Source organism: Peromyscus leucopus, chromosome 8b (assembly GCF_004664715.2).
Source record: "Peromyscus leucopus breed LL Stock chromosome 8b, UCI_PerLeu_2.1, whole genome shotgun sequence".
Lineage (NCBI taxonomy): Eukaryota > Metazoa > Chordata > Mammalia > Rodentia > Cricetidae > Peromyscus > Peromyscus leucopus.
Window position 1 is genome coordinate 59,066,660 of NC_051086.1, and position 287,179 is coordinate 59,353,838.

Genomic DNA, 287,179 nt, shown 5'->3' on the forward strand with positions numbered 1-287,179 from the left:
GTGTGTGCATATATGTATGTGTGTATGTATGTGTGGGCATATATGTATGTGTGTGCATATATGTATGTGTGTATGTATATGTGCATATAGGTATGTGTGTACATGTATGTATGTGTGTGCATATATGTATGTGTGTGTGCATGTGAAGGCAAGAGATCGACCTTAGGTACTGTTCTGCAGGAGTCATCCACCTTGTTTTCTTTGAGACAGGGTCTCTCCCTGGGACCTAGGGCTTGCCGGTTAGGCTAGGCTGGTTGGCTGGTGAGCCCCAAGGACCTGCCTGTCGCTACCTCCCTATCACCGGCATTTTAACTGCCTAACACTGCACCCAGCTTTTTATGTGGATGCTGGATCAAATTCAAATTGTTTTGTGCTGACTGAGTTATCTTCCCAGCTCTTTTTCTTTTCTTTCTTTTTTTTTTTTTTTGAGAAAGTTTTATATATCTCAGGCTGGCTCTGCTGGCTTTTTTTTTTTTGTCAACTTGACACAAACCTAGACATATTTGGGAAGAGGGAATCTCAGCTGAGAAACTGTCTTCATCAGATTGCTTTATAGGCAAGTCAGTGGGGACATTTTCATGGCTGATGATTGCATGTGGAAGGGCCCAGCCCCGGTGGGTGATGCCATTCCTAGACAGGTGGTCCTTTCTGGGTTGTATGAGCAAGCCATGAGGAGCAAGCCATGAGGAGCAAGCCATGAGGAGCAAGCCATGAGGAGCAAGCCAGTGAGCGGCACAACTCCACGGTTTCTGCCTCAGCGCCTGTGAGTTCCTGCCTTGGCTCCCCTCAGTGATGGGCAGTGATTGGGACATGTAAGCCAGAAGCAGCCTTTTCTCCTCAGGTCGCTTTTGGTCATGGTGTTTATCACAGAGCAGAAAGCAACCAGGATGCTTGCTAGAACTTGCTGATCCTCCTGCCTCAGCCTCTGAGTGCTGCCATTACAGGTACATTGCACAATTTGGAGAGTCATCTACAATAGCCATGTTTTTGTTTTTGAATGAGTGATTCAGTAAGTATATAGCAAGCCAAGGTAAAAGACTAAATAATGAATAGTATGTAGCTAGGAAAATATTTCACTGAGTATTCAAAATATTCAGCTGAGACCAACTGAGGATGGCCCATTAAGGCCATCTGGAGTTCCTCCCAAAGTCCCCCAGCAGGGCAGAGTGACTCCCCAGGTGAGGTATCCAAGTAAAATATCAGTTTCAATGGACAGAGGTGACATCATCACATCTGGTCCTTGTGGCATCCAGCAGAAACCAGCTTGGGAAACTGAGGCAGTCAGCTGAAGTTTTTGGCTGGGTTTCCAGCTGCTCTTCCCCAGGAGCACATAACCAGTAGGACATGGTTGGAAATGGCTTACCTTTGGGTATCTTCAAGGAGGACCTGTCCCTTTCTCTTCCTGTCACAGAGTTAGGGTTTCAGGAATTGAACTCAGGCCATCAAGCTTGCTTGACAAACACCTTGACCCACTGAGCCATCTTGCCAGCTCAGGCCCGTGCATCTTTAGCTTGGTGATATAGTGCCAAACTGCTCTCCAAATTGGTTACCATCACTTCCATGCCAGCAGCAATTCACTTCCTACTGCTCTCTCCAGGTCCTCCTATACACCGGGAGCATCAAACTTAGATCTTAGCTGTTTTGAGGGCTGTTGAAGGGTCTCACGTACGCTCGATTTGTCTTTCTAACTAGTGCTAGTTATTCCTGTTGCGCTGATGGTGGGTGTGTGGTATCAGTAGATGAATGTGCAAGTTAAAGTCAGCATGGGACTAACACAGTACGGTTCTCCGGTATGGATGGAACATCATGTAGCCTTTAAAAGGAGGAAGCAGGGCTGATGACCCGACTTCTGTCCCCTCATGGTGGAAGGAGAGAACTGACTGACACAAGTTAGCCTCTGAACGCCACATACATACTGCAGTTCAAGTGGGCCCCTTCAACAAGTAAGAAAAAAAAGAAACAGAAGAAGACATTTTTAAGAGTTCAGTAGGTCTGATGTGGAAGCTGCATTGATGTCTTGATGCACTAAAGTTCCTTTTGTTTCTCAGATTTTAAAATTTTAAATTTTAAATTTACTATTTTAAAAAATTTAGCTGGGCAGTGGTGGCGCACACGTTTAATCCCAGCACTCAGGAGGCAGAGGCAAGTGGAATTCTGTGAGTTCTAGGCCAGCCTGGTCTACAGAGCTAGTTCCAGGACAAAGGCTTACACAAAGAAATCCTGTCTCAAAAAAACAAAAACAAAAACAACAAAAATTAACCGCATTTTAATTTAGTGTATGCATGCATTATCTTATTAACAAAAAATAAGCAAATCCGAAGAGACCCACCAATAGTTTTCCAAGAGTTGTTTAATGAGCGCAAGGTTCTAGAAAGTTCTGGAAGTGGATATTGCTGATGATTGGACAGCACTGTGAGCACACTGATCTGCTTATGTAAAAGTGGTTATGATAAGCCATGCAGCTCTTTTGAGTTGGCCTGATTTTCAGGAAAGTCTTGTTCTTCTTCATCTCTTTCGGCTACCGGCCAAAGCCTAAGCATGTTTTCTCTGGCTCTTCAGGCTTTCTTGCTCTTCCTTAGGAGCTACCTTCAATTCTGCCTCAGATGGCTCGATCATGCCTAGCTCAAAAGGCTTGCCTGCCTGCTTTCTTTCAAATTATTATTATTATTATTATTATTTGTCGAAACAGGGCTTCTCTGTGCAGCTTTGGAACCTGTCCTAGAACTTGCTCTGTAGACCAGGCTGGCCTCCAACTCACAGAGATCCACCTGCCTCTGCCTCCCAAGTGCTGGGATTAAAGGCGTGTGCCACCACTGCCCGGCTTCTTTCAAATTCTTAGCTCAAGGTTCAGGGGTTCTGATGCTTGCTTCTGGCCCCTTAGGCTCCCGTGTGCATGTGGTACACAGGCTCATGTGGGCAAACGTAATACACATAAACCAACAGACAGACAGACAAATAAAATTGTCCTTAAGCTAAAAAGTGTATTATCCCATTTATTTACCTATGGCCGGGTCTTGCTATGAAGTTTAGGCTGGCCTCAAATCTGAAATTCCCCTGCCTCACTTAGTCTCCTGAGTGCTGGGTTTGCAGCTGTGAGCTACCACACCCAGATTATGTTATACCTGTTTTAACACACACACACACACACACATACACCCCAAAAACAAAAAACAACAAATACAAAATGATACTTGAACATGGCAGTCCCTTGATCTGCAGTCTTTGAGACAGGGTGCCCCGCTGGCAGCTAGGTTGGAGGTCGGGGACCAGGATGCTGGCCACAGGTGGGATGCCCCATACTGTGTTTCTCAGGATCCTCTCACACAGTAGTGATTCCAGCTCTCCACCTGGGTTCCTAGGGGCTCTTCATGGCAAGGCTGCGATCCCACGCTGCTCTCAGGCCTGCCCTCCCTTGAGGTCCTGCTCCTCTGTATACAGATCCGAGAGGAACTGGGCTCCACCACCTTTTCCCTGTCATCCACCCCAGCCTACACGGTCCTCTGTCCTCAGTAGTGCTACCTCCCACCTCCCTTGGAGGCTTCATTCTGATGCTGCACCCCAGCTGCCACTGATGCCCCCACTGAGAGGCCCCCATGCACCCCTGGATGCTTTGGATGGCCAGCATGCAGCTGCAGACCTAGGCCTCATGATCCTTCACTGCAGCCTCTTCTCTGACTGCCACGTTAGTGGCCACTGGGCCCCAGAGCAGTACTACTCTGGCTGTCTGGCTCAGGGGTTGAAGTCCACCCCAGTGAGGCCACAGGGGGGTCTTTTGGGGGTTGTTTCCTTGGCACCCTGGTTCTAGTAGCCACCTCTGACAGAACCAGAGAACACTTAGTTCTTAGAAAGAATCGAATTCTGTTTATTTTTTCCTAACCCCCATCTTATGCCTGGCTAAGTCCATGAACTGAAGCTCAGGGTCTTTGTACCATCAAACCCCCCCCCTGGGACATCCCCCCCCCCCCGTCAAGGTGGCCCATTCTCATTTTGTATGTCTTAGCTCAAGGCCAGCTCCTCGAGATGCCAGAGACAGCCATAGGAAGCTGCCACGTTCCCTCCTGTTTATTGCTCAGTGTCTGCAGGCTCCTCAGGGACAGGGACCTGGCGCTGGCTGTCTCCCCGTTTATGGGCACTCAGCTCACAATGGTAGGAGGCAGCTGATCCAGGCTGCAGGATTACAGACAGGACATTTGGGAGGCGAGGCCTGCGGAGGCCCACTAGCCTGGGGCTAGCCCTGCTCCTCTCTGCCTGCACCAGCTCGCTCCCACTCCAGCGGATGGCCTTGGAGAGAGCAGCATTCCGAGGAAGGAGGAGGCAGAGTGGAGGGTCATCCGTCAGGCAAGACGTGGAGAGCCTGGGAAATCAGGGAGGCTGTCTGAGGGCCTTCTGCAGCATCTGCCTGGTACCCCCCATCATCTGGGAGCCTGATGGGCGGGCTGTCCCTGGGCACTGGAGAGAGCCAGGGCAGCTCCAGGACCACAGTGGTGGAGGAAGGAGGGCCTAGCCAGGGCTCCTTGCCAATTACCTTCCCTTTTCAACGCAGACATTTCCTTCACAATAAACATTTAAAAACACATAAATCTCCCAAAGGTGTCGGATTCCATCTGGAACCTTCATCCCATCTCAGAAGGCAATTATTTTGCTTGATTTATTTTGAATTTTGATATTCGAGAGTACATAGACTAACATGATAAACTCGAAAACCTACCCACCCACACCAGTGTATTCATCTCTTTTAGAGATTTTTTTTTAAACATAAAAAATTGTAACTGCGGAGCTGAGGGTCTAACTCAATGGTAGTGCGTGCTTAGCTTATGAAGGCCCCGGATTCCATCCCTGGCAGAAGCTAACATTTTGAGGCTGTATAGCATACAGAGTCATGTAAAGTTCAGATATGTAGAAGAGCATGGCACACGGCAGTGTTGTGACCTTCCAGGCATGAGGTGAGACCCTGGGTTCCCCCCTCGACTGGTCCCTTACATTACACTCTGATCTATGTGATGCCTCTGCCTAGCATCCCTGGTCTTTTAAAAGTTAGATTTATTTTCTTTTTAACTATGTGTACGTGTGTGGATATGTGCAGAGAGTGTAGGTGCCCTTGGAGGTCGGAGAGGCATCGGATCTCCTGGAGCTGCCGTGAGTGACAGACAGTTGTGATGTGGGTGCTGGGAACCAAACTCAGGTTCCTCTCCAGTACAAACTCTTAATGGCTGAGCCACCCCTCCATCCCTTCTCCTGCCCATTTAAAAATATAAATACAGGGAGATGGAGATGAGCACCTGTTGTTCTCCCAGAGGCCCCAAGTTCAGCTCCCAGCACCCATTTGGGTGACTCCCAGTTACCTGTAACTCTAGCTTCAGGGAATCTGATGCCTTCTTCTGGCCTGTATAGGCACCCACCCAAACAATTGTATAGATACACACACATATATACACAGAGGTGGGGGCCAGAGAATTAAAAAGGTAAAGTGAATGTTTGGTTTAAAATAAATAAATATGCAGGGTGGTGGTGGCGCATGCCTTTAATTCCAGCACTTGGAGGCAGAGGTTGGCAGATCTTTGTGAGTCTGAGGCCAGCCTGGTTTACAGAATGAGTTCCAGGACAGCCAGGGCTGTTAGAGAAACCCTGTCTCAAAAAACCAAAGTCAAATAAATAAATACAATAAAATATCACAGATATAAACTTCCCTTCTTGTGTTCCAGCTTTACCCCAGGAGGCAGGCCCAGTAATGGAACTCACATAGAGCATGCCAGGCAGAGTTGCGTATTTTTAACACATGTTTGTTTTGCATAGTTTAGAACTTTGCATAAATGACAGCAATCCTGCACCTATTACCCTGCACATTGTGTTTTCTCCCGTGTCTAAGTGGACTTTTAAAAGCTGCCCTACTGAGGATAGTTTATGCACCGTAAACCAAGTATACAACTGGACGATTTTGGGCAAATGTACAGAGCTGTGCGCCCGTCAGCACAATCCAGTTTTAGAACATCCCCATCTCTCTCTCCTAAGGCAGCCAGATGCACTGCATTTTCTCCCTTTTGCTTCAAGTGCTTTTGGACAGATCTTGATCCCTTTCCCTCAGGAAGCCCCTGGTAGGTGCCAACCCATGCTCTGGGGGACATTATGCTACCTCAGTTGCTCCTACGACAACTTGGAAAAAGTGCGTTTTGGAGACAATGACAGGAGACACAGAGGAGGATGAGAAGCCGCCCAAGGTCACCCTCCCAGAGACTGACAGACATGCTGAGCCCCAGGCCAGCCCCAGGCAGCGATTTAGTCCTGGGACCACAGATTTTCACTGCTGGAGGGTGGCCTGGCAAAAGCTGTGATCCCACACAGATGAGAAACAGGCTTAAACAGCTGAGTGGCCTGCTCAGGACCCCAGGGACAGGCAGTGGCGGAGTTGGGACTTAGACCGAGTCTGTGTGACTCACAAATGTGGCTGACCCCTGCCTAGTCTCCTTTCCTTCTCTTTTTCTTTTCTATTTTTTCTCTCTCCTTTCTCCACCTCTGTTTGGCTTGGTACTTACTATGCAGCTCAGGCTGGTTTTGAACTCACAGTAGTCCTCCTGCCTCAGCCTCCCAAGTGCTAGAATTATAGGTGTGTGCCACTCTGCTTGGCCCTTTTATTTTATTCTTTGGGACATATCGTCATAACCCAAGTTGGCTTGGAATTATGTATGTGGCCTAGGCTGGCTTTGAACTTAGGATCCCTCTTGGCTCATCCTCACCACCATACTTGCCTTTTTTTCCTGACAGAGAAGGACACAAAGTGTGATCAGATCGATGGGTATCGGGATGGGGAAAGACACATCAGGACGAATTCTTATACTCACTGAAACATCTGCAAATGCACTTACCCATGTGAATATGTGTAAACACACATGCCTGTACACAGCATTATGGCACGCATGTAATATAGGTAGACATAGTCATATAGATGCACATCTACACAGGTGTGCCCACACAGGCACAGGCATGTACTCAGCTATACACACATTGTTTTATAAACACTTAACTAGTCAGAGTTGGTGTTGAGAGGTCCTTTGTTCTGCAGAGTGGTGTGTGTGCACACGTGTGCATTCACAGTGCATATATACATGCTTACACATGTGTGTTCTTCAGTGTATGGATATGTGTACGTGTGAGCTGGTGTTAAGTACGTGATGGGGTCCCCTGGTGGAGCTCTGACAGAGTCTCTCCGTGAAAGGGTGACTTCCAGCTGTAGGGCCGGGCCGTAGGGTCCCCTCTTCTGCTCAGGTGCATGCTTTGGGCCTTCAGAAACAGAGCTTAGCGTGATCTCAGGGATTGACTGGTTCCACGCTGTCAGAAATGGGACCCAGCCTGTCTTCCCACTGCCCTGCATACTTCCACCCAAAGATCTTCCTATCAGTGGCCTCTTCACCTCCACAGAGCTGCAGAAGGCTGTAGGGCCTCCCTAAAACACCACCTCAGGCATGGAGTGAGCACATGCAATCTGCCTGCTCTAGAGTCCAGGAGGTGGGTATACTGACTACTGCCACTGCCAGGATGGGGAAACTGAGGCATGGAGGCATCTGCAGAGTTCTGTTCCAGCAAGAGTATGTTCAAAGCCAGGGACAGGGACCTTGTATGGACAGGGACCTTGCCCAGACTGTACAATGAGTTATTCTCGACCTGGAACCCAGGAATTCTGGCATCTGGTTCCTAAGGTGTGGTCCTGCCCTGGGGGAGCTGGGCCAAGCTGACAGGCCTTTGATGAAGTGCCTTCTCACCAGACACAGATCCAGGAGAAGCAGAGGAAATGGAGTAGATTAGAGACTAAGACAGCTGTTTTCTCAAATTGCTCCTTTTCTCCTGAAATTAGGTTGATTTTATATATGGTTATGGTTTTATATTTTTCTTCCTTTTTTTTTTTTTTTTTTTTTTTTTTTTTTTTTGACAAGGTCTCACTCTGAAGCCCAGGCTGACTTCTCAAATGCTGAGATTACAAGTCTGAACCCCCACACCTGGTGGTGGCTGCTTTTATATTCTTGGTTGGCAGTTAATTTTTAAATTTTTATTTATTTAGTGTGTGTGTGCTCGCGCACGTGCGCGCTTGTGAGCATGTGGAAGTCAGAGTACAACTTTTAGGACTCTGCTCTCTTCTTCAGCCATGTGGGTTCTGTGTTCTGGGGCTCAAATTCAGGTTGTTAGGCATGATGGCAAGAGCCTTTACCCCTGTGCTATCTGGGCAGCTCTTAGTTGACAAGGCATCAACCCAGCACTGAGCCCCAGCATGGCTGGGACTTTACTAAACTCTGCAGTTTGCTGTCTTATGGAACCCCTCAAGTTTGAGCCTCTTTGGGGTGCCCTGGAATTCTGTTTTCTGGAATTTCTCCTTTCTGCTCCGTCCTTCATTTTCACACCTGCGTTTTGCCCACACAATCCAGTCGAGGAAGCCTCCCTCGGACGTTTGAGGTCTTTCTGCTCTGGCTCAGACCCTGGATGGAGTTAACAACAAAAGTGAGCAAAGCTCTTTTTCTTATCCAGCAGTCAACTTCAAGGCCACTGCAGCCCTGGGAAGCCAGCCAGTTGCTGGGAAGGGAAGGAATCAAAGGCTTCTCAGCAGTAAGAACCAGCTTCAGAGCAGAGCTTGGTGCAGATCCTGAATGTGGTCTTGCTGCAGAGCGGTGACCTGGCCAGGCCTGTTTATCTCAGATCCACCAGCAGAGGCCTGGCCTCCCCAAGGGTGCTGGCTTCTGCAGAGGAGGGGGCCCTCTGGGCCTGGCCTCTTGGTCCATCCATTTAGGAGCCCCCTGGGACTCCAGCTCCTTGGGACTATTTAGTGTGTGTGTGTGGTAGGAGGATACAAAGGGGTCCCCTTCCTTCTGAAGCACCTGAAAATAACTTAAAATTTACAAGAAACATGTTAACTGGGAAAATGATGTTCCTTGCTCATTTTGGAAAGCTTCCTATGAAGGCTCTCTGGGTGTAAGACCTTGGGCTCAATCCTAGCACAAAAGAAAGAAGAGTTCCATGAAACTCGCTAAAAAGCAATCATGGGGGCCAGCGAGACGGCTCAGCAGGTAAAAGGTATTGCTGCTAAGCCAGATCTCAGTTTGATCCCCAGATCCCATGTGGTAGAAGGAGAGAACTGGCTCTTAGAAGTTGTCTTCTGCTCTCCACATGCAGGCCACGGCACATGAACATACATCACACACACAGCAAGCGTGCACACGCACAACGGCACACACACACACACACACACACACACACACACACACAAAATAATTGTTTTTGTTATTTCATCTTTTTTCCCCCTTGGAGCTGAGGACCAAACCCAGGGCCTTGCGCTTGCTAGGCAAGCGCTCTACCACTGAGCTAAATCCCCAACCCCATGTAATTGTTTTTGAAAGGAATCCTAAAACCAAACAAAATCCAAGCAGGTAAGGGAAATAATAAATTTCAGTCTTTTTTTTTTGTTATATATATTTTTTATTTTACAATACCATTCAGTTCTACATAACAGCCATGGGTTCCCCTATTCTCCCCCCTCCCACCCCCTCCCCTTACCCCAGCCCTCCCTCCATTCCCACCTCCTCCAGGACAAGTCCTCCCCCGAGGACTGTGATCAACTTGGTAGACTCAGTCCAGGGAGGTCCAGTCCCTTCCTCCCAGACTGAGCCAAGTGTCCCTGCATAAGTTCCAGGTTTCAAACAGCCAACTCATGCAATGAGCACAGGACTTGGTCCCACTGCCTAGTTGCCTCCCAAACTGATCAAGCCAATCAACTGTCTCACCTATTCAGAGGGCCTGATCCAGCTGGGGGCCCCTCAGCCTTTGGTTCATAGTTCATGTGTTTCCATTCATTTGGCTATTTTTTTTTCAATAATTGAGTAAAACTGAAATTTATTATATGCCACAGTCGTCCTAGGGACCTCCATGCTATATATATAGCCTCTATGGTTCTATGGGTTGTGGTCTGATTGTTCTTTATTTTATATCTAGAATCCACCAATGAGTGAGTACATACCATAACTGTCTTTCTGGGTTTGGGTTACCTCACTCAGGATGATTTTTTCTAGTTCCATCCATTTGCCTGCAAATTTCATGCTTTCATTGTTTTTCTCTGCTGAGTAGTACTCCATTGTGTATATGTACCACATTTTTTTCATCCATTCTTCCGTTGATGGGCAAATTTCAGTCTTTTGAAAGCCTTAGAGAATAGAGAACATTCAGGCACATAGTGGCTGGGGGGAGGTGGGGGTTCAGACTGAGTCCCCCAGAATGAACGGTGTTTTACATGAGTGGGAGCCGTTCCTTTGAGAGAGGCCTGGGGTCCTACGTTGATCCAGGGTCCTGCATCCAAATCCTCTTCCTGCTGTATTGCCCATCACCCCCTGCTGTGGCCCCTCTAGTCCCCGAAATTCTTCTGTGCCCTTCTGCTCATGGGAGCAGGGCAGAGAAAGAGGGTGTGACGTGGCCGGGCAACAGCTGCCATTTCCGTGTGCCACCCTGAGTGTGTGTCATAGGTTACTTCATGTCGCCCTCACTATTGTTATTTCTGGAAACTTGAGCTCTGAGAGGTTAAGTTACTTGTCTAAGGTTGAGTCAGTGCCAGAGCTGGGAAGAGTTGACATGTGCAAGCAGGACTGACTGGGACCTCAGCTTCCTGTCCTTGAACCCTAGCCTCATCACTTAGCTGGGAGCCTGGGACCTCTCAGGGGAATGTGTCTACTGGGGACCAGCTGTGTGCCCAGCCTGGCCTCACCTCATGCTATCATTCATATCTGCAGACCAGTGGTAGGTCGAAAGCTGGTATTTCTCTTTTTCTAGGTTTGGGCTCTGACTCCTCCGATTTCTAGTATGGTCAGTGCTTTCTGAGTCAAGCAGGGTATAAGGAAAAATCACTCTCCCCCTGGACTAATTTATCATCCTGTTGTTTCCATTAGCTGATGCTGTTGGAACCCATTCCATCCCAAGCTGTTTGAATTCTCAGCTTGGAAATGCCCAGGCCTGGCAGTTACCATTTTCTGCCGTAAAAGGGACCTGGGAAAAGGAGAGATGCTGCCTGCAGGTGTGTGGAGAGGGAGGGGACGTCGGAGACCTAGGAGGAGGGGCTGAGGACAGAGACCAGTGGGCACTTTTTGTTTGTTTGTTTGTTTGTTTGTTTTTAATCCAGAGTCAGGTGCCCTGTGGAGGTCCACAGGGCTCTCTCTCCTGGAGGCAGGGGTGGCAGTGGGCTGCTGGGATCTACAGCTGGGTGTGGGGGAGGTTGTGTCCAAGGAAGGCAAAGCCTTTGGCAAGAATGGGAAGAAGGTTCCCGAAGGCTAGGTGGCTCCTGAGTGGACCCTGGGCCAGCGGACCCTGGGCCAGCGAACTGATCAAGGCTGCACAGGCTGATTTCAGTTTTTGATAAGTTCAGAATCTTTAGGAGATGGTACGGATGAGTATTATGGTTTGGCTCTTAAGTGTTCCCCCAAAAGCTCATGGGTACCCAAGTACTGGCACTACTGAGAGCAAGCTAGGCTGTTGGAGTTGTGTCCTTGAAGGGCTGCTGGAATCCTGGCACCTCCTCTCTCTCTTTTCAATTCTCAGTCACCATGACCTGAGCAGCTTTGCACACACACGCACACACACCCCCCCCACACCATGTGATGACTGTTCTTGATTGTCAACTTGTCTAGATCTGGAATTAATTAAAACCCAATGGGTACACTTGTGAGGTACCTTTTCCTTCTTTTTCTTCCTTCCTTCCTTCCTTCCTTCCTTCCTTCCTTCCTTCCTTCCTTCCTTCCTTCCTTCCTTCCTTCCTTCCTTCCTTTTTGAGACAAGGTTTCTCTGTCTTGGCTTCTCAGGGGTTCTTAGCCTTGGCTGCCCTGGAACTCGCTCTGTAGACCAGGCTGCCCTCGAACTCACAGAAATCTGCCTGCCTTTGCCTCCTGATTAAAGGTGTGTGCCACCACCACCCAGTGAGGGACTTTTTCTTAATTAAATCATTTGAAGTGGAAAGACCCACTTCTTATTCGGATCTTTGAGGTGGGAAGATCCACCTTAATCTGGGCCACACCTTCTGTTGGCAGCCTGTATAAAGGACATGGGAGAAGGAAGTTTGCTCTCTTTGCCTGCTTGCTCTCGCTCTGGCTAGCAAGTCCATTCCTTCAACTGGCATTAGAGCTTATTTCTTTGGGATTCTGGCGTGTACTGAAGACCAGCTGAAACATCTAGCCTTGGGAACTGAACAACCACTGGATTCTTGGACCTTCCATTAGTAGACAGCCAATGTTGGCTTAGATGGACCAGAGTCTGTAAGCCATTCTAATAAAGCCCCTTTCACACACACACACACACACACACACACACACACACACACACACACTCACTCTCTCTCTCTCTCACACACACACACACATACACACACTCACACTCACACACACATTCATTCTATAAGTTCTGTTCCTCTAGAGAATCCTGACTAATACACTTCACCGTGGTGTTCAGCCTGACCATGGGTCAGAATGACAGAGCCACGCCACCATGGCCTGAAACCTCTGCAACTGTGAGCCAAAATAACCCCTTCCTCTGTGTGTGTGTGTGCATGCATATGTATGCAAGCACACATGTGTGTTCATGTGTGTGTGTGCTCGTGCATGTGTGTGTGTGCCTGTGCATGCAAGTGCACAAGTGTGTGCATCTGCCCATGAAAGGCAGAGGACAACTGGGGTGTCAATCCTCAACACTGGTCAAGCACTGTCTACTAAACACATGTTTTCCAGTTACGTGGGTTCTGGGAGTGGAACTCAGGTCCTCATGCCTGCAAGCCAACTCCGCCATCTCCCCAGCCCTACCTTTTTTCCCTTTAAGTTGCTTATCTCAGGTTTCATCACAGGGGCAGAGGGCATGAAGCTTTAGATTTTAAGCTCTGGGCTCAGATCCTCACTCTGCCTTCTGCTGGCTGTTCTGTTCTGTGCAAGTTGCCTAACCCCGCCCCCCAGCCTCAGTTTCTGTCTGTGAAGCAGGGTAGGAGGAGTAAGGTCCACTTCCTGGCGCCATGGGAATGAGCTGACTGGAAAGGCTGGCCTCCCAGATCTGTGTTCTCAGGTGTCAGTTCTTTAGGGCCATCAGCTCTCTCAGTTCGCCTTGGAGCTTTCCTGACTTTCACGTGGAAAATCCGGCATCTTTGCAAACTCCCAACACTAGGAGCAGGAGGATGGCAGGTGCTGGCTGTGGTCTCCAGTCTCATTTCATGCAAATGTGCACCGCAGTTCTCGTTGATAATCCTCCCAGATTTTGTTAAGATTTTTTCACACTGCTGACGGAGGGGGGGCGGGTAAGGGGCTCTCTGCTGCACCTCTGGCTCTGAGGTCAGCTTTGGCTGAGTGAACTCTGTTAGGGTGGACACGGGTCCAGTGGACTCTGTGTCAGGGTGGACACGGGTCCAGTGGACTCTGTGTCAGGGTGGACACAGGTTCAGTGAACTCTGTATCAGGGTGGACACAGGTCCAGTGAACTCTGTTAGGGTGGACACAGGTCCAGTGGACTCTTTGTTAGAGTGGACACAGGCCAGTGAGTGCTCTGTTAGGGTGGACATGGGTGCAGTGGACTGTGTGTCAGGATGGACACAGGTCCAGTGCCCTATATGTCAGGGTGGACATATGTCTAGTAAACTCTTTGTTAGGGTGGACACGGGTCCAGTGGACTATGTGTCAGGGTGGACACAGGTCCAGATACAAGTTTTTTTAGATTATTATTTTATGTATCAGAAAGGGAGCAGATCTCATTACAGATAGTTGTGAGCACATGTGGTTGTGGTTTGATCAATTGAACAGTCAGTGCTCTTACCTCTCATCTCTAGATACAGTTTTGAGTCACAGAAACTCAGTCTCCTCCCTCTCACATCCATTTCTGCAAGGCATTGGTCGTGTGGAAGCACTGGGGACAGTTAGTGAGGTAAGGGGGGCTATTGTGTGTCCACAACACATTTACCCATCAGCCTCTGGGTGGGGCTTCCCTTGGGGAATCCCCTCTCTACCTCATATCTCTGCTTTTTCCATAAGGCTGTTCATTCTAATGTCTCTTTGGTGGCCATGTGTGAAGGTGCTTCCAGGCTCATCTACATTTAGCTTTTCGAAGTGTTTTCCTAGGGCTGGAGGGAGGGCTCAGAGGTCAAGAGCACTTACTGCTCTCTTAGAGGACCACAATTCTCTTCCCAGCACCCATATCTCAGGTGAGGTGGCTCACAACAGCCTTTTACTTCAGGTCCAGGGGATCCCACACCTTCTTCCAACCTCCTTGGATGCCCACACACTCATGGCATAAACTCAGAGACATAAACACACACACATAAATAAAAATGAAATCTTGAAAAAGCAAAAACAAAGTATTTTCCCAAAGATAGGCATGCACATGAGTGCCTGCAGCCCCTGGTGCTTGGTCAGAGGTAGGGGAAGCTGGACACTGTAGTGTTGTGGAGTTGTGAGGCTGGCGTTAAATCTCAACACCCACATAACATGCCAGGCATTCCTCACACTCCTGTAACTCCAGCTCTGAGCAGGGTGGAGACTGGAGGATCACTGGGAGCTCATTGTTTCCAGCCTATACAAGAAAATGAGAGGCCCAGGCTTACAGAGAGACTCTGCCTCAAAAGACTAGGTGGACGGTGATAGAGGATGTGTAGTTCTGGCGAGCGCGCGCGCACACACACACACACACACACACACACACATCACACACTTATGAGTCAATGAATCACAAGTTTTAAAAAATAAATCTGGCCAGTAGGGCTAGCGAGGAGAGGAGACTCATTTGGTAATGTACCTGCTGTGTGAGGATGCAGACCCGGAACACATCTAAAAGTTGGGTGTGGTGGCACCTGTGTGTAATCCCAGTGCTAAGAAGGCAGAGACAGGAGGATTGCTGGGGCTAGCCAGCCAGCCTAGCCAATTAATGGGTGAATCCCAGGTTTAGTGAGAGACTCTGTCTCAAAAAATAAGGTGGAGAGCAGTGGAGGAAAACACCAGGCATCAACCTCTGGCCTTCACATATACGTGCTCATGTACTCTGGCGTGTGGCACATTAGTGCGCACAAACACATATACATATACACACAGAATGTCTCCATGGTGAGGCCCAGCTTAGCACACAGATCTGTGGCAGCAGGGCTTGCCTACAGGGATATTCCTCTGTTCTCACCCCTGAGGGGATCAGACGCTTTCAGTCCATATCCTGGGGGTGTGATGCTCCAGAGCCCCTGACACACAGGGCTAGGAGACCCTGTGGTACCTCTCCCTTTCATTTAACAGGGACCCTGTGCTGATATATTGTGTACCCTAATAAAATTTACCTGAAGATCAGAGGACAGAACAAGCCACTAGATTAAACATAGGGGCCAGGCAGTCATGGCACACACTCAGGAGACAGATCCGTCTGGATCTCTGTGTGTTCAAGGCCACCTAGACTACATGAGATTGATTCAGTCTAGGAGAGAAACAGCCAGGCAGTGGTGGCACACACCTTTAATCCCAGTACTTGGGAGTCACACGCCTTTAATCCCAGCACTAGGAAGGAAGTGATATGACTGGGCGGAGAATGGTATATAAGGCACGAGGAGACGGGAACTGAGCCCTTTTTGGCTGGAGACCATTCAGCTGAGGAATCAGAGACATTCAGTCAGAGGATTTGTGGAGTTGGTGAGGTGAGAAGTAGCTGTGGCTTGTTCCTTTGTCTCTCTGATCTCTCAGCATTTACCCCAGTATCTGGCTCTGGGTTTTTTATTTATTAGATTACAGAACTCTTTCGAGATATTGTGAGCTGAACCACGATCGTGGTGTCGCAACTACTGTTTGTTGAGCACAAATTCACAAAAAAGCCACTTGCCTGTGGCTTTGCAGCCACCGGCACAGGACGGAGCTGCACGAGGCCGGAGTCTCCACCCCACCTATTGGGATTTTGTTGTGGACACCAGGTGGGAGTTGGTGGTGCCAGCTGTGGTGGCACAGACGAAAGGCAGGAGAGGGCCGCCCTGAGGAGCGGGAGGAGCGGCCATCCAGATACCCAACCCAGAACGAGCCAGCTTCGCATCAGGTTTATAGATAACCTGAGAGGTCCCTTGTCAGCTCAGGTTCGACTGGCCTGCCGCAGCCGTGGTGGCCGCCCCAGGAGGAGCGCTGGCGTCCTTCTCCTTCGGTTCTCAGGATTTGAAGACGGCTGCACAGTCAGTGCCGAGGTGCTGAAACGCACCACCGATGCCGCAGCAGCAGCAGCAGCAGCAGCAGCTAGCTCAAGTGCAGCAGAAACAGAGGTAAGAGACTGCTGCCCCAGGCACCAGCAATGGTAGTAATGAGATCTCGCCTCTTCTGGTCCAGGCACGAGCAATTTCTTAACAACTTAAGCAGAGCTTAATGCAGCGCCTGGGTAAGAGTAACATCCAGGCACGTTTAGGCCAACCCATAGGTGCGTGCCCTGGCCAGGGGAGCAATTGGAGGAAGAGGCCTACCTATAATCCAGGGAGACTATGTGGGGAAGACTATGTGGGGAACATGCCACCAGAACCCTGCTCCAAGGTCGGGGTGTGATAGGTCTGGGAAGAGGGGATTTTGGAGGTCGTGGCCCGGGGAGAGGTTCCCTCACTCACCCTGTATTGACCAGGGAGCAGCTGGACAACCAATCGGATGCATACATGTGGAAAACTAAGGGGCACTTGGATGCTGAGTTGGATGCCCACATGGCACAGACAGATCCTGAGACCAATGATTGAAGCCTGCCTGCCCCCGCCTGTTAGACTCTTGTTATAGTCACCACATCTATAAAAAATAATGTTAAGAAAACGTGAGAAGAAACCTGACTGATGCCAGAAGGACCTATCACAGTAGGCTGTGGACTTACCTGTCACCAGTTGGCACATTTAGTCTGTCCTGTCTACTTTTTCATGCTGTGTTACAGGAAACCCTATTTTCCTTTGATTTGGCTGAGTTTGTTGTGTTGTTTATCCAGTCACCCAGCGTCTGTTTGAACAGGAATGCATTGGCCTTGTGAGGAGACCATTTTTCAGCCTCTGCCTCACCTGTCATATACTCTGACATTTAATATTTCCTCTGTTTATCTCTGTGATCCCAGAGAAGGTTCCCAGGAGGAGCCACTGTTCTCACTAATGTGTGGTCTCTGGGATAGACTTCTACGTCCTCCCTAAAAGCTTCCTGTCAATGGCTAAAACTAAAGGTGTGTCTGCTCTGTCGGTGGTGAGGGGAGTAAATTGGAAATGTTGGGATTGCTTGATACCAAATTCAGAACCAGACAAATAATAACTGAATCTCTGGATTTGAAAATGCTGATGCACAATGCAAAAGGATAATTAGGCCGTTAAAGGCAAAAGCAGCACCCTTGGAGGAATGGATCTGAGCTACAATCAATATTGAATCTCATGACCATGTTAATGCTTGGATAGGAGAGGTGATTTCCAGAGTTTTGAAGAAAAATCAAAATGTCAAATGTTTCAATTTTGGTAAACAAGGTCACCTAAAAAGAGACTGTGAACAGGGTGTTCCTAGAAACAATGATTTTGCTAAGAATAATCCCAACAGACCGCCCCTCCCTTCTGGAGTGTGCAGAAGGTGTGGCAAAGGCAGACATAGGAGTAGTGAATGCAGATGAACAAGGGACCGTCAAGGTAACCCTTTGCCATCGGGAAACACATTGAGGGGCCCCCATGTCAAGTTCAGCTCAGTCGTTTCCTGTCATCGTAGAGGAAACTCCTTCCCAGAGCAAATAAAGAATCTAATGCCTATTGTAAAACACACACACACACACACACACACACACACACACACACACACACACACACTACAGCTCTGGATGATAGAACAGCTATAGAGTAGAGAACAAAAAAATTCAGGAGAAAACATAAATCAAAAGCGATAAAGATTAACTTTGGAACCTCCTCAAAGTTAGGATTGGGGTAGGGTTTTGTTTTTGTCTTTGCAGCAAAATAAAAATAACCATCTTGAAGAATTTAAAGACCTTTGGACAAATAAACATTCAAAGAAGAAAGGAAAACTACCCTGAAAAAATTACCAAGGAAAGGAATAATCTGACCTAATTCGATTTCTGAATTCTCCAAAAAGATGGTGGGATCCCACAATGACGATTCCACACAGACTATGGTAACACCATCAAGCTGACAAACATCACCCAAAGATTGGCTTTGGACTACAAACTGCTGAGGACAATTTCAAGATGGCTAGCTGAGATGATCCAGCCTTACAGACTACTCTAACCAGGACTTGAGACAAGCCCGGCACTTTCCCATTACAAAGAGACTGTTTATGCAGAGACTGGACAACAAATGATACAGCTACCTCTCCCAGGACTTGACAATTAACCCCCAATTTTTTTTCAGGATCCCTTAAAGATACCTTCACACACACCCCCCCGACAGCAGGAAGTAATTTTAAGAATACTATGTTCACATTCCCAAGAGGTGCGGTGGGTGGTTTTTGGTTGTTCAATGGGTTATGGATAATTGTCATTGTTTAGGGTGGTTGATTACAAGTTGTTATTAGTAATGGTCAGGGGAAAAAAGCTAAACAAAGATATTATATTTAGGGTTCTTGTTTGAAAAAAAGAAAAAGAAAAAAGTATATAGATATGATAAGATAAAAGATAGATTATTGAATCTACTCTGAAAAAAGGAGATATAGAAATGATAGGATAAAGGGTAGATTATTGAATCTACTCTGAAAAGAATAAAAGGAGAATATAAATATGATAAGATAAAAAGGCAGATTATTGAATCCACTTTTAAAAAGCAACTACTAATTTTAAATATTTTACATTGGATTGATTTTTGTATATTCTATACAAATTTTATATATTGTTACAAATTTGAGATTTTGTTTGAACATACTGTATATATACTTCTAATCTTGTTCAAGGTATTGTACCTATACAGTTCATTTAACAATGTAATGCAAATTGCTAGTCATTGAAAGTTCTTATTGAAAGACCCTAACCCTTCAGGCTTACATCCCCGAAGCCCCAGGAAAATGAGGAACTAAAAAGCTAGTTCCAAGGGCAAACTGACTCAGCCATTACTCAACCACCCCTGCCACAATGTAACAATGTAAAAAGAGTTCTGTTAAGAGATGTGCTCAACTGTGACTGGGATAACTGTAAGAGTTCCAGGAAAGACCACTGTAACCTTTGTGTAACTCTCACTCCCACCCTGATATCCCCCCTGAGGTTTCGGGAAGAATGTACATGAGGACGTGATTGAACCCACCCTGTGATCAGGCCATGATCTTGTGAAATTAGTCTCTAGACATAAATCAATTGAAATGAAATTGTATGGGAATTGTAATCTTATGGCTTTTGTGTTTTTTTTTCCTTTAAAAGTACCCACGTGGCTGCAGTAGGCGTGACTCTTGCTCTCAGAACAAGAGGAGCCCGACTGTACAGCCGCATCAATAAACCTCCTGCTGTTTGCATCAACTGGACCGGAGTCTGGGTTCTTGGGGTGCCCACCTGAGAAGGTACCCTGGTTCTGGGGTCTATCACTTATTACCCACTAATTAGGATATAAAGAAATGAAAGTTAGTTGTTATTGCAATTAAACTTGTAGTCATATTAAGTATGTTTTCAAGGTCAAACAGATATATTTTAGATAGACAGGTCATCTTCAAACACTTTAGAGATCTACAGAATATGGCATTTAAGATGTTCTAATAACATAGATTCTTTTTTTTTTTTTTTGACTGTGAGACATGTCACATGTCTGCTCCTGGCAGTACCAATCTACTTCAGAGAAGATGATGGGCATGGAAGAAACTCCATATGGAGTTTACTTTCTTTGTGGCAAAATTAACCACTGGGCAAGAAAGTGCCCTTGCCCCAACTGCTGACAGTCTGCTGTCCAAATGGACAAGCAAGACACAAAAGAAAGGACTGCCAAACCTTGCCAAGACAAGGTAGGAAGGCCCTTTAGAAAGTCCTGCTTCACAGATGAGTCTGTCACACATGCTAGGCCTGTAGGCCAAAGATGGATGCCCCAACATTGCAGAGGAACCTTGGGTGACTGTCCAGGCAGCCAGCTGTTTCTGTCATTTCTCACATTTTTGGAAGTTGCTTGTTTGCACTTCCTGCTTACTTAGGTAATATTATTTCCTTCTTGGGTCTCTGAGAGAGTTGAAGATTAGATAGTTATAGTTTTCCTTGTTAACAAATTCAGAAAAGAAACTCACTAAAGATGTGTAAAGTGTATAAGTTTGAAAGACATCAAAAGATAGTTTTGGGTTGGTAATACAAGTTAGGATAGAAAGTAAATTAGGTACAACATTTTGGACTCACCAAAATAGGATATATAATGGAGTATTTTCTCTGAATTTGTCAAATGTTTATGAACTGGACATTGTTAATGTAATTCTTGACTGTATATATTGTATATACTTATTGTATATAGTTTTTCTTATATTAGTTATAACCTTCTTTTATTATTTTAGACAAAAAGGGGAAATGTGGTGATATATTGTATACCCTAATAAAATCTACCTGAAGATCAGAGAACAGAACAAGCCACTAGATTAAACATAGGGGCCAGGCAGTGATAGGACACATTTTTAATCCTAGAACTTGGGAGGCAGAGATCTGTCTGGATCTCTGTGAGTTCAAGGCCACCCTGGATTACATGAGATTGAGTCAATCTAGGAGAAAAACAGAGCCAGGCAGTGGTGGCACACATCTTTAATCCCAGTACTTGAGAGTCATCGACCTTTAATCCCAGCACTAGGAAGGAAGTAATATGACTGAGCGGAGAAAGGTATATAAGGCATGAGGAGACAGGAGAGGTCTCCTTTTTGGCTGGAGACCTTTCAGCTGAGGAATCAGAGACATTCAGTCAGGATTTGTGGAGTTGGTGAGGTGAGACATGGCTTGTTCCTTTGTCTCTCTGATCTCTCAGCATTTACCCCAGTATCTGACTCTGGGTTTTTTTTTTTTATTAAAAGACCATTTTGGCAATTCAAGCAACAGGACCCCAAGGCCCCAGGACACTTACTTGCTGGTAGAGCACTCTGAGAGAAGGGAACGGAGCTACAGCATGTTTGGGTGATTGATTTGAATATGTGTCCAGATCTGCAATTGTATTTAAGGTTGGCTAGCTCCTGTGTGAAGTAAACAAATAATTCTCACCTGTAAAAATCAGCGCTACTCATTATCAAGAGGAATGATGGGAGGAATAGGTGAGGCTTAAGGCTGGGGCATGCAGCCCTGGCCCCTTTCACATCCCTGTGGGGAACTCCTCAGCTTTGTCCCAGGCTGGGGAGGAGCCAGGCTGGGTTGGCTCTTGTAGAGGAGTGGGTGGGCAGTTTCAGGAAAAGCAGGGCCAAATCTGTTACTCTCACTCTGGTTAGGGGCTGCTTTGGAGACTTTGGCATAGTTCCCTGAAGAGCTACTCACTGAGGCCCAAGAGACTGAGTTCTTAATGCCCTCTGGGGCTTAATTCAAAATCAGCTCTTCCTTGGTGGGACTTTTGGCTGTTTTGGATTGAATGAGCCAAGGACTGGGGACCCAGAGTTTGTGGGAAGTTCAGGTTAGGGCTCATGATCCTTTGGCTTTTCCCTAGGGATGGTAAGCAGCTGGGCCTGGTTATAGACATATTCCTATTGGTCTATCCATCTATTTATGCATCCACCCATCCTTCTGACGGGCCAGCAGTTTTCCTGTCCATTCTGTCAGATGCCTATCAGTGCATTGGTTTACACAAAATATCTACCATGGCTCTCTCCATCATCTGCTCAATGCTTTATCAGTGCATTTCTCCATCTGTCCGCTCACTTGCTCACTTGCATTCCATCATCTGTCCATTTATCTGTCCACCCATCCATCCATCCATCCATCCATCCATCCATCCATATCCATAGTCATCCATTGCCATCCATCTACCCACCCACCAAAATTTCTTTCTCTAAAAAAAAAAAAAGATTTATTTATTTTTATTTTATGTCTATGGGTGTTTTGCCTGTGTGTATGGGCTCACAGAGGCCAGAAGATGGCGTCAGATCCCCTTGGAATTAGAGTTACTTATGGTTGTGAGCCACCATGTGGGTGCTGGGACTTGAGCCTGGGTCTTCTGGAAGAGAAGTCAGTGCTCTTAACCCTTGAGCCATCTCTTCACCCCCAATCCCTACTTCTCGACCTCTAACCAGGGGCTTAAGACATGACTTACGCCTTTAAGGAGGAAGTGAACGGCATGGTCCCTAAGGAACACAAGACTGTTCCAACACGTTCTAGAAGTATAGTCCAGGTAGGAGATATAAGGGGCAGATTTGCCAGGCTTTTGCCCTGGGACAGGCCAACACCTTGCACTTTCAGCCCCCGCCCCCAGCCTTGAAAAGCAAAGGCAGAGAGGAAGGAGCTGGCAGCTGGAGAGGAGGGAGGGAGCGAGGGAGGGAGGGAGGGAGGGAGGGAGGGAGGGAGAGGCTTCATTTGTCGGCTGCTCAGCAGGTACAGTCAGACTTAAAATGTCCCTGAAGAGTGTCTGCTGAGATGCAGGGGGTGAGCACGCTGAATTATTTCCCCAGTAATTGGCAGCAAAGAAACTGCGGACATCCTGGGGTCTGCATCAAAGCTCAGAGCCTCCCCTGCTCCGCCCGCCGCTTGCTCCCTGAAGATGCGATGTGGCAGCTTGGCTGTGGGTGTGCGGCCCAGTGTGTGAGGTCCACTTCTCTACCTGGCACTCTCCTCCCCTCTGCTTAAGGCACTGTGCAAGTGTGTGTGCGTGTGTGCGTGCGTGTATGTGTGTGTGTGTGTGTGTGTGCGTGTGCCTGTGCGCGTGTGTGAGAGAAGAGAGACAATGCTTTGCTATCTGCAGAAGACAGCCTGGGGGTGGGGCCGGTGTGTGCAGCTTGGGGCTCTGACCATTGGCAGACACAGCCTCCTGCTGCCTGTAGAAACGGAAACTGGAGCCTCCCGGTCTTTCCCTGTAGCAGTTCAGGATCCAGTATTGCTGGAGTCTCTGCCCGCGGACCTGATGGGTCCATCTCTCCATATGGTCTGGGCAAAGCCAGTGGCTCTTGGTCTCCATCCCTCTGTATGGTGCTCTGGCTAGCACTCAGAGGGGGCAGTTTGACCTATTGGTCATATTATTTTGCAAACAGTTGAATTTTCCTGTGTCAGTATGTCCTAACGTGCACATGTATGTGTACACATGAGTGTATGCCTGTATGTGTGTGTGTGTGTTTACATATATGTATGCAATTTTTATATGTGGTGTCCCCCACCCCAGTGAAGGCCCTTTCCACTGGATTTCTAGCTGGTAGCTGGGGCACCTCTCCAATAGGTGGGCCTTCCATCTGGTCACCTGATGTGGGGGTGGGAGGGAGTACTGGGGTGGCATACGGTGGAGGAGCCAGCCAGGTCACTTTCCAGCCTGGGCTCAGCTTCCTGTCTGCTTGGAGCCTGGTCTTAGGGGTAGAACGTTTCCTTTTTCCTCCTACCCATCTTAGGTTCATTGGCTGGGACCCCTGAGCCAAAAGCCAGATTAACAAGAGAAAAGCATGACACATACATGGAATGTAAGGTTCATGTGACTCAGGAAACAAGGACATCCCCCCAGTGGTGTGTGGGGAAGCAGTGGAGAATGGACAGACATGAATGAAGGTGTCAGGGTAGAGGGGCTGAGGGCACACCGTGGGGGCTCAGAGGATGTCTCAGCTTTCCTGCAGGATCTGGAGGGTCCCTCATGCAGATCTTCAGACTAGCTTCAAGCGGGAGGTCAGAGGTCAGGATAGGGTCAGAAAGGGCTTCCTGTGTGGGTCTCAGATTCCTTCCGTTTTAAGCATCCACTATACTAAGGTGCCGCATTTTGGGGTGGCACAGGCTGAAGTCTATTTTAAAACAGAGGATGAATTGGGGGGGGGCAGTGTGGACAACAGGAACACATCCCAACCCACCCTCTGGAACTTCCCATCATCCCTCTTCACCTCAGGAGCTCTGGAGAGCACAACCCCAAACGGTTGGTTGCGTTTCTCTCTCTCATTTCACAGAGGAGAGATGGAGCAGGACAATGGCAGGGCCAGGATTAAGGACACCCTGATGCACACAGTCAGGGGCTCACCAGCCCAGGCTGCCCTTCAGCAGAGAGTTCAAGGACTCACCTGGAGGGCTGTGGCTATCACAGGGGCCTTATTTACAGAGTGCAAAGTCACTGTACCTGGGCAAAGTTACTGTATCATTTGCAGAGCCCAGGGTCTTGTCTTCAAAATTATTAAGCATTCCCTGATGGTAGCAGAAAAATAGGAAGCATAGCATGGTCCCTGAGGTAGCGCCTGTGCAGCCAGCACCAGGGCCAGCAGGACGCCAGCCATCTGTAGAGTAGCCCAGGTTTCCGGGTGGCTACCTGTCCCCCAGTGCTGTGGGTCACTGGGGGCTGGTGCTGGGGCCTAATGGGGAGGCTCGAGAGGCTAGCGCCTGAGTCAGAGGAAAGGCAGACCCCGGGGCTCTGCTGGAGGCGTGCAAGGTGGCTCCTGGGGGGCCTCAGACGGTATACCCAGGAAAGCCAGCCTGAAATCCCAGCACTGAGGAAGCAGAGGCAGGAGGATTGCAAGCTCCAGGCCCCTTGGGCTGCATAGTGAGACTGTACATCTAAATAAAATACATAGAATGATAGAATATATCAATTTTACTCCCGGATTCAGATCCAAAAGTGACGAGTTAGAGGGGCATGGGCTAAAAGAGGGAAAATGCGGTGGTGGCGCACGCCTTTAATCCCAGCGCTCGGGAGGCAGAGGCAGGCCGATCTCTGTGAGTTCGAGGCCAGCCTGGTCTACAGAGCGAGATCCAGGACAGGCACCAAAACTACACAGAGAAACCCTGTCTCGGGGAAAAAAAAAAGAGGGAAAATGCCCCCTGACTTAGCAGCTTTTTGTTCTTAGAAGGAATTTAGAGAACGCACTGAGGAGGGGATTCCCTTGACAGGACCAATAGGGGCATGGGGAAGCCCAGGGCTTCTCTAAAATATCCAAGCACGTGTGTTTTTGGCAGACTCTCAGCCTTGGGCCCCTCCCATCCCCGATACTTGAAGCTGTTAGCTTTCCCTTTCTCCTCAGCTTGGTCATCTGTCTTTCCTAGCTGTTCGGTTCTTTGTTTATGTCAGGGAACAAACCCACAGCCCTCCAGATGACCACCAGCAGCACCCTGGAATAGTTCTGGGGGTCCCTCCATGATCTGAGAAGTCCTCTACTCAAGGTTGTATACCTAACTGCAAACTGCATAGGACTCAAATGTGACCATGACCCATCTGACACTGAGGGCCCCTTCCTAGCCAGGGGACCCCTTCCACCATGACTAGCACAGTGGGAGCCCCCAGTTAGCCCCACCTCTTCCGGAAGTAAGGAGAGTAGAGGCTTGGACTCCCATCTTTCACAGGAGGAAGGAGAATTCTCCCCTGAGAATCACGGAGGAACCTAATGCTGCCACCCCTGCCTGCGCCAAGAGGCAGGGCAAACCGAATCCCAAGGAACCCATCATCTCCCAGGGTGGAAGGCTGGGGGATGCAGACTCCCGATGCAGTACCCCCTGGGAACAGTACACCCGGGAAGGGTCCATGGGCAAGGGCACTCCTCTGCTCGATTGCTTCTGCACCCCACACTCAGATATTTGGCCCCTGAGGTGTGAAGAACTAAGTGCAGGCTCTGGGTCTACGCTGTTTGTAGGGAATGGAAGACCGGGAAGTCCCGCTCTCGAAGCTTTCTCTTTCCTGAGCCGTTGTAAAGAAAGTGATAGCCGGCTTGCCCTGGGTTCAGGCAGGGAGTGGCTGAACTCCAAATGGAGGCAGTTGCCTGAGCTAGGAGGGAAGCCCTGTCCCCGTGGAAGACAGCTTCCCCCAGGGGCTTTGGTTGTTCGTCTGGAGCCAGCGTGACCCCTCACCCCTTGAAATTCTCAGGAGAGGTAGGAATGTCCTGCCTCAAAGAGTCGTCACCATGTGGGAACTCTCAGGAGCTATGATAGCAGGAACAGGGTCTCCCTCGGCTGGACTGTGAGGCCGATGACATCTCTGACCTTGCAAATGCTCCCTCCACACACACCCCTTCCCCAGCCCAGCTTCCCTCATGCCCCCATTGCATGTGCAGAGCTCATTGCTGGTCTTTGAGGAGACACCGGGCACCGGAGGACCCCGGACTGATGGAGGAGCGGGGAAGGAAAGAAGTGTGAGTGCTGGGGTGGGGGGCTGTGGATGGGGCTCAGCAGTAGAAGGACTGCCTACACACTTGAGGCCGTGGGTTCGATTCCAGGCACTGCCGTGGTTAGTTGGCAGAGAAGACAGGAAAGGCCCTTTGCCTTGGTATCAGTTTTCCAGGAGCCAGTAAGAGCTGGAGGCAAGGACAGATCAGCTTGCTTGGGTGGAGGCTGGAGATGAGGCCTGCGCTGGGTCTTAATGCCTGCTCTTTCTGCATGGCCTCTCAAATTCTGCCTTCTCTTTATCTTTCCCTGCTCAAAGCCTGCTTTTTGTTTTGCCCTCTCGTGCCCTGAATGCCTGCTTTTTTTTTTTTTCTTCCTTTCCAGTTGCTGTGACATCAACAGGCTAAGGAAAAAGCATTCCACATTCTCTAGATTTTGGGTAAATTATCCACCGAGTGTTTAAAAATAAAAAAACAAACAAGAAAAATGGGTCAAAGGGAATGTTTACATCAGAGTTTTTTTTGAATGGTGACTTTTCCATGGATAAGATTAATCATTAAGGTCATGGGTGGTCAAGAGTCTACCCGTGATTAGAGCAGATATGTTCCCCTTTCTTTCATGGTCACGAATGAGGAAAGAGAGGATACAGGTACCCATGCCCGTCAGGGGGACACCAGGAATGGCTTTAGACCTTTTCCCATTGAGGAGCCACATTTTCTTCTGCTTTCTCTTACAGGGGCTGCTTGTTGTGACCTTGGACCCTCGGCCTCCTGTTTGTGCAGTGAGATGTCATGAGGAAGTGGGATCTGCATCAGCCAGTTCCTGTTGAAAGCTGGGCAGAGTAACAGCGGCCTTTGATGCATGAGTCTGAAACCTTCCTGGCTGAATCTGAAAGGACCCATGAGCTGAATGTAACCTGTGTCAGTTGGGTGACACTAATCCCCAGGCCAGCTCATGGGTCCCCTAAAAGCCTTCAGCCTGCTCCGCTTTGGACCAGATAAGGATGTGATGGGCACCAGAAGCAAACCTGTGAGGCAGGGCCCACCTGCCAGTCAGCTGCGGTTGATAATGGGCTGCGAGGCCTGCCTGGTGGAGTTTCAGAGAGAAGCAGAGACTCTCCTAAGGGCTGTTTATGTGACCAGCTATTTCTGATTGTGATTGTGCCCTAGTTCTTCCCACTTGGAATGAGAAGGTATGTAACAAAATTCTAATTGTTTCCTGGGATTTCTGTGCCAGGGAATGAGCTCGACAATGGCCCAGACAGCCGTTACAAAATCATTAAAAGGAGGGGAGCTTGGACACATACGCAGAGCCCTGTGATCCCAGCAGCCAAATGCCCATAGAGAGATGAGCGGGTCAGCATCTCGTATTAGATCCGTGCAGTGGAATGTCAGTCAGCTGGTGTCCGAGATCTGCGGTGACACATGCCACAACATGGAAAGACCTCGAAGACGCTATCCTAAGTGAAATCTGCAAACAGAATGGGCATGTATTACATGTTCCACTTAAACTTGGCAGCTAGTGTAGTCAAAAATAAGAGACAGTGGATGGTTGGCAGGGCCGGAAGTGGGGAAGTGCGGGAGCTATGGCTTAATGGGGGCACAGTTTGGGCGGCCACAAAGGTTTACCAGTGAGTGGTGGGGATGGACACGCAGTGTTGCGAGTGCCTGTCACTGAACCGAGTTCCTGACATGGTTAAAGTGGCGAATTATATGTAATTTTCACACACACACACACACACACACACACACACACACACACACTTGTCCATGGGAGAATGAAGTGCCTGTGAGGACTTGTGAGGTAAGCTAGGCTCTGGGGAGCTATGCCCTCTTGGAGTTCAAGGGTCATCCGTATGTCCTGGCTACACCTTCAGGCTGTGGATGCTCAGGTTTGAGGGTTCGGAAGCCTGGAGAGGATGCTTGATTGACAGAAGCTCCTGGAAGTTCTCTTAATCAAATCCCCCCTTGCACTGAGCCCAGGCATTAGTAAGCTCAAGCTTCACTAGGTCCAGCTCAATGAACAAAGACAGATGTTAGCATCGGACGCTCTCACCATCCTGGGCCATAGGCACCAGGCAGTTTCCAGCAAGTGGGTGAATCTGTGTGTGGGGACTGGGCTTTATTCTCATGTCACATCAGCACTGGGAAATTCTCCAGCAGGATGACGGGCTGACTGTCTCCCCTTCCACCTAATCCCATGTGTGTTGCTCACACAGCCAGGCTGCTCTGCAGCTGCTTCCTTCACGCTCAGAATCCTGATTTGTTCCCACCAATCCCGGGCTCCACGGCAGCCTCAGGCTCACAGCACAGTCTTGGGCATCCGTTCACCCCGGGTGCCTCACCAGGCTCTCTTGATGTCTCTGCTGTCCTTCTCCGTACAATGGGGACAGTGAAAGGGCCTGACTCCTGGGTGGGTATGACCCCCTAAAGCTGGTAGCAGGTGTCTGACTCAACAAACGGTGGCCACCATGGTTATTATCTTCCCCTTGCAGCAAAATGCCTCATCTCTCTCTGGCCTTGGCGGGGTGGAATTGAGAGCTGTTTGTTGTCAGCAAACAAAGCTCAGCCCGGGAGGAGGCAGGGGGAGCGGAGGGGGAGCGAGGGAGGGTGCTGCCTGGAGCCCTTGATGCTGGCCTCCCTTGCTCCTAGCCCCACAGCTTCAGCTAGGTGCACCTTGCGCTCAGCCAGAATGCAGCAACAATTCACTGAGGCAGACACAGTGAGGGGCTCCCGGGAACCTGCAGATATGATGCCAGACACAGTGTTTTTGCATTAGCGAAGGACACCAGCCCCCAATTTTTTGGGGGGTGGTGGTGGAAATAGCTCAAATGTGCTGAGTGTGTCTGAGGGGACTCTGCTGTAGATGTTCTGTGTGCCAGAGCTGCTCCAGCTGGGGTGGCATGCTGAGGAGCTAGCTGAAGGCAGGTACCCGCCTGGGGCTGCGAGGAAGGTGTGCTTTCTTCTCTGGTCTCATTTCCTCTGCCAAGGTCTGTGCCAGGTGCCATCAGGCAGTATGGGACTAGGGCTGTCAGCCCTGGGAAGAGCACTTGGGAGACCCAACGGGCTTCAAAGTGAGGTTTCAACAGGGAGACCTCCTGCCCCTGGAGTGTGAAAAAGACCCCCTCAGCCTCTCTCCGTCCCGTCCCGTGGTTCCCCGCCCCCCGCCTCTGTGGTAGAGTGCAGCTCTCTGAGTATACCAGCTGCCATCTTCATCAGGGCAGCTGTGACTACTTGCCAGGGACCCTACAGATGGGGCCTATTGACTCCTGATGCTGCCTCATAGGAGGGAGGAGGGAGGGTCGTCGGAGCCTCAGCTGAGGTTCTAGCCACGCCCTCTTGCACCTCCCAGCCAGCCGTGTGTGATTCTGCCCTAAGTGCATGTGGGGCACATGCAAGATCTCAGAAGGCATCCAGCGGGTACGGAGAGCAGGAGGGTAACTCTCTGCAGCTATGGGCAAGTACGTTGGGGTCGCTTATGCCTGGTGAGTAAGTCCAATACACGCATGGGTTCCCCACTTTGGACTCTGTCTGGCTGATACCCTATGAGGAGAGGTAGCCGTTTGTTGGTGCCTACCCAGGGATGCCGCGGAGAGCTCCCAGTGTTCACACAGTCTTCTGGGCGACTCGGAAGTGGCAGAGGGTAGAGGCCTTGTCTGTTTTGTCTCTGCTGAGCCCCAACTTCTAACTACACTTGGTCCCCGCAGCTGATGGCCAGATTAGCACCGTGAGCTTCACTGTTCAAAGCTGCAGAGGGCAAAGCAGGGGCATCAGTTAGATGGTCACCGTGCCCCATGCCCTAATGGCATCTGAATGACTGGGATTGGCCACATGCTTGCATCCTGCAGGAGCAGCAGCTCACAGCTGGGGACTGACATGCTGGTAGGAACCCACAGGCCTTTTATGCTTTAAATGGCCACAGATGTCCTGTGAAGGAAGTCTCTCCATTTTATAAATGAGCAAACCAAGGCACAGAGATCAACTGTGAACTCAGGTGCTACGTAGTGAAGCTGCGGTTGGAAACCAGGTATCCCAAGGTCATAAACATTGTACCTGCGTCCTCTTTCAGAGACTACCAGGTCACCTGCTGTCTGAGACACTTCTGTGCTTCTGGATTTTGACAGACATTGTCAATCCACTCTCCACTCATCACTCAGTTCCAAGTGGTAAGTTGGCTGGTTGGGACCCTGAATGCATTCTGTAAAGAAATGATTTGTCGGTTCTATGGCAGCTGAGAGGATTCTGGACTCTGGAGCAGCCCCTGACTTTGTGGAAGGCTCTGGAGTCCATCTCAACCGTAAAGCCGAACTGTACAGGGTTACTTTGAGATGAGCTGTCTTCAGGAACACATCTGTAGTTTGCCTTAGGAGCTGCAGGGTGTGGGGGCTGAGGGGTCCAGCTAGGCCTGGGGTCTGGTGGAATGTGTGTGCTGCAGTGGACTGGGAGGCCTTTGGCCATTCTTAGAGGCATGGGGAGAGCCCTAGAGCTTAGAGTAGAGGTATGGGGAGAGCCACCTACAGGCTGGGGTGTAGATGCAGGGGCCCCCAGATCTAGGCTGGCTTCTGTCCCTCCAGGTCTGTCCTAAGTTGAAATGCATGGGGTCCTTCTGAATACCGGAAGCCTGCAGCAGAGCAGCCTGGGGGCGGGGCTGTTCCCCTCATGGTCTCAGCGCTGGCCACTGCCGCTGCTTACATTGCAGGAGGATTGGACTGTATAGAGTTAATCAGTGTGGAAGATTAAAAACAAAACACCCAAACAGAAAACAAACAGGAAAACAAAACTCAAAGTTTCGGGGCTGGAGAGATGGCTCAGCGGTTAAGTGCACTGACTGCTCTTCCCGAGGACTCTGGCTTGATTCCCAGCACCCACGTGACTCACAGCCTCCAGCCCCAGGGGATCTGATGCACTCTTCTAGCTGCCTCGGGCACTACATGCACATGTTGAGCAGACATGTATGTAGGCAAGACGTTCATACATCGTGTAAATGAAAACACATACAAAGTAAATGAAAACTCACCCCCTACTAAGTTTCTACTGAGTGTAGGAGTGCTTTAAAATAATTTTTATAAGTATATACTATTTTTGTTTTTAATTTGCGTGTGTAGGTGTGTGCTGTGAATACAGGTGCTGTAGGAGGCCAGACCCTCCTGGAGCTGCCTGACAGGTGCTGGCAGGAATTGAACTCGGGTCCTCTGCAATGCTGTCTTAGGGCCAACCCTCTCTCAGCCCACACATGCATATTGTATGTTGAACATCTCCACCCTCCCTTCCCCAGGTCCCCATCTTGCCTCTCCTTTCCCATCAGTCTCTCTTCTCTTAGAACAGTAGTTCTCAACAGTGGGTCGCGACCCCCCTTTAGCAAACCTCTCTCTCCAAAAATACTTACAATTCATGACAGCAGCAAAATTACAGTTATGAAGTAGCAACGAAAATAATTTTATGGTTGGGGGGAGTCACCACAACATGAGGAACTGTATTAAAGGGCCGCAGCGTTCAGAAGATTGAGAACCACCAGCTTAGACCATCCGCTTCTCCTTGTATTACCATAAACACAGGAGCTTTTATGTGTCTGTATAAAATCTAGGAACCACAATGCGAGAATATATAGAGCATCTGTCTTTGTGAGCCTGGCATAATTTGCATAATGCTCTCCGTGAATGTGGGCTGCTTTTGCACCCTTGCTAAGCAGTCCTGAGTTGATGGCACTGTCTCGGAGGTCTGCATCGGAGGCTGCAGTGCAGCTCATGGGTTATCCTCTCTGCTTGGCAGCTTCTCGCTGCCTCACCCCTGCTATAGGCAGAGCGCTCCTTACTGCCGCTGGCTGCCCTCCCTGGGTTTATAATTTTGATAGGTACGCTTTCCACTAAAAGACTCTAGGGGTCAGCCGGATGGGTAGTGGGTAAAGCCCTTGCCATGCAAGGGTGATGACTTGAGTTTGAAGTAAAAACAGAACAGACTCCACGAAGTTGTCCTCTGACCTCCACATGTGTGCTGTGGCACATGCACAAGCCCCATTATGTGTACTTACCTAATAAAGATTCCAGAGTTTCAAGTGTCCTAGCTTGCCGAATAAATGGCAATCCCAGGCCACCCCAGGTGCCTCCCTTGGCAGCCCTGGGGACTTTCAGCTTCCTTGTGTCTCGGTCTTTGTGTCTACTGGTTTTAGTTTTGGATGTTCTGGTTTTCTTGTGTATGCCATACCTTAGCTCTCATGGATAACCCCTCCACCCTCTTATCCGGCTCATCTCCTCCTGTCTGGTTGGAGCACATCCTGCATGAAAGGTGAAAAAACTCAAGAGCACACATGCCTGTGAGCACCTTCCTCTTCCCGGCACACTTGGCAGACGTTTGGCTGAGTGTGTCTGGACCAGGAATCGCTTCCCCTCGGCATTCACAATATATGGTTTCTTTGTGTTCTGGCTTTCAATTAAAAAAAATTATTCCTTCACAATTTCATATATATATATAGAATGTACTTGGATCCCATTTCCCCCATTATCCTCTTTGTCTCCTCCCCGTTTCTGCTTCCTCCACCTTCCATGTGTCTGTCTGTCTGTCTGTGTCCCTGAACACTACAACAGGGCTCCTTATTCCAAGTGGCCAGATCAGCTCTGCCGTTCCTTCCTGCTATCGGGGATTGAAACCTCTGGAAACCATGAACTAAGAGTACCTTTTCCTCCCTTAAGTTAGCTTTTGTTATTATTTGTGGTCACGGTAGTAAGAGAAATAATGATTACCTTAGTAAATTAGTTAATTGTGTAATGCTGAGGATTGAACCTGGAACCTCATGTATGATAGGCACATGCTCTATCCCTGAGCTGTAGCCTCAGCTACTCATTTGGTTTTTTTTTTTTTTTTTTTTTTTGTTTTTCGAGACAGGGTTTCTCTGAGTAGCTTTGCGCCTTTCCTGGAGCTCACTTGGTAACCCAGGCTGGCCTCGAACTCACAGAGATCCGCCTGGCTCTGCCTCCCGAGTGCTGGGATTAAAGGCGTGCGCCACCACCGCCCGGCCTCATTTGGTTTTTAAAATTTATTTTTAACAGATACATCAAAAATTTGAGAATTGTATGAATTTGTGGCATACCATGTGATATTTCAATACCTGTGTACACTCTGCAATGTTTAAATTAGGTTAAATTTTTTTTTTTTTACCACTTTTTCTTTATATATATATATATTTTTAACTCAGGCTGGACATGGTGGTACACACTTTTAATCCCAGCACTTGGGAGGCAGAGGCAGGCAGAGCTCTGTGAGTTTGAGGTTAGGGTGGTCTGTATAGTGAATTCCAGGACAGCCAGAGTTATATAATGAGACCCTGTCCCTAACAAACAAAAAAAAATTAATAACTTATGCATATGGGTATTTTGCTTGCATGCGTGTCCACCATGTGTATGCAGTGCCCACAGAGGCCAGGAGAGGACACTGGATCTGCTGGAACTGGCGTCACAGATGGTTTTGAGTTTCCGTGTGGGTGCTGGGAATGAACCCAAGCCCTCAACAAGTCCAGCAAGTGCTCTTAGTGCAGCCATCTCTCCAGCCCCCATTTTCCTCAGGCTAGGGGAGTTCATGTATATGCGTGTGCGCATGTGAGTCCACGTGCTCTGGGGCTGGATGCCCTGGAGCTGGAGTTACGGGCGGTTGTGAGCCGCCTGACGTGGGTGCTGGGGATGGAATCAGGTCCTCTGGAAGAGCAATGCGTGCCGAGCCATCTCTCCGGCTCCCTTTACCATTTCCCGATGCCGAAAACGTTGCTTCTAGCCATTTGAACGGTGGGGCTTCTCTGCAGCGCCCCCTGCTGGGCAGCCACCCACCAGGGCTCCCCACCACCAACTTAGAATCCAGCTGGGAAACACTCACGAGACCTCCTCATCACTTTTCTCTCCTTTGTTATTTTTCTTTTCCGATTTATTTTTATTTATCTGTGTGTGCCACGTTCCATGGGGGTGTCCACAGAGGCCAGAAAAGGACTTCGGATCCCCTGGTGCTGGAGGTTGTGAGCTGCTGGACGTGGGTGCTGGGAACTGAACCCAGGTCCCCTGCAAAAGCCGCAAGTGCTCTGACCACTGAGCCATCCCTCCAGCCCCTGATGCTCACGAGTCCTCGTCATTTCCTCTCTTCTGTTATTTTTCAGTTTGAAGGTCCCTTTAGCTGGAAGTTGGACCTTCTATATTGTTGGAGTTTTTTCTGTTAGCCTCTTTCATCCCTCCCTCGCCCCGTCCCCACAGACAGTCTCTCATGTAGCTCAGGGTAGTCCTCATACTCGCTATGCAGTTGAGGATGGGCTTGAAAAACTTCTCACGTTGCTGCCTCTCGAGTGCTGGATTCTAGGTGTGCACAGTCATGCCCATGACGCTGTGCTAGGGAAAGACCTCGGTTTCTACCAGCCATCCCCAGCACTTTCATAGTTCTGGTTTTTGTCTTGTTTCCCTGGAGGTTATCTCCCTCTCAGCTTCCATTTTAAAATTTATCCTTTTTTTTTTTTTTTTTTTTTGGTTTTTTGAGACAGGGTTTCTCTGTGTAGGTTTGGTGCCTGTCGTGGTTCTCGCTCTGTGGACCAGGCTGACCTCGAACTCACAGAGATCCACCTGGCTCTGCCTCCCGAGTGCTGGGATTAAAGGCGTGCGCCACCACCGCCCGGCTTAGAGTTTTAATTTTGAAGAACATTAACTTCTTTTCTAAAAAGTAGCATTGTTATTGTCATTAATTTTTCATTTTTGGTATCACTAGGGATGAAACCTGGGTCCTCACTCCTGCATTTTCTTGTTTCATGTGGTAGTATCTTCAGAGGACCTAAGTTCTTCCTCCTGCACGCTAGATGCTCTAGGTTTTTATTTATTTATTTATTTATTTATTTATTTATTTATTTATTTATTTATTATCTATCTATCTATCTATCTATCTATTAGCTCTACCATGCTCTGGGTTCCTTTGCCTGTTCCCACCATGTGAAGAACAAAGCAGGCAGGTTGCTCTCTACACATGGATGGGGCTTACAGACTGTGGTCTTCCCCAGCAGAGAATGAGTGGAGACTTGAAGTTTGGGGACTCCCTAAAGCCAGGGTCCATCATCAGTTCCCCAGAGAAATGCAAGCATCTTGCTTTGGGGGAGGGGAGGGGAGGAAGCAGGCCTGGCTGTCATCAGGCAAATGGCTGATTTTTTTACTGATCATTCTAGATTTCAGCAAGGGACCTTAGCCAGCCTTTGGCTGCATTTCTAGTTCCGCTCTGGCCAGCAGTAAACCAGAGGGTTTAGGGAAGGGCAGTCACCAGGCCGTGTGGGCCAAGAGTCCATGGGGTAGGTATGGGGAAGAGGATGAAGGGAATGAGGTCAGAGGTCGAGGTCAGGGCTCACTGTTCCTTCTTTTTTGCAGTGTTGGGGATTGAGCGCTGGCTGGGGCTCCCACATTCTAGGGAAGCTCGCTACCACTGAGTTACAACCTCAGTCCCTGTGGCCAGTCCCTTAAAAACCCAGTGCTTTTGAGACCCTTGCGGAACTTCCAGGTCTCTCCAGGTTCTGAGTCTTCTAGAGAAGATGCAGAGCAAGTGGGTGGGTTTGCGACTGGTTCCTCCAACCCGAATCTTGGGAGTTAGGGAGGCTGAGGATGACTGCATCTTACTGTCTCACCTTTTCAGCTTTTCAGACGTCTCCCACCCCCTCTGATCCTTTTGTCTTTGTGGTTTAATCCATTTTCACTCCTTTAGGTTGTGTTGAGTGGGACAGACAGGATGATGCATGTGCCCAGTCTGTCACATGTAGCCTGAAGTCAGTGTCTATTTAGAAAAATTTCTGTACAGGTCTCTTGAACCCATTTTAATTCGTTTTTGCTCAGATGGGCTTGCTTTAGTGTTAGGAGTTGCACTGAGACCTGATCTAACCGGTTCCTCTGACTCAGGCTTTAGGAAGGGTTTCAGTGAATCAGCAGTACATTTTAAAAGTTTATTTTAATCCATCCACTGCCATCCCCAGTACAGGTTGGAATGTGGCGACTGTGGTCTTTGGATCAAGAGTGACTCCATGAAAAGTCTCATGTTGATTATTTTAATGCTGAAGCATGACATGTCACAGGGAAACTGAGTTTCTCTGTCTTCTGCCAGCAGCAAGGGCAAAAGGCTCACAGTGAAGGCCTTGGAGAGAGAATCCTCCAAGGATGAAGGGCTGGTGGTGGGGAGGGGTGGAGCTGGACTGAGAGGGAAGGACATAGACACATACCCCACCCCCACCCAACCCAGGGAAGGGTTTTCTAGAAGCATTTGTATTTTGAATACTTTTCATGCCTTCTTTGGTTTGAGAATGCTAAACTCCCAGGCTGGGCCAGTGAGCACGAGGCAGGCTGGGCGCCTTGTTTTCCAATGAAAAGCAAAAAGTGTTTTAATGTCTTAGGGGAGCTGTGTGCCCGGGCTGAGCAAAAACCTGGAGGCCAATAAGGGCTTCAGGGAAACCTCAAAGCTGGGTTAAACCCAGCTCCTGGGCTAGCCTGGGGCAGATAGGACACACGCAGCTCCAGGCTCACACTGAGGGGGTCACTCAGCTTTGCAGGGTCACACTCGGGGTTAGATTTCTTCTCAGCATTCGTGCAAAGAAAGCCCTGTGTGGTCCCGATGAAATTTCAGTGCATACAGGAAGGCCCTTCCAGCCCAACCCAAGACCCAAGCAAATCAAAACATGGGGATGACTGGGGTGGGTGGGTAGGGCAATAAATAAAGGTGTGGGGGGGGCTGAGTGAGGTGGTAGATAAGGGGGCAGCAAGGCACTAGGTGGGGGGGCAAGCACTCTCGTCCCCAAACACTGGTCTGTTGAGTTGTCGGTCCAGGCCATCAGGGTGCTGGTGAGGAGGCCTCAAGGACCTTCAGAAAGGAGCCAGGAGGCCTGGCTCTGTATTCTCCGAATCTTCCGCTGGAGGGCTGCCTCAGTCTAGGGGTGCCGGGTGGTCCCATCAGCAGCGAGGAGTTGTCCATGTCTGTCTTTTGCCTTTGGCAGAGAGAGAAAAAGACCACTGAATAGTGAGTGGTGGTGGTTGGCTTCCTCCCCAGCGACAGCCCAGCTTTGGGAGGAAACAGAAGTGTGAGGACACAGGGCCTTCCTGGTCCAGGGCCAGGCTGCACTGTCTGTGTGCTCACAAGCTTGTTATCTGCACACCCGCGCTTCGGTTTGTCTGTCCAAACCTTGTCTGTCATCTTCAAGGCAGTGACCTCTTGGCCTGCGTCTGACTGTTTTGACCTCTAGCACCGCCTAGGTTCACTGCTGGTGTGCCCAAACTCACAGTGTTAGGGCTGGGACTAGAATGCATCCTATAGAGAGGGCTGTAGGAGGCTGTAGAGAGGGGACAGGGGGGATGGGATGGTTAGTGGGGTGTATACAGGCTACTTGAGGGAGACCCCAAGGGACACATCAGATACTGTTTCATGTCTGTGCCTGTGGGCTGTTGGCCGGGGTTGCCCAGCCTAGCTGGGGCTGGTCTTTAAAGGAGTCTGTGTTTTCTCCGGTTTGAGGATGAGAAGTACCCCACATCGTGATGCTCCCATGCTGGACCAGTGAGCACAAGGCAGGGGGAGAGCATTGTTTTCTACACCTATGACATGTGTACATCACATGTGTACATCAAGGCTCCCAGAAAGCCATCGTTGGAGGTGGTGGGCTCTGGAGGATAAGGACAGACACCACTCCACTGTTCCCAGGCCAGGCTCAGTGAGGACTGCCTGCGGCTGTTAGGGACAGGAGCAGAAGATGGTGGTACCATTCTGAGTCCCTCTGGTCAGGGCTGGGGCTGGCTGACCTTTGTTCCCCACTGCCTGGCACAGAGCTCAGTAAACATGAGGAATTGAAAATGTCATCGGCCACTAGGGAGGGAGGGAGGGGCGGAGAGGCTGCTGGACGAGCAGAGACAAGGCAGTACTCACCGGGCACCCTGGCTCAGGCCGGGGTGGGGTGCCTCCCTGTGGGTCTGTGGCACCTGCTCCAGTCTCACTGGCCAGGCTGCTCTGGCTGCCCGAGAGATGGCTGGGTGGGCAGGCAGGCCCCATCCTGGGGGACTCCATGCTGCCACCTGCAAGAGACATATGTGGATGGAATGGAGATGTCACTGAGCTTGCTAGCAAAGAGCCAGCTCAATCTTACCTGGAGTTAGGGGTGGTAACTATGGCCTGTCTGCCCAGCAGTCCCCACCCACATGCCTGCCTGTTCTAGCCAGATCTCTACCCTCTGCTGATTGACCTAAGATACACTGGATCAGCAGAAGGGGCTCTTTCCCTGAGTAACGCGTCACCGATGTGAGAATGGGCAATTAGGAGCCTTTCCTACCTGCACAGAGTGAGGGGTGGGGAAGGGACTGTGTGTCTGGGAAGGCAGCGAGCGGGAGAAGGTGGTATTAAGACAGCACTTGCCACCTTCACCACTAAAGACTCTCAGGGCGTATAGGCGTGCATTTGTGGTTTTGTGTGTGAGCCTGGAAACTGGGGTGGGGAGGGAGTGGCCTGGAGGGGGATGGGAAATGGGGTGGCGCACTGCAGCGTCTATGACAGGGGCTGGAGAAATGGCTCTGTGGGTGAAAGGCGCTTGGCCCACAAGCCTGGCACGCTGGGTCTGATCCCCAGACCCACATGGGGGAAGGGGAGAACTGACTCCCACAAGTTGTCCTATGGCTTTTAGTGCTGTGGCCTCTAAGCCAATAAATAAATAAGAACAATAAAAACACTAACAGCAGGGGATGAGAACAGTCGGGGAGGGTGAGATATGTATGAATATTGACACAATTATTCAAGATGGTCCCACCCAGCTGACAGCTGGTGTGGAGGGAGGAGCCAGGAGCCAGCAGGTAGGAGGAGGGAGACGCCTGTCCTGAAACCAAGGCTGGCAGGCAATTTGTACAACAGTCTCCTAGTGGAGCCTCTTGGGGCTGCTGGTGCCAAGTCCAGGACTAGTTTTCACCTCTTGCCTCATCCCCCAATACTGAGCACTTGGGAAAAAGACTCTGAAGGCACATCAGGGCTCTGAGGGAAAGAGCACGGTGATCAACTAGTAATGTCTGTCATGGCTCTGGACAGAGAGGTGGTAGTGTGTGTGCAGACATTTGCCACTTCTGACTTAGCCCAAATTTTCATTCCCAACAAGGATTCCTGCCATGTCATCTTTGGCCTGAGGTCATAGTCTCAGTTACAGGACAGCTTATTATATCATTGATATATTGTTATATCAAGACATCTTATTCTAGTTTTGGGCAGATATTGTTCCTATTTTTTTTTTTTTGAGACAGTTTCTCTGTGTAGCCCTGGTTGGTCCTGGAACTCACTCTGTAGACCAGGCTGACCTCAAACTCACAGATCCACCTGCCTCTGCCTCCTGAGTGCTGGGATTAAAGGTGTGCCTGGCTTGGGGCAGATACGGTAAGGCCCACTCTTTACACACCAAAATCAAGCCTTCCTGAAACTTCCTTCGAAGGTCCTAGCTCAGACCCAAGAGGACATAGAGGAAGCTGGTGCTTTTCTCTGAAGGCCTTTCTTGTGCCTAAAGAGATGAAAGCCTTCCATCTTCCCTTCCCTCTCTGCGCCGACCTCATTGCCCAGGTTAACCCATGTCAGGAGTCACAAAAGGGCCTCAACGTGAGAGGGGTCTTTGGAGCTGGCCTGCTCCACCTCATTTGTGTTGAAGAGAAGGCAGTGCCAGTCCGGAGGTGATGGCACATGCTGGGGACATCACTGCAGTCATACGGCCAGTCATAAGGATGGTCCAGGGAGCTGTACCTAACTTCTGTGGCCCTTTGCTGCTCGAGAGGTAGAGAAAGATGCTGACCAGGGAGTGGTCCTGCCTCTTGTCAGCCCTGCACGTCTTCCCCATCCCTCACACACACGCCTCCAGGCTCCCTCCTTCCCAGGGACCCAGGGACCCGACCCTTTTCAGACGCCAGTAGAGAAGCTGCCACCAAAGAAACCAAAGAGCCACCCAGCACCTCTGGCAGCAAACAGCTGACGTTCCACACTTACCCGAGTCTCCTCTAGGCTTGTCACCTTTTGTGCCCTTGACCACAGTGGGCATGGGTCTGTCCTCCAGGCTGGAGGAGCTGAGGTCCGAGTCACTGTCACTGGAAACCACTGGAACAGACGAGAGCAGAGGAGGTCGCGATGACTTTCTCCTGCTTGGACAGTGGGCCAGGGAAGGCCTCCCTCTGGCCACCTGCCACCACAGAGTGGCCTAGAATTTCAGGTAACCCTTTTGTTTGGGACATGAGATAAAATGGTATGGGGAACAGGAGCTCCTTTCCACCAGCTGCGGGGGTGAGACCTGGTGTGAAGAGGCAGACATGGAACCCACATGCTTTGCATCATTAGGGAAGGCTCATCCCTTGGCCAGCCATCGCTAATGCATCATGGCCTACCTGTGGACTGGAGCCGTTTTGCTTGGTAGGAGTGGGTGCCCACCTTTGGTGTAGACACAGGGACTCTGAGGCCTCTGCCTGGCCACACTAAACACCAAGGCCATGGCTTCAAGGACAACAAACTTATCACAGGCTTTCACGTACACGAACTCACGAAAGTTTCAGAAGGGCTGGGAATAGCCCCACCCCATCACACAGGCAGGAGACTGGGGCATGTGCCCATGGCCGTCAGAAGATGGGCTCCTGACTCTGGAAGGCTGGCTGTGGTTCCCAACCACTTAACTTTCATCAGGCACACAGTGGGGTGTCGTGAACCACCAAGAGCAAGGGCTCGGAGGGAGCCGAACCCCCTCTTTTCTGCACCCGACACCATCTCTGGCTGGTTCGCCGACCGTGGGTGTCATAATACAGGATATATTCATCCTTCAAACGTTCTATTTTAATTTTTAGCAGGGACGTACATCCGTGTGCCAGCCTTCTGAGGCAGGCCTGGGTGCTTCTGAGAAGCGGCCCATGTGGCCCAACCCGTCCCATGGCCTGTGGCTCTGGGTCCCACTTCTGGTCACCGGAGCTTAAAGACCATGGCAAATAAGATCTGACAGCAGGATCTTCCTAGATTTTTCCATATCTTCCTTCTGCTTTTTACAGTTGTCTTGCCCACGCCTAATTCAATAGATTTAAAAAAAAAAAAAAAAAAAAAAGGCAAGTTGCTTCTTCAAGTTTCACAAAATCTTGCTTTTAACGAAACAGTTCTGGCTCCTTTTCTGACTCTCTTCACTAATTTCCATAGCATGTAACTAAGTGATAATGAAGGTAATAAGTAGGTGTAGGCTCAAAGGTAAACCGTCCTCTTTTACAGGTGACTGACTCAGGGATGGGTCACCAGGCAGGAGGTGCAGAGCTGTGTGCTTTCCTCTGAAATGCCAAGTGCTGGGGTGGGGTTGGGGGTGGGGGTCGAGGGCTTCCCAAAGCACTTCACTAGGCTATTCGCAGGGGAGCTTGGTCCTCCAGGCTCAGGAGCCAAAGGTTCCCTCTGCCAGAAGAGGGCCACAACCGCTCCCTGTCCAGGCTGGCTACCAGGCTCCCGCTGACCCGTCAAGCCGTTTCTGGGGGCTGCGTTCTCTTTTCTGAGATGGCAATGAGGCATCCACAGAAGTGCTGGTCAGTTAGGGAACGTCTCTGTGGGAATAAGTGGAGGGAATGGGCCTTCCACCTGCATCCAGAGCCTTCTAGAAAGTCTCTGTCTTAGCATATGCCATTTTCTGGGTGAGGGTCTCAGGTCACAGAAACAAGTAGCCAAAGTTGGAGCTGGCTAAACATTTTAGCCTTCAGAGGTTAGCAGTAGCCAGCACACAGTAGGTGCTTGAGGAAGGTCTGATGTCACAGTGCTCATCTTGCTTTACCTGTCCTGTCAGGGTTACCACCAAAATGATTTTTTTTTTTTTTTAGGCAGGATGGCCTTGAATTGCTATGTAGCCAAGGATGATTTTGAATTTCTGATCCACCTGCCTCTACCACTTACATGCTGGGAATTTGGGTACATACCATCATGGTTCTGTTTCTGTTTGCTTAAAGTTTAAGTGTGTGCATGCGCATGCATGCATGTCATTGCAGGTATATGCACATGAGTGCGGGTGCCCATGAAGGCCAGAGGCATTGGATCCCCCTGAAGCTGGAATTATAGGAGGTTGTGAGCCATCTGATATGGGTATGGAACTGAACTTGGGTCCTCTACAAGAGCAGTATGCAGGCTTAACATTAAGTCATCTCTTCAGCCCTCACCATGCCTAGTTTTATGGTGCTGGGGCCCATACCCAGGTCTTTGTGCGTGCCAGGCAAGCACCCACCAACTGGGCACTCGCCAGCCCTCTTCAGTAGATGCTGAATCTGTCGCCTCCTCACCATCATCACTAGACTTAACTTCCTCCATCCACGACCCTTCCTCATCCCACAGGATGACCCTAAGTGTCTCCTCCTGTGGATGCGTCTGTACACTCTTTGCTCAGTCAGGGTGTCCCAGCCACACAGATCTGTTGAAAGACTCCATCATCTCGTCCACACCCCTGTCCACCAAGAGGAGGCTTGTGTGCATTCCTGGGTGATGAATGTGACTGTCCCTGGCCTGCCTTCCTCTGCTCCAGCCTCTTACCCTTTCCTGCTCTGGTTCTCTCTCTCATATGCCACTGACAAGACTTCCGGTTTGGCCGTTTCAGACAGAACCAAGAGGTGGGGATGAAGAGGGATGGGGGTGGGTTCATGAGAATTATACGTAAGAACCGACTGACTTGGCAGTTCCTTTTCGGGTCTGAACCGAACGTGAATCCACTGAGACCAGACCCCACTGGCGTCCATGCTATGAACACGTGGTTTTGACTCATTGCTGGGCTGACTAAACACTAACCCCACAGGGCCCCAGACACAGGAGGTGGGAGGCGGTGGGCAGGAAGTGGCTGTTAAGACGCCGGAAACAAGTAGCTCGTGCACGCCCCCCTCCGGGGCAATAAAGGAACACAGGATGGGAGCTAGCTCAATGCTAATGGAGGTAGGGCAGTACCTATGAGGGCTGGTGACTAACCTCCACGCTGGTCTCTCCACCTCTCTGGCAGAGACATTGATGCATGATCTATCAACACTTCCTGATCTGGAAATATTCCATCTTCCTGTGGCTGGGCTGGGGACAGGGCTCTGAGATGCCAAGGGGCCCAGCAGGGACGATGGGGTTGGATGTGCCAGGAGCTGGTTGTGGAGGCATCCCTTGCATTCTGTGGTCTATTGTACGTGTTCCAGGAGTGGGCTTGGGAGCAGGCTCAAGTTGCTAGATAGGATTTATGGAGAGTTGTATGTCCTGTCCAAAACAGCACAGCCCTGGAGGTGGGGGGAGGTACCTGTCACCTGGTCCCCAAGGGCACCTGTGCTGTACGAGGGTTAAAAGAAGTCACGGAAACAAGACAAATTCTGGGAGCACCCCCCGCCCATTGCTCTCATTTGACTCATTCTTCGTCTCCCGTGAAACCCAAAGGATGCAACCATGGAAAAGGGGGAACAGCCTCGAGGGACAGTTGATCTCACCATGGGATCATAGGGCAGGGACCATCCAGCTGTCCCAGAGACTCATTTCTTTCTGTCCCCTTGCCTGGCCTCTTTGTACCCGGGGTTTTAAGCTGGGCCAGGCTTTGGTATCAAGTGTGTGCGTGCATACACAGAAGTCCGAGGTTGGCACTGGATGTCTTCCTCTATCACCCTCTACCTCTTTTTTTGAGACTCACTAGCCGGTGAGCCCCGGGATCTGCCTGTCTCTGCCTGCCCAGTGCTAGGCTTTCAGGTGTGAGCTGCTGTGTTAGATTTTTACATGGGTGCTGGGCAGCAGAACCCAGGTTCCTCAGGCTCGAGCAACAAACACTTCGCTGACTGAGTCATGTGCCTAGCTCCATGCCTGGGGGTTTTAAGCTGGGGCTAAGCTGTAGCCATCAGGTCTTTGTTCTGAAGACGCAAACCTCATCTCCAATCTGCTCTCAGAAAGCTAAAGAAGGCAGGGTTGCCCAGTGGCTGGCCACTAGGGAAAGAAGAGGCTGCATACTCCTGAGTCTCACGAATATGTTGGCCCAAGTAGCCGTGGCTTCTTCCAGTGGTCAAGGAAGCAGGCTTTTCTCTTCCTGTTCCCATAAAACCCAAACCTTGGGTAATTTGCCACCCGGGTACCAAGGCTGCCTTTCCTCTGAATGGTGGCTGGGACTGTAAATCCTCCAGCATCTAAACGAAGCTTTCAGGCTCGTAAATCTTTCGCCTCTGCTCTTCATCCTCTACAAGATGCTAGGAGTGGCTAAGGGCCAGACCTGGGATAGGTCCGGGGACAGGCGCTTGTATTCCGCCATGCTTTGCCTTTCTAACAGAGGTAGGAAAAGCCTGGTAGACACTCACTGGTCTGAGAGCCTGTGGGAGGTATCCTCACCCGCACTCAGAGGGCTCCACCACGAGGTAGGAGGGGAGCCTCCCATCTTGGTTTCCTTCACGGCCACCTGACTTCCTGGTCCACTTGCTGGAGGCTCTGGCATCCCTGAGATTTTCCCCATCACGCTGGGCCCTCACCGTCAGCAGCGGATGGGCAGCTTAGAGCCAGCCAGGCCTGTTTCTCTGGGGATGGGCAGTTTTATTTTTTTTTCCCCTTCTAGCTCATTCTTGGATGGATTTGCAATTTGACTGTCACCATGGAAACTCTTGAGTTTTGGTACATGAGGCGGGGTGGGGGGTGGAACTCTTCCTTTTTGGAAACTCTCCCTTGAATGTCTCACAGGACACATGTGGCAGCTGTCGAGACACCTAGCTGGGATGGCTCAGGGGACAGGGATGGGGGCCTGGCGACCTGTCTCCAGGCTCTGCTTAGCCATTACCTCTGCCCATGATCCCAGGCACCTCTTCAAGATTCATGGCAAAAACCAAGAGACTGACCCAGCAGCTACCTGGGTGTGAGGTCAGCCCAGCAGCGGACACGCTGCTGAGGTGGCTCTCTGAAAAGCTGGGAAACCATGCCCCATCCTGGGCCATGCCACATCTACCTGCAAAGATGGTGGCAGGCTGTGAGCCTGGAAGACCTTCGGGAGCGGTGGCTGTTCTGCTCCAAGGAGCCCCAAGTCTCCAGAAGCTATGGGAGTTAGGGAAGTAGGGAGATATTTCCAACATCCTGCCAAGAAGCAGCAGATGGTGGAAAATTTTGCATACTAAAAACAACAAAAAATATTTTTAACGTAAAGGAATGATAATCGGGCCTTGGGGAGGGCACAGGCACCCCCAGTGAGTCCTCCCTGGCCACCAGGCTGGCACAGCAAAGATGCAGTTGGCCCTGCCAGGATGGCCGTGGCACCCATAATTCAAGAATAGGTGTGTGTGTGTGGGGGGGGGGCTGTTTTGGTGGCAGCAGCCAGGGATCATGGGATGCTGAAGGGGGGGCCAGCTGAGCCGTAGACTTGGGTTGTGTCATCACCCGTCACTTCCCAGATGTGCACCTTCAGGCTGTTTTCTTATCTGTGCTTGGTGGAGCCATGGATGAATGATGGGTCCCTCTCTAGTGGCTATGAGCGTTCAAAGAGATCAGGGACATCGGTCATGGGCTCATGTCCCCTAGTATGGGACTAGTTTCCATGCTCTGGGCCAAGTCCCACTTCCCAGGGGTGAGGCCGACTCCTGAGGGCACGTGGACCCTCAATCATATTTCACAGGCGGAGGAGAGTGCTGCATGCCCTCAGAGGATGTTTAGAAGCTGAGCTGGGATCTTTGGCTGGGATCCTTGCTCTCCCATCTTGCCCAGCATGTACATGGTGTCCATGCCTCTGTCTCACCTAATGAGCACACTCAGGAACCCTCCCCTCAGATGTCTGGTTCATCCCTCTCTCCATGAGGGCCCTTCTGTGTCCTCTGGGTCTTTTGCTGCCGGCCCTGGCATGGGGGAGGCTGTCTCACGCATGCCCACTGCCTTGGCTTGAACTCTGGTTCTGCACTGGATGTCTCTGGGCAATATACCTCACTCTGAGCCTCAATCATCTCATCTGTGAAATGGACAGGAGGAAGGAGAAGAGAGAGGCAGAGTAACTCAATAAGACTCGATCCAGCAGGGAAAAAAAAGCCCAAATACTACACAAGCTGATAAGATTTTTTTAAAAATCAGGGCTGGAGAGATGGCTCAGTGGTTAAGAGCACTGGCTGTTCTTCCAGAGGACCTGGGTTCAATTCCCAGCAACCACATGGCAGCTCACAACTGTCTGTAACTCCAGTTCCAGAGGATCTGACACCCTCACACAGACACACATGCAGGCAAAACACCAATGCACATAAAATAAAAATTTTTAAAAATCAGACTTCAATGCAACACCCAGGGATCCCTTCCGCCCTGTTTCTTCTGCCCATAGCCCTCTGCCCCAGGAACAGATGTAGCCCACCCACCTGGCTGCCTCCTGCCAGCCTGTATCTCCTTCCCTGAGCCGGCCCCAGCCCTAGATAAAGCCATCTGCTGACTGTTCTCTGAGAATCTTTCCCAGGGGACAGCTGTGCATGGCAGCGAGGTCAGCCAGGAAGTAGTTCACCAGGCCAGCAGGACAGTTGACCTTAGAGCCCCAGAGTCACCTCAGTGTTGCCAGCCGGGCACCACTCATGTCTCCCGGGAAGGACACTCAGCCTGGACAGGGACTGGAGGGGAGGGTGGGAAGCCACTTGCCATGGACACCGGATGAGTGGGCCCTGAGGGTTGGGAGGGGAACAGGGCTCTTCCTCTGCTTTGTCCCCCGGGGCTCCAGCCAGGAAGGAGGATTGCCCAAGGCTTGGGGGGGGGAGACCTGTCCTTCCAGGAATGGCCATTGGCAGCCAGAAGAGACTCAGTGCCTACCTGTCCTTCCCTCCTGGGACCAGGCGACAGGAGTCAGGGTATGTACCCACTGGACCTACTGTGTAGCCAGGGACAGTCACAGGACCCCATGGCATACTAGTTGAGGTACTGGGGTGCTTTCCTTCCCTGGTACCCCTTTCAGGCTGCCCCTAGAGGCTCCGAGGATGACCCCAGGCAGGAAGGGGCAAGTGGACAGTGAAGAGCTGACAAGTCCGAGCTGGGGCTAGGAGGGGTCCCATGCTGGCTTATTCGTTCACATCGATTTTAATTTTCTCTCTCCTCCAGGCTCACAGACAGAAAGGAGGCACCAGCTAATGAAGACAAATCCACAGATCAATAGAAATGTGGTTGCCGGTGTGGAAACCCTGTGGCCCCTGACCTCGAATGAGGCGCTCTGGATAGGAGGAGGGATGGATGGTAAGAGCTGCTGCCTCCAGAGAGAATGGGCTATACAGAATGGGGCAGAGCCTGACAGTGTGGGAAAGACAGTATTCGGGGAGAGAAGTCAGAGAGAGCTTCCCGGAGGAGGAGGGATTTACAAATGGATGCCATTTAAGCAGATGCAAAAGTAGGCCCAGGGTATGCCAGGCCTTCCAGACAGAGTCTAGGGAAAGCCCGGATGAGGAAGCTCTCTGGCTGAGGCCCTCAGGGGAAGGAGAGGAGCTGGTTTGGGTCTGCTCTGTCCTGCTGGGGACAGATGACTGCTCTGGTTTCTAGCGGGCCCCAACCAGGAGCATGTCTCTCCTGCCTGTCTGGGCTGGCAGGTGCCATGAGCCTTTGTGTCCTCCTGACTTCAGCTTGTGCCTCTTTCTCAGATGTATTGTTTTGAAAACAGTCTCCTTGGGGCTGGTAAGAGGGCTCAGTGGGTTAAAGATCTGGGGTCACAGGTAGGTATCACCATGTGTGTTTTCACACATTTTTAAGTCTCTCTGTCTCTTTGCTGTGGTGCCTTCTCTCTCTCTCTCCCCTTTCTGGTCTCCATGTGTCGGGAGTCCCCTTGGGTCTCTGTTCCTATAATCTGTCAGTTCTCCATCTAGAAGAGCCTCAGCCCCAGGGTGTCTGTGTCCAGACTCCGGCAGGAGGATGGGCTACCGGTCTTGCCTGACTCTGATGACCACTCTGGGGGCAATCAACGCAGGACAAGCTGCCTCTTTCTTGTGGGTCCTCTTCTCTGCCAGGCCCCCGAGAGAAGTGAGGGATCAGCTGGGGGCCTCGGCAATGCCAACCTTGCTCTGGCATGGACAGGAAGTCTAGGAGAGGACCTGGTATACAGCAGAGGCTGCTCTGTTACCCCCAGGGCTTTATTGGAACCAGGCAGGGAGGGAGGGCCTGGCTCACTCCCTTTACCCGCGTTCCCAAAGGCCATTCGGTCCAGAATGCGTTAGAATTAAGTTGTAGGTTTAGCCGGCAAGGCAGATGGGCGGCTGCAGAAAGTCATCCTGTACTGTGTACAGAGAGCTCAGCCCAGCTGGCCCCAGGGGCATCTCTGTGCTGCACTTGAGTCAGACACAGCTTCCATGAGGGCATGGCACCTCAAGACCTCACCTTGCATCTGGAATGGGCTAATCCGCTGAGGCTGTCATCGGGTTTGGGCAAATTAGAGGAGACAGCCATGCCCCTAACCCTTGTGGTGTGGCTAATGAGGGCCTTCTGCTCTGGGAAATCAATTTCTAAGCCAGCACAGACATTGGGACAGGCAGGGGGCTGCTGGGAGAAGGGAGAGGCGCAGAGTGGAGACTCTTCCTTGTTTAGAGGCCCCGTTTTTGAGACTGCTATTCAGCATAACCAAGGGCTCAAAAGGCAGGATGAGGCCATATGCATGGGCCTTCCTTTTAAAGCAGGACCATGGCCGTGGCCACACAAGAGTGGTGGCCTCTATCCCTGAGAGCTAGCAGAGGCGCAGTTCCAGAATGCTGCAGGCATTTCCTTCTCTCTGTGCGGAGACTACCACACACGCTATTCGGACTCTGTATCTTGCGTCCCCTTCTGTAAGTGAGCAAGGGCAGTGTCCCATTCCAGGCTGTCCTCCTGAAGTTCCAGATGCACAGAGCCCCACACAAGCTACCATGAGCAAACCCGGAATCCGTGGCAGCGATGACTGGAGCTGCTGGATACCTCAGCTGACTTCTGTCCTTTCTGCCTGCACAGGACAAAAGCTAATGGTCCTAAGTCCTCTGCGGGGCCTGGTAGAAAGACAGCCACAGAGACGATGGGCAGCCGGCTCAGAGCCAGGGGTGGCCTCTGGTGAGGCCACAGTGGGCCCGGGAACCATAGCACCCCCCCAGCAATTTCTCTTCCTATGACATTCAAGTCCCCCACCCCGCCCCCAGCTGAGACAAACTACGACTTTCTTTCACCTATTGTCTTGACCCCAATGGCAGCCCTGCGCTATGAAGACCAGGTTCAATGACTTGTGGGACCAATGGTGCCTTCTCAGATGGTTCACACTGGCTCTTCCTCCTCCTCTCTCTAATTGGTCCTTCTTGGTCTGTGTGTCCTTGTGTATTGTTTGGGAGCTTCAGATATCATTATATTAAAAAAATAATAATCCCAGTTACTTCCCACAGCATCCCAGGGCCAGAAGGTCCCTGCAAGGAGCAAAGTTAGCAGAGATGGAACATGGCGGTGATGCTGGGACGGAGGGGGAGAGAAAGTTAAGGGTGACAGTGTTGGCTGATACACAGAAGGCTGGTCTTTACTGTACGGGAGGCCTCTCTGATCGACTGCCTGTTTGAAATGCCTCTGTTAAGGCCCTTACCCTTGGAGAGGGGTCCTTGAACCCCAAGATAAGAAAACTAGAAGAGAACAGACCCTGTTCTGGCCCCTCCCCCATCATCCTGATGGGAAACACCATTTCATAACTGAGGTTTTCTCTCCCAGGAGCCCCACAGGCCCCAAGAGCTACAGACTGGCCCAGGAAGCCCCGTCTTGAAGGCTGGGGAGATGGCTATGCGGTGGTCTCCGCTGTACTCACAGCAGACAGAGCTGCTCCGGGGCAAGGGCCATGTGTCAGGATTAGGTGTCGGGGCTCTCACATGGGACGTGGCCAGGCCCCTGCCTTCCACGACAGCGAGCTAGGGGGCTGACATGAGAAGCCCTGGGAAGCCTGCATTTTTTTCTTCCGACAAGCGCCTCTTAGAGCCCTGCTTTGATTGTCTTTCTTTTCACAGAGACATGGACCCCAGAAGAATGTCTACTCTTCTTTTTCCTTTGTGGTTTGGCGATGGAAGCCAGGGCCCGGTGCGTGCGAGGCAAGCGCTCCACCATGGAGCTGCACCCCAGGTCTCCCTCCTGAGTAATCGGGTACAGCAATACCGAAAGACTGCCAGAAACGAGGGCTGGGGACTGTGGCAAACCGAGAACACGCCACCATTAAAAGGGGGTGCTGTTGTTGCCTCCGAGAGGGCGGCATTGGCAGACCTTCTGATTTTTAAAAGGAAGCCAGAACTCCATTCTTTTTTTTTTTTTTTTTAAAGTGAGAATTCTCTGCAGTTAAAAAAAAAAAAATTGACAGTGCATTTTAAGTAGCTAGCCAGATCAGGTCACTGCTAGATTGTAACCTGTCACATAGGTGGTGTCTCAGCCCCCACGGACAGGTGACATTCTACCTCCTAACATGGATGCCCTCCTGCTCTGCCTTGTCTTTCATCTGCTACAGCCAGCCGGGGCCCCAGCGCCTACATATCCTCCCAGGTACTCTGAAGGCTGTGGGGACTCGGGTACCAGGGTGCCAGCCAATGTGACAAAAGCGGACAGGTCAGAGTCCACAGGGGAAGTGTGCTGCTGTGTGTGTGTGTGCTCCAAGGAGCTTCCAAACTGCTAATTTCTCAGGAACAGAGAAGGGAAGGAAGGAGGCAGAGCAACAGCTGGCTCTGGGCAGTGAGCAATCCTGTCTGAAAATAAAACATTTTACAATCCACAACCGAGGCTCATTAAGAATGAATGGATCGCCTGGTATAAATAGCCTGCCGCGTTAGTCAGGAAGCAGCATATGCACTCGATGGGAAATCAGTGGCTCTGGAACCTGCTTATTAGCTCAGTCGGCTGCTGCTCTGTGCTAACGAGACAGGTTGCAGGTTCAAAGCTGCAGGGGCTGTGTGGCTTTCCCAGCCTCAGACCACAGTTACCCTCCCCGTCCTAAGACTGGAGCTAACGTGAGGGCATAAACAGGAAACACACTAATAGCCCACAGTTAGCTTCTACCAGTGTCTGACGCAGAAGATCCCTCACTGTAATGCCCAACCTCCTCTCGAATGCCCTCGCTGACACGCAGCTCACTACCCTGTCAGACAAAATACTCAGTTCTGTGGTTGGATGGTAATTAATTGGAAGACACTGGCTGTGCCATCCATTATGTCTGATGGTGGCTGGATGCTAAAAGGGTGCTCTGGGAAGAAATGAGGGACCGGTTGCTTCCCTCCAAGCTGGTACAGAAACTCACCTCGGACTTTGCCCGGTGCAAGCTACCCAGCAGGCAGAGGGAGTGGCCAAGAGCACAGACAGGCAGGGTAGCTCGGGCTGCCCCTCGGCTGTCACAAGACCCCCCTTCAGTAGCCCAGCAGTCACTCCCTCCCTTGAAAAATCCTCTGAACCATCAGACAGGGCAAAGCCAGCCACGTGGTGATGGAGAGGAGAGCTTCTCCATGTGCTGCACTCAGGGGGAAGAGCCTGGGTCCTTGGCCCTCCGTGCAGCAGACAGCCTACGTGACCTTGTGCAGCCTCCCTCCTCATCCATCACGAAGAGTCAATTTCACCGTCTGCAGCTGCCTTGAGCTTCAAATGAGATAATGACCATGAATCACAGGGTGCCCTGGTCAAGGCCAGTGCAACCCCAGTGATTCGGCTTCTCTAGGAGCTGCTGGCCCCATGTGGGGAGGCTAGGTCAGCTCTGGGGGGGGGGGGGGGGGGGGGGAGGATTACTCGGGTAAGGGCCACCCTGGTAAACCTCTGCAGATCAGCGGAGTCAGACCGCTCACCCCAAGTGGAACCCGGATGCTTGCTTCCACAGGACCGCAGACTCCTTCAGACTGCTTCAGTTCAGGATCTTAAAAACATTTGCTTAAAACCTAGTAGCTGGGAAAGTGGTATCAAAACCCCAATTTTTCCTGAAATTACCCAAATGGAACAAATCCTGGACCCTGAAGTCCTTTCTAGGGCAGATCTTGAAGGCAGCCAGTGTATCATCCAGAAGGAAATGCCTGATTCGAGTGGACCCGAGCAGGCGGGAGGCGGGAGCAGAGGACTCTGGGGACAGGCTGTGACCCAGGCTTCCTAGAGAGCGAACAGACTAGCCTCTGAGCTTCAGGGAGCTTGAGGCAGATGCAGCTGTGTGAAGCTCTGGTCTTTCTGATGTCTGCCATCTCTAAGGGGAAGGAGAGGTGGAGAGTATGTGTACCTTGTGGGTGGGGGGAAGGGGTAGCCCTGCTAAAGGGACAATGAGCCCCAGCCCCGGTTCTACAACTTGAAACCAGGCAGTAGACACAAAGGCTGGCTTTACTGGCCCGGGGCCGCCCTAGGCCATGCCATTCCTTGCAGCCTCCTGGGGTAGGAGCCAATGTCTCATCATAGATGAGCCTCCCTGGGAGTCACTAACTGGCATCCTTGTCTCAAATCGGTACCCAAGGCCCAGGAGGTCAGCCCACCTGTCCCACAGCTCTTACTGATCTCCTTAGTAACCCAGAGGGCAGGGCTACATCTACTCCATCTCTAATACTCCCGGTGATTGACTGATTTTGAGACAGGGTCTCACTGTGGTGCCTAGGCTGGTCTTAAACTCTATGCTCAAATGATTCTCCTGCCTCAGCTTCCTGAGTAGCAGGGAGTAAAGGCACAGGCCACCCCCCTGGCCCATTGTTTTCTTCTTAGCATTTAGGTCTATAATGTGTTCCTGGACGCACACGGAAATTGAATCACGCCGGCTCTGGTTATTAAATCAATATGCCTTTTCCCACTGAGTTGAAAAATCCCCATGTTCAGCTTTCCATGCATTCTTGGGCCTTCTCTACTTCAATTCCTGTCCATTCATCTATGTGTATATCCTATAATAGCTACTCTAAGTTCCTCACAAGCTTTTAAATTGAGACATAATTCATATCCTATAAAATTCACTCTTCAGGGGGAGTACAATGCAGTGGTTTTTCATACCATCATAACACTGGGCAACTGCCATCACTACTCAATTTCAGAATATTTTCATCCTCTGTCCTCACTGGCAGTCTCTCCCCTTTCCCTATCTCCCCCCGCCCCCCCCCCCCCCCCGGGCTCATGCGTCTTTCTATGGGTTTGCCTGGCCTAACTGTTCCCTATGAAAGGGATCATACAGTGTGTAGCCTTTGACTCTGGCTTCCTTAACTTCAGCACAAAGTTTTTCAGGTACATCCATGTTATAGCACACATACACATTCATATTCTGTCTCTACATACACACAGGGAACCAGACAGACCTTATATAGCTATAAAAATGGAAGAATTAAGATTTTTTTTTTCTCCTTTTGAGACAGCGTCTTGCTGGCTGGCCTGGAACTTGCTATGTAGACCAGGCTGGCCTAGAACTTACAGAGGCTTCCTCTGCCTCCCAAACACTGGGATTAAACACCTCGCAGGACTGAGGTTTTTACATGATTTTCTGCTCAGGGTTTATTTTTTTATCCTTTTTGTGGGTTGAATGTTTGTGTCGCCAACCTTAATTCATGTTGAAGCTCTAAACTCCAGATGTTTGGAAGAGTTAAATGAAGCCCTGGGGTGGGGGCCTGATTCAACAGGGTGGGTATTCTCCTGAGCAGAGACCCGAGTTCTAACCCCACTGTCCTCACATGCACACACTGAACAAGGTGGCCACCCACTGTACCACAAGGGCCACCAGACAAGTTCTGTCAGCACCTGATCTTGCTCTACTGACCAGACCTGGGAGAAAATCAATTTCTGTAGCTTAAGCCACCCACCCAGTCTGCAGTATTTTGTTACAGCACCCTAAGCATACTAATACAATAATACTTTAGTCTTCCACATGCTGGTCCCTATAATTTCCATTTCAAGTCTCCTTCCAGGCATCAAATAATTTTTTGTTGCAATTACAAATAGGTCTTCTCACTTCCACTTTTAATTACTTAGTACAGATTAAAAGCTATTGATTTTTAAAATTGATTTATCTTTTTTTTTTTTTCCAAGACAGGGTTTCTCTGTGCAGCCCTGGCTGTCGTGGAACTTGCTCTGTAGACCAGGCTGACCTCGAACTCAGAGATATACCTGCCTCTCCCTCCCAAGTGCTAGGATTAAAGGGGTGTGCCACCACCGCCAGGCTAAATTGATTTACCTTAAGTCTTGTCAATTTCTAAATTTCTTTATTGACCCTGGGGCATTAGTTGGAGTGGGCTGAGTTCTTGGTATACACACCCACTGCAGAGAAGATGGATTTAGTTCCTTTTGTTCGTTTCCACTATTGGGAGAAAGCTGCTTATTTCTTGCTCTACTGACTAATTAATAACTAATAAGGGGCAGGAGAGATGGTTCAGTGGTTAAGAGCGCTGGCTGCTCTTGCAAGAGGCCCCGGGTTCAATTCCCAGCACCCACAGGGTGGCTCACAACTGTCTGTGACTCCAGTTACTTGGGATCTGACATCCTGCTCTTAGCTCTGCGGGCACCAGGCACACTTGTGGCACACAGATACACACACAGGCAGAACACTCATGCACATGAAATAAATCTAAAACAAAACACTAATAAAGGCTGGAGCCTGGGAAGGTGGCGGAGCACTTGCCTAGTTCACTCAAGGGCTGGGGTTTATCCCAAGCACCCGAAAAAAAATGCAAAACACAATGAAACAAAGTCAAACTATGATCAAATATGATCAAATGATGGGGATTCTTCAGGGCTTTATCAGTTAATAAGATTTTCTTTTTGTTTTGAGACTGGGGCTTACTCTGTAGCCCAGGCTAGTCCTGAACTCACTAGAACTTCATCTGAAACCGAGACCAGTCTTGAATCAGAAGCCTCTGCCTCCCAAGTGCTGGGTCCCTCTAGCAGCTCCTGGCCCAGAGGCATCTGTGATGTAATGAAAGCGTGCGCTACAGTGCCAGGCTTCAAGCAACAATTTGAAAAACAGGACATCTGAGTTAAAATCAATAAGTAATAGACATAGGAAGACCTACTCGGATGTGGACATAAAAACGATGAAATGGTTTTCTTCCCTGTGTACTGGCCACGGTTAGAACCTCCATCAGTATCCCAGGCAGCAAAGATGTACAGCCTCACTGCCGCAGGGTAGATGACTCGGATATTACATAGCCCGAGCTTCAGTTTGCAGCTTCCAGGCCTAAAGATATTTCAAGGTAAAATCTAGAAACAACATTAAGGCCCACCAGTAGAGAACAATGAAAACATAACCCAATGTTCATGGGATTTGATTCAGCCACAAAAGGGGGGTAAAACCTAGATCCAGCGGCCCGGAAGGAGCCCATGGCATTCTAGTGGCAGGCATGGTGTGATGGCACATGCCTTTGATCCTGTCATTTGAGACAGAGGCAATCAAATCTCTATGATTTCAAGGCTAGCCTGGTCTTCACAAAGAGTTCCAGGCCAGCCAGGGCTACATAGTGAGACAGTCTCAAAACAAACAAACAAACAAATAAATGCAACTGCGAAAAGCAACAGCGTCACAGGCAAGACAGAGCCTGTTTATTTTTGTTGCAAAGCAAATTTAAATGCCTAAATTCAGTGGGTGTGTGGTCAAGGGCTATGGTTTAAGGACAAACAGAAGAGGTTACTGGTTTTCATTCCTTGCTGAATTATTTAACTCGAATTCTTATATTATTAAAAATTAATCAAGAAAACTGTGGAAGAGGATGGAAGGGCACCTATCTCGCAAACATCATTAACTCCTAGATCCCTGTGTATACTGGAAAGTTCATCGCTTGGGGCCAGGGAGATGTCTCCGTGCACTTGCTGCACAAGCCTGGTGACGTGAGTTCAACCTCTGGCACCCACGTAAAGGTGGAAGGGGAGGACACACCCCACAAAGCAGCCCTCTAGCCTCCACATGTGCATTGTGGCAGGTGTGCGCCTGCACACACAAATACATACATACATACATACATATACATACATACATACACCATGCACACAAAATTAAAACCAAAACCATTTGTGACCTATCTCTGTAGCTTACCTCCATTTCCAACAGGGCGTAAGACAGGAAACAAGGGAGGGCTGGCTAGGATGGGAGCGGGGGGGGGGGGGGGGGGGGGGGGATGGGAGGCATAGGTGCTGGAGCCCAGGACTTGGGATGGGGGTGGGGAGGAAGAGGGTCACAGACAGAGGCTGAAGAGAGCTGGTGAGCTGGTGTTAGCCTCAGCTCCGTGCCTGTGGGAGGGACTGTGGCAGGAGGAAGACCGTGCAGTCCCTGAAGACCTGGGGCTGGGAAGAGAGCTTCCCTGTGACAGCAGGTGGCTTTACCAGCCTTCAAGCATCTCTTGGGTCCACCCAGCAGCTCACGGACCAGAGGCACCTGTGCTGTAGTGAAAGCTCCCTCTACAGCCTCCTTTGCAGGCTCCGAAGCAGGCATGTGGCTCACTTGCTCGCATGTCTATGGAGCATCTCTTCTACGCTGCTCCTGTGCTACGTGCTACGGTACTGGCCTGCTGAGGACAGATATGGCCCCGCCACAGGACTTTTCAGAGCGGTAGCAATGGCACCCACAGTGATGGCTGCTCTGACCCCTCCTGAGCTCAGTCAGCCCACATGTGGTGCTGTGAGAGCTATGTGTGCTAGGCCAGAGCCAGAGCTGTGAGCCCAGCCAGAGGCCAAGCCCTTGGGCACCTGGTGGTGAGCTAGGGGGAAGGTGGGAAAGGCACTTTCAGAGCTGGAAAGCACCATGGGGATGTGGTCATTACAGGACTGGACAGATGAGGACAGCCCCACACTACACTCTCACAGCTGCCTGCTGAGGGCCGACGGCTCCCTGGAGTGCAGCAGCTACCCAGAGGCCAGAACAGCCGCCTCTGCCAGCTCCCAGGATTCCTGAGGCAGGAGTGACAGAGCCCTGCCCAGAGGCTGCCATGGACCTCGCCTCGAGGTTACATGAGCTACTATGAAGAAATGGAGGGATTGGAAGGTTCCTCCGTCCATAGCTGGAGAGTGTCCTTAGGTAAGGATGGTTCCCACACACCAGCTGGTCTACTCTCACCCAGGTAGAGTAGCTAGGGCTAGGCCCTGTGAGGACATGGCCAGACCCGGGGCAGTCAGGGGACTGCCCTCAGCCAGAAACCAGAGACTGACTAGGGAGCGCCGAAGCTGCCCGGCAACGGGCCATAGCAGTCGAAGTGCACATGCTATTGGGTTCTTTTGCAGCTCTCTGGCCAACCCTGCATTGTGGTTTCTGCACTGACGTGACTCCACTGTCCTTCTTTCCTGGTCTCTCCTCTGCCTCAGCCACTAGCTCTTCTTCCGAGTTCAGCCCTGTCCTCCCCAATACCACATACCCTAGTGGCCTCTCTCAGTGTGGGCGCAGATGCCATCACCAGCAGCCCTCCCTCCCGGCCCTGTTTGCGGCCTGTGGGCCCTCATGCATCAAGTCATGCATCCCTGTGAGGCAGTGTCCCAACCAGGCTGTCCCCTCAGTCCCCCTACACACAAGGACAGGACATACACACACGCCGGGTCTTCCCCTGCATCCAGCCCTGCACCCCACACACCTGTCTGTGACGTCAGGGAAGCTAGACATGGGCCTGAGTCCTGCCAGGGGAAGCTGTGGCACCAGGACAGCTCTGAGGAGAAGCACCAGGTGACACAGGATGAAAACCACCCGAGAAGGGACAGCGAGTGCCCAACATGCTTCTGTTTGTGAGGGTGACTCACAGGGGTTTCACCCTCTGAGGCCTGCTGCTGGGTGACCTTTCTTTTCTGTCACAAACATGTGTTACCCTTTTGATAAGGAAAGAACAGCTCACATGACGTGAAGACGGCCGGCCATCTCCCAAAGCCTCTCAAAGCTGCCGCCGGGCCTGTGATCTCGAGGCTACCTACCTCTTCTGAGACAAGCCCCTCACCCCTCTGGCTGAATGAAGTGTGACCAGCGCAGGGCAGAAGAAACCAGACCCCAAGGGGAAGGGCCTGCCCTGGAGCCCAGCTCTGCTCCCATAGCCTCGGCCTCAGGCTATGTGGCTATAAGATGACCTATTGAATCTCTACTTTGAGAACGTCCTGCAGCTTCTGTGAGATGAGGGACTTTGAAAACCAGAGACACAAAGGCACCCCCAAGACAGCGCACAGCCCTCTACAGCTTCATCTGCCATTGGAGCAGGACACACTCACCTCTGGACAGTCCCCTCAGACACCAAGTCACCCTGCATATTAGGACCTAGAGAGCCAAGGCTCTCCCACTCCGGAGAAACAAAGCATGCAAGAGAAGAGGTGCCGCAGGCCTGCTTGAGAAAGACGACCAGAATACCCCTAAGGGCTGGGGATGGCTCCCTGCGGAGATACTTGCCTACTCTATACAAGGCCCTGGGTTCCATCCTCAGCACCAAAAGCAAGAAAAAGACAAAAGCTTGGGCCACAGAGATGGCTCAGCGTTTAAGAGCACTGGATGTTCTTCCTGGGTTCAATTCCCAGCACCCACATGGCAGCTCACAACTGTCTGTAAATCCAAGATCTGACACCCTCACACAGATATACATGCAGGCAAAACACCAATGCGCATAAACTAAAAATAAATTCTAAAAAAGACAAAAGCGTTTGGAGTGACATCTCATTCCTGCAAAGAGCCACAGTGCTGTTCATGGCATTCTTGCACCTGAGCTACTGTCCTGCTGGGAAAGCGTTCCCAAAGGACCCTCTGGCTGTGTCTGTGTAAAGCTAGAAGTCACTGTGCTTGCGGTCAGAGATGCCCAGAGCCCCACAGAGGACACAGGGTTCGTACCTCTCCCTCGGGCCCATGTGTAGACACGGCAGGCTTCAGCACTTTGCGGCTGGGGTTCTGTGGGTTCCACAGGCAGAGGTCGGAAATGGGGATCATCAGCCCGGCCAGGTGTCTTCAGAGGCAAGATGTACTTGGGGAGTCCCTTGTAGAACCAGGCCCCTGACCTCTTCCAGACCTGTGAAGGAGAGATGTGTGTTAGAGTATGGGAGTGGAGGTGCCTTCCCACCCTCCCTGCACGCTACTCTCCATGCAGCCCTACTGTTCCTCGTTTCCTGCTCGTCAGTGATGTGATGGGGACGAGAAAGTGAGATCCAGAACAGAGTATAGATGAGAATTCTCCTCAGGCCTCTTGAGCCAGTGGACTAGGGTGGACCCAGGATGGACACATTGCAGTAAGTCTTATGAACTCTCCATCTATGCACCCATTCATCTACCCACCCACCCACCCATCCATCCATGCATCCATGTGCCCATCCATGCATCCATGTGCCCGCCCACCCACCCACCCATCCATCCATCCATCCATCCATCCATCCATCCATCCACCCATCCATCCATGTATCCATCCACCCATCCATCCATCCATCCATCCATCCATCCATCCATCCATCCATCAATCCATATCCATCCATTCATCCATATTCATCCATCCACCTATCTATCCATCCATATCCATCCATCCATCCATGAATCCATCCATGAATCCATCCATGCAGCCATGCACCCATCCGTCCATCCACCCATCTGCCCATCCATCTGTCCACCCACCCATCCATCCATCTATTCATGGTCCTGCTATGTAGACGAGGCAGGTCTGGAGCATCCCATCCTCTTGCTTCCACTTCACAAGTTCCAGAAGATTTGTGTGTACTGCTGTGCCCAGCTCACCTCCACACCTATTTTAAAACTGACCCCACATTCTCTTGCTTCTCTCTGTACACTAGGATTGCAGCAGGGTACCACACCTTAGAGCATGTCAGGAATGCTATGAAAACCACCCATTGCTACTGTATCTGTCCCATCACCCACCAGAATCCAAGAGCTTGCCTAGCTGCCTCCTGCCCAGCCCAACCCTTCCCCACTTCTAGCACACAAAAGCTCACAAGCAGGAAGTGCTTAGGCTCCATTCACCTGGGCTGGGCCAGCTGCCTCACCTGTCTCACCTTCTCTATCTATGGGGTCTGAGGCTGGCGCTGAACAGGACAGGCCTATCCAGTCTCAAGCAGCTGTAAACAGATCACCCAGTGCCAACCAGTCGTGGAGCCTCCTGTGATCCCATGCTCTGGCCCCAGCTTCTCAAGGAGAATGTCCCTGGTCCCTCTCTATTCTAACCTAGCTCCTCTACAGCATCCCTCAGGCTCATGTCATTGTCCCTCAGCAGAGAAGCCAGGAGTGCCACAGTGTCTCAGGCTTGGTGTGGCTGCCCCAGAGTACAAACATAGTGTCTCTTCCTCCTTTTCTACCTCCGTTTTGTGCTTCTGAGCCCCCAGGCCCCCCATGAGCCCCTTCATGGCTTCTCAGAGCTGCTGGGAGGAGATGGGTAGATGATGCTGGCTGGGTCCCATCTCTTCCCCTTGGAGAAGAGCTGAAGCGGGAAGAAATGAAGCAATCACCCCAGGGCTGGTTGAGAAGGGTACCCAGAAAGCTGGATGGATCCCTACGAGTTGAAGGTGTCCACCCTTGTCTAGAACAGGAATGACAGGGAAACCTCCGGGAACCCCTCTGAGCCCTGTCATCTCCAGGATGGCTCCTCTGGCTCCCCTTTCTTGCCTGCCATTGGAAGAGTCAATGGCGGAAGAATCAAACGACTCAAGTAGCTTTTGATCAAGGTGGGACCAACCACAGCTTCCACAGGCACTGGCTGTGCCGTGTGGGGCGAGATTAAACCTCTCGGAGCTGTGCAATGTTGGGTGAGTCTAAACCTCTCGGAGCTGTGCCGTGTGGGGCGAGTCTAAACCTCTCGGAGCTGTGCAGTGTGGGGCGAGTCTAAACCTCTCGGAGCTGTGCTCATTCACTGGTGAAGCAAAGCCATGCTTGCTAGGCTGGCAGTGCCCAGCACTGTGCCCAGCCTCCCACAGGTGCCTTCCTCCTAGAGCTCTGGGAAGGGTACCGGGGACTTCAGGAACAGCCAGGCTAGGCCGTATCACAGTGTCTGGAAGCTCTCCCTGGAGAGTGTCTGTACAGACACGAAAGACTGGAATCTCCAAGAGTCTCAGATTAGAATTCAGAGCAGTAACTGAGATAAGGTCCCCCAAACCCTTAATGCCTACTTCAGCAACAGCCAAGAGCTGCTTAATCTCTTTTCCTACGAAGGGAATGTGCTCAGAGTACTGAGTAAGGAGGGACAGAGTGAGGGAAGGCTGGGGTCACCTTTCCGGAGGAAAGCCAGGCTTGGCAGGTTCCACACAGACATTCAGAGTCAATCCTGGGGCCATCACCCCGCTGCTGCGTGATGTGGACACACTCAGTTTCCCCACCAGCAGGCAGATCTGGGACGGCACTGTCTCACAGAGTGGCCATGAGGATCAGACCCACGCGTGGACTTAAAACCCCAAAACCTTGCACTAGGTGCAGGGCAGCCGCCCCATAGAGACCAGGGTTACAACCACTGTGGTCACCCGATGTGACAAGCACAAACAGCATTGTCATCTGTGGGCCAACTACCCTATTTAAATGAAGAGTTAGCATCAGAATGCCAGTGTAGGCTGACTATGAAGTGGCTTCTTACTCCCTAAATGTCCGTGGGGCATATTGAAACCGTGGCATATCATAATAAAAGCTGAGAAGGGGGCAGGGAGGAGGGGGAGGGAGAGTGGCAGAGGGCGAGCACACTACCCCAGGTCATGTGCATCTGGGAAATACTAGGATAAACTAAGATGCCATTGAAGGGCTTCTCTGAGCCTTTAAAGTGCCAATGTGCATAGCATTCTCCAATAGGACAAAAGAGCACACCGTGCTCCCTATCAGAATCTGCCTGGATGGCTTTCTAGCCACCCACACTCCACGCATCCTCCACCTTACACACACACACACACACACACACACACACACACACACACACACGCGCGCGCACACACACACACACACCCCTTGTACCCCACACCCCATCCTTACCTGCACCCCCTGGACCCCACCATCCTTACCCTGCACCCCCACCCTCTCCTTACCCAGCACACAACCTCACTCCCCACGCCATGTCTGCTGCAGAAATTGAACAACAATAAGCTGGCCACACCTGCCCTTGCTGAGGGAGGAACGCTAGTTCTCCCGGGTAGACAAGTCTCCTTAGGCTCCGGACCGTGAGCCATGGGACTTCCGAGCCCAGAGCATAAACCTGGTGTGCATCCCTCAGCGACTGCTGCCTGTACAGAGGGCCTGGCTTTGGATGGTTCTGTGTGTGTGTTCTGGGGAATGGAACCCAGGGCCTTGAGTGTGCTAGGCAGCAGCCTAGCACCGAGTCCCACCCGGGCTCAGTCTCCCACACAGCACAGACAATGGAGGAATGCTCTCTGGAGTCCCCATGAGAAAACCTCCCACATTTGGATTTCTTGGGACTGGAAGCTGCTATGGTTTGAATTCTTCTCTCTTCTCGGGAGAAAGCTTGATCTCCATGTATGTTGATGGCGTTTAGTGGTAGGCCTTTGGGAAACAGATTAGATGAGGTCCTAGAGGTGGGTTCTCCATGGTGGTCTTAGTGGCTTTATAAGAAGAGGAGGAAGCCGAGTCTGCTGGCAAGGGCCTGTGATCCTAGTAACACGGGAGGCCGAGGCAGGCAGATCTAGTTCAAGGCCTGTCTAAGCTAGAGTGAGTTCAAGGCTAGCCTGGGAAACTTAGTGAGACTTTGTCTCAAAATAAAAAGAGGGCTGAGAATATTGCTCCGCGGTAGAGTGCTTCCCTAAGCACTCTGGGTCCCATCTCTAGAATCAAAAGTAGCGTGCTGATCTAGCAAGATGGCTCAGGGTAAAGAGACTTGTCGTGACCTGACTCCATAGAGTTGTCCTCTGACCCCGACATGTCCCGTGACACCTGAGCCCCCACTACACATGCGCGTACACACACACACACACACACACACACACACACACACACACACACACCCATTCTAAAAACCAGGGGCTGGGGAGAGAGCTCGGCAGTTAAGAGTACTGGCTGCTTTGGCAGAGGACTCAGGTTCGGTTCCCAGCACCCACATGCAGGCTCACGACCACCTAGAATTCGACTGTCAGGGTGTGTGATGTCTCTTCTGGGCTCTGTGGGGTCCTGCATGCACACGGCACGCACATACATACTAGCAAGCAATCATACACACAAAATTAAAATAAATAAATCTTTGTACATGGGGCAGGTGGGGAGAGCTGGCGAGATGGCCAAGTCTGAGGACCTGTCCTACAGTGGAAGGAGAGAACCAATTCATACAGGTCATCCTCTGACCTCTGTATGCATCGTGTGCACAAAATAAAAATGTGAAAACAAGTCTCGCCACATGACACAGCACAGAGACCCTCATCAGACGCGGGTTCCACGTTCTAGGAATTCCCAACGCTGAGAAACGAGCCACAGAAACCTTCTACTTTATAAATTACTCTGTCTCGGGGTGTTTTGTTATCACAACAGGAAACAGACAGAAGCAATAGCGCATACTCTGCTCTGAAATTCACAAAATGGGAAGTCTCCTTCCCTCTTCCCAGGGCATATGGTGCCAAAAGTTCCTTGAGGAGGCTTTGTTATTAACCCCGTTTTCCACATGGGAAAACTGGGCTTCCACAAGTTCAGCTACTTGCCTAAAGTCAAACACAGCATTATACTATTTTTTTTTAGACAGGGTCTCGTGCACCCAGGCTGGCCTCTTCCCCACCATGTATCCCAGCTATTGTTCTATGTTAAATAATGGTCTCCATCAACACTACGGTGTCTGTCCCTCACTTCCCAAATCAGGTCGGCTGTGTTCAGGTTCAGCCAAATGAATCCAGACCCTGTGAGGACATTGGAACTGTTCCTACTGTTTGACTTCTGGGAGCCATGCTAGGTCTCTTCACAGTATACTCATGAGTTCATTGTTGGCTATAGCCTCAGATTATGTTCAAAGACCTAAGGCACATCTACATGCTTAGATGCGATGCGATGCCCCAGGAAAGAGAACATCCACCACGCGCACAGAAACACACGGGGCAAGGACCTTGGGTCAGGTCCCTTGAGTGTGGACACTTTGCTTAGAAGCAGTTTCCCATGGGAGAGGCATGGCTGGGTCTTGAGGTCACCAAATGTAGGTGCTACAGGACAGACTCACCCTGCTGTCCCTCTCTCTGTCTTTCAGCCCCTGGCAGCCACCCTTTACTTTCTCCCCCGAGTTTGTCTGTTTCGGCTACCTTTCGTAAGTGGAATCATCTAGAAGCTAGCCTGTGGGGCCTGGCTTGTTTCCCTTGGCAAGGTTGTCAAAGCTCATGCATGCTGCAGCATTCCATCGGAGGCTGGAGACGGTCCCACTGCCTGCATTTCCATGGCGTTCTGTATAGCAAATGTTCATCCATCTGTAGACACTTGGGTCACCTGCACCTCTGGGCTGGTCCTTAATGTGCAGCTGTCTCCTCCACTGGGCTCTGTCATCCAGGAGGGAGAGCCATGGCTGTCTGCCCACCACTGTACCTTCAGGCTCCCAACACACATCAACGCTGAGTGGGTGCTCAGTAAACACTGGTTACACAACAGAACTGATGGCTGTGAGGACTCTTTTGGAACACATCCTCACCCGCAGGGCCAGTCACCTTCCCGACGAAGTGGTCTAGTATGCCAGGAAAGTGCTCTGCCACTATGCCATGTCCCCAGCCGGGGAAGTGGCCTCGTAGTTCCACCCAAGTTGTTTTTTTTTCTTTTTTAACAGTTTTTTTTATATGTAATTTATTTTATTTTATGTCAATTGGCATTTTGCCACATATATGTCTGTGTGAGGCTGTGGGAAGTCCCAGAACTGGCGTTAGGCAGTTGTGAGCTGCCATGTGGGTGCTGGGAATTGAATCCGGGTCTCTGAAGAGCAGCCAGTGCTCTTAACTGCTGAGCCATCTCTCCAGCCCCTTGCCCAAGCTCTGACTGTTGACCGAATGGACTTATTGTTTCAGATCCAAAGAGGGATGAGAGGAAGCATCTAGCAAATATGCTGGTGGAGAGCCAGCCCCGGGCATCTCCCTGATAGTGCCCACTCCAGCCCTTCCTGCTGCTCACTGGCAGTGGCACTCCAGAACCCATGCTTCAGCTCTACAGCCACCGCAACAAGCCATCTCCATCCCACCTCCCTTCAAAATCCTCTCGCCAATGCAGTGCTTTATGAAGATGGGTAAAGAACACAGGATCCGAAGCACAAGGCTGAATAGCGCGCCACTGCCAGGACTCTACATTCTGGGGGGCGGTTCAACCCCCCAAACTCTGTACAAACCGTATCAACTTCATCCCAGGATGTGTGCTCCATGTGCACAACCCTCCAGGCCACCAGGCTTGTGTCTCCCCCGGGGCCCAGGGCAGGTCTGGGGCTAGCCAATGGAACGGTCATTTCTGAAAGACTCTGGTCTGATACTAATCTTGCTGCCACTCCGGGTGGACGGTCTGCTGGCTTACCCTGTCACTCAGGATGGTTGGGATCCTGGACTAGTGTGGGGATCAGCAATTCCTGAGTCCTCCTTCCCCCATCAGAGGGTCCAGAGCATTCAACACAGGAGGCGTACCTGTGCACACGTCCACAAAACACACTGTCAGCATTTTGGAAATCACCTTCCACATGGCTGAGCAAGTCTGGTGAAGTGAGTGGTAGGAATGCCGGCTGGGCCAAGTTCTGAGCAGCAATCCTACCCATGCCTGCCCATGCCCATCCTGACCTTCTCTTCCCTCACTGTCCCTCCAACTCTACACAACCCTGCACAACAATAGCGTCCAGTCACATGACCTCTGCCCAGGGCACCCAGGCCCATCACTCAATGCCTGGCACCAACACTTGGCCCCTCCTCCAAGAACAGGGCCAAGAACAAGCCTTCTGTGGGGTCTAACCCCCACCCTGGGGGGCTAGGCCCACAGGCTGGAGAACACTTCCTTCTGGAGAGGCTGAGTGTTGCTGCTCCCCATGTGTGGTTTGCTGTGATAAGGCCAGCAAAGCAGCCAGCCTTGAAAATACCATTTAATGAGAAAAGACCCACACGGCTGCCATGGTGCTTTGTAGGGGGCGTCTGGCAGCCTTTAACATTGCCGGTACTACCGCTTTGTGCTGGGTTTCGAGGTTTCAATTACCATTTCAGCTCACGGCCAACCTGACTGCAGATCCTGATGGATATTAGCCAAGCTGTTCCCAGGGAATTTTAATTACCACAATAACAATCGCTAATCACCAGTGGTTCCTAAATGGCTGTGGTGGCTGTGGTCGGGGCAGGTGGTAATTGCCCGGGCTCTGGTGGAAGGGAGGGAAGTGGCTGCTGGCAAGGACGGAGAAAGGGAGGCTGAAGCCCCAAGTCTGCCCACTGTTCAGCCCTTTGCTGGTCAGACCTGGTTACATGTCTCCCATGTTCCCGGTGGATCTCACTGTCTGACTTCACTGATTTCCCTGGCTTGCCCATTCTCTCTGCCCCACCCCGCCCACCCCTGCCCCAGTCCACAAATAAAGGGGTAGGGGCAGTTTGGCCTTTGCACATGCGCTTCCTAACACTGGCAGTACCTGTCACCAGGTCTCCACATGACAGCCACATTCCCCTGGGAGTCTTCCATGACAGATCTTGCTATGTTTCCAAGGCCATGGGGTACCACGGGGACAGTAGGCCACTCCTGGGCTGGAGTTCATGTGTATCTATTATCTGCCTGCCTGCTGCCCCCAATGTATATCTCTGTCTCTCTCTGAGATAGGGTCTCACTCTGTGACTCTGGCTGTCCTGGAACTCACTCTGTAGACCAGGCTGGCCTCAAACTCAGAGATCTGCCTGCCTCTGCCTCCCAAGTCCTAGGATTAAAGATGTGCACCATCACATCCAGCTTCGTCCATTCTTTTCACTGGGACATTGAGCTCTTCAAGGGCAGGGTTGTGCCCGAGCCATCCGGAGCCTAGTAGGGAGTCTACCACGCTGTGGCCAGCAGAACGAACAGATAAGGTACAGCAGGCAGAGCGTGGACTCTCGTCTTCAAGGAGAATGTGTCCCGCCTGCCGCACAAGCGCCAAGCTGACCCGGTCCAGAAAGCGACAGGAACTGGCCTGTGACAATGTGGTCCTTTTTAACACCGTGGTCATCTTAAAGGTCATCTTAGAGGAGAGACAGCCAGCCCTGAACTATCACTTGAGCCTGCACATGCATGCACACACACATGTACATATACATGCACATACACGTACACACAGTAAGAGAGTGAGAGAGAGAAAGAGAGAGAGAGAGACAGACAGACAGACAGACAGACATAGTGAGTGCGTTCTGGTTCCCCAGCAGCTACCGACAAGCCAATCTCCACAGCACAGCCAACAAAAGCCCACAGCCCTGCCCCCTGTCCCCCCCAATACCTTCCAGCTAAACATCTCTTTTCCTTCCCTTGAACATACTAAGCTCTTTTTTGGGAGGGGTGGGGGGCTCCAAATTTTTTAGAGGGTCCTCTTCCCTCCTCCAGATGAGCTCTGATTCCACTAGTGGGAAATCACTTTTATCTAGAACTTCCCACAGAGAGAAAACCTCACCCTCTCTCCACTGCAAGACAGACAGCCTGGCTGTACTATGGCCCCCTCTGGACCTGCCTGTCTCCTGGCGCGTGGGAGATTCTGAGACAGCAGGAACCACCTAGGGCCCTGGAAACCTTCAGAATGAGAAGCCACACGGAGAGACCCATCACGCCAACCTGCCCTTAGTCACCTCCACCCAGGTGTCAGGCAAGAACTCCATGAGAAGGGCCAAAGGCTGCTGGAAATACTCGAACTAGCCAAACCCCTGTGGCCTGTGCCTTCCCTTGGCTGCTCCTGTGGCCTGGGTAGCATGGTGGCCCCCATCTCTCAGAATCTGTAAGTAATAGACCCTTCTTTGCATGGAATCACATAGCACCTCTGTAAATTAGGACCTGGACACAAAACACTGAGCATGAAAGAATTAATGACAGTTAAACGATAGAACTTCAACCTGCCAGTGAAGGTAAGATCTAGAAGAGCAGGGAGGTGAGCATTGGGGGAGGGAGGGATAGACGCCTCCACAGCCACAGCTCCAGGGGCGGGGGGTAAACAATGCTATGGGGGTGCACCATCTCACATAAAGTTACAAATATAATTAAAGTGCTAAACATAGTAAAATGATCAAAAACTGGGAAGGGAGAGAGGAAACAGCAGTCAAGGCCAGGCTCCTCACCTCTCACAGCATGAGTCACCCACCAGCAGGCATCTTGTGTGGAGGGATCACAAGGAGAGCGACAAGACCCCTCACGTGAACAGTGACTGCCTGGACTAGGTGAGGGAGGCCTAGCAGACGTCTGCCTCTACAGGCTGACACTTAGCCAAACAATTTGATTTTTTTTTTCTCTTCAAACCACATGCATTCCTCTGATTAAAGCGAAAATGTAGCGGATCTGTAATTGAATGTTGATGTTATTCAATCCTGGAGCTGCGTGGCACGTCCACATGTGGGGAGCTGGAGCAGCGTCTGGCTGGAATGCCGGCTCTGGATGTGGCTTCAGGGAGAGAAGCTAATGGCACAGCAGAGGGAAGGAGTGCAGTAATTGAAATGTTTTTGTAAGTGGAGCACGATAGGAGGAGACGTGCCCTTCCTCGCACACTGCTGTCTCGGCCCGGCCACCGGGAGCCAGCACTTGGACAGTGGGAAGCAGAGATGAAGGTGAGCACAGCTGAGGCGAGACGGGGAAGGAGAAAGGCCTGGGGCATCACCCAGCTGCAGGAAGCCATGGCGTCCCCCGAGGCTGTAGTTCGGTTTCTGGGGTGAGAAGGCAGGGTATGAAAGCCGTGGGGAGGGGCTGGAGAGGTGGCTCCGATGTTAAGAGCAAGTAACAGGCTCTTGCAGAGGAGCCAAGTTTGGTTCCCAGGTGGCTCACAACTGTCTGTAACTCCAGTTCCAGGGGATCCAACATACCCTCTGGCCTCCTAGGACTCCTGCATGCACATGGTATGTATACATTCACACAGGCAAACACACATACACATAAATAAATAAATCTTTAAAAAAAAGCAAAGCCATGGTGAATCTAGCCCCTTCCCACCAACTCAGTGACCCAGAAGTCGTACTTGCCATGTGACTTTCCATCCCACAATCTCTAGCGCTTTCTCCCCTTTCAACTTGGGCCTGGAAGACTGGTTCCTGCCAAGAAAATGGCAAGAAAACAAAGGGCTGATGCGCCATCATCAAGATGTTGACCATTCATAGTGAACCCGTGGAGCGGGCTTCTGGAAGCACCCTAGGCACTCGGGGAAATTTGGCACAAAGATGGGAACTACCGTGTGCTCACTGACAGAACAAGGAACATTCCACGTTGGACCTGGGTGCACCTGTTCAAAAAATGCAGTGTCTGAGGAGTCACTGAGCATGCTCTACAACCTACCTACCGTTCCTGCTACCATGGGCAAAGACCTTCAGGCATGGATGAAAACTGCTGAGTATCCAAACTACAAAAATGAAGGAAAGAAGGAAGGAAGGAAGGAGGGAGGGAGGGAGGAGGAGGGAGGGAGGGAGGAGGAAGGAAGAAGGAAGGAAGGAAGGAGAAGGAAGGAGGAAGGAAGGAAGGAAAGAGAATGGGAAGAAAAGGCACAACAACAGCTCAGAGTTTCAAGCTGGGCTTGCTATCATTAGGATTTGTACATCCTTCCAAGACCCGCCCCCCCCCCCCCCAGTCCCCAGGGCCATTGGAAGGTGGGGACCCTTTAAGAGGTGGGGCTTAGTAGTCGGCCTTCAGATCAGTGCCACAAGGTTCCTTGAAGCTGATAGTGAGACCAGCCTAGAGGAGGGCAGTATTGCTTGTTTCCCACCACTTCCTGCTCAGAGGCCTAAAGGCACAGGTCTGTGTCATCAGACTGAAACCTTGGAAACCGTGAGCCACGCAGCAAGCTTTTCTCCCTCACAAGGTGATCATAGCACCTATTAGTTAAGGTAACGGAAGGCTGGCCAGCCTCGCAGCCGCGGAAGCTAGGCTGACGGGACAGACAAGTTTGCTCTTGGTGCTTTTCTGCTAGAAAAGCTCTGTGGCTCAAACCCGGTCAGGCCCAAAGTTGTAACGGCTGAGTCACTTGCTGTCCCACAGCTTCCAGGCCTGTTCAAGCTGGACAGAGACCCAGAACGCCTAATGAGACACCGTGGGCTATTTGCTCAGGTTTCCTTTTCCTTTAAAAAAAATGTATTTCAACTCTGTGTGTGTGTGTGTGTGTGTGTGTGTGTGTGTGTGTGTGTATGCGCGCATGTTTGCATATGAGTGCAGCTGCTCCTGGGGGCCAGAAGAAGGTGTTAGATCCTCTGGAGCTGGAGTTACAGAGCTATTTCTCCAGCCCTTCAGGTTTTCTTTTTGAAAATTAAAATAAAACCACACCTTTATTATTTATGTGTTGGGGGGTGTGCCGCGGCACCTGTGTGGAGGTCGGGGGACAGTCTGCAGGAGTCAGCTCTTTCCTTACATGCTGTGGGGGCCAGGACTTGAACTCAGAGCCTCAGGCTGAGTGGCAAGCACCTTTTCCAGATGGGCCATCTTGCCAGATCTTGCTCAGGGCTATTCCCACTCTGAGGAAGAGTGTAAAGCAGGTCACATGCCCTGGTGGCCACATTTGTAACCATGAAATAGGTTGGAATCTGCCTTTCTTAGGGTCAAGATGGAGCTCTCTCTAGTCTTTCATTCAGTGGGACTGTGATTCTGACCCAGCAGAAGCTATGCACTAACCAGCAAGAAAAAAAGAGCAAAACAAAACAAAAAACCAAAGAAACAAAGCACATTGCTCAAAGGTGTGGTAGCTCAGCTGACCCAGAGGAATTAAAATCAAAGGTTCAAAAGCCAGAAGGTGGGGGAGGGGACTGTGGTACTAGAAAATTCAGAACCCAAGGAGATAAAGGCAGGATTTGATTTAAATAGCTAACATGAATAGAACAAAATATAATAAGATGAAAGAAATTATGTTCAAACTATAGCTGTAAAAGAATTAGGGAACAATCGGATCCAAAGTTCCAGACTGTGTAAGTGAAAACCAAATGGCTACAAAGTAAACCTCATTTTTCATGGTGGTGGTGGAGTTAATTGTTTTTCTATTATAATGTAAGTGATAAAACACTACTGCTTTGAATATTGAAAAAGTTATAATATATAATTTGTATCAATCAGTAAGTCAGTCAATCATCTATGACAACCAACAAAACTGAAGACTGGCAAGATTCGTCACTCTAGCATACTTAATTTTCTTACCTTTTTTTAAAGACAAGGTCTTGCTGGGCATAAGGGAGCATGGCTTTTTTTTTTTTTTTCCCTGAGACAGGGTTTTCTTTGTGTAGTTTTGGTGCCTGTCCTGGATCTTGCTCTTGTAGACCAGACTGGCCTCGAACTCACAGAGACCCGCCTGCCTCTGCCTCCTGAGTGCTGAGATTAAAGGCTTGTGCCACCACCTTGGGGCTCAAGGGAGCATGTCTTTAATACCAGCACTAGGGAGGCAGAGGCAGGCTGGTTTCAGTGAGTTCAAGACCAGATTGAGCTATATAATGAATTCCAGGACAGCCAGAGCTACATAGTGAGACCCTGTCTCAAAGAGGGGGGAAAAAAAAGACAAGGTTTCACTCTGTAGCCCAGGCTGGTCTCAACTCACAGAGATCCACCTGCCTCTGCCTCCTGGGTGCTGGAATTAAAGGTGTGCACTACACCTGAACAATTTTCTTACCCTTTCTATCTCTTTCTTCCCCCATCTGGACTTTGTGTGTATGTGTATATATGTGTATGTATGTGTGTGTGCATGTATGTGTGTGTGTGTGCATGTGTGTGTGCATGTATGCATGGATGTACTTGTGTTTGCAGATGTGCATGAATGTAAGTACGTGTGTGTGTGTGTGTGTGTGTGTGTGTGTGTGTGTGTGTGTGTGTAGGTCAGATGGCCAACCTCAGGTGCAAAACCATTCCCAAGGAACTGGCTGCCTTTCTTAGAGGAAAACATTTATTAATTTATGTCTGTGACATAACACACTTGTGGAGGTCAGGAGACAACTGGCAGGAGTCAGTTCTCTCCCTATACCACGTGGGGTTCAAGACTTGAACTCTGCATGATCAGACTTGGCAGCAAGCGCCTTTACCTGCTGAGCCCTCTTGCTGGCCCTGGCCACCCTGTTTTTCAGACACTGTCCACCAGTGAGCCCCAGGGATCCACCAGCACTGGGATTACAAGTAGGTCATCGTGCTTGTTTTGGTTTCATGTAGGTCCTCATGCTTGCCCAGGAGATGCTCTCCCCAGCCCTCCTCCTTTAAATTGTTCTCTGTTGCAGCCTGTTTTGAGAGAGTGGTTAGCCATCTTCCCATGCCGCCGCTTGCTCCATTGCCTCTAGAGAGGGAGCTGTGGGCATTATTCAGATAGCATTTATCTACCACCTCTCCTGTGTTCAGACTGAGCTCAGGGGACAGAAACCAAGTGTTCTTAGAGACAAGCTGCTTCCCCCTCCCCCGTCGTCCCCCCCCCCCCATGAGCCATCTCTCCTGAGCAGGGCCCTCAGTGTTCCGCACAAACAGGAGTCTGCACCCACGGGAGTGGTGTGGGAGAGCCAGGGCCAGCCTCTCCCTGGCTGCTCCCCTCCCTCCCTCCCCAGACAACTTTCCAGCTCTTCCCAAAGTGCTAGCTCCCAGCCGAGGTGTTAGCTGAAGGCTGAGACCCCTCCCAGGGGGTATTAGCACATTTGCATTTTGAAGAATAACACTTATTTTTTTTCCTCCTCTTTGGTGGTGCTGGGGATGTGTTGGAGGCCTGTCAGGCAGGGGTTCCACCACCGAGAGCCATCCCTTCCCCACGAGAATGCTATCAGTCTCAGGATAATAATTTAAAGTGCAGTGTGTGTGTGTGTGTGTGTGTGTGTGTGTGTGTGTGTGTGTGTGCGCGTGTGCGTGTGTGTGTGTGTGTGTGTGTGCGCGCTGGCTGGTCAGGAAGAAAGCTCCACCATGCTTCTGCCTATCCTCAACCCCAGTGGGAGGATACAGTCATCTGGAATGCAGACTCTGCTGCCCCCTGGGTTGTCTCCCTGGTGAATGGTTAACTCCTCTCAGGGCTCTATGCCCATGGTGCAAAGCTACAACCTCACCAGGACACTGGGAACTAAGGCAGAGCCCTCAGGATACTGTGTCCTCTGAGCCCTGAGGGCAGGAAGCTGAGCTCAGTACCAAGGAGTCCTGAATTCCCAGGGTCTGAGCAAGCCTCCTTTTCAATCCAAGTGGGCTTTGAGCAACCGCCAGCCCAGTGGGAAGGAAGAGCTGCAGTGAGAAAAAGTACTGTGAGGGGTGCTGTCTTTTTTTGGGGGGGGGGTAGATAATTCAAACACCATGGCTGGATTATTTCAGAACCAGAGGGAACACTCTGGTTTCCATGAGGCAGCCTCTGGCGAGGGCTGCTCATGTAGCAATTACTCATCTGTAATAAACAAGGGGAGCTTGCCAGTATCACCAGGTAGTGGCACCAAAGGGTCCTGATGGGTCGGCAGAGGGCTATGCCCCTGCACCAGGGACAGGCTTGCTGACCTTGACTCTAGACCTAACGTCTCCAGCTTTGTAGTCCACCCTCGGGATTATCCCTCCAGGCCTGCAGCTCCCATGATATCTGGGATGTGGGAAGGTCCTCATAAGCCCTCCAAAGGACTATCTGCTCCCTCTGGTCCAGAGTGCTGTCTCCGCCCTCCGTCCTGACTGTTCCTGCTAGATCAGCAAGTCCACAGAGATATTCGCCTTTACTCTGAAGTCATAAGCAGCGTGAAATCCTTCTGAATACCCACACTGACCTCCCCTCCCTTTTCTGCCGCAGGTCTGGGGGAGCATGCTCAGGTGGTGTTTGGTGGGGAAGCCACGCTCTGGCCCCAGATGGAGTGGGCCGCACACAGGAAATGAATAGAGGCTGTGAGCAGAAAATTGCACAGGCCAATTATAGCAAGCCAGGTCTTCTCAGAGGAGCTTCTCAATTTTGATTCAATTCCCAGAACAACAAATATGCCAGTGTTTAAACACACTCCCAGCCGAAGCGACACCACTGGCCCCTGGATGGCAGAGCTCTCAGGTGGGGGAGTATGGGGGTCTTCAGTGCCAGGATGGACTTCTCAGTGGTGTGTGTGGTGAGTGCTTCATTTTCAATCTGTTTTCTTCCTCTTGGGAAAACCTCGAATCCTGAGGCCCCATGGCCCCTCTATTTTTCTCACTCATTGTTCCCTCATCCCGTTTGGCCCCTCCTCCTCTTCCTCCTCCTCCTCTTCCTCCTCCTCCTCTTCCTTACAGGTGTTTCTCTGGATCACTAATTCAAGCTTCTTACTTTGTCTGGTAAGTCTTTTGGGTGACTTCCTGTTACCTTTGGGTGTGTGCTCCTGACATCTAACATATTCCATATACAGCACAATTCAAGAACCATCTTCTTACACACTGGTCAGGAGACCAAGTATCCCTGGATCGCAGGAGCCCCTGTGTGGGAATGCAGCGCTGGCATCCCAGGTTCATGTCACAGCTTTCCATTCCTGGCTGGCCGTGCCGCCTGACACTTGTCACCGAAGGTCCCAGAACCTCCACTTTGTTGCAAAATGGGGACACTAATGCCCATCTTTGAGCCTTGTGCCAACCCTGCAGGAAGATCCCAGCAAAGGCCATCCCTTCCTGATCCTCTGTGCCAGGAGGAGGACTTTCTGGTAGTCCTATGGTGTGTATGTCCTAAATCATTTCTTTAGAAAAGGAAATGGGGTGCTCCTTCAGGGCTGGACCCCGCCTAGGAGCGCAATAAGTACTTCCCAAATCGAGGGTCCACCCTCAGCTCCTAAATCACCATCTGTGAGACAGCTGGCCAGGGGGAGGGGTACAACTGTGCCAGGCAGTGTCATTTGGCATCTGAAAAACAAGCTGGAAACTTGGATCACATTCTATTCAAATTAGTGCGAGAGAGAGACCAAATTCAGATACTTCCGCCTTAGCGTTTTACCCACCTTCCTATAGGTGAGCGTAGGATGGAGCCGAACCATGATCACACAGGCCTGATAGGCAGGGTGGCAGGGACCAGATGGGATGCTGTATCAGGATGGAGTCAACCAGCTGAGGCTTTGGGGACCATGCCCCAGTACTTGCCTCAGGGGACTCCAGCACTTACAGATTGGGGAACCTTAGCTCTATAGACATAACACACATTCGGGGGTTTTCACTTTGTTGTTCCCCTCTTTGCCCAGATGGCCATTAGCCTCCCCATTGCACCTGCCTCAAGTCTATGCTAAAATCCAACCTGCTGGGAAGGACCCTCTGAGGGGCCTTCATGGTCACCATGACTGGATTTGGAGTCACCTAGGAGACACAGCTCTGGATGCATCCACGAGAGTTTTCTAGAGAGCCTTAACTGAGGAGGGAAGACCCATCCCAACAGGCCAGAGTCTCAAACTGATAACATTACTGACCACCACCCTAATTCTTCTCTCTGCTTCCTGACTATAGACGCCATGGGACCAGCCACCTCACATTCTAGCTGCCACGCCTTTGCCGCCATGATGGACTGAACACCTTCAAACTGCGAGACAAAATAACCCTTTTCTTTTCACAAGTCACTTTTGTTGGGTACTTTAGTCATAGCCACGAGAAAGTAAACCACGTATACATCGGCCCATCCAGTTATTTTCTCAACTGTGGTAACAATACGATTTACCACTGAAACCGTCCTTAGGTCTACAGTTCGGGGTGGTTAGGTGTCTACACACTTCTGCGCTGCCACCCTCTGCCCGAAGAACTCTTTTCTGCTTCTCAAACTGAAGCTGCACCCACCACACACCAAGTACCCCCCTCCAGCCACTGGCAGCTACCATTCCCCTTCCTGTCTCCCCGGATTGGCCAGCTCTCGCTGCCTCACTAAAGTGGAATCCCACAGCGTTTGTCTTGGTGTGACCAGGTTTCTGTCATCCAGCATCATAACCTCCAGGTCCATCCATGGTGGAGGCTGCGTCACAGCTTCATTCCTTTTGGAGGCCACACAAACCGAGTGATGTGGGTGACACATTTCATTTAGCCACTTGTCCAGTAGGCACTGGGGTGGCGTCCACTGTGAGTACTGCTGCCATGCGTGTGTGTATCCAGCATCTGAGTCCCTGCTTTTAACCTAGGTGAAATAACTCTCGACATTTCACCTAAATAAATGGATGTAAGTACCCATTATGTAGACATGCTAGATAATGGGGTATGTCTACATAAATGTGCTAGGAATCGACCACATTCTCTATGGCAGCCATACCGCTTTGTGTTTTTACCAGCAATACACAGCGGTCTGGGTTTCTCACACCCCCACCAACATTGGGGATTTTCTGCCGTTTTTGAAACGCCACCCTAATGGGTGTGACACCATGGCATCCTTCCTGCTTTCTCCTGACCTCTCCACTTTGGTCTTTTCCTTTCAGTATCCAACAGATTGTATGATTTGGGCCAGCTGATTACTACGTCAGCTTGACATAAGCCAGAGTCATCAGAGAGGAGGGAACCTCAACTGAGAAAATGTCTCCATAATAACTGGCTGTAGGCGAATCTGTAGGGCATTTTCTTAGTGATTGCTGTGAGAGGGTCTGTTCCATGACAGGTGGTGCCACCCCTGGGCAGGTAGTCCTGGGTGCTATAAGAAAGCAGGCTGAGTAAGCCGTGAGGGGCAAGCCAGGAAGCAGCACCCCTCCATGGCCTCTGCATCAGCTCCTGCCTCCAGGTTCCTGGCTTGCCTGACTTCCTGACCTGACTTTATTTGATGACAAACAGTGTGGTGGTTTGAAGGAGAATGGCCCCCAAAGGGAGTGGTACTTTTAGGAGGTGTGGCCTTGTTGGAGTGGGTATGGCCTTGTTGGAGTAAGTGTGGCCTTGTTGGAGTGGGTGTGGCTTTGTTGGAGTGGGTGTGGCTTTGTTGGAGTGGGTGTGGCCTTGTTGGAGTGGGTGTGGCCTTGTTGAAGTGGGTGTGGCCTTGTTGGAGGAAGTGTGTCTCTGTGGAAGCAGACTTTGAGGTCTCATATATGCTCAAGATACCACCCAGGGTCTCAGAGCACTTCCTGTTGCCTGCATATCAAGATGTAGGAGTCTCAGTTCCAGCATCACGTCTGCCTCATGCCACCATGTCACACCATGAAGATAATGGACTAAACCTCTGAAAATGTAAGCTGCCACCCCAATTAAATGCTTTTTCTTTGTAAGAGCTGCCGTGGTCATGGTGTCTCTTCACAGCAATAGAAACCCTAACTAAGACAAACAATAATTCGGAAGCATAAGCCAAATAAACCTTTCCCTCCCCAACTTGCTTTGGTCATGATGTTTTATCACAGCATTAGTGATGCTAACTAAGACATCCTTCCTTATTTACTAGTTTGCTTATGTTTTACCATAAGTTTCTCACCTGTGCTGCCCTTGATAGAACAAAAGCACAGGAAAGGGACATCCACATTTGGATGCTTAGCTCATTACCATTTTCTACGGGCCGAGATAGTGCCAGGCACACAGTGAATACCCAAGGGTGTTATGTGAATGAATGAATGAGTGAATGAATGAATGAATGACTAGAAGACTGTCTTGTTAGAAGGCGTTTTGGAGGAAGGCACATCTAGCTTCAACTCCTGGTTCCAGTAATCACTCCTTAGGGGCTTGGGCAAGTGACCTCCTTTCTCTGAGCCTCAGTTATTCCATCTGTCATGAGGGCAAAGGATCCTCTAAGTCCTCTGCTGGGCTCCTATGTTCACTCCTTGGATGTGACGAACATCCACTGTCAATATTGGCCTCTCTGGTGTGTGTGTGTGTGTGTGTGTGTGTGTGTGTGTGTGTGTGTGTGCATGCATGCTCACTCGAGCATGTGCACAGCTGGCACAGAGGACTGCATCGGGGTGGTAATGAAGTCCTTTTCCTTTAGGGTCTGCTGGCCTCTCAGGGTACAACTTCCTGTGCAGGGCTCAGACTGGCACTTCCAGCAAGCGCTAGCATGGCGGAAATGGTCTAGTCTGTCCGTGAGGACGCGCTACTGGTGGGGGCGGCCAGATAGGCAAACTGCTCTGGGACCTGTGCTGGGTGCCTGTGTGGGAGGCCAGGAGATAGCAGCGACATGGGGCTGTTTGACAGAGCCGAGGCAGCGTGGGAGGTGACCAACAACACACTGAGGAAGTGTGGCCATCCAGGTCCCCCAGGAATGTCGCCACAGCAGCCGAGAGCAAGCCAGGCACAGATGGCCGGGTACTCAGGCAGCCACCTGTCCCGGCACCAGCCACCCACTCCTTAGTGCGCTCACGGGCCTGTGAAAGGAGCCCTCAGGCAAAGCTGTTTGCAGCAAAAATCCAAACTGCAAGCAATGGAGACACCCAGCATGGCGAGGCAGATGGCAGCCCGCAGTGGCACAGGCTGCCAGCCAGGGAGGCAGCGGCTGAGGTACAATTTGATAGGAAGAGGGCCCGTCCCTGATTCTTCCGTCCCTCATCTTCAGGTCTGTGGGGTCCAGATGAGGGATGGCTCTGCCCGTGGATGACCCCATGGGAGTACCACTCACCTCCAGGCGGGGTGGGCTGAAGCAAAAGGTGCTTTCCTACCTCCCCTCCCCACCCCGCTTCACAAATTTCTCTTTCAGCCAATCAACCAAGAGGAGAGGGAGTGAGGGGAAGGGGGTCAACCCCAGCTCCCTGTGGGCCCCCAGTCAGGGTCACCAGTGATAAGACCAGGGAGTCGGATCAAAGGCACTCCACTGGGGAGAGGCTCTGAAATGATCAGGGTCTTTCCTTTGCGAATTTCCCTTTGGATCAGCAAGCATTTCCTAAGCACCTGTCTATGCAGAACCTGCAGGAACCTCAGCCCGCGTCAGCTGGGCTCTGCTGGGGTCTAATCAGGATGTGTGTAAGCACCAGAGAAAGGCCAGGCTAAAGAAGAGTGCTCTAATTGTATTAATCAGCTTCCAATTACTTACAAATTGGTCTTCACCCCTTCCTAGCTCACCCCCTTGGATAACAAAGCCTGTAGCTTCAGATGCCTGCTACCCGTTAGAGGTTGGAGGAAGGCTTTCTAGAATCCGGGGGGAATCAGGTTCTAATTAACCTTCCCACTGATTGCAGGGCAACTTTGGGTGAGTCACAGGTTTTGTTTTGTTTTTAATGGATGGGGAAGAAAGGCTAAACAATGAATGAATTTTCCATTGGCTACTGTCGGTCCTGTGTTTAGAAGGCCCCAATGCAGTCTCTTCCAACCCCAAGCGACATACCCACGGAGGCAGGTGGGAAGTGAACTGAGACCACCAGCAGGGACCAGAGTCTATACTTCAAGTGACAGAGGGGATCAGGTGTGTTAGGTCACACCCAGGCCTTGCCCACCTGCTGGGCCAGGGTATAAGCCTTCCTGACCCAGCAGAGCAGTAGGTCTCTGTGGCACACAGAACCATCCTTTTTTTCTGCCAACTCTGCCACTATCCTCAAGAAACGAGAGACTCCCAGACAGCCAGGCTGGGATGTAAACTGTGTCTGGGAGGTGGACTTCCTTCAGTCAGGCTCCTACAGGGAAGAGCAGAGCCAAGGAGTGCCAAGGAGTGCCACATGCAGTGTCGCAAGCAAAAAGAGAAGTTTTCCTATTGTTTCTTGGTCAAGCCTGGTCTACTGAGTTCACTGCATCTGAAGACTGATGAACAGGGGGCACTTGAACCTGGGAAAACTGCCACAGAAGTGAGCAGGGTGGGGATCATTCTGGAGACCCCAATACACGGGAAACCTAGAAACTGCATGGATATGCATGCCAGGTTGCAGGGGGAATGGATAGCCATTTAGTGTCTTGAAAAGATGAAGACTGGCCCAGGACACAGAGTCTGGAGAACAAATCAGGTGGGCTGGGAGCAGGGGTGCCTCTTTAAAACCCAGCACTCAAGAGGCTGAGTGAGGCAGGAGGATTGAAAGTTGGAGGCAAACAAACAAAAATGAGGGAAATGATGTAAAACTGTGGGGAAAGGGAAGAAATGGAAATGGGAGGGAAGGGCAGCAGCCGAGCCTGCGCTGGAGGCAGGACCGAGGAGAGGGACAGCTAAGGGGTGTCTGGAGGGGGACCCATGCCCGCTGCTCATTAGAACACAGGTGGCTTCTCTGGCAAGTCACTGGGAACCACATGAAGAGGTCAAACGCAAGCATACATCACAGCCCAAGGGAAACTCTTCTCTGTTCTCAGGGATACGTGAATGGCTAGAGGAGAACTGTGCCTCACAACAAAGGAACGGAGACCCTGAAACCACCAACGGGGAGGAAAGGACAAGAGGGGGAGGGAGAGGGTCCACTGCAGGAGAAGAGAGACAGGAAGGACAGGTAGATCTGCATGGATCGACATGGTCAATTTCAGAACCACGACTTTGGATCAAAGCAGCCAGGCGCGGAAAACGAATGCAGGATGTTGCACTCAAAGGCAGGTGTGGTCATGACCAGGGCTTGACTTGGGCAGTGGCTAGTTCCTGGGTCAAATATCCAAATATACTGTATGCTTGCTCTAGGCTTATCCAGGCAAAAGTGTGCATGTGATTATGTACCCAGAAGGAGGTCAGAGGTCAACATCAGTATCTTCCTCTATCATTCACCACCTTATGTTTTGAAACGGGGTCTCTCCCTGAACCTAGAGCTCACTGACTGGCTGGGCCAAGTGACCAGTGAGCTCTAGGAATCCTCTTAGTCCCTGTCTCCCAGGACTGGGATTCAGGCAGGCACCATGCCCAACTTTTTACATGGGTGCTGGGGATTTGAACTCAGGTCCTCAGGCTTGTGCTGCAAACACTTTACCCGCCGAGTCACTTCCCTAGTCCTGTCAGTAAAAAGTTGAACTGTCCAATACAATAAAGCTGCGACGGGTCATTAAAGCAGAAAGCAGGCACAGCTCACTGCGGCCTTCTCCCGAGCGTCCGCTGTCCCCTGGGAGAACACTTCACGCCACACACTGAGTCTTGTCCTCTGCATGGGACAGCCTGGGCCTCCTCAGCTTGTCACATCCTTGGAGTTTATCTGGTCTCTTCCTCCCTTCCCGAGTGCATCAAATGAAGGCCCCCGGGGCCTGGTTTTGTGCCCTAGTTTGTTTCTATAACTTTTGCACGCAGGTATCAGCAGCTTGCGGGGCACAGGGGGATTGGAGACCCGTGAGGGATGCCTGGGATACTTGTGAAACTCCAGTGCTTGGGAGGCTGAGGCAGGAGAATCTCAAGTGACAGCTGAAACAGGAGATATTTGCCAAGACGCTTGGAAGTACCAACCAGGAAATTAAACAAAAAAAAACTATATGTAATGGACAAGGCAACCACTGTGGCCACCTCTAGGGACTGCCAAGTTCACTGCTGTAGGAATGGCTAGAGTCCAGTTGAACTTCATAGACCATTAATAATATACTTTGATAATACCTTTCATTTTGTTTCTTTCCACTTTGCCTGTACTTTTTCCTGCATATCGAGCATGGCTTCTATCTCTTCTCCACCGTCTCTTCTGGGCAGCCATGTCCCAGCTGTGTGGCGCTCTCTCATCCTCTGAGGCATCTCTCTGGCCTAGGAATCCCCTGTGAGTTGTAATCTACACTGTAGGCAGGGGCAGGGGTGGGGTGGTGGTGGGGAGTCGCAGCCAACTCTTGGCTACCCATGCACCAGGGTGGGAGTTCTGTCCCAGCTTGCAAGGGCTTGTAGACAAAGAACGACACATAGGTACCAGTTAGAGAAAAAATGGAAACCATCTAAGTGATGGAGGCAGAGGGAACAGGAGTTCCAGGTCATCCTTAATCCCAGCCACATAGGAAATTTGAAGCTAGCTAGCTACTGTCTCAAAAAACCCAAGTTAAAGAACAAAACAAAACATAATTCACGTGTCCTAAACTGGAGAGACAGCTATTTGAGACAGAACACCACTGAGAATCTCCACAGAGTTTTTGATTACACTGTGAAATAACTTAGAATGGAATGTTAATTTAAAACACAGTGTCAACAGACTAGAGTGGGAAAAAAAACAACAAAGAGGTTGGAAGTAATATACCAAAATGTTAATAGTGGTCGTTTCTAGAGTCAGGGTATGATTCTGTGTGTATTTCTTTATACGTTTCTATGTATTGTCAGCATCCCTCAATTGTCCACATTGTTATTAAAAAAAAACCAGTGAAATATATTTTATTTTTTTTAAGACAAGGCTTCATAAAGCCTAGTCTGGCCTTGTATTCTGATCCCCCTGCCTCTACTTCCCAATTGCTGGGATCACAGGTGTGTGCCGCCAACATAGTGCATGTCCTCCATCTCTCTATGTGCATGTGCATGCTTGTGTGCATGTATGTGTGTGTGTGTGTGTGTGTGTGTGTGTGTGTGTGTGAACACTTGCAAGGCTGCCAAGAGATAACTTGGGCACCCTGAGCAATATTAAAAACGGAGAACAAAACACTCTGCTACTGTAACCTACAATTTATATAACACAACAACCAGAGTATCCCCTAAATGAGGTCAGAACATGTCACTCCATACTCAAGATCCTCTAAGACCCACCGTTTTCCTGACCATAGCAGCCAAAGTCTCTACAATGGAGTACAAAATGCCACCATCTGACTGCCCTCTGCACCTTTAACCTCCTCTCCTCGACCTTGACCCTGCTCCTTTCACCTTGGTCTCCCCGGTCATCGCACACCCACCTCAGGGCCTTTGCACACACTTCATATCTCCCTCACCCTCTGCAATGATTTCCCTCCATAGCCACGAAGTATACCTCAGAACTTTGCTCAAAGGTCACTTCATCAGTGATCCCCACTGCCTGGTCCCCATAAAAAAAAAAAAAAAAAAAAAAAAAAAACAGGGGCCACTGTTTGCACTACCATTTCCCCCCATTTCCCTGGATCACATCATCACCATCTGTGAAGTTACAGGATGGACCTTCCTGTGTTTGTGGCTTCCCTCTTTCTCATTATAAGAGCTGTCTCACCTGGCATATAGAAGATGCTTAATAAATATGCACCGAATGCCCATGTGAATGAATGCATTAGGTGGTAAACTCAAAATCTGACAGACAGAGATTCACACTGCTGCTCACGTGCGTTAGACAGACAGTAACGCCAAGCTGCCCGCCTAGAACATCCAGCCAGCCTTCAACCCACTCAAGAGAAATGACTTGCAATTACAGCCAGCGCTGATGGAAGCTAGCCAGGAGGAGAGGGGTAAGAGTGCCCAGGCAGAGCGGCACAAGAGCGTCCATCAGCAACCCAAGATCTTCTGTCACGACCTGCCTTCCGACGCCGGACAGAATTCCAAATTCCCATCACAGTCTCCAAAGCAGCTACACTCAGTGCTTAGAGCCTGACCGTTTAAATGTCCTTTCTCTCTATCTCTTTGTTATGATTAGGTATTTCTTGAAGAGAAAAAAGGCATCAGGAAACCCATTGCCCTGCCCCCACTCCCTGCCTATACCAGACAGTAGACTCCAGCATGTGGGCATGGTACCCACAGATGATAAACCACAGGCACGTTCACAACCCCGTGAGTGACCCCATTCACCTGCAGCGAGTGTCCGAGCAACACTGCCTGGAGCCACAGAGGGGGACCTTTTTGATCTTGCTAAGCTTTATCGGCTTCTAAAATTCAAGGACAAGTTGATAGCGTAAAGCACAGCCTCGTATTCTTCGCCTCAGGAAAGATAAGAAAATTCATCTGAAAGCTATTTTAGACTTTTCTGGAACTGGGGCACCCTAGAGATTAGGATGGGCTAAGAGGCCCTCCCTATGTCCCTCTGTCTGTCCAGAACAGGACTCGTAGACATGTGCAGCTCATCAACTCGTGATGAGCTGATCCAGCTGGTGGAATCTTCTTTTCCTCCCATCTAATTCCTTCCCCCCACGGCAACTTGACCGCCAACAGCCCTGCTCACCTGTGACCATTATTTTATCCAGAGGTGTCTCTTCAAGAGACACTATTTAGAGAAATTTCCTCTTTGCTTATCTGCTCTCCCCACCCGCCCCTGAAACAGGGTCTCACTATTTGCTCTGGTTGTCTTGGAACTCACTATGCAGACACAACTGGCCTCAAACTCACAGGGATCCATCAGCCTCCGCTTCCCAAATGCCGGGATTAAAGGAGTGCATCACCACCTCCTGGCTACTTATCTGTATTTTAAAAGGGTCCCTTGAAGACTAGAGAGACTTCAGCTCAAGAGGGGGCCTTGGCTGCGAGGAAGGAGCAGCCTCTAACACGGAGCGTGAGACAGTCGGTCTGTACACTTCCTAAGCTTGCTACCCCCCCCAAGCCATTCCATGAAGGGCTATCATCATCATCATTTGGGGACAAGGGCCCTCCAGGGAGGTCTAAACACTAGCTCACACATCAAGGCCCCGCACCTCTGTCTTCTAGATGCACAGCAATGACAGGTGGAATTATTTTAAGAGCAACATGTAAGCTTGTCTGTGCTCAAAACCAAGATGTATACCTCAGTAGATCAGAGGCTTGACTATTTACTCTTTTTTTTTAAAAAAAAAATTTATATATATGATCTTGTTAGGCAATCTAGGCTAGCCTCCAACTTACGATCCTCCTGCCTCCTCCTGGGTGTTTAGGATTACAGGTGTGCGCCACTATGCCTAGCTACTTGCTATTTTGAGTGTCCAAATGCCTGCTTATGGAGCTCAGTGCCCAGCAGTGGGTGGAGACAGCTGGGAGATCATTCTTCTTAGATATGAGAACTTAAAGTCTCCCACAGGAGGTGGGGGACCACAGCCAAGTCACTAAAAAGGAGGATAGAGAGAGGGTTTCTCACCTGGGAGAGAGGGGTGCAAAGAGCAGGACCCAGTCCCAAGTCAGGGACCTGTGAGAGGAAGCATGCTTGGAGCAGAAAGGGCAGCTGCCCTCACAGCAGGGCCGGGCCATGCTCGCCTCACACCCAGGATGCTTGGCTCTGCTCCCAGGAGACCCAAGGACCCAGCAAAAGGAATCGCCAAAGAATCGAGGAGCACAGAGCATGGGCCGGGAAGAGGCCCAGGAGGAAGATGGAGTGACCACACAGAGATATCCAAGGATGGTAGGACTGAGAATTTTCCAGAACAGAAAGCATTTTATAGACCCTCAGATAAAAAGTGTCAAGCGAAATAACTCAAAAGGCAAAACCACCTCTGGAAAGCTAAAGCTTCCCTTTGCCTTGGCCTGCTCTGGTTCCATTCTGACCTTGGACAGACAGGAACACCCAGGCTTGGGGGAAGGAGAAGCAGTTCCAGGCCCTACACATCTGCCACCACCTTGGGGGCCTGATCACCCCCTCCAGGCCAAGAATGACTTACTTCCCCAGAAAGGGGCCGAGCTGGACCCACAGAACACCGGCATCGGAAAGGGCTCTGGGTGGCAGTATCATGGCAGGCTTTGGCCGCACTCAATCGCCAGCCCATCTCCCTCACCTTTAGCTCAGTATACAAAGGTTATCTGGCCTCAGGTGTTCCCCCACTGGGCGGGAGATGGGGGGGGCATGGGAATGACACCCACCGGAGGGGGGTGTGAAAGGGGAAATGACTGGACAATGGAAGCAGTTTAGTGTAGTGCCACGTGCTCAGATGTTCAACTCAGGTAACTATTACTCCAGTCACAGTCCCCCCCAAAGCCACATGTACACATCCTCACAGGGAGGCTATCCATGGAAACCATAGGCTCCCAAAGACCAAGAGCAGGGCTGACTCTCACCTCTTTGAGTGAGGGCTTGGCAAGCTGGCAGGTTTTCTTTCCCACCCTCCTTCCCTGGACATCCTGGGCAGTCCTCCTCAGGACCTTCCCTCTGGAGAAGTTCCTAGCAGCACTCCAACACAAGTGGACCCTGCCCGCCCAAGCCCAGCCCACTTCAGGGCCTACCTCTCTTTGCTCACTGCAGATCTTACACAGCCACAGAGGCCGCTTCTGGCCAGGGGAGGCCTCGATCCCGCATTTGGTGCAGACTTTCTACAAAAGAGAGGGACACAGACCTGTCAGTATTTTGGCTGCTTCCTCCTGGGCTGTGGGGCCAGGGCAGTGGGCCCCCAAGGGATACTCTGGCATCTTCTAAGAGTGTAGTTTGTTTTGAGCTAAGGGCCGGGCTGCCCAAAGCACAGCTCACCTAGGAACCTGTGGGTGACTTTGTAATCTAGTTGTCTCATCGATGGGGCTCCATGTTACAGATTGCGCATCCCATAATTCTGTTCTGAGGGGACCACATCAAAAATCAGCTAGCATATCTCCACAATGCCAGCGTGTTCAGCCGGAAAGAACTGGAAATCACCCAAATGCCTAATACCTGGGGAGGATCCAGGCAAACAAGACAGAAGGAGATTCTGCCTCCCTACAGCGGACCGCGGCTACCTGCAGATGTGGGTGGGAAATATGGTCCTCTCCCAAAGAAAGTACACACTCGCCTAGGAGCAGGCCAGAGACTCCCATGTGCGCCTGCCAGGTTAGGAACCACGGTGAGAAATATGAGCAACGGCTTAAGCACACGCTTGGTGCCACGTTTCTCATGAACGGGTTCCAGGACCTCATCAGTGAGGTGGTAAGCCCGCTGCAGAGGTGCGGAGAGGAGGGTGTAAGACTTGAGACCTTGTCCAAGGTCTGTGGCATAGGAGAGCTGGCCGGGTAATGGCTCTGGAGCACCCCCTCTTGTTCCCTCCAGACATAAATAGCAGACCACAGATCCCAGTGCTTTTCCTTCTGCTGAGTTGTTTAAATCCCAACATCTAAACACACACTTTCCCCGAGAGACACAGCAACAAGTCACTGTGGGGAAGGCCAGGATAAACACTGGGAGGCAGAGGTGGACTTGTTGGGGACTGAGGTTGGTTCTCAGCCTACCAGGGGTGTGTGATTCAGCAATGGCGGCTTTTTCCTGGGGGCGGGGAGGGTAGAGAGGCTCCTGTCCCTACAGGGTGGGGGCTTCCTCGGCGGTGGGATAGGTCTGTTGTTTGGCCTTTCCTGCAGGCTGCCAACTGAGCAAGAGACACATCTCTCCACGGAGAGGGAAATGTCACCACTTGGCTTCTCCAAGCATGTGTCACCAGCCTGACTGGGGGGCGGAGCCTATGCTGGGCAGGAGTGGTGGGAGCCAGCACACTTGGAAAGGAAGCTATGACACCTTCGTGGGGGCATGGATTGGCCACCATCCAAGGTCACTTCTCTGGTTGTCGAAACAAAATGGAGTCTGGTCTAAGGTCCTGTCTCCCTGAGCTGGCAGGAAGGTCCCCTCTCGGGTCCCAGGCGGCACAGGGGTTCCTTACTGGCTCTCAGGAAGGTGCTGAGTTTGCAGCATTTGTGGTCAAGCACAACATACAGGCAGGTCTCCTCAGAGCTGCCGACTGCTCCCTGGAAGTGTCCTCAGCTCTCAGGGTCTTTTAGAGGGACAAACACCTAAGTGCCAGCCCTGCCTGGCTTTGGGATCTTTGTGGGCTGGAGCCTCTCCAGGGATTGGCAGCTCATTGGTCTAGCTCTCCTAGACCAATGGTTCTCAACCTTCCTAATGCTGTGATCCTTTAATACAGCTCCTCATGCTGTGGTGACCCCCCAACCATAAAATTATTTTCATTGGTGCTTCATAACTGTAATTTTGCTACTGTTATGAATCATAATGTAAATAGCTGTGTTTTCTGACGGTCTTAGGCGACCCCTGTGAAAGGGTCATTCAACCCCAGAGGGGGTGGCAACCCACAGGTTGAGAACCACTGTGCTAGACCACCATCTCTGGGATAGGCCTCAGAGAGGCCAGAGGTTCCTGCTGCTGTTTTTACAGTTCACCCTGTAATACAGAGTGCTCTGCCCTCCTAAGGCTGTTGAATGAGACCATGCTCCTGAAAAATCAGGCGTGGTTAAAATACCAATGACCACCATTTATGGAGCAATTATGTGTGCCAGGTACAGTGACCCCAGCCACAAAGTGTGGAGGAGGTGTGTGATGTGATCCCTGGGAAGATGGAGAAACAGAGGCTCTGAGATCCTGCAGATGGTTCTTCTTGGGAGCCACCAAGCAGCGTCGACTTCCAGAGCTCAGCAGAGCAATCCAGCCCTTCCCCCAGGTCCACATGCCACCCACAGCAATCGAGGGCTGGCTCTGTTCCAGCAAGGACCTGGGCTATGGTCAGAGTCACAGCACAGACTGATTCTGAGACCTGGGTTCACTGGGGTTGGGGGTGTAGCCAGAGCACACCCACACATGCCCCAAGACTGGTTCTTGGCCAGTCTGGTTCTGCCCTTTGTTCTGTCACAGCCTAGCAGCCTCCACGGGCACACTGCAAGCCCACAGCAGCCTAGTGGTCACTGTCCCTAGGGAGAGGACGGTACAGCCTCAGGCCCTGTCTAGATCAGCTCACTTTGATATGACGAATGCACCATGGCTCCTGGCTCAAGCCACAGAAGCTTCTTCCATACTGCTGGGAAGGGAGATGGGTAGCGGTCTTCTAGAGTATTCCCAAGTGATAGAGGACAGTGTTCTGGTCTCTTTCTCCTTTTATGAAGTCCCCAGTCCCAGCACATGGGCCCAACCCTGTGACTGCCTCTAACTCTAGTACTCCCCAAAGACCTCACCTCCAAGTATCCTATTGGGTGAGGGCATCAGATTATAGGTTTAGGGGACACAAATATTCAGTCCCTAGTGGCCTCCACCCAGGCCTGGGTCTTTCTCTGCATTGCATGTTGGAAACCTTGGTATTACTTGGAGTCGTTCATGCTCCATCCTACACCACCCAACACCCAGCCACCAATTTGATGTTCCTATAACCCTGCTCCTGGTTCCCACAGTCAGCTGGTCATGATGCTGGGACAAAGGTTTTGATTGGGGCAAGCCGGGCTGAGCCTTTGGGTGGACTCTTGGGTGAGCGACCCAAGCCAGTCTAAGCCTCAGAGTTCTCATGTCTACGATGAGTTCACCATTCATCACTTTGAGGATTAGCCGCAATTCATATGAAAAGCAACCCGTATTTAAAAAGCACTCAATGCCCAGCACTGTTATTATTAGTGGCACCTGTTGTACCCTGTTCTGAAGGCCTGCTGAGTCTCCTCAAGCTCTCCATCATTTGGTATAGGATCCGGCAGCCATGGATGATCATTTAAAGTGAAATTATGGACCAGGCTCAGTGATAGAATATTTGCTTAGCAAAATTTGCCCATCCATATGCCCAGTGTGTATGGGATGCCAGCGTAGGTTGGGTGGCACACACGGACAGGCAGGGCCAGGTGGTACCGTGTACCTGATGAAGTGCCGGGGCTTTCTCAGGAGTCACCCTACCCAAGTAGAGGGCGGCTCAGCTGCACCAAGCATGAGGGGGGTGTCCGTTAAGTGGGCTATTTGTTTTTAAATTTTTAACACTTACTTATTGTGTGTGGGGATCAGAGGACAACTTGTAGGGCAGTGAGTTCTCTCCTTTCTGCCGCGTGGGTTCCAGGGACTGAACTCAAGGGCAGCGGGCTTGGAAAATGCCCTCATTGGCCGAGTCATCTCACTGGCCCCTAGGCAGGGTTTTGAAGGATGGGGTGCACATGTCTTGTTAAACCATGTGATAGATGGTGCATCCATGCTGTAGGTCCAGGGAAGCTCCCCCCCACCAAACTGTCCTGCCCTCCACCCACAGACCCGGGACAGAGTCTGCAGACAGAAGTGGCATAGACCCAAGACAGCAGGGTGAGCTCTAGTCAGGTGTAGGAGGAGGAAAAGAGGGGCAGGTGGCCCACCCATCCCGGGGTATGCACTCCCCCACCTTCTCCAGCAGAGAGCTCAATGCTGCCTGTTCCCTAGGTTCCGACCAAGACTGGGTAGCCAGGTGGAGAGAAAGCCACTCCCATCCTACGTCGGGCAGAGAGGGTGGAAGTGAGGGTTCCCTCCGTTTGTCTCCCCCACCCTTTGCCTTTTAGAGTTTTCTCTAGGGGATCAGAAAGGTAGCAGGATGGGACCCATCCACCCACGTGTGCACAGCCCTATTGCTAAGCTACAGTCACCACTGAGGGAAGCCACAAGGAGTCCCAGGCATCGCTGGGCCAAATTCACATGCTTGAAGCATGCCTGGCTGGCGGGGGAGCCGGGTATTCCTTAGAGACTAGGGCCTACCAAAAGATGACATGCTCCACTTCAAACAGAATTGCTGCTCTATTAAATCTCAGATCAAGAGGGACATAATGAACCATTTCCATTTCCCTTTATAAGTTTAGTCTTTGTTTTCAGATTCCAATACAGAAAATTAAGCAGCCAGTATTTAAAAAGAATGGACGAAAGAAAGGCTGTGCAAGAAAGAGTAAGCCAGCCTCTCCAACAGGCAAGAGGAGCCTGGGCCTGGGGGAAGCCACTGGCTTCCTGCCCAGATGGGCTTCCCACGAGCAGAACTGCCCTCTGCAATGGAACACTGGCTTCTGGGGGTCTGGCTGCCTCATGCAGCCTGCAGCCTGCAGCCTGCGATCACATCAGGGCTAACGAAATCACACCTGACTCAGATCAGAGGCGACAACGCCTCAGACTACGTGTCCTGTGTCACTCTTCTCGATCCACCCGTGTGTCCCTTTGCAGATGTGTGTTCCAGCCCCTAGAACACAGGGAAGGGGCCAGCTTGGGGATGATGGCCAATAGGACATGGGCTTTGGGCAGGCCAGAAGCAGACGGTGCCCTTTGGAGGCAGCCTTGGCCTTTGCACTTCCTCTAACCTCTACTTTTCCTCCCTCTGCATCTGTGGAAATAGACAGCCTGTGCCACACTGTCAAGATCGAGGAAGGCGCTTGGCACAGCGCAGGATGAAGTCCTTTGCCGGCACATCCTTCTCAATGGAAGATACATTTAGCACAGCCCAACCCAGCAGGTACCCACATCCTATCTCTCACCCCACTCAGCAATCCCTTCCCAGGAATCCCAAATGGCGTCTGAACTCCCGCTCTGTCACCTCTGCACGATCCACACTCACCACCATGCCTAGCCTACACCATGGGCCCCACGGCAGTGTCCCCCCCCATACCAGCCAGGCCCCCAGTTAGTTCATGACACGCAGCTGACTGATCTCTGCAACATGTCATTTCTCCTACCCCTGCCAGCCTAAGGGCCTTCAGAGGTTTCCTGCTGCATTTGAGTGAAGCCCCCCCCCCTCCCCCGCACGTTGAGGGATGTTCAGGGTGGACCCCTCTCCCCCACTGGCCTCTGTCCTTACCTGTCTCCTGCTCTACAGCCTTGCTCTCTCCACTCCGCACATCAACCACACTGGCCTTTTCCCTCAGTGCCTCGTCCTTGCTCTGCGCCTGCCCCGGGATCTTCCTACGTGCTGTGGCCTTGACTGGGACGCCTCTGACCACGTGGTCTTCCTCACCGGCCTGTGAGGATGTCCCTTACACCACTTCTTCGAGGTGGGCTTCTCTGCTGTCTTCCCCAGTGGAAACCCCACTGCGGGCACTAGCCTCTTCCTCCCTCGGCCAAGGTCATGTGTTTGTCCTCTGCTGTGTGAGACGGGCTACTGTCACTGTCCCCACCAGACACCCCTGTCAGACAGGGCACAGGCCAGGTCTATTGTTGCCTGCTTTGCTGTTCCCAGTGCCTGACATGACTATCTGCAGAAAACACCAAGGAGCAAATGGGAGCTCCCTTTAGTACCACAGCCTAGAAGACGAGATGTGGTCTCCCCTGGAATATGCCCAAGTGCCGGGATGCAGGGCACAGAAACACACATGTAGCAGCGTGAGCCAGGTCCATGCCCCGTGGTGTTGAGGAGGGGGACCCTGGGGGGTCAGACGGGGAAAGGCACACGTAGTGTGGGGTCCCCAGAGGAGGTGGCGCTGCTGGCTGTGGGGGAGGGGTTTGTTCTTAAGGGATGAAGCATGAATCCAGCAGGGCAGGCCTCAGAAGAAATAACAGAGAGCATCCTTTGCTAAGGCAGGCATCAGAGCTCCCCATCTTACTTCATAAGAGCACTCCCACGGCACAGCCTGTAGGCTGCCTATGTGTATAGTATCTGTCCTGAGGCTGGATCCGGTGTCCCCCCAAAATATCCTCCTAATACTCACTTCAGTTATGCTCAGGAAGCCAATGCCACTTGTCCCCCTTGCCATACCAAATCCAAGAGCCAGAGAGCCTGGCAAAAGAGCCTTCAAGGGACAGGCATTGAGCTCAATCGGCAGAGAGCTTGTCCATCGCCCCGGAGCCTTGGATTCCACGCCCAGCGCTACACAAACCAGGGGCGGTGGAACATTCCTGTAATTTCAGCACTGGGGAGGCAGAGGCAGGAAGATTAAGACTTTAGGACCATCCTCAACTGCATGGTAAGATAACTCAGGCTACATGAGACCCTGTCTCAAAAAAAATAAAATTAAAAATTAAAAAGGCTCTCAAAGCCAGGAAGATCAAACCCCGGTGCCTTTGCCTAGGTCCCTGTGAGTTCTCATTGGGTGTCCTGACCCAGCAATCCATGGCACTGCACTGGGATTGTGCTCGCCCAGCTGCTCGGAGTGAGGGGCTGGGAAGGAAAGGAAACTGCCCCAAGAGCAGGCCCAGCACCTCTCAGGACAGCTGTCTGGAAGCATTTAGAATGGGGCAAATGGCCGCACACACCTGGAAGGGCTGGGCTTCTAAGGACTGTCAATCAGCACGTGGAGACTCATGCTCGTGGTACTTCATCAACCCAGGAGGTGAGATCACCTCAGAGGCCACACCAGGAGGGCCGAGCAACCTAAACTGTGCTGCTGAAACAACAGCCAGTGTTTGTTTGTTTATTTTTCAGAGGTCTTGCTTGGTTGCCCAGGCTGTATCCAAATCTCTCCTGTGTCAGCCTCAAGAGCAGTTGGGACTACGGGACAAACGGCTTAGAATAGTGTATTGGAAAGTGCTTAGTGCTTCAGAGCATGATTACTATCGCATATAAGGTGTTGTTTTAGACATTCTCAGAGCCGGGCGGTGGTGGCGCACACCTTTAATCCCAGCACTCAGGAGGCAGAGGCAGGTGGATCTCTGTGAGTTCGAGGCCAGCCTGGTCTACAGAGCGAGATCCAGGACAGGCACCAAAGCTACCCAGAGAAACCCTGTCTCTAAAAACTACACACACACACACACACACACACACACACACACACACACACACACACACACACACATAGACATTCTGAGGACAAAGAGACATGGTGGTGTTTATAAATAAGGAAAACCTCTTGGGATGCGATGATACAGTGGCTGGGTAGGTAGGGTAGGTAAAGGCAGGCACTGGCTACTAAACCTGACGACCTGAGTTCTGTAGTCCCGGAACCCACACAGTGGAAAGAGAGAACCACTTCCTGAGAGTTGTTCTCTGACCTCCACACACATGCTGTGGTACAAAGTGCACCTCCACATATATGAGCATCACTCCCCACCCCACAATGTTAGAAAACAGGGTCACAGTCATTTCTCAAAAGATCCACTGTATTGGAGCTGATGAACGAGACACTTTCCACGTCTCATTCATCTACACTACAGGTGACATGGACAGGCCTGTCCACACGCCACAGTGAAGCAGGGCAAAGCAGTAGCCACACAATGTGGTCTCAGCACGTGGACAGGCCACATGAAGTGTGAGCCTCCGAGTGCGCCACTCACCCCACATGCTTGAAAGCAAAGCCACAAAAGATGACTAAGTCATCGTGTGCTCTGGGGAGAGCCATGCCAGTATTGAAAATGATGGTGATGTAAACAGAAAAGGTGACAAGAAACCCTGACAAAGCTGTGTAGGTAATGAAATGGGATGATGCACACAATAAGTTAAAAAATAGCTTGTAAACAGCCAGCATACCCTGATGTAGGCAAGCTACCGTATAAATATGTATGTGTGTGTAATGGATTCAGAAGTCTATCTACACACAGAAGACTTCTGGGAAGGTATCAGCCAAATGTAAATCAAATAGTGCTAAGTCAAAATCTATTTTATTTTACAGTGTGTGTGTGTGTGTGTGTGTGTGTGTATACACAAGCGTACGCATGCGTGTGTGCACGCGTGCACACACGAGCCACCCAGCACAGGTATGAAGGTCAGAGGACAGCTTGTGGGAACCAGTTCTTTGCTTCTACCACGTGGGTTCTATGAACCAAACTTAGGTCGTCAGGCACGGTGGCAGTGCCTTTATCTATGAGCCACTTTGCTGGCCCTATATTAGCAGTAAGGTTTGGGCTACAGTTACGTGGCAGAGCCTAGCTTGTGTGATGCTGAGTTCAAACCCCAGCACCAAGATAAGCAGAATTCCTTCCCATTCCTCCCCCCTTGCCTCCCTCATCCCTCCCTCCCTTCCTTCTGTGTTGTGGATGGAGTCCAGGACCTCAGGCGTGCTATAGTGGTGAGCGCTCTATCACCGAGTGACATCCCTAACCCCAGAATTCCTTTTAAATGAAGTCTATGCTAGCCCGGCAGAGGTGGTGCACGCCTTTAATCCCAGCACTCAGGAGGCAGAGGCAGGCAGATCTCTGAGTTCCAGGCCAGCCTGGTCTACATAGTGAGTTCCAGGACAGCCAGGGCTACACAGAGAAACCCTGGCTCGGAAAAACAAACAACATGTCGAACACTTTGGGAAAAACTTGCCCTTTACTTCCCCAGGTCTGGACTTGTGCAGGCTGGGGTGAGGCTGACCACCCACGGCAGCAGGAGCCTGGCTTACTGGGTCAAATGAAGAGCCAGGCCAGGAGGTAACACTGGGTCACCAACCCCACTGATTGCAGGCTCAGCCTTGCCTGATCCTGAGGTCTTTCCCAGCCACCTGCAGCTGCACCACCAGCCTTGTTAGGCAGAGGAGCGGAGAACAGTCTTGTTGCCATAGATTCAGTGTTAGGACCCCAGGCTCCACTGCTAAGCAACCTGACACATACAGTTCAGATATTGATGTACGTGGTATAAATATTTAAACACTTTGTGTGGTGCTTATACTGTGCCGGGCACCGAGGGCACCGCTTTGTGTAGAATCATTTAATTTTTAGAGTATCTCTGTGAAGTAGGGATTCGGGGTCCTGTCTTACGACCCAGGGATAATCTGAATAATTTAGCCATGGGGAACGAGAATGCGAGCCTGGTTCTGTCTGAGATAGATGTTGGTTTTGGCTGCAGCTGCCAGGCCTATTTGGTCAGGGCACTTTTCCTACTACATGGACCCAACTCCACCTTCTCCACCTAGTGTTAAGGCAGGGCTGACTCCCCGGAACCCCACATCTTATCCAGAGGTACAAACAAGGTTGAGCCTCATATGGGAGAGGGCCCAGCCTAGTTCTTCCCACTCACCAGGACATAGTTAAAGGAACCTAGATTCCAGACCTTATCCTGACCACCTTCAAATACTGTCACAAACAGGGCCCAAAGGGACACAGCCATCACAGCCTGGACGAAGCCAGAAGCCAGGAGGCAGCTGAAACAGACCTGCAGAAGGGTTTCCTACCCTGATGGCCTGCTGGGGAACCTGCAATTCCATCCCCTCTCAGCCAGGAGAATCAGCCAGGCAGGCTCCCCTCCATCTGAGCCACCCATAAGGTAGGGATCACATGCAACCCCCAGATCTGTACCAGCTCCCCCTGCCCCCACCCTACCTCTCCTGACGAACAGACACCATCCTGCTGATTTGGGGACTAGGCTTCCAAAACCCGCCTCCCTCCACCTGCCACTCACAGTCACCACAGCGTCCCCAGCAGAGGGGAGGGTTAAAAAAGGCAACAGTGCCAGCTCTTGATTATTATTCCCACAGCCCATAAGAAGAAATCATGGCTAGATTCGGCTTTGGGTTGTTTCAGTGCCTGTGTGGCTCTGTGGTGAGCATCTGATCAAGACATTGAGATTCTGTGATAACCTGAGGCCCTGACAGATCTGGCCAGGGTGGGTACCAAGGACAGTGCTCTGCATGTCCTCTTTTTAACCCTTTCTGGTCCCAGTGAACTTCCTCATCCCACTCCAGGCTCAAAGATTGAATTTGGGGTTTCTATCTTCTTTCTTGTGGGCCACAGAATCAGGGGGTATGCAGAGTGGGCATAGGAAGAGAGTGAGAAAGGGAACAGGGGTGTGCAGTGTGGGGGCAGGGAACAGCAGTGTGCAGTGGGGGGGGCAGGGAACAGGGGTGTGCAGTGTGGGGCAGGGAACAGGGGTGTGCAGTGTGGGGGCAGGGAACAGGGGTGTGCAGTGTGGGGCAGGGAACAGGGTGTGCAGTGTGGGGACAGGGAACAGCGGTGTGCAGTGTGGGGCAGGAACAGGGTGTGCAATGTGGGGGCAGGGAACAGGGTGTGCAGTGTCGGGGCAGGAACAGGGTGTGCAGTGTGGGGGACAGAGAACAGGAGTGTGCAGCGTGGGGGCAGGGAACAGGGGTGTGCAGTGTGGGGGACAGAGAACAGGGTGTGCAGTGTGGGGGCAGGGAGCAGGGGTTTGCAGTGTGGGGCAGGAACAGGGTGTGCAGTGTGGGGGACAGAGAACAGGGTGTGCAGTGTGGAGGACAGGGAACAGCGGTGTGCAGTGTGGGGCAGGGAACAGGGGTGTGCAGTGTGGAGGACAGGAACAGCGGTGTGCAGTGTGGGGCAGGGAACAGGGGTGTGCAGTGTGGGGGACAGGGAACAGGGGTGTGCAGTGTGGGGACAGAGAACAGGGGTGTGCAGTGTGGGGCAGGGAACAGGGGTGTGCAGTGTGGGGACAGAGAACAGCGGTGTGCAGTGTGGGGGCAGGGAACAGGGGTGTGCAGTGTGGGGGACAGGAACAGCGGTGTGCAGTGTGGGGACAGGGAACAGGGTGTGCAGTGTGGGGACAGGAACAGGGGTGTGCAGTGTGGGGACAGAGAACAGGGTGTGCAGTGTGGGGCAGGGAACAGGGGTGTGCAGTGTGGGGGCAGGGAACAGGGGTGTGCAGTGTGGGGACAGAGAACAGGGGTGTGCAGTGTGGGGGCAGGGAACAGGGGTGTGCAGTGTGGAGGACAGGGAACAGGGGTGTGCAGTGTGGGGTCAGGGAACAGGAGTGTGCAGTGCGGGGGCAGGGAACAGGGGTGTGCAGTGTGGGGGACAGGAACACAGTAAAGGAGGGAACAGAGGTGTGCAGTGTGGGGCAGGCTTGATATCATTATCAAACACTGATATTTTGAAATTTCAAATAGCATGGAGAAAGAACATGGAAGGTTCCTATATTTACTGACAGGGACCCCACTTGGGGATTGAACAGTTCAACAGTACTGTTCCAGAGCCTTCCAGAAGGGATAAGGGCTCAGTAGTTCCTGGTGACGAGCCGGTGGGGGGACTCATGTGCTTCAGACATCAAAGAGGATACACCTGAGTCTCATGGTGTGTAGAGGGGGAGGCAATGGACGACACTGACTCCTCAGGGGTGAGCAAGGACTGGAAACCGACATAGATGCACAGGACCATGCCGCCCTGGATTCCTGAAAACAAGCTTCTCAGACTCCTTTGGGCCTGACTCACTGCACACCCCTGTTCCCTGCCCCCATACTGCACACCAACCAGTCTGGCTAAGGTAAAGCCTTCCCAGAGGCCTCATCAGCTCCTTCCAGCTCCAAAGGCCACTTCTTGCTTCTCTACCCAACTTGCCAGCCTGGGCACTTAGAACTGTTCAGACCCGAATCACACATGCCCTGTCTGTATCACCATAGGACTAAGACTCAGGCCTGTCACCTTTGGGGACCAGCAGGAGCAAGCCATTCTTCAACAGAGCTTCAGCTTTGCAAATCAAATCACTTTCAGGCCTGGAGGCAGTGAGGGTGGGGAGGCCTGGGTGATGGAGGAAACCGATTCACATCAGTCTTGCTCCCCGCTGTGTGGTTACATAGAGTTACAACTGCTAACAATGATAATAGCCACCATTTATTGAGCACGTATCCCATGCCTGGCGCCACGTTCAGCACCCAGCATACATTATCATTATCAAATTTAATCTTAGTGACTTTTCACGACAACTCGGCCAGGGAGGCTTTAATGATCTGACTATCACGGATGAGGAGCTGAAGACGCCTCCCCCCCGCACTCCTCCACCCCCCAGATGCTGGGCTGCTCAGCCAAGTTCACACATGGAGGAGAGGGCAGAACTAGGCTGGGACCCTGAGACCCTGGTGGGTTGGGGGTGCAGCTCAGTGGTAGAGTAACAGGTGCAAAGTCCTGATTTGATCCAGCGCTGGGAACAGCATGTGTGGAGGGGGGGGTGTAGGTGGGGGGGTGGTTACTTGTATAAACTGTGCTTTATGCTAGACCCAACTCAACACTATAGCACCGATGTCTAGGTGCTGGGATATTTGTCAGGGTCACACGGGTTAGGAAGGGCAGGGTAAAGCCCCCTCCCAATCAATCTTGCCGCTTACCTGAGCTCTAGTACCTGCTTATTAAGAAGGATGCTTCTAGGCTCAGAGATGGATGTCACTGGTTCTTAGGGGGTCAGGGAACACAGTGGATAGAGCTATCCCTTGAAGATAAACTTCCCAGATAGACACTGGCCGCAACAGAGATGTGATCCCTACACAAGGCTAATCCTGCCTCAGGTCCTGGTTCCCCGGGCCTCCTGTAGGCAATCTCTTGCCAAGAGGTACCACCCACCTCGCCGTAGGTGCACTGGGATGACCAGGGTGGACTATTGTATCTGGTTTTTAACACGGGTTCTGGGGAGCTAAACTCAGACTTTCAGGCTTGCATGGCAAAGGCTTTTCTCCACTGAGCCACCACTGCGGCCCAAGACCAGCTTTTGAAGCTGGGCATGGTGGCACACCTACACATAATCCCAGCCCTGGGGAGGCTGGAGCAAGAGTACAGTCTGGGCTATGTAACAAGAAAAAAGAAAATGAAAGGAAAAAAATCTTTTCATATGCTAAAGACGTGGCTGGTGACTTCTAAGACAGCCCAGGAATGGGCTAGTCATCAAAAAGTCCAGGGCATGGTTAAAGGGTTGGGACTGTGTCCCCACCCACCCCTCAACCTCAGAGGAGAGGAAAGGGCTGAAAATTGAGTCAGGTGTCATGGTCAACAATGTGGTCAGTCATCTCAGCCTCCACAGAAAGCAGAAGGGTGGGGTTCTAGGCTTCGGGACAGTGGAACACATGCAGGTCACTACGAAGAAATCCTGTACTCCTCCCCTACACCTTTTCATCTGAGTGCTTCGCAATGTCCTTCCTAACAACCCAGGAAGTCCATCTCCCTGAACTCTGAGCTGGTGGCCTGGCACTCCACAAGAGGGACTTCTGGACAGCATCTATCCGAAGTGGGGTAGAGCCTTGGGGAACTGAGCCCTGATCTGTGGGACCTGACTGAACTGGAGGCCTCCCAACTAGAAAATCTGCCGCCCAGCTGATCCCCACACATTTTGGGAATCATCTTTGTTTTTTCCCCCCTCATGCTGGGGCCTGATCCCCAAAACAGAGACATCCAGTCTTGTTTTTGGAAGGCTCGTGGTCTTCATGGGAGGGTGGAGGAGGAGTCTCTGTTGGGTCTCACTACGTCATATCTAGAACTTGGATAACAATGTCAGCTGAGATCAGGGACAATGACACTGAGGCTCTGGATTAAGCAGGAGGGACAGTAAGGTCCACAGGCTCCTGGGGAGAGAGACTTATGGAGGTGGCTGGGCAGGGGTGAGGGAAGGACAGACAGACGCCCTGTTTGGTCCTGCTCGCTCTCTCCAGCCCTGCCCTTCTCTCAGCTCACTAGCCCATCACACCAGCCTCATGTTTTACTCTCTACCCCTGCCACTACAGCTACTGTCCTGTCTCCAAAGTTTTTGCCCCGGCTGAGCCTCATGTCTGGCAAACATCTTCATATCCATAAGACACATCCACGAGTCTCCTCCTCAGTGGCTCCTTCCTTGGGCTCCCCCAAGAGGGACTAGTGTCTTCCCTGGTCCCCTTTCAGGTATGAGGCCGTCAGTAGAGCATTACCGACCATGTCCCGCACTGGTGTCTCTTCTGTGATCAGCTCCCCCTGGGACCATGGCTTCTGTGAGTTCTGGGGAATCAAACCAAGGCCTTGCACATGCTAGCCAAGTGCTCTCTCTATTCCTGGGCCATGTTCCCAGCCCACATTTTTCATATTTAACCTCCGGTGTTGAGCAGGAGCCTGGGACAGGGTTGTCTGGCAGGGGAGGGAAGATTGAGTGCTAAACCCAAGATTCTACAGGGTGGGATTTGCTCTATGCCTGGGCCTACGGTGGACTGTGGAGCATTTAAGGAGGTGAGATTTCAGAGACTCAGTCGCTCTCCCAGCTAATATGCCCTCTGTTATTCTTAGTAGAAGTTCTTTCTCCAGAACATTCCCAGGGTATGTTGATGCATAATGGTGAATGTAGCTGTCTTCCAGAACATTCCCAGATACTTGTAGAATGGGTTTCGAAGGTAGGAAGGCAAGCAAGGCTAATTCAGAGACCTGGCCCGCAGGATGGGGGGCTGGTGGAGGAAGGAGATAGGGGGTGGGCTTTGGCATTTCGGTCTTTGTCTCTAGAATTCCTATACCTCACAACTACACAGGGAAGGTCTGGGAGAAAGGTCAGGGCTGCAGACACCGGGGCAAGGGTTGACCCTCAGTACTGCCATGCATCAGAACTCCGAGAGGTGGGGAGGCCTTGGGCTCAGCATCCTTCCACTATTAGAGAGTGCATTGCATTGTTGATTCAATATCCCCAGAAGAGACTGTGGTGAGGGCCAGGCATTGCCTGCCTATTTCCAGAGCCCAGCTTGGGCCTTAGGGACTCAATAAACAGCTTATGCGAGGGAAGAAAACAGTAAGAGCCAGCTACAGGCAGACCCTAGGGTAACAGCACCCTGGGGATCAGGATGAGGTGGCAGAAAGCTTGGTGGCAGGGCCAGATGCAGGTGGGATGGGAGAAGGCACAGCTCAGCCTTGCTTCCAGAGGCTCACCGGACACCAGCAGCCAGCCGTTCAGGAGGGGGACTTGAGGGGACACCAACAGACAGCCGGTCAGGAGGGGGACTTGAGGCGGTGGGGGGTGGTCCCAGACTTGAGGAAACAGGGATGCAATTGACAGGATGGACAATGCAAAAAGGGGAAGGGCCACTGCTGCTGGACACAGGCAGCGCTAGGCCTGCTGGACCTGAGAGGCCAGGCCGCAGAGAGCGGAGTAAGGAGTCAGAAGATTTGGTGTGGTTGTGGGTCAAAGCGCCCCTAGAAACAGAGTCAATACAGACCCCTGGCCAAAGTTAGTAGGTTGTCCCCAGGCCCCAGCATGGCATCTCTACTTTGTCAGCTCTGCCTGTCCTAGAGGAACAGGGGGCCCCTCTGGTCTCCAGGGATTACATTAACCTTCCCCCTCCAGCTCTTTCCAGCTCTGTGGACACGACCAGCGGGTACCTTTTTGGAACTGTTTTGTTTTCATTCAAAGAATCCAGCAGACTAGACAAACATCCTAGAGCTTCTAACAATCTCTGGGCAGAGGCACTAATGGCTAATTACGGACCCTGGTGACGCAGGCCTAGAGCTTCACGGAAAACAATGACAATCAGGGTCAGGTGCAGACAGGCCCCCTGGGTGGAGCGAGTGCCAATTATGCCGGGAAAGTCAACATGCTGCAGCCAGGGAAGGAACTGGAGGCCCTGACACCATGTGGAGGCATTTGGACTTCATCCTGTAAGCAGCAGGGAGCCACTGAAGACTTCAGGGCGACGGGGACAGTGATGTGGGCAGAGCAAGATGTGAGGGGGCAGGAGCAGGGAGGGAGCAGGGAAGCAAGAAGAACTGGTGATGAGAGACTGGAAGGGACCCCGCAGCAAGCGGACCCTTCCCTGGACCCAGCTGCTTGGGTCTCAGATGCTAGAGGACCAACTATATTCCTCTCCACAATGGAATGTGGTCTCTCAGAAGGGCAAGTCCAGCTTATCACCCACTCAGCCTCAGATTCTCCTTCTGTATCCATGGGAAGAAACATCCTTCTCATCAGAGGTGGATAAAGGGGGGATTTTCAAAGGAGAGGGGCTACAGAACCCCCCAAAGCATCTTATAAAGCCCTAATTCTTTTTAGGTGATGGGGTTAGGGATGGAACCCAGGGCCTCCTTCATGCTAGAAGAGCAGTCTACCACTGAGTTATGTCCTCAGGCTTTCTTTTTTTTTATTATTTGAGGCTGGGGTCTCCAACTCTACCACCCTGAACGCACCCGATCTTGTCTGATTTTTGAGGTGGGAGGGGGTGGTACAGGGAGCCTAGAGGAGAACCAGCTCTCTCCCCAGCCTCAGCTCCGGTCAGCAGAGCTGCCCTGGAGCCCCCTGGGGTTCAGAAGAACTGGCTAAAACATACCCTGAGCTGTGGCCAGTGAGCAGCTGACAGCCACCGGGAAAAGTCTCCAGAAATAAAGGGACGATGGGAGAGTGAGGGAGAATTGTAGGCCTGCCGGAGGAGCGTGGCAGCTGGCAGGGCCGCCGGGGAGGTGCAGTGCGTGGCGCTGAGCCACACCGTGGACTGGAAATGTCATTATCTGCTATTTACCACAGCAGAGGACAAGCGAATGCGCAGAATTACCTCTGCTAAGAGCCGCTAAATAGATTGGCCAATGGCTCTTCCTGCTGCGGAAGCCTCACACGACTCGATCCACCAGACCTGCAGGAAGGAGCCCAGACGGCCGCAGCTGGGTGGTGGACACGGGGGTGGGGGTGGGGGTCGGAGTCACTGTGACCCAGCCTGGGCAAGCCCACAGAGCCCAGGCAGGTCTGCTTCCCACCCTTGGGCTATAGGAACTCTTATCCACACGGTGAGGACCTAAGCCTCAGGACGACTCAAACCGGACCCCTGCAAAGTCTCTGTGTCTGTCCAGACATTTCCAGATCATGACAAACCAGGGCAAGGCCGCTTTGAAAGAGGCACTCACTGCCTTAGGAAGCCATTGTTGGGTGCCACTCCCTACTCTATAATCCGCCATGGGCGCTGTGCTTGCTTCCGGCATTGGGGAGCCCCATCTACAAGGTGGCACCCATATCTCCTTCTTTTAGAGGTCTCCTGCACGCCTTCGACTCTGTCCCCTGACCACAGGTATGGAGGTAACGTCTGAACTGAGCTGAGCCGCCTGAATGAGCCGTATCTCCAAGCCTCCATTTCTCCATCTGGAAAATGGTCTAAACACTGCCTTTTGCCTGTCACGTGATGGTCGTGGGTTGTGGGGACTCAGGACTTCACAGCAATGTCAAGGGACAGAGGGGCTCTCAGAGTACAGACCAAACTATGTGGGCTTCCTCCTGACCCAAGGACACGAGTCACAACCCGAGCCCAAGGGCTAGGGAATGAACTAGAGCGGCTTTGAGGCTCCAGAACACTCGGGCAGGTGCAGAGAGGTATAGGAAGTGTGCTTCAGCTCCCAGCTGCCCCTGTCACACAGATTCCCCACCTGTGGATGGTAACGGGGTGGGCCTGAGCCTCACAGGATGAATCTGCCCAAACGGCCTACGATACTGTCCGGTCCAACCCTTTCCTGTCACGGTAGTCCTAAAGTGGGGTAGAGGGATGATGTGTGTGTCAGGGGGGATTTTTCATCCAAGGTCACATAGAAGGGACAGTGCTGTGACTCGATGTGGCCTGGTAGCTGTGGGTGCAGGAGGGCAGACGCAGATGGACTAGGCAATGGAGTCCCCCCCCCCCCCAGAAGGACCAAGGAGCCTTCTAGAAATAAACTGTGACACCTGGATTTCAGACATGGGTGGGTACATGTTTCGGCAGTGGGCAGGAGGCAAGCTGCAGAGGCCTGTGGGTCCCAGGAGAGAGGTAGATGGGAAATGCCTGCCATCTAAGGAGGCAGGCATCTATTCACCACACTCCAGTCTTGGCCCCAGCAGGCTGTGAACAGCCTAGGAAGGAGTAGCTATAGAGAAGTATGTAAAATTCCCTTATATTATCACATAGTTCCTAAACACAGAATTGGATTGTTTTTTGCGTGTGTGTGTGTGTGTGTGTGTGTGTGTGTGTGTGTGTGGTATTGATTCTTATGTGGTATGAAGCAAAAATATAAACAAAAAGAAATTATAGAATAAGAATTATATTTAGTCCCATCAAGAAAATAGACAGGGGTAGAGTAGGCAGAGGCCTTTAGTTCCATTGTTTGGGAGGTGAAGGTGGGAAGATTAGAAATCAAGGCCATCCTCAGCTAAACAGTAAGTTTCAGGCCAGCCAGGGTTACTTTGCAGGACCCCATCTCAAGAACCACGCCCCCACCCCCAGTCACAGTATACATATAGTATATACATCTGCAAACGCTTGGGCGTGAGAGGAGGATTTGGAAGGAAAAACACCCAGGGTCAGGGCTGGGTTAATATTTTACCTACGTCTATATAAATGCTTTATAATTCTCCAGCAGTTGCTGTGCACAAGACACCACCTATAAGAGCATATCACACGCCTAGCTCATTTCAAACCCCATAACCACTCCAAGGCAAGAACTTTGATTATCCCCAATTTCCAGGTGAGAACATCGAGACAGGAGAATATAAGCAACTGAATCCAGTGCCCTAAGCCCCTAGGCAGCAGTATTATCTTTTAAGACTCCAGGAAGAGATGGCCAGGAGTGTAGCTCAGTGACTTGTCTAACATGCTTGAGCTCCTGCGTCCCATGCTCTGCATAAGAAGTTAATCCAGGAAAATACAAGTCTCAAGCACTACCTTGCTGAGTTTTTAAGCTGCTGGGGCTCAACTACCAGACCTGGTACCACTTGCCCAGTCCCCACCAATGACATAACCAGGAGAAGATGTCTCCTCCCTTTCCACATGGTTTTTGTTGGTTTTCTGCAGTACTGGTGATGAAGCCAGGGCCTCATGCTGGGTAAGTCCTCCCACTAAAGCCACATCTCCAAGTCCCCTTCTTACCCTCTGGAGCCATCAGGTGCCCTGGGCTAGAAAAGGGAGGGCCAGGAAGCAAGCTGTGTCACCTCTCAGCTCTGCTACTGTGGCCAAGGACAATACGCAAATATAGGCATGACAACGCAATGGATGTTGAATTCAAAATTCCTACCGTTTTCACCCGCCACAAGCTTCTCATTGTATTTGTTTTCAATTCTTGTAAAATCCACTCTAGCTCACGGGTTGTCCAAAGCAAGAAGGACCCCTGATCCAGTGCTACCAGCTGTTGGTCCCTGGCATGGGGAGGACCAGGTCCACCAGGCTGTTCACAGCAGGCTCCAGAGCAGTTGGCGTAAGACCAGGGAGGTGGGAGGTGCCACAGGTTTTGGAAACAGAGTTGAAGCCGGAGTATAGGCCCTGGTGTGGTTGGGGCTTAGGCTGAGAGCTCAGGCTAGGGTCAGAGCCTGCTCTTAGGTCTTGGTGGCCAAGCCTGGGGCAGCCTAGGCTCTGCTGTTGAAGATGGTTCCCGAGTGCTGGAGAGCTAGGCAGAGGAGCCAGGAAGAGAAGGCTCAGCTCCTGTTCTTTGTTCATGCTCCTCTATTCTTCATGCCCCACTGGACAGCTTTGTAGGGCCACAGGGTGGTCCCCTCTCAATTTTGCTTCATTCCCAACCTGGGTGACATGGCCACGCACAACAGGTGCCCCGAGACTGGCCCTGGCTGGCTTACTGGCTAGAGAAGCTGGCATCGCAACAGCTGGATACCTTGAGATATTGGGTCATGAAAACATCAGCTGACAAACCCCACACCCTCACCTGCTCCTCCTGCCTTGGCCTTGTCATGCCAGCCACCTGTGCTCAGACCCAGCCTGTTGGGTGAGGCCATTACGACCCTACCTGGAGAGGACTTCAGCCTCCACTTAGTATCCCTTTCCTCACCTGAAAAGTATGGCTAGCCAGCTCCCAAGGCAGCTCCGGTGATAAAGGGTAAGGAGGCCTGGCATGGAGGCAGCTGTCACAGGGTCTTATGTAGCCCAGACTGGCTTTGAACTTGCCATATAGTTGAAGATGACCTTGGGGAGAGCACCACCATGCCAACTTTTGTGTCATGCTGGGCATACCAGTCAAGAACTCTGCCAGTTGAGCCACACCCCTAACTCACAGTAACTTGAACTTGTTTCATCGTTTTTCTTCCTTGTTCTGAGTGTCTATCCTGGTGGTCCTGCCAATGCACCACATCCCCCCAAATCTCCCGGAGAGGTGTGTGTGTGGACCTCAGAACTGCTCAGCCTCCTTGGATGCATCTATTGATGCAGGAACAAGTACAGTTGCCTCAGCCCGGCCCTTCCCTCTGTTTTCGGATCGCCACCCCCTCCAGGTCCCCCCCTTCCTCTCTCCTCCAACCGCAGTCTCCCATTCGCCCAAACCATCAACTACACGGAGTACCCAGCGGCCCTGTGCCTCTCCAGAGCCATGCCTGCCCTAGCCACGCCCTATTGGGCACCTTGTTATCCCTCCCAGCATTGCCCCCCATGAGTGGAGGCTGCTCAGCTTCTCCCCGTTATCTATTCTGGGGCTCCTTTTGTCTTCCTCTCCTACAGCTCTCCCTTTCCTATATGAGATCTGGGGGGTTGGGGTGGGGCGGCCAGGCCTGGCATCCCCATCTCTCCCCTGGAAGTCAGATAGGTACAACGTCTAGAGTTGCAGAACTGATGCATAGGCCAGGGATGGAGAGTCAATCCACTGAGCTATGGGCATTAACTGGCCAAGTGGGCCATAGCCCACCTTCTTCTATCCAGATGACCCCGAGTAGAAGGTCAGCGGTGTGCTGGTGGCATGGCGGGGTGAACAGAATGGTCTCTGAACTGCACTGAGTGGCAGTTCCTATATTTAGGGGAGGAAAAGCCTGGCTGCAGGCACCAGGCAAGATGAATGCCCGTTAATGGAGATGTTCTGCTTGCCAACCCCAGGCGAGGTGGATGTTCCAAGATGCAGCTTGGTGTCTGGTCCAATCCTCTGATCCTAACGACAGGAGCCAAGTCAATTCCTGCCAAACAGCCTTGGCGACAGGCAAGCAGCCAGAGCGGCCCCTCAGGGCAGAGGAATTAAGTGACTTTTTCCGGGAATTTAGGAAACATCAGTGGCCGAATGAAAGAATCCATCTTTGTAATAAGGCACAAACACACGTCTTCCACATTGAATTAGGCCGAGGAAGAGAAAGACACAGCGAGGCCAATCTGAGGCAACTGGGATGAATATGCTGTCACTCAAGGTGGCTGGCGGCTGCTCCTATGCTCTCTCCCCCTCCACACCAGGGGCCGAGGGGCTTAACATCGGGCTAGGAAAGGGACACCCCCAATTCCCTGTAAAAAACATGGCCACCTCCTAACTCTTATACATTGGTGGCAGGATGTAAAATCATTCAGCCACTGTGCAGAGCAGTATGGCGACTTCTCACAAAACCATTGCTGAACTATGGTGGGATGCAGCAATGTCACTGTTGGCTATATACTCCCAGGGACCTGGAAGTGGGATCTCAGATCTGCACAAGCGCATACACAGTCACATCGACTGCAAAACATGGAGCATCCCAAGTGTGCATCACAGATGACTAGGTCAGCAAAGTATGATCAAATAGACACCTCAGAAGGTTAGTTCCTTCATAAGGGACAGGAACTCCAACAGGCACATGCTGTGGTGTGGATGACACTTGAAGAAATCGTGCCTAACAAATCTGGTGAAAGGCAGATTCTGGCTCAGGGGGTGCAAGGGGGCCTGAGAATTTGCGCTTCTGGCTAGCACCGAGGGATGTCTGTGCCTCTGGTCCTCGGTCTGCACTTTGAGTAGCCGGCACCTGAACTCTCTGACTCCTCTGGTGTCTTCCCCTTCAGGAGGTGCTCTCTGAGGACTAACTGGGGAGGGCTCCCAAATCTTCACAGAGGCACACCAGTCCCTGCTCAGAGCCAGCAGACTTTATAGGAAGTGCTACGCCAGCAGATCCGAAACCTGCCTAGGGGTCTAAGAGAGGAGGCGGTGACGGAGAGGGTAGGGAGGGACTCGGCTCCCTCAGATTGCCCAGGCTAGCCCAGGCTGGTGGCAGGCAGGAGGGTGACAAGGAAGTGTCCTCTGCTCTTCCCTTGCTCAGCAGCCACAAGTCCCTCACCCTGAACAGAATGGAGTCTCGGGCTCAGGGGATACGGCACAACCTCTACCCAGCCTGGGATGGTTATGGCCAGTCTCGGCAGCGAGACACAGATCCTCCTTAGATCAAAATGGTCCGGAGTCTGTGACAGGAGGGATCGGGGTGACCCACACCCTGCCTTACAGTGTTTCCCCCATGATGGGCCGAGGCCATGATGCCCCCATGGGAACTTTTGCTAAGGGACTGGAGAAAAATGCAGGCTAGCGTCAGATCGCTACCAGGACCCAGCACACATGATCTAGGTTATGTCAGGCTGCCTCTCCTGGGCCCTTACTGTGAGATCCATTTGGCTGAGACCAGGGAAAACTCCCACTGCTTCCTCAGACTGGTGACAGAACTGTCCTGGGCTCAGAGGGTCAGCCTGCAGCCAGGCACAGCCTCCCATGGCCAGAAAGCTAGCCTCTCAATTAGGCGGAAGGCTGGTTGACTCAGATCGTAGGCAATTAGGAGTACCAGGCCTCTTTAATTAACCAGCCAGCCCCTCTCCCTTCCCACTACAGCCGGGGGAAATGAGGCCAGGCAGCCAGCGTGTGAGTGTGTGCGCGTGTGTGCAGGCCCAATTAGAGGACCACAGCTCCAGGGCTGCTGGGCCTCTCACCTGGATGTTCATTAGCTTGTGGCTGCTGAACACTGTCAGAGATCTTGCTGGAGGGGCATCGGTGGCCCCAGGAGCACCTGAGGACCTGTCCTCCCCCAAGAGGTCTGGCTTGGACACCTCCAATGCCAGGGATCTCCCCAGCATCTTTTCTCCTCAGCACCCCCCCCACTTTTGGTTTTCGGAGACTGGCTCCTCCAGACAGCTCTCCTGGCTGCTAAATCCTGGGAACCCTAGGTCCCCAAAGGCTGTGGGACGTCACTGATATGGGTGTCACTCTAGAGTACTGACCTTGGCAGTCAGGACCTGAGAGAAGAATGCCCCCTCTTCTCTCACCCCCCCCCCCCCCGAGTACCACAGAGACTGCTCCTCGGTGCTGTATGACTCACTGGCACCAGCACACTAAAAGGGATCCCTGCCGGCTCAACACTGATATTGAGAACTGCAAAGGCATCCAAGGCCTCTATTCCTTACCTAAACTTTGGAAAATAAGAGACTAATGATGGCATCTCCACCATAGAGCTCAGGAAAGCACCAGTTCTTCTAGGCACGGTGTTTCCGTCTGGAATCCCAGCACTCCAAAGGCAGAGCCAGAAGGACTGAGTTTGAGGTCACCATGGGCTACATATTGAGACTCCATCTTTAAAAAAAAAAGAAAAAGAAAAACAAGACTAAACCATAGCATGGAGTCTAATAAGGAAAACACAGGGTACCATCGACTGAATTGGGTTCCTCAAAATTCCCCTGTTGACCCCCAACTCCCATTGCAACTCTGCTGGAAGAAAGGGTACCCTGAGAGTAAAGAATTAAGGTGAAGTGAGAGCTGAAGTGTGAGGCTGTATCTGATATGATTAATGTTTGTAGAGGAAGAGACGCCAGGGCTCCTGCCTGATGCCGTATGAGGACATGGGAGAAGCCATCCATCTGGCAGGCCAGGAAGACTGAATTGCCTTTGGACTTCCCAGTCCTCCGAGCCATGGGGAAATAAAGGTCTGTTGTTAAGGCACAGAGTCCTGGCTGACAGATCTGCAGTGTCGCTGTGTCTCTCCTGTGACCCACGAAGGTCAGGTCCGTGCTCTGTGGCAAGTGTGCAATCTGAGCAGGGAGGACCTGGGGTGGCTGAGTCACGGTGGCAAGGTCCCCCATCTTTGCTAGGTGCTAGGGATGGACCAGACTGTGAAGGGCTTCCCTGCACCAGCTAATCCACACCTCACATCTACCGATGGCTGCATTGTGACCTTGTCTTACAGATAAAGAAATGAAGTCCCAGAGCGGTGAAGTGAGTGGTACCAGAGCACTCCAGGTCAGCCAAGCTGGAAACACAACCCAGGCTGGTGCTACAGCTCTGGGCACCTCTCTTCCCGCCGCCGTGAGGAAAAGAGAAGAAAAGAGAAGCACTCCTCCCCCGCGGCCACACCCAGTCAGTCAGGGGTCCTAGGCACTGTCCAGGGCTCGTGTGGGGACAGCATGCTGGCAATTCTGGACATAGCGTAGCCCAAGTGGCCTCTCATTCTCGCTTTCTGCCTTCTAGGGCTCTTCTCTCCATCAGGAAACCCTCATTCAGAACTAATGCTTCCTCGTCTGTTTAGAACACACCAAAGACACTGATGCTCTGTTAACGAAGGGCCTCCATGCCCGTGATGCCTTCTCCCTAAGCCCATCATTCCTCAAGGGCAGTCATCACCACCAAGCTTGCCCTCTGTGCTCTGTGCCTCCCTGCAGTCTTTTTGGTCCTTAGCAGCTAGAGCCGTCCCTTATAAACACACAGCAGGGGCTGGAGAGTTGGCTCAATGGTTAAGAGCACTGGCTGCTCTTCCACAGGACCAGGGTTCAAGTCCCAGCAACTCTATGGTGGCTCACAACTGTCATTCCAGCTGCAGAGGGTCTTCTGCCCTCTTCTGGCCTGCACTCAGAGCACACAGACCCACACATTAGGACAAAACACCCGACACTTAAAACACACAGTACCCCATCCCTACTCAGTACCCCATGCCATGCTCGATACTCAGCTTCATCCTCTTAAATACGTAAGAGAATTCCAGCTCCTGACCTTGAGTTATGAGGCTCTGTGAGACCTGGCCCAAGCTCATCCCTTGCCCCTCTGAGTTCCAGATACTTTCCACCCCACCACCTCCCCGCCAGATCGAGTTTTGCTGTGTGTAGCTCTGTAGACCAGGCTGGCCTCGAACTCACAGAGATCCACCTGGCTCTGCCTCCCAAGCACTGGATTAAAGGCGTACGCCACCACCGCCCAGTCTGTTCCAGATACTTTCATTAGTTCCTTAAGCCCAGCTAGTTCTACCCCAGAATCTGTGTGCCTGCAGCTCCCTCTGCCCAGAACATCTGTCCACCAGATCCCCCCAGGACCGACTCTTGCTTGTGTCCAGGCTCAGTTCAGAGAAGCGTCCCCTTAGCAGCCCAAGTCACATCACTGTCTCACTCCGCAGAGCCCTCGGTCTTCCTGGTACTATTTTGTGTTTACTTATTAAAAATTTGTTGTCTCTTCTCAATCCTGGGAAAACAGCTTCAGGGACAGCAAGGGTCTTGCCTACCTCCTAGAACCAGCCTGCACATGGTGGACCCTCTACTATTTAAAAAATGGCAAGCTGGGTGTGGTGGCACACCCCTCTAATCCCAGTACTCGGGAGGCAGAGGCAGGTGAATCTCTGTGAGTTCGAGGCCAGCCTGGGCTACAGAGAGATTTCTAGGACAGCCAGAGCTACACAAAGAGACCCTGTCTTGAAATCTCAAAAATGAAATGAAGAATGGTTACCTATAAACGGATCACCCAGTCTTCTTGAGGACATATGAAGAAAACACCCCCAAACCTCTCAATGCCCTTAATCTCCTAGCGCCCCCCCCACCTTTACCCTGAACAAATTTCTGCCAGACCAGCACTCAGTCTCTCTCTCGCTGGCAGAGTAAGACACATCATGGAAATGCTCTCCAACCAGCGACCAGCCCAGCCCCAGGGCACTGGGCAGTGGGGGAGGGGAGTCAGGGAGAACATTTCTCCCACAGCCCTCATCCAGCTGAGGCCCTCCCCTGGGACAGTCCGTTGCCTAGGCAATGGCTCTCTGAGGAGCAGCTGGCATTAACTCTTTAAAAACTGGGACAGCAGCTCACTTTGTGGAAGAGACTGGGACGTTCCCTTGGGGAGGAGATAAGGCATTGCCTGTCAGGGTCGCACAAGCCTGGAATCTTTAGAGTAGTTGTGAGGTGGAGAAATAGGAGGAGGAAACTGGTGGCCGGGGCCACAGAGGCAGGAGGCTGACGTCACAAAACATCACCCACCTGGTCCTACTCCTGGGAGCAAAGCATTCCCAGGTTCCCACACCACCACATATGTGGTCTCTAGTTCTGGGTGAAAGAGGAACCCGCACACCCTCCAGGTCTCCATCACCCCTCTGCTGTGCTTGGACGATCAATCCATACCCTTTAGCCTCGTATCACCACAGGGAAGACTGTGCCTCCAGGTCCGGGCTTTCCCACTGATTCACTGGGTATATTAACCTCTTCCACGGTTAGCTCTGGAATGCTGCTGCTGATGCCCTTGTCAAAGCTGCAAAGCCTTCATGTTTCAAGTCCATGTTTACTGCTACGGTGTGTCCACCTCTGCTGTCTTTTTGGTGCTCCCCACCCATCCCAGGATTGATTAATCCCTGAAACCATTCTAGTTGACTACAGCTTGTCATCTTTTGTCATCTTAAGAAGATTCTTTTCCCTCTGTCTTGTTCACTTTAAGAACTCCAAGCTTGGGGCTAGAGAGACGGCTCAGTGATTAAGAGCACTGTCTGCTCTTCCAGAGGATCCGGGTTCAATTCCCAGCACCCACACGGCAGCTCACAACTGTCTGTAAGTTCCAGGGGATCCAACACCTCACAGACATAGATGCAGTGAAAACACCAATACAGATGAGATATAAATTAATAAAATGAATAACAAAGGACTCCAAGCTTAAAACAATGACTGACACGTGGGAGTTGCTTGAGGATGGGTTCCAGCAAAACTAGGGTAAAACCAAAAAGACATGTCTCTGACCTAGGGAGGCATCGACAGGGAGGCATGTGCTAATTACTATACAGTACAGTTTATAGCTGGAAGAGGAAGAATCCAGAAGAGTTTCATATGATAACGGGTAAAACTGAGATTCGAAACAAATGCGAACATTGGAAGGTACATTATTCCCTGGGAAATAACAAACTAAAGTCAACTATTAAAAAGTCTTGGGCTCATTATGAAGTGATTTAACTCGTGGCACAGTTTAGTATAAGAAAAGGAGAAAATCCACTTGATCTTGCCTTTCTCGCTGGCATCAGGAGAGCCGACTGTCAGAAGGGAAGCCCAGGCCAGCGCCACTCAGTCCCGAGAAAACAGTACTCGCCTAACATTTACTGAGCGCCTATGTGCTAGGTAAGGTTTTTTTTTTTTGCTTTTTTTTTTTTTTGTTTGTTTGTTTTGTTTTGTTTTGAGTCAGGGTTTCTTTGTGCATCCCTGGCTGTCCTGGAACTCACTCTGTAGACCAGGTTGGCCTTGAACTCGCAGAGATCCGCCTGCCTCTGCCTCCCAAGTGCTAGGATTAAAGGTGTGTGCGCCGCCGCCGCGCCGCCGCCGCCACTGCCCAGCACTAGGTAAGGCTTTATGAGTTTTGCATTTAATGTATCTGATCCTGGAGAACCTGTGATAGCTGCCCCTATTTTCCAGATTGAGGAAACGAGACATGAGACACCAGACCAGTTTCCTGAGGTCGAATGGTTGGTATACGAGCAGGATTTACACCCAGGCTCGCACTCTCCTTCCCAGAGCTATCTCTAGAAGCCATGCATGCCCCATCTTCAGTCCCTTCTTGACAAACAGCAAACGATATCACCACATACATAAATGTACACATGCACACGTGCGTGCACACACTGTCCTGGAAACTGGGATGCAAAGCCATGGGGTGGCAGAGCTGACCTGTGCTGGGGAGCTGATGGGCAAGGCTAGAGCAGGGCTTACCTTCCTGCAGTCTTTGCAGAAGACAGAGGCACTGCCCAGGAAGCCCAGCACCTCCCCGCAGAGCAGACACTGGGAGAGGCCATTGCCCATCACGTTCCGCTGCATCGTTTCCAACCGCTCCACCAGACGCCTGCAGCACAGGACACAGGGTCAGAGGGACTGTGCTTCCTGACCTCAGCCTGAGGACTGCTTGGGCACAGCTGCTGGTGGAGTCTCAGCCTATGCCCCTTCCCCTGGCTAACTCCCAGTCACCCATTCACTTGCCATCAACTGAGCACCTACGATGTGCAGGACACTGGGAATGTTGCGGGAAACGGGCCAGACAACACACACACACAGCCCCGGCCCTCCTGGAACTTAGGTTCAACAAGGGGGGAAATTCATAAGCAAGAAAAGAAGTCAAGTGTGAGGGAACAAGAAGGGACAGATGAGGGGCCAGAGGAACAGAAGATGGAGGCCAGGGAAGGCACTTGGAAAACACGGAGGGCTGAGAAACAGTCCATAAGCCAGAGAAGGGCAGGCAGGGGGCCGAGGCAGATCCCTGGGGATTTGCAGGTCACAGGCTGGAGTCTGGTTTCCATCTGAAGCCGCTGAAGAGTGTGGAGGTGATTTGATCCAAGTGACTTTTTTCTAAGCTCCTATGGAAATCTGGGATAATGGGGAGGAGAGTGGAAAGGAGGAAGTCCGAGCCTCTCTCAAAAGAAGGCTGGAGGCTTGGAGGCCTCGAGCTGCATCCCAGAGGGTAGTGTTGAAGACCGGGTATGAGAGGGACAGTAGACTTTGGGTCAGAGTACCTGGTGTGTGTGTGTGTGTGTGTGTGTGTGTGTGTGTGTGAGAGAGAGAGAGAGAGAGAGAGAGAGAGAGAGAGAGAGAGAGAGAGAAGTTGTAGCAGAAGAGGAAAAACAAAAACAAAAACTTTTTATTTGAAACTGCTGGATGCTGAACACCAGGAGCCCAGCTGAGTCTGCTCAGGTTCCCCTGTACCACACACCCCCTCCCCCCCCTCCCCTCCCCCCCCCCCCCCCCTCCCCTCCCCCTCCCCTCGCTCTGTAACTACAGCCTCCATGCAACTGTTCGACTTGTCAGCCACTCTGCTTCTGGTACCCAGCGGATGCTCAGTGGAAATTCTTGAATGGATGAAGACTAGTGCGTGGCCACATCAAAGCCTCTGGTGGTCGCCCCTACCTCCAGGGGGAGGAAAGTACACTTCCCGTTTTAGAGAAGACTGGAGCGGAGGGAATAGGAGGCGGCATGCTGGGTCATGAAGCTCCCAAGAAGAGGAGCCGTAGTCCACTTCCAAACCTGCCTGGTTCAGGGCCCCCCTCACCACAGGCCAGTACTTTCTTGAGGTGACAGGATGTCGCTAAGGGGGACAAGGATGTCTAGCTCATCAGTGAGACCACTTCCATCCTCATGCCCCGCACTGAGTACCCCCGGTTTCCATATATTGGCATTGTTGTCCATCTAGGGACCTGTAGGGCCTTGGGGGCAAACCCAGTTCTAGCCAGGCATGACCCATTCGCTCTCAGGAACCCTCTTGTCAGCGTGTGTCTCGTTTCCATGCCTCATGCAGAGGATCACTTCCTCCATGTGAACAATCCATCTGCGGTATTGCTTCTGGGTCTTAAGCCCTGCAGCTTAGCACTTAGGGTGGCACCAGACCCCAGAAGGGACTTCCTGTGGAGGCCCAGACAGCAGCCTGCTGGCTGAGGCATCCGAAAGAGCGTCTACAGCACAGGCGAGCCTGTGTGAGCCTCCTGCAACCCACTCCCTGCTCACCATCCTGGGGGGAGCATGGAGCCCTGGAAGTGGGCTGGGGGTGGAGGTGGTCATCACTAGCATTCATTGCTAGCCCAGAGCCTGGCAGGACCCTTGGGGAAGAGATCTGTAAGAGGCCAGGTTAGATGAAAAAGAGACCCAGCCATTCTGACGTAAGCCCTATTCGCTCTGACACACTAATGACCCGTCTGTGTGATTGAGGCTCATACAAGAGGCCGTTGGCACAGCAGTCATTTTTCTAGTGGGACCATCGCCTTCTAAAGCTGCCTTTCTACTGTGTCTGATTTAAAAAATGATCATGGAACTAATGGAAAAAGATGAACAGAAAAATAACAAGATCGGAGCAAACCGAGCTCCCGCCCTAAGCAGCAGAGGGCCGTGGCATGTTCCTGCCCGAGCACTTCCAAGTTAAACAGCAATAAAAAAAGGCACACCAAAACCTTGGATGACCGAGTCCTGGGTGCTAGAGGCCAGGGGAGAAGCTGAGAACACCCTGGAGGGTGCCTCCTGCTGGGGCCACAGTGGAGTGAGTCAATGATCAGCCTCCACTTGAGTCCCTCTCTTGGCTGAGCCGGCGGGTACACAGAGACCAAATCCCAAATGCCCATTCCCGGGTTCATTCCCACACTCCTGGGGTCCTGGATCAGTACCATCTCCAGCTCCCAGCTGTCTACATTCCGGGGGGCTCAGATGAGACGCTGCCTGTGGCTGGCCAGCAGCACCCCTCCCTGCTCAGCGCCCTGACTCTCCTGCTGGAGCTGCTGACTGGCTCACCCAATCCTCTGCTGCTCCAGGATGTCCAGCCGCTCTGCTCTCTGGATGACCTGCAGGATGACCTCCAGCTCTCCGGGGCTCAGACACTGGCTCCTCCTTTGCTTCTCCGTCTGGTATGTGTGCACAGACCAGCCTGTCTGCAGCCTTGGGAGAGAATAGTAGCCCTGGAGGTAAGGCTGCCTGCAACAGCAGTATCCCAGTTGTACCCACAAAGCCCCCATGAGAATGGTGTAGACCCAGCCCAGACACTGCGGTCCAGAGTCCATAATGAGATTTCCTGAAGGCGTGGATGTGTGCCCATCACTGGTGTCAGCATTGGTAGGAGGCAATGTGGGACCCGCTGTTTCCCTGTCTACTAGGGGAGTCTCGGAGGGCCAGGCCCTATCCTGTCTGGTCCCAGCCCCCTCCTTGCCTTTTACACTGGGTACCCCCACACTCCGCACTCAAGCCACACCAGCCTCCCATCAGGGCCTCTCTGTATGCCATGTTCCTTCTACCTCAGGACCTTTGCATATGCTACTTCTTATGCTTGGAACGTTCCCCATAGCTCCTCATCACATTGACTTCGTTGGGTCAACAGAAGCATCATACTCAAAAGGAAGGCTCTCTTGGTCCAGGATCCAGTTAGAACCCCACCCCCACCCCACTGCCAATCAAAGGCATTAAAAGAACTGCACATCCCTAAGCATCCATATAAGCTTCACCTCTTGACATCTCTGCTTTAATTTCAAGGACCAAATGAGTTTAGGAAGGTTCAGGGACATCTGGGTGCCTGGGAGGAAGAGCGTGGGTTGAAACACTCTTCAGGTTCCCGAGGGGGTTCACTGGACTGAACTCTGCAGTGGGGGGGTCTGGGCCGCTGTCCTTCAGACACACTGTCCTTCACCTGGGAGGAGCTGCTCACACTGGCTTTTCTGGAAGGCTCTGGCAGCTCTTAGCAGCTGCTGAACGAGAGCCGAAGTAGCAAACGAAGGGGACACTGAAGGGTCAAGGGACAGCCGGCCTCTTGCACGTAATGCAAGAGCTGAGGTCTCCCAGCAACATGTGCCCTGCCAGGGAGGTCACCTCATTGGCCTGGCATCAGAGGAGACGGTAAGAGGGACCAACCTCATCCCTTGTCACTGTCCCTGCAGGGGTGGAGTGTGGGGGGGTGCTGAGGCACCCAGATGGAGGGAACGAGTCAGCTGTAGAGCAAAGATGCTCACACATCACACGTGACACCACTCTTCCTGAGCGCTTCAGATTAATTTTTCTATCCGCCTTTGATGTCTCCGCTCCGTCCCCCGCAGGCTCATGATGTCTAATTGTGAATTTCTTAAACTCGGTCCCGTTTGGGAAATGCTGGTTTCTGGTACCGACACAGTCTAACAGCTGCGGGGAGGATCCTGACTTATCAGAGCCAGGGACGGCACCCACCAGAGACCAGGAGGCAAGAGCGGCATCTGAAAGGCCCAGCCACAGGTGCAGTGTGTGTGTGTGTGTGTGTGTGTGTGTGTGTGTGTGCGCGCGCGCGCGCGCGCGCGCAACTGGACTGAATGGTCATTAGGCTGAGGAACAACAGGAAAATCAAGACACCCCTCTCACAAACAGACACAAGGGAACCACAGAGGGACAGAGACCCTGCCGAGGGCGAGGGGGAGACGCTGTGGTCTCTGCCAAAGGGAGCTGTCATCCAGGGAACAAGCCTGTGCTCTGTGCTGTCCCCCATGACAGTCTGACAGGAGCAGTGAGGAGGCCTTGTTCCCTGTGGATTGTTGTGATAGAGCACAGGTTTGGGAGTCATCGGAACTCAGACGTGGGTCCCAACCCAGCCATTCCCAAGTGATGAGGGCAAGGAGGTCAGGCCTCACCTTCCTTATCTGAGAAATGGGGACAAGTCAGTTGGACTTAGTGGGTAATAAATAAATTTGCCGGGCACCTACCTCTCTCCAAACTGTCTTCCTGGGAATAAACCTTGCAAAAGACTGGGAGGAAGACAGGCGATGGAGAAGGAAGAGCCACCCTAGTGTGGGGCAAACATGGGCTGCAAAGAGGGTGCTGAGAGGGTTCCAGGCCACCCCTTCAGAGGTGACCCAAGTCCGGGGCGGGGGCAGGACCCCACACCCTAGCAGGCCCCAAAGCTACCTACTTGGCTCGCAGAGCCAGCTGCCGGTCGTTGGGGCAAACCCACTGATCATTTCCACTGCTGAAGATGGTGTCCGCCATGTCTGGGGGCACCGCCCAGGGTGGAGGTCACACCTGAAACAGGAAGGGAAGAGCGGGTGTCAATGGCTGCGGAGCTGATGGCAGACAGGGCCCCTGCTGGCTCTCTCCTCCAGCAAGGCCTCGTTCCAAGCTCCTTTTCCAAAGCCCTGGAATCCTGGACTGGGTGGCTCGGTGCATCACGTGGCGAAGTGGCCAGAGCAGACAGGACATCAGAGGGTGAGAATCAGAAGGGTGAGGAGAAGGCATGCTCCTCGGCAACTTTCAACTCACAAAGGGCACCCAACACAGCACCACCGCCCTGAGCACAGGCCAGGCCGGTGAGGAGATAGCAAGACACTGAGGCAAGCTCGTGATTCTCCCCCCCCGCCAACTGGACCAAAATGGCAGCTCACAGCCCTGTGCTCTGCTCCCTAAGAGGTCCCCATCAAAGCCACAGTGTTCTTCAGAGGGCAAAGCATAGGGTGACAGCCAGCACCTCCACTAGGCACAGTTTTAAGTCATGATGCACAAGGACTATCCTTGAAAGTCCTACAAGGGAGGGACCCCTCCCTCGAACCTGAGGGTTCAACATATGCATTATAGCTTAGCTGGCTTTCAATGTGTTCCGGAACAGAGGACAAACTCAGACTGCTTATTATGAAGATGTTGTTTGTGCCTTCTAAAGGGAGAGAGTGTGAGTGTGTGTGCGTGGGCACACATGTTGGGGAGGAAAAGACGTGAACTTGGGTCAGTGTGCACAAGGAGAATCTGATTTAATCAAATCCAGTCCCGTGGATTACAAATTCAGAACCCCTCTATAGTCAACAACAAGAAAAATATTGAGGGGGGAAGCTGGAGAGATGGCTCAGTGGTCGAGAGCACTGGCTGCTCTTCCGGAGGACCCAGGTTTGATTCCCAGCAACCACAGGGCAGTTTACAGGAGTCTACAATTCCTGTCTCAGGGAGTCTGGTGCCCTCTTCTGGCCTCCATAGGCACTGCATGTATGTAGTGCACAGATAACACATGCAGGCAAAACACACATATACATAAAAATAGTATTTAAAAACATTGAGGTTGGATCAGGTGGGACAGTGATGTCCTCAGAGCTTTGTTCCATTCTCCACGCTTACCAATTGATTTGGGGTGATTTCTTCTGAGAAGGGAGACACTGCTGTATCATACTACAGGAGCTTTGCTTGGAGAACAATGCCTGGACGTTAACTCAGAATAAAAATTTTGTGCTTATTGAATTCCTCCTGCCTCGAGATGAAGGCTGTATGAATGCTGCAATTGTGTCTTTATTGGTCAAAACCACAAAGCACACATTTTAACAGACTCTGGCTTTGCATGGGAATACAGGAACATGACTGTTATGGGTACACAGTTCCATCATCACTAGTCAATACAATTTCTTTCTGTTACAGTTAAAAATAAATGTTTATATGCTAACAATAAAGTTGCGTAACTCAATTAAGTAGCAGGAAAACAAAAACAAAAACAAAAAACATAGGTTGGAAATTTGTTTGCTATGTTAACCAGACTCACCACATGACCCAGCAACTCAATTGTCCCAGTTATCAACTTCAAGAGGACTGAGAATAATAAATATCCTCCTAACACATGTGTACAAAGATTCTTAGTCACATTACTTCCAATAGCCCCGAAAGCAGGGACAATTAAAATATCCTTCATCAACTGATAAAGATATAACGTGTGCTCTGGCCGTACAAAGGAATGTTAGTTTGCTGTAAGAAAGTTCTCAGACCTGCTCTAACATGGTTGAACCTTGAGAACATTAAGCTGAGTGAGAATGCCAGGCCTGCACAAGGGCTCACATAGTGTATAATGTTCCTTATGGAGGAGTCCAGAAAAGGCAAATTTATAGAGGCAGATTAGTGGCCATTCGTTGGCACAAAGGACAGTGACAGCTAATGGCTTTAGGGTTTCTTTGTGGGGCGATGAAAACATTCTGCAATTAGACAGAGGTGATGATTACAATATGCGGATTCCAACTCATGAGATGTTATAAAAACCTTTTGGGGCTGGTGAGATGGTTCATAAGTATAGCACTTGCCGTACGAGCCTGGTGACCTGAGGACCCAGGAGCCACGTAAAGGTGGATGAAGAGAACCAACCCCACAGACTTGCCCTCTGACTCCACACATGTGCCATGGTACACATCATCTTACACACACAATGAAAAATAAACTTTTGAACATTCCAAAACATATGAGCTATATCTACTGATATTTTACTGAAAAATCTAAAAACTTTCATTAAAGATATTATGCCTATTAGGTATTCACATAATTTCTGCCTTTTATGAGAAAAACACATGTTTTCAAAACAAAGGCAGCTCCTGAGGAAACTGAGATTGTTTTTATATTCCTACAGTTCACTTGGATTTGGGGTCTAACTGAAGACAGCTGGGTGTTCTTGTCTGACTTATCTTTCAACCTTCTGAGATGTAGTTCCGGTGAGGCACGTGGGAGGCATCCAGGCTCTCACGGCTGTGTAGGACGGATGGAAGGCGGAGGAGTATTCTAATAGCTTCCCAGATAATGGTGTGTGCTTTTCTGTACTGAAACTCAACAGACGGCACCTGCTTAAAAACTAGTTCCAGCACGGCTTCGGAAGCCACATCTGAGTACTTTCTGTTTTCTCTGTGTTTGTGAAAGAGGCCAAGGATCACATGTTGAGGAAAATAGTTTTGATCTTAGGAGTCTCTGTAAAGTGTTGGGGACCCTCAGGGATCCCTGTACCCTGCTTAGAGACTAGCTCTTCCAGACCAATGTGGCCCATGTCCGTGATGACCACCAGGGGGCAGCGTGTGGGCTAGAGCTTCCTGGCGGGGCACTGTTATCCCACAGGTGGCCTTGACATTCCACCTTGGTCCTCACTTCAGCAAAGAACCCCCAACCAGCCAGGCACAGAGGCTCCATGGGCAAGCCAGGCACCTCTGGACCTTCTACCAAATGGAGCTAATATAGTCCAGAAGAACAGGGAGGCGCAGAGACGGCTCAATGCATAGAGCGGCACTCGCCCAGCCTGATGGGCTGAGTTTGATCCCCAGGACCCACATGGTGGGAGGAGAGAACTAATGCCTCCAGGCTGTCCTCTGACCTCCACACATGTGCTGTCCCCCAAATGAATCCATCAAATGAAAAATTAAGAATGCTGTGTCCATTAGAAAACTTCAACCTGTGCCCCATTCCCGGCCTCTAGGGCACCATGGGGTTGTTATTTTTTGTTTCAGTTTCTGTTAGCTTGTGAATGGCATGGTCACACTGCTACGGGAGTTTGAAATACGTTACTCTACTCAAAGTAAATATTTAAAACACACGACTCATATGGGTTGTGTGTGTGTGTGTGTGTGTGTGTGTGTGTGTGTGTGTTTTGTTTTGTTTTGTTTTTTCCTTTCTAACATTCTAGGAGTGTCAGGAAATGGAAGGGCTATGACCCAGGTAGACAGTTTCTACACAGGCTGCTCAGCTCTGCCCCCAGCCTTCAGGGGGCACTATAGCCAGACCAATGTGTCCAGGGCAGCAACCCCTGAGTCTGACAGCCCAGTTCCTCTGTGACTAGACACAGAAGGAAGGTGGCCCCCGTGATCTGCTGGCCACGCCACAGAAGCAGAGGAGCAATCAGCGTGACCCTGGAAGACAGGAGCAAGCCAGGGAACTTTGGGACTCCGCACCGGGAAGACCTTATGTTCTGCAGAAGCTTCTAAACTGAAGCCCGTGATGGGGTGAGCAGAGAGGACAGGCAGGGGAAACAGGGACGGACCTGGCATTTGAACTCCTTACCTCGGTGATGGCAGAGAATGAAAGGGAGCAGGGAGAAGGTGGGGGCGCTTCAAACCAGCCCTGGCCCCCAAACATCAAAACATCGCTAGGAGTGAATATACTGCTTCAGGTCACTTCCTAGTGCCACGGTTTTATAGGCCACAAACCAGGGAACCCTTAGACTGATGTGCACACCTGCCCTCTGACCCACTGTAAGTCTATACGGTCTGTGGCACCCATGGGGCATCCTGTTCTGTCCTTCTAATCTAACCATTATTCTGTTAGATGAGAAGAGAGGGTCAAGAGGCCATCAAAGGACCACGCAGTTACGTGTGCTCGTGTGCCAGCCCTCAAGTGGCCCTGCTCCCCATGCCTCCAAGATGGGGAGAAAAGGTCCATAGAAGAAAATAAAGACAAAATCAAACGAACAAAAATGGGTGTTCCTGCACATTTCCTAAGGGTGCAGAACAAGTCAGCGATCTTCCTGGGGCCTCTGTTTCCCCCACTGCTATCTGAGGGATGGCCTGCGGACAGGACTGCCCTGTACCCGATCGCACCGCTGAGATGCACACCGGGTATACAACAGGGCTGCTGGCAGATCCAGGGAGGGGGCTAGGGGCCGCTCCAATCTAGACCGAACCCCTGTGCCAGCCCAGTCCACAGGATGGAGAGGCGGAGCCCACTGTAAGACAGACAAACCTACAGTCACTCTACGGGGAGATAAAGAGAGACAGCGATGTTATTTCCAGAGCGTGGGGTCACGGCCCTGGCTGGGCATGGGCCCTTGGATGGCAAATCCACAGCTGAGCATGTTCACAGAGGTGGCTCAAATGAAGGTCAGAGATAAGATCGCAGAGACTGCTGTTCCCACCCTAGGCTGCGGCTGGCACCTCCGAAATCACAGCTGCCCATCCTTCACACAGAGCAGCCTCGGAACAGACGGGAGACAGGAAGGGCAACTCGAGGAGGCCCATTTTAGGAACCTGCCACAGAGCCAGCTTGGGTATGCCAAACCTCTTTGGTCTGAGCTAGCTGCCAGCTCCCTGACTTGGCACCCAATTAGAGCTCCCCCATTCCCCCATCCCCCTCTACCTAAGCACTTCTCTACCAAACTATACACACCATCCAACATGCCTGCCTGCCCTGCTCCTCACTGAGGGCCTCAGGGAAGACTACAGCCCACACATTCTTAGGAGTTTAAGGCCAGCCTGGGACACATTAGAAAGACCCTGTCTCAAAAAAACCAAAGGCTAGTAGTGTAGCCCAGTGGTAGTGAGCCTGCCTAGTGTGCACACTCAAAGCCCATGATTCAGTGCCTAGCAACACACACACACACACACACACACACACACACACACACACAGGCACACACATACACATACATGCACACACACACACATACACACACAGAATCGGGGCCTCACAGCTTCCATCAACAGTACTGTGTGTGTTAAATGCATGTCCTGCCTATTTGTTAATAACTTAGGAGGGAACAAAACAAGCTTTCATAGAAGGTGAGGGAGCAGGAGGGTAAGCCTGCCCATTCAGGAAGAAGGGTAGAAGTAGCCTGGAGGGGAACAGAGGCAGCCGGACAGAAAGACGGCTGTGTGGGGCTCTGGTCACTTCCTCCATTAACCATGGAGAGACAGCACACGGCTTCTAAAGTCATCTCTGCTGTGACAGGCAAGAGCGTAGAGGAGAGGCATGTGTGAGTGTGTAATGTGCACAGTGGCTGCGCATATCCGATGGACCTAAGTCAAGACTGCTGCTGCTGGGGGTGGGGTCTCCACCCTGGAGATTGGCTCAGGGGCCCTTGCCTGACCACAGTGACATCTATCCCCTCTCCCCCGACACTGTGGCTCCTGGGGCCCCATGTCCTCTCCTCTCTATCCCTTGTTGCCAGGCACAGGGTCCGTTGCAGCGATTATCTGCTAAGCTGAGCCGTGTTTCATGGAGAGACAGCTCTTCCTAAATAAGACACTTAGCCAAAAAACCAGATGTGCTGAGAGCCGACAGGACAGGCTGTAGACAGGCTCTGTGGCTGGTTGGTTCATGGGAATCTTTGTTTCTCAAGATTCCCCATGGGTTGGCTGCCACGTGGCAGTGGGTGGTTCTGACGGCTCAGCTGATTTCCCTGGAGGGGCTGAGGCACCCACGGGCCCTTTTCTGGGAAGCAGCTGCCTCCTTGTGTCTCTCATCCAGTGCTGGGCGAGACAAGCTGAGCAGAGGCTGCATCCAGTAAACACACTCAGGGGCTCTTCAGCGGAGGCTACGGGGTGCTGAGGGCAGGCAGGGACAGGAGTGGCTTATGCCAGCTTCTTGAGAAAATTCCTAGGGGGCAGAATTTCCTAAGCCCCTGGCAACTCTCTGAGCAAGATCTGTAAAAGCAAACACTTTGTTCCTGGGAGATCAGGTTCTCCCCAAAGTCAAAAGCTGGTCATCTCAGGTGTTCACATCTCCATGGAGAACTTCATGCTCTGGACTCCATGCGATGTTATATGATAAAGAAAAAGCAAGAGCCTGAGAGTTGTTTCAGTGGGTAGAGGCATTTGCCTCCAAGCCTGACAACCTGAGTTTGATACCCAGGATCCACATGATGGAGAGAAGCAACTCTAATAACCTGTCCTCAATCACATGTGCGTTCTACACATGACAGACTCCCTCCCCTCAACACACCCAAAAGAAGCACTACGAACTCACTCATCTCTCCTCCCCTGTGTTGATACTCAGCATCTTAACAGAGAAAGGACCGTCCGAGTTTGCCCAGGGGTTTACACAGATTCTAAGTTAAATCGAGTTCTTATTGCCTACCTTGTTTATTCAGGTTACTACTATATCCTGTGCTTTCCAAAATTCCTTGGCACTATAATTTTATGACATCAGAGTATTCTAGACATGGTTCATCATCTGGGACACACTGGTGACTTCCAAGTTTTCTCTGTATACTCAACACAAGAGTGCATATCCTGAGAGTACATCTTAGTGGCCATCTCTGATAAGTTCCTTAGGATAAATTCTCCAAAGAGATGTGGAGCGAGCAGTTTTTGGAAACTCATTTTGAGTCAGCTTTGCTACAGTAGCGCTCACAGCCACTCAAAGCTGGGAGCTGCGGGCCCCTTGCCTGCTCTCTCTGAAGTCTCTAGAATTGGCCATCAGGAAGCATCTGTTGGAAGCAGCAGGGTCCTGTCAGCCTAATGTCAACGTTGCGTTTTCTGAAGGGCCTGCCTATAGATCTTCAATTAATTGGGTGGAAGAGTATATGACTCCCCTAAAGTCTCCTCTTTGCAAAATCTCTGCAGCCACTTTAAAGAAGGCTTCTGGCTCCTTAGCTTTAGAGTTGGAAGGACCAGTGCTGGCTTTAGCATCTGGTTGATGGGCCTTGGCAGGTACCGTAACAGCCAACCAGCAGCGTGGTCTATGAAAGGGAGTGAGGGCTAGAGCGCAGTGGTCGAGTGAACAATGAGGCCCTGGTTTTACCCCAGTACCATAAAAACAGACAGGCAAGCCAAGAGACCTCATGAGGAAGGGAGAAGAGGTGACGCCCTTCTACAGAGTCCCTCCCACCCCAGAAACACGGCTGCCTGATCCCCAACCTCCTAACTCACCATAGCTATGCCAGGGTGGAAACCACCCACCCACAGCTGCCCCTGACACATGCTATCCCTGGAGGGCAAATCAACTGCTCTTGGAGGGGGAGCAGGACACACTCCCAGAGCCCCTGTCCCGCCCAGGAGCTGGGAGGGGCACAGGCCTGAGACAGCGCCTTACTGCTCTCTCTCTCCCTGGGGTGTTCAGCTCTTCGCTCTCTTCTGAGGGACCTTTCTGAGAATGTCATCAAGCCTGTGAATTCCAGGATGTGTGGAGAATGAGAGATGGAGAATGTGAGTGGGAAGTCGGGGGGGGGGGCATGGGGGGGATGGGAGGGAGAAGAAGGGGAGGATAGACTCTGAGCCTAAGACGAGATGATCTGAATGGCCAGGGTCTGCCTCAATGCCATCACAAGTGAGAGACACCCCCCGCCCCCACGGAGAAACACATCCCAAGTCCAGCCATACCATCTTCACGTGAGAAGAACGGAGATCTATGCAGGGAATGAGAAAGAAAGGCGAGCAGATGGGAACTAGACCACAAACCCTGTCTGGAGGGGGCGCCCAAACACAAAGGGCAATGAAAAGCAACCAGCCAGTTCAGGCCCTGCCTCCTAAAAGCCACTTAAAGAGAGAAGTCTGAGTCACTGAATCATGACACTTAAATGAAACACATGGCCCAGCCATGGGTGGCAGAACCACCCGGCTGACAGGTTCAGGGTACGTTGTAAATGGCTGTGTTGAACTAGGGATGATTGTTCTGCACATTAGTGTAGCAACATGTAACACATACAAATAGTATTTGACAAATAAAACCTTTTACCTTGACCTTAACTGCCAATCAAACCCCTTAACCAGGTCAGGTTTGATTTTCCACTTGTGGAAAAATCAAAAGTCTAGGTGGAGGAAGTAAATGTGAGACAAAGGTCCCTCCCTGATCTCATGACAGAGGACAAGCCCTAAGAAGCAGGGGTAGGAGGGCTAGAGACAGAGGAGGTCGCTTTTGAGAGACTGGGAAAGAGGCCTCATCCTGAGTGCAAAAGCTGAGCCAGCACCCAGAGAGCTGTGTGGCAAAGGAGTTGTGGTCCCCATCCACTAGTCCCCATGCAGCCCCCCATAGGGAGAATGCTGTGATCCATTAGTCATGTCTGCCCTGGCGTGGGAGGGAGAGTGGGTGCACGTTTGCTGTTGTCAAGTCTGTTACTCCCAAGATAGGCATCTGTGCATAGGCTGAGGGTGACAGAGGAGGGGAGGTGGGGAGGGGGCGTCTCAGGGAGGGAGGAAAAGCTGGGACAAAGAAAAGAATGCTCACCACTGCACTAATACTCGCTGAGGCCTTGGACACTGTGTGAAAGCCCTTCACTCTATACCCAGCATTAATATTCCAGGAGTCCTTAGCAACGGGGCCTGACATCTGCTCTGTTACTATGATACGGGAAACAGGATGATAGCTACAAGATGAGGTGAGCCCAGACATCAACATCCCCACCTGTCAGGCTGCGCTGGGAGGAAGGAAGAGTCAGACAGGAGGCTTGGAGGCCTCCAAGGCCCGTCCTGAGCCAAGAGCCTGGCTCACTCACAAGTGTCTTGGAATGACGTGAGGATTTGAGATGACAGACCAGGCCCAGGGAAGCCAGTGTCTGACACACATTCCTAAACTTTGCCGTGTCATTTGCCTCCTGCCAGGTCTGCCCGCTTCGGTCAGCTCCCCTCTTCCTCCGGCTCCTCTTACCAATGCTGTAGCAATGCTTCCTAACCAGATGTCAGACCTCCTGGGGCTCACACTCAAACCCTTCCTGTGGAACCAGAGAGATCTTCCCTAGGAGCATGGATCAGAGTGTGCTTAAAAAACATCCCCAAACATCCATGGCTCCACACCACCACAGGGTAAAAAAACCCAAGCTGCATTCAAAAGTGTCCATGATTTAGGCCAGACTACTCCTGGAGTTTTACCTATTACCACATTCCTTTAAAAAAAAAAAAATCAGATTTGGGGCACTTAGAATTCAGACACATTCCAGGGCTAGGCCTTGTCCCCCACATCCTTTCATCTAGGACAGGTTTTCTCTGTGTAGACCTGGCTGTCCTAGAACTCACTCTGGAGCCCAGGCTGGACTCAAACTCAAAGATCCGCCTGCCTCTGCCTCCTGAGTGCTGGGATGAAGGGCTCACGCCACCACAGGCTGACTTTTAAATACATGTTCATGTATGTATAGTGTATGTGTGCACGTCTCTGTGGGCACGTGGGTGTGCAGCAGGCCTGCAGAGGACCACTCGTGGTCGTCACTCTCTGCCTCCACTTTGTGTGTCTGAACTCAGATGGTCAGGCTTGGCAACCAGCGCCTTTACCCACTAAGCCATCCTACCAGCCCCCTTTTTTGCCCCCCACTCTGTGTGTGGAGTGTGCATGTGTGGGTCTGTGTGAATGGCATGTATGGGACAGTACGTGCATGGGAAAGCCCAAGGCCGGGGCCAGGGGTCATCCTCTAGTGTTCTTCTACCTCGTTCAACGAGGCAGCTCTCCCTAGCTAACTTGCTCGGGGCTCACCCATCTCCATCAACTCCACCTGTAATTCTCTGAGGCTAGAACGACAGGGGCCTCCGTGCCCACGGAGCATTTATGTGGGTTCTGGGATCTGAATTCAGGTCCATACATACTTGTATGGCAAGTGTTTAACCACTGAGTCATCTCCCGGGCCCGTGTTTAAAAATGTTTAATTATTTCTTTCTCTCTTTCTCTCCTTCTCTCTCTCTCTCTCTCTCTCTCTCTCTCTCTCTCTCTCTCTCTCTCTCTCTGTGTGTGTGTGTGTGTGTGTGTGTGTAAGCTGCCTGGCTTGTGCACTATTGGACTTTATCCACTGACCCATCTCACCGGCCTTTACCCGGGCACTTTCTTCTTCTTGTCTTCCTACAGATCCCAGCCCCACCTTCTCTGTAGGCCAACATCTGGACTGACCCCACCTTGCTCCCTGTATTCTCCAGGTTCTTCGTCTCTGCTGTCCCTGTGAAGACAACTCTGGAGATGTCCTCCGTGTCCCTGAACTAGTACAGCACCTGAACATGCTGACTGTTTGGCGCACCTTCAAAGAACCAATATAACACAGACCACAAAGCAAGGCCTGGCCAGCCACCTCCCTGCTATCCACCCAGTGCCCCAGCCATGCCTAGACCGGCTCTGGGTGGATCTCTCCTGGCTCGCCTCTGGTCACGTGACAAGGTGGTTCACACCAACTAGAAACCCAGAAACGACCTTGACGCTTGAGGAATGATCAATGATGCATCCAGGTACAAGGTCAGTTAATGTCAAAAAATGACAGATGACCCAGAAAAGGTGAGCTGCAGAAGAGGAGCCGATCAGCAGGCGGAGGGATGCGGGAGGCAACATGGGACATGCATTGTTAAAGGGGCGGGTGCCATCTGGAATTATTAATCAATTTTTTTCAGGCTAATGAAGAAAAGTTGGAGTTTACAAAGAGGACATTTGCTATTGCTTCATTTTGCACCCCTCCCCGCCCCCCTTTCTTTGAGACAAGGTCTCTCTCTGTAGCTCAGGCTACGACACGAGCTGGCCTCTGACTCATGGCAATCCTCCACCCTCAGTCTCCCAAGTACTGGGTCACAGGCATGAGCACTACACCTAGCTTTAAAAAAAAGTAAAAATAAAAACAAAAGATCTTAATGGGCTGCTAAATGGCTCAGTGGGTAAAGGTGCTTGCAGCCAAACCTGAGGATCAGTTTTTGATCCCCAGCCCCACATGGAGGAAGAGAAAATGGATTCCTTCAAGTTACCCTATGACCTCCACATAGATGCTTTCAGATGTGTGCCCCATCACACATACAATAAATAAGATTTTTTAAAAAATTTTATGGCCAGATGTGATAATACACACCTTTAATGCAGCACCTGGGAGGCAGAGGCAGGTAGATTTTCATGGATTTATGGACAGCCTGGTTTACACAGTGAGTTCCAGGCCAGCAGTAAGACACTGTTTCAAAAAAAAAAATTTTTTTTTTGCTTTCAAGATTTTAATATATTAAAGCACAGATCTGAGGAGAGGAGGAGACAGGCATGTAGAAGAGAAGCAGGGGTCCTCCTAGACTTGACACAGGTTTCCCAGGAGAGTAGGAAACTTAGTTCTCCAGTCACCTTCCGAGGAAGGCTTAAGGCAGATAGGCAGACGGGAGTGCCCTAACTGTCCCCAGGGCCCTGCTCGGTTCCTTCTAGCCACGCTTCCTGCACCCCACAGCTGTGGCAGGGCCCCCACACCTGTGCCCTGACACACCCACCCCTGCTTAGTCACAAAGCCGAGGGTCCATCACTGTCCTCTCACACAAGCCAAAACAGAACAGCATGTGTGTAGTTGGGTTTTTTCTTTTTAACTCTTTGCTCTTTTGGGGGGCCCGCCACCAGGCTCCCAAATAAATCACATGGAGTCTTATTCTTACTAAGAATGCCCAGCCTTCGCTTGGTTTATTTCTAGCCAGCTTTTCTTAATTTATCCCCTCTAACTTTTACCTCTGGTCTTTTACCCTTCTCTCTTTCTGTATCCCTTTCTTTACTTCTTACTCCGTGGCTTGCTGTGTAGCTGGGTGGCTGGCCCCTGGAGTCCTTGTCCTCGTCATCCTCCTCTCACTCCTACATCTGCTCTCTTCCCAGATTTCTCCTATTTATTCTCTCTGCCTGCCAGCCCCGCCTATCCCTCTCCTGCCTAGCTATTGGCCAGTCAGCTCTTTACTAGACCAATCAGGTGTTTTAGACAGGCACAGTAACACAGCTTCACAGAGTTAAACAAATGCACCCTAAAAGAATGCAACACATCTTTGCATCATTAAACAAATGTAACACATCTTAAAATAATATTCCATAACACATGTGGTCCTACCACACCATCGGCCCAACAGACTCCCTGGGTACTGACTATGCATCAGGCCCAGCAGCTGCTCAGTTTCTGGGGGCTTGGCAGCTCCCCTCCCCTCCCTAATCCAGCAGGCCTCCCACACATACTCACAAGACACCTTAATATAAGGGCGTCTTCTTTTATTTAATCCTTGGATCCTTTAAGGGCCTGGGATGCCCAGGCCAGTGACCCTCAAGTCACTGCCTGCCTCTCTGTCTAACTGGAAACAAATGCTTTTCATCTTCCCAGGGCAAAAGCTTCCATCCGAAATGAGATGCAAAATATCTTCCTTCTCCCCCCAACCTTTTGAGCCACAGGCTCTGCCCACGCGTCCCCAGAGGCACAGCTTGATCTTGTCATTTCTAAAAAGCCTGACATAGGGTAGATGGGAACACTCAGATCCTGGCAATCATGGGGTAACCACACTCCTTGGGCAACAATCACCGTGAAGACAGAGGAAGGAATTGTGCAGGCCAGCACAGGCCAGCGCAGGCCCCCTTCCAGCCCCAAAGTAGCACTTGTTCCTGCTGGCACCAGGTCATAGCTGTGTCCTAGGGGTGCTGCCACCAAGTTGCTAGAGCAAGTCTGAAAGCAGGGGATGGGCAGGGCTGAGGGTCATCTGCAGTCTCAGGGGCAGAAGGGGTCCCTTGCCTGTTTTAACACTGGTATCTGCTGGTTCCTCAGCCTTCCTAAGGCTGAAACTGCAACCCTCCCCGTTCTGTCTGCACGGCAAGAGGCTCCTGTCTGTCTGTCTTTACACAGATGTCCTCTTTCTCCTCTCTCCCTGTTCCCCCTCCCCCTCCCCTGCTCTTCCTCCCCCCTCCCCCCTTCCCCTGCTCTCATCTCCAGTACTGATCCTAGAACACGGTGCTGCCACTGGGCTCTGACTTTTCCCTTTTTCTTTTGTACTGGGGACTGAACCCAGGACCCTTTAAGCTATATTCCCAGCCCATGGTCTCTTTGTTTTGTTTCTGAGGCAGGAGCTTGCCAGTATATAGCTCAGGCTAGCCCAGAACTTACTATATAGCCTAGAACTTGCATTCCTTCTCCCTCTGCCTCCTGAGTACTGGGATTACAAGTATGTTGGAATCAGACAATATCTCACTCCAGGAGGATCTCAATCTAATAGTTACAACTGGAATGACCCTATTTCCGAGTAAAAGCCACATTGAGAGGCACTGAGAGGTGGGACATCAATATGTCCTTTTGAGGGACACAGTTCAACCCACAACACACTAGGATAACAGACTCAGTCTTGTCATGGGGGTGGGGACAGTAGGCACCACGGGTCCACTTGACTATGTGCACTAATGACTAAGGTGTTCTACAGCGTCCCATCCCTGGATTTCCTGGAAGACTAAGGACCAAGAAAGGGCTCCAACTTCTGGAACAAAGAGGTCAAGGTTCACACACACACACACACACACACACACACACACACACACACACACACACGATTCCATGCTGTGTGTGGTAGTGTGCACTTGGGAGTAGGAAGCAGGGAGATGAAGAGCCAACCTGGGCTACACAGTAGCATTGTCTCTTAAAAAAAATAACAAGGTCAGAGAGGGGAGGGAAGGGAGGAAGGGGGGAAGGGAGGGAGCATGAAAACACCCCATTTTGGTCACTGCACTCTCTGGGGGTTAAGGAAGGGATCTGTGAACTTCAATTAGAAAAAAAAAAAAAAGCTTTTTCATTAATCTACAACTGAATGTTCCATTTCCTCTCACTACGAATACAGCCAGCACATCAGAGTCACATTTGTGGTGTCTTAATCATGAGCTCAGATATTTTCCCAACAGTATAGAACTGCAGATATCTCAGAATGCACTCACTCCTCTCTACTTTAAATTACGCGGTGGGGGTTGGGGAAGGCTGTCTGTAAGTGGGCATCAGGCCCTGAATTCACATCCCCAGCATCCACATACAAAGCAGAGTGTGGACAGCCAGGTGTGGCGCACGCCTTTAATCCCAGCACTCAGGAGGTAGAGCCAGGCGGATCTCTGTGAGTTCGAGGCCAGCCTGGGCTACAGAGTGAGTTCCAGGACAGGCACCAAAACTACACAGAGAAACCCTGTCTCGAAAAACAAACAATGGCAGGGTGTGGCATCGAGCGGCACACAAATCTATAGCCGCTGTGCTGAGAGCGCGGACCCAACAGGCAGATTCCCCGACACCGCCACCCCTCCCCCGGCACACTGGCTAGCCAGCCTACACCCTGCCTTAAAAAATAAGGCAAAACAAGGAAGGCACTGGACAAGGAATTCTGGGCTCTGCAGGCACGAACACACATAACATACATGTGCACATACCCACTTGAACACACACACACACACACACACACTACACCAGTGGTTTGACCCCACAGAAAAGCTGTTTCCCTCATGGATGAGCAAGGCAGCTCATGGAACACTACAACACAGGTGTTGTTCACGGTTTCAAACCCACTCTGATCACTGTAAATGAACACAACTATTTCCCCTCAGTTATCCTGTCTGTGCATTTAAGCCACTGTTTTAGTCAGGTGCGGTGACATGCTCTTGGATCCCAGCATCCTATATTTTCTCTCGTGATAAAAGAACACACACACACACACACACACACACACACACACAGCCTACATGATGAGCCAGTGAGTTAGGGTTCTTGCTGCCAATCCTGATAGCCTGGGTTCAATCCCTGGGATTCATATGATGCAGGGAGATTCTGAAAGTTGTCCTCTGACTTACACATGTACCATGGCATGACTGTGCACATGATTACACACTGAGTGAACAAATGTAATTAAAAAAAAAACCTCAGTAAACAAAATAAAAACATTACTTAACCAGACTGTCAAAAAGTAGAGTACGTACATATGGAAATGGAAGTAGAATCTGGTTTAACAGTTATGGGGATAACATCACGTTGTCAGGGAAAGCAAGCGTCTGCCCAGAAAATGCTAGGTCCTCCCAGGGGCTCCAAAAACTGGCTTGAGTCATGCACTGAAGTGTGTTGATGCTGTGTGTGTATGTGTGTGTGTGTATGTGTGTGTGTGTGTGTGTGTATCTGTCTGTGCATGTGTCTGTCCATATGTGTGTCTGTCCATGTGTGTGTCTATGTGTGTCTATGTGTGTGTGTGTCTCTCTGTCTCTGTGTGTGTATCTGTCCATATGTGTGTGTGACTGTGTGTGTGTCTGTGTGTATGTCTGTGTCTCTGTGCATGTGTGTATCTGTCTGTGTGTGTCTGTGTGTCCATGTGTCCTTGTGTGTGGGTGTCCATGTGTCTCTTTCTCTATATGTGTGTCTTCTCTGTGTGTCTTCTCTGTGTGTGTGTGCCTGTGTCTTTGTGTGTATGTGTGTGTTTGTGTCTCTATTTGTGCCAGTGTCTCTGTGTCTGTCTGGGTCTCTGTGGGTTTGTGTGTGCATCTGTGTGTATCTTTGCGGATGTGTCTCTGTTGGTGTGGGTGCCTGTGTCACTGTGTATCTGTGAGTGTGTGTGTCTGTGTCTCTGTGTACATGTGTCTGTATGCATGTGTGTCTGTGTTACTGTTTGTGTGTATGTCTGTGTCTCTGTGTGTGTGTATGTCTGTGTGTCTCTGCGTATCTGTGTATCTCTGTATGTGTGTCTGTATGTTTCTGTGTGTCCATGTGTATCTCTGTGGGTGTCTCTGTGTGTGAGTGTATCTTTCTCTGTGTGTGTGTATTTCTCTGTGTGTGTCTTGTCTCTGTGTGTGTGTCCCTGTCTCTGTGTATGTGTGTGTCTGGGTCTGTCTGGGTCTCTGTGGGTCTGTGTATATGTGTGTGTAGGTGTGTGTGTGTGTGTGTGTGTGTGTGTGTGTGTTTCTGTGTGTGTGTGTGTGTGTGTGTTTCTGTGGGTGTGTATGGTTCTCTATATGGGTTTGTATGTCTCTCTGTGTGTGTCTGTATCTGTCCATGTTTCTGTGTGTGTCAGTCTGTATCTGTTTTTCCTTCTCTCTCTCCCTTTGTGTGTCTCTGTCTCTCTATGTCTCTGTTGTCTCTGTCATCTCTCTGCCTCTCTCTGTCTCTCTGTCATCTCTCATTCTCTCTCTGTTTCTGTTCTCTCTGTGTCTCTCTCTGTCATCTCTCATTCTCTCTGTCTCTGTTCTCTCTGTCTCTGTCTCTATGTGTGTGTCTCTCTGTCTCTGTCTCTCTCTCACTCTGTCTCAAGTTTTACCCTGGAGTCTATGTGAGCCTGGAACTCTACAGCTCCCCTGCCTTTGCTTCCTGAGTGCTGGGAAGCATGAGCCATCACCCGGAGTTCTCCATCCAGAACTACAACCTGCTTCCATTGTGAGAGTTATGGGGCCTGGAAAGCCCCAGGCCAACACAATTTCTGCAAAGGAAATCTGATTTTTGTTCCCACCTGGGTACTGATTATTGAAGGAGCTACACAAAACTCACCAGGAGACAGAACCCCTTGAAAGGAAACCCTCTCCTTACCTGCCAGGCCTGATTCTCAGCTCCTTGGTGGGTCCCGTCCCGGAGTAGCCTCCCTCACCCTGCCTCTCCCAGTTAGAAAGCTCTTAGATCGTCCTCGGTCCCACCAGGCACTTCTCCATCCTCCTTCCGCCCAATCTCCTGGCCCCGGCTGTTTGCTTAAAGCCAGCCGCCAAGGCAACCCTCAGCTGACCTAGCCCGCTATCTGCCAGCCAGCTGTCCCCTCTTGTTCCTGGAAACACAAACAGACGTTTCTCTGTTCCAACTCCAAGGTTAAGTGCCACACTGCCGAGGAGACAGCTGTCCACTTCTCTGCGGGCTACCTAAGACCCCAAATAAATAAAGATGCCCACCATGACATCCCCAGTGTCAACATCCTAGGCTCCAGGTAACAGTGGGGGACCTCAAAATAGGACTTGGTAAAGAGGAGATGTGTAGGAGGAGGGTCCAGCCAAAACCAAGTGGTACCTAGCTGGGCATCTCCAAACAAATTGGAAACCACACATACGCATGTTCAACACGACCCTGAGCTGCCAAGAAGAGGCAAAGCAGTCAGGATTCCAGGTGCTGCCTGCCCCCCTGGGCATTTGCCGCAGGCCGATAGCAGCACAGGTCCATGGGGACCATAAGACCACTATTCCCTTATTCCAGCCCCAGACAGCTGCAGCCACCCCTGGTTGCCCATAGCTGCCATGAGTGGCCTACTTTGATCTGAGCTGGGCTGAGCCCTGGGGCTTTCCCGACTTTCCCTGCCTCCAGGAAGACCTGGCTGCTGGCAGATGGTGTCTAACAAAGGCAATAAACCAGAGGGGGGTGGGAGAGGGTTGTCAAGCCCCGACCACACACTCTGCCAGGGGCTCTCAGAAGCTGAGTGGGGCAGGAAGTGGCCAAAGGCCAGAGCAGAGTGAAGGGTGTTACTGAGGAGGTAGGCTGTCTCAGCTAACAAAGAGGGTTCAGTGGCTTGGATGAGAGGTGCCAGACAGGCAGCAGGGACCTTTGCTAGCTTGCTGCAATGCCGCTGTTGACCCTCTTGGGCCCCGAAATAAGTCCTGGAGAAGGCTACTGCTTCTCCAGACCTCGGTCAACCTGTTACCCTCCCCAGGCAGCCTTTGGAGGGCCCCACATTGCTCAGACAGTTGTTAAGGATCATGTCCAGTGTCCTCGCCTGGGAGTTCATGGCCGTCCCGGGGCTCCACCTCCGCTGCCCTGTCTCTCTCTGGACAGGAACAGATGGTGTCACGCCCCAGCCTGTGCCTCCCACTACTCCAAACTCACTGCCTCACTTGTGACGACAGCGGAAAGACTTCATCAGAACCAAAACACCTGAGCAACACTATCAAGACTGTGGCGAGAGAACCCGCAGAATGGGAGAAAATATTTGCAAACGTCTGTCGATGGGAGGCCAGGCCTGCTGTTCCTCTGACCACTGCTTGAGGAACCCCAGAGCATGGCCCGGGCTCTCAGCTCCAAGCGGCCAGTTTCTAGGCCTTCCCTTTTCCACTGTTGGGAACTTCCCAGCAAGGGCCATTTCTATCTAGAGAGGAATCAGCAGAAGGGAGAGGTCACATGACCTTCCTAGAAGGGGCAGGAGACACGCTGTGAGGCCAGATCTGGAAAGAGCACTGCTCTTACAGAAGAGCAGAGGCTAGTCCCTAGCACCCCTGTGGCTCACAGCTGCCTGCTAACTGCAGCTCCAGGGGATCAGATGTCTCTGACCGCCACTGGCACCTGCACGCATGCGCACGCTCCCCACCCCCACATATACATACATACATTTAATTAAAAAATAAAGTAAGTCCTTAAAAATAAAAACAGATGGGCATGGTGATGCAGGTATCATCCAAGAAGCACTCAGGAGGCCGAGGTGACAGGGCTAACAGTTCTAGGCCAGTCTAGGCTACATGGTGAGAGCCGGTCTCAAAACCAAACAGAACAGGACAGGACAGAGCAAAGGTGCAGGAGTTAGAACATGGGGAGCAGGGCTTCTCGACCTGAGGGTTGCAACCCCTTCGGGAGTTCTGTGGCCCTCTCACTGGGACCCCACATCAGATACACTGCATATCAGATGTCACAATTCATAACAGTAGCAAAATTATCGTTATAAAGTAGCAATGAAAATAATTTTACAGTTGGGGGTCACCACAACATGAGGAGCGTTAGGAAGGCGTTAGGAAGGCTGAGAACCACTGCTCTATACTGTTGAATAAGTTAGAAGCAATGATTAAAACATTAAGTGCAAAATACATTTTTTTTTCAACAGTAAGAACACACAACCGAGCTAAAAGTGGGCATAAGCTCCAAGCAGGGGCTAGAGGTGTTCAGTGGCAGACGTTTCCTTGGGGTGTCAGAACCCCAATAAAACATCAAAAAAATTATGACTAGAAGTACTGAGATGGCCCAGAGGGTATGGTGCTTGTAGGGCAAGCCTGGCAACATGAGTTCAATGCCCAGGACTCACACAAAGGAAGCATGCATGCATACACACACACACACACACACACACACACACACACACACACACACACCATGCACTGGATGATTAGGAGCTGGTGAGATGCCTCTGCACATAAAGGTTCCAACGGACAAGCCTGGCAACCTGAATTGGATTCCTGGACCCATAATGGTAAAAGCTGAGAACCAACTCCCAAGTTTGACCTCTGACCCCCACATACACACACCATGGTGTGCACCTGCTCTTCTTACTCCACAAGAATAAATAAATGTAATTTCATTTTTTAATTTTTTTTGTTTGTTTTGTTTTTTAAGACAGGGTTTCTTTGTGTAGCCCTGGCTGTCCTGGAACTCGCTTTGTAGACCAGGCTAGCCTCAAACTCACAGAGATCCACCTGCCTCTGCCTCCTGAATTAAAGGCATGGCCATAATTAAAAAAAAAAAAAAAAGGCTGTATGAATGGCAAATAAGCACATGAAAAAATGTTCAATATCATATCTTAGGAAATTACAACAAGGATAATACCACACATATTTGAACAGCCAAAATCCCAAGTCTGACGTCAAATACCAACGAGGAAATTGAACAACCAGAACCATCACTGTAAGGTGGCACATGATGTCTAGCATGGCCCCAGGGATAGACCTGACTGGAGTGGTGATGGAATGAAGACAGACAGACAGACACATATGGACAGAAAGCTGGGACCAGGTGACCTGGGCCCTCTGATGGAGAAATCACAGCACCCTGGAAGCTCACCATGTTTATTACACTGAGTTGAACAGAGAGGTGGGCTTATTGCATACAGATGCGTCAAGGAGGCGGGGCCATTACATCCAGATAAACAAGGAGGCGGGGTTTGTGGCACACAGCTGGATCAAGGAGGCTGGTTTTATTACTGTCAGTATAAGTATTGAGCAGCCTTCAGGCTGTAAATGTGAGGTTGGGAGAGACACTATGGGGAATTTTCTACGCACGCTGTCAATGCTCCCACCCAGCTCCCTGAGGAAGGCTTTGCCACCCCTCTGTGCCTCACCCAGGGAGGGCGTTGTGACTCTCACAGGTCCTTGACATGGCTGTGCCTGTGTGGACAACACACACATTTACTCAGGACTTCACTCACTCAGGGCTTCCTCTGTCCCCACAGGCACAACCAATTTGGAAAGTTGCTTTTTACAGAATTAAACAAATAGTCGACAGTGCAACGTGGTTGAGGAGGACATCCAACATCAACTTCTGGCCTCCACACGCGCTTCTTAAAAACTACCGGCTCAAGAGCTAGCTCAGGCTTAAGAACGTTTGCTGCTCTTCAGAGGATTCCAGGGGATCCACACTCAGTTCCCAGCGCTCACATCAGGGAGCTCCCAACTGCTTGTACCTCCAGATGTGACACCCTCTTCTACCTTTCATAAGCACCTGCACATGTGACATACACACACACACACACACACACACACACACACACAAATAAATCTTAAAATAAAATTGTAACAATATACTATAATAAAGGATAAATCAGTATCCTCCCTCCCCCTTTTCAGTTCACCATTGGGAACTGAAAATGTTAAAATGAGACCCTGGACAGAACACTAGAAGATTACAGTCTTACTTTACTTGGTGGCGTTTATACAAAAAAATAGAAAAGTTACACCCACATCACACTGATTGATATATATAGACACACACACACACATATATATACATATATATACATATACATATATATGCTTACTCATAATTTGAAAACAACCCAAACAAAAAAACAAACAAAACATGGCACAGCCCTCCAGGGAGAGGTAAGAGGTAGGAGGAGTTGGCCACATGGCTGTGTCTGGCTGAGGCATGCCTGAGAATGCATCTCCGGTGTGCAGAGACAGGAAATCAGGCCACTCTGAAGGCGAGGCCCCAGGGGACAACTTGGAACATTACAGTCTGTACTGACTCCATCTTGTTTCACTACCTGGACAACAAAGTAACTGCCGTCCAACTGTGCATAAGGCAGGAGCGAGTGAACTCCCACTGCAGAACCTTCCTCCCAAATGGGGAACATTAACCTAAGTAACAAATTGGCTCTCTGTAGCAATCAACTATGCACCATTGTAAGGGATGTTTTTCTACTTTTTCAATTATGTGCCTCAGTGGTAGAGCACTTGATTGGCATACGGAGGATCGGGTTTCCATCCTCAGAACACACCGAGCAGTAGCTGAGGGTGTAGCTCAGTTGGAAGAGTGCTTGCCCTGGGTTGGATCTCCAGCACTGCATAAACCCAGTCTGTTAGCGCATTCCTGTAATCCCACCCAGAACTTGGAAGGCACAAAGATCAGAAGTTCAAGGTCATCCTCAGCTACTGAAGTAAGTTTGAGGCCAGCATGAGGGTAGGAGGAGGAGAGAAAGAAAAATGGAGGGGGGGGGGTGGAGTGAGGGAGGGGGAAGGAGCAGACAAACTCTGTTCTGTCTCATCACATATATAACACACATTTATGTGGACACATGCATGCCTGCACACGCGCAAGTGCACACACACACACACTCAAACACATCACTCTAAATAACTATTACTCCTACTTAGTATTACTCTAGCTGTCTATAATTCTAGCCTTTTTTTCTCCCCCTCATCACCTTCAAGCAACACAAAATCACACATTTAACTGCCAGATTTTTTTCCATAAGTGGCCTAAGCCCACCCACTGCCTTAGAGCGGTGTCTATCACCATGATAAAGACCAAACCAAACAAAATAAAAAACGTGGGGATGAAAGAGTTTATTTGGCTTCCACATCCCAGGCCATAGTCTATTGAGGAGAGCTGAGGCAGGAACTGACAGAGAGCTCAGAAGTGGCCCCATCCACAGTGGCCTGGACCCTTCCACATCTATCATTAACCAAAGGGGACATTTTCTCAGCTGAGGTTCCTCTTCTCAGATGACTCTCATTAGTGTCTACTTGGCAAAAGCTAACCAGGACACCTGTGAAAATTATCACCTACTTTCTCCCTGAAAATCTCACAAAATCAAGCTCATCAAGAGCTTCAGATTTCCCTGTACACTTTAAGAATGCCTGTGAGGCTGGGTGTGGTGGCGCACGCCTTTAATCCCAGCACTGGGGAGTTAGAGGCAGACGATCACTGTGAGTTTGAGGCCAGCCTGGTCTACAAAGTGAGTTCCGGGACAGCCAGAGCTACACAGAGAAACCCTGTCTTGAAAACACACACACACACACACACACACACACACACACACACACACACCACCTGTGAAGTTGCCTGGGCCATCCAGAACCCAGAACATACATATCTGAAAAGCCACCAAAGCAAAAGATGTCCCTCCACAGAAGCACCGCAGACCATTCCAAAGGGAGCCATGGGGTGTGTGCCCCAGCTGGACACAGGGGCTGGACACCGGGTCAGTAGCCCCCCAAACAGTACTGCATGTCTGCTTCACATGCTTACAAATGCAGCAGCTTAATGTCAGGTTTTGGATGCAGATTTCCTGGCTCAGCACCTCCGGGTGAACAAAGCCCAAGATGCACTTCTATAGTCACAGAGCGCCAGGCGGGATTAGCATCAATGAGCACCCTGTCACATAGAACGCATCTCACTGAAAAGACACACTGTCCCAAACCAGAAGAGGAGCCAACACAGAACAAAAGCTACCCCAGAAGCAACGGAAGAAAGAGACACCTAGGATGTGGGAAGAGATTCGGCATAAGATAAACACAAATAGAAGTTTTCTGTTTGTTTAAAAGAGTTCATGCTGGATGTGGTGGCGCACACTTGTGTTCTGCACACTTGGGAGGCAAAGGTAGGTGGGTCTCTGTGTGTTCGAGGCCAGCCTAGTCTACATAGTGAGTTCTAGGACAGTCAGACCTACATAGAGAAACCCTGTCTCAAAAAAGAAATAAAGAAAGTAAGTTCATGCTGGGTAGAGGCATCCTGAGTTATCCATTAAGTTCCATGCTAGCTTGGGCAGCTTCAAGATACCCAGCCCCAATATGAAAGTTAAAAGGAGACAGTTCAGTGACAGAGGGCTTGCCTGGCATGAACGACACCCTGAGTTCAAGCACCAGCCCTGCAAACAAAAGAAAGCCCCCTCCCCTCAAAAAAAAAAAAGAATGTGGTAAGGGTAGAATATTTGCCTAGCATGTTCAAGGCCAGGAGTTCGAGTCTAAGCAGCACACATAGACAAGGAGTTCATCTGAACATCATGTCATTTCAACCAAACATTCCCAGAGGTGTTTCATCTGAGGTCCCAAAGATTAAGGACCAGCTGCCTCATCCACGTCCAGCAGCTGCCACTGCTGCTCTTCCCTCCCTGCCAATCTCAACCCTCTCAAATGCCAATCACTGCCCCCATCACACAGCACTGACTGGGAAATGAATACCATAGCTTTGCTGGGCAGGCCCATGCTAGTGTGTGCCAAGTGATGACCCAATTAAGCTTAACTTACAATTTACAAGGTCCATCTACACCTGCCGTCTTCCAGCAGACAGGAGCCTCGGAGCTGACAAACCGCTCCCTTGTGAAACCTTAGCGCTGTATAATATGTTTGTAACTCCTTGTGAGCCCCTCCCCAAAGCAGGTTGAAAAAGAGAGGCTGGTTGGCATGGTCTCTGACCTAGCTTTTGAAAAATATGAGATGATCGCCACCTTAAATTTATTCTATGTCACTTTACTTCATTTCTGGAAATATTTTTTTAAAGTAATCACTTTTTCTTTTTTTAACAATATAGCATGTATCATTGTACAAATCATACAGTCAGGCATGGTGGCCTATGACTGTGATCCCAGAAGTCGGGAGGCAGAGACAGGAAGATCGTAAATTCAGGGCCAGCCTGAGATGCCTAGCAACTTCCAGGCCAGCTTGGGCTACGTGAACTCTTTCTCAAAAAAGAGAAAAGCTGGGAGGTGGTGGCACACACCTTTAACCCCAGCACTCGGGAGGCAGAGCCAGGCGGATCTCTGTGAGTTCAAGGCCAGCCTGGGCTACAGAGTGAGTTCCAGAACAGGCTCCAAAACTACACAGAGAAACTCTGTCTCAAAAAATCAAAAAAAAAAAAAAAAGAAAAGAAAAAAGAAAAGAAAGAAAGAAAGAAAAGAAACTTTAAACTTTTCTGATGAAAAACATTTTTTTTCCTGCTCCACAGGCCAAAACAAACCCACTGCAATCTTCCCAACATGAGTGTCCTGCCTGCCATCAACACACCCCCGCACTGTCCCCCCATTGGGAGAACTCTCACGGTGATGGCCAATAGGCCCTCATTATACTAGACTGGGAATGCTTTGTGTCTTTATCTCTCTAATGTCCACCGCATCCCCACCATGTCCTCCCTAGGGACACAGAGATGTATTTCTTTGTTTACTTGTTAATTTCCACAAGGTCCCCAGGGAGAAGGGTCTCCTCTATTGTGTCTGCTAGGAACACGCGTCTGGATTGCTGGGAGCGTGGGATGCATCTGGAATTAACCAGACGATAATGTGAATAAATGCTGGGGCGGTGTGAACGAAGGCACGGCACAGGAAAGGCAATGACAGACCGTTCTGATTCTGCCCTGCTGCAGTCTCAGAACTACAGAGGAGGGGGAGGGCTTCCCTGAAATGGAGGAGCCGGACAGGCACCCGGCCCGGGGCCAGCTTTCTTGGGACTGCCCTCCCAGAGGCGCCAGGGAGGAAGCCTGGTTGTGGCCTCCTGATCGCTGAGGCAAAAAGGAACGCGGAGAACCAGACTGGCCCAGACTGGCGGGCAGGAAGGAAACCTGTTGGACAGGGGAGCTACTGTACCAGCCTGAGTTCACAGGGCTCCTAGCACCAACCCTGGGCAGAGCAGGGGCTCCAGAGAGCCTTGAAAGTAGCCCGGGCACCCCGATTCTCAAGCTTCCCCAGAAGTAAGGCTGCCTAGAGAGGGCATCAGCAACTGTACATTCATCTCCCAACATCCAGGCCAAGGAGCACATGTCTACACCAGCAGTTCTCAACCTGTGGGTCGCGACCCCTTTGGGGTCGCATATCAGATATTTATGTTATGATTCATGACAGTAGCAAAATTACAGCTATGAAGTAGCAGTGAAATAATTTATGGTTGGGGGTCACCATAACATGAGGAACTATATTAAAGGGTCTCAGCATGAGGAAAGTTGAGAACCACTGCTCTAGACCAATCCCCTCAGATGCTGAAATTATTTAAAAAATTAAAAGAATGCAAGAAATAAATGTAAAAGAATCTTTTTCCCACCCTGAGGAATCCATTCCCAAGACATCTTCCAGTAGAACAAATGGCCAGGCCTGTGCAGACCCCAGGCTTATGCTAACATCATCCTTACATCTCACCTACAGTCCCAGATGAATCAGCCCTCCAAATGTTGCTGCCCAGGACTGAGAGCGGGCCCCCCACTTCACAGCCCCGCACCCTGCAGGGGCAGCCCCCACATTCACAGAGGAACAGAAGTGATTTGTGTTCCCAGGTAGAAGAAGATTCGATTCGCCTGTGATCTGGAAGCTCGGGACAACAGAAGCTGACCGTTCAGAATGGATCCCTACAGCCCACCTACCGTATCACCTGGCCTGGCAGGCCTCCCTTGCTGCCTGGCACTGGGAAGGCCCTCAAAGGAAAAGGGTGAATGCCTGCGGTTTTAAACCAAGTTGGTGCCTGAACTGATGGAGTTCTCCTGCGGGAAGGAAGGAATGGGACAGTCATAAACAAACAAATTAAAGGTGACTCGGGTGCACACAGGGCCCTGCTGGTGAGTGAAACCCTGACCCTGGGCTGTCAGCCAGGGCCGTCTGAACCAAACCCAGGCAGGAAACTGCACGCTTCCTGGTCTAGCCACAGAAAAGCTTCCTTCAGCTCACCCCACCTACTTCCTTCACAGCATTCCAGAACATTCTGTGCTAGGCCAGGAGGCACCAGAGGCAGTCACTGGGCCCTCCTCCCCTATCCTTCTCCCAGGACATCCCAGACAACCCCCTGCCCCAGTCTCCATCCTCAGCTTCTGATCTACCATGCTCAGCATCCTTTGTAACCCACAGACCAAGGCTGGTCTCATCTGCCTCGGACCTGACTCTAGCCAATACTTCGGGTGATGAGCTGTGGGGCTATGGCCCTAATTTGACCACATAATAGTATGTTTTCTTAAGCCTCAGCCTGGTCATCCTGAGTCCTGGAACCCATCTCAAAAGGACAGTCATGAGCCCCTCTTTTCTAATTCCTTCAGTGGCTTCCTACGCCTCCTGAATTAGGAGTCTACACCCTGAGACTGGTGGCCCCTTATAATACACTATTTATTTTTTTTTTTTTTTATTTATTTATTTATTATATATAATACAGTCCAGTTCACCCTGCAGTCCCTACAGGTCTTATGCATTGCAACTCAAATGGACCACACCAAGATCTGTGGCCACATCTCTGGACCTATGGATCCAGTCTCTCTCTCTCTCCTTCCCAGCTCCACCTTACTGGTCCTGCCCCTCCCCAGCCCACCTCACTCCCCACCCTTTCCCTTCCACTGCATTCTAGACAGCTTCTCCCAAGCCTCGGAGGGCTCCTCTGTATTTTCCTTTATCAACTCCTGCTTTTACTCAAATTTGTTTTCAAAGGAAGCTTTCCACCTTTACCGTAAGTAAGAAACCACATCATTTGCATAAAGAAAGGCTATGGGGGTGGGTGTGTTCTAACATACATTAAAATACAAGGTCCTGGGTTCAATCTCAGCACAGCGAAACAAAACACCCAGGGTAGCAAGTCGATCGGCAAAATGCTTTAAAAGCCCACCTCTCCGGCACTTCCAAGTGTTCTAAGAAACACCGCTCTTCTCTGTATTTATTGTTGTCTCTGGGGCCTTTGGGGTTTGGCCCTGTCTCGTGGTTATCTGGGGGGTCTTTTTCAGTTTTATGATAGCTGACCTCACAAGCGGACACCAGGCACAGACATCCAATTCCCCCGCTCTCCTCTAGAGAGCTCAGCTCGTCACAAGCGTGCAGAGGAGTGTGATTTGCCAGCTCCGTAGCCCCACTCCATAGCAGCCTGGGCCTTGGTCCACCTGCTGTCCAACTTTCCACCAGAACTCAGGAGCCATCACCGGCGACCTCACATCTGTCCTGTCCTTGGTGGGCAGTAGTATGAAGGACGGTACAGACAGAACATAGCGTCTGAGGTGGAGGTTTCTAGCTGTCCTCCAACCCTACTACCTTTCCACTGCCAGTCAAATCTCTGTGAACCATTTACCAAACATTTTTTCCCTAGCCTGGTACACCCCTTCCCCACAGCGAAGTCTAGAAAAGCCCCTGCAGGCACAAGCCAGGCAAAATACATAAAGAGAGCTTCCTGGATCCTTAGAGCCCCCGAGAGCCCCGAGAGCCAGAAGTACCTACCAGGAAGCAATAGGCCCGGCCGAGAGAGAGTTACACAGAGCCCCAGCAGAAGGAGGGCCTCCCTCCAGTGGTGGTTGTCAAGGGCGACCCAGGTGCTGCACATCAACATTTGAACCACTCTGACTTAACTCAATAAGTAACAGCTCTGGTGGAAGGCCCAGCTGGAGGCAAACTCAGGCCTGGATTCTCTCCCTGATGCAGGGAAGCTGGGCCAGGCCATCCCACCAGGACTGGACCAGAGACCAAGTCCCACAAAGACAGCAGCAGACAAATGCAGGGCGTTTCCTATCCAAGGCAGGGCCCCAGGGGAAGGTTTACATCCTCCTGGGGATGTGTTTTCAGTCTGGACACATACGAATTGCAAAAATTTGTCATTTTTTGAAATGAGGGGTGGTGTGTCTTGCTGTATAGCCTAGGCTGGCTTTGAACTCAGGGTCCTACTGCTTCAGCCTTCCAAGTAATAGGAATTATCAGCACGTGCCACCATGCCAGCACTGAAGAGCTTGTTTGTCTGTTGTTAGAAAGGGCATAAGAGGCTAGACATTTCTCGAAAGTATTACCAGTCATGGTGAACCCAAGTCATGGTGGACCCAAGCCATGAGCATCCCAGAGCCTCCCAGAGTCTCCAGTGCCAGGGGTGGGGCCTCTGGCTGTGGTTTCTTGGGAAGAAGGTAAACTGAAGCCCTGATCATTGGGCCAGTGCTGTAGAACAGCCTCCCAAAGGCAGCTGGCTGAGCGAAGCTGCAGCAGGACAGGCCTGCTGCGGCCAGAGCCAGCGTGGTCCTGCCAGAGCCAGCGTGGTCCCGCCAGATGTCTGCATTCAAGCATGGGGATGACAGGAGCTCCCTACTGACCTTTTCACAGCACAGACAAGCTAGTAAAGGAGGGAAATGTTTGGATGGTAAAAGCACCGCGACCTTATCCCCATGGAGATAAAAACAAATGTTAGGAGCAGAGACCAATGGACCTAATCACCCAGGGCTTCCCAAACAGGGTCCCAAGGAGCCCGAGGACACTGATATGATATGATTCAGGGATGCTGAGGTAGGCGGGGAGGGGAGTGGGCAGTTTTCCAACCCAACCAGAGGGCCGTGTGTGGTGGGTGGCATATGCCTTAATCCCAGCACTTGGGAGGCAGAGTCAAGCAGATCTCTGTGAGTTTGAGACCAGCCTGATAGACACAGTGAGTTTCTAGGCTGCACAGTGAGACCTTGTCTTAAAAACAAAACAAAGGAAAAACCAAACAACCCAGCCAGTGCGACTCAGACTTCCAGGTAAGACTCCCAAGAAAAGAGTCTGCAGTTTACGATGAGTATTATCAGAGGGCTGGGGCGCAGCTCCTAGGCAGAGCCCTTCCCTAGTACGCAAATACCCCGAGTTCCATCCCCAGCACAGAGAAATAGAAAAGAGTAGGACAGCCTCGGCAAGCCAGCAAGCTGTGGATTAAAAAAGCCGGATTAGGAAGGCACACCTCCGGGTGTGTCTGTGATGGTTTTTCCAGAGAGCTTAGATCATGGGGGTTCTGACTTACTGATGGGTTAATCCCTCCATAGATTCGAAATACAATGGTGCTATAGTGAGGTGGCGAAGGGGAGGTGGGGCCTCACTAGAGGAAGCAGGTCACCCAGGTTTTCTCCTGGGGCTCATATCTCGCCCTGGCCCCTTCCTGCACTGCCTTCCCCTCTCTGCCCCTGTCCACCAAGAAGTAAAGGAAGTAGCTGGGCGGTGGTGGCGCACGCCTTTAATCCCAGCACTCGGGAGGCAGAGCCAGGCGGATCTCTGTGAGTTCGAGGCCAGCCTGGGCTACCAAGTGAGCTCCAGGAAAGGCACAAAGCTACGCAGAGAAACCCTGTCTCGACAAAAAAAAAAAAAAAAAAAAAGAAGAAGAAGTAAAGGAAGCTTCTGCCACATGCTTCCACTACCAGAATGTCCCACCCATGGGGCCACGTCACGGTGCACTGAACTTTCTGAAACCGTGAGCTCAAATAAACCTTTTCCCCTTCAAGTTGCTTTCCTTGGGTATTTGTTACAGCAGCGAGAGAAAAGCAACTAATACTAAAATGAAAAGAGAGAAGCAAACCAACAAAACCTCAGTGAAGCACCATCAGGGGAACGTGGCCGAAGTTCCCAGGGCTTGCGGGGTGCAGCTGCCACACTGCAGCTGTTCTCGGGGAAGTTGCTGTACTGAGCTCAGAACCATGCAGGGGCCTCTTCTTTGTCAGGACCCAACCTGGCTGTTCTGGCTGTTCCCTGCCAGGATGACCCACAAATCGCAAGTGACATCAACATCTGCTCAAGATCTGAGCCAAGAAGGAGCATCCCAAAGAGACTCTAAGCCCGGCAGACAAGGAGAGGCACCAGAGGCCACGTGGTCATAGGGACCAGCATCCTGGGACAGAAGCATGTCAGGGAAAAGCTGTTTCCCCTGCACACAGCAGCGTATTGCACATGATGGTTCCATGTGAGGGAACTACACAGGAAAGCCCGAGTCCCCGTACAGGGAGGTGGGAAACCTCCAGAAGAAGGCCTAGGCTGCCCCTTACAAGAAGGTGTGAAGAGTGCCAGTGTTCACACTCTATGTGAACCAGAACTGTGGAGATGCCACCACGCCACTAAGCTACCAAGGTCCAGACAGCTATACATTTTGGGTTCAGAAGATAATTCTACCTTTAGCAAAGCGAAGGCCATGGGCCTCTGCTGGCCGTATGTGATGGACATCCATCTTGCCTGTCCAGCTTCCTTCTTCATGGTTATATAATCATGTCATCCTTCTGGAAAAGATAAACTGGCCCCTGCTTCTTCCTCCTTAGGGGTGGACATGACTGGGAACCTATTAAGATATCTACCATCCTCCTCCACTTCCTGAGGAGTGACTGGCTCAAGGCTGTGCATGTGAATCAGGCCAAGGCATGTCTTCCCTGGGTTGCTGAGAAATAAACCTTTCATGACAGTGAGCTGTGGTAATAGTGTCACGGGAAGTGAGCACTACATACGGCATCTTGGTGTGTACAGTGTCCACATGGTTACGGAAGTTACAAAGGTTCAAAAGTGCTTCAAAGGTGATCTGATAGTTAAGAGGATGGGGATATGTGTTGATGCCGTGTAGAGAAAGGATGGGTGCCCCATTAAAGATGTTTGTGTGCTCCCATGGATATTAAGATGTAGCACTTTTTGGTGCTGAGTATGCACTGAGGTTTCTACCTTCAATAGGACGTGAGTGGTGGGTAGAGATTTGAATGGGAAGTGAACAGTGGCTAGAAAGGTGGTGTGGGATGGAAATGGTGCCATCAGTGCAGGTGTGGGAAATCCTGCAGCCATCTTGCCACCTCTCAGAAATAGTCAGTCTGGAAATGATGCTTAGGAGAGCCAGCAGATGGAGGTAAATACTCCTGTAGATACTGTCAGTCATTGGATGCGGCCAAGCCTGACCCACTTTTACGGTTCCCAAGTTGCCAGGCTCATGGGGTCCCATTTTTGCTCCAGGTAGTTTGAGCGGGGCCCTCATTTGCAATCATGAACTCTGAGAAAATCGCCTATGCGGAACTGAGGAGATGGCAGAATTCATGCAGATGCTAAATTGACTCAGCCCTGGGGAGAGCTGTCTGCTCTGAGGCCTGGCTCAGCAGCATTCTGGCCCAGAGATGCCAGGGCAGAGACTGTCTTCCTTCCAATCTCCAGTGTTCTTTCCTTGGCTGACTTTGCTCTTCTGCCATAGCCATGGGGTCTAAAGGAAGCCCTGGCTCCCTGTGTTTTCTCTGTGTGGTCCCTGGATGGTGTCTCTGTCACCATGTGTGATCTACTTACTCTCTTCATATTACACCTATCTATATCTCCAATGATTCCCCCAGAGAGAGCCTGTCCCAGCTCATCCCAGACCCTGGCCCATCTCCCAGGTTGTATACTGAGACTGAGTCACCCAGAATGATCACGAGAAAGAAGGAGCCTTTCGGACATGAGCACCCTCAGCAGGTCCTGAGGGTTCCTGGTTTAACACACTGGCTTAAGTACCTGTCAGGCCAAGAGTCACAGCCCAGGCCTCTGTTACTGCTGCTTTCTCACTCTCCAGAGAAGTTAATGCTTAATTGCTTAATCCATGAACATGCAAAGTTTGCAAGAAGGAGGCAAAGATGATAAACAGTGATTCACATAGGAAAATTAAATAATTTGGTAATTAATACACTTACAAAGTGAAGTTGCTAACGTAGTGACTGAGACCCTTTGAAAAGCTCAGGAGAAGTTGGGAAGAGGGCTCAGTGAGTGAAAATCACTTACCATGGAAGCCTGGGGACCCCAGTTTGAAGCCCCAGAACCCACATAAAGGCCAGACACAGCAGTAAAATCATCTATGATTCCAGAGCTCCTAAGGGGAAATGGGAAGCAGAGACAAGAGAATCCCACATCTTAGTTACTTATCTCAATGCTGCAACAAAATTCCTGTGGTGGGTTTGGATGAGAATAGCCCCCAAAGGCTCATATATTTGAATGCTTGGTTCTCATTTGGTGGAACTGTTTGGGAAGGAATAGGAGGTGTGGCCTTATTGGAGGAGATATGTCACTTGGGAATGGGCTTTGAGGTTTCAAGAATCCATGTCATTTCTCAGTTTAGCTCTCTGCCTCCTACTTGCAGATAAGGATGTAAGCTCTCAGCTACTGCTCTAGCACCATGCCTACCTGCCTGTTGCCATGCTCCCTGCCATGATGGTCCTGGACTCACCCTCTGAAACTGTAAGCCAGTTCACTCTTTCTTCTGCAAGTTGCCTTGGTCACGGTGTCTTATCATAGTAATAGAAAAGTAAGACCCTAACATACTGACAAGAAGCAACTTATACAAGGAAGGATGTGTTTTGGTTCATAGTCGTGGTGATGGCAGGAGCCGAGGCAGCTGGTCCCATTGCATCTACAGTCAGGAGTGGAGGAAGATGAGAGCTAATGCCATTAGCTTTGTTCTCTTCACACAGTCTAGGACCCAAGCCCAGGGAATGGTGCTGTTCACTATTTGGGTGGTGTTTTCGCACCTCAATTAAGCTAATCTATATAATCTCTCATAAGCATGGTCAGAAACTAACTTAATCTAAACAATCCCTCCCAAGCATGCCTGAAGGCATGTCTCCTCAGTGATTCCAAATCCTGCCAAGTTGACAATGAGAACTCAACATCAAACCTAGGAAGTTCGAGGGTCGTCTAACCTGGTATACCAAGGCAGGCTAGCCTGGGGTAGTAAGTGGAAAGACAACAGAGACCCAGTCTCAAACAAAGTGGAAGGTGAGTGGGGACTGATACCCAAGGCTGTCCCCGAGCTCCACATGCATGCCATGGCATGCCTGCACCCACATTCATACACATAAATGAGTACACACACACACAAACTTGAGAGAACTAAGCGTGGTGGTGCACACCTGGACTCCCAACACCATGGAGGAAGAGGCATGAGGGCCAGGAGCTCAAGGTCATACTTTGCTACACCATGAGTTCAAAGCCAGCCTGGGCTGCATGAAACTTGTCATGAAAGAAAGGAAGGAGTAGAGGAAGAGAGAGAGGGAAAAAGAAAGAGAGAGAGGAAGGGAGAGAGGAGAAAAGGAAAGCAAAAACTCATAGGAGGGAAATATGGAAAACAGCCACAATTGCAAATTACAAGAAACTTGGGTGAAGACACATTATAAACACGCGTTTTAAACAAAAATGTGTTGTTCCTATGAACTAGCTGTAAGAAGTCCTCCTGGAGGGACAATCTGGGTCACTGGGAGAGTGACTGGCACAGCAGGACTAGAGCCTGCTGTAGGTGGGGTCGCTCCTCAGGCCAGTGGGTGCAGAGGGGTTAGGATGCATTCTGCTGGGGTAAGACCTCTGTCACTCCTAAGCCCGTTTCCCAGCTCTTTCCCACCATATCCAAAGAGCACCCCACATCTTAATGTGTCTCTCCACTCAGAATCCCCCCCATCAGTCCCCTGATACTGTCACCATCCCTCATACTGGAAGAATAAGTGGGGTTCATATAACATGTAGATTCTAAGTAGTAATGACTGCCTGGAGTACTAGGCTTTGAAGAGCAGCCCTAGTCTCCGAGTGGAAGTGATCAATTAGTGATGTCCACTGTGTGTGCAGGAGGAGAGCATGGCACACGTGTAGATGTAATTCTGAACGGTCTTATTAAATAAGAAACACAGAGCCAAACACAGAGATCGAGCAGCAGCCAAGAGCTAAGACCAAGACCACCTTCTTACCCCTCACTGTCACTGTCGTCCTTCCCCTGAGAAAGAGACCTACTTCCTGTGTGTCTGTCTTTTTATTGACTTTCTGTTCTGCCTTCTCATTGGTTGTAAACCCAACCACATGACCTCCTCGTCACTGCCTGTCTATACAGACCTCCAGGTCTCTATGGTTGGTATTGAGATTAAAGGCGTGTGTTTCCAAGCTGGCTATGTCCTTAAACACACAGACTCTGCCTGCCATGTGATCTGGATTAAGGGCATGTGCTACCACTGCCAGACTTCTGCTATGGCTTGCTCTTAGTTCTGACTCCCAGGCAACTTTATTTATTAACATACAAATAAAAATCACATTTCAGCACAAATAAGATATCACCATACACATGCTTTCTGTATGTTTTATGCCATACATTTTCCTCACTGAGGCTCCAATCGGTGACCACCCAAGTGTGACATTTCCTTCAGGTATGACATGCTCCGTGTCTCCCTCCTTACACACCACGAAAACCATGCCACTAATACTGTCTTCCTGTCTTGATTATCCACCAGAGTTATGATTCTGATTCAAATAGAGTAAAATGTATTGAACTCTAAGTCTCCCCCTGTTTTTTTTTCTTTTTGGTTTGTCTATATTTTTCTGATCTTATTTTTCTGAGCGTCTATTTAATTACATATGCTCATGTAAACAGATAATATAAATGTGTATCTGTACACATACTATTATCTATACACAGGTCTGGTACATAGCACCTTACTTTATCTTTTTATTATAAATACATATTTGTATATTTCTTACATACGACATGTGGGGAAACAGTCTCTAGGCAGCCTCAATTTCTATGTGCGACATGATGGAGTACTGAGTGGAGAGGTAAGTATATAGATGGATAACAGAGAGGAAAATAACAAAGCAGAGGGCGGGCACAGTCTCTGCCTGAAGGTGTTGAAGTACAGTCGGGCCCTGGGAGGAACGGGGTACCAGCGATCAGAAGCCAGGCTATTCACAGAAGCTCTTGTCAGCTAACTCTGCTGGGAAGGGGAAAATGACCCCCATACCCACCCCTCCCTGCCCAGCCACCCTGAGGTTTTGTCAACGATTAGATGCCTCTAACACAGCCTGCCCCCATTCTCTCCACTCAGCGGCAGCAAATTAAATGCAGAGGTTAGTGGCTGTGAGCGTCGACATCAGCTCCGTGCACAGGGCTGGCAATTAGTATTGGAAGCAACATTCTAGAAAGACAACAGCATCGGGCCATGAATAATGAGACAGCAAACGGCACGGCTTCCTTAGAAATGCTGCAGGAGTTCTAACCGCCGGAGACGCTCACAACCTGCATCTGCATTCAGACCGTCCCTGTTCCCCTCTGATGTCTGAGAGCAGTGGCGGACCAGAGGACTTGCACGCTTTGCTTCTCCCAGCAAGAGAGAAAACCCCAGCCAAGATCAATCACACTGCTCAGGACCTGAGTCGTGGCCCCTAGCATGAAGGGCTTGGGCCTGGCAGCCCCCTGATCCCGGGGTACCCACAGAAAGGGTGGCACAGCATGCAGTCCCTGTGGGCCAGCTGAAGGAGGAGGGTGAGCCAGGCCAGGAAACAGCAGGGCAGTGTGGGCAGGTGCTCCTCACACAGCCTCCCACAGACTTCACAGCCCGTTTCCATCCCCTCCGGTCCCCAGTTATAAGCCTATTTATTCCAAGATCACCAGGGCTCTGCATTTCAAACAGCAGGCAGCAAGGAGACAATGGCCCGACAGAGAGCCTTTCCAACAAGTTTTTTCAGGGGGACACAGGCCAGGCCTTTGCTTTCTGGGGAGGGGGGGTGACTAACAATTTTGCAAAGGAAGTAAGACTTCTGACATTCTAGAATCTTACCTGCCCAGATAAAGGTTGGAAAGGGGAGGATGAGAGATGGAAGTCTGTGTCTGCAAATGAATCCAAGTGACAGAGGCGTCTGTGGTTAGCCTCTTGGGGCAGACTGACGGGAATGTTGAGCTTACCAAATAGGTAACCTGGCATTCTGTCTAATGGCCTAGCCACCACCAAGTACGGCCCCAGAAGCTCTGAGTTTACACTGTGGCCACCCAGCCCCCTCAGGCCATACCCAGGCCAAGTTAGCACCTCTAAGTCCCTCCCTTAATAACCTGAGAGACTGGGGGGTGATGGTGGGGGATAGGGTACAGCTCAGTGGTGGAGCACATGCTGAGGGAGCATGAAGCCCAAGGTTAGATCTCAGGCAGCAAAAGCACAGAGCTAGGGGGAGGGATTGAGCCTGAGCCATGTGTCCAGCTATGAGAAACAGAGTCTGCAGGGTTAGGAGAGCAGGGAGCCAATCCAGAGACGGAAGCAGGTGCCAGGCTTCCTTCTAGAGCACGGGCCCCATTCAGTCTTCCAGGATCTGGGTGGGCAAACCTCCTCAGCTTTTGTGAGCTGCTCCGGTGCCGGGATAGTGAATTCTTCTTTCAGGGCAAGCGTTATCATTTGCCACCAACCCAGGTCAGCCACAGGTACTCAGTGGCATGCTTCATATGTCACACATTTCCCTGCTCCCCCTGCAACCCTGAGCAAAGAAGACCCAGGGGCGTCCAGAGCAGCATTAGGGCGAGCAGAGGTTTTGTGCACCAGGCAGGCTGCACAAAGCATCTAGCAGGGTGACCTTGAACACCAAACCTTTGGAAATGCGGTTCGATGCACCTGGGTTACAGCTGTTACGTCCCCAGAGCCTTGCTGCACCACTGCAGCTGGCCATCTCAGCTCCTGTCACAGTGAACGTCTCAAAAGGCCAGTCCTAGCACGCAACCGCCCTGTCCCAATGGCTTTCTATGGCTGTTTGCAGAAAGCCCAAACTTTCCTGCCTACCTGGGGCCTCTGTGTGTCCTTTAATGACACACTCTTCCCTCAGGCCTTCAGGAACCCTGATGCAATCTCTTTCACCTAGTTATCCCTGTTTTAAAAAAAATGTTTGTTGTCGTTAGCACCATTATGGAGACACAATTCACAAATCATAAAACTCACCCTTTTCAAGTTTCCAGCCCAGTGGGTTTCTGCATAGTCACAGGGCTGTGCAACCATCACCAGTGTTGAATTTCAGGACATTTTCAACGCCCCAGAAAAAAAGCATTAGCAGTCACTCCAATCTCTCTTCTCAGCCCCTGGAAAAGACTGATCTACTTTCTGTCTTGTGGATTTGCATATTCTGGGTGCTGCATATAAATGGAGTCATACAATGCATGACCTTTTTATTCACAATTTCATTTTGTTCCTGTTCTAATCTTTATTACTTCTCTCCTTTGCTTGCTTTGGGGTTAGTTTTCTGCTCCTTGGCTGGTTTCTTACAGCACAAGATTATTGACCTACAGCCTTTCCCCCTTTTTTTAATATAGACATCCACAATTATATATTCTGTAAGTTTTAAAGATTTCTTTTATTTTTAATTATCTGTATGTGTATGCATATTTGTGAGTGCAGGTGCCTAGGGAGGCATCGGATCCCCTGGAACTGGAGTTACAGATGGCTGTGAACCACCTGATGTGGAGGCTGGGAACTGAGCCCTGGTACTCTGGAAGAGCAGCAAGCACTCTTAACTAATGAGCCATCTCTCCAGCACCTTAACATGTTACATTTCCTCCCACCCCACCCCCCACTCCCGGTCCTCTCTCTCCCTAAAGCACTTTCTAATTTCACTTGTGAGTTCTCCTTTTAGTATTTGAAGGAAATTACTTTCTACATATGTGTGAATCCCCCCAATCTCCTTTAGCCTTGATGTCCTAACTTACATTCCAGTATAGTTAGAGAACACACTTTATATGATTTCAATTCCTTTAAATCTACTGAGACGTGTTTTCTAGCCTAACATGTAGTCTCTCCTGGACAATGCTTCACGTATGCTTATGAAGACTCAGCTGCTGTTGGCTAGAGAACTCTATAGGTGTCTGCTAAGCCTCATTGGTTTATAATGTCAGGTCTTATTTCCTTATATATACATCCATCATTGCAAACAAGATCTCGAATTCAGGAATGGTGGTACATGCCTGTAACCCCAGCATTCAGGAGGCTGAGGTAAGAGGATTGCAAGTTCAAGGCCAGCCTGTGACATATAACAAGACCTTGTTCCAAAAACTAAAACAGCTGGGTGTGGTGGCGCACGCCTTTGATCCCAGCACTCGGGAGGCAGAGGCAAATGGATCTCTGTGAGTTCGAGGCCAGCCTGGTCTATATAGAGAGTTCCAGGCCAGTGAGGACTACCTAGTGTGAGACTCTGTCTCAAAAATAAAATAAAATAAATAATTAAAAGTAAAGCAGAAGAACTGGAAGTCTGTAACGATCATTGTTGACTTTCCCATTCCCCTCATCATTGCTGTTAATTTTGCTTTCTATAGTAGTTATTGAGTGTGTGTGTATATGTATATAGATACATATATATATAATGGTTATAGTTTCCATTGACTTTTTAGCATCTTAAATGTCCTTATTCATTTCAGTAATGGTGTGTGTGTAATGTGTGTGTGTGTGTGTGTGTGTGTGTGTGTGTGCACAAGTCACTGTGCATACATACACACACCCAAGTGCGTACATGGGGAGGCTAAGAGGAGGACATCAAGTATCTTCCTCAAATGCTCTCTACTTTATTCCCTTGAGGCTGAAGGTCTCCGCTGAACCTGAAGTTCTCCATTCAGGCAAGGACGTAAGGCCAGTGAACTCTTATGATCCTCCTTTCTCTGCCACCCAGCACGGGGTTACAGACATCCACGGCCACGCCAGGCTTTCACACGGGTGCTGGGGAGTGAACTCAAGCCCCCATCTTTGTACAGAAAGCAGCCCACCCACTGAGACACCTTCCCAGCCCCGCCAGTGACGAGCCTTGGTGCGCTCCCACCTCGGCCACAGTGCTGGTGTTGTCTGTACTGGGCAGGCGCTCCACCTCTGCGCTGCATTCCCAGTCCCAGTTTATTCTTCAAGTTTATTCTTTCTGATATTTTATAGGCATTTCAGCTTTCTTTTACATTTATTCTCTCTGTGTGTGTGTGAACATGCACGTACACACACATGCATACATGCATCCCGTGGCATGCAAGTGGAGATCAGGGAGAGGACGTCTTCCAAGAATTGCTTCTCTGCCTCCAGCAGTGGGGACTGAAGCGAGGTGGTCAGGCCTCACAGCCATCTAACCGGGCCCCTTTTTCCTACTTGTAACTTTTCATTAATCATCTTTTATTCCATCTTAAGCTGATTCCTAACTGGTTACCTTAGAGATTATAATTATAGATTATAATTTAAATTACTGTGTGTGTGTGTGTGTGTGTGTGTGTGTGTGTGTGTGTGTGTGTGTGTGTGGTGTTAGGAATCAAACCCAGGGCTGTGCACGTGACAGGCAGATTCTCTATCACGGAGCCACATCCCCAGTCCATTCAATTAACATTTTAATTTAAAACCACCCAGCTTGGATTAACACTGATTTGGTTTCAATAAAATACAAAAGCTTTGCTCTACTACACAGTCATGTGCTCCATACTGTTGCCTCAGTCAACATGGACCATGTGCACCACAGCGGTCCCAGGAAACCACATCACCTAATGAGACGGTAGCCACCTCAGTTTGCACACACCATGATGTCCGCACAGTGATAAACTGCCTAGCAATGGACTTCTCAGAACCTGAACCTACTAAGTGGAATGTGACAATCTCTCCCCTCCTCCTCCTCTGGGCTATTATTGTCATACAAATTATCTTTTTATGGCATAAGCCTACTAGCAGTTTTATAATTGCCTCTTTATACAGTGGTCTTACTAATCAGATAGAAGAATTGTAAACAAAATGTGTTTGTGTCTTGCAAGGTGCTCTTTCTTTTCTCACATGGATTTATGTGAGTATAGTATTCTTTATAATATAGCCTAAGGATTCATTTTAAAATTTCTTACAGGACATATCTGCTAATGACAAACTTTCTCAAATCTTTTTCTTTCTTTCTTTTTTCTCTTTTTTGGTTTTTTGAAACAGGGTTTCTCTGTGTAGCCCTGGCTGTCCTGGAACTCACTCTGTGGACCAGGCTAGCGTTAAACTCATAGAGAACAGCCTGCCTCTGCCTCCTGAGTGCTGGGATTAAAGGCATGTGCTGCCACTGCCTGGTAATTTTTTTTAATTTATTTAACTTTATTTTATGTGCATTGGTGTCAGAGCCCCTGGAACTGGAGTTACAGACAGTTGTGAGCTGCCATGTGGGTACTGGGAATTGAATCCAGGTCCTCTGGAAGAGCAGCCAGTGCTCCTAACCACTGAGCCATCTCTCCAGCACCCCCAATTCTCTTTTGTAAAATAAGTTATCTGAAATGTTTTAATTTTTCCTTTGTGTTATTATTTGTTTATTTTAATTTGCATGTTATGTGTATGGGTGTTTGACTCCACAGATGCTGTGTACTTTAATTTTTCCTTTGTGTTATTATTTGTTTGTTTTAATTAGTATATTATGTGTATGGGTGTTTGACTCCATGGATGCTGTGTACTAAGTGGACCTGGTGCCAGCAGGGGCCAGAAGAGGGCATTAGATTCCCCGGACCCAGAATCACCACGTGGGTTCTGGGACAAGAACCAGGGCCCTCTGGAAGATCAGTCAGTGCTCCTGACCACTGAGCCACCTCTCCAGACCCTTAACCACTCCTTCATTTTGAAGGTAGCTTTTCAGGATGTGAGGTTCTTGACTGGCAGTCCTTCCAGCAGCCTGTGACTACACCATCATGCCGCTTTCTCACTCCGTGGCTAGCACTAGGCTTGCTAAGCTTTTCTGTGTTTTTTTTTCTTTTTTTCTTTTTAACATCTGTTTATTTACACGTGTGCATACATACATGAACACCACGGTACATACGGGGAGGCCAGAGGACAACTTGTGGGAATCGGTTCTCTCCTTCCACCGTGTATAATCTGGAGGTTGAACTCAGGTTATCTGGATTGGTAGCAAGTGACTTCACCCTCGGAGGCATCTTGCTAGCCCAGTATAAACTTCCTAAGGATTACTTGTCTAATTTTCCTTTTTTATTATTATATCACTTGTACATTTTTTTGAACGAGGGTCTCACTATGTAGCCCAGGCTAACCGTGCACTTGTAATCCTCCTGCCTCAGCTTTGGAGTTGCTGGTGTGTACCAGCAGATCCGACTTTCCTCGTCTATTCTTAAGGAGCTTTAACTCTTCAATTTGAGCTCAGCTATCTCTTCTCTAGACAAGGCCAGGCTTTGACACCCGCAGTCTGTGCTCTGTGATCCTCCTCTGTAGTGATGATCACAGATGGAATTAAATGATGAACGGCAAATGGAGCTGTCAGTGCGTTCGCCCATTATTCGCATCTCAGTTCTAGAAGACAAGAACCAGCTCTCCTCCTGGCAGCGGCAGAGCCTGGCATGCCGTAGACTTCCAATGAACGTTTACTCAGGGAATGAATGGTACTCACCACAGAGGAGGCCGCATTACTGTACTTAACCCGTCACTCCTGAAACAATACTGAACAGCCTTGTCCTGACATGATCTTCTGGTGGGAAGTGTAGTTCCCTGTCCCCACACTTCAGGTGTGGCCATGTGACTTGTTGTGGCCAATAAGATGCTCACGAATAGGATGTGTGGAATGACCTGGCCTCCTGTATGACTGAGTTAGCTCCCTGCACTCCAGATCCCACCTCCCCAAGTCAGACAAGCCTGGTGTGGTCACTGGTCACACGGGATAGATTTTTTTTTAACCCACTCATACTGTAAAGCCAACCACAGCTCACTGAAAACAGCCCAGGTCAGTGAAACCTCCTTTGACTCACAGACTGAGAAATAAACACTAGCTGAGGCCAGCAGGTTTGGGTGTTTGTGCCACACAGCATGAGGTGACGACGATGCTCGCGCTGGTGAGTCTGCAGACTGGGAGAATGTCCTAGGGACACCTTGTCTGTGTGTCCTTCATGTGGCCCCACAGGGTTGCAGACTGATTCCCTAGGCAGTCCTACACCCCACCCTAGTTAGCCCCCACCACCTGAGCTTCCATATCCTTCCTGGCTGACTGTTCCCAGGCCCAGCCCATCTCAGAAGCCCAAACCAGCAGCCTAGGGTCTGTGTTCCTGGAACACATTAGCAGAGCTCACAGGATCAGCTTCCCAGAATTCTGATCCTGCTACTGCAATACGCATCCAGCAACAGTCAGGCACCTACTAAGGACCTAGCACGGTGCCAGGCATGCCACAGGGGCATGACGGGACTGAGGCTGGGGACAGAGCTCAGTGGCAGAAAGTTTGCGCAGAATGCCCAAGGCTGGAGGTTCAAATGTGGGTGTGGGGAAGGCTGTGCACCCTCACCTGTTCAAGGGCAGACCTTTTACAGCTTGTCTCTCAGAGTAACGGGCTATGGGCCAGCGGCACTCTCACTTGCAATTGAGTTAATGTGTGATGGAGGATGCATTTACGCAGTACGAATGCACAACTGCCTATTTTGAGGAGAGCTGAAGGCAATTTGGGTGCTAAATGCTCTAAAAAAAAAATAAACAAAGATAAAAGAAAACAGGAACCAAGCTTAAGGGACGTTCCATGGTTAAGCTGAGTGAGCATCATGTCTGACTCAGTACTCAGGTGAGTACTGAGGTCATGCAATACCATTCACAGTCAGACAGTGGTGGGTTCTGAGTATGAACCCCTTTCACTGTGATTCCAGGAGTAACAGGACACCCCTGGGGCACACTGGGGACACCCTAATATTGACACGAGCCACCCCCACGGGCAGAGAGCAGTTCTAACTGTTGTATATGATTTCTCACGATGCCTACTGCCAATACCACAGATACCCAGTTGATAGATGAGGAAATCGGGGTCCACAGAGGGCGGCTGAGAACAGAAGCAAGAGAATCGAGGTGAAAACAGCCCAGGGCCCTCTTCCCGTGAGCCACATCCTCAGCCCAGAGGGCCAGGCCCCTTCTAGTCCAGCCCTTCCCCCACAGAGACTTGATTCTCTTCCCTCCTAAAGATCTGTCCTGAGATGGCCGTTGCTGGCCTTGCCTGTAGGTCGGGATCCCGTTACCTTCTGGTGGCCCCCTGCAGATGGCCTGCAGGGATGCCGCCTGTCATGTTTTACAAATAAGTCTCTTCTCCACTCGTAGACCCCGGGCACGTTCCATTTCCAGCTGAGCCTTCTGCTGTGTGCTCTCTTCTGACTTGTCCCCATGTGCTGTCTGTCCCCCAGGCCAAAGCCACCCTCAGGGTCCCTGTTCTGCATCTGTTAGTAGAGCTCACATCTGAGAATGTCACACAGTGACCCTTCTTAAAGGCAGTCGACGCCATAGTGCAATGCCTCTGATTGTGCTGAGCTACCACACAGGCCCAGGCTCTGGACCCAGGTCCCACAACAGTGCAGAGTCAGCACACAGTTCATCCTGGCTGCCCCCTGACCTATTCTTTCCACCCTGCTCTCACTGTGTGAGCTGGATAGGGCTTTCAGGTCCACAATGGCAGTTTCAATTCCATGTGGAGCCTCTGCATCCTCAACTATTCCATGTTGCTAAATTATTAATATTTCCTGATCATTCTACCAAGAGTGACTCATTTCCCTCGATACCAGAACCTGAAGATGGAGTTGGGTGGTAGGGGAGGCGGGAGGGGAATCTAAGGCCAGCCCAATCCACAGGGCATTTCTGCACACAATCATCAGAGATGTTTCTCCAGGGACATCTCTGCCCCAGCCACTCAGAAACCATAGCAATAGCCAGGCATGGCGGCACATCCCTATAACCCCATATGGATGCTGAACAAGACTATAGGCTCCAGGCCAGCCTGGCTCACAGCAAGATCCTGTCTCCCCAAAACAAAGGGCAAACCAGCTATCAGGGTAAACCACTGAAAAAGACACCTGACGATGGTGGCGTGCACCTTTAATCCCAGCACTCGAGAGGCAGAGGCAGGTGGATCTCTGTGAGTTCAAGGCCAATCTGGTCTATAAAGTGAGTTCCAGGACAGCCAGAACTGTTACACAGAGAAACCCCATCTCAAAAATAAATAAATAAATAAATAAATAAATAAATAAATAAATAAATAAATAAATAAATACCAAAAAACCAATCAAACAAAACACACTAAAAAGATTAAAACAAGGTACTTCACATCCTTTGTTAGCAAACTGCTATAATAAAACACTCAGACCAAAGCTGCCTTCCACACGGGGTCCCCATATGGCATATAACTTACAGAAGTGACCTTGACACACCCACCATGTCCACAACCGGCGGCGCGTTGGCGACGGCAGCGACGGCGGCTCTAGCCCAGCAAGATGTTCACAGCAGAAACCTCTCTGGTGGTGCCCGAGGGCCTGCCGGGATCGGATCACGCTGAAATCCTAAGGTGACAGAGCTAGAATGTCGGGTCTTTGGGAGGTGATCAGACCATGAGGGTGGGGCCCTCATGATGAGATTAATGATCCTATGGAAGATGCCCTAGGGCGGGTAAAGTGCTTGCCATTCAAACATGATAGCCTGGCTTTGGAACCCAAGCATCCAAGAAAAAAAAAAGCCAAGAGCTGTGGGCCCATCTGCAACCCCACTGCTGGGAAATGCGGAGACAGGAGGATTCCTCGGGGGGTTCTGGCCAACAAGTCTCGCAAAATCAACAAGCTCCAGGTTCAGTGAGAGATCCCCTCCCCATCTCAAAAAATAAGGTGTTTTGGGAGTCTCTTGGACAACCTAACCCACAACTCAAAAGGCAGCCTCTCATCCCTGGCATTGGGAGTTTTGTTAAGTGGTCTTCAGCCCTTAGAGGGAACAAGGTCAGCCCAGATAAGAAAATTCCTCTTAAGTTATATATCTGTATTTATACACAGAATTACATGTATTATAGGGCTGTTTTTAAGATAAACTGTTGAGGGTATGATTGCTTATACTGCCTATTGTGTTTGCCCTTGGTTCTCCCTCAGAAGTGGAAGGTAAGTCCCTACTGCTGAAGATGTCATGCACTTCATTCAGACACAGAGACCAGAGGTTCCTGAGCTGGAACTGACCAGAAGACTAGCTTCATGGTACAAGTAGGTGCTGTGCAAGCTTCCAGGGGAGGGGAGCAACCAACAGTCCTACCCAGGACTAACGCCTCTGACTCATAGCATCCAGCATGGCAGGAGAACTCTAAGGCTGCAGAAGTGGTACACATACCTCGCTGGTCACCCACAGCTCTCTAACTGGACTGAAGACCTGCTCAGCAAGAGGGAGATCAGGCCTGCTACTGGAAACCTGGCCAACTGTGAAGGGCCAGTCAAGTCACGGATCTTGGAGAAGAATCTACAATCACCAGTTTACTAAAGCAGCACAATCCCTAACTACATTCTAAGCACTGGTCCTTAAGTCCACAGGTAAGTGTAGTCCTCAACCCTCACCAAGGAAACTTCCTCTTTGCAACAGGCAGAGACCATTAAATAAAACCACAACCAATCAAATGCAGAACTGTGGAGCCTAGTCCCAGTAGATACATCTACAAAACACTCCCCCACCAAAGGCTCAGGGAACATTCTGGAAGAGGGGGAAGAGGATCAGGGAACTTGCTGTGAGATTGTGTCTTCTAGTAATGTCAGAAGCTTTATCCATAAAGTCTCACCAACATGACTGCCTAAACATGAGCTGAACAAGGACAACCAGAAGTGGATGGGGAAAGCTCATGAGGCCTCAACCCTACCCAAGAGCCACAGGCAGCTGAGGATTGAGAGTGGGAGGAACAGTCTTCCCCAGGGACCAGCACACCGCCTGGTCATCCAACACCAAACGGTCAGCCCTGAACATACACAGGAGTAACATGAGCCTGAGCACGCTGTATTTGGAAATATATATGTATATACCTACACAAATATGCATGTCACAACACTATTAGTGAAAAAAAGAGGCCATGACTTTGAAAGAGAGTGAGGAGGAGTTTATGAGAGAGGTTGGAAGGAGGGAAGGGAAAATAATGTAATCACATTATACTCTCAAAAATAAAAGGAAAAGTTAAAAATACAAAAAATAAGGGAAAACAATCAAGGAAGACACCTAATGTCACACACACACACACACACACACACACACACACACACACACACACACACACACTGCGCATGAGCAACAGCAAAAGCCCAAGCTGCCCACTGCCCTCTGGAGTTCGGCGCCCTCCCCACCACATGAATGCAGCATGAAAGGCACCATCTACAAAACAGGCAGGGACCCTCACCACTCACTGAATCTGCCCAGGCCTTTCATCTTAAATTCCTCAGCCTCCCAGATGATGAGGAGCCCATTCCTGCCGTTTATAAGCAACACACGGGATTTGTCACATGTGGATACAGTCGCCCACATGGACGAAGGCAGAGACTTCCTGAGAATTACAGTGTCTGGCTTCTGCTTAGCTCAAGTCAAATGTGTGTGGTCAGAACACGGGGAGAGAAGTCTTTGTGCCTGAGCTGAGGGCAAAGGACTCTGAGAAGTGCTTGTGGAGATGAGGAAGCCCCGCAGCAGAGTTAGAAAGGCCGCCACAGCAACTAGCTCTGAAAGGGGCCACGAGGGACCGGGGAACGAACTCTGGAACAAGAGGACCAGCTGTGTGAGCGGCCGGACTGCCTGGGCTGCTTACCAGGGGGGCTTGAGAAAATTTCACATTCATCTCTGACCTTTCCTCTGCCAGCCTCACCCAGGGTCCCTTCCCCTGATCAAATATCTCCCAGACCTTGACATTAACAAGGACAAGTGCTGTGACAATTCAGAGACCAGTTGAAACTGAGTCGTTCCCTGTCACCAATCTGTGTGATTTGATGACATTAAAAAAAAAAATAGAAAGAAAGAAACCAGAAGAGAATTCATTTTCTTTTTTTACTTTCAGATGAGACTGTGCTCAGAGCACAGCAATTTAGACAGGAACCTTCTAGAAGGCACGGTCCCTTGTGACGGTGGGGGAGAACTGCTTTGTCCAGAACCCTGGCTTTCTGACCCCTGACCCCAACACCTCCTCACATAATATGTTGCTCATCAGGGATCGAGAGGGGCTGAACCTAAGTTCCAAAAAACGGAGTCCGGAGAACAAGACAGATTCCTACATTTCTCCTTCTAAATTAAGCCAGTGTTCTTCATTAGCTTGCCGCAAGGGACTGAGAGAAAATTGCTTTAAAATTCGGAATTGAATTTAAAGTAAGGGGGGGGGAGTCAAAAAACACCAAGACCAGATGTTTAACACGGTTTGCCACTAACTTTTGGGGACATTGGAGGGGCACTAAAATCAAATCCAGGGCTTGTACATACCAGACAAGAGTGTCTACCAATCCATTTCTGGCTGGTTGCAAACATTTTCAGTTAACTTTCTTTTTAAAAGATGTTGTTTTATTTGTGTGTGTGTGTATGAGTGTCTGTCATGTGTATGTGTGTGCAGGTGCCCACAGAGCAAAGAATTGATGTCAGATCCCCTGGAATTGGAATTACAGGTGGTTACAGGTAACTTGGCCTGGATGCTAGAACAGGGTCTCACCACAGAGCCCTGACTGGCTGAAAACTCACTGTGTGGCCTAGGCTGGCCTTTGACTCACAGAGATCCACCTGCTTCTGCCTCCCTAGTGCTGGGATTAAATGTGTGTACCACTATTCAAAGCCAGCCTCCAGTTAACTCTTTTCTTCTTTAGGTTTATTTATTTTATTTTATGTGCATCAATGTTTTGCTTCTGTGTATGTATGTGAACCACATGTACACTTAGTATTTATACAGGTCAGAAGAGGGTATCTGATGGCCTGGCACTGGAATTACCATCTAGGTGCTAGGAACTGAACCCAGATCCTCTGTAAGAGTGACAAGTGCCAGGCTGGGTGGTGGTGACACACGCCTTTAATCCCAGCACTCGGAGCAGAGCCAGGCGGATCTCTGTGAGTTCGAGGCCAGCCTGGTCTACAGAACGAGATCCAGGACAGGCACCAAAACTACATGGGGAAACTCTGTCGTGCCCCCGCCCAAAAAAAGTGACAAATGCCCTAACCACTGAGCCCTCTCTCCACTAAGTGACTGCCTCTTGAGGTTTTAGCTAGTTAGCCCAAGAATACAACAGCCCAAATAGAGTCACAGGCCTCTGGATACATACAGATCAATGGCAGAGCACTTGCCTAGCATGGAGAAGGTCCTAGGTCCACTCCCTAGCATCAAAACACAAAACAAACAAACAAACAAAAACCATACACACACACACACAGACTCAAACAGTGTCATATAAACAAAAACCTTGGGTTTGGCTTTAACCAACTGTTAGGCAACTGATTTGTAATCAGCGTTCAGCAATGTGAGAGACACATTCCATCGTCTTTGGGTCTAGCTGCCAATTGGGCACACTGTACTGAACAGGGATCTTTAGTTGTGAACAACGGGAACCAAATTGGGTTGACTGACGTAGAAACAAACTTTCTAGAGAAGCATGTTGTAGTTCAGCTGTCTATGGGAAGACGGAAGATTCTGATGTTAAAACGACAGGCTGGGTCCTGAGCTTATCAGCTACCATGATGGGAACATTAGCTCTAATATCTTTCCCATGCCAGCATTACCAAGCCAGGGTGCAGCTCAGGGACAGGCCAGGGACACACCATAGAGTGGGTCAAGGTCCCTCTAGGACCTGGGAGATAGCCTCAGAGGTACACTCACTCTGTAAAATGAGATCCACTGTATACCGCTGACTTTGCAGCTTTCTGAGTGGATGTTATGGGAAGATGGCTGAGTGAGCAAAGGGGCTTGCTGGGCCAGAATGAGGACCAGAGTTCAATTCCCAGCAACCACCTATAATCCTAGAGCAGGGTCGGGGCCAGAGTCAGGCAAATCCAGAGGCTTGCTGGCCAGCCAGTGTAGCTCAAACAGTGAGACCCAAGTTCAGTGAGACCCAAGGTGGAGGTGGAAAGAGGAAGGTGCCTGGCATCAGCTTCCACTATCTGTGCACGTGCAAGCACATGTGTGAACACACAACACACACACACACACACACACACACACACACACACACACACACACACACAGCTGCACCTCACCTAGGAACCAGCCATCCTGCTCCTCACAGAGGCAAATCATGTGAAAGAAGCCAGGCATGATGGCCCACACTTATAATCCCAGCATTAAGGAGACTCATGAGTTCAAAGCCAGCCTGAGCTACCAAGTGAAACTTCATCTCAAAAATAAACAAATAAAAGGGCCCCTCTGTCTGAGCTCACCAGATGGGACACATCAGGCTTGGGGAGTTTATTATATGTGCGGCATCTCAGGAATGATGCGGTCTGAGCCTCAAAAACCATAGAACAGGATCAGAAACAAACACCGGATTTGGGTTGATGCAGGCTCACTGAAGAACCCAACTGTTTTATTCTTCAAAGGATGCTATTAAGACAGTGAAAAGCCACATCCCAGAGAAGAATCTGCAGCACAGAAGCAGGTGTCGGATTAGTGCCACCATGGGGATGCAGGAAGATCTCCTGTGAATCAGTAAGAATCTGAATGGGGGGAGTACAGGAGAGTAAATGAGGGAACACAAATAACCCAGGAAGCCTGGCAGTGGTGGCGCACGCCTTTAATCCCAGCACTCGGGAGGCAGAGCCAGGCAGATCTCTGTGAGCTCGAGGCCAGGCTGGTCTAGAGAGCGAGATCCAGGACAGGCACCAAAACTATACAGAGAAACCCTGTCTTGAAAGCCCCCCCCAAAAAAGAAAGAAACAAATAACCCAGGAACATACACCACCCCCACAATACCCAATGAGAGATCAGTGCACCCAGGCCACCCCCACAATACCCAATGAGAGATCAGTGCCCCCAGGCCGGGCGGCATAAACCAAAGTGTGGATGATGGGAGTACAGGGAGGATGTGAGAGGGTGCAGCATGCACTCTGGAAGGAACACACACTGCTTCAGACGTTGAGGAGCAACACTATGTGACCCCTGTCCTTCCACTCTTGGGGACAAGAGCCCAGAGAAACTTGCACCTGGAAAGGATGCTGGCCATAGCCAGTGGAAGGGGTGAATAAGGTGGACGTTTTACTGAGAGTCATAGAAAAGAAACCATGGCAACAGGCAAGTAGAGGGCAAGCCCCAGAATACACACGCACACCAATGTGGCTATCAAGAAAGTGGAACACGTATGGCTCCATTTACAAAAGCTTAAATGCATGCAAAATCAAACAGTGCATTAAAGCTATAAACCTGAGGTTACGTATAAAGAGCAGTTAATGATTAAATAGCATTCCAGCCAGCCTGTCCCTTGGGGACAGGGTGGACAAATCTGTTTAAGGAGAGGTATCAGTGTGTTAAGTCAGCCATGTCTACCTTATCATTCTTCTCACACTGCTCATGTGTCTGTATGCTTTCGGTATATATTTAATAATTATTTAAAAATTAGTAACTTCTAGCTAGGCACTGTGATGTATACCTGTGGTCCCAGCAACTTCAGAGGCCAAGGCAGGAAGATATCATGAGTCGGTGACTTCAAGACCAGCCTAAGTGACATAGTAAGACTTAAAAAAAGAAAAAAGAAGTCGGTAACTTGCTTTTATTTCAATAATATTTAGTCACCACGAAAATGAGAGGATGGAAGGATAGTTCAGTAGTAAAGTGAGGTCCTAGGTTCCATCCCCAGCACCACAAAAAAGGAAGTGAGAGAGGGAGGGGAGGAGGGAGGGAGGGAAGGAGGAAGGGCTGAATGGATAGCTGAGAAAGGCACCCTACTACCAGCAGCAACAAAACCTACCAACATGAGGCTGGCTCAATGCGTCAAGAGGCTTGCCACCAAGCCTGAGTGTGATCTCTGGGACCCACATGATAGAAGGAGGGAGCCACCTCCACATTTACATGCTAATAATATGCTAATAATAAATTATTACAAATTTTACAAATTGTCTTAAAAACACTGAACACCTAAGAAGAAACATGCACCACCTCCATTAAAAAAAAAAATCAAACAAAAATCATGAAACCTACTGGGCGCTCTAACAGGAAATAGAAATGAAGACACAACTAAGAGAAAGACTATGTTCCTGGACTGAAAAACTCTATCTATTTATTATTTCAGAAATGCAATTCCAAATGGGATTTTAATGATACTTGCTGAAAATGCAATGAAATTATTATAGACTTCATAAAGAATAATGAATACACAGACAAGCATAACCAAGGAAATTAAGAACAAGGGTTTGCATGTCTAGACATTAGCATATATAAAGTCAGAATAAAAAATGTGACAGTAAAGCGAGGCATGGTGGTACGTGTCTGTGATCCTAGCACTCAGGAGGTAGACACAGGGGGACAAAGAGTTAAGACTCATCCTCCGATACAAAGTGAGTTCCAGGCCATCCTGGGCTACACAGTGAGACCCTGTCTCAAAACAAAAACAACATCAAATAATAAAAGTGACAGAGGAGGAAAAGGGACAGATTAAGGGAAAACCCAGAAACTTGTGTGTTTGCATGCTATAGTAAAGCGGACATTCCATGTCAGAAGAAAGAGGAGAGGACCTGTCAGATCTAGTAACCCTGGTTACTGCATCCGGGGGCTGCGGGATGTGGGAGGAAGGAAGCTCTCAACACCTGTCTTTTATACCTTGAATTTTTAACAGTATGGCTACACTGGCTACCCAGTTCTGTTAACTTGACAAGCTCTAGAATCATGATGGAGACAAGAGCCTCTGAGCACATCTGTGGGAGATTATCTTGATTGGGTTAACTGAGGTGGAAAGATCCTTCTTAAGTGTGGGCAGTACCATTCCCTAGGCTCAGGTCCTAGATTGCATAATAAAAGAGAAAGCTGGCACCAGCACTCATCACTTCCTGTTTCCTGCCTGCAGAGGTCATGTGACCAGCTGCTTCAGGCTCCTTCAACCATTCCCTCCCCCGCAACATGGACTGTAAACTCAAACTGTGAGCCAACTGAGTTGCTTTTGTTGGACATTTTGTTGAAGCAACCTGAAATGCTATCAGTTCAGAAAACTGATATCAGAAGTTAGACCACTGCCGTGGTAAGTGAGGTTCGTAAGCCCTTGAAACTGGTTTGTAGGAGTGATCTAAAGTTTAAAATTTAGGGCTACAAAAATCCTCAAGTCTGTAAGCAACAGTGATTGGGCCAGTCTGGTGGGAGTTTGGAAGACAAGAATGTGTGAGAAACAGAGAGTAGAGGCCCAGCTAATGAGGTTTCAAATATAAAATCAAGAAAGAGTCTTCCCTCCCATCCTAAACCAAAATAAATTTGGACAGGACTGGAGAGGAACATGGAACAGAAGGAACCAAGAGAAGATATCAGAGAATACGTAACTGACCCTTAGAACAAGGTAGACCTTTCAAACCCAAAAGCAAAGGAAGAGATGCTAAAACTGAGGACAGGCTAGCTGATCTAACCACGTGTGTCTGTCAGCCTGGGCCTCAGAAAAGCACTGTCGATGGGTGGCTTAAACCAGGCATTGGTTTCTCTGGGGCTAGAAGTCTGGGGTCAAGAAGTCTGGTGACTAGGTTCCTGCTGGGGGTTCACTTCCTGGGCGGTGGATGGCTCTTTGTGTCTTCACAGACCCCTCCTGGCGTGTCTGTGAGGGTGTGTGGGGGCCGGAGGCACAGAGCTCTCTGGATACCAATCTCATCAGACAGGAGCTCTACCCTCATTTATCCATCCCTCCTTCTTCCTTTTTCTCTCTGATAAAGAGGATGGAACACAGGGAGCAGAGCTTCAGGAATGCTGGGTAAGTGTTCTAAGCCACATCTCCAACTTCTCAGGGCTTTTATGAACTCCTTACTCCATGCATGTGGTCAGATGCCCCGGATAGTTCTCGGCCTGAGTTGTTTGAGAAGAAAGAACCTCATTTGAGGAAATGACCACCACCAGATTGGCTTGAGGTGCATTTTCTTGATTGACGATTGATGTGGGAGGGCCCAGTTCACTGTGAGTGGTGCCACCCCTGGGCTGATGGTCCTGGGCACTATAAGAAAGCAGGCTGAGCTGAGCAGCAGCGCACATACCTTTAATCCCAGCACTTGGAAGGATGGACTGTCACCTGGAGGTATAATCTGAAATGATCTCTTCCCTCCCCATGCTGCTCTTGGTTATGAAGCTTTATCACAGCAATTGAAATCCTAACTAAGATAGGGTTTTTTTGTTTTTTTAAAGATTTATTTTATTATGTATACATCATATATGACTGCAGGCCAGAAGAGGGCACCAGATCTCATTACAGATGGTTGTGAGCCACCATGTGGTTGCTGGGAATTGAACTCAGGACCTCTGGAAGAGCAGTCAGTGCTTTTAACCTCTGAGCCATCTCTCCAGCCCTAAGATAGGGTCTTGACAATGAACTCTGGGAACACATTTAGTCCATAAACATTTAAAAGTCTCTGTTATAATAATGATAATAATAAAGAAAAACATCAAATTAAAAGAAAAATGTTTGTTACATATCAGTCAACACTTTCATGAATAAGCAAACATATTAATTTTTTTTTCACCTTTTTTGTGGGCCCTCTCATCTTTGATACAGGTTCGGGCTGTATCACAGGCTGGCCTGATCACTATGAAGTGCAGCTGGAGACTGAACTCATCACTTGCCTCCAGCCTCCCTAGCACTGGGGTTACGGATACGCCACCTGTGTCCCTGCATGGAGGCCTAGAGTGGCCACTGTGTGAAGCTGTGAAGCCTGGGTTGCCTTAGAGACCCCAGAATGTTGGAGAGTCATGGGATACCTGTCAAGGAGAGCTGCTAACAGGGAGTGGAACCAGCCCAAGACAGAGAAGTGTGTTGGAGTCAACAAAGCTGAAAGGAGCTGGAGATCTGAAGAGTGCTTTGACATCATACAGGGAGATGCAGAGTTTGGAGTTTGCCCAGCTGGTTTTGGGTCTTGCTTTAGTCCAGTATTTCCTCATTATGTTCCCTTTCCTCCATTTTGGAATGGTAATATATATCCTGTGCCATTGTATGTTGGAAGTGTGTGATCTGCTTTTTCACTTTGGTTTTACAGGGGTTACAGTTAAGAGATTGCCATGAGTTTGGAAGACACTTTGGTCTTTTAAACAAGTTTGAGACTATGTGATAGACTATGGGGACTTTGGAAGTTGGACTGAATGCATTTGGCATTATGATACAGCTACAAGCCTATGGGAGCCAGGGAGTGGAATGTGGTGGTTTGAATAAAAATGCCCCCATAGGCCCATAGAGAGTGGCACTATTAGGAGGTGTGGCCTTGTTGGAGGAAGTGTGTCACTGGAGGTGGGCTTTGAGGTTTCAGAAGCTCAAGCCAGGCTTTGTGGTTCACTCTCTTCCTGCTGCCTGCCAATCCGATGTAGAACTCTTGGCTACCTTTCCAGCACCATGTCTGCCTTCATGCCGCCATGTTTCCTGCCATGCCAAAAATGGACTAAACCTTTCAACTGTAAGTAAGCCGCAATTAAATGTTTTCCTTTATAAGAGTTGCTGTGGTCACGGTGTCTCTTCACAGCAATAGAAACCCTAATTAAGACATGCTTTTAAATGGATGACTTTGTACTACATATACCTCAAAGACTGACTTAGTGGAGAGTACCTGCCTGGCATGCCCAAAGTACTGAGTTTGAATTCTAACAACACACACACACACACTTTACCTCAATAAAATGATGTTTTTAAATTAAAAGTATAGGGCTTGGTAGCACAGGGCTGGATGAAGACCCATTGTTAGAGTGGTTGTCCACATCCATGACGCCTTGCCTTCTCTCTCTAGCATCAAATAAACCTAGCAGAGTGGTGCACTCCTATAATCTATAATTCTAGCACTCGGGATGGAGGAAGGCAGATCAGAAGTTCAAGGTCATCCTTTGCCACATAGCAAATTTGAGGCCAGTCTAAGTTACATGAGACCTAGTCTCAAAAAAAGAAAGGAAGGAAGGAAGAAAGAAAGGAAAAGAAAAGTAAAGTTATGGGCTGAAGAGATGGCTCAGTAGTTAAGAGCACTTGCTACTTCTATAGAGAACCCACATTCAGTTCTCAGCACCCACACAGTGGCTCACAATCACCTGTAACTCCAGTTCCAAGGAGGAGGATGTTTTCTAGCCTCCTAGGGTTCCTGATTATATGTGGTGCACATAAACTCCTGCAGGCTCATACATATACATATAAAAATATTTTTTCATTCTTTTTATTATACACACACACACACACACACACACACACACACACACAGGTGTTTTGCCTACATGTATGTCTGTATCAAATGTGTGTAGTGCCTGTAGATAATAGTTATTATACTAGGTATTTTTTTTTACATGTATGACATGTATTTATATTCCCTTATTTATATGTATATATATATATATATGCATATATATTAGTAGAGGGAGCATATATGTGCTAGAGATGGAACCCAGGATCTTGAATATGCCAGGGAAGGGCTCTATAATTGAGCTATACACCATTTTATTTTACATGTATGAGTGTTTTGTCTGCATGTATATATGTTCACTGTGTGTGTGCCTGTTGTCCATGAAGCCAGAAGAGGGCATCAGATCCTCTGAAGCCAGAGTAACCTATGGTTACAGACAGTGAGCTGTCATGTGGGTACTTGGAACCGAACCTGGGTCCTTTGCAAGAGCAGCAAGCATTCTTAACTGCTGAGCCATCAGCCTAGCCCCTATATGAACATTTCTATAAAAGCTCTGGATCTCCTTGGTCACTCGTCCTCTCTCTTCCTTGGACAAGCCTAAGACATGTGCATGTTGTACTGACAAGATCTGCTTCCTCTCAGGCTGCAGAGTCCTCCAAGGTACGAAAATTTAAGCTCATGTGGGTATTCTACCGCCACACTCCCAGTAAACCATGTGGTTTTCCATCACTTACAACATGCAGAAAGGCTGTCCCAGAGCCTGCCACGTATACCTAGGCATGCCACGGAAGCACATGGCTGTAATTAAAACACTCAGGAGACCAAGGCTGCAGGATTGTGAGTTCCGGGCCAATCTGAGCTACATAAGCAAAACACTACTTCAGAAATCCACCTAGGGTTGTCAGGATGGCGTAGTGGGTGAAGGCACTTACCACCAAGCCTGACAGTCTGAGTGCCATCCCAGGACGCAAATGACAGGAGAGAAGCGACTCCCATGAGCTTTCCTCTGACACATCCTCCACACACATGCTGCACATACACACACACACACACACACACACACACACACACACACACACACACTACATCCACAGTGATCCCCCTTTCCAGGCCTCAGGACCCATGGACGTACCGGTCAGGCCCTGTGAAATTTCTCCCTGGTTTCAGCCCAGCATCGCATGCCTTAGTTTTCAGCCTTTCTCCTTCCTATTAAATCACAGCCAACCAACGGGATGGGCTGTCCCCATCACCACGAGCATTCAAGGCAAATCAAACGGTCGCCTAGTATGATGGAAGGGAGTCCTGGAGGATGCAGGGGGCTCTTTAACTCTATGATGCTGCATCTTGCTGAAGCAGGGGATCCATGGTCAGTGACCTGGGACCAGCAGAAGAGCAAATCTCACAGAGCCTAGCATCAACTCGACTGCTCAGACGGGCCACACCCAACGACAAAAACACACCACCAGGTGACGGATGCAGAGACCCTGCTCACGGGGCAGGGCACCAATGACGGCTCTCTTCCTTGACAAGAAAACCCACCGGCTTCACAACTGTGCCACAATGGTCGCGGGACAGGTGACTGACCGTCCAGGGTCTGAGGAGTGCTTTTACATAAGGTGTCTTCTACACGGTACCTGCAGTCTTACATAAGACACTCCGGTATTTTTAGCAGCATGAAAACGCAGTGCGAACAGAGCGGCGCTCTCTAAGCACATGCTGGGGCTCCGCACGGGCCTTGCAATGCTCTTTTGTTGGCAGCTCGCTGCTGAGGGCTGAGGTCTGGGCCGGGGCTGCTGCAACACCCAGGAAGACCCAACACCTGGCCACTGGCCAGTGGAGACACCTGTCCCCTCACTCGATCACCCCCGGCCCATCCGGAGAGCAGAATGGGGACAGCGCCCAAGCCAAGTAGCTACCTGCTAGTTACGTGAGCTTTCCTACAGAGGCGGTGCTGTGCAAGGGGCACATAGCCAAGCCAACTCCTTCTAGAACATGGAAGTCCGTTCTCATGCCATCTGCCACCTTCACAAAAAAAACTAGGATTCCAGGTAAAGTCAGTGAGGTGAGAGGTGTGGCCCTCCTATAAGGGAATGGAGTCCACACCCAGGGTTAGGCTCGCTGCAGCCCTTTTTCTGTTTCAGTACATTTTATTGAAATGTATACAGGGAAGGACACACCAAACACTGATGAGTGAATTCTGGGTTTAGGGTATAGTTCAGTTACAGTCTTTGCTTACATGCATGAGGCTCTGAGCTCCGTTCTCAGTGCCACGGGGGTGGGGTGGGGATTGATGAATCCTGACAGCATGGATACAACATGTGACCAATCAGATTAAAAAAAAAAAAAAAAAAAGCCAGGTGGAGCTGAGGCAGGAGGATCACTTGAACCGAGTTTAGGGCTAGTCAGGGCACATAGCAGGCCTTCAGCTAGCCTCCTGGAGTAGCATAATACTTGTAGCTGCCTCAGATTTCTGCCTGTGTGACTCATCCACGGTGCAGCATGTGGCTGCAGACCGCCCATTCTCACCCACAGTGGAATTCTAGTGTCTACGCTGGCCCCGAATTCTATGCCCATTCTCTGCTGTGGACTCTGAGTCCTTTCCAGTTTAATTGGTTATTTAGCAGTGCCAGTGTGAATTTAACATTCCTTTTCAAGGAGACGCTTATACAATGTTGAAAACTAGCGCTCTCCACCTCGAATCTTAGAAAAGCCAGTCTGTTCCTCTCCAATTCACCCTGTCATCCTTAAATCATAATCGAAATTTCCATTGTCCAGCAGCAGCAGCTCACAGAGCCTCAGCCACCAAGGACAGACTTTCCAGGACTAAAGTCCACCTCCATCATATACTTGCTGTGTGTCATCTGGCAAACACTGAACTCCTCTGGGGCCTCAGTTTCTTACCTGTGAAATGGGGATAATATTAATACTTTTAACTCCCCTTGGTATCGAATTAAATAAGGAAACCACATGTGGAAGTGCTTGGCCCATATCTATATGTATCTTTCTTTTTTCTGTTTTCCTTTCTTTTTTTTTTTAAGATTTATTTATTTTATGTGCATTGGCGTTTTACCTGCATGTATGTCTGTGTGAGGGTGTCAGATCCCCTGGAACTGGAGTTACAGGCAGCTGTGAGCTGCCATGTGGGTGCTAGGAATTGAACCCTGCTCTTATTAACCGCTGAGTCATCCCTCCAGCCCACACTTGGTCCGTATTAATAGCTTGCAATCACTGCCAAAGCACCCCTGTCTCCCTTCACCTTCTGAACTGTCCTGTTCTGGGTCGTGTCTGTGGACACGGCCTCTGACACCGGCTGACGAGCACTGACTTGCCCACCCCGAGCACCTGCTTTACCTCTTTCCTGACAAGCATCCAAGATGAGAGGCACAGAGCTTTTACCATGGAGCAGTGGGTATCACTCAAAATGTGACCTAACCCAGGGTCATCACCCTGGGGTCATCACTAATGGTGTGCCAGCTGCCTGGCAACAACCTGCTGGGACACCCACAGTGCCCAGAAGTCACTGGTTTGAAGAAACAAAAAGAATTTAATATCTACACAAAAGGAAAGTGAAGGGGAATATTTAATTTCTCCAGGCAACAAACACAGAAAAAAGCCCTCCAAGCACACAGTGCAGAGACCTAGGAGCAGGAGACTTGGGCCTCCAAGTACTGGTTACTATGGTAACAGGATTTCACAGCAGGAGCTCATTTTCCTATGACAGTGGTCTGCAAGAGACAGGAAGGGCGCCTTCTAAAGAAACTTAGTTGAAGGTTCAAAAAGGGCGGCTGAAAGTGTCCTTAAGGAGCTCCAGAAGGGTAGACCTGAGGGGACCCCCCCCTCAAGCCCCTCCTCACTGCACAGCTCTCTACTTCATAACTCTAAAGCCAGATCAGAAAACAGCATGTTTCCGGGGACCCCTGACTGATGTCATAGCCTCTGGAGTCAGGGATCCCATTACCCATCTGTCTGTTATTAAGTCCTTTCCTAGAGTCCAGGAGGGTCCCAAGCCACCCATATGCCCTGCACACTAGGAGGACACCGGAGCCGTGGACCACATACACTTTAGGGACAAAGAACAAACCCTATATCTTTTTTATTTTTTTCTTTCCGAGACAGGGTTTCTCTGTGTAGCTTTGGAACCTTTCCTGGAACTCACTCTGTAGCCCAGGCTGGCCTCGAACTCACAGAGATCCGCCTGCCTCTGCCTCCCGAGTGCTGGGATTAAAGGCGTGCATGAACCCTGCCTGTATCTTAAGATAGCTTTGAGCCTACTGAGACCGAGTTCCACCTCAGTTCTGCCCAACCACAAGCTGTGGGATTCAGACAGGTCCCAGGGCCTCTCTGAGTCTGGATGTAATGGACAGAATGAAGACAGTAATCTTGATATCTACCTCTCTGGGTGCCTCAAGAACACAAAACCAGTGAAGGGCTGGACCCCTGGTCCACTGCCCAACACAGGACACAGAATGCCTGCTGGGTAAGTGCAGCCTGTGGTTAAGAAGCTAACAGCAGAGAACACTCAGGATTAAAATGCACAGTACCCTGTAACCAAGCCATCCATGAGCCCGGAGTAGCAGAAGGCCTGGAATCTGGAAGAATCGGGAGCTTCTGGAGGGAGATTTGGTTTGAGCAGGGCTCCAGGCAATGAGATGGAGAGTTCTCAGAAATCTGGGGGTAGTTTGCCAAACACCTACAGGATGTACAGTGCTAAGAATCCAGAGAACAAAGGAAGGTCCCACCATCAGGGAACTGCATGACAGCGGTGGATAAGGACACAGAGCCAGGAAAGCCGTCCTGGACCAGTGCGATTTGGAGAAGGCAGGGGATCGAGCTTTCTCGGGCAATAACACCCCAGCCAGGTAGGGCAGAGAAGGACAAGGGGACTGTGCAGGGAAGCGAGATGGTTCAGGACTGGAAGCCAGTACCAGGACTGGGAGCCTGTGAATCCCAGCAAAGGAGCGGAGCCTGAAAGGCCTGAGGAAATCCAGAGACTCGGAGGATTTCTTAGGCGCCAGTGAAAGGTCAAGGGCCACTGATTATAGAGGTGACAAGCCAGACAGCTTGCTGCGTGGGGCCGGCAGCCGAAGACTGTATTCGGCCCTACACTGTTCCAGGACACCCGTCCAGCCACAGACTCTGAGTGACTGTGGGGCATCCCAAGGAAAGCCTGGACAGGACTCGACACCAGACAGTGTGACCCAGACGCCTCCCCAAGACCACTGCGCCAGAAGCCGTGAACTGGGCCTGGAAACCAGAAGCACAGAAAAAAAGGGTTCAGAAAAGTAACCACTGGAGAAGAACAGAACGGAGGGAGGCCTGCCCAGAAACAAAGACCGCCCGTGGGAAAGGCGGCACTGTGGACACCCGGGGATGGGTGGGGAGTCGGGGACAGGGGGCGGGAGGCTGGCAGGAAAGCCAGTTAGCAGCTTCAGCTAAGTAGCAGGACAGCAGTCAGGCTGAGGGATTATGGGAAGGGCGGCAGGTGCAGAGAGCACTTGTGGAGAAAATGTAACCGCGAGAGCAAAGCTTACAGCTCACCTCACGGTTCTGCTTTTTTCTGACCGAGGCAGCGGTGGAGGGCGCAATCTCTCCGGGTGGGGGCGGGCCCGACCCTGAGCTACGGGACTGGCTTCTGCAAGAGGCTGTCGCCTCACCTGGGGCCTCAGGGACGCCCCGTTCCCTCCTCCCCTGCCCTCTGCTGCCTCGAGGATCAAAGCTTCCCGGCTGCACAAAGCGCGGGACAGCGACCTTTCACCTAGATCCCCCTGGCTCAGATCTCCCTGAGATCGGGTTTCCACCTTCAGCATCCCACCTTCCCCCAGGGTGACCGCTAAGGCGCATCCGGGCACACGGGTGGAAAATCGGGGTCGCTCTGCCCTAGAGCAGCCCAGGCCGGCGGTAACCACCCCGGAGTGCGCAGACGGGCTGAGACCCCTGGGGGCCGGCGGGCGCGGGGGGGAGGGGGGTCACCATTCTGAGCGCGCGACGGCGCCCCGCCTGGATCGAAACACTCCCCCAAACCTGTCTGACAGCGGGGAGGGGGCTTCCAGGGGCAGAACGGGTTCCCCAAGGAAGAGAACCTCCACCCCGCACCTGCACACCCAAGGGCTCCACGTGCTTTCGGCTTCCCACTCCCGAACGCGGCCCAGCGGGTTCGAGCCGAGTGTCCAGGGCCAAGGACACCCACGCCCACACGCTAATCACCGAAAGCATTGGACCCCTGCCCCTGACCCGGAGGGACGTGGAGGGACGGCGGCGCCCGCCACCCCCCGCAGGCTCCTCCCGCCGCACGTGCGCGCTCGCCGGGCTCCGCACTTGTTGACTCGCTCGCGGGCGCGCTCGCCCCAGCGCCGCCTGCCGTCCGCGCCGCCCGCTCCTCCGCGCTCCCCTCCCCCACCGGCCGCCCCCGCCCCGCGCCGGGGACACACTCGGGGCCGCACGAGGCACCACCCACCTCCCGGGCCGTGGGCCAAATCCCCGGAGTGAGAGCGCGGTGGCGGAGCGGGTCGCGGCGCTGTCCCGGGACAGCTCCGCGTGCAGCCCGGAGTCTCGGGCAAGGGAGAGAGAGAGAGGGCGAGCAAGCCCGGGAGCAAGCTCGGCGCCAAGGCCCTGTCCGCGCCCCAACGGTGACCAGGGACCGTCCCCACCCCGGGTTCCAACATCTCCAGGATCTGAGCGCTAGCTACGGGGCCATCTGGTGCACGCGCTCTGGCCCCCCCATCTTGGAGCCAAACACACACACAAACACACACACGGGCCCAGAGAGACTGGGCCCTGAAAGGGGGGCGGCCCCACTTTAGCCACACTTACCTGGGGGGTTCGCCCCGGCCGGGCGCGCTCCCTGGCTGCCCTCTGGCGGCCACCGCAGGTACCGGGGAGCGCGCCCCGCCCCGGTCCGCCCCCTCTGACCTGGGACCTGTTCCTGCCAGCTGAAGAGCCCCGGCCTGAGGCCATCTGATAGGTACCATCCCCTTTAGATGACTCTTCTTGACACAGAATGGATCTCGAGGGCTCCTTTTTTTGTTGTTGCAGATAACGAACAGCTCCGTCTTTTCTCTAGCGAGCTTCAAAGCCCTCCTAGCAACCCCAGGAGGCAAAAGATAGGTAGGGTTTCTGGAAACTGCAGTGGAAACACCAACTGGAGCTCCATGTATGTTTGTTGAATGAATGGTCGGGGGAGGCACGAACCGAGGCAGTGTGCTACAGCCTGCAAAGGAAGCAGCCACACGGAGCCTAAGCCCCTGTCCGCTTTGTCTTGGCTCCACCAGTTCAAAAGGAATCAAGCCACTTTGAGCCTGAATGGTGCCTGTGCATCTGAGTGGAGTGGAGCCATCTCTCCAGCCCCAAGACTAAATGTTTAGGGGTGGGTGGGTCCTCAGATGATCTTGGAAATCAATAGCCCACTGAAAAGCCTGGGACTCCTGGCTGCCGTATTAACTCAGCAACCCCAGACGTCATATCGACTTTCATCTGGGTTCTGAATCTTTCCCATGGGAAATGTGATCTTGTGTGAATCTGTGAGACCTGCCAGAAAACTTTCCTTAGTACAGAAATTGGCATAGCTGCCCTCGCCAGTAGCGAACGCGCTATTGAATGCAATTACTTCATTTAATTTGACGTAATCTAAATTGCCACTGTGTATTGGGCAGTGAAGTCTGAGCCTCGGTCTTTCTGTGCAGATGGGAGAGAGGAATGAGAACTGAACGCAGGCGAAGCCCCCAACCCAAGGCTGGCTCACAGTAGGGTCAATAGTGGGAGTCGGTAATGTCATCATCTTCACACTGGTCATTGCCCTAACCCCCGGATCTCAAGGAGGCAGGGCTACCGGTCCACGCACAAGCTCACTCCAGCAGCTGCTTACGGTACTGCATGTTCCAGCACACTGAGTCTCTGAGGCGACCCAGCCTCTCTTTGGAAGATGGACCATGAGAAATTGGTCGATATCCTGACTGCCTTGTGTAGCGCCTCGCTTTAGCTAGAGCTTCAGCCGGCAGCTAGCAAAGCTTCTGGTGGGCGATCGTGGCAGGCACTTCAGCCGCGGGCTTGGCTTGGACTGAGGACTTTTGCGCAACAGTTTCATTAAGTTTTATTCCCAAGTGTCCCACAAAGGGCTCCCGGCAGCGGCACACCCAATTGTCCTTGTGTGGCTGTTCTGGGGTGAGAGGGCATCTGGTATATGAAAAGAGACACAGCCTAGGCCTCCTGTCCTGCCTCAGTGTGAGATGGCCTCATTTTCACTGGTGGCTCCCACATGCCCACGGACTGGGGGAGGCACACTTCCACATGTCTGTCTGTCTGTCTGTCTGTCTGTGTGTTGAGAGAGAGAAAGCCCACACATGTGAATGCATGCACTGCCATAGGCCAGTCACCCACTGCACGGGCTCTTGCTCCAAGGTCCTTTTCTTCTTGCCAACTCTTCTCCCCATCCTGTAGGAGAGAGCCTCCTCCTCATTTGCTTGGCAAAATTCATTTTTGCTCTTTGAGCCAAGCAAACTCTTTTCTTTCTTAGAATGGGACCAGGGTGTAGCTCGGTGGCAGAGTGCACCTGCCTTTGATCCTAAGCCTGAGGGAAGAAACAAAAATCAGGGTGTGGTGTCCATCTGAATTCCCAGCTACTCAGCAGATCAAGGCAAAAGGATCACAAGTTCAAGGCCACCAATGTCATCCTGGAAAAAATGAGAAATACAGTAAAGACCTTGTTTAAAAAAAAAAAATCACAGGCCCATTTTTTTAAGACCCTGTATCCCAGGCTGGCCTCAAACTCCATATGTAGTAGGAGGTGCTCTTGAATTCTTGATCCTCTTCCCTCTGCCTTCTGAGTGCTGGGGTTTCAGGCTTGAGCCCCCACACCTGGTTTATGTAGTGCTTGGGATCAAATGCAGAGTCTTGTGTGTGCCAAGCAAGCACCTTACCAACCGAGTCACAGCCCCAGCCGGCATCCTTGCCAGCTGCAAATCCACCTGTTCTCTAAATAAGGCAGACTCTTCAGTCACTGTCAACAGAATGCCATTGTTTTGCAACAGAGTAATTATGTTGAGGTACGAGGACACGGGTAACTAAACTGGAGGAGCTTCTGCCTCACCAGAGCTTTCCCAGCGGAGAGGAGAATGGACTCAGACAAGGAAGCGATCTCTGGTGTCGACTGACTAGTGTGCTTCCCCTCGTCTCGTAACTCCGACTGGAACTTCCCAGTGAGATGGACAGATAAGGACCCTTGCCAAGACTCCCTAAGAGACCAATGTGGTCCTTGGCCCTTAACCCCCACGGCCACTGAGAGCTGCTGAGTTCCTGGGAGGGAGTCATGGGAAAGCAGGCTCCTCTTTCACGCCCCCTATACCTCCTCCTTCACCATCATGCCACACTGAAGACCCTTCCAGGCCATCCAGGATGCCTGTGAGAGGGCAGCTCCCTGACAGAACATCATAAGAACCCAGAACCGCTGCCCCTGGAGAAGCAGAGCCTACTGGGAGAAGACATTTCTTGAGAACTGGGTCTTCATCCCGAAGTTTAGGATAGGCATGGAGGTACAGAAATCACTCAGCCACCACACTGTCGTCATTTCCTCAAGGGACTTCTTTATTGTTGGGGTTAGTTATCCTGTTCACAATGGGTTCTTTAGCAGCTCCCTAGCCTTTACTTTTAAATAGTAGTACAGACTTCTGTCACTCAGTTGTGACAATGAAAAGTGTCTCCAGACACTGCTGAATGTCCTCTGGGGGGGTCACCTTCCTCCCTTCCTCCCACATCAACACCCCTCTTCCCAGTGAGAACCAAGTACCCAGGGCTGGTTTCCAGACTAGCAGATTATGAAAGGGAAGGTGAGGAGCCGGGCAGCTCGAAGTGCAGGGCAGAGCAGGGCAGGGGAGGGCAGAGGAGGGCAGGGGAGGGCAGTGAAGGGAGGGGGAGGGCAGGGGAGGGCAGTGAAGGGAAGGGGAGGGCAGGGGAGGGCAGGGGAGGGTAGGCCTGCATCTCCAGGAGAGACGTCCAAAATCCAAGAATGACCTGCAGACAGCAGCTGGGGGTCCAATAGTCCTGGACAATCCCAGGTCAAGAAGGCACCAGGGGCAAGTAAGTGTCCAGAAGGAGTCACGCAGCTGTCTCAGAGACCATTACACTCCTGGGGTCTCCTGAAAAGCCCCTACAAACTGGAGTCTGGAGGAGACAAAGGGATAAAGAGGGGAAAACCGTCTTCCTCTCTGCTGGGGGAAAGAAGTAGAATTGGAAGACAGTAGAACTTAGATCTGTGGGATTGAATGAGGTCTGGAAAATGCGACTATGGCAAACCCAGAACTGTGACTGAACTGTTTTGTAAAAACAAAAAGAGAAAGAACGAGAAAAAGCAAAAAGGAGCCAGGTGTGGTGGTGCACGCCTTTAATCCCAGCACTTGGGAGGCAGAGACAGGTGGATCTCTGTGAGTTCGAGGCCAGCCTGGTCTACATAGAGAGTTCCAGAACAGCCACTACATAGAGAAACCTTGTCTCAAAATAAATAAATAAATAAATAAATAAATAAATAAATAAATAAATAAAAATAAAAAAATAAAAAAATAAGCAGACCTTAAATTAAGGATTTCACAGTGAGACATCCTCAATATCTAATAGGCCCGACACCCCGTGAGAAGGACCACATGTGAGGGTCATGCATATAAAGGAGAAGACAGACACTCAAGGGATGAAGACACACAAAAGGCTACCCGCTGCCACCAAGAGCTGGGAGGAGCCAGGAGAGTAACTCAGGCCTGTCACCTCAGCATGGGTGTAAGGTCAAGGCCATTCTGAGCTAGAGTAAAACCTTTCCCAAAAACCAAGGGGCAGAGGGGATTGGAGAGACGGCTCGGTGATTATGAGCACACACAGCTCTTGCAGAGGACCCGAGTTTGGTTCCCAACATTAATATCAGGTAGCTCATAACCTCCTGCCATGCCTGCTCCAAGGGGACCCAATGGCTCTGGCCCCTGAAGGCACCAGCACTCACATGCATAGAAACACACACACACACACACACACACACACACACACACACCACACACACCTACACAAATTTGATTTTTTTAAGTGGTGGTGGTGCTGAGGGAGGAGTATCAGTCAATAAAGTGTTTGCCACATGATCATGAGAAATTCAGTCCCACCGCACACATAAGGGCTGGGAGAGGCAGGGCATTCCTGGAACCCCAGAGCTGAGGGAATAGAGACAGAAAGACACAAATATAAGCCTCAGTGTGGAAGGACATGAGGAGCTTCCCCTAGGAAACCCTGGGGTAGAGACGTGAAGGATGAATAGGAGTCTGCAAATGGGCCCATGTGGAGAAGGACATGAGATACTGGGAATAACATAGAGGAAGACAGCAGAACGATGGAAGGTTGTAGAAAATGGGCAGACAGAGCAGAAAACCGAGCTGTCAGGGGCTAATGGGAAGGGCCTAATAATCAATGGCCTGCAGCCTAGACGATTAAATCTTGAGGTGCCAGCAGAAAATATCAGGGCTGAGGATGTAGCTCAGTTGATCAAACGCTTGCCTACTGTGCACAGGATCCTGAGTTCATTCCTAGCCCCGAATCAAACCAGGCATGGTGGCACATGCCTGAAACCTCACAACTCAGGAAGTAGACACAGGAGGGTCGGAGTCCATGGTCATCCTCAGCTACGCAGAGAGTTAGAGGCCAGCCTGGGCTACTTGAACTCTTATTTCAAAGAAGAGAACCAGTAGTGTGTGTGTGTGTGTGTGTGTGTGTGTGTGTGTGTGTGTGTGTGTGTGTTGCCTCTTTCCTATTGAATCCACAAGACAAGGATAAATACGTACCAGAGTACATGGATAAATGAATATCAGATCCCACAGGTGGGATCTCTTGCTAACTGAAGACTATGAATATGCACGTGTAACACATCCTCATTACAGAGCTTCATGTATTTCCAAGTGCCCTTGATTTATGTAACATATAGTCTGTGTACAGATACCTAGGTGTCAGGTTATAGACATGCTCCTATGAGCAGAGACACAGTGAGAATTTAGTGATTGGGCCGGGCGGTGGTGGCACACGCCTTTAATCCCAGCACTCGAGAGGCAGAGGCAGGCAGATCTCTGTGAGTTTGAGGCCAGCCTGGGCTACAGAGTGAGTTCCAGGAAAGGCGCAAAGTTACACAGAGAAACCCTGTCTCGAAAACCAAAAAAGAAGAAGGAGGAGGAGGAGGAGAAGAAGAAAAGAAGAAGAAGAAGAAGAAGAAGAAGAAGAAGAAGAAGAAGAAGAAGAAGAAGAAGAAGAAGAAGAAGCAGAAGAAGAAGAAAAGAAGAAGAAGGAGAAGAAGAATTATTTAGTGATTGGGCCTTGAACTCTCTTCACTTTGCCTGAAGGCACTTGACACCCTTGTGATCCAATAGACAATAAGCCTCCTTCTATGTGCTGCCTGTGACATCACACACACACACACACACACACACACACACACACACACACACACACACACGCTGGAACAGTAGAAGGAAACCAGAAATCTCTTTTTCACCTTTCAAAAAGTCAGGTGAAACTGCCCATGTATCAAGGTCTCTAGTCCCACTGGTGTGAGCTCTGAGCATCTTTGTGGGCTGACAGAAAGCACTGCTGCCTGTGACTGCCGATTTGTTCTTCTACAGCGTTCCTGGAGCATCTTCTATGGAGCAGTTGCCCTGCCAGACTCAGGGGCCTCCTTCCTCTGCAGTTTCGAGGACTCGGCTTATTAGATAGATAGATGAAAGGAAGAGCAAGAGTCAGATCCAGGCATGGTGGTGTGCATCTGGAGTCCCAGCACAAGGGTTAGGAGTTCAAGGCCATCCTCAGCTAAATAATGAGTTCAGATTCTGCTTGAGCTAAATGAAGTCCTGTTTATAAAAATGAATAAATGAATGAACAAATAAATGAATGAATGAGAGAAATCACAACAGCAACAAGGACAACAAGCCTTCATTTAAAAAAAAAATGAGCAGGGCGGTGGTGGCACACGCCTTTAATTTCAGCACTCGAGGGGGTGGGGCAGAGCCAGGCGGATCTCTGTGAGTTCGAGGCCAGGCTGGGCTACAAAGCGAGTTTCAGGAAAGGCGCAAAGCTACACAGAGAAACCCTGTCTCGAAAAACCAAAAAAAATAAAAATAAAAATAAATGAAAGTTGTTATAGAGGGACTGAGAGATGGCTCTGCAGTTAAGAGCATTTGCTGCTATTTCAAAGACCAGGGTTCAGTTCCCTGCACCCACATGGAGGCTCACAACTTCCCATGCGACTCTAATTCTGGGGCATCAGAAGTCCTCTTCTGCCCTCTGCAGGCGCCAGGCATGCACATGGCACACTTACATATATGCCAGCACTCACACATATGCACAACATAAACATTACACATAACAACATAAATCAACCTTTAAAACTTGTCACAGAAGAGTCTGCACTCCCACTACCTCCCTGTAACTCCCGTTCACATGGTACCATGATGCCGCAGACCAAAAGACGGGAGTCACCCTGGCATCTTCCTACAGTAAGAACTTCAGTTTCTACGCCGCCGTGGAAGCAAGTCAGGTTGGAGGAGTGATGCCAGAGAATTGAAATTCTTTCATCCCATAATGGACCGGGGCTCAGACTTCCCTGTCCACAAGACTGGAGGTGGGAGCAGCAGGGTAGGCAACTTGGCAGAAACAGGACATCCCAGGAGCGCAGGAGTCTCTAGATCTGTAATGATGCAGGGCCGCACTGACTGGCAGCCCCAGCCACGTTACTGGCCTCTGCTGCCTTGGAGTAGCAGGGATGCCAGCAGCCCAGGGTACAGGGCAAGCAGCCCAGCTCCCTGCGGAGCTGGTGTGAGTGAGGAGAGCGCCCATTGCCTGCCTTCTTTGCGAGCCTGGGAGCCCTGGTACCTGCTGGAATCCCAGGTTTTTCTTGCAGGCTTGTCTCTATTTTTAGAACAGCTTTAGATATATAGAAAAAAAAATGAGCAGACAGCATAGAATTTCGGTATCTACAGCCTACAGAGGGAGAGAGGAAAGAGAGAGATCCTTATTGAGAATTCACAATTATTAGATCATTAGGATGGTATGTTTGTTATAATTTTTGTTTTGTTTTAGACATATAATACAGATTGTTTTGAACTCACATAGAGTTGAAGATGGCTTTGAACTCCTGATCTGCCTGCCTTCACCTCCTGAGTACTGAGGCCGCAGACTTGGGCCATGGTGCCCTGTTCATATTTGTGATACTGAATAATTCAAACTCTGATACATGTTTACTAACTAGACTTCACAGTTCATTCAGATTTCCTTTGATGAGGCCTAATTCCATTTTCGGTCCCAGGATCCCTTCTAAGATACGAGTTAATTTAGTCATCACATCTCCTTGGTGGCCTCCTGGCTGTGACGGTTTCTCAGACTCGCTGCCTCTGATGACCTTCCCCAGTTAAGATGTATCAAAGCTGTCTATTAGAATCTACCTGACAGCTTTCTCGTTATTAGAGTGGACACACAGATTTAGAAGTAAAAGCCTTTAAAAAATATTACAGAAGTGCACATTCTCAGGCTGGAGAGATGGCTCAATGGTTAACAGCAGGTATTGCTCTTGTAGAAAACCTGAATTTGGTTCCACATTGGGTAGCTCAGAAGCTGTAATTCCAGGAAGTCTGATGCCCTCTCTGGTCTCCATGGGTACTTCGAGCGCACACGCACACGCACACACACACGCACACGCACACATACACACACACACACACACACACACGGGTACATGCTCTCAACATGACTTTTTTTTCTATAGATGGCCTTGATCAGCTGGCTGAGGGATGTCTGTCAGACTTTGCCACTGCGAGGCCACTCTGTTCCCCACTTCCATGTGGTGTTCTTTAGAAAGAAGCCCCACTCAGCCGCTACTAAGAGTACAGAGGTGTTCCCTTATTTGTTTGTTTCTCTTTTTTGTTTTTGTTTTTTGAAATAGGGTTTCTCTGTGTAGCCCTGTCCTAGAAATTGCTCTGTAGACCAGGCTGGCCTCAGATTCAGAGATCCACCTGCCTCTGCTTCCTGAGTACTGGCATTAAAGGTGTACGCCACCACACCCGGCTTGGTGTGCCCCTCCTTGAGGACCCACACAAACTGTGGGCACCTCTGTCTCCTCTCTGCTTGTTTACTCAGTTGCTGGTGTGTGTCTGCACACATTCATGGACATTTATTTTGTAGTTTGGATTATATTCCAATTCTCTTTTGGTTTTTGCTTCTCTTCTTCCAGTTTTGACTATTAGGCAGTCTCTTACATGGCTCCCATGGACCTTTGACTCATCTTTATCAATGTGGGGGCTTGGGTTTTGAAGATGGGATCTTGGAAACTTTACTTTCTGACATTACCAGATGCTGGAGGCTCATTTTTTATGTTTTCCTTCCCTAACTCTGGAATCTGCCATATTTTCAAGGAGCTGGGATTTCTCTTTCAGAGAAACTGTGTCTTGAAAAACCCAAACCAAAAAACAAACAAAACAAAACAAAAATTTTAAAGACAGAGTCTTTTTGTTTTGTTTGCATTTGCTTGTCTTTCTATGTAGCCCTGGCTGTCCTTGAACTCTCTGTGTAGACCAGGCTGGCCTCAAACTCATAGAGATCCACTTGCCTCTGCCTCCCAGTGTTTATTCATTTATGTGTTTTATGTATATAGGAGCTTTGTCTGCATGTATACCTGTACACAGAAGAGGGCATTGGACCCCAGTGTAGATGGTTGTAGGCTGCTATGTGGGTATTAGGAATTGAACTCAGGACCTTTAGCAGAGTAGGGCAGCCAGTGCTCTTAACTGCTGAACCATCTCTCCAGGCCCTTAAGCTAGAATTTTGTTCAGTACCCAAGCAGGCTCCTTGAATTTTAATCCTCCTGTCTCACCTCTAAAGTAGCTGAGACTACAGGCTTATGCCACCAGGTCTAGCCTGGCTTCTCTCTCTCTCTCTCTCTCTCTCTCTCTCTCTCTCTCTCTCTCTCTCTCTCTCTCTCTCTCTCTCTCTCTCTCTGTGAATCAAACAGGATCTCTTGTATCCTGGGTTGGCATTCAACTCTCCATAGGTAGCTCAGGCTGACCTTGAACTTCCAATCCAATCCTCCCTCTTCCCCCTCCAGAGATTATGAAGGGCATAGCACCCGGAGCCTCCAAGCTTCCACTTTGTTTTTCTTAACACTTTCCAGGAATTTTCCTGGGGCTCCCTCTCTGCCTGGGAACCAGCGACCTGCCGGACTCACACAGCAGCTGTCACCAGTGAGGCCTGATTCTATTTCCTCCTGTGGAGACACCCTATGGGAACAGGAGCATGAATCAATGACAACTCTTCGAGATAAATCTGTTGGAGTCTAGTGTTCCGGAAGCAACCTCGGTGGGGGCTGGGTGATGGAGCAGGCACAGCGATGATTGACGTGCTGCTGAAGGAAGCCAAAGTTCAAAGAGCCCCCCACCCTCCCCGCTTCCTCTTAACCACACGTGGTGAAGCAGGCTGCGGAACTGCAGGTGACTGAGGCCCAGCCTCCCAGGACTGGCAGTGAGGAAAAAACCTCCAGAAATGGTTCAAATGGCAACATGAGAAACAGTGAGGACCCGCAGAACCTGCGTCCATCACACTCTGGATGACCTCATCTCAACCTCACAGAGCCACGTTTGTCCATAGTTTACACAAAGAGAATCAACCGGCTCTGGGCCCCGTTGAAATAGTTGTGGCATGTGTGAGACAAGGTCCCCACACAAAACGCCATGGTGCTGGGGCCTGGAGGCCTGGCCTGGATGCCAGGGTCACTATCACTGACTTGGGCAGATGGCACAAAATGTTTGCTTCAAAAGAACAATGTTGGTTTTTGCCAAGCTTGGTGGAGCAAACCTTCAATCCTAGCACTCAGGAGGCAGAAGCAGGCAGGTCTCTATGCGTCTGAAGCCAGCCTGGGCTACACAGTTCCGGGCTAGCCAGGGCTACCCAGTGAGTCCTTGTCTCACAAAAAGTTTTAAAAAGTTAAAAAAGAAATAAAGAATAAAATTAAAGGAATAAAAAGTGAAAAAATTGGGCATGGGGAGGTGGCTAAGTTGATAGAGTGATTGTTCAAATTCTTTCACTGGAGGGCGATGAACAATATCCACTGCGCCGGGGCGGTGGTGGGCACGCCTTTAATCCCAGCACTCGGGAGCAGAGCCAGGCGGATCTCTGTGAGTTTGAGGACAGCCTGGTCTACAGAGTGAGTTCCAGGAAAGGCACAAAGTGTACAGAGAAACCCTGTCTCGGAAAAAAAAAGAAAGAAAGAAAGAAGGAAGGAAGGAAAGAAAGAGGAAACAATATCTATCACCATCTCTTAAGGACAAACTAAACGACAGTTCCACCACAGCTCACCTAAGGCTTCACCAGAGCTGAAGTAACTCCAAGCAGTGCACAGGAAAGTCTTCAGCCAGCATGGATGATGGCTTCCCTGTAGTCACATAGACAGTGACTCTTCCAACCTCCCCCTCCCCGCGACGTGCACACATATACACACACACATATGTAGAATTAGGGTAAAATTGCATACAGCTGTGTGAAGGAACGGCTGGCTGTCAGCAGTCAGGCAGCCCAGCTGTGATGATGTTTTGCAAACAGACAGGTGGAACTATACAGACTTTGGCTTGGAGGATAGAGCTGGGCCCCAGGACGGCCAGGGCTACACAGTGAGACCCTGTCTCAAGACAACAAACACAAACGGGGCTGGGAGAGGACTCGGTGGGTAAGAGCACTCGGTGCTGCTCTCGCAGAGAACTGGGTTCAAATCCCAGAGGGTTCAAATCCCACAGGGCCACCATAGTCTGTACCTCCAGTTCCAGGGGATCTGACGCCCCCTTCTGGCCTCCAAGGACACTCCGTGTGTGTGGTGCATGTACATATATGCAAGCAAACACTCATACACATAAATATAAATACATCTTTTAAAATAAATACATCTTATATAAAAATACATTTTTAAAATAAATCAAAAAACAAGGTAGGTATTGATAAACCTCTGACACACACACACAGACACAGGAGAAAACTGAGTTACAGAAAGGCTATATAATTTGCCCAAGTTCACTTTAAAATGGGCACTTAGAAACTGCTTTTGATAAAAAGCATTGCTTTTCACTTGGCCCACAAGGCAACTACAAGTTGGCATAGGCCTGGCATTCAGTCATTGCCCTAAACCTGCAGTCGCCTTAGATTTAAGGAACATCAGGGCTGATGGGAAAGCACAGCTTTATCATTAAATCTCTCCAGATTACTGAGGCTGGAGAGATGGCTCAGAAGTGAAGAGCACTGGCTGCTCTTCCAGAGGACCTGAGTTCAATTCCCAGCAACCACAGGTGGCTCACAACCATCTATAGTGGGATCTGGTGCCCTCTTCTGGCCTGCAGGGATACACTGTATACATAATAAATAAAAAGCAAACAAACAAAATAGAAATTACCTGTAAGCAACAGGAAGACTCTGGCAGGACAACACCCACCCTCAAAAGAAGGGAGCCTGTCTATGATGATGTTGTCAAGCACCCAGGTGTGCTCTCCTGGGAACTAATTGGCCGCTTGGGTGACCCCAGTGATTACAACTTCCCAAACACCTTGCAGAACCAGAAGTGAGACAGTGTGGCAGAGACCTCTGTAACCAAGCCTCTTACAACCTCTGTAACTGTAACTAAGACGGCCTGATTTTGCAGCCTTCTTCCCTCTGCCCCAGATTTTCCTCAATTTAAATCTAAAGTTCATGTCGGGGCTCTGAATACGAACGTGGGTTAACTGCACCCATTTATCTGTGCCTCTACCCAACAGGTCACATTGGTTAAATCTGCTTCTACTCCTTTTTACCATTAATGCTTGTGTGTGTGTGTGTGTGTGTGTGTGTGTGTGTGTGTGTGTGTGTGTGTGTTGTATACACGTGTTCATGTGGAGCCTTCATGTAAGTATGTGTGGTGGTTTGAAAGAAAGTGGCCCCCAAAGGAAATGGCACTATTAGGTTTGGTTTTGTTGGAGTAGATATGGCCTTGTCAGAGGAAATGTACCACTGTGGGGGTGAACTTCCAGGTCTCATAGATGCTCAAGCCACCCCCAGTGTCTCAGTTCACTTCCTGTTGACTTTGGATCAAGATGTAGAATTCCCCAGCACCATCTGTCTGCACACCGACACACTCCCAGCCACCATGCTCCCCGCCATGATGATCATGGATTAAACCTGTCTAACTGTAAGCCACCACAATTAAATGTTTTCCCTTGTAAGAGTTGCCACGGTCATGGTGTCTCTTCCCAGAAATAGAAACCCTAAGACAGTGTGTGTACACATGCGGTTGTGTGTGTACGTGGATATCTCTGTGCAGAGGCCAGAGGCCAATACCAGGTGTCTTCCTTGATCTCCACCTGGAGCTCATCAATTCCCTGGGTTTGCTGGCCCATGAACTCCAAGAATTTGCCTGTCTCCCACCCACAGCTCTGGGGCTACAGACCCACTCCAAGCCAGGCTTTTACTGAGTCCTGACTGTCCTGGAGCTTGGTTGGCAGGTACTAACTAAGCCATCTCCTCAACCCCAACTAGTTATCCCTTTAATTGGTAGAGTGTGACGGGTGGCTTACACTCGATTGCTGGGGCCTTGAGCTGGGTAAAAATCCCCAGTAACCTTAAATTCCTAACAGCATAGCAAATAAACAGCAACACTAGGCTCAAACCTGAGTAGCCTGCACATAGCTGAACAGGACGCAGCAGCCTCCGGAGGGGACAAGTGGGCAGTCGGGTGACTCCCCGCCCGCAGCCCACGCCCACCCCTTCTTAACACTGTCCGCATTGCTTTCTGGAGTCCCAGCTCCTGCCTAGCCAAGGCCCAAACCCTCAAAGATGGGGTTTGAAAATGTCAAAATCTAGAGCTGGACAGAGGTGACAGGGAGTCCTTCCATACCCACCATTAACTAGGCTGAGCTTCTCTGCTATGGTGGCTTAAATACACCAGGAAGTCACGGGGTGCGCCAGGTCCCAGGTGAGAACAGGAAACAGTAAGTAAAGCTGTGGTTCCCTTCCGAAGGGGTGGGGAGGAAAAGGAGCTGCCCTGTTTTCTGGGGCAGCCACAAGGAAGCCCCCCCCAGACAGGGCATGGACAAGAGCCACAGTACTCATTGAAGAGAGTTATGTTGGCTCTGAGCTCTCTAGCCGGAAGCCTGAGATGGAGGGGCCACAGGCAGGCTTCTTCTGAGGTCTTGCCTTAGCTTGCCGATGGCTGTCTGCCCTCTTGTCTCCTCTGTGGGGCTGTGTCTAGTCTGTTTTCCTTATAGGGCACCTAGCACGATTCAGGCCCACGAAGTAACCTTATTATCAGGCCCCATCCCCCTTGAACAGGCTCTTGCCTTATTGCCCAGACGGGTCTCAAACTCCTGGGCTCTGGCAATCTTCCTGCCCAGCCTTCCAAGTAGCCAGGATCAATGGTGCATCTTACAGCATTTAGCTTTTATAAATCCTCACGGGTCCTATATCCAAACATGGCTGCTTAGTAAAGTACTGGGGGTTAGGACATACGAATTAAAGCAGAGGAAAAAATTGACTCATAAGAAGACATTAATGAGGAGTATAGGGTGGAAAACATAAAAATCCGGGATCCTGGAGAGGTGGCTCAGTGGTTAAGAGAACTGGCTGCTCTTCCAGAGGACCAGGGTTTGATTCCCAGTACCCACATGGCAACTTACAACTGTGTACAACTCCAGTTCCTGGGAATCTGACATCCTCTTCTGGCCTCTGCCAGCACCAGGCACACATGTGGTACAAAGACATACATGCAGGTAAAACACTCACACTCACAGAAAAATAAATGAATAAATAAATATTGTTTTAAATCCAAGCATGGTGGCACACATCTGTAATTCCAGCATTTGGGAGGTAGAGGAAGGAGAATTAAAAGTTCATGGTCATGCTAGAGAGATGGCTCAGTAGTTGAACACTGAGGACCCAGAGGACCCAGGTTCAATTCCCAGCACCTACACAGTGGCTCACAACAGTCTGTAACTCTAGTTCCAAGGGATCGTCCCCCTTCTCCTGGCTCCTTACCAGCACTAGGCATGCATGTGGTAACCAGACATGCGTGAAGGCAAATACCTATACATAGAAAACATAGTTTGGTTTTTTGAGACAGGGTTTCTTTGTGACAGCTTTGGATGTCCTGGAACTCACTTTGTAGGCCAGGCTGACCTTGAACTCACAGAGCTCCACCTGCCTCTGCCTCCCAAGTGTTGGGATTAAAGGTGTGTTCCACCACCTCCTGGCAAAATAATTTTTAAAAATAAGTTCATGGTCATTCTCAGGCACAAAGCAAGTTTGAGGTCAGCCTGAATTACAAGAGACTGTATCTCAGGAAAAAAAAAAAAAAAAGCAATAATTGAGAGTTTCCCTGGGCGTAGTGGCACAAGCCTATACACTGCACATAGCCCTTAGGAGTGTAATGTGGAAAGATCAAAAGTTCGAGTTCAGACTGGCCTACATAGCAAGATCTGTCTCAACCGAAACAATGAATTGAGGGTTTCTAGTTTCTTTCAGTCATTTATATTTTTACTGTAACTTTGCCTCCTCAAACCAGATGTGTGCTCTAAGCCTTTGTATAGCACACCTCTTTTTTTTTTTTTTTCTTCTGGTTTTCGAGACAGGGTTTCTCTGTGTATCCTTGGCTGTCCTGGATCTTGCTCTGTAGACCAGGCTGGCCTCAAAAATCACAGAGATCTTCTGCCTCTGCCTCCTGAGAGCTGGGATTAAAGGCGAGCGCCACCGCCGCTGGCGCTTTTTTTTTTTGAGGTAAAATTCATGCAGCCTCTAATTTTTAGCAGCCCTCCTGCCTCAGCCTCCCAGTACTAAGATCTCAAATGTGACTCACCACACACTCTTTGTTGCACGCTTGGGCACAGCTTTGGGGGTTGGGGATCGAGCAGTGGGCAGAACCAAGGGTTTGCAGTCTATGCTCCAGTAATGACAGACAGACCGCTGAGGAAAGACAACTGGCAGTAAGGATTTGGGGGAAATGCGGGCAGGAAAGGATACAGGCAGGTGCAGGTAAAGGCCGATTTGAAAATGAGGCCTCGCCGGGCGGTGGTGGCGCACGCCTTTAATCCCAGCACTCGGGAGGCAGAGCCAGGCAGATCTCTGTGAGTTCGAGGCCAGCCTGGGCTACCAAGTGAGTCCCAGGAAAGGCACAAAGCTACACAAAGAAACCCTGTCTCGAAAAACAAAACAAAAACAAAAACAAAAACAAAAAGAAAAGAAAAGAAAATGAGGCCTCTGGATGAGGGAGAAAAGCTACATCAAGATGCTCTAGCCAGGCTGAGGATACAGGTGACCGGCAGAATGCTTGCCTAGCACTCAGGAAGCCCTGGGTTCCCTACACACAGACACAAGGTCTCAGCATGTCGGGGGAACAGTCCAGACACGAGAGGGACTAGGAAGAGTATGGAAGCGGTAGCAGGGACCCTGAGCCTGAGGCTGCCTGGCCCCTCACCTCTCCCCTACCTTACTCTGTTAGTTTTTGTCGCACAGCACCTGAAATCAGGCTGACTGCTTTTTTCGAAGTTACAAACCAGGTGTCATAGTGCATACTTTTAACCCCAGGATCCGGGTGGCAGAGGCAGGCAGATCTTGTAAGTTAGAGGCCAGCCTGGTCTACAGAGTGAGACCTGACTCAAAAAGAAGAGGAGGAGGAAGAAGAAGGGAAAGAAGAGAAGTCGCCAGACTTGCCACCCTCTGGACCTGATGTAACATGTCTACCTGGTCCTAGGGTCTGAACTTTATCTTTTCCCCTTTTTAAAGAGTATGTGAGGTAGGAAGGAAGCCCTAGAAGAGGTGGGTGTGACCGCAGAAGGACCAATGGGAACAAGCGGGCTTTTTTTTTCTTTCTATTTTAACAGGAGGAGGTACTTCTGTTGCTCATTTTTAAATTTTTCTCTTAAAAATTTTCTTTTTATTTTTCTCTATGTGTCTGTACAGGGGGGCGGCGCATGACAGTGCAGGTGCCTGTGGGGCCAGCAGAGGGCGTTGGATCCCCTGGAGCTAGTGCCATAGGCTGCTGTGGGCCATCCAGCATAGGTGCTGGACTGGAACTGGCACTCTTTTTTTTTTTTTTCTTTTTCAAGACAGGATTTCTCTGTGTAGTTTTGGAGCCTGTCCTGGATCTCGATCTGTAGATCAGGCTGGCCTCGAACTCACAGAGATTCACCTGGCTCTGCCTCTGGAGTGCTGGGATTAAAGGCTTGCTGCCACCCTGCAGAACTAGCACTCTTATCCTTTGGACCATCTCTCCAGTCCCTCCCCATTTTATTTTATTTTTCAGAAAGGGCCTTTTTACAGCCCCTGCTGGCCAAGGGTGACTTTGAACTCGTGCCTCTACGCTATTATTACAGGTGTACACCACCACAGCCAGTTTATAGGGTGCTGGGGATGAAACTCAGGGCTTCAGGGCATCAGACTTCACGCACTGGGTAGGCAAGCATCTACCAACTGAGCTACAGCCCCGGCCCCCAGAATGAATGCTGGTACCCCCTCTTCCCTTTCCCCCTTCTGGACTAGAGGTTGAACGTAGGGTACCCTATGTGTTATGCAAGCATACTACCACTGAGACACATCCTTCGCCCCGGGCTTGCCTTTAACAGTTGCAAAGCCCAGGGCAAGAACAGACATAGGGACCCACGCACCGTATGCATAACTATTAAATGTTAGAAATTAAACTGACAAAGTGTTAAGTAAACTATGTACTATTCGCCTACCTTGACAAATGTACCTTCACTCCAATCTGGCAGGCCAGATTTCAGTTTCAAATTCCAAGCTCGTGGGGGTTCTGTGCCATCCCACAGCCTGCCCCCTCCCCTCCTGTCCCCAACTTATTCTGAAATGGTCCCTTGAGCACACAGCTTTGGGAACTTTGACCTGCTTTTCCAGGTTCTACCCATGTTGCCTTAGGCCTGGAGGTGCCCAAGAAGGTAGATTAAGGAGGGAGGCCCACATGGTTTCTCCAAGCAGGCCAGGACCATGTGGATAAGAAATTGAAAGGTCCAGGTACTCAGACTGTGGGCTTGGAGGAGGACAGGACAACCACTGGTGGACAAGAGCCTTGACTACAGCATCTCTGTCCCTTAAGGAGAGGTCACTGGCCCAGAGGCTGAGCTGGATCCCGTGAAGCACAAGACCCACATCGGGGACTCCTCTGGCTCCAATCTAAGGTTGGTATTAATAAAACACAGACACAGCCTGCCCTCCTTGGGGAAAACACAGATGTTCTGGGCAGGACAGCCCCCTAGCACAGCAGCCCTGCTGAGGGACCCAGGCTGTGCAGGCAACAGGAAGCCAAAAACCCACAAACCCTACCTCTAGTAACCTAGCCAAAGGGGAAAACCTGATTCTCACAGAGCAAGACATCTCAGCCCTCACCCACTCTTGACAATAACAGAGACCGAAGACGGGAAAGTGTAAACAAGGAAGCCAAGAGCGATCATGAAAACCGATCTTCCCTGCAGGTCAATGAACAGCTTGTGAAGCCTACTATTGTGTTCTGAGAGATGCCACAGAACAGGGCTGGGGGCTCAGTGGCAGGGAGCATGCTGAGCACGTGTGAGTCTTGGATCCCAGCTCCTTACCACCACCACCCACATTCACATGCACACAGACAGACAGACAGACAGACAGACACACAGATATGGTAGATCTGGAACAGTGGGTTCCAGGAGCGCTTGATTAACATTAAAAGTTAGAGCAAGCCACTTTGGAATCTGTGCTTTTTTCTTTGTCTATCAGGCAGGGACATACCAGTACAGCCCCTCGGTCCCATTATCCTACATCATTCATTCACTGATGGCATTTCAGCTCTGTGCCAGGAACTGGGCTCTGTGGGGAGAACACAGTTAAACACGGCCCATGCTCTGACCTCAAGGAACCTGGCCAGACAGAGGAGACACACAGCAAGGTTCTCTGAGAGTTGTCCATTGCCCACTGCTCTTCTTCAGGGTGGCAATTATTTATAAGATAAGCAAGTGGAATCGAAGTCAAAACAGTTTGAGCTGGAGTCAGACCATGTTGCATTTGTTGTCTCAACTAATCCTCCTGCCTCAGCCTCCTGAGTAGCTGTGATTTCAAGCATGGGTCACCAACTCTGCCTAAACCTTTTTGGTTGTTTGTTGTTGGTTTTGTTTTGGTTTTTTTTTTTTTGTTTTTGTTTTTGAGTTTTCAAGACAGGGTTTCTCTGTGTAGTTTTGGTGCCTGTCCTGGATCTCACTCTATAGACCAGGCTGGCCTTGAACTGACAGAGACCCGCCTGCTCTGCCTCCTGAGTGCTGGGATTAAAGGTGTGTGCCACCACCGCCTGGCTCCTTTTAGAATTTTTAATTAACTAATGTTGTGGGGGAGGGAGACTCAGAAGATGCTTTTCGGGAGTCATTTCTCTCCTATCACCACGTGGGTTCCAAGGACTGAACTTGGTGGTAAGGCTTGGTGGCAGGACCTGCTGAGTCAGAGTTCCAGGCTGGCTTGGACTTTGTCCAGGATCCAGCAAGGTCTTGTGTCAGAAAAACAAAACTTAGGACAGGGGATATATATACCTCAGTTGGGAGCATCCTTGCCTAGTATGTAGGGGGTCCTGGGTTAGATCTCAGAACTGTATAAATCAAGTGTGATGGCACATGCTTATTATCCATGCACGTGGGAGTGGAGGCAGGAGGATCAGTAGTTCATCCATGGATACAAAACCAAATTGAACCGAATAAATTAATAATAAAAAGTATAAAATTAATAAATAAAATATTAAAATTAATAAAAAATAAATTAATTATAGTTTTCAAAAAGTCAGATCATGCCAGGTGTAACCCCAGCATCTGGGAGGCAGAGGCAGGCAGAACTCTGTGAGTTCAAGGCCAGCATGGTGTTCAGGGGTGCCAGGGCTACCCAGAAACTGGATGTGGTGCTGCACATCAATAATTCCATCACTAATAGAGCATACAAAGACCCGAGGCATCAGATTGCCCTGGGGACTGGACTTAGAGGCCGTTGTGACACCTGACTTGGGTGCTGGGAACTGAACTCACATCCTCTGGAAGATCGGTGTTCACTCTGCACCCGCAAGCCATCTTTCCATCCCCCATTCGGCTCCACATCTCCTTCTCCAACACTGTCCTTTTGATTTAAGATGATATTTCTGAGACCCACCCCTGTACTGAGGGACCGGGTGAGGTCTGTTCACTTGCAGCCTCTGGGATCCAGTCAGCGAAGAGAGGAGGCAGCGGGGCAGCGAGAGTTTTATTTCTCTTAGGCTAGACAGGCAAGAGGGCCACAGGCATCCTGACGGCAGCCCCGGGACTGGGAGCCCAGGACCCTGCGCATGCTCAGTAGCTTCAACTCTGTCTAGGCTGCAGCCTCCTCGCAGGCTCACACAGTCTGTTCTGGGGACCCCACAGGAGTCCTGGAGCCAATCCTGAGGATGAGGGAGAGATGTCTCTGCACTTAGCGCCTGATTGCTGTCAGGAAGCCAGGATCAAGAAACGAGTCAGCAAACAGGTTAGAGGGGCCAAGGAGTCTGCGAGGACAGTCCCTAGATCCACCCTTCACTAGCTTGCTTCTGTTTTGCTTTCTGGTTCTTGAGACAGGCTCACAGGTAGCCCAGGCTGGCCTTGATCTCTATCTGTAATTGAGGCTAACCTTGAACTCCCCTTCCTCCTGCCTCTGCCTCCCAAGTGCCAAGGTTATAGGTGTTCAGATTTATTTATTTTGAGGGGCTGGAGAATGGCTCGGCAGTTAAAAGCACTGGCTGCCCCTGCAGAAGACCTGGGTTCGGTTCCCCAGCACCCATGTCGCACGTTCACAACCGCCTGTAATTCCAGCACAGACAGGATCTGACACATTTGGCTTCTGAGGACACCTGCACTCACATGCACAATGCCTCCCTCCCTGCCCTATAAATCAAAAATTAAATCTAAAAAAAAAAGGTTTTCTTGGATGTATCTCAAAGATTGGGTTTCCAAAGAGTCTCTCACATTTGGAGCATTGACTTGTCCTCGGACTAATGCACATGGCAAGATGTAGGTCATGACCTGGCACCACATCCATTCACAACAGTGTCTGGCACTTTTCAGGGACCTCCAGCAGATGTCCTTCAAGTCTCACTGGCCAGGAGTGGATCCCAAATTCCTTCCACGAGACTTGTCACAGTGGCCCTGTGGGATTCCACCCGGAGATCAGGAAACAGGGTACTTGCAGCGAGTACCCAAACCAGACCAGTGCACTCTGCAGCAGAATAAGGGGAGGGGGGTAAGGGAGCTGCGGCAGCAGACTGTCCACCCCACCCCTCGCTCGGCCACTCACCTCCATGTGACCAAGGCTTTTTACTTGGGCTCTTTTTTTGTTTGTTTGTTTGGTTTTGGTTTTGGTTTTTTGAGACAGAATTTCTCAGTGTGTAGCTATGGGTGTCTTATAGACCAAGCTGGCCTCAAACTCACAGAAATCCACCTGCCTCTGCCTCTCAAGTGCTGGGACTAAAGGTGTGCACCACCACCACCTGGGTGGACTCTTTTAAACTTAATTTTTGTGTTTATTTTATGTATATGTGTGTTTAGCTTACATATATGTCCACGAACCATACACATAGTTAACAGATGGTTGTGAGTTGCCATGTGGGTGTTGGGAATTGAACCTGAGTCCTCTGGAAGAGCAGCCAGTGCTCTTAACTGCCACGACATCTCTCCAGTCTCTCAACTCTATCTTCCATGGAGCATGTGGGGCCTGCCAGAGCAAGCCAGACTCACTGGAAACTCAGCCCTTTCCTGGAGCTTCTGGCTAATATCCAGCTGCATAGTGGTGTCTCAGTTGGGATCACTCTGGGCATGTTTTACAGCGCCACCCAGAGTTGTCTGGAGGGACTGCACTCTGGCTATGCAGACGTACCGGGCAGGACAGTGGCCTTCTGTTATCTGTCCCATCTCTGGACCCACTCATTCCCTTTCTACCAATATTTCCCGGGATTATCTCCCAAGTGAACTCTTCCCACTCAATTTCTTGCCTTGATGCTCGTTTGGGGGGTATCTCAAACCAACAGAGTAGGCAACACAGTAACCGAGGCAGCCTGCTCTGGGGAATCTGTGCAGTGGGGAGTTGAGCTGGATGCTGGATGGCGGATAAGTGGGTTATGTGGGCTTCGGGCTGAAGTCAGAACACTGGAAGTCAACAGCACAGAGAGAACGGCGTAGGTTTGTAAGTGTAGACCGGATGGCTTAGGAACCTGTGCTGGGCACGGTAGTCCACACCTGTAGTCCCAGCCGTTGGGAGGCTGGTGCAGGAGGATTTCTGTGAGCTTGAGGCTTTCCTGGGTTACATAGATAGTTCCACATGGGGTAATAAGGAGATCTTGTCTTTTAAAAATGAAGGAGGGGGGAGGGAGACCAGAAAATACACAGGGAGAGCCCTGAGAACTGAGGAAGCCCAGCGTTTGGGGTCTGGGAAGGGAGGACTAGCCTGTAGTGAGTGGCCTGAGAATCAGCATGTAGTGCTGCTGTTCAGTGCTGATTGTTCCCACAGCCCCAGTGGTAAAGGTTTGCTCTCCAGAGTAGCTCTGATTGGTGGAGCCAAAACCTCTGAGGTGGAGCCCAGTGGGAGGCCTTAGGGTCCCCCAGGGGGCTTGTGGACCCAGCCTCTTCTCCTTTCTCTTCCCAGCCATAGGGGAGATTTTACCAGCCTTGGGCTTACCCCTCCACGGGCAGTCTCCTCACAGGCCCAGAGCAATGTACCTGTTGATTCTGGGTCCAAACCTCTAAAATGGTTTTGCTGTTTCGAGACAGGGTGTCATTCTGTAGTCTGGGATGGCTGGAACTTATTATGTAGTCCAGGCTGTGCCTCAAGCTTGTGGAAATCCTCCTACCTCAGTTTTCCAATACTGGGATTACAGAGGTAAGCCACCATGTCCGGCGAATCTTTTCTCTTTGTAGGTTGACTTAGCTCAGCTATTTGTTATAGGAAGGGAAAGCTGACCGAAACACAAGACGTCCAAAAAGCCAAGCAAATGCAATATTTCAAGAGAGAGAAGCTGGATTTGGTGGCCCAAGCCTTTAACCCCAGCATCTGTGAGGCCAAGACAGGAGGATTGCAAGTTCAAGGCCAACCTGAGTTTATGGCAAGGCCCTGATTTGAAACAACTTTTTAAAAAATGTAAATGACAGATAAAAAGGAAGCAGGGGACATCAGCAGTGTCAAATGTTGCTGTGCAGTCAGGCGTGAGGAGGAAAGAGGAACGCGGACAGAAGAGTCCCAGCATAACACTCGGGGGGTGGGGGTGTGGGGACAGGCTGCAGAGATGGCTCAGGGGTCGAGAACTGCTCTTCCGGTTCCCAGCACCCACATCAGGCAGCTCGCAAATCCCTGTGACTCCAGCCCCAGGGTGATCCGATGCCTCAGGTCCCTGTGGGTACCTGCATTCATGTGCATTCATGTGCATACCCCCACACAGACACACAGACACACAGACACACAGACACACACACACACACACAAACACATACACATGCACATGCACACACACACACACACACACACACTTTAAAGTAAAATATTTTATAGAGAAATAAATCTAGGCTTAGTGGTGCATGCCTTTAATGCCAGCACTTAGGAGGCATAGGCAGGTGGATCTCTCTGGGTTTGATTGAGGCTGCCCTGGTCTACAGAGTGAGTTTCAGGACAGCCAGAGTTACAAAGTGAGATCCCAGCTCAAAACCAATAACAACAAAGCTGATGATAGTCTTAGTTTGTTTTCTGTTGCTGTGATAAAAACCAGGATTGAAAACAGCTTGGGGAAGAGAGGGTTTGTTTAACTTACAGGTCACAGTCCATCATCGGGAAGCCAGGACAGGAACTCAAGGTAGAAACCTGGAGGCAGGAGCTGATGCAGGGACCATGGAGGGGCGCTGCCTACTGGCTTATTCCTCAAAGCTTTCTCAGTCTCTTTTCTTACACCACCCAGGACCATCTGCCCAGCAGTAGCACTACACACAGTGAGCCTTCCCACATCAGTCATTAATCAAGAAAATGCCCCCACAGACTTGCCTATAGGCCAATCTGATGGAGACATTTTTTTAATTGAGTGTCCTCTTCCCAGATGATTCTAACTTGTGTTGAATTGACCAAAACAAAAAACAAAAACAAAACAAACAAAACAAAACAAAAAACCACAGTGGTCTTATGAAGCTATTTTGGCACAGAGATGGGTTAGAACTCCAGGACACAGGCTAAGTAAGGAGACAGGGACCACAACTGGAGGCCATGCTGAACAACAAATACCTCTAACGCTCTCACCATGATAGGACCACTGCACTCGTGAACTCAGAACAGCTGTGGTGGTCTGCACAGGATGAATTCAATCAACATCCCAGCGTGGGGAGGGTGGCACATGAGCTCCCACCCTAGCTGAAGAGCTATTAACAGTTGATGGCCTTGCAGGGGGACTCCAATTTCCTGGTAGATCAACCATGCTCCAGTGGATGGCATCATACCCTGAGTATATGGGCAGGAAAAACTGGATTCAGTGGATGAAGAAGAGAATGATGAGGATGAAGGGGGGGCGGTGGCGGCACAGATGCTTGGGAGGCAGAGGCAGGTGGATCTCTGAGTTTGAGACCAGCCTGGTCTACAGAGTGAGTTCTAGGACAGCCACAACGTTGGAAGGAAGTGAGAGAGTGGACAGTAAAACTGGGGGAGGCTAGGCAGAGGAGCTGGATGGGGGGAATATGGTCAAAACGCATTGTGAGCATGTGTGGAACGCTGTGGAATAACCCTTCGGTACACTGTGAAGACTTGTCGCTGTGGTTGGTTTAATAGAGAAGTTGACTGGCCAATAGCTGAACAGGTTAGGCAGGAGAGCCAGACTAGGAGAATGCCAGGAGGAAGAAGAGTGGAGAGGAGTCACCAGGCAGATGCCGAAGAAGCAGGAGATGACATGCCATGCTAATAAAGGTACTGCCACATGGCAGAGTGTAAAGAAGGGATGTGGGTTAACTTAAAAACATAAGAGCTAGTCAGTAATAAGGCTGAGTTGTTGGCCAAGCATTTATAATTAATATTAAGTCTCCGTGTTGCTTATTTGGGAGCGGTCAGTCAGGAGAGGAAAATTCCGCCTACAGTGGAATACTCAAAAGAATTCATAAAAACATTTAAACATACCTACAAAAGCTTTCCTTGCAAGGAATTTGCACGATTATTTATAAAATGTATCCCCTCGCTGGGGGTAACTCTTCTCCTTCTTCATAGACTAGGGCTGGTCCCATACAACCTCAATGTAACCTTCATGAAAATCAGAAGAGAAATAGCTGAGCTGTCTCCAGCCAGCTAAGCCTTCAGGCAAGGAGCACCAGCTGGGAGTTAAGACAGGCAGCGAACGGCCAGCCCTGCTGGCACCCGTATTCAAGCACCACCTTGAGTATGGAAGGACATCTGCAAGTAAACTCCAGACGTACCTTGCAGTGGGTCAGCTGAACAAAGGACAGCTGTCATTTATATCTGTCTCTACTGCATTTATTTAGCGTGTGTGCATGCATACATGTGTGAATGCCGCGGAATGCATGAAGCGATCCAAGGACAGCTTTCTAGTCTGTTCCCTCCTTCCACCATGTGGGTCCTGGGGATTGAACTCCAGCTGTCAGGCTTGGTGGTCAGTGCCTTTCCTGCTGAGCGCCCCCGCCAGCCCTCACTTCTTCAGGACATAACCAGACAGGCGAGAGGCAGATGCTGAATGCTCACTGTGTGAGGAACTGCTGCACATGCTAGGGAATTTGACAGGCTAACAGGAGGGCCCTGTGCAGAACAATGCATCCCTGAATCCAGTGCAAGTGTGTGGATCAATACGGAAAATGGGCATCCACTGAGCACTAAGCTCATACATTGGACGCAATCCCATCAAAATCTCACTGGGCTATCTGGAAACAGTGAAAAATGACAAGAAGGTCTGACATGTATATACAAGAACACGGGAGTTCCAACAGCCTAAATAATATTCAAAATGAGCCCCGCTGGGGTGTTTGGACTATGTGAGATCAAGACTTAATTCTAGGGGCTGAAGAGATGGCTCAGTATCTAAGAGCACTGGCTGCCCTTCCAGAGGACACAGGTTTGATTCCCAGCACCCACATGGTAGCTCACAACTATCTGTAACTCCAGTTCCAGGGGGCCTGACACCCTTTTCTGGGCACCAGGCATGCGCAGACATATATGAGGTAAGATACCCATACACATAAAAGTAATAAAATAAAAATACTTAATTATAGCCGGGGGTGGCACGTTTAATCCAGCATCGACAGACAGCGATCGCTGTGAGTCGACAGCGGCTAAATGAGCTAAAAAAAATAAGAGAAACCCTGTCTCGAAAAAAAAAAAAAAAAAAAAAAAAAAAAAATACTTAATTATAATGCTATATCATCTAGACAGTGTGGTTCTGGTGCAGGTGCAGTCCAGTGGAACACAAGCAATGTGATGGAGGGTCCAGACACAGTCACATATATGCAAAGTTGATAGGGCTTCTAAAAGAGTTCTGAGTTAAGCCAGGCTTGGTGCCGGTAATCCTGGCCCTTGGGAGGCTGAGGCAGGAAGAGGATTGTAAGTTGGAGGCCAGCCTGGGCTACATAGCAAGACCTTGTCTCAAAAAAAAAGTGTTGAATAAAGTCTATGAAGGAAAGAATGTCTTCTTGATGGGAGTTTGGGGAACAACTGGAAGTCCATTTGGGGAAAAAAAATGAAAGTTGATCTCTACCTAACTTTGCTCACAAATTAATTGGCCTCGAACTCACAGAGATCCTTCTGCCTCTGCCTCCCGAGTGCTGGGATTAAAGGTGTGCGCCACCACCGCCTGGCTTAGCGCTCACTTTTTTGTCTTGTATGGTGGCTATGATTCCTTAGACTGGACACAAAAAGAAAACGTCAATAATATGACTTCATTAGAATTTTCAGTTTCTATTTATCAAAAGGACAGTAAGCAAGGCTCAGAAATGCTTTAGTGGTTAAGAGTACTGGCTGCTCTTACAAAGGACCTGGGTTAGATTCCCAGCACCCACATGGCCGCTCACAACCATCTGTAACTCCAGTTCCAGGGGATCTGACACCCTCTTCTGACCTCTTCAGACACCAGGCATGCACATGGTAAACATACATACATTTGGGAAAAACAAACACATAAAATAAAAATCTTCAAAAAGATTTTAAAGACAAGTAGGTAAGCTACAGGTTTGGATTCTTTATAGCCACAGAGGAGTTGGACCTAAGCTCTGAGAAGAGCCCATATACGGCTGCGGCTGTAGTAATAGCTTAGTTGGTGGAATGTTGCACAACCCGCCCAAGGCCCTGGCTTCAGTTCCCAGCACTACATAACCTGTACACAGGACTATAATCCCAGCATTAGAGAGGCGAAGGCAAGTGGGGTGGTTTGAATGAAGATGGTCCCCCCAGGCTCATGTAGAGTGGCACTATTAGGAGGTGTGGCCTTGTTGGAGGAAGTGTGTCACTGGGGGTGGGCTTTGAGATTTCAGGTGCTCAAGCCAGGCCTGTGTCACTCTCTCTTCCTGCTGCCTGCAGATCCGGATGTAGAACTCTTGGCTCCTTCTCCAGGACCACGTCTGCCTGTGTACCACCATGCTTCCCACCATGAACAATGGACTAAAGCTCTGAACTGTAAGCCAGCCGCAATCAAAAGCTTTCCTTTCTAAGAGGTGCTCTGGTTATGGCACATAAAAACCTAACAGCAATAAAACCTAACTAAGACAGCAGGAGAATCAGAAGTTCAGGATCATCCTTGGCTACATAAAGTTTGGGACTAGCCTGGGCTACAGGGGACCCTTTCTCCAAACTCACACACACACACACACATACACACACACACACACACACACACACACACCACACCAACAACACAACACCCTAAGGCAAAACTCTTACAAATCAACAGTGACAACCACAGAGCCAAAGGCATAGCTCAGTGGTAGAACATCTGCCCAGTGTTAGCATTCTCGAGGCCCTGGGTTCACTCTCTCATATAAAACAATCCAAAAATAAGCAAGTCAGTGGGCAAAGCTAGCTCAGTGGGCACTCCTAGCATCAAACTGGAAGACCTGCAGTCCATCCCTGGGACGAACACAGTGGAAGGAGAAAACTAGCTCCCTTGGATTGTCCTCTGAGTTCCACATGTGTGCTGTGACACATGTATGCATATGCATGCACACACAGAATAAATTAAATTTTGTTTTGTTTTGTTTATGGAGACAGGGTTTCTCTGTGTGGCCCTGGCTGTCCTGGAACTCACTCTGTAGAGCAGGCTGGCCTGGAACTCAAGTGTAAAATTTTAAATTCATCTTTAAATAAGGCAAGCAAGAGAGAGGGGGGTAAGAGTGGGTGGGGGGTGGGGGGGATGTGAAGGCAGGAAACCCAGGGTTTGTGCGTGTAAGGCAAGCACTCTAACAGATGAGCTACATCCCAGACATGACACACACTATTCCTTCCCAGGAAGTCAACAAATTCACCCAGAGTGAAGGGGAAGAGAGTTTGACTGTCTCCTTCTCTGGGAATGTGAGATTCCAAAAGGGCTCACGAGATAAGAAATACTATGGCAGTCATACTTGGTTTTGGTGGTTGTGGTTTTTAGACAGTTGTCTTGTCTCCTGCAATCTGGCTGGCCTCAGAGTCGATTTGGAGCCAAGGATGACCTGGAACTTCCTCATCTGTCTGTCTTTGCCTCTCAAGTGCTGGGTTTACAGGCATGTGCCACCCTGCCCAGCTTGTGGGGTGCTGGGGATCAAATACAGGCCTTGATGTATGGGAGGCAAGCACTGTATCACCTAAGCTACACCTCAGGCTTCTGGCAGCCATATTGGCATAATGTGGTGGCTAACCTTGAAAGAAAAGCAAGCATCAGGTCACACCAGGCCTTTCAAATTATATTAACAAGCTTAGTCTTCTTAAATCTGTGGCCCTGGCTGGGCAGGACACTTGGATCTCCCACATGCTATATAAGTGCCCTACCACTGAACTACAGTCCTCAGTCCATGGGTGTAGTCTTGATAAGACTTGTCATGGGGGTGGAGGTGGGGGGGCTGAAGAGGTGACTCAGCAGTTCACAGCACTTGCTGCTCTGGCAGAGGACCCAGTTGGGGTTCCCAGCACCACAGCTCACAGCCAGCCAGCTGTAACTCCAGTTCCAGAGAGTCTGGTGCGCTCTTCTCACCTCCGAGACAGCATCGGAGAGGAGGAGAGAGGTCGGTGTCAGCCCAGGGAACAACCTCCACTTGGTCTTGCCCTGGGTACTTTGGCTCACACCAGGGCTCGAGCAGATCAAAAACACATGCACAAGCTAGCTCAACGAGAGGTACACACATATACATTCCGGTGAAACATACACAAAATGAAAATTAATAAATCTTAATTTGTTAAAGGAAAACAATTTTTATGAGGTGCCAGGCCTGGTGTCTCATACCTGTGATCCTATTAACAGGGGAGGTTAAAGCAGAAAAACGCTGAGTTCCAGGCCTGCTGGGTTACAGTGAGCGCTTCAGACCATCCTGGGCAACGTGTGTGTGTGTGTGTGTGTGTGTGTGTGTGTGTGTGTGTGTGTGTGTGTGTGTTGGGGGTGAGGGGAGCCAGATATCAACAGTTCTTGCCTGTAATCCCAGCCCTTGGGAAAGGGTAGGAGAGGAAGAAGAATTCAAGGTCGGCCAGCTCGAATTCCATGAGACCCTGTCTCAAAAGAAAAAAAAGAAGAGATATATATCATTTCAAATAAACGGCACAGAAGTGAAGGAGAGACGTCCGTGTCAGCCCAGCGTTAACAATCGCGATCCTGCTTTGCCCTGTTCACCTTGACTCACCACAGGTCTCAAACAAATCGAAACACGCATGCGTACAGCTAGAGCCACAGCCGGCCCCTGGCGGCCACTTTGGGGTTGCGCTTGCGGCGCCGAGCGGTCGCCATGGAGACGCGTGGCCGGGCCGGCAGTGAGCGCCTGGAGCCCGCCCGGCGCGGGTCCTCGGCTGTTCCTGGCGCAGGTTGCGGTCCCGCAGGCGGATGGCCGGCCGCGGTGGGACCGGGGCGGCGGACTATGGCGAGGAGGGCGAGGACGAGGAGGAGGAGGAGGCGCGGGAAGGAGGCGCTGAGGGCTCCCCGGGGTCTAAGCTGCCCCCCATCGTGGGCACCGCCTCCGAGCTGGCCAAACGGAAAGTGAAGAAGAAAAAGAAGAAGAAAAAGACCAAAGGTTCGGGCAAGGGCGACGGTAAGAGGAGCAGCTAGCGAGGCCGCCTTGGCTCTTGGACCTGAGATTCCTCTCACAGATGCCCCTCTACCTGGAAGTCACCTCAGGCCGAAAACAGACACCACACCCCTAGACCCTACACAGGACGCTTTTGGGCAGCCCACAGATGCCCAGCCCTACCCATAAAGATCACGTGCTCATCACCACAGAGTCCCCTTAATTACCAAGGAAGTCTCCACCAGCTTTAGTCCCAATATATCCAAAGACCCCACACCCTCCTCTGAGAGCCCTCAAGATCTAAGGATCCTCCACCCCACACAGAGACACCCCCCCACAGATACCCACCCCAAGAGCCTCCAGCCTGATCTTCCTATACCCACCTCCTTTCCACTTCCTAGCCCCTTAGGCAAACACACCCTTCCAAACAGACTTCTCAAGGTTTGGAGTCATAAAGAGACTAGCCCAGATGGGAAGATACTAGCCGAAAGTCACTCCCACAGGGAACTGACAGACGCCAGGCTCCTCTCTAGTAGGAATCGCCCCCATGTAAATAAATGAACAGAATCTTCCCTGAATGGACTCCGCCTAGGGACAGCTGTGTCCTGCATATACTCACAGAAGTTCCCTCCTGTTATCACCCACACTTTTTTTTATTTTTTTGAGACAGGGTTTCCCTTTGTAGCCTGGGCTGTCCTGAAACTCACTCTGTAGACCAGGCTGGGCTTGAACTCAGAGTTCCACCTGCCTCTGCCTCCTGAGTGCTGGGATTAAAGGCTGGAGTCACCACCACCTGGATCACTGACTATTTCCATTGCCTTCTCATAAGCAATATGACACTATCCAACAAACCTAAAGTATGGTGGCTCCATCGTGCATCACATACAGTCTACACACATGTGGATTCCATTAGGCACTTACATAGATGCACAGATCCCAACACAAACTTCACACCTAGAGACTAGACACTCACATGCACAGATACACCCGTATCTCATACCTACACAGGCACTCTAGAAACTCACATGCATAGATACCCCCCAAACATTATACCCACACAGGCACTCTAGAAACACACATGCATAGATACCCCCCAAACATTATACCCACACAGGAATTCTAGGCACTTACATTCTTAGATGTGACCAAACATCACACCCACCGCAGGTACTCTAGTCTCACTCACCAAGACCTTCACCTGCGTACACATACACCAGCACCTTCCAGGAACCCAAAGTCCCTGCCTCTCCCTCCGTTCCATCACAGAACACCCAGATATCCCAGCAGAGACATTGAGCGCCCGCCCACTCTGAGGAAGATGGCAGCTGTGAAACAGAATGACCCTGCTTGGGAGTGGTGTGACTCCGATGTCACCCATGTGGCTCTGGCTCGGACTCAGGCGTGGCTAGTGCTGGGCTCAGGTGCTGGGCCTCGGCTGGCTGCACGCGCAGAGTGGGAAGTAGAAGGAGCGGCTTCCCCAAGCGTGGTGGTTTTGGGAAAGAGCAATGGAGGGTTGTAATGACTCTTTCAGGCAGAATGGAGCTAAAGGGAGGGTAAGGCGACGAGCCGTCTGTGTGCCAGCCAAATACGGCGTTGGTTTTGTCTTTTTGGTGCAACTTTTGACTGTAGGAATTACAGTGTTGCGTACCTCAGACTGTCAGCAGGGGACACCAGGTAGTTTTCAGAGAATAGGAAGGTAAGGAAATGTCAAGACTGAACGTCACTTATTATTATTATTATTATTATTATTATTATTATTATTATTATTATTGCCTTTATCCTCACCCAGCTTGCCTTTCTGGAGGAGATATTTATAAAATAGAACGGAAAGAGGAGCCGATGAGAGAGACTCACCATTTATAGCATTTTACAAGCAATTCTGTAGTGCTTTTAAAGTGAGACGAGAAAAGGGGAAACAGGGAGCTTGAAGCCAGCCTGGGGATATGTAAGACTCCATCTCAAAAGAAAAAAAAAAAAAGAAGAAGAAGAAGCCAGGTGGTGGTGCACTCCTTTAATCCCAACACTCAAGAGGCAGAGGCAGGCAGATCTCTGTGAGTTTGAGGCCAGCCTGGTCTGCAAAGCAAATTCCAAGGACAGCTAGAACTGTTAACACAGAGAAACCTGTCTCAGAAAAAAAAAAAAGAAAGAAAGAAAAGAGAGAGACAGACAGAGACAGAGGGAGAGAGAGACGGCTTGACCATTAAGAATACTTGTTCTTGCAGAGGACCCAGGTTCAATTCCCAGCACCCACATGGTGGTTCACAGCCATCTGTAACTCCAGTTCTAGGGGATCGGATGCCCTCCTCTGACCTACTTGGGCACCAGGAATGTACATGGTACACAGACAATGTTTAAGCAACACACTTACATATATAAAATAAGTACATCTTTAAAATTTTAAAGAAAAGCCGGGTGGTGGTCGGCGCACGCCTTTAAGCCCAGCACTCAGGAGGCAGAGCCAGGCAGATCTCTGTGAGTTCGAGGCCAGCCTGGACTACCAAGTGAGTTCCAGGAAAAGGCACAAAGCTACACAGAGAAACCCTGTCTCAAAAAACCAAAAAAAAAAAATTAAAGAAAACAAAGAACATTTCCTGGTTCGTTTACTACTAATTACGTCATTTGTAATTTCCTCTCTGTCTAGATGGGTGTAGAGTCATAGACCCAGGAGCACGTAGTGAGGTTAAGTGGAGCAGACAGCGTAGGAAGAACAGGACACTGGGAGTCAGGGGGCCTTCAGATCTGGCTTCTCCGTTTGTTGCTTGACCCTGATGGTTAATGAAGCTTTAGGATCTCTTGGTATTCAGGTTGGGGTGTAGCTTTGTGGCAGAGCTTATGTTTAGAATGCACAAGGCGCCGGGCGGTGGTGGCGCATGCCTTTAATCCCAGCACTCGGGAGGCAGAGCCAGGCGGATCTCTGTGAGTTCGAGACCAGCCTGGGCTACCAAGTGAGTTCCAGGAAAGGCACAAAGCTACACAGAGAAACCCTGTCTCGAAAAAAACAAAAACAAATAGAATGCACAAGGCATGGGTGTACTCACAAAAAGAAAAAGGTGCCCCTTGCCCCCAAATACCTTGACTGAAGCATCCAGGCAGTGGGCAAGGTCCCCGGTTCCTGCCATCCGAACCCTGGCTAAAGGCAGACCCCGTCCCTTACATCACTGGTTTATTGGGCATTCATTCTAGAAGGCACAAATATTTGTCTCTTCACCTCTTCAGCAGACAAACATCACAGTCGAGGCCGGAAGAATCAGCCGCTCTCTTCATCTTTCCACGACATCTTAAATCCCCACAAAGACCATGGCCCGAGGGCAGAGCCCAGAGACAAAGAAGAAACCAGGCACAACCTTCCCTATTCCTGCGGCATGAGCCACCCCTACTTTGCCGAAATAGAAGAGAGCCTTTCCAACCAGATCAATGAGAGTCTGCGTTGGGATGGGATTCTGACCGACCCTGAGGCAGAAAAGGAGAGGATCCGCATCTACAAGCTGAACCGGAGGAAGCGGTACCGGCTAGTGGCCCTCAAGGGCTTCCACTCGGATCCCTGCACGGAGGAGAGCTTGGAGAACCTGCCCTACCTCTCGGATAAAGACTGCAGCCCCAGCAGCAAGCAGCCCAGCTCCAAGGGCGACCACGTGCATAGCTACTTTGAGGCCGCAAAGCTCCTGCACCCCGAATTAGCCACCACTGCGACAGAGTGACATCTGTCCGCCCTGCTGCCAAGCTCCTCCTTGCCACACGTTTTTATGTTTAAAAAGAATCATAATAAAAAGAAATCAGACCAGAACCGAGGGAAGCCGATGCTTGTGGTGTGGGGTTGGTGCCTTCCTTTTTAAGAATGGTACCCCGGGCGGTGGTGGCACACGCCTTATCCCAGCACTCGGAGGCAGAAGGCAGATCTTTGTGAGTTCGAGGCCAGCCTGGCTACAACTGAGTTCAGAAAGGCGCAAGCTACACAGAGAAACCCTGTCTCGAAAAAAACAAAAAACAAAAAAACAAAAACAAAAACAAAAAAAAAAGAATGGTACCCCTGGAACTGGAGAGATGGTTCAGCAGTTAAGAGTGTATGTACTGCTTTTCCAGAGAACCCGAGTTCTATTCTGAGCACCTGCATCAGGCTTCACACACACACACACACACACACACACACACACACACACACACACACGGTTAAAATGGTAAAAATGTTAATTTAAAAGAAGGACAGCATTCTTTTTGTGAGCACAGTGCTGTGCCTATCAGAATTTCCTTTTTCTTAAGTAAGCTGTCATCTCAGTAATTCAATTTCTTAACACAGTTTGATGTTTGTAAATTGCCTGTAAACAAAACAGAGTATGTGTAGGCTGCCTGTATTCTGAACCTTAAGCTGACTTCCTGAAAAGAACTCATATAGAGTGGGTATTCAGAGGGGAATGCAGCCCAGTTTGGCGGTAAACTCCTGATTCTCCTGCCTCCACCTCCCAAGTGCTGGGATTACAGGTGTGCGGCTCCACTCCCAGCTGGAGACCTTATTCTTCTAATTAAATACACTACTTGCTCTTATGTGTTGTTTAAAATCTGGCTCCTAGGGGCTGGGTCTTCCAGAGGACCCAGGTTCAATCCCCAGCGCCCACACTGATCCTCACAACCATCTGTAACTCTAGTTTCAAGGGATCTAATGCCCTTTTCTGGTCTGCACGGATATCAGACATGTACATGGTGCACATACATACATGCAGGCAAAACATACACACATAAAATAATAAACAGATAAATCTCAAAAGAAAAGGAGAGGGCTGGAGAGATGGCTCAGTGGTTAAGAACACTTGTTCTTCCAGAGGACCTAGGCTTGATTCCCAGCACCCACATGGTGGCTCACAACTGTCTGGACCTCCAATTTCAGGGGATTCAACAACTCCTGGCCTCCTCAGGGATTAGCCTGTGGTGCACAGATTTACATGCTGGCAAAACACCCATGCATATACAATAACAATTTTTTTTTTTTTTTTGGTTTTTCGAGACAGTTTCTTTACTTCGTTTTAATACTGTAGCAGTACTCGAATCACAAGATCGCTTTGTCCTAGTGGGCTTAGGGTGCGCACAGCAACACATAACAATAAAAAAAAAAAAAAAAAATAAGAGAGATACACACATACACACAACACACATACACAACACACACACACATACACATACACTCCTGTCTATCCTAGAGCTTGCTATGTAGACCAGACTGGTCCCGAACTCACAGAGATCTTTGTACTTCTGCCTCCCAAGTGCTGGGATTGAAGGTGTACACCGCCACACCGGCCAATGTGTATATAATTGTGTGTGTGTGTGTGTGTGTGTGTGTGTACATTTATGTATATAAAACATGCTGAACAAACCATGGGGAGCAAGCCAGTAAGCAGCTTGCCCCCTGGCCTCTGCTTCAGGTCCTGCCTTCCCTCAGTGATGTTCTGTTAGGGGGAGGGTTTTTTCTGACCGGACGGGAAATTGCCAGCTTATATACTGGTGCCTCACAGGAGTCTACTTATGATGCAGAGGAAGTGGGTAAGGATGAAGGCTGCCAGCAGCCAGAATTGACTCCAGCAAAGCTCCTAGGCCGTATCAGTGAAGACTCTTCCCGTGGCAGCAAAGAGAAAGCTGACCGAGAACTAGCTTACAGGAGGAATGACTATCTACGGTCATCAGCAGTCTAGAGTTGACGTGGCTTCAGGCATGGTTGGATCCAGGAGGTGGTTTCTCTCTGTCCATATCACCCATCTGTTGCCTCTGTTTAGGTGGGCTATCACAGGGTAGCAAAGGCAGCCTCTGACACCTCTATAGTTCTGTGAAGGAGAAAGACTGACTCCTATGTCCCTATCCACTGTCACATCAGTCTCAACGGTTCCTGGTCTGGCACGGGTCATATGTCCATCATTGGGAGAACCCTAGCAGTCAAAGGAGTATTTATTTGGTGGGCACACAGAGTATGGTGAGGAGTTGGTGGAGGACAGAGAAGGGTAGGCCCCACTGCATGATCTGAACAGATGCTTAAAGCATCGATATAGAGTGGTACCCTAGAGACGTGCCAAGAGGATTCATCTACTGACCTCCCAATAAAGAACGATTGCTATTGTTTTATTTTATTAGTTTGAGACAGGGTTTCCTTATGCAGCCCAACCTGTCCTCACACTCACTATCCTCCTGCCTCTGCCTCCCAAGTCCTGGGATCACAGTGTACTCTAGGCTCAGAAGGATTTTTTTTAAGGCCTGGTCAAGGGTTTTGGGAGTGTCTGACCCTTGGCCAATGCCAGGAGTCTATCTCCCAAAGAGCAACAACCTTCTGCGGCCTGGGTCCATTTAACGACTGCCTGACGGTTGGGTGGAGGGAGTGCCCCAACCTTGAGGCAGGTCACAGCCACGTGACCAGCTCACACTGATTCACAGTGCAGAAGATTGATGCTTCACCCAGACACCAGTATCAGGACTAAGACCCAGGAAAGGAGTGCTCCTTTGAGCCCTGTGCGCATCTTAAGGGTGACGCTGGACTCATTTCCAGCCTTGTGTGGTAACTGTCCTGTGTCCCCCACCCCTGTGATCTCTGCCTCAAGCTATCACATCCTTCAACCCAGACTAAACCTTTCGGCTCTGTCTAAAGAATAGAAAGTGGGGTGGGTGATTTGGCTCAGTGAGAAAAGGCTCCTGCAGCCAAACATGAAGACCCAAGTTCGATTCCCAGGTCCCACATGGCAGAAGGAGAGAACCAAATCTTACAAGTTGTCTTCTGATCTCTCCTACAAAGAAATGTAATTACAAACTTTTAAAAACAAAATAAAGCCGGGCGTTGGTGGCGCACGCCTTTAATCCCAGCACTCGGGAGGCAGAGGCAGGCGGATCTCTGTGAGTTCGAGGCCAGCCTGGGCTACCAAGTGAGCTCCAGGAAAGGCGCAAAGCTACACAGAGAAACCCTGTCTCGAAAAACCAAAAAAAATAAAAAAAATAAAGTCCTGAAAGTCAGATGTATGTAGGCCATGACAACGTGGGACACATGCTCTTTCTCAAGGTTCCTGCTCTGGGGAACACTAACTGGCATGTGACTGGCCACCTAAGGAGAGGCACACATGGGAAGGAGCTGATGTCTCCCGCCAACGGCCAGAGGCCCCAAGGCTACTGTCAGTCACCGGTGAGCCTGGAAGCAGGTCACCACAGCTGAGCCTTGAGAAGCCTACAACTAGGGCTGGTGTGGCAGTTAGAGCCTAGAGGCTGGAAGCTGAGCCAAGGCCAGAAGCTGAGCCATGGGCAGCCATCTGGCTGGACCCAGTTCCCAACCCACAGAAACTGCATCCCAGTAAAGGTGATGGTTTCTGCTGCGTGCGATTTCTTTTGTCTTGTTTTTACTGCGTGTGTATGTGATATGCATCTATATAGGCAAACATGTGAGTGCATGTGCTCGTGTAGGCCAGAGGTTGATGTCCGGTGTCTTCTTCAGTCATCTTTCCACTTGATTGCCTGAGTCAGGGCCTCTCACTGAGCCCAAGCACTCCTGCTGGCTTTTATGTGGGTGCCGGGGGTCTGAACTCTGGTCTCCAGGCTTGTGAGGCAAGTGTTTGTCCACTGAGTCATCTTTCCAGCTCCTCCTCAGTTTGAGATAAGATCTTGATATGTTGCCTCAAATTCTTGGACTCAAGTGATCTTCCCACCCCAGTCTCCCAAGTAACTGGAACTACAGACATGGGTCACCAAGCTCGGCTTGAAAAGAATGTTTTTGTTGTTGCTTACTTGTGGTTTTTCAAGACAGGGTTTCTCTTTGTATCCCTGGCTGTTCTGTTAGACCAAGCTGGCTTGAACTCAGAGATCCACCTGCCTCTGCCTCCCAAGTGCTGGGATTAAAGGCTTGTGCCACCCCCGGCCCGCTAAGGCTGTTATTTTTAATGTTATTTTTAGTATATATGTTTTGTTCACATGGATGTGTGTGCCTTGGATCCCCTGCAACCAGAATTAGGGACAGTTGTGATCTGCCAGGTGGATACTAGGAACTGAACCCTGGTTCTCTGGAAGGACAGGCAGTGCTCTTAACTGCTGAGCCCTTCCTCCAGCCCTTAATAAGATTGTTTTAAATCACATTTAGCGATACTTTTGTTGTGTGGTAAGAGCCGGCTGAGACAGCCAGCCTCCCGCCACCATCTGCTTTACTTGTTTCTCACATACCTTACCCTTATTGAAGGCTGGAAACCCCCAAATCCAAGCTTAGCCAAGAAGTGGGAGGGGTGGGGTTTTTTTTGTTTGTTGTTTTGTTTGTTTGTTTGTTTTTCAAGACAGGGTTTCTCTGTAGTTTTGGTGCCTGTCCTGGATCTCGCTCTCTATACCAGGTTGGCCTCGAACTCACAGAGATCCGCCTGCCTCTGCCTCCCAAGTGTTGGGATTAAAGGCGTGTGCCACCACTGCCCGGCTGGGAGGGGTGTTTTTAAATTATTTTTTATTTTATGTGTATGGGTGTTCAGTCTCTTGTATGTGTGTGTGCAGTGACCCCAGAGGCCAGCTAGAGAGCACAGCAGTTAGAGCACTGGCTGCTCTCCCAGAGGCCCTGGCTTTAATTCCCAGCACCCACATCAGGTGGCTCACGAGTGCCTGCAACCCCAGCTCCAGGGAACCGGGGCTCTCATCGGACCTCCCCAAGCATCTGCAGACATTCACACACACATACATACATACATACATACATACATACATACATACATACATACACACACACACACACACACACACACACACACACACACACACATAAATAAAGTAGCCAGAGGTGGTGGTGCGCACCTTTGATCCCAGCACTAGGGAGGCAGAGGCAGGCGGATCTCTGTGAGTTCAAGACCAGCCTGGTCTACAGAGTGAGTTCCAGGCCAGTCAGAGGCAACACAGTGAGACCCTGCCACAAAACAAACAAAAAAAGATCTTTAAAAAAAAAGAAAGAAAGAAAGAAAGAAAGTGACATTTTATCCAGGCATCACAGACACTCTGTCCGAACTCAGAAACTTTTATTTCATTTTATTTGTTAATATTTACTTGTACTGGGGGATGCACAGGAGCTCTCCTGAATTCTTGGGAGAGGCCACCTTGTAGGAGTGGATTCTCTCTTTTCACCATGAGGGGTAGGGGGTGGGGGTGGGGGGTGGGGGAACCAAACTCAGGTCTGCAGGCTTTGGCGGTAAGGCCCTTTACCTGCTGAGACACGTCAGCCCTGAGAGGGCTTTTACCGTTCCACCATGGTGCAGGTGCCGTGTGCTACCAAGTGCCAGTGGCTGCTGGGTGGATTAAGAGCGAGATAAGACTGAACGGGCCTCCTCAGCTTCCTTATTTTTGTTAATTACAGGGCAATAAAACTGGGGAGGAGGGAAGAGACTGGGTCTTTTCACTTGCTGTGTGCATTCCAGAGCCGCTCGTAGCTGCCTGGATTATGCTTCCCTGGTGTGTGTGTATTCCTTCTTAGGTATAATTGCGACACTTTACAGCAGCTTTATAAATTCTTGCACGTTTCCTCCCTGAGCAATGGGACTTATCTCTGTTTTACAACTGCAGTTTGGAGACAAGAGGTGACTTGCTCAAATCACCCTGATCCTGAGGGATTTGATAAAAGGACTCCAAGTCTTTGGGGAACACATTAGGCTAACCAGTGTTCCAGATGCGGTTGGTTCCCGGCAGGTTGTTGCCAGAATACTGATATTAACTAAAGGTGTATCAGGTACCTCCAGTACCCAGCCTAGTGTTAGTCATCCAACAAACACCATCTCACTTCCTCTGCAGAGTTATCTCTGGGGTAGCAGGGTGTTGTGATTTCCATGTACACACAAGGAAGCTGGCACGGATAGGGAAAGGACTTACCCAGGCTGGAAGAGGAGGTGCTGGGATGTCCAACCCAGGTGTGGCTGCTCCCAGAGATCCTGGTGCTTTAAGCAGGTGGAGCCCACGATGCACACACTTCCAGAGGACAGCAGGAGAGAGACCAAGGTGCCTGGCACCCACTAGCGCTTGTCAGTCTGGTCGCTGGTGACTGATGGTATTGGAAGGAAGGGGTCTTTCCTGAGTAGTGTGACTATGTGGAGGTATGTGTGGATGGGTGGGTGGGTGGTGGTCTGGGAAGATCCATTAACCAGCAACAGAGGCCCCCTAGGATGATGGGAAAATCTCAGGGGTCTCCTGGTCACATTATGCACTTGTCCATGGGCCCATTCAGCCTTGAAACACATTGCCTCATTCCTCTCGGAATGCCACCAGGAAGGAATCCTACCTCATCAACCATCCCCACCCAGTCATAGCAATTCAAACTGATACTTCAGGCTCTGAATGCATGCATGTCTGTGCTTGTGGGGGTCAGGACAGGGCATCAGATCCCCTGGAACTGGAGTTATAGATAGTTGTGAACCACCACGCGGGTGTTGGGAATAGAACTTGGGTCCTCTGGAAGAGCAGCCAGTGAGTGCTCTTAACTGCTGCACCACCTCTCCAGCCCCTGTGCACAGCTCTTATAAGCAACACTTGGTATCCCGGTCCTGTCCCCAGCCAAAGCAGCCTGGTCTGCATAGGGAGTTTCAGGCCAGCCAGGAGTCATCCTCAGCTACATATTAAGTTCAAGGCCAGCTTGGACTACAGGATGTCTTGCCTCAACCAACCAGACAGCAAACAGCCAGGCAGCGACAACAAAAACTCACGACATGATCACCTCCCCAAGCCACTAAACTCACATCTCCAACACACTTGATAGAGATTGGATTTCATTGCAGGGACTGTTCATTCATGCCCCGCCGCCCCCCAACCCAGTTTTCTGAACATTTAGTTGGTTTCCTGTTTTTCTGGCTGTTCTAAACAACTCTGCGGCGAATATCCTTATATGCACATTTTAGAGAAAATTTCCAGTGCTTTGGATACATTCTTGGGAGTGAAATTACAAGCCAGAAGATAATTAAAACAAACACTTTACATAGCTTTGAACTCATGCCGGGACTGTTGGAAGCACTTCCCACACATCAGTTCCTTTCATCCTGGCACCCTCTCTGAGGGAGGAGAGCTCTCATTCTCTCCATTTTCCAGAGTTTGGGGGACATGAGGTGACAAGCTAAGGGTGATGGAGCTGTGATTTGAACCCAGGCCTTCTGGCTCAGAATCTGCGTGGACTCACCTGCCCCTCTAACGGCCTCTTGCTTTGCAGACAGCCAAACCGGAAGTGGTCAGGGAGGACGTGTGTGCCTTTGATTTCCGCTCCTCTACACCTGCAGGTGCCAGCGGAGTCCTTTGGGGGCTTAACGCCAGCTGGAAGCCCTGTCTGGTCCTTTCGGGCTGGTGTCCTTTTACAAAGTCTGGTCGCACAGGCTGCTCCTTGCTCTGGCTTCCTTGTGAAGGTCAGGGTCGAGTCTTGCTCTCTCATCAGCTCTTCGTCATGTGGCTCTCAGTGATGTCCTCACCCACAATGCATCCCTCTCCTCACTGCCCTTTACTCTTTCACCCAGGCGTCTTTTAATGCAGTCATGCCTACCCTTTCTTCAAAGAAGCTGGATTCAAATACATACTAAAGAAATATGAGCAAGGAAGTTCATGAAAGCTAACTTCTCAGGGCCTTCCTCGCTTCGTCAGACCTCTTTGGTGGTGGTGGTGGTAGGCATGGTGCTGGCCACTGGGAACGTCCTGTTAGTTTTCTCTGCCTGGCGTAATGACCCCAACAAAGCACTTAAGCAGCACAGGAGGACAGCCACCTGTCATCAGCAGCAGTTGGTGTGACACAGCCAAGACCGGCTCCCGAATGCTCAGTCTGAACAAGCAGCCTGCAGAAGGGAATAGAAACTTTCTGCTCACACTCCATGTGGATCCAGCGCCTGTTCTGTGGAGGCTAAAAACTGTATTCACACCCCCACCATTCACAAGCACTGTGCTCCCTTGCCTAGCATGCACCAGGCCTTGAGTTCAAGCCCCAACACTGCAAAAAAAAAAAAAAAAGAAAAAGAAAAGAGACCCACACAACACATATATCTAGCGTCTTAGTTGTTGTTCTGTTGCTGTGAGGAGACACCATGAGGCAACTTACAAAAGAAAACATTTAACTGGGGTCTCGCTTACAGTTTCAGAGGGTGAGTCCATGACCATCGTAGCAGGTAAGCATGGCGCTGGAGCGGTAGCTGAGAGCTCACATCTCATCAGCAAGTTGGTGGCAGAGCGTGAGCTGACTGGGAATATCATGGGCTTTTGAAACCTCAAAGCTCACCTCCACTGACACACCTCCTCCAACAAGGCCACACCCACTAATCCATATCAAACAGTTCCACCAACTGGAGACAAGCATTCAAACGTATGAGCCCATAGGGGTCATTCACATTCAAACCACCAGAGCTAATAGGAATGAAACTCTTATGCTGAAAGCTAGCCTGAACTCCTGTGTGTAGTCCAGACTGGCCTGGACAGTGTGACTGTCCATGCTCTGTGCCAAGAGCGTTCTTTTGTTGTTGTTTTTAAGATCCTTTTATTGGTGTGTGTGTGTGTGTGTGTGTGTGTGTGTGTGTGTGTGTGTGTGTGTGTGTGTGTGTATGACTTTATGGTCATGGTGTGTGTGCATGTACCCAAGAAGGCTAAAGGGTGTTAGATTCATTGGAACTGGAGTTTCAGGCAGGTGTGAGTCATTGATAAAGGTACTAGGAACCAAATTCAAGGCCTCTGCAAGAATAGTAAGTGCTCTTAACTGCTGAGCCATCTCTCCAACCTCTAAAACACAAATCTTTACAGACTGGAGAGTTGGAGTTAAGAGCACTTGCTGCTCTTGCAGAGGACCTAGAATCGATTCCTAGCACCCACATGGTGAGTCACAACCCTCCATTAATTCAGTTCCAGGGGAGCCAATGGCCTCTTCGGATCCCCAACGGCACCAAGCATGAACATGGTGCATACAATACATGCAGACAAAATACTCATATGTAAAATAAAATGAGTAAATCTAAAAAAAATTTTTTTTGCTTTGATTTTTGATAACAGGGTTTTTCTGTGGAGCTCCGGCTGACCTGGAACTCACTCTGTAGACCAGGCTGGCCTCAAACTCACGGAGATCCTCCTGCCTCTGCCTCCCTAGTGCTGGGATTAAAGTCGTGCACCACCACCACCAGGCCTACTTTTTTTTTAAGTGTGTGTGTGTTTGCGCGCGCGCACGCGCGTGTGTGTGTGCAAACTTATGAATTGCTTGATGTGGGTACTGGGATCCAGCCTCAGAGGGAGCAGCAAGCTCCCTTAACCACTAGGCTCTCTCTTCGGCCCCTATCACTCTTACTCCCACACGCAAGATCAAAATCTCAGCGCCTAAAGTGTGGTCTCTACTGGTGCATTATCTCCTGGGAATTTCTATTTTCACTAATACTTCAAGCAGGATAGAAAGACAAGGATAATTCTGGGGACATAGAGAAGAAATGGAAGCCCCCTGCTCCCACGTTTGAAGCCTCTCACCAGCTAAGAATCAGAAATGCCATGTGTTGTGAGGGACATCGTTATGGAACCTAGGCTGGCCTTAACTCAAAATCCTGCTTTAGCCTCCCAAGTGCTGGAGGCACAGGTGTGCACCACTATTTATTCACAACTGATTTGTCTCACTATATAGCTCTGGTTGGCCTGAAACTTGTTATGTAGACCAGGCTAGCCTAGAACTCACAGCGATCTGCTTCCCAGGTGCTGTGACTAAAGATGCGGGCCACCATGCTTGGCTCACAAGTGATTCTTATCTACTCTGAGACCTTGATCTGTTCAATCCTCATTCAACAATCTTTGCTAGTAAAGCTATGTAAATATCACTTTTTCATAGGACATTTTTATTCCAATCCTTTCATTCCAATCTTTCTTTCTTTCTTTCTCTCTCTCTTTCTTTCTTTCTTTCTTTCTTTCTTTCTCTCTCTCTTTCTTTCTTTCTCTCTCTCTCTCTTCCTTCCTTCCTTCCTTCCTTCCTTCCTTCCTTCCTTCCTTCCTTCCTCTCTCTCTTTTTTATGAGACAAGATCTCTCTTTGTAGCCCAGGCTAGCCTGTAACTCACAGAGATCCGCCTGCCTCTGCCTCGCCAGTGTTGGGATTACCACATGTAGCGAGCTTTCTTGTAGGACTATCTTTGGACCCTGATACTTATTATTAATTATGGAAGCTTGGCCTTAGCGTAGGCTTTTCCCCAGCTAGTTCTTATAACTTAATTAACCCATATTTTAAAAATCTACATTCAGCCATGTGGCTTGGTTATCTCTTCTTAGTATGGCACATCCAACTTGCTCAGAGTCTGCTGGTGAAATCAAGCACCTAGATTCCTCCTTCCAGTTTCTCTCTCTCTCTCCCCGCCTGGAAGTCCCACCTATACCTCCTGCCTAACCATTGGCCCTTCAGCTTTTTATTGCACCAATCACAGGAGTCCATCTTCACACAGTGTGCAGCTATCCCACAAGGCTATTTTATTTTTCTTGCCTTATCTCAAAGGTGGAGACCTTTAGACAATGATGAAAGTGGCATTTTTGCTTCCAATTTTAATACTTATTTTATTTTTAGGGGCACAGCTTATGGTAAATGGTTAATAGCTGAGCACATGTAAGGCCCTGAGTTCAATCTCCTGCACTTGAAATAATAGGAGAGACTAGAAAAAGAATCATAGGAATGATACTATGCATTCCTGGGTATTTATTTCTGAGTCATAGCTCAAAGGCAAATAGATAAGGCTCAGAGCCTTCTTTTATCCGAGTAGGAGTACAGCGTGAGGCCACCATGCTGTGTGTCCTTTATTAGTTATTCGTGTGTGTGTGTGTGTGTGTGTGTGTGTGTGTGTGTGTGTGTGTGTGTATGTGTAGAGAGAGGCCAGAGGTTGACACTGAGCGTCTTTCTCAGTTCTCCATCTTGTTTTTTTGCGGCTAAGTCTCTCACCGAGCTCACCAATTTGCTGGCCAGTGAGCTCGGGGGATGTCCTGCTTGGCTCTTGGAGCTAGGATTACAGATGTGGGCACACACACACCCAGCTTTTCACCTAGGTCCTGGGGAGTTCCTCACACTCGTACGGCAAACATCGAGTCATCTCACACAGTCCAGGCCAACTCTGAACTCAAGATGCCCCTGCCTCAGCCTCACAAGTGAACCTGGCTTAAACGGCCTCCATTTCAGGCTTTCCTATCCTTCCTTTCTCTGCTTTACACAAAAAGATTGATGAGGTACAGAAAATGCTATCCCAAAATGTGGAACTTTGGTACGCTAGGTGTGGCGGTAGGAAATGTAGGAGAGGCAGGAAGGCCTCTCTCTGACTCTCCTCGCCCTCCCCTGAGCAGGCTATGAAACTCCTGATTCCTTCACCTTCTGGCCAAGGGCAAAGCCATAAAACCAAGGCAGGGCTGGAATCCCAGCAGTGGGAAGCAGTTAGAAGGATCGTTATAACTTCAGGGCTAGCCTGGGCCACATCTGGAAACCCTGTCTCAGAAAACCAAACAAGCAAAACCCTAGATAAGCCCCTCTCTGAGCCCTCTCTCCTTAATCCAGTGGTTCTCAACCTCCTAATGCTGTGACCCTTTAATACGGTTCCTCATGTTGGGGTGATCCCCAACCATAAAATTATTTTTGTTGCTACTTCATAACTGTAATTTTGCTACTGTTATGAATCATAATGTAAATATATATGTTTTCAAGCTGGTGGTGGTGGCGGCGACGGCGGCGGCGGGCGGCGGCGGCGGCGGCGGCGGCAGCAGCGCACGCCTTTAATCCCAGCACTTAGGAGGCAGAGCCAGGCGGATCTCTGTGAGTTCGAGGCCAGGCTGGGCTACCAAGTGAGTTCCAGGACAGGTGCAAAACTACACAGAGAAACCCTGTCTCAAAAAACAAAAAACAAACAAAACAAACAAACAAAACAAAAACAAACAAAAAAAGTTGTGCTTTCTAATGGTCTTAGGTGACCCCTGTGAAAGGATCTTTCAATGCCACCCCCCACAGAGACATCACGAACCACATGTTGAGAAACACTGCCTTAAGCCCTTCTTGAGGTGTGCATCCTGCCTTAAACTCCTAGGAAGGAATGCCACGTAGGATGCCAAGCACCTCCCCACCCCTAGTACACTTGGTGTGTGCGTATGTATGTGTGTATGTGTGTCATTTGGGGTTGATGGCTGGGTCTTCATTATGTAACTCAGGCTAGCCTCAAAGTCTGACTCTTCCTGCGTCCACCACCCATGAGCTGGGATTACAGGTGCATGCATGCCAAAAGATGCAGCAGCCACCGTTCAGGTCTTTATTTCTGCTAGCCCCACATCTCAGAGAGAGCATGCACTACATCAATCTGTATGTTTTCCTCTTGCTAATCGATCATCTTTTGCTGTAAGGGTCAGCTATGAGCCTTGGGACAGGTGAGAGGAAGCCATTGCTCCTCTGGAGGGCTTTCCTTCATCAGACTGTGTGAATCTTTCTTTTTAGAATCGAATGTTTATTCCCTCCACTACCTCATTTTGAAACCCTGGAAGTGAGGGGACATCTCAACTCAAGGCAGCCTTGCTGTGCCCCTGACACTCACTCCATCCCACGGTCATAGACACGAAGTCTCCAGAGGGTTCTAGGTAAGTCCTACTTTCTGGCTTGTTTTCCGGCGCCTGAAGGGGTTTTCAGCCCACAGCCTCCCTCGTACCTCAAGAAAAGCAGGGCGGATCCCACCCAGGCATGCATTTCTCCTGTAAAGTGGCAGTTTGAAAGGTACTGTGGAGAGAGGTGACCTGACATCCCAGGTCAAGGCCACATTTCCAGGAGTGTCAAGGTCAGGGAAGAGTACACATCCACTCTGGAATCCAATTCCCTTATAAAAGTGTGCCCAGCAATCAATATCCACCCCTGCCCCCCAGAAAGGCTCCTCACAGCTTCATATTAACAGCCAAATAAAATCATGTCTAGCTGGGTGTGCTAGTGCGTGCCTGTAATCCCAACATTCAGGGCGTAGAGGCAGGAGGAATTCAAGGTCATTCTTGGTTGCACATTTGGGGCTAGCCTGGGCTACATGGGAATCTGTCTCAAACAAACAAAAATGTGTCAAATTTTTTCAAGAGGCAAGCAGTGGCAGGATAGCTGTGGGATAGATTGCCTGCCTGGCCACGAACAGGGCTTCTGAGGGGAGTGGGGTGTCTCAGGATGAGGTGTTTCCTCAGATTGCTGATCCTAACATCATAATTTTACTTAAAAAATATAAAAACAGGCCAGGCACATGCCTTTAATTCCAGCACCTGGGAGACAGACAGACTGGTCTTTGTGAGTCTGAGGCCAGCCCAGGCTACAGAGTGAGTTCCAGGCCAGCCAGGGCTCCACAGTGTGTCTGCTTATCAAAACAAACTAAAAAAACCAAAACCAGGAAAAACAACAACAACTAAAAAATGGAATGAATAAATACAAAGCAAGCATCCCCGGGTTTTAGATAATTTATTGTTAAATGAAGAAGTCACAAAGCAAAAATGGAGTGGGACAGAGGCCGAAGATAATTTTAAAACTTTTTGTCATTTGGTATGTGTCAAATACTTTCTAAGTTTAAAAAACGGGAAAAGTGTCAAATGAAAAGATACTGGTTCAAATGAAGTCTTTGTCAGACGTTTGAAAGGAAAACTACCTTTCTCTAGAAACACACAGCCTCTGCCACAGCCATAACTTACACAACAGAGCAAAAGCTTCATAACGAACACACGCAGTCTCTCACGCACACTCAGGAATGTCAAGTGTGTGAGTTTTAAAAAATCTCCTCTTCCACTTTGCCAACCATCGGGGATCGGCTCTGGGCTGGTGACACACCTCCATCAGGATGTCCCAGGATGCCACTCAGCTGGTGACACCTCCATCAGGATGTCCCAGGATGCCACTCAGCTTCCGGGCCTGCAGCTTTCGAGAAGATTCCAAACAACTACATACAGCTGGCTCCCAGCGAATAACCTAACAGCATAAAACCCGCCTTTCCATCCACATTAGACATCCACACTTGCTTGCTTCTACTTACTGAGATGGTTCTGGTTCCATCCACACCTAGAAGGTTCTGCCTGAACTCCTGAATTTCACATGATCCAACTTAACTAAGACCGAAAGAGAGGGAGGGAGGAAGGGAGGGAGGGAGGGAGAGAAAAATGTCTTAAGGTATCATCATTCTGAACTCAAAACAAGTGTCTCCAAAGGGGCAGAGTAAAGCCTTTGTGATTTTCCTAATTAAAAAATTGTATTTGCTGGGCAGTGGTGGCACATGATTTAATCCCAGCACCCGGGAGGTAGAGCCAGGCGGATCTCTGTGAGTTCAAGGCCAGCCTGGTCTATAGAGCAAGATCCAGGACAGGTACTAAAACTACACAGAGAAACCCTGTCTCAAAAAAAACAAAACAACATCAACAAAAAATTGTATTTGCGCCAGGGTGGCACACGCCTTTAATCCCAACACTTGGGAGACAGGCAGGCAGATCTCTGTGAGATCATGGGCAGCCTGGTCTACAGAGTGAGTTCCAGGACAGCCAGGGCTACACAGAGGAACCCTGTCTCAAAAAAAAAAAAAAAAAATTGTATTTGCAAAAAGAAATTATATTCCCACCTCAGTGACATTACAGGGTCAGATAGAAAATCCACTTCTGTCAATAAAGGCTTTTCCAAAGCCAAGTAGCACTTGTTACTCTGAGTTTGACCGAGGAGCTCATGTGCCCCAGTGTGTCCCCAACTGAGCTGCACCCTAGTCAGCTGGGACCCCGAGGTCAGCAACCTGTCTGCCCAGGGGGACGAGTTAAAAACACAACAGACCAGACATGGCCGTCTACAGGGGAGGCACGGGCTAGGCGGTGTGGCTCTAGTCATCGCCACCGTCGTCCCTGCCGTGGCCCCGGGAGAGCCAGCATGTTCTCAAGTCTGCTTTCGGGACAGATGGAAGCCATCCTCAGAGATCCAGAGACATCACAGAAGGCAGAGCCTCTGTAGCCCACTTGACATGATTTGGAAGTATTCGGAGGAAATATGCACAACTTGTTCTTTCCAGTGCTGGAATAAAAATCCGTTTGCCACTTTCCTCACTCCAGCACTGTGGGGCCTGGCAGGGGGTTCTAAGAAGCAAGGGCCAGGCCTGGGTAGGGGCATGGAAGCAGCGGCAGCCTGGTGTACAGCACCCACTGGGCCGGCATCGTCCCTGCTGCTGGGGCCGGCTCAGCTGGACTCTCGAAGTTGGCTGGGAAACGCCGTTGACTCATACCGGACTCCACGATAGTTACTTCTGTGTATACAGTGGTACAAAAGAAATGTTCCCCCATCACCACAGAGGCAAGGCTGTGGTGTTTGAATTGTCACTCCCTACTCCTGAATTCATCTTAGCTTAATCTGGATGGTGAGGAATACTCCTGGCTTTTCTGGGTTAAACCCCGTTCCACCCAGTTTTGACATTATCAAAGTCCTAAGAGTCAGTCCATCGAGACTGTTAATCTTGATGATCTGAGTCACATTCGAATCTGCCTCCTCCTATGGCAGCTGTTCTTAGGCATGGCAGCCCGCAGTGGAATCCCTTTCCACGCAGTTCCAGCATGCGTTTTTCCAAAGCATTCTTTTAAAATGCCATTCCTCTCAAAAAGAGCCTCTGCTGCATTTTGCCTTGTGAAAAAAAAAAAAAAAAAAAAAAAAAAGGGAAAGTATTTCAAAACCCCAAAATACCTATGAGCGGAATTACACAAGCCTGAGGAGATGTTAACCAGATGCCAAGCACGCCAGGGCTGCACCACAGCCTGCGCCTGGAACCAACCTTGGAGAACCAGACGGCTGTAGTGCCCCAGACAGGGCTAGCTGTTTACCCAACCCAGCGACGGCAGCGGAACAGGCAGAGCACTCATGTTTTAAAGGCATCTCCTTCTGGGTTTCTGTTTTTCTCCCCTAATATCATGAAAAAAAGATTTTGATAATACTAAGAGTTTGGATTAGCAGGAAAAACAAATGAAGCAAAAACGAAAAATGGTCCCGAACACGAGTCTCCACAGATTGAGCACATCTGGGCATCACAGTCCACCGGAGGTAGCTCCTTTACTCTTTTTTTTTTTTTTTTCCGGCAATGAAGATATGCATGGCTGAAATTTCTTAAAACCCACTTTTTCTGTTCCAGAGACTTTTCCACTTCCTTCCTTGGTCAGAAAATGGAGGACAAGCTCACCTCAGCTGGTCCTGATGCCATTGTTCTGCCTATCTTTATTTTCTCATCAAATTGAGACTTTGGGGAAACTGCATCAACCAGCCAGGACATACATATATCTGCTCCTTAAAGAAAAACAACTATCTGAAAAAATTTTAAACAAAGCCAAGTTTCTCTATTATTATAAGATGCAGTGATTTTTTTTTTCTTTCTTCTTTCCCTGGCTAGGCTTAGAGGTATCTCTAGGTCAGACTCCTCTGGGCTGGGATGATATGCAACAGCAATGCTACCCAACTTGTCCAGAGTGGTCTGGGGACCAGGGCAGTGGATGACCAGCTGGCCCAGCCTCAGGCAGCTAGACTGAGTCAGCATTCATCTGGGAGACCGTCGCTACCCAGGAACTCCGTGGCCTCGAGCTCCACACTGGACAGAAACCTCCTCAGCTTCTTGTGGCAGTTGTAATCCAGAGTGGTGGTGTAGACGGTCTTGGGGTACTTGGGGTAGATGATGGTGGTGCTGAGGAAGCGTGCGGCCTTGTGGCGGGGCTCGAAGCGCACCTCAGCCTTATAGTTTCGCCAAGTGCAATTGGGGATACAGGTGACTGTCTGGCTGCAGGAAGCCACCGCCAGCCCCAGGGGCATCTGCACGTCATCGATGAAGTGCCGCTCAGAGTCATACTTGACTGAGGAGGTGTACCTGTAGGGAGATACGAGCCAGCATGAAGCTGTCCTCTGAGTTAGGAGCATGGGGTCCCAAGTGTGACCTCTCATCTCTCCTGGGGTGCAAACACTGAACTTGGCTGCACCAGAGAGAAGCAGAAAGAATCTACGGGAGTATTTATGAGAGGCATATCACTCCAACCACTTTTGTCATGGGACTTAAATGGATCTTCCCAAATGCCCTGGAAGGAGAAAAGCAAGATGCAGAGATGAAGATCACAGTGTCCCTGAGTGATGATGGACTTGTGTGAGAGGATGGATGGATAGATGGATGAATGGATGATGGACTGACTGATACATCTGCAGGGCTGGGGATAGAAATCATGGCCTGGAGTGCTAAGCAAGAACTCTACCCCGAGCTAAGCCCCCAGGCCTGAGCTGAGCCCTAAATGCAGCGCACAGGCTTCCAAAGTTTACCTTGAGCTCACCATTTCCCTGAGCTGGCCACAGCCCTGAATTCCATTCCATCTGCATAAGCTTGAAGCCCTCAGTCTAGTGGCTTAACTTGCCTACACCTCAGAATCCTCTCTGACAACGGAGAGGCACAGTGTCTGCATGCAGCACAAAGACATTTTGGTCAATGACTGGCCACATATATGACAGTGGTCCCATAAGATCGTCCAGTGACGCGGCACCTTCTTAATATGTGTAAGTGCATGTTAACATGTTCATGTGCCTTGGTTACTGGGGATTTTTGTTTTTTGTTTGTTTGTTTGTTTTGTTTTGTTTGGTTTGGTTTTTGTTTTGTTTTTTAATGACCTGATACAAGTTAGAGTCATCTGAGAAGGAACCTCAATTGAGAAAGTGACTCCATAAGTTTACCCTGTAGGCAGGCCTGTGGGGCATTTTCTTGATGTGGAAGGGTGCAGCCCACTGTGGGCGGTGACATCCCTGTGCAGGTGGTCCCAGGGTGTGTAAGGAGGCAAACTGAGCAAGCTTGGAGGAGCGAGCAGGTAAGCAGCTCTTCTCCGTGCCTCCTGCCTCGGGTTCCTGCCATGATTTCCTTTCAGGATGTGAGCGGAAACCTAACTGAGACATCATGCCGGGACATGACCTAAGGACCTGTTCTCTGAATGCATCTATCATTGAGCAGGGCTGTGTCATGGAACAAGGTGGAGTCAGCTGCTGTAGGGGGTAAAGACTTCTCCATCCCCTCCACGACCAGCCAGCTCTTGAATGAGAAGAGGAAGGATCCCAGAACTGCCGAGTGCTGGGAGTCCTAGAAGCTTGCCTACAGCCATGTCCTCAGTGATTGGCCTACCTGGACTATGGTTTGGAAACCTCCCAACTCTGGGGGACCCAGGGCCCTGATTCTATCAATGAAAGCCAAGTGCATCCCTGGTGGCCACAAACTAACTTGCCACTTACATCCCTCAGTTGCATTATTATTATTATTGTTGTTGTTGTTATATTATTTTTGGGACAAGGTCTTGCTAAGTAGGCCAGCCTAGACTAGAAACCGCAGCCCCCCCTCTCCCCCCTCCCCCCACCCGCCTCAGCCTCCTGAGCGCTGGCTGGGACTGACTGTAGGTGTACACACCCTTCATGGCTCGGGGTTAATGTGTTCGGGAAGCATCACACTAACAACCCGGCTACATTAATATTGCAGCTCCACAGATGTTAGTTAGTATCTCCACAAGCATCACGTGGCTGAGAACCAGCATTTTGTCTGTTCTCCCCGGAGTCACAAGAGCCTGATGGGAGCTAATGTCACGAAGTCACGTCCCAGTTTTGTCAGAAACACAAGCTCCAGGGGAATAAAAGGCTAACCTGCTCACCTCTAAATGGATGAACCTCCCTCTGTTCCATATCAAAGGCCCCTTTGTGTGCAGGCAACTGAAACTCCAGCTACAAAACCTCCAGTCTCCAGAAGTAAAATTCCTTTCGCTAAAAAAGACAGCTCTTTGCTGGAACCTCTCCACGACTCTTTGCCCCCATAATCCTGGGTGAGATCATTCCCAGGGGACTTGTCCAGGGACGTAACACGAGACAGGGTCATAACACCTTCAAGGTGGGACAGGGGATGATTGGCTTCTGGAAGTAATATTCAACAAAGTCTTTAGCATCCAAAGGCGTGTCTGAAACGCATAAAGAATGTCATCACAATATCTCACTTTTATTTTAAAAAGAGTGTCTAGTAGGTGTAGCGTGGCACACCTGTAATCTAACACTCAGGAGCGGAGACGGAAATATCATCCTAAACTTGATAACCTGGGCTACTCAGTGAACGCCAAGCCAGCTGAACTCGACCTTGCAAGGCCCCATCTGAAGACTTTAACTAACTAGCTACATAAATAAATGGAGTATCTCTATATTTAATGAGTTATCGTGCAAGACAATAAGTCAAACTATTAATAGTCTTTGGTACATCTTCATCACTAACTTTTTAAAACAATAAGCGATCGTACCTGGAATTTTAAAAACATTTTAAGAAATAGTATCAGGATCAGTACACTCACTCACTTTATTTCCTTGGGTGGTAAGGGGTCAAACTCAACTCCTTCGCCGAAGGACAGGGGACAGAGCCGTGGTGAGCAGCTGGCAGCCAGCGAGTGGGTCAGAGATGCTGGGTTCTTCGGAGAGAGAGGAGAGAGTGGTTAGACCTAGGACTGACCGGCCAAAGCACACACTCCGCAGAAGGCTGAGCCTCTGAGCCTCCAGTAAGGGCCCCCGGGTGACTACAGTCCGTCCCTACAAAGGACAGGCCTGGCCCACGGCATGGGGAGTGCATAGGGCCAGAAGGTCAGGGTTCAAATCCCAGATCACTCCTCCCCTCTCCCCTTTTCAGTGATGGGCCTGGCACCCAGGAGCACATTCGGCAAGGTCCATCCTAAATGTGCTCTGTGCCCTCGGGGGAGTTGTGCACCGGCCCGAGGTCTTTATCTGCGCACTGGGGGAAGGTTGTGAAAGGAGAAGAGGAAGCTGGCATGGTGAACTCCACATCAGGACTGAGGCCAGAGCCAGGGGCTGCCGCGCCCCGGGACCCTGTGGTGAGGGAGCCCCACAACTCAAGCTTAACTCTTCGAACCTTCAATTATGCAGAGCACCCCCCTCCCCGCCCCCTCCCCGGCTGTCCTTGTCTCAGCAACAGTTAGAGAAGGCCACAACTACCGCTGAGGGAAAGGTAAAAGATCCACCCCTCCTTCCCCACCTCCTTCCTTCTGGGGTTGACAGAGGGTTCCCGCAACTCTGTGACAGTGGAGGTGTTGCTCCATGTCACCTCCCACCAGCCAGGAAGCTCAGTGTGCAGAGCGCAGCCTTTGACTCATCAGGGAAGCTCAGGTGACGGTCTCTGGTCACCCAGCTGGCTGGACTCGGCCCTCCGTGCTCGAGTGCAGAGATAAACACAGTGCAGAGGGACCTCGGCGGCCCTTTGTGCGCCATGCTTTTCCGAGGTCTGTCATTTTCTTTGCTTAATTTAAGAGCAAGAACTGCATCTGTGCCAGGCTGTGGAAGTGGCGGTCCCACCCACCCCCAGGACAAAGAAGGCAAATGTTTCTAGAAGGTTGGCTCTGAGATCTTTACTGTGTTACCAGGACAAGACGCGAAAGCAGAAAGGACCGGCTGAGAGTCCTCGGAGTACTGCTGCTCCAGGGCTAGGATGGACCTTAGTGGCTCTGGGTTCAAACCAACGTCAATAATGAGGTGTGGCCACAGACCTAGAAACAGTGGGTCCTGCTCTGTCTCTGGCTGCCAGAGTCTCCCCATCAGGAGGGCACATCCCAGGCAGCTCTGGAAGCTACACGGTTCTATGGCCACCACGGTTTGTTCTCCCACACCCCCAAGACAACTTTCATCCAGGGCTCCGTTCCGCCGTCTCTCATTCCTGCCCCCCATGCAGACACTCCCAGGGCATTTAGGTGTGTGTGTGTAGGGGGGGAGAGGAGGTGGGTTAACAGTAGTAATGAGAGACAAATGCACAAGGACACACTGAAGGGTTGACACCAAGCCACAGGTTCTGGAACATGTGTGCGAAAGCTCCCAGAGGAGGTGACATCGCTGAGCATGGAAGGGCCATCAGGACTTGGATGGGACAGGTGAGGGTCAAGGTTCATGTCAGGCAGAAGATGTGACATCAGAAGCACCCGTGAGTGTCTGGTCTGTGGTCAGAGCAGGTAAGATGAGGCTAGAAGGCCAGACGGCCAAGCTGAAGCAAGCTTCACCTTGGAATGAAGTCTGAGGTGCCGATGCTTGCTGGCACAGGGTCAGTAGGTCAAGAAGGCCCACCCCACCAAACTCCACCATGGTCCTTAAGAATAACACTGCCACCGACCACCCCACGGGAGGGCCAGTCAGCAGCCACCCCTAAGTCCTACTTTGAGCTTCGACTGTAGGCAGGATGTGGCCTCTCCTGAGCTCTGCCTGCAAACCACCGCCTGAACAGATCCCAGGGCAAAACAGACTTGGAGTTTTTCTTGCAAAAAGTTAAGTAAAAGGATGAATACTTTCAAAGCCTTGGCCACCTGGAGGACTCCGATCTCATTAAGATCAGAACTCTGGCTGAGTTAGGTATTCAGGATCCGGGCCCACCAGCACACTGAAAGCTCACGGCATAACTCCTAGGGGCTCCCAAAGGTTAGCCCGCCTTGTGCCGGGAGCCCAGAACACACCCCTCTCCCAGGTCCCGGCAGAGGGAGGCCGCCTTGGGAGCAAAGCCTCCGGGCGTGGGCCCCCGGGTGGGGAGGGCCGGGTTCCCTGTCCGTGTCCCGGGAGCCCCACCCAGCCCGCCCCGGCAGGAATGTGGTCGAGCCGCAGCTTGGCAGCCCCGGGGGCCACCACCTCGAAGGGAGGAGACCGCGGCTCGCCTCTCCCGGGGCTCCCGCGCCTCCCAGGCGATGACAATTTTCCAGCCACTGGCTCCAGCTGGCCAGGCTCTCTCGCTGCGCTCCCGCCCCGGCTCCCGGCGATGGCCACGCCGTCTCGACGGGCGGGTGGCCGCACCGACAGCGAGCGCTGCGGGGTCCCCGGGCGGGCTCCGGGTGGGCCAGGACGGGGAGAAGTCCGCGCACGAGGCAACTCACCGGGATCGCTGGGGTCGCCGCCGCGTCGGGCTCCAGCGCCCCAGGGACCGGAGCGCGCTCCCCACCGCCGCCCCCCGCCGCCGCCGCGAGCCCCCAGTGGCTGGGGCTAGGGCTTGGGGCAGCCCCGAGTCCGGGCTGTCCAGGACGCCGTCGCCCTTCTTCTTCGTGTCCACGAGCTCGGGGACATCCTGCAGGCTCAGCCGGCCCACCATGGCTGCGCGTGTGGCGGGGCCGGGGCACAGCCAGAGCGGTGCTGGAGGGCGAGAGAGGGCCGCACACGCGGGCCAGGGCCGCTGCCCTCCGGGCCGCCCTCCTTGCCCCGCCGCCGGCGCGTTGTCCGGGTGTCGCCGGCGGCCGCGCTCGCTCGAGGCCCCGCCCTCCGCCCCGCCTCGGGGCCGGCCCAGCCGTGGTGACCGCCGAGAGGCCGTGCACCAGGGGCCGCTGCGCTCCCGCCGCGCGCCGCCCAGCCTGCCGGCGCCCCGATCTTCCCGCGACGCCCCCTCCGCACCCCTCCCCCGCGGCAACCCGCGTAGCCCGCTGGCAAGGCTGCCGGGCTCCGCCCCCCCCCGTCCCTGGGGTGCGCGGGGATCCTTGCCCCTTGCCCTGTCCCCCGGACCCCGGGAGGCGCTAGTATCTCTAGATCTGGCAGCCCAGAGCCAGAGCCGAGTCCTAGCCTGCAGAGACCTTGGGGGGGGGGGGGAAGACGAGCAAACAACTGGAAATTATTAATACTTAATGCGCTTCGTATGGCTCCGGCCGCCTGTTGGCTCAGCAGGGCCGGCTCTGGCTCTCAGGTCTGCCCCAGAAGAGAGACGGCCTACTCCTCCGGACTCCCGGAGGCGTTGATCACTCCCTGGACGGGTGCTTAGCTGAATAGGCTGTGGCCAGGCCAGGCAGGAAAGTTCTGAGGGTGTCACAGACTTAGATCTCCAAGAGAGACGAGCAAGCAAGCTGCCCAGCGGCTGGCTGTCCTGGGACCCAAGACCCCCTTATGGAGGCCACAGTTTTTGTTTTTTTTTTTTTTTTTTTTTTTTTTTTTTCACTCTCAGAAACTCTGCTCCTGGGCCGTCTGAGGGGATTCCTTCTAAAAACAAGACAAAACCCAAACCCAACAACAACAAAAACCAGACTGTGGCCCTTCCTGTTAGGTTTGACAGAGAAGCCTTTCTTAGGTGGGAACTAGTTGCGTTGGGGTCTGCCCAAATTTAGTGCCTTTTTCTCGTCGAGATGTCCAGGTCAGCACCAAGTACGCAAAGTCACCACACTTCCCTGGCGTTCCTAATGCTACTTGAGGTCCTGGAACCATCGGGCGCCAGCTCTGAGCAAGTGCCATACACCCCACCAGAGGACAGCCCTGGCCCACCTTCACAGCCCTGTTCACACCTCTGCAAAGACAAAACATCTGTCCTGCTCAGGGCAGATTTGTTAACAATCCACGTTTAGAGTTACTGGATCTGGCAGCCAAGTTCAGTCCTCCCTTCTCTCTATCCATCGCTTTCAGATAAGGAGACAGAGGGACTTGCCTTGTCTTCAAATCACATGCTAGGTAGAAGGCTAGCTGTGGACTGAAAGCCAGGATCATCCCTTCTACAGAGGATACATTCTGGTGTGGGCGGTACTGGGAGGCTGTTCATTCATCCAGGGCACATGGGGACAGGTTACAAAATCCACGGTGTGTGGTACCAGACAAGTGTCTAATGCAAGGACATTCTGTCTGTCACACTTCCCCACTCCGGTTGATCCCAACATCTGCACACCTCAGCAGTACTGGACCCCTGGTGTCAGAGGAGGAGCCTCTGTACTTTCTGAGGGTGTGAAAGGTGAGCTGGTCGTACTGGGAAAGACACCAGGAAGGTAGTAATTGCTCCCAGGAGCTGGTAGGCCAGAAGAGCTGGAGAAAGTTCAGCATGCTGGGCTCTGACCACCACACTCCACCTCGGTGCAGATCGTTGTGGGGAGTTTGCCTGCTTTGAGACTTGCTGACTCCAGAGCCTGAGAAGCCACGTTGCGACGCTCTGCGCTGTATTCTGAACACTATCTACATTTTGGTAGAAGATCCATGGAGACATCAAAGCTGCTAGCATAAGAAAGAGAATATGAAGCGTCCAGATTTGGAGGGTTCAAGTGAGTCCAGGGGACTCTTTTGGGTACATGTCCTCACTGGCACCAGTATCATTAAGCAGCTGGCCCAGGATGTCACAGCGGCTTCTGGGACCCAGGAGTGGCAGTCATCAAACTGGACACAGGGAGTAACTGGTACAACCTGTATGGGTTCTCTCTGACCACAAAGAAAACCTCTCCTAACTCTTTCAGGTACAGACCAAGCAGGGCATCCTCCTGCCTCTGGAGAACTTCCAAGCAACTCTCAAAGCATAAGCTGAGTGACCCACCATTCCTTCCTTCCTCCCTCCCTTTCTCCTCCCTCTTTCCCTCCCTCCCTCCCTTTTAGATCTGCTTAGCACTGATGTGTGCAGAAATCAGAAGGGTTTGGAGAATTAACCATAGGTCTGTTCATGATGCAGAGGCCAATGTGGTGACGCTCCATTCCACGCAGAATTGTTTACTATCTCCTGCCAATAAGCCTATCTGGTTAGACCTCACCTGGGACACCTGGCATTCTTGGGGCAGGGCCAGAGGTGCTCTTGGAAAGAGAGAGAACTAAACCACTGGCTCGAGGGGCCTGAGAAGGGGACTTACCATGTAACCGTGTGTGAACCTTGAAGCTCAGATCCTAGAAATGGGCTCTATCTCTGAAGCCTGAGTAGTGAGTTTAGATTTAATTTAATTTTAATTAATTAATTAACTAATTAGTTAATTAATTAATTTTTGGGCTTTTCAAGACAGGGTTTCTCTGTGTAGCTTTGGTGCCTATCTTGGAACTTGCTCTGTAGACCAGGCTGGCCTCGAACTCACAGATATCTGCCTGGCTCTGCCTCCCGAGTTCTGGTATTAAAGGTGTGTGCCACCACTGCCCGGCGAGTTCAGAGTTTAAATATTTTGTTTTTAAGTCAAAAATCTTACAGGCTGGCCTGAAATTCTAGATAATTCTCCTGCTTCAGCCTACCACGTTCAAGTGCCAGGATTATGACGTGAACCAAATACCTAGCTTCAAACTGTACACATACTAGGTCGTTTAATGAGATTGCCATGCAGACTCTTCATCACCCTACATCTTGTTCCAGATGTTTCCCCCAGGATGTTACTCAGAAAATTCTAATTAAAGCTTGGGGGAAATTCCAGGCCAGTCAGGGCTACACAACAAGGTCTTGTTTAAAAATAAAATAAAGTCACCGGGGGAAGGAAAAAGGCACCTGATTCTCTCCTAAGCCATCCCATCCCAGTTTTGGAGACAGGCTTTTATTTGAGGAACAGCTGGGGTGTCTGTGGAAACCAGGAGGTAAGTTAGACAAAACAAGCATGGGCCCAGAGAGATCACGGAGCCTACACAGGGATTGGCCTCATCTCAAAGCGGTCCTTTCAGAGAGGGGCCGTCACCCCTAGGCCTAGATCCCAGAGGCACCATGTCCTCCCAGACCTTGGCTTCCAGCCTGAGGCCTCTCCCAGCAGGGCCTCAGGAACAAAAGCTGCCTGACAATGAATGCCAGTCCTGCATTTTTGTGGGGTTTTTTGCACTAGAGTAAACTGATGCCCAAACGGGAATTAAGTCAGACTAGGGCCAGGCAGGACCCTTCATGGCTGCCGCTTGTTTCTGGGGAACAGCCTGTCTTCAGCAAAGCCAGCCAGGGGATTAAAACCAGTCCTGGCTCAGGCTGCTGGCTTGTGCCCATGTCCATGGCACCTTGAAGTCTCCAGCCTCCAGGGTTCCAGGTTGTTCTCTGTTAAATAGTGTAGAGGCTCTGCCTCCCTGTCCAATCAGATCTCTTCTTTCCTTTATCTGTATTCATGCCAAAAGGCTTTAAAAAATAGAATTTAATTTTGTCCTTTGAGTATCTGAAGATTAAGGTCCTTGTTTCCAAAGGACATTGAAAGGAGTCTGTCATCTTCAGTAAAGGAGGGAAAGGTAGGTGGCACTGCCAGCAATACCAGCGCTTGGGAGATGGAGACATAGGGGTGGGGAATTCACGAAGTGAAGACCACCCTTGACTCCCTAGAGAGTGTGAGGTCAGCCTGGGCTACATGAGACCTTGTCTTGTCTTCTTTTCTTTTTTTTTTTTCTTTTCTTCTTCTTTTTTTTTTTTTTTTTTTTTTTTTTTTGACAGGGTTTCTCTGTGTAGCTTTGCGCCATTCCTGGAACTCACAGGTAGCCCAGGCTGGCCTTGAACTCACAGAGATCCACCTGCCTCTGCCTCCTGAGTGCTGGGATTAAAGGCGTGTGCCACCACCACCCGGCCTTCTTTCCTTTCCTTTCCTTTCCTTTTCTTTTTTCTAAGGGAGCAGGCTGAATGAATAAGATGTGCTTTAGCCAGGAACCAGGAACTATGGTGCACACCTGTAATCCCAGCACACAGGAGGTTTAAGACAAAGATATGCTCTAATGGCTAGTAACCCAACACAACCCACACAAGAGTGGGCACTGGGCTGGGGTGGGGATGGGGAATAACCAGAGCTCTTGGGATTCACAGGGGCACAGAGCCAGAGGAATACCCAGGTGCTTGCTTGGCAATTTCAGAGCTAAGCAGGCCTGAAGGACCAGCAGGGCCCCTTTCCCAACGTCTCAGCTGGGAGCTCACCAGTCTAGGTGGAGGGATGTGGTCTGCTCAAGCCAGAGGGCAACATTAACCCAGAGACCAAGTGTGGCTGGTATGTAATCAGGCAAATGTTCCCTGTCGGGAGCCCCCACAAGCCAGTGAACTCTGGCCCTACCTGGATGCTCCATCTGTACTCGGAGCTGACTTTCCCCGAGCGCTCCCTCGTTACACTTGAAAAGGTCCACTCCTGGTCTTTGCAAAAGTACACACAGATGGGATTTCGCAGTGGGCCGGACACACGGTCTCCTTGGGTCTACATCAACGCATCTGTACTCCGGCTCTGTTCGGCACATTCAGACTGGACAAGTGCTTGCAAGCTGGGAAAATAGCCCTGGCTTAAGCAACTGAACCCAGACTCTTGGTTCCTTGGCTGACAAATAGAAGGGTATGCTGTCATTGTCACTTAGACAAACAGCTGACCTGTGGGGCCACTCTGCAAAGGCAGCCTCATAGGTCTCCGAGGTGCTTCAAGACCAGAGAGGATCCAGCGCTGTCTGGCTGCCTGAGACAGGATGGAGAAGGGGAGCCTTTGGGTACAGCCAGTTGCTCCTCATATGCCAGTTGCCTGGGGCTGGAGAGATGGCTTAGGGGTTAAAACCATTGGCTGTTCTTTCAGAGGACCTGGGTTCAATTCCCAGACTCCACATAGAGTGTCACAACCCTCTGTAACTCCAGTCTTAGGGAATCGGACATTCTCTATGTCCTGGCACCTCCAACCCAGTAGACCTCACTGAACATCCCCCAAATCTTATCTCATGTTTTTCTTTGTTATAATTTTTTTTTCTTTTTTATTTTTATGTAGCTGAGAATGACCTTAAACTGAACACCTGACTTTCCTGCTTCCAGCTGCCAGTGCTGGGATTATAGGTGTGTACCACCATGTCTGGCTTTTTTTTTTTTATTAATTTAAATTTTTAGATTTATTTATTTTATGTGAGTATTTTTTCTGTATATATGCGCACCATGTGCATGTCTGGATCTTCACATCCTCTGAGATTAGAAGGGGGTATCAGATCTCTCGGAACTGGAGTCACAAAGTCCTCCAGGACTGTGGTGTTTAAAACTGAAAAGTGCCGGGCAGTGGTGACCCACACCTTTAATTCTAGCACTCTGGAGGCAGAGCCAGGTGGATCTCTGTGAGTTCAAGGCCAGCCTGGGCTACAGAGCGAGATCCAGGACAGGCACCAAACTACACAGAGAAACCCTGTCTCAAAAAACCAAAACCAACCAAACAAACAAACAAAAACCTGAAAAGCACTTTCTGCATAAGAAGTAAAACAAGAGTAATCGAAAGAGTACCCTAGGACTCGTGCACGGAGAGCCAGGCTTTCAAACGCTCTTCTCTGCTACAGAACAGCAGCGGTCTGAGTGCTCAGATCTTGGATCATTTGACCCGTGCACGGTGGAGGAAGAGCAGAGGCCCCCAGGAGGAGGAAAAGAACTACTTCACTCTATTTTACTTTATGATTTATTACCTCGCCACACTGCACGTAGAAAGGAAGACCACTGGGGTGGGGGTGTAACTCAGTTGGTAGTCTTGCTTGTCTAGCAGGAACGAAGGCCTGGATTCGATCCCCAGCGCTGCAGAATACCGGGCATGGAAGTATGTGCCTGTTATCCCAGCACTGGGGAGGTGAAGCAGGAGGATTGGATGTTCAAGGTCATTGTTGGCTGCATGTCAAGTCTGTGGCCAGCTGGGCTACATGAGACCCTTTCTCAGGAGAAAGAAAAAACAAAGCATGACCATCAATTTCATGGTTGAATCAATGAAGCCCAGACAGAAGGGCCTGGGTCTTTTACACAACCAATTTTGACTAAGCAAGCTCTCTTGCAAGATGCAGCACAGGTTGGGTCACATTTGGTCTTGTGCAACGAAAATGAAAGAGGAACTCCTGCCTCCTGGGTTTCTGCAGATAGAGCTGCAATGACATCCTCTAGCCCAGGATGCCGGAAAAAACATCTCGGCCATGGCCAAGTGGGGATGTGGAGAAGTAGGTACGAACACACCATCAAAGGGAGTGTTCAGCAAAACCACCTTGCAGATGCAAAAGACAGGCAGCATCAACCTTTTTCTTTCTTTTTTCTTTTTTTAATGTGTGTGGAGGTCAGATATCTTCCTGGATTTTTCTATATTTACCAAAGTCGAGTTACCTTGCTCCCAAGATCCTCTGTTGCTACCTCCTGAGAGTTAGGATTACAGGCCAACTTCCGTGCCTTCTGGACTTTAGATGGGTGCCAGGGAACCCTAATTTCAGTCCTCATGTTGGGAGGAAAATGTTTTACAGGTTGAAGCATTTCCTCAGCTCTGGTAGCAGGTGTTTGGCTTGCTTTTTTTGTCTCACTATGTAGACCAGGGTAGCCCCAGCCCACACAGATCTGCCTGTCTCTGCCACCTGAACCCCAACCTGTAATTACAGCTACAGAGTAGGCTGAGACAGGAGGACTGGGAACTTGAGGCCAGCCTGAACTACATAGAAAGTTCAAGGTTATCCTGGTAAACCTCTGTCTCAAAATCAAAACAGGAGTCAGGAAGATGGAGTAAAGGTGCCCGATGCTAAGCCTGATAACCTGAGTTTAATTCTTCAGGCACCACAAGGTGGATGAAGAGAACTGACTCCTGAAAGTTATCCTCCGACCTCACACAGGAGGAACACACCCACACATGCACAAAAATTGAATAAATAAAATATTATAAAATAGATTTAAAATAAATGAAGAAGTAAATGAAAACAAAGCTATACTAGACCCTAGGTCCTTGTAGCTCTGATTCATCAATAAATAAAACACTGATTGGCCACAGTGGCCGCAGTGAGAGAAGATAGGGTCTGGGAGCACAGGAGAGAGGAGAACTGATCTGGGTAAGCAGAAAGGCTGGAGAGATGAACAACTGCCAGCCGCAGCATGATCAGCACACAGCATGTGAAGACGCTTGGTTAAGTACAGCATCCTCATGCCAGATGAGGAAGTGGTTATGAATGTATGGACATGGACTCATGTTACAGCATTCACAACACATCAGTTATGCAAGAATGGTGCTTTGTCCACGGCACCATTATCAGTTGTGTTAGTGGATTATAACGTCTACTGCTGTTCACAAGTAGGTGGGTCCTCGCAGCGGCTGTGGGTACAAATCTGGGGTAGTAGACAGAGATTTGTCCTGACTGTGGGCAGTAGTATTTCTGCAAAATGAACTCTAGCTCACCAACAATAACATACACTGAACCCTGGTGCTCCAATTCAGAGCTTCCCACCTGGAGGGAGGAAGGATTTACTACTGTGGGGTGATAGCAAGTGCCCAGTAATTGATCCCCTTAACCTTGGGCTCCAGAGGAAGGGAAGGGTTTCCCTGAGGTAGACCTGGTCCCCATCTCCATCTCCTGATCTCCTGAGGTAACGGCACACATCGTCATGCCTGTGTTTCAGGTCCTAAGAAGAGCTGGAAAGTGTGGCACACTCAGGGCTTTGGAGATAAAGCCCTAAGGCTTTTGGGAGTTCGTCTTTTCAGCCTTCTCCCTCCACCTCCCCGTACACTACTGTGGTGCTTTGAACAGGAATTGCTGCTACCCGCAGAAAAATGGAATGGAATTCAGCTACTATCTCAAAAGCTACTACTTGGAAAAGTCAAGAACTTCTCCAAAGGCCAAGCCATGGCTTAGGAAGTCTTGGTGATATTTTAGCTTTTGTGTAATATATATATACATTTACATATATATACATATATATTTACATTTTTATATATATGCTGTTCCTAAAATGATTTTCTTGTGTGCTTCCAAGAACTCCTAACAGTGTATTTATCTAAAATGCCTATCAAGCATCCAAGGCCAAACGAAACACCACCTGTCTCCTAGGTCAGGCAGATAGCTTTATTTCTTGTGCAATTTAGGATGAGACCCTCCTTTCTTATACAACCTTACTAATAGACCCCTAACTTCTTACCTAACCACTTTTAGGAATGTAGACTGTGCACACAGAGCACACAGATCCCTTTTTTTATCTTTTTCGAGACAGAGCATTCCTGGGACTCACAGCCCAGAACTCACAGAGATCCACAGTGCTCACTCTCTTTTTGATATACTAACCGGTCATTAGCACTCAGTTGACCTCCTCTTTTACCACTCCCATTTTGGATTGTAAAAGAAAGCCTGGTGGTCACTGCCGGAGGAAAATTCTTACCACTTTTATGACTCCATAAGAATTCAATTTTGATGACCTTTCTCTGCCAGAGGATTGCTAAGAGGACTGAGAGAATAAGGAGACGGAGAGGAGGAGAGAGAAAGGAAAAAGAGAACGGAAGAACTAGATTGAAGGGTTACAAGAGAGTTCTAGAGGAACAAGATGGAAGATGAGGAAGAGAAGGATGGGGAAGAATAGGATGAGGAAGAACAAGATGAGAAAGAAGGAGATGGGAGAGGAGCTGAGATGGGAAGGAACTAAATGGATGAGACTCTAGATGGGGCAGAGCTAAGATGAGAGAATTAAGATAGAACTTAGAGGGGACAGAGGATAAAGGTAGAGACAAATCGGGCAAGAAAGGAGCATGAGAGAAGCTGTATATAGAAGAGAACTGACTCAGAAGAATAAAGTGTATGGACTAAGGAGTTTCCTGTACATAGATTCATTTCTTTTCATCAAAGATTAAGTTATCAGCTGGTTGTAGATTCTTCCTGGACCCCCTAGTCCCTGATAAGGAATGGCCCTCGTGGGCTAGTATGCTTGAAAGCTTGGTTATTAGGGAGTGCCATACTTGACAAGGCTGAGGAGGTGTGACCTTTTGGGAGTTGGTGTGGCCTTGTTGGAGGAAGTGTGTCCTCACTGGGGTTTCAGATGCTCAAGCCAGGCCCAGTGTCTCTCTCTTCCTGCTGCCTTTTGGATCCAGATACAGAACTCTCAGCTACCATGTCTGCCTCCTTGACACCAGACTCAGTTAAATGCTTTCCTTTGAAGGAGTTGCCTTGGTCATGGTGTCTCTTCACAGCAATAGAACAGGGACTAAGACACTGCCTTGTTCTTGGAATTGACTGCTGGGCAGAATGGGTGTTCACCAGAGCTTTCCCAAGTGTCTTTTTAGCAGAGGAGGTGGACTCCAAGGTTATCGAAACAGAAAGTGGGCAACAGTTCAGGCACTATTGTTGAATGGGTGGGCCATTTTAAATGAATGGGACTGCTTCTTGCAAGGCAATAGGCCCAAACCTCCTACCTTCCAAGGTCAGAGAAACAAGGGACAGGAGCTTCCAGACCCACGTGGAGACGGCATGAGGTGGGTCCCCACAAAGCTTTGATTTGATTCTATTCTTTCTTCTGTCTCTGTCTCTCTGTTTCTGTCTGTCTCTGTTTCTGTCTGTCTCTCTCTCTCTGTCTCTCTGTCTCTGTCTCTGTCTCTCTCTCTCTGTTTCTGTCTCTGTCTCTGTCTCTTTCTTTCTCCAGGATCTTATATTTCTAAGTCTAGCCTTCTTTGAACTTGATTTGTAGCTGAGGCTGATTGTGAACTTCTGATCTTCCTGCCCCCCACTTTCCAAGTGCTGGGATTACAAGTGTGTACCACCAAGGCCTGAAGAGACAGCTCAGTGGTTAAGAGCACATGCTGCTACTGCAGAGGACCAGAGTTCAGTTCCCCACACCCATGTCAGTTCCCAGCTCCCACATTGGGTGGCTCACAGTTGCCTGTAACTCCAGCTCCAGGGGATCTGATGCCCTCTCCTGGCTTCCAAGGGTACCTGCACTCATATGCATATAAATGCCTACATAGATATACATGCATATATTAAAAACAAAATTAAAAAAACCCCAAACCAAAAATCAACTGTGTGCTACCATATCCAGTTCTGTAGTGATGGGGATCCAACTCAGGGCTTTTATGTATATTAGGCAAGCACTGCACCAACCAAGTTATAGGTCTAGCTCCTAATTTTACTTTAAAATTACATTTTTTAGGTTCCTGAAAAACTGAACATTAAAACTACCAACATAGTGTTTCCCAAAGATGTCATAGATGGGCTGATGAGGGTCCTTGGCAAGTTCTTTTGTTGCTAGGGCAGTGTGGTGATAATTGATTTGTGCACCCCATTAAAGCTTATCAGGGGATCAGAGGAAAAAGCCAGCCACTAAATTAAATATAGAGGGCAGGCAGTGCTAGCCCATGCCTTTAATCCTAGCATTCGGGAGGCAGAGATTCTTCTGGAGCTCTGTGAGTTCAAGGCCACACTGGGAACAGAGCCAAACATGGTGGCACACGCATTTAATCCCAGCACTAGTTAACCATAGAGGTCTGGAGGTCTGTACAGACAGACAGGAAGTGGCAGAGCTGGGCTGAAAGAGGAAGTGATGTAGCTGGGGGAAGAAAAGTGAGATGGCAGGGCACAGGAAGGTATACAGGCGTGAGTATACAGGAAGTGGTTCTCTCTGGAGGCTGAGGAGATAGTGAGGTGAGGTTGGCTGTGGCTTGTCCTATTCCTCTGATCTCTCAGTTTTCACCCCAAAATCTGGCTCCAGGTTTTTTATTAATAAGATCATTTAGCAATTCATGTTACAGGGCAGTTTAGGAGAGAGTTTATCTTGCTTCTCTGTTTTTTCCCCCCCAAGACATGGTTTCTCTGTATAGTTTTGGAGTCTGTCCTGGAACTTCCTTTGTAGACCAGGCTGGCCTTGAACTTACAGAGATCTGCCTGCCTCTGCCTCTCAAGTGCTGGGATTAAAGCTGTGCACCACAACTGCCCGGCTTTGTTTGCTTTTTAAAGATTTACTTATATATAAAGATGCTTTGTCTGCATGTATGCCAGCAGACCAGAAGAGGGCGTCTGATTGTGAGCCACCATGTGGGTGCTGGGAATTGAACTCAGGACCTCTGGAAGAGCAGAGTGCTCCTAACCACTGAGCCATCTCTCCAGCCCCTGGCACCTCTGTTTAATTAGAGTATCTGTGCTTGTAGCTGTGCACAGTGGCACATGTGGTAGCCACAGCAACTCAGACTGGGCAGGAGGCTGTGAGGCAGGAGGATTGAGGGTTTGAGGTAAGCCTGAGCTCAAAAAAGACTAAGCATGGCCGGGCGGTGGTGGCGCACGCCTTTAATCCCAGCACTCGGGAAGCAGAGCCAGGAGGATCTCTGTGAGTCCGAGGCCAGCCTGGGCTACAGAGTGAGATCCAGGAAAGGCACAAAACTACACAGAGAAACCCTGTCTCGAAAAACCAAAACCAAAACCAAAAAAAAAAAAAAAAAAAAAAAACCAACCAAAAAAACCACACAAAAATGTGTATACGTGTGTATGTGTGTGTGTACTAAAATATATAATAAATAAAATATATTTGGGATGAGGAGTTGATTGATGGGTAAAGTGCCTGCCGCACCAGCTTACCAACTTGAGTTCAGATCCTTAGAACCCGGATGAAAATCCAACAAAGTGGCGTTCACTTGCATCTGGAGTCCCAGTGTGGCCCTATCAGGAGGGGAGACTCACAGGAAGCTTGGGGAACCAGCTGGCCTGGGGCAGGCAGCAGCTAACAGCAAGAGATACTGTGTCTCAAAGGTGGGATGTGAGACCAACACCCAATGCTATTCTGACCTTCACTGGTGCACAAATGCTAGTGTACACACACACACACACACACACACACACACACACACACACAGAGTCGGGGAAGAGAGAATATCTGTGGTTGGAAGGACACTCTTTTCAATTTTTCTTTTCTTTTCTTTTTTTTTTTTTTTTTTTTGAGACAGGGTCTCTGTATATAGTCCCAGCTGTCCCAGAATTTACTCTGTAGATCAGGCTGGCCTCCAACTGAGATCTGCCAGCCTCTGCCTCCTGAGTGCTGGGATTAAAGGTGTGTGCCTTAAAAAAAAAAAAAAAAAAAAAAAAGACAATAGTCTTATAACTTACTATGAAGACCAGGTTGGCCTCACATGCCTGGTGCCCAAGGAGGGCAGGAGAGGGCATCAACCCCATGGAACTCGATTTAGTGGGTGCTAGGAACCAAACACAGGTCGTCCTCTATTTACACAGCAGGTGCTGTGACCACTGAGCAATCTTGCCAGGCAGTGGAGGGTATCCCTTGACCCTCCTGCCTTTAAGTATGTGCCATTGATCCCAGAAATATTTTCCACTTATCCAAACAGTTTCAACATCCTCTCTGATTTTCTTTGAAAAGATTTAAGCTCAAAACATGTTATTTTATAATAAAGTTTCCACGCCTACTTTGTACAGCAAGAATCCCACAGCTTATACATTTGAAAACTACCGATGAAGTACGTGGGATCTGGAAAATGGAAGGAGGCTTTGGTCAGGTCCTGGCTCCACCCCTTCTGGGTGTAGTCCACAATGTCAAAATCCTGGAACTTTGTCAAGCAGCAGTGGTTGCCATGGGGTCCACCCCACACCTGGGCACATGTCCTTGGGCACATCACTCTCCCTCACTGAGCTCCCTGGCCCCACACGCAGAAAGGATCCAACCTACTTAAATAGTTTTAGGAGTAGGTCTTGCTCTGTGGCCCGTCTGACCTGGAACTTGCCATTCCCCTCTCCCACGCTGGAAGACACAGCTGGCCACTACAGCTAGGGTCCAGGACCTACAGCTGGGACCTACTTCTTTCATTCCCCTCTGACAGCAAAGCTTGTCAGCCTCAGAGCCAATACCTGGGACGAGGGCTGGTAAGATGGCTCAGTGGTAGGTGTTCGCTGCTTGAGTTGATCAGTAGGATCCATATAGTTGAAGCAAATTCATTCCTAAAAGTTGTCCTCTGACCTCCACACATGCATTACTGCACCCATGTGGGGGTGTGTGTACATTAAAATAAATTTGAAAACAACATAATTCAAAGTTAAAAGAGCACAAGATAGGTATGGCTGTTGTACTATCTTGTGCTTGCACTTGGAGGCTGAGACAGGAGAATGGGCACAAGTTTGAGATCAGCTTGGACTACAGAGTAAAAAACTGTTTCAAAAAGAGGAGGGCAGGCTGGAGAGACAGCTCTGCGGTTAAGAGCACTGGCTGTTATTCCACAGAGCCGGGGTGGATTCCCAGCACCCACACAGTGGCTCACAATCATCTGTAACTCCAGTTCCAGGAGATCCAAAGTGCTCTCTGGACACACACACACACCTCAAAATAAATCTTACAGGTAAAGTTAAACATGGGGTCAGGACTCCCCTGGACATGTGTCTGTCGGTGGAAGGTGTGTTTGTGAATGGTTGTTTCTCTGTGTACGAACTATCCTTCCATTTGCCCGGGAAAGCTCTTCAGTGGCTGCTTCCGATGGCCAGTCACAGTACTTCCTTCAGGGCACCGGTGGAATGCAGTCTACTTGCTCCGGAACACAAACGAAGGGCCAGAAGCAGCTAGTCGCTCACCACCACTCTGGAAAAGCTTCGGCACCCTCTGTAAAGACTTTCCTTGGCTTTGGAAATAGAGGGGAGTTTGCTGAGAAGCTGGTCTTAATTTCTGACTTGTTGAAAAATTACCCTGAACAGAAGGAGGCGTGGAAATTGTGCAAATTCCACTTGATTATGGAGCAGAAGCTGAAAGACGTCTCAGATTAAATGGGAAGCAGTCTTAACAGACTGACCATTTCACAGGTTTTCTCCCCCAGTTTGTCTGTTTTGGTAAAAAACAAAGCTGTTGGCAGTCCTTTGTCTTTGGTAGGGCAGTAGATGGATCCAGGTTCCTGCGACTGCCAGACAAGCACTCTACCCGAGCTCTATCCCCAACCACAAGGGCGGCTTCCATCTCCTCCTCATCCGTCTCAGGCTCTGCAGTGCTAGGATTCTAGGAGTCTGCCACAAAGCCCCACCCACCACAATTTTTAATTTATAATCACTCTTATCCTTCCATATTCTCTGAGTCATCAGGGCTAGGTAGGAACTTTGCCCCTGAATGCAGGTAATTAGGCAGCCTTGAGAAAAATCTATGATTCTTTGACAGGCATTTTAATGGATTCCATTCTGTGAGCCAACCACAGCTTTCCCAATTAGGACTGCTTGTCTCTCCATAATTTGGGGGTTACTGTAGGTCAAAAAACAAGCCTCACAAAACCCCAGAAGACAACAGAAGGCGTTCAGGCAAGAATAACCAGAGTGGAGCCACGGACTAGACACCGTCCGCAAAGCACTCTTTTGGAAGATGCCCTTTGCCAGGCATTCAAAGGAAATGTGTCCCACTCTGCAAAGCGGGCAGCCTGGCCACCACCACTGGGAGAGGAAGCTCTCTTCCATGTCTGAGGGCAGCCTGGCCACCACCACCGGGAGAGGAAGCTCTCTTCCACGTCTGAAGGCTTCTTCCTAACGGCTAGGGAAGTAGCCGCTGCCAGGGCAGGAGGAGCACACAATGGGAGTGCAGAATTGGAGAGCTCTTGAGTGAGATGGACATCACCCATCACGACCTAAAAAGGGCAAGGCTGACATTCTGCTGCTCACTGCGAATGCAGCTGGAACAGAGAAGCAGGATTCATCCACTGCCCAGGGAAGGCAGGCTTGGCCACAGGAGGTTACGCCCCCGCTGTCAGGTCCTCCAGCCAGACTCAGCCATGGCAAATGATAATGCTCACATTTCCCACCGCCCAGAGAGGCAGACCCACACCTTATCCTGTGTGATCTGCACAGCCTGGTTGACTTTCTGTCGGAGGCATAGTCTTACTCTGCAAGCCAGGTTGGTCTGGAACTATGTAGCCCAGGCCAGCTTCAAACTCACAGAAATCCTACCTCAGGTCATTGGGAAGAGCTGGGCTTAGTGGCACATACCTGCAATCCCAGCATTTGGAAGGCAGAAGCAGGGGGAACAGGACTTCGAGACCAGCCTGGATCTGTCTCGTTAAAATGAAAAAAAAAAAAAAAAAAAAAAAAAAAACGATTACTGGGAAGATTTACAATCCTTTTTCACAGATGTTGCAAGCCGAGGCTCCGAGAATCAATGACTGGCCCACTGACAAAGTGCTAGGACCAGACCTGCAGAGCAGAGCTTCTGTGGAAGTTTCCACCCCAGCCTGCTTCTGTTTCCAGTGGACACATTCTTCACAGGCCACTGCTCACCAATGCTTCCTCTGCCTGGCTATGTAGGTGAGAAGGCGGAGGGCTGGTAGGAAAATCATCCTGCCCGCGGCCCTCCGGGGTGGGTAATCGGAAGTGTTTCTTTTCTCATGAGGGTCATCCCTGCCTGGCTGTCCTGTGGAAGCAGGAGCTGGTGACGATGGATGGAAACGAGGTAAAGATCGCAGGCCAGACTAATGGAAGCGCTACGGCAGATTTTCCACTGTTGAAAGAAACATCAGAATTCCCTCAAAGATCTCGTTGCAAAATGCCCACCCAGCTGTGAAGGAAGCAGGGCTAACTTGCTGTGCACAGGCGAGAGATCTCCCGGCAGCCACATGGGAAACTGGGCTGAGACTGGAACGGGGAGGGGAAGGGAAAGCCAAGGGATGGAAACTCAGCGCAAAGTGGAATCCAAACCAGGAGCAGTACACTTGACACACATTCAGAGGGTACCACTGCAGCTGGACAGCCGGCGGCAGCCCGGGACTGCCACGTTCTCCTTGGGCACAGCCTCCTTAGACTGTTAGGGAAGGAGAGCATGTCCCTCCACCTGCCTCAGTGGGAAGAGTGGTGGCTGGGAGGGAAGCTCCAGGCTCGCTCTTAGGGGTCCTTCTGTGTTCTGTCAGCAGTAGGGAAAGACATTCTAGCAAATGACATTCAATAATGCTTTAATTAGCTGCAGTATTTTGTATTTCAGGATGCAGCAAGAAATCAATTCCAGATGGGCAAAACGAAAGACACTTAGACAAAAGAATGATCCTTTTATTTGAAAGAAATTTACATCTCCCAAAGGTGTGCAACTCTGTGGGTCCAACAGGCTTTGTTGATGGACAGTTAGGATGGGACTGGAAATTTTTATTTCATATGTAAAACATAATGGTTCTCTTCATGCCTGCTGGCTTTTCACAAGCCTGTTTCCAAGGCTAATGCTTAAATGGCCCGATGTAGCCAGTCCTAACATTTTATTTTTGGGAATTTAACTTGGAATAGACAATGAGTGTGGAGCTTGCCTCCCCCCTCCAGCAAGCTAAGGTTATTTTGAGACTTCTCTTCCCAGGGAGAGGAATGATATTTCCAGCTGCGTACTTCTGGCAACTTCCTTTAGCCTTCTGTAAACAGGGAGCCAGGCTTCCTGGTCCAATAGCGACTCAGGATGGGCCTGTGTGATGCCCCTGTGCCAAGCAGCAGCTGGGACCGGTGCCCTCTTCTCTCAGTCATTTGATCGGCACCTACGAGCCACTTGAGATGCATGCAAAGTGGGCACCTTTCTGGGCCTTGGGTAGAATCTTGGTGCTGATTCTTTGTTCTGCCGGAGAGGAATTTTCTTTTCTGTGATAGGGTGTGCACCCAAGGCCTTGCACCTGCAAGGCTCTACAAGAGGCCAGAGGTTCTCTGTGGCTATTGCTTTGCAGGTATAGTCTAAACAAGGCTTTCTCTGCTCTGGCCCCTCTAAGCTAGCTATCTGTCCTAACAAAAGAGTTGCAAAGAACTCTTCACATTTCTTGTTGTTCTTGTCCTGTCTTTCTTCAACAGTCTTACTATGTAGCCTTGGCTTGCCTGGAAGTCTAATTTTTGTTTGTTTGTTTGTTTTTTCGAGACAGGGTTTCTCTGTGTAGTTTTGGTGCTTGTTCTGGATCTTGCTCTGTAGCCCAGGCTGGCCTTGAACTCACAGAGATTCACCTGCCTCTGCCTTTCGAGTGCTGGGATTAAAGGCGTGCGCCACCACCGCCGGCCTCTCTTTTTAGAACAAGCTGGCCTCTACCTCAGAGGTCTGCCTGTTTCTGCCTCCCCAGTGTTGGAATTAGAGATAGGCACCCCACGCCTAGCTCTGTCTGTTGATTTGAAGTGACAATCATAAGCTCCTGGCTGAGCCAGGGCCATGAAAACAAGAAGAACCTCGACCATTGTGAGAAGAGCCCAGCTCTAGGTCCCATCCTCATCATCTCTACAAGCTTCAAATGAAAGCTGCAGCCACTCGAAAGGCTGTGCTGGTGCCAGCTCAACTGTACAGCGACAGCCTTGGGCTAGACGGCCTGAGAAACACACACCGTGAACATGGGCGACAGGCCTCCTTTTAAAAGTCCTTTCTCTTCAATGCAACGGCTGACAGCAGGGACAGGCATTCTACAGGCTGTCCTCTGTATCTACGGGTCATGCATCTGAGGTCTTACCAAAGGCAGTAACAATATTTGGGGAGGAAAAAAAAACCTGTTTGACCACATACAGACTAGTTTCTCAATTGTGATTAGTCCCTAAGCCATCCAGTGTAACAACTATTTATTTCGAGGTATGGCAGCACATAACTGTACTGCCAGTAGCTGGGAGGCCAGCCTGGGTTATGAGTTCAAGGTCAGCCTGGACCATGTAGTGACTGAGACTCTGTCTTAAAAACAAAACAAAATAAAACCACTACCATTCCCCCAAAGAACCAATAAATCCATCCCAAACAACACAAATTTATGTAGTATTTATATCATATGAGGCATTATGCATATGAGAGGATGTGTTTAGATTCTTTACACACACTATGCCATTGTATAGAAGGGACAGAGCATCTGCATGGGGTGTGTGTGGTCCTGGAATCAGTCTCCTGTGGATACTGACAGCTTCTAAACATATACACACCAGGCCTCACTGCAGACTTAGAGTTAAGCCTCTAGACATCTGCATTTTTCAAAGGGCCCCAGGGGACTCTAATGCATTCCCCAGGTGAGGAATAGGCTGTCTCTACAGCACACACTGTATTCAGTCCTCATCAAGAAGACATTTAACATAACTCCTACTGACATCTATCTGCTGGCCCCTCGGTGATTACCGACAGTGTAATACATCAAGGGAGGAACGTGGCTGGCTGTGACCACCGACTGGGAGAAATCGCGGCTTGACATCTCAATGCCATCACGGAGATGGCTGGAAAACCGGCCTCTCGTGAGTGAACCAAAAAGAGAAGTGTAGTAAGCGGTGTGAGGATGGTGACAGTGGCCTGGTGGGGGTGGAGCCCACTGGCTTCTCAGCTCCCCTGGGTAGGTGGCAGGTGGCTGAAGTGGCCGTGCTGTTTGGAGATAGCCCAACGGTTTCTTTCCAAATTAGGGCGGGCCACACAACCCCTGGGCCCACAGAGCAGCAGAGAGGAGCCTCTGCTCAGCACCAGGGAGCTGCGCCCATCTAAGTTACGATGCATCTTGCCATTGGTTTTCTTGCCATTTAGAATTTCAAAATGCTCAACACCTAAGAGTTATACCGACTAGCAAGAACAGTTTAGACGCTGATGAAGAGATGAGGCGCTAGGGCTGGGGTGGAGCGTAGTGGTCAAAAGAACCAAAAAGAAAAGAGAAAGAGACACAGGGCCCAGGACCCAAGCTGAGCATTATGGGTAGCTGGAAATAGCCAGATGAGCTCTTTGCCGTGGTGGTGGTGGAGGAGGAGCAGTACCGAGCTCTGGGACTGACTTAAGGGCCCAGATCTTCCTGTCCTACTGGTTGACAAGTTTATACTACCAAAAGCTGTCACTAAAGGTGGTCACACTGAGGTAGTGGTCATGTAACCTTGGTTTCATGTGAGCCGAGAGGGCAGGTTAATGCCGGCCCTGGTGAGGCACCCATTCCCTGGAGGTGGGGTGATTTCCCACTGCAGAGCTTGATTTCACGAGCTGGTGGTAGGCAGCTTGGGCAGAACAGGGTTGGGCTATGCTCTGGGCTGTTTAAGGTTCTGAGTCTGGGGTGCGGTGCAAGGCTAGTAATCACGTTCCTAGGGGGTTTTCTAAGTAGTAATGATGGGCCACTGTGGTGCCATATGCGGCCACCATGGTTCAGGGACTCTAGGAAGTACTCTAGACTTGAAATGTACAGGGAGCGGGAAGTCAGGTGGTCATATTTACTGTGTCTTCCTTCCCACAGCTGCTGTCAAGAAAGCCCTTCCAAGGGACCTTCCTAGTGCCTCAGAAGACAGTCTCCTCCCTAGGATCCAGGAGCAAAGTGAAGTGGGCTGGACAATGTATTCATGTGAGCAGGAAGAGCGCCATGCACACTCTGTCTCTACGTCAGCTCAGGCAATCACAGGCAAGATACCTGCTGCCAAGGCTGGGCACACCGGCCTCCACAGTCCCTCTCCTCGATGTGCAAGAGAATCAGTGGGCAGCTCTCTTTTAGGGAGTAAACAGATGTCAGAGGACACAGGGGTAATTTGGCCATGTCATGGAAGACAGTAGATTTAAGTCCTAGAAAGCAGCACTTAACGTGGGATGTGCCAATTCTGGCAGGGTCCTGACAAAGAGAGGCCAGTATTCCACTCTGCCATCTGCCACTCGGGTCACTCAGGCCCCAAGCCAATTCCAGAGACAGGGAGGGAAAAGAACTCCTGGTTGTAGAGGCTTTGACCTCAAATGCAGAGGGAGGAAGGGGTGAGATCCAGGCTTCCTCAGTCAAGCTGCAGGCACAGGCTAGTAAGGCCCAGAGCTGGTGGGGAGGACTATGTAGTGAGGTGACATGAGTCAGTGACAATTTAACCATCACAGGCAGCCTGGGGATAGAAGTGAACCATGAGGACCTTTCACCCAATGCTTTCCCACTTCAGGAATGGGAGATAATCTAAAAAATGCCTTTTTAGAACCTAGTTTCACTCAGCTTCCCTGACTGGCATAGATAATAAGACAGGGTATGGGGGAGATATTTTAATAACCGTAATGACCCCAGGGGTTTCAAGACGAAGGACCTAGAGTCCTGAGAGTGAGGGTTTCCAGAAATCAGTTAGTTGCTCAGGGTCCCCCCTGGCAATGTCTGTATATTCCTTACAGTCTCTTTTTAATCAGTTTCTCAAGTTTGCGGATGCGGGATGATTCCTGCTCCGGTGTTGGAGCCATTAGGGACAGCGTGCTGGAACTTTCTGTCCCCGAGGGCGGGGCAGGGAGCCTCTGCCGAAACAGTTCCAGCATGCTGCTCTGCTCGCTCCTCTTCAGCCCCTGAGAGGAAAGGGAGAGAAGGGTGGTCAGAGGGTGGTCCCACAGTGGATGCCAGGGGAGGAGACACCCCTTGGTCCTGCAGTTTGCCCAGCCTGAGCGCTGCTGGGCTAACTGCATAATGGCCAAGGCCCTGACTTCTTCAGGGCAGCTACTGATCCTAGACAGCAGCCTGGAAGAGAAAATTAAGGAGGGAAAAGGGTAAGAGGGTAGGAGAGGACGGAGGGGTGACGAGAGAAGAGATAAACAGAAGCAGAGGGGAGGGCAGGCCCCCGCTCTCCCTGGCACTGCCCCACTCCATCCTCCACTGGGCAGCGGCCCTCCCTTGGGCCGGTGGTCCTAGGATGCTGCAGTCTGTATGGCCAGGATCCGCCTCCAGGAAAGGCTCTCTGCAATCTGGGATGCAGGGTGAGGCCAGAAACCTGCATGTTGAGGCACCCCTCCAATTCTATATGCACATTCCCTGCCTTAGGGTGGGTGGGCTATACTTAACAAGAGAGCTCACCTTCATGTCCAGAATTTTCTGGAAGGTTTCTGTGTTGCAATCCGTAAGGAGTTTGATGTAGTTATCAACAAATACCACCAACGGTTCATGAGGGGCCATCACCACCTACCAAAGGAGGAGACAAGAGTAGGTTCTTGAGAGCCCTCAGGCTGGAGGGCGGGTCAGCTCTCCTTCTTTGCCAGCCCCAAGCCCATGTTCAGAAATGCTCTAATGGCTCATTTCAGCTTGATGTTCAATTAGCACAGTATTCCCCAGAGAGGCTGAATCACCATGATTACCCAGATTGCTTTTTAACATATGGAGTCCTGGTCCTCCAACCCCCGAGGCTCCTAATTCCACCTGGAGGCATGGAAGAGACCATCTGCTGGGGGATTTCATGGGTGGTGGGGTATCCACTCTGTCTGTTACTGAGAGGGGGCAGAAGCAGAAGGAATGGATGCCCATAGATGTTCTCAGAAACAAAAATTGCAAACTGGCCCTACTGCTTTGAAGACCTGAAACCCGGAACTCCATTTCACCACATTCATTTAACTATCAATTAATATAGACAGATGGCATCACCATCCCAGATTAATTTCATTTGGTTCTGGAATATGCTGATTTTCTTCCCTAGTGGGCTGATTTTGTTTTGAATTCCTGGGAATGTACCAGAAAGTGTCAAGGAGCAGTTTCTTCAAAAGTCCTTTGCAGATACTTCCCAAAATGCATCTCTCCTCCCTTGAGCAAGCCAGCTGGGGAGCAGAGCCATGAGGCTGTTTGCAGTTTCCTCAGGCACAGGCCCTAGTCTTCCCAGGACCCTCATGTGGTCCAGATCCTGAGGTCTGTAGCCAGGCCAGGCCACTGCAGCCTTATTCTCCTGCCATCATTTGAGTCACTCTGGGGAATGGGCCTGAAGAGGCCCCGGGTGCTGGACTCTCGGCTCTCGTGAGAACGGAACCTTTGCTTCCCAGCTGCCAGCCTTTTCTGACAGGCCCAGGTGGAGATCAGAGGCAGGCGCTGCTCTACCAGAGCACCAAGTACAATCGCCTGTCAAATGAGGCTTTAAAAAGCCCATTTGCCAATTAGATTCAGTTACTACAACATCTGTTCAGAGTTCACTTAAAGGTGCCAAACATGGAAGCTAAAAGGCTTCTGGGGAAGGGAGTGACAGCTGGCCTGAAATTCCTGCTGAGAGGCAGGGGTCCCCTGGCTTCTCTCCTGGTTTGCCACCTGGCTCAGCTGGTAGAGCTTATTAAACAGAACTCACCTGTCAGAAAGGATTGCTGATCCCCAGGTAACTGTGCACCAATTTTCAACATCACAGAGTGTGGACTACCCTTGGCAGCCAGAGGGGACAGGGCAGACTCTGTGTTTGCAAAAAGACGGGACCAGCCCCTTTGAACAGAGTCCTCAGAGAAGACTCACCTTGAGGATCATTTCAGCCCGGGTCATGCCTTTCACGACAATCTTAGTGTAACTGGCAGGCGCCTTCCTCACCACCTGTGAGCCGATGGATGGGAGATCGAGCAGGACCATCTTCAGGGAGTGGGTGTCCAGCAGCAGCTGCAGACCAAGCAGAGCATTATAGCTACTGTGTGCAGCAGCACCCAGTGCGTCCACATTGAGCAGGTGTGTGCTACCCACTGCCCACACGATTCTTTCCCATTACAGAAAACTTAGAAAAGAGAACTTTCAAGGAAAAAATACAGTTTTCACTGTCCAGGGATAGCTACTTCAAGAAACCAAAGTGAAATGTGGGCATAGTTCCTGCTAGCCAGTGTGTGTGGATGAAAATCTAGCCGGAATCATACTGAGTGTATGTATGGCTTCACACCCTGCCCTTTCCCATCATGACAGTTTTTTACAAAGTTATGATTTTGAGCCTACATAGTGTTCCCCAAAGATGTCATAGATGGACTGATGAGGGTCCTTGGCAAGTTCTTTTGTTGCTAGGGCAGTGTGGTGATAATTGATTTGTGCACCCCATTAAAGCTTATCAGGGGATCAGAGGAAAAAGCCAGCCACTAAATTAAATATAGAGGGCAGGCAATGCTAGCCCATGCCTTTAATCCTAGCATTCTTGGGAGGCAGAGATTCATCTGGAGCTCTGTGAGTTCAAGGTTATACTGAGAACAGAGCCAAACTTGGTGGCACACGCCTTTAATCCCAGCACTAGTTAACCATAGAGGTCTGGAGGTCTGTACAGACAGACAGGAAGTGGCAGAGCTGGGCTGAAAGAGGAAGTGATATAGCTGGGGGGGAGAAAAGAAGTGAGATGGCAGGGCACAGGAAGGTATACAGGCGTGAGTATACAGGAAGTAGCTCTCTCTGGAGGCTGAGGAGTTGGTGAGGTTGGCTGTGGCTTGTTCTATTCCCTCTGATCTCTCAGTTTTCACCCCAAAATCTGGCTCCAGGTTTTTTAATCCCAGCACTCGGGAGGCAGAGGTAGGCGGATCTTTGTGAGTTCAAGGCCAGCCTGGGCTACAGAGTGAGATCCAGGAAAGGCGCAAAGCTACACAGAGAAGCCCTGTCTCGAACCCCCCCCCCCAAAAAAAAGTTATGATTTTGAATGGCTTTGCAATACAGGCTACAGTGTGTAAGTCATGGTGGCATTCTCCCACTTAATTCACCCCCTAGATTTCTGTCATTAGGAACAGATGCTGAGTGGCTGGAGAGACAGCTCAGCCGTTTAACTGGGTTGGTTCCCAGCACCCACAAGGTGACTTACAGCAATCTGTAACTCCAGTTCCAGGGGATAGGTGCCCTTTTCTGACCTCCACAGGCATTAGGCATGCACATGGCACACATACAGACAAAACACTCATGCACATAAAAGAAAAATAATCTAAAAAATAAAATAACAAAACCAAAAAGTCCAATGCTGAGGCTGACAGCTTCATCATGGATTCTAGCTCATCAGTGGCATCTCCTTAGGGGCAGTCTCTGGAACAGGCCAATACATGTGGTTATTATGAAGGTTCCTAGGACATGTCTGAAGCTCTTTCTACCTAGAATGCACCTGTTTACATAGCTACCAGCATCACAGAAATCACAGACTGCACCCTCATCAACACTAAAACTATCACAGAAATCTTACTTATTCATTAGGAAAAAAATGGTAACTTGTTATTGCTGTATTTAAGATTTCTCTAGATGCTGTTTGATGACATTTTAACCATATTTAATCATATCTTGGCAATGACCCACTTTTTTGTTTGTTCTGGTCTTCTTGAATGCCAATTATCTGGGAAGAGATCAACTTTCCTGACGGACCACCAATGGCTAGAAATGATACTAGAAGATTCTTCACATTGTCTCTCTGAGGGTCCACCCTCATTGTTGCCAGTTTTATAGGAGAGAACATCAGTGCTCCAGAGGTTTAATAACCAGCCACACATAGTTCAGGATGGCTTGATTAGATGCCTCTAGGCACTGATGACTAGGGGCACAGAAATGCCTGAGGCCAGGGGCTGGGGGAACAGCTCAGCGCAAGGGCACTAACTCTGCACTGCACGAGACTAAGTTTGATCCCAAACATTGCAAAAAGTGAATGAACGAATAAACTAAGAACGAAAAAAACGACTTGGCCGGGTGGTGGTGGCACACGCCTTTAATCCTAACAATTGGGAGGCAGAGCCAGGCGGATCTCTGTGAGCAAGATCCAAGACAGGACAGGCACCAAAACTACACAGAGAAATCCTGTCTTGAAAAACCAAAAAAAAAAAAAAAAAGAAAGAAAGAAATGGCTGAAGTCAGAAGGGTATGTCTTGGTTTGTTTCAATGGTTTAAGAGAACAGACTCACATATGGCCCCAATCAGACGGAGCCTATCACTAATCAGATGGTAGTGATCAAGACATCAGGACAGGGTTCCATGATGTTAGACAGCCTTTCACAATCAGAGCTGGTGGTCAGGAGTGGGATTCCTCAAGGCTCTGACACTCTGTGTCCTCTACTTTCCCTGGACTTTGGACGGGAGAGTTAACAACTAAAGACAAACTAGCTAATGAGACGTACAATCAGCTTACTGGTTATGGTGATTATAATTTTGACAAGGTTACAAGGACCTGGGGAATGTTAATACTTAGTTCTGGTAACTAAGACATATCACTCTCCATGAGTAGCAAAGAAAGCTACCCTGATGACAGAATTTCATGAAGGAATGTGGCTAGTCAAAGCCTACACTTTTTGTTTGTGCATAACATATATGTGTGCGCATGGGCATGTCTATGTGTAGAGGCCCACAGAGGTTTCCTAGTGAGAACTTACCCAGAGTCCGAGAATCTGAGCTTGCTTTACAGAGCAGGGCTGTATAAGGGGATGATTTGGCCACGGGCGTGGTTACCAGGTGTTTGGAAGGGTCTACACTTGGCTGTATGGTGTGCTTTGATCTAGCGAGCGGGCATTGTTATAAAAAGCCCTTTTGAAGAGGCAGAAGGGGCTGCTGGGTTTTGACCTAGGTCCTCCCGAAGCTATCCTGTGTCTCTGTCTTTCTCCTCTTCACTATCTTTCTTTCTAAAAGTTTCTTATCCCTCTCTCCTCCTCACAGGAGCCCTTTCAGAAGGTGGGAGCTGGCCTCCCACATGTATTCCATGTGGAGGTCAGAGGATAACCTTGAGTGTTGGCTCTCACTTCCACCTTGTTTGGAAGCATTGGTCTCTGTTTTTTTGCTGCTGCTTTGTGTACCTGGTGCCAAGCTAGCTGCCTGTGAACTTCCAGGATTATCCTTTCTAGATCTCCTCTCTTGCCTTAGGAGTGCTAGGATTAGAGATGTGCACTACCATGCCCAGCTTTATGTATGCTTTGGCTATTTCAACTCAGGTCCTTCATGCTTGAGGGCAAGTGCTTTTGTCCTCTGGGCCATCTCCCTAGCCCCCAGAGCCTAAACTCCCTAAGTTACTCAATTGTGGGGCAGCACAGTAATCTCATTACCCTTGTTTTAGAATGCCATTGGAAGTCAGGTGTGTGTGGACACGTGTACAGGTTTATGTGTGCACACTCCTATGACTGTGTGTGTGAGGAGGTTGGAGGTCAATCTTAGGTGTCTTCCTGTTGTTCTCCACCTTATCTGACAGGATCTCTCACTGAACCCGGAGCTCACTAATTGGCTGGACTGGCTGGCTAGCAAGCCTCTAGGATCTGTCTGTCTGTTGTGTACCCAGCCCTAGTACTGGGGCTACAGGCATGCCGGCTTTCTGTGTGGGTTCTGGGGATCCAAGTTCAGGTTCAAGATGAATTCTTACTACCATAGTGTTTAGGTTTTGGAAAAGCCATGAGTTCACAGAAGTGTGTTTGGGATCTGAGAGAATAGCACAGAATACCAAGGCCCAAACCAAGAGCCCAGGGTTAGCATACTCCCCAGAGTCCCATGGAATTTACTTTGCTGCCCACATACCTCTAAAGAACAAGTGTGCTGGATCCAAGCCCTGTGGTGTGCACCCTATAGTCCTAGTGACTTGGGAGGCTGAGGTGGGAGGGTCACTTGGACCCAGGAGTTCAAGGCCAATAGCAAAACCCCGTCTCAAAGAAAAAGCATAATTATGTGTACTTCCACATGGATTAGAATCTAGGAGATGAAAAAGAAAAGTTCAAAACATTTTTTTTTTTTTGGAGACAGGGTCTCACTATATAGCTCTGGCTGGACTGGAACTCACTACAGAGACCAGGCTGGCCTCAAACTTACTTAAATCTGCCTGCCTCTGCTCCCAAGTGCTGGGGTTAGAGGCATTGGACACCATGGCTAAAGATTGATTTTCTTCTCTCTTTCTCTCTCTCTCTCTCTCTCTCTCTCTCTCTCTCTCTCTCTCTCTCTCTCTCTCTCTCTGTCTCTCGACCCCCTGGAGCTGGAGTTTCAGGCGGTTGTGAGCTGCCTGACATGGCAGCCGGGAACCAAAGCCCAGTCAGTCCTCTGGCAAGTGCTCTGGACTGCAGATCAACCTCTAACTGTCCCAAACTTTCAAACTTTTAGTAGAAAACACAGAGATTGCTTTTATTGCTTGTGGGTAGAAAAGAATGTCAGGTATGGGAAAGACTGGAAACTATGGTGCTCTAAGTGGAGTTCTATGAGACTCACAGTCAACCAGATCCAAGCCCGCCGCAGACTGGTGCTGCACCGACAGGGACTGAGATGAGGGCACAGAGGACGCCCCGGAGTAAGACGAGGCCGGCGCTGAGTGCAGCTGAGTGCAGCATATCCGCACAGGACGTGCTGGTGCAGAACTCTGGGGACACAGCCCTCTGGGGGGAACTCAGGGGTATTTTCTTACTTGAAGATCCACAGAACCCATCTGGCATGGGGCTGTGCACGTACAACCCAGCCCTTGGAGGGCAGAGGCAGGAGGACTGCTGCAAGCATAGGGGCAGCCTGGGCTATCCACAACTTCCGGAACAGCACTGGGGCTACACAGAGAGACTGTTTCAAAAGCAAACAACAACCAACATGTAACTATGGTACAGCACCTTTTACTTACATCACAGGAAGAAATTCTTGGCTGTTATGTTCTTAACTTTTTGGTTGTTATGACCAAATACCTAAACTTAAGGGACAGAAGATTTTTTGTTTGGTTTGGTTTTTCCGAGACAAGGTTTCTCCATGTAAAAGTCCTAGTTGTCCCGGAACTTTCTTTGTAGACGAGGCTGGCCTCAAACTCACAGAGATCTACCTGCCTCTGCCTCCCGAGTGCTAGATTCGTTTTGAAGCACAGTCTTGGAGTGTATAGTCTAAGGTGCTTGGCCTCGTGTGTTTCGACAGAACATTATAGTGGCAGCAGTGTGTAAGAGAATATTATTTTAAGGAGTGTTACTTTTGTTTATGTTGTATTTGTTTAACACTGTGAGGCTATGTTACTGTGCCTGTGTAAAACACCTGATGGCTCTCAAGAAGAAGCCAGAGAAGGAGAGGACATCAGGGACCAGCCACCCAACTACATAACCATCAATGGAGTAAGATTTACTGAAGTAAGAGAACAGAAAAAGCCCAGAGACAAAAGGTAGACAAGGTAAGTTAAGGAAACCTGGCAAGAAACTAAGCCAAGCTAAGGCCAGGCATTCATAAGTAATATTAAGCCTCCATGCCTGAATTTATTTGGGAGCTGGGTGCTCCCCCCGAAAAGAGTAAGATACCAATAACAGCAGTGTGTGGTGGGAAGTTTCTTCACCTCATTGCAGAGAGAAGGCCATGACATGATACAGTCTTCAACAACACACCCCAGCGACGTACTTCCTCCAACTAGCCTGTACCTCCTAAAACTTTCCAGAACCTTTGAGAACAGTGTATCCAGCTAGGAACTAATAAGCAGTTAATACACAAGCCAAAGGTGACTTCCATTTTCAACCATAATACTCGTGTTAAAAAGAACCTCCCTGTATTGCCTCTGCAAAAGCAAGGACTGGAAACAGCTCAGTGTCCATAAAAGCAGGAATGAATAAACGGATGATGGCATATTTATGCAATGGGAATGATACTGAAGCCAAAATGAGTGAACACAGATGACATATATCAACACAAATAAATCTCACAGAAATGTTAAGTAGGGAAAAGGCAAGAGAGGAAATGACATGTATAGTACAATTTATACAAAGCTTAGAAATAAGCAAAACAATCCATGTATCATTTGGGGATATATACATGTATGGAACACCCAAATACATATGGCAACCTAGAAACCTAAATCAGAATGGTGCTCACTTCTGGGCATGGGGAGGGGGTGAGGGAAGGGTGGAACTCCACAGGGGACTTCAGCAAAAACCTTAACGACCTACTTCCAGTTTGCAGAGACAGAGCAAATGTGGGAACATGGTACAAATTTCACTGACTGGTCACTACTCTTTCAGTTTATTTTCTATACATTAGTTAACAGAAAATCAATCTTCCTTCCTTCCTTTGTGTCTTTCTCTTTCTTTAAATGTGTTTTTTGAGGCCTGGCAAAGATTCAACTTCATCTATCACATAGAAATAATAAGAGCCTGGGCTATCAAAATCAAAACCATGGCCTAGTATTTATCTGTTGGGAGGAAAATCTATTTCAAACATCTGAAGATGTTTGCTACTTTTCCTACTTCCCAGAGATATATTATATGCAAATGAGCCAGCCATAATTTTCTAGTGTATTCCATATCTTAAAGAGGTATGACAGGCTCATCCCCTGGCTAGTCATAAGAAAATCCCATCTTGCTAGATAGCTGAAGAGATGGGAACCTCATTCTTGCATGAAGCAGTGTGATCAGGAAAGATGAGAACTGATGTTATGGGAAGATAAAAGGCCTCATTTGTTGTTGTTTTTGCTCTTTTGGGGGCCTGCCACCCAGCTCCCAAAATCACACACGGAGGCTTATTCTTAATTATAAATGCCTGGCCTTGGCTTGTCTTGTATCTTGCCAGCTTTCCTTAACTTTAAATTACCCCCGTCTTGGCCGAGTGGTGGCGGCGCACACCTTTAGTCCCAGCACTTGTGAGGCAGAGCCAGGTGGATCTCTGTGAGTTTGAGGCCAGCCTGGTCTACAGAGCAAGATCCAGGACAGGCACCAAAACTACACAGAGAAACCCGCCTTGAAAAACCAAAAAAAAAAAAAAAAAAAAATCCTATCTACCTTTATGTCTCTGGGCTTTTCCTGTTCTCTTCTACAAATCTTACTTCATGGCTTGCTGTGTAGCTAGGTGGCTGGCCCCTGGAGTTCTCCTCCTTCTCTGGCTACTTCTTTTTCCTTCTCTTGGATTTCTCCTATTTATTCTCTTTCTGCCTGCCAGCCCTGTCTATCCTTTCTCCTGCCTTGCTATCGGTCATTCAGTTCTTTATTAGACCATCAGGTGTTTTAGACAGGCACAGTAACACAGCTTCACAGAGTTAAAATGCAACACAAACAAAAGTAACATATCTTAAAATAATATTTGACAACACCTATTGATCACCACTGTCTGCTGGTTTCATTTTGAAAACTAAGCACAGTCTATTTGCTTCACCATGAGGCACTGGGTATGAAGTGGCCACTGCCAAATTTATTTGCATCTCAGAGATAACTTTTGGGGCCTGCAGATTGGCCAGGTAGCTATGCCTGGGAAAAATCATTATTGAGTAAAGGAAACTTTCAGGAGGAGGCCTCTTCTTCCTTATGGATTGATTGATTGAATGACTGATTGAGGCAAGGTCTTACCCTGTAGCCTAGGCTAGCTGAAACTCCCTACAAAACCAAACTGGCCTCAAGCTCTCCATTTTCCCACCTTACCTCTTGAGCGCTGGGGCTGTAGGCCTGCGTCACCAGGCCTGACTGAAAGGGCCCCTTAGTGTTGTACAGTTTCTTCCGTAGAGTGCTGGTTCAGTTTTTTTTTTATAAGATTTGTTTCAAGATAGCAATGCTTTCTGGTGCTACTGGATGTGGTTTGAGATAGGTTCCTGGTCTGTTCCTGCCTAGGCTAGCATTGAATTTGTGAATATCCTGTCTGAGTGTCCAAACTGGCTGGAATTACAGGTGCATGCTACCACACTCAACTCAAATGGTTTCATTTAAAATTTTCCTTTTCAAGGAAAGATGAATCAATGTTTAGGAACACTTGTTGCTCTTGCAGAGGACCTGGGTTCAATTCCTAGTGCCCACATGTTAGCTCACAACCAGTTCTAGGGGACCCAAGAGCCCTTTTTGGCCTCTGTGGGCACCAGGCATGCATGTGGTACAAACATGTAAGTGAAACACCCATACGAATAAAATAAAACAATAAAAATTGTTTTTTTTTAATTTACTGATTATAAAGAGAAATATTATTTGGTGGTGCTGGGGACTGAACTATGGGTCTGGCAAGTGCTCACAGAATCTGCCACTGAGTTCATCCTCATGCCCTAGACACATTTCTAATGTGGACCTTAGCTCCAGCAGCCGTCCTAAATTTATATAATTTTTTGAGACAGGATTTCTTTGTGTAGTTTTTTTTGGTGCCTGTCCTGGATCTCACTCTGTAGGATCTCACCAGGCTGGCCTCGAACTCACAGAGATCTGCCTGGCTCTTCCTCCTGAGTGCTGGGATTAAAGGAGTGTGTCATCATACCTGGCAAATATTTTATTTAATTCTCATTCTCATTTCTCTCTCTCTCTCTCTCTCTCTCTCTCTCTCTCTCTCTCTCTCTCTCTCTCTCTCTCTCTGTGTGTGTGTGTGTGTGTATGTGTGTGTGTGTGTGTGTGTGTGTGTGTGTGTGTTTGTACCACGTGAGTGCAGGTGCCCCCTCAAGAGGGCATACAGGCAATAAGGGATAGAAACAGTGATATCAGTATCTGATTTGTGATGTGGGGTATTTCTGTATCTGACCATGTGTTTGATGCAATCTCTTCCCTTAACTGGTCCATGGCCAGTGCTGCTCATTCTTCTCACTTTTGCCACATTATGAGCACTCCTTGGGTATAGCAGAGATGGCCTCTCAGCTGTGTGGCATGAAGGGAGGGTCTTTATGACTGTGTGTGACAGGGGAGGGTGGCACTCTCTGTAGGAAAGATGGCCTCCTAGGAAGGATGGCGGGTCAGAGCTTGCCCAGGAGGCGGGAACGGGAGCACAGGGAGGGAGTGGCTCTTCAGAAGGGCAGCGCGCTGCACACGGGGCGGAAGGCACCTGCTTGGGCAGGAGCACTCGCATCAGTACAAGAGGAGGAGGGACAAGTCCGCAATCAGGAAGCCAGGGAGCAGGAGCCTGGGGTGCAGCTCAGTGGTGGACCGCTCACCTGGAATTGTGAGGCTCTGGGTTCAATCCCCAGTACCACAAAAGGGGAAAAGATCTGGAAGGAAACTAGTTTAATTTCAGGAAACATGGAATGTTCTACCAAATCCCAAAATAAAATCAGGATTGGGTCCATGTGGAAGTGGAGAACTATTGTTAAGATCTCGTCCTCGAGGTGCATCAAGCGTACATGGGTAATAGATGGGTATCATGGGACCTAAGCACCCAGGACCCAGCTTCCACAACCCCACCATCTGCCATCCTCATTCATTTGCTGCTCAATTCCAGGGGCACTGGACAAGGGGTGTCTCTGCTTTCCACCCCACAACATCTGGCCACATCTGGAGACATCTTTGGTCGTCACACCTGACCTTGTCACTTGTCTCTAGGGGCAGAAGTAGTGGGTGCTGTTTAAGTTCCCATAGCAAAAGCTTGTCTAGCCTGGATGTCAGCAGTGCAGGCGCCGAGGGATCCTGCCCCGTTCACCCCAGTCACTCACTCATGTCTTCCTTTCTAAGGTAAAATGTGCATACACTGCAATGTACAATACTTAAAAAATGTGTGTGTTAACACGTTAATGATTCTTCTTTCATTTATTTATTTATTTTTAAAGATGTATTTATTTATTTATTTATTTATTTATTTATTTATTTATTTATTTATTATGTATACAACATGTATGACTGCAGGCCAGAAGAGGGCACCAGATCTCATTACAGATGGTTGTGAGCCACCATGTGGTTGCTGGGAATTGAACTCAGGACCTCTGGAAGAGCAGCCAGTGCTCTTAACCGCTGAGCCATCTCTCCAGCCCCCCTAATACAATTCTTAACTGTAATTCTGACAAATGTTTATAACATGTAACATTTACCCTTAAAAAACTTTTGAGATGGCATCTTGTATATCCCAAACTAGTCTCAGACTTACTATTCAGTCAAGAATAACCTTGAGCTCTGAGTCTCCTGTCTCTACCTATAGATTGCTAGAATTATAAGAATTTGCTACTGTGAATGGTTTATCATATTTTAAATACCTTTTAATCATATTCAACAATTGCCCCATTTTTACTTTGATATAGTTTAAAATTTTACTATTAAATAATACATTTTTACCATTTATTTATTTATTTGGACAGGGTCTCACTTGTATATCTCTGGTTGACCTGTAACTCACTATGTAGTTCAGGCTGGCTTTGAACTTACAGAAATCTGTCTGCCCCTATTTCTCCAGTGCTGGACTTAAAGTTGTGTACCACCATGCCTGCCCTCTTTTTGGGAAAGTGTTTGTTTATATTATGTGAATGTGTGCACCCGAGTGTGTGTACATGCACCACATGCACACAAGAGCCCACAGATGTCAGAAGAGCATCTGATCCCCCTAATCTGAGTCACATATGGTTGTGAGCTGCCATGTGGGCACTGGGAACTGAACTTGGGTCCTCTGCAAGAAGAGTAAGTGCTCTTAACTGCTGAAGTATCTTTCCAGGCCCCTTCCCTTTTAATGAAGGAGCCCTGCTGTCTAATGGTTACAAAGAGGTGTACCCAAGAATAACCATCTTACTTTCTCACTTTTACAACTGTGATGATACACACTAGAACATGGTAATAGTGATGGGTGTGCTTTCAAATTTGCTTTAATGTTGGGCATGGTGGTGCACACTTTTAATCCCAGCATTCAGGAGGCAGAGGCAGAAGCAGATGGACTTCTGTGAATTTGAGGCTAGCCATGGCTATATAGTGAGAGCCTGTCTCAACAACAACAACAACAAGCCCTGCATTCCCAAATTGCTTTAAGCGTTTTTGTCCAGATGTTTCTGAACTAGAAGAGTCTAAAAGCCAATGTGATAAAACTGTAGTATATTAAATACATATAATGAGATATTATTGAGCCTTAAAAGGAAGACATTTCTGATGACATTAGGCTAGGTGAGAGAAGCTGAACACAAAAGACAAATACGCACTTATTTGATATTAAAAAGTAGCCAAATAAAAGTAACGTGTACCTGTCCAGGGCTGCAGTGGGGAGAAATACTTAGATGGGTGCAGAGGTTTGATTCAGAGATGACGGCCACGACAGCTTCTCAGCAATGTCTATACTTAATGCCACTGAGCTGCACACTGGAAGACGGCTAACTGGCACATTTTATGTTATGTGCAATTTCAAAATGTTCCCATGGTACATATCCAGAAATATTCTTTTTTTAATGGTGCTAAGGATTGAACCCAGGATCTTGTATATACGAAGCATATATAAGCCCTTTAGCATTAAGCCGTCTCTCGTCCTGTTGATATGATATAAAGATAACACAAAGCCAACTGGGAAGTGTGCATAGTGGTAGTGCACGCTTACCGTCTCATCATCCAGCAGGCTGAGCCAGGAGAGGTGTGAATTCGTTTATTATTGTTTTTCAAACAAATTTTCTTTGTGTAGCCATGGTTGTCCTGGAACTAGCTCTGTAGATCAGTCTGGCCTTGAACTCACAGAGATCCACCTGCCTCTGCCAGGGATTAAAGGCCTGGGGCTTGCCTCCTCCCCTCCTGCCAGCAAGGGATGTGAATCTGAAGACATCCCGGGTTACATAGTGGGACACAGTATCAAAACCAAACCAAACAAACAAGGGAAGGAAATACAGGAAGGGAAAAGGAGCTTGACAAAAATGAAGTTTGGAGCAATAGGAGAGGTCTAGAAGGCACCTGGGAGTGCCTGGTTCAGGATTCTTAAACAGGACTCTGAGCACAGAGGAGGCAGGCACTGTGTGTGTGTGTGAGCAAGGGGCCATCGACAGCAGAGTGAGGACTGGGCTGTGAGTCTTTTCCAACAGCACACTGTGCTGTTTTCTCTAGGGTAAGTTTAGGCAAATGGATTTTATTTCTGCTATGTGTTCAGTCATAGATGACCTCAGTTGTAAGACTAATTAATGACCCTGCAAATCCCACAAGGTCCTCTGAAAATCACAAACCAGCAAGGAGCATTACAATACAGGAACGGTTCAATTCCATGTGCCCTTGCAACTGCTCAAGAGGACTCTGGGGCCCGGAGATAAATAACTCACTGTATGTACTAATCGAGACGGGAATAAAGAGCAGAAAGGGCCTCCTTTTTTATTTTTCACATCAGTATTCAGGCCTAACCTCAACTCAGCATCGAGCAACCTTTTGGCAGAAGAGGCGCAGCTGAGATGAGGCACAGTTAAAGCCTGGGTTAGGGCCATGACGCAAGGCAGGGTGTGGGGGTGTCAGAATGTGTTTGTACCCAGAAGCAGCTCTCTATTGACTTCCTTTTAAAAACTGACTTTATTCTATTATTTGTGTGTGTGTGTGTGTGTGTGTGTGTGTGTGTGTGTGTGTGTGTGTAGAGAGAGAGAGAGAGAGAGCCAGCCAGCCAGCCAGCCAGCCAGCCAGCCAGCCAGCTGGCCCACAGAGACCAGAAGAGCTCATCAGAGTCGTGGAGCTAGAATGATAGATAGGTGGTTGGGAACTGAACTTGAGTCCTCTATACAAGCAGCCACTACTCTCCCCAGCTGGGTCATCTCTCCAGGCCCTTTGTTAACTTCTGCCGAAGTGATCAGGCCTCTAGCTACGGCATGGCTCTGGTTTCAGAATCCAGGTGCCAGGGCTAACCCTACCCACATAAACCGGCACTGTACATGGGAACCATTCAAGGACCACATTGCTCTCCATTCCTCCTCGAAGCCTCCACAAGGCTGGGCTGTGGATAGCCTATCACTCACTCATCTTTGCATGGGGTCTGAGAAATGAAACTTGAGTTCTAGAAGATGGGCTTTCCCCTGACAGCTAAAAGCAGATGTGAACACTGGTCAAACAGCTCCTGGTCCTTACTTAGAAAGAAGCTGATTCTGCTAACGCTCCATTTGAGACAGGGTCTTACTCCGTAGCCCACACTGGCCTTGAATTCACAACCCCCTTGCCTCTACTTCCTGAATGCTGGGGTGGCAGGTGTGCCCCTACCCTCCACCAGCTAACATCGTTTTAGAAAAGAGAAAATTGGAGGAAAACTGACATGATATAGGACTTAAATGACAACATCAAAACTCTCATGGCTATTAGACACTCCCCCAGTCCTCGAGGCCTGAGCAAGGCTACAACAACACGGAACTGTGTTCCCATGAGTCAGCTTTGGATTCCAGGGGCTTGGTCAAATCTGTAGACAGAACTGTAACTGAGAAGTCTAAGGCTGCTCCCAGACACAGATCTTAATCACTCCATATCCTCTCAGATGGCACAGTGTAGGGAGGTGAACAGCGCGAGCGCCTGGGAAACATGCCCTAAGGAAACTGGAGCTGGCATGTGAGGGCATCACTCTGCCACTTCCGATGGAGAGAATGAGATCTGCGCCCTGGACATGCCAGGGTCGGGATTTCAGATCACTGACTGCTGCAGTCAGGCCCAGCTGGTGTCTGAGTCGTACAACCTCCCAGGGAGTTTTCCAAGACATTTTTGACTCCAGCTAGAGCCAGTCAGGCAGACAGCCGAGGGCAAGCACTGACTAGAAGTCTTTATGCAGGCTGCATGTGGAAGAAGTATTAGGGAAGATGAGCAATGAAACAGAAACAAGGTCATGTCCAGGTCTCAGGAAGCTTACAGTGAGCAGGGGCTGGTATTTAATGAGGGCTGGCTGTGTGCCAGATATGCATCTTACTTATGGGCACTGCCTTTGATTTTTACTATTTTTATTTAATTTTATTTTGAGACAATGTCTAGCTGTGTGGGCCAGACTGGCCTCAAACTTACAATCCTCCTATCTCAGCTTCCCGAGTGCTAGGATTACTGGTGTGTGCCACCACACATGGCCCTCTGTTTTGTTTAATCCTAACAGCTACTTCATGAGGTAGCACCAAGCATTCCTATTTCAAGACAAGGAAATGGAGGTCCTGCAAAGTAACTTGTCTATGGACAAACAGATGCAATGCTGTGGGCACAGGATCCAGCCTCTGCCCCTGTCATCCTAGAGCTCAGCACGAGTGCTCACACCATCCTCACTTGCTAATAGAGAGGACAAAATCATACTGCATTTAGACTCAAGAGACATTGCTATTCACTGATGTTCCTGTTTGCCTCTGACACTTCATGAGTGACTGCAGTGTACTCTAGTATATGCTAACTAACCATCTCACTAAGGGGAGCAGGGACTGGGGGCAGGGGTGATGTCAGCACAGCCAGGGAGCCTTGAGGACAGGGAACTGAGAGGGGGAAAGTGTTGAGCCTCTACTACATTGCCTCATACGGTACAGAGCAGGATCTATGGAAATGAATTCATAATCATAATTCATAATCTTCCTACAAGTTGTCTAAGTGTTTACAGACCAGTTTAATGGACACGAGTTGCTTTTGATTTGCCTATGAATAATTTACACCTTAAGTGTTATTTTCAGAGATTGGAGGAATGAATAATTTTTTTTATCTTGTATGTGCCTCTGTGTGTGTGTGTGTGTGTGTGTGTGTGTGTGTGTGTGTGTGTGTAAGTATATATGTGAGAAGGCCAAGATTGAAACTGGGTGCCTTCCTCAATTGCTCTCCACTTTATTTTTGAGACAAGGTCTCTTACTGAACTTGGGACATGCCAATTCAGCTAGACTCACTGGCCAGCAAACCGTAGGGGTCCTCTTGATTCCAACTCCTCACTGCTAGGATAATAGGAACAGACTACCACTCTTGTTTGTTTTTTAAATTTGCCTTTATTTATTTATTTATTTATTTATTTATTTATTTATTTATTTATTTATTTATTTATTTATGTGTGTATCTGCTTGTCTATATGCATGCCATGTGTTGTGTGTGCAGCGCCTGTGGAGGACAGAGATGGTATCAGACCCTCCTGGAACTGGAGTTATAGATGGTTGTAAACTGCCCAGTCTGGGTTCTGGGACCAGAATCCAGGTTTATTGTAAGAGTAGGAAATGACCTTAACCACTGAGTCATCTCTCTATCCCCTTACTCTTGCTTTTATGTGGGATCAAACTCAAGACCCACATCCTTGTATGGTGTGCTAATTGGTTTTTGTTGACTTGACACAGTAGTTACCTGGATGAGGGGCCCTCAACTGAGGAATCGCCTCCATCAGACTGGCCTATGGGCATGTTTTGGGGGAATTTTCTTGATTACTGATTGATGTGGGAGGGTCCAGACCACTGTGAGTGGGGTTATTCCTAGGCTGGTGGTCCTGGGGTTGTATAAGAAAGCAGGCTGAGCAAGCCATGGAGAGTGAGCCAGTGAGCAGCACTCCTCCGTGGCCTCTGCTTCAGTTCCTGCCTTGAATTCCTGCCCTGACTCCCCTTGATGATGAGCTGTGACCTGTGAGTCAAATAAACCTTTTCTTTCTCAAGTTGCTTTTGGTCAGTGGTTACCTCAGAGCAATCTCTCTAATCCCTGTTTTTATTTTCAAAATCAATCAGAGTGTTCCCTGAACTCACAATGCCCAGTCCAGAAAGTCTGAATAGGTGGGAAATGAAAAGAAGTCACCTTGCTGTAGTATACAATTCAGTTCATCAGGGTTAAGGCGACATGAACTAAGTAAGTCTTTGTTTCCTTAGGACAGGGTCTCACTATATATTGTACATTGACTGGCCTAGAGTTCAAAATCCTAATGTTTTAGCCTTCTAAGTGCTGGGATTACAGGCATGTGCCACCATGCTCCAGCAGAGAATTCAGCTGAGGAGAAGAGGCCCACCTTCCTGGGGAGGTGAGTTCAGGCTCTCCCTGCTCTCTGAGGTGGCCTCTGCCCAGTCACACTCAAAGTTCTGCTGGACTCAGAACACTGCCCCTTGACCTTCCTGTACCAGCCCTCAGAGAAATCCAAAGCCTTGGCCAGGTGGTGGTGGCACAGGCCTTTTATCCCAGCACTCAGGAGGCAGAGCCAGGCAGATCCCTATGAGTTGGAGGCCAGCCTGGTCTACAGAGCGAGATCCAGGACAGGCACCAAAACTACAATGAGAAACCCTGTCTCGAAAAACAAACAAACAAAAAACAACCTCAAAAAAAAAAAAAAAAAAAAAAAAAAAAAAAAAATCCAAAGCCTTCACTCTGGTTCCCTACGACAGTTTCCCCTAACCTGTTTTGACTGAGGTTGTGATTATCTAATTGATCTGAATCCCATCTGGGATACAATATGAGAACCTATCTTAAAAATCAAAACAAGGAAGCAAAAAGAGTGGCCAGGCAACCTTGTTTCTGTATTTCAGGGAAAACAGTCAAGGTCTCTTCAGACTGGATCTACCCAAGCCCGTGTGTTGGGTCCATGACAAACCCGAGGAGAGTGAAGGCCCACCAGAAGCTCACCTTACCTGCTCTGCTCCCACCATGCTGATTGGCTTGCATTTGAAGAGATGGGTGATGAATTTGGGAATGAATGAGCTGTGGATATAAAAGTGACAAGTTATGCTTATTCTCCTTGGGGTAGAGCTGCAGAAACTTTTATTTATTTATTTTTGGTTTTTCAAGACAGGGTTTCTCTGTGTAGCCCCAGAACTCTCTCTGTAGACCAGGCTGGCTTCAAATTCACGGAAATCTGCCTGCCTCTGCCTCCTGAGTGCTGGGATTAAAGGAAGCAAGTGGCAGAAACTTTTTTTGTTTGTTTGTTTTCGACAGGGTTTCTCTGTAGTTTTGGTGCCTGTCCTGGATCTTGCTCTGTAGACCAGGCTGGCCTCAAACTCAGAGATCCACCTGCCTCTGCCTCCCGAGTGCTGGGATTAAAGGTGTGCGCCACTGCCTCCTGGTGAGGCAGAAACTCTTTAAGACTCTACTCCTTTTCAGGAGAAAACAGAATCCAGGTGGACACTACACCCTACACCCCAGGTATCGCCTACTCTTTGCTTCTAACTTTAGCTTCAGTTCTTCGAGGGAAGAACAGCCTTGGGATTCTGCGGAAAGCTCATCCCATCTTAAACTAGAGTGGTGAATTATTTTGTTTGTGGTGCTGGGGATAGAACCCAGGTTGCAAGAGCCCTACCACTGAGCCACACTCCATTCCTACAGAGGTCAATACCACTGAGCCACACTCCATTCCTACAGAGGTCAATACCACTGAGCCACACTCCATTCCTACAGAGGTCAATACCACTGAGCTTCAGCCAGTTCCACTGGTGACTGTTTCGGGCCCTAAGAGAGGGAATTACTCTATGCCAGTCTAATTGCTTGGAGGAGGGACCTCATGGCAGGGCTGCTGTGAGACTCTCTTCCTGCTTAGGGCGCTGTTGAGTTAGATAAAATACCTATACCTGTCATTCTACCATCGTTCTGAGGATGTGGCCAGTCTCAAAGATAGAATATCCCAAGTCTTCTTGAAACCACTGAAACCCTAAAGCAATTGATTATTTTTAAAAAGGTTTGTATATTTTTATTTTAGTGTATGTGTCTGTGTGTGTGCATGCAACCATGCGTGCAGGGGCCATGGAGGCTAGAAGAGGACATCGGATCTCTTGGGGCTGGAATTACAGGCGTGAGTGCTAAGAACTGAACTCTGGACCTCTGCAGAGCAGCATATGCTCTTAACTAAGCCATCTCTCCAGCCTAAATCAACCACTCTCAAGTGCCAACTTCCTCTAGACTTGAAGTTATATGAAATTTTTAAAATCCATTTTGTGTCAGGTGTGGTGGCACAAGCCTTTAATCCTAGTACTCAGGAAACAGAGGCAGGCAGATCTCTTATGAGTTCAAAGTCAGCCTGGTCTACATAATGAGTTCTAGGACCCCCAGAGCTACACAGTGCAACCCTGTCTCAAAACAAACAAACAAACAAACAAACACCAAAACAAAACAAAAAAATCCACCTTGCCATTCAAGTCCATTTGAGTACCAGTAACTGAAAATATCTGAACAGTGGCAAGAGCTGAAGCTACATGGACAGTTGGGGTATCTTAAAGCAAAACCAAGAAATAAATTGCTAAGGCAGCAATTCTCTTACCAAGAACCAAAAAATTACATAATTTTCTAAAAATCTGCTGAGCACTGAGTGACAGCCTAGGTGAGGTGGCCTGGAATGCTGTTTAGGGTGAAGAACAGTGACAGTCCAGTAATCAGGGCCTGCGTCAAGGAGGTTGGATTGTGCTACTGTAGTTCAAAAGCTGCAGAATTAGACATGTGCAGAACCAAGAAAGATCCAGAGTATTCTGAGCAGGAGGCGCCCTAGAGCCCAGGACCACAGAGGAAGGATGGAAAGGGGCAGGGTGTCCACCAAGGCTGGCTGCCACATGTCTCCTCCCTCTTCCATGCTTCATCCTGTTCTGTGTCCTTCTTCAATCTCTCCACATCTCCTCCTGCACACTGCAATCACACTGAGAGCGAAGGACTTCTGGGACAATTTCATGGAATAGAGGTGTACCAGTTTAGTGGGTGAGAGAAGTCATCTGTGATCCAAACTCCAGTTTCAACCAAGAGTGACCTTGGTAAGTCATTATGTTGGAGGCAATGCAGCCACAGATGGACGAGCAATTGTGGTGGCAGGAAAGGAGGAAATGGAAGAAGACCTGAAGTTCAGAGGTCAGATACAGGAGAGGGAGTGTAGCAGGAATCTTAGATTCCTTATTAATAAAATCAAACCTGGAGCCAGGTACTGGGGTCAATGCTGGACGATCAGAGAGACAGAACAGGCCACAGCTACCTCATCTCGCCAGTTCCTCAGCTGGTCTTGTTTCCTCAGACTGGAAGCTTCTGTGTCCTCATCCCAATGGCTCTCAGCTGAACTGTGCTGCTAGAAGCCTGAAAGCTTAACCAGTCAAATGCTTAACCAGGCCTAATGCTTCTAGTTCCTGGTCCTCACGCCTTGTATATCTTTCTGCCTTCTACCATCACTCCCTGGGATTAAAGGCTCGCTTTCTGGGATTAAAGGCGTGAGTCACCATGCTTGGCTGTATCCTTGAACACATGGATTTCTGCCTCTGGAATGCTAGGATTAAAGGTGTGTGTGCTACCATTTTCTAGCCTTTGTATCTGGTTCTGTTCTGTTCTCTGACCCCAGGTAAGTTTATTAGGGTGCACAATATTTTGGGGAGTACAATACCACCACAAGGGAGTGTGAACAAAAGGCTGTCTGGAAGGGGTTCTTGGCACTTAACCTGAGCCAAACAAGTAATGTAAGGCTAAACTTGGGACTCATCACACCTGCACAAACAGCCTTTAATGGAAGCTGTTTCACACTAGAGTATGCTGTGGCTGTGCCCTTGAACTTGCCCTGACTAGTCCATGTTGGCTGAGCAGGAGAAACATATCCAGGCACATATCTTTGGAGAAGAAATCGCAGCAATGCGATGTGTCATTCCAGGATGGAAATGGTGGCTACTGCTCTGGGCTGAGATTTTATAAGGATGGGAGGGTACCAAGAGTTAATGCACAAAATTTTCTAGGTCTTTGGTTAAACTTTTCCAGATATGGGGGATGGGCACTCTATTCCCAGGTCACTCAGAATGAGCTTAGTAATAAACTTAAAAGGCAATGAGAGAATGCAAGGTTGACACTTGGATGGGCTGAGCAATGGACTCCTTATTCACTTTAACCTTAGCTCAATCGGACCCCTGGGTGCCCACAATGGAGATTTTGAGTCACAGTAGATTTTTACAGAGATGCTTGTAGCAGTGGTTACAGGGAATGTCATATGTGATTTATCAGTAGTGCTTTTAGTGCACATTAATGAGCACCCAGAGAGAGAAGGGAATGTCAGCTCCTGGTCCATCTGTGGCCTGCAAACAGAAACGCTCCCTGGGGAGTCAGCCCAAGCCTTCCTGATGAGGCTGAAACTCAAGTTAACTCTACAGCTACTCTGTCACTGCTGTTCCTAGGGTTTATTTATGTCAGATGGGGAGAATCTAATCGAATACAAACTGAGAGAGATCTGAGGGAAAGAAACGCAGAAGCCTGAGTTACCAGTTGGGACCTGGATGAGAACAATCCAAATACGGTAGCTTGGACAGCACTGACCTCCCTGGAGCAACTTGCCAAACTGTGCGTCTGATAATTGGTCAGAGGAGACACTGGCCCTCATCACTGCCTGGCCTCTTGGGAAACAGTGCCGGAGCCAGATGTTGACTGGCAAAGAACCAAACTACTTCCTTGCTTCAAAATTCAAGGCAGAAATGGCCACACACGAGGACATAACCAGAAGGCAGGCAACTTGGTGCTTGCCCCCTCCACTTCGGCACCGGAGCTCGACAATTTGCTGGTCCTAATTTCTAGTACTTTGCCTGGACATAAAGACATCCATAAGTGGATGACTTCTGGCAGCTACAGTAAGAAGTCCTATGGAGGAGCAGGAAGCAAAGGCTCGAAGGCACAAACGATGGGTCCAACTCTTGAGAAACTTGTAATCTATTCAGGGATAAAATGCACACATGAGCATGCTGAAAAATAAAAACCTGAGCAAGGAGTGGTTTCATGTGCAAAACTCAGAACAGCAAGATACCCCAAATCATCCCTGCTTCCCATGGCTGATGACTGCTGCTGTAAGCATGCACATGACCTGAACTGGCCCATTTGTTTTTACCGTTATGGCCCTTTGGAGTACAGAAGAATATTGGTTTTCCTGGAGGTCCCAGAAGGAGCCCAGCTAGAAGATGGGACACCTGGATTGCGAGCATTCTGGGTGGTTAAGTACAGCAGTAAAATAACTCCACTGAGTATGACACCAGAGCCACCACAGCTCTCTCCCGACCCAGAGAGCTACACCTGGAGAGCAATCCTGGGGTCAACCATCAGTGTGGTTGTGAACTGCACAATTCTTGTGAGGGACATGGCCGCCAGCAGATGGGTACATGGGCATCCCTGCTCATTTATCCTGGGAGATAGAAACAGAAAGTGCATCAAGAAACAACTCGGGACTTACTTTGCAAATTTAATGCAGAACTGTGTGAAGTATTTCCGTGTGGAAGCCAGGTTGTCACGGATGATGGGAACATTCTGCTTAATGTGAAGAATAACGGAAGTGACATAAGGGCTCTGGTCACCAACGTGCTCCACATTCTGCCACGGCATCTGAGACAGAGACAGGACAGGACCAGGCTTTAGAGATGCTACAGGGAAACAGTGTTGTCTATTACTGGGGAAGGGGTGTGGGGGATGGAAACTAGGTCACTACTTGGTACCACAGGGATTGGCCTCTGCCGATGTACCCATTCTGTGACACAGGCTGCTTCCGAGTGAAAACGAGCTGCCACCTCACCAGTGGCACGGCGTGCAGGCTCTGTCCCTTTTCCTGCTGTTCTCACCTAAGGCTTCCAGCAGCCTTCCCACCCAAGCAAATAGCTTGTAAGGGATTCTCACCACATCACTAGGCAGAGGAATGAAAATCTGTCTAAACCCATAGAGCAGTGGTTTTCAACTTGTGAGTCTCAACCCCTTTGGGGTTGAGTGATCCTTTCACAGAGGTTGCATATCAGATATTTCCATTATGATTCACAACAGTAGCAAAATTACAGTTATGAAGTAGCAACAAAAACAGTTTTAGCCTTGGGGTCACCACAACATAAGGTGTTACAGGGTCACAGCAGTAGGAAGGTTGAGCAGCTCTGCCATAGGGGACGCCATTACCAGGCTGAAGAACGGGGAGGGATGTTTACTTCCTGGAAGTTTACTTCCTTGAGAGACTGGAGAGAATAAGCAGCTGGGCTAAATGTGGTGAAACCCAGAAAAAACTAGACGAGAATTAACTTACACACCCTTGTTCAAGTAAACTGGGAGGGGTTTGGGATTTTATTATTGTTATTTATTCGTTTCTTGAGACAGGGTCTTACTTTGTAGTCCAGGCTGGCCTAGAACTTACTATGTAGCTCAGGGTGGCTTTAAACTTATAATAATCTTCCCCTCTCAGCCTCCTAAGTGCTAGGATGGCAGGCATGAGCCACTACATCTAGGTACAACCTCCCCTCCCCCTGCCCGCCCCACAAGTACACTGTGTATTTTCACGTCATGGCTGATGTGACCTTTGACTGGTTAAGAACAACAAAAATGAGCTGGGTGGTGGTGGCTCTTGCCTCTAATCCCAGAACTTGGGAGGCAAATGTATCTCTGTGAGTTCAAGGCCAGCCTTGTCTACAGAGCAAGTTCCAGGACAGCCAAGGCTACACAGAGAAATCCTGTCTCAAACAAAACAAAATAAAATGATAACAAAAACAAAACAAAACAAAAACCCCCAAACAAACAAATAACAAACAAATAAAATGGAGCTCAAGCTTGTGCACCAATGGTAGACGCAGGGGCATGCCCTTGAAGCCAAGAAGAATTCACAGTGTAGGGACTCTGTTTTGGGGTACACAAGAGGGCTGCTCTCGGTTTATGTCACCCGGCAGGTACTCATTCCTGACCCTGTCTTGGAGGAACCCTGATGAGCTGGCCTCTCACAGTCGAACAGGGTTGCCTGTTCAACCCTCTTAAGCCAAACACAACCCTTATGCTCCATTCAGAGCATAAGGTCAGCAGCCCTAAGGCCTTCGTGTCTCTGGCAAGAAAACACTTAGTTTTATTGAAGTGAACCTAGGTTCTCTTCAAGAGCAACAAGTTCTCTTAATCTCTGAGCCAGCTCTCTAGGCCCCCACCTTCATTTTACAGATACGTGAAGAGCCTCTTGCAAAGCTTCCAATGAGGTCTGAAGCTGGGCATGGTGGCGTGTGCCTGTGATCTAGCATCTGTAGGCTGAGGAAGGAGGCGTGTGTGCTTGGGGCCAGCCTGGACCATATAAGCGACACTCAGTCTCTACCAAAACAAACAAACAAAACCCAAGCAAACAAACACTGGCTCCAGAAAGAGAAGGGGAATTCTGTCAGCAAGACGGCTCAGGAAGTACAGGTACTTGTTGCTAAGCCTGGTTCCCGAGCTTGAAACCTGGGACCTACATGGTGGAAGGAAAAAAGCGGACTATTGCCACTTGTCCTCTGAACTCCACACATGCCCATGGCACACGTGCGTATACACACGTACAAAATTAATACATTTGTAAAGGTCTCTAAAAAAGGCAAGAAAGAAAAAGGAAATCTTATTTATAGATCTGTTGGTTGACTGATTGATTGAGACAGAACTGCTCTGTGTTGTCCAGGCTGGTCTCATGGCTTCTGAGCTTGAGAGCTCTTCCCATCTCAGCCTCTCCAGTAGCTGAAACTACAGCCTTGTTTGGTAGTAAAAGAAAAAAAAATTATCTGAGACAAAACAGAAACAATGGAGAGACAGTTAAAGCCCCAACAGGAGCTGCCTGTTCAGTGAGCTATGTGCAATGTTTTCCTCATTAGCTGTCACTTTATTTGAGAGGTGTGTCTTCTATCCCATTTTAAAGAGCGGATCCTTCCAAACAATGAGCATCCTGACCCATTCCCAGTGAACTCATAGGGTGAGGCCCAGACAGACAGGTGTTAGGTCCGCCCTTCACCCCCGCACCCCGCACACAGCAAGGCTTGCAACACAGGGACCTGGGCAAGGGCACACATGGGGAACACACATGGGGAACTGGGCAGAGCGTCATGTTCCACCTCCAATCAACATACAAAGGACTAGTGCCTTCCAAGGTGGCAGCACTAGATAGTTCAAGATCTCAGTGCAGTTTATAAACAATGGTCTAAAGATGACAGCTCCCCACTCACAGGAGACAGTCATAAAGAGAAGTGGTGACATGTTCTGTCACCGGTTATAAAGCAACTCTGATGCAAGGCAGATCGTGGCGGCGTGCTTGCTTCAAGTTCTTGCTAGTTAGCTGTATGGAAATCACGCCGAGGTTCACATGCGTCATATATGTGGAAAGATCCCACCTGCTTTAAGGTTTAGCCAGGTACAGCCAAACCGAAAGAAGTATTAGCAAGTATTCATGATTTTAAACTTTAGTTAGCTTAATGAAGAAAATAATTTAAAGTACTGGGAAACAATGAAAACTGACATAGTTTTTATTTTGTGTGAGTGTATGCATGTGTACATGTGTGTGCATGTGTGAGTGGAGGCCAGAGGTCAACCCTGGGTACTGCTTCTCAGGAGTCTACTTTGTTTTGAAACAGGTCTCTCACTAGTTAGGGTGGTTGGCCTCCAAGCCCGAAGGATCTGCTTGTTTCTACTTTCCCAGTGCCATAACACTTGGCTTTGTACTTTGGGTTGCTTGGGATCAGGTACATGGCAATCACTTTACTGACTGAATTATCTCCTCAGTCTGTTTTTACTTTCTTGTGTTGGGAATGGAACCCAGGGCCTCTGTGCTCTACCCGTGAGCTTCAATCCCAGTCCCTGTTTCTCAACCTCATGCTTTCTGGTATTCTGAGACAGGGTCTTGCTCTCTAGTCCTGCCTGGCCTGCTACTCACTATGTAGCTCAGGCTAGCTTTGAACTCATGATAACCCTTCTGCCTCAGCCCCACAAGTGCTGATTACTAACACGCACCACCATGTCCAGCACCTAGCCCATTTCTACTACTTTAAAAAAAAGCACAAAATACAGTCAGTAGTGCTTGTGTCTTGATACCACTCCAGCGGGCTGATGCCTGTCCTCAGCTACCCCAGATGATTATGGGCTTAGGTCGTTGTTTATTTATTTTGGGGGCACAAGGTCTTACCACGTAGCCCAGGCTGGCCTGGACCTCAGAGATCTGTCTCTGTCTTCCAAGTGCTGGGATCAAAGGCCTGCACTACCATGCCTAGACTTAGGTTGTAACTTAAACTGTCAAAACACTAGGTGTGGTAACACGTGGGAGAACTGTCATAAACTGAAGGGTACTCCGGCTCATACATCAAGACCCTGTCCCTAAACCAAACAAGAAACAAACGAGGTAGCAGTTCAAGTAGCCTAATGGCTATGTGCGCGCGCGCGCGTGTGTGTGTGTGTGTGTGTGTGTGTGTGTGTGTGTGTGTGTGTAATGCTTTGCCTGGTGTCATTTCACATATTCGTTGTGTGTGATGTCATTGAGTTGTGACAGTCTTACAGAACGGGAAACTCAAGTGACACACCGAGACAGGCAGGCTTATGGAAAGCCCAAGCACTACACAAGTGCGCAGGACATTTGTGAGGAAGAGACAAGGAGCTGGTGGGTGCGTACAGCTGTCCGGGAAATCTCAGCAAAGGGCATGAATGTTGTACTAGAGTGAGCTGAGCTAAATTCTGGCGTTCAGCATTTAGAAGTTACCCTGTTACAATGAGATTCTTCCTCTTGTGCTCTCTGTTTGGGGGTGGGGTGAATTGGGTTGAATACCATCTGCTACTATATAAATAACAAGAAATAGTTGACAAAAACTTTGCACATCAGATGTAGTGTTGACAGAAAGAGCAAGCAGGAAAATGAAGAAAGTAATGACGGAGTGCCCAGGATGCGTGTTTAACCAGAGGTGACAGGGTGGAGCCCAGCCCATCTTCGGAGTTCTGCTTCTGCTGTCCCATGGCAGGCTAGGAGATCCTCGCATTGTCACAGAGGGTCCACTGCAGTCCCACAGAGAGTTCACTGCAGACCTTTGCTCCTCTTCTGCATGAGGCTCCGAAAGAGGCTTCCTGACAACCTGACCCTCAACTGAAAACCTGCATCCACTGCCCCAAGTCAGACAGATATGGGGTACAGCCTCACGTTTGCACTCCAGCAGCTACAGTCTAGGGCTGTGGTTTGAGCTTCCGAGCTACGGGCACCAAGTCCTGGACTTCATACACACACCCGGGGACATGTGACTGGGTCACTAACTCCTGCAAGCCTCTGCATTATTTCTTTTCCCTTCCTTCCTTCCTTCCTTCCTTCCTTCCTTCCTTCCTTCCTTCCTTCCTCCCTTCCTTCCTCCCTTCCTTCCTTCCTTTCTTTCCTTCTCTCTCTCTCTCCCCCTCCCTCCCTTTCTTTCTTTTTCTTTTTCTTTTTTTTTCAAGACAGGATTTCTCTGTGTAGTTTTGGAGCCTGTCCTGGAACTCACTTTGTAGACCAGACTGGCCTCGAACTCATGGAGATTCACCTGCCTCTGCCTCCTGAGTGCTGGGATTAAAGGTGTGTGCCACCACCGCCTGGTGCCTCTGCATTATTTATAGGCATCTTCTGCATGCACAGCACTGGAACAAGCCTTGGTCAGGAAATACAGAGGGAAACTATTCATGATCACTTACTAAGTTCTCAGTCCTGTGACTGACACTGTCACATGAACTCCCTGTGTATGATGGTATTACTGCACTTCACAAACGGGAAGATGAACTTCAGGACAGGGATGACCTGTCTAGTGAGGCCTGACCAATCAGCTGGCAGGTCTGAGACCCAGATGCTGGCTCATCCCACCCCAAAGCCTACGATCTTTCCACTTTATTGTGTTACTTCTAGAAAGACTATCCTCAACAAACAAGAGGGTAGCTGGGGGACTTTAGTCCAGTAAAATCTACTTCCAGGCTAGGAGTGCAGACTTGCAGATGACTGGGGAGAGGTGGGCTGTGCAGGGAGGAAGGACTGTGCTCCAAGATAACTCCGGGGGAAGTCAAGAAGATCTAGGAAAGAAAGTGGAGTACAGAAGGCTTTAAGGAGATCTGCATGTGCGTGTACATAGGTCCCATCAGCAGGGAAGTGATTTTGACCTTTGTCTTGTTTTTTTCAGACAAGGGACTTAAACTATGGAGCTGAGGATGACTGTGCACTCTTGATTCTCCTGCCTCCACCTCCCAAGTGCTGGCACACACTTCCCCAGTGGGGCCACCACACCAGACTGGGATGGGGGGTGGCCATATAGAACTTTTCATGGCTTTTGGAGTGAGTGGTACTAAACTAGAACTCAGGGTCTCATACATCCTAGGCAACTGCTCTACCACCCAGCTCTATCTTCAGCCTTTTTGGGGCTGTGAGATAAGAGGCCAGCCTGGTCTACAGAGTGAGTTCCAGGCTAGCCAGAGCTACATACTGAGACCATGCCTCAAAATAAATAAATAAATAAATCTGTATTTTCTAATAATAATGAGGATGATTTGCCTTTATCGTAATAAAGTAAAAATATTTTTCATGAAAAAGGAAGATGCACCTTGATTATATGTGGCAAGTGAGGTTGGAGGGCTCTGGCGGTGGCGCTCTGTGAGCCTGTTGACACAGTATACATACATTTTAACAAGGAGAATGGGAGCAGATCTGAGGCCTGTGCCAGCTGCCTCAACATGTCTTTGGGGGCAGCAATTTAGTTTCCTAAGTCAGTGCATGTTCACAATCCTGAAACCTAACATAAATTACATACCAGACTAGAAGGAAACTGAACTTATTCCATTTTTCCTTGCTTTTTCTAAAATTAGCATTAACAGGAAAAACTAAGTATGTTTGACCTTGGATAGAAACTTAGATTCTTTCAACCTAGTGATCAGTTGTTAAAAGAAAAAAACCCAAAAAACAGTAAAGAGGGTGCCCTTTTAAGGAGGCAGATTTGTATCTCAATCCTAGTTGTAAGACCATAATTGGACATACTCATTCCTAAGAATCTGTGGAATTTATAACTAGAAGTCAAACTTCTCATGTTTCCCCCAAACTCCCCAAACAACCCTTTCCTGAGAATCAGAGGATGGCTTTGTTTCATATTTTTTATGAGAAAGAAAGATGCATCTTGATCATGAATGGAAAGGGAACTGGTGATTTCTGGTCATGGCCCTGCTCTGAATAGCCATGTGCTTTGGGCACACTATGAAAAGCAAACAGATGACGAGCAGGCCAGACCAGTTCCTTCATTTTCAGGAGAGAAAGTACAGGCACACTGGAACACAACATGCATCTTGTCTAATAGGACAGCCATCCCTGTGAAAAGCTGAATACAGATCTAAAAAGTGAGTGTGAATGCCTGGTGAGCTCATGACCGTGGACACGCCAGAGCCAGGCACATACTTACTATGTAAGTTACTTCAGCTATCTGTCTATCATCCATCCATCCATCCACCCACCCACCACCCACCCATCCATCCATCCATCCATCCATCCATCCATCCATCCATCCATCTTTGAGAGTCTCATTAAATAGGCCAGGCTGGCCTGGAATATGATACCTGGCTTAGCCTTTGCAGTGCTGGGGTGTACTGCCATGTTCTTTGCTGGCCTGGCCACTCTGGACTCACCTATCCAGAAGCTGGGCTCCTGTACACACCACCAGGGTGAAAGTGTGTCCCTAATTCTGACCATTCCCAGTCACTTGCACTGAGAAGGCCCAGCTATTAAGTATGGGGGAAGAACCCAGGCCTCCTTCTCAGCTGGAGAGACCAGAGGGCCTGTGACGTCACCTCCACAGAGAGGTGCAGCCACTGCTCCAGGCAGCTTGGTCTGCTCAGTATCATCTTCGCTTCTCCACATTCTTTGGTCAAATGGGAATCCTAGGTCCTCCTTTCGTTCTTCTTCCTACTTTCTTTGCCTTCAAGGTCACTGCAGTGCACCAATATAAAGCAAGGCCTGACCTATGCCATGGCATTCTGCAAGAGACACAACACAGACCTTGAGGTGTTCAAAGATTAAGAGGAAGATGGAGATTAGAAAATAATTGTGTAATGGAGAGGTAGTATGGGCACTGGAGTATCCTGAGGGAGAAAAATGCTCTGGCCAAGATAAGAAATGGTGACATGGTAAGGGAGGGACTCCGAATAACTAACACAATGTCAAGGAAGAACAAAGCTGGAGGGCCTGCAGCAACTGACTGCACAGATCACCTCAACGTGCTCAGAGCCCAGCAGGGCAGCACTGGCTCAGGGACGGGCTTAACAAGTTTGCAAACCCATGCATCTGGGAGGCCCGCTTCTCTCTCTCTCTCTCTCTCTCTCTCTCTCTCTCTCTCTCTCTCTCTCTCTCTCTCTGAGACAGGGTTTCTCTGTGTAGCCCTGGCTGTCCTGGATCTGGCTCTGTAGACCAGGCTGGCCTCAGATTCAGAGATCCACCTGCCTCTGCCTCCTGTGTGCTGGGATGAAAGGCGTGCGCCACCACAGCATAGCTTATTCTCATTTTTTTTAAAAAAAGATGCACTTATTTTATGTGTGTGAATGTCCTGCTTGCATGTATGTATGTATACTATGTGTGTGCCTGTGCCCAGGAGCTAGAGTTACAGGTCATTGCGAGCCCCCAATAGGGTACTGGAAACCAAACGCAGGTCCTCCTCAAGAGCAGTACCTAACTGCTGAGCGACCACTCCAGCCTCTCTTCTGAGTTTTGACAAAAGTAACAAGACCGTCCAATAAGGGAAACTGTCTTTCTAGCACACGGGGTGGAAAAGCTGGATATCTAGCGCAGAGGGATGCAATGAGTCCTCACCGCACACCACACAGAATCAGCTCTGAATGGACTGAAGACTTGACCTAAGAGCCGAACCTATAAAGCTCTTTAACAAACACCAAGTGTTTGATTTGCCATTAGGTAATCTATCCTTGTTATGACACCAAGAGCACAAGAC

The 287,179-nt window shown here is 49.8% G+C and overlaps 4 protein-coding genes and 1 long non-coding RNA gene across 12 annotated transcripts in view; 2 read left to right on the plus strand and 3 right to left on the minus strand.

The window, feature by feature from the left end:
• The first annotated feature begins 29,590 nt into the window (after nucleotides 1-29,590).
• Nucleotides 29,591-50,788, plus strand: LOC119087041. The gene is made up of 3 exons (XR_005090479.1): nucleotides 29,591-30,295; nucleotides 47,160-47,291; nucleotides 50,045-50,788. It is a non-coding gene; the product is annotated as an uncharacterized LOC119087041 (long non-coding RNA).
• Rph3al (rabphilin 3A like (without C2 domains)) lies at nucleotides 36,056-179,811 on the minus strand. Of its 4 annotated transcripts, XM_037201490.1 has the most exons (10): nucleotides 145,675-145,898; nucleotides 143,856-143,972; nucleotides 118,095-118,204; nucleotides 115,967-116,110; nucleotides 113,414-113,543; nucleotides 85,757-85,843; nucleotides 58,789-58,963; nucleotides 40,110-40,217; nucleotides 38,031-38,176; nucleotides 36,056-37,101 (listed from the first exon to the last, which is right to left on the minus strand). In XM_037201490.1, the coding sequence occupies exons 3-10, from the start codon at nucleotides 118,169-118,171 to the stop codon at nucleotides 37,045-37,047; spliced, it is 924 nt and encodes a 307-aa protein (XP_037057385.1). In that variant the 5' UTR covers nucleotides 118,172-118,204; nucleotides 143,856-143,972; nucleotides 145,675-145,898; the 3' UTR covers nucleotides 36,056-37,044. The 4 variants fall into 4 exon arrangements, with proteins under 4 accessions (XP_037057385.1, XP_028722606.1, XP_028722607.1 ...); XM_028866773.2 differs by lacking the exons at nucleotides 143,856-143,972; nucleotides 145,675-145,898 and adding an exon at nucleotides 179,761-179,811; XM_028866774.2 differs by lacking the exon at nucleotides 143,856-143,972.
• A 29,026-nt stretch (nucleotides 179,812-208,837) lies between these two features.
• Nucleotides 208,838-212,950, plus strand: C8BH17orf97 (chromosome 8b C17orf97 homolog). 2 transcript variants are annotated; one of them, XM_028867030.2, is made up of 2 exons: nucleotides 208,838-209,186; nucleotides 212,379-212,950. In XM_028867030.2, exons 1-2 carry the CDS (start codon nucleotides 208,982-208,984, stop codon nucleotides 212,858-212,860), a joined length of 687 nt encoding a protein of 228 aa, XP_028722863.1. In that variant the 5' UTR covers nucleotides 208,838-208,981; the 3' UTR covers nucleotides 212,861-212,950. The 2 variants fall into 2 exon arrangements, with proteins under 2 accessions (XP_028722863.1, XP_028722864.1); XM_028867031.2 differs by having other exon boundaries at nucleotides 208,893-209,186; nucleotides 212,382-212,950.
• A 16,194-nt stretch (nucleotides 212,951-229,144) lies between these two features.
• On the minus strand, nucleotides 229,145-235,313 carry Rflnb (refilin B). The gene is given in 4 exon segments (XM_028866776.2): nucleotides 229,145-229,955; nucleotides 232,442-232,551; nucleotides 235,000-235,118; nucleotides 235,121-235,313. Coding segments are annotated over 4 exon segments (651 nt in total). The 5' UTR covers nucleotides 235,212-235,313; the 3' UTR covers nucleotides 229,145-229,624.
• A 17,865-nt stretch (nucleotides 235,314-253,178) lies between these two features.
• The window catches only part of Vps53 (VPS53 subunit of GARP complex), a 151,400-nt gene continuing 117,399 nt past the window's right edge, over nucleotides 253,179-287,179 (minus strand). The window contains exons 18-22 of one of the 4 annotated variants that reach the window (XM_028866779.2): nucleotides 278,689-278,837; nucleotides 274,160-274,229; nucleotides 257,590-257,727; nucleotides 256,186-256,290; nucleotides 253,179-255,683 (exon numbers count right to left, since the gene is read on the minus strand). In XM_028866779.2, coding sequence (XP_028722612.1) covers nucleotides 255,513-255,683; nucleotides 256,186-256,290; nucleotides 257,590-257,727; nucleotides 274,160-274,229; nucleotides 278,689-278,837 — 633 coding nt within the window. In that variant the 3' untranslated portion in view covers nucleotides 253,179-255,512. Of the gene's footprint in view, nucleotides 255,684-256,185; nucleotides 256,291-257,589; nucleotides 257,728-274,154; nucleotides 274,230-278,688; nucleotides 278,838-287,179 lie in introns of those variants that run through there. The other 3 variants (XR_005090317.1, XM_037200743.1, XM_037200744.1) reach the window with 3 other exon arrangements.

Bases quoted from the DNA above. Each gene is read 5' to 3' on its own strand.
- Rph3al (XM_028866773.2), bottom strand. From the start codon at position 118,171: ATGGCGGACACCATCTTCAGCAGTGGAAATGATCAGTGGGTTTGCCCC. The intron at 85,844-113,413 runs GTAAGCCCTGCT...TCTCTTTTGTAG, and splicing joins TCTGCAAAGACTGCAGGAAG to AAAGTCTGCACCAAATGCGG. The intron at 58,964-85,756 runs GTAGGCCCTGAA...TCTCCTTCACAG, and splicing joins TCTGCAGTGAGCAAAGAGAG to GTCTGGAAGAGGTCAGGGGC.
- C8BH17orf97 (XM_028867030.2), top strand. From the start codon at position 208,982: ATGGCCGGCCGCGGTGGGACCGGGGCGGCGGACTATGGCGAGGAGGGC. The intron at 209,187-212,378 runs GTAAGAGGAGCA...TCACCTCTTCAG, and splicing joins AGGTTCGGGCAAGGGCGACG to CAGACAAACATCACAGTCGA.